The sequence below is a fragment of the Heterocephalus glaber genome, unplaced genomic scaffold, assembly GCF_053883595.1.
Source record: "Heterocephalus glaber isolate CG9 unplaced genomic scaffold, H.glaber_assembly_v1.0 deba00000474, whole genome shotgun sequence".
Lineage (NCBI taxonomy): Eukaryota > Metazoa > Chordata > Mammalia > Rodentia > Bathyergidae > Heterocephalus > Heterocephalus glaber.
The window spans coordinates 341,257-629,614 of record NW_028258146.1 but is presented as its reverse complement, the minus strand read 5'-3'; the positions used below and the strand labels follow the sequence as shown (position 1 = coordinate 629,614).

Here is a 288,358-nt window from a genome sequence, read left to right as displayed (position 1 = left end):
TTATTTTAAATTTTTAAAAAAGTCAGGGCCAGGCATGATGGCACGTGCCTGTAATCCCAGCTACGCAGGAGGCTGAAGCAGGAGGATCACCAGTTTGATCTCCACCTGGGGAGGGTAGCAAGATTCAACCTAAGAAAAAAGAAAGAATTGGAAAAAAATTTTGTTGTGGTTATTTGACTCATTATTTCTCACATTTATTTATTAATTCCTTATATTAAAATGTTTTCTTACTTTAAATTTATAAAATGTCTACGTGGAACTATTTTTATTCTGGCTCTTTTCTTTTTGTGATAACAGATCATAAGATGTTAATGATCTTTATTTTAAGGTATATTTCCTCTTTCAATATTTCCTTAGAGGATGATCTGCTCCCTCCTCCTTTAACAGTGTTTGTTTTTCTGGAATGTCTTCAGGATCTGTTCTTTCCTTTGCCTTGGGGATTCCCTCCTGGCCTGCCTGTGGAGGGTGAATCTTCTCTGCATCTTAATCTTGGTAACAATGGGAGTGTCTTCCGGGTGTAGAATGTCACGCTGGTTAGGTTTAGCAGCCTCTGAGGCACTTCCTTCCTTCTATGCCACATGCCTTCACTCTCATTATTGCTTCACTCTCTTATCAGAAGTTAAGATTGGGGCAAGGAGTGGCCTAACCTAGCTGGCCTTTCGAAAGCAACTTCCCAACTAATCACCCTGAAGTGAGCCCCAGGAATCCCTTCTGGGGCTCTGTTTTTATCTACAGATTATGGGCTCAGGCCTCCTCACATTACTACATCTGCATCATAGCCTTTTCCTGGGAGGTCCTCGGGTCTGGACTTTCTGTTTTTTCTGATTTTTCTCATCTTCAAGAACTGTTCTCTGTCATCACTGGCTAATGGTGCTCAATCTTATTTTTAGGGCTGTGTAGTTTTAATATATTCAGGAACTTTTATCTGAGCGCTGAGTCCATTTCTTCCCTTGTCCTATATTTGTTCTTCATAATGGCATTTTTAAAGCCTCTCTGAGTAGGAACACATTTCTTCTTAGGTCAACACCAAGCTGGTAGATTACATGCTTTTGGACAGTGCTGAACAATTCTCCACGCTTGAGTGGAACCCACTGAGTCATTCACAGCTACATGTGCCCAAACATACAAAAGGGACCCTTACGACCAGGCGAAGGTGCTTTTCTCTACCAGCTGCTAGGTAAATGAAGCCTGCCATTTTTTGCATACCACAGCCTCACAAGCAGTTCCCCAGGAGTGTGGAGAGGCCACCGTGTTCTGCCACTGTGAGAGGAAACACTGGCAGTTTTGATACCAATGCCATAAAGAATCAATGCAGAGCCACGGGGAGAAAGGGACATAAGGCATCCTTTTGTTCAGCAGCAATTAGTGCATTCCGGTAAAGCCATTTCTAGGCAGGGAGCAGAGGGAGTAGCCACAAAATGGCCTTTGTCCGAACTCCCATAAAAAAATTCCAGCCAGTGGGAGTGAACACAGACATAGTCCAGAGAGTTGACTGTAGATGTCCTGGATCTTGGCTTTGGCAGTGAAATTATTTTAGGAATTCAAGGACCGTGATCTATCAAGAAGGAGGAAAACAAATGCCTCCCTGAGAAAAGGTACTACTTGTAAAGGAGTTGATTTCATAGTTGAGGCCTTATCAAGGCATGCTAAAGATTTGATCTCTAAAGAGCTGAGTAAGTTTTTTGTTTTAAATAGTATACAGATATAGCCAAAGGAAGACAGTTTTCCCTCTTGATCTTGCCCCCACATCTATCCCTAGATCCTTCATGCACACATAGAAATATGTTGGCTATTTTGACTCTAAGATAATCTTAAAACTGTGTTACAATTTTGGAATTATATGTGTAAAACTTGTTCACTAGGTAGGTATAATTATCATTTTAAAACTGCAAAAAATAGGGCCGGGGTTTTAGCTCAGTGGTTTCGCTGCCTGCTGCGCAAACACAAGGACCTGAGTTCCATCCCCGGTACCAAAAAAAAAAATTTAAACTGCAAAAAGTGATGAACAAGAATTTAAGTTACTGGATGAAGGTTAAGTGATGGTACTGAAATTCTAATCAATCTACCCACATTACCAAAGCTACCATCCATGGTGCTTGCTGCTAAGAGGAAATAATGGCACAGTGATGAGATTGTCTGGGTCCTAATTTTGTCTTGTTTACCTATCAGATGAGCACATCTCTGTGTTATACTTTCCTCAGCTTTACGATGGACACCATGACAATATCTCCATAGAATTCAGGGAGCCTGAAGTGATGAAAGATGTGGCATGCTCAGAACAAACAGTACCGGGCACTTAGTAGATAGTAAATGGACCTGTTTTGATTTTGTCAAGACTCCCAAAGGAAGAGACTATCCCAGATCAGCAGCATAGGCTTTGACTTTTTCCAGCTGGGAGGTATTTCCATTGACTCTCACGTTGGGTTAATTATATACACTGGGAAAGTAGCTGGCCAGATGAATGGTGACTTTCTGACTACTTGGACATTAAGGGGACTCAGATATCTTAAGCAACAACCTCTAGTGAGCAAAGTAGAGAACTTAAGCAGGGAATACTCTGGTCTTCCTTTTCTTTTTCCTTTTTCCAAGAAGATAGGATTTGTTCTATAGGATAATGGAACATTTAAAAGAGAGTGTGATAACAATTACTTTAAATGAAAGTCATAGGACCTAGCCCAAGGGCTGCCTCACTCATGAACCAGTTGCCTTGATTTCCTTAACTGTTAAAGTAAGGAAAATAACCAAATTCCCATCTTAGTCTTCCTATAGTTTTTAAAACATGTCATTCTAGAGCTTTATTTCCTTGTGAAAACTAATCATTTTTTATCTCAAATCCAGGCTTCAGCCAATCACCATAAAAATGAGCAAATCCAAATCTTTGCATGATAAATGGTACTATAATTTTAAGTTGAACCGAAAGAACTCTAAAACATCAGACTTCAAAAAGTAAAAGCAAATCTTTGCAAAATAATATAATAAAGTATAGTCAGATACACTTGGGTCCTTCTTACGTGGTGAGTTCACTTTTTTGCCTGGTACAGAATGCTTTCTTTTAGTTTCATCTCTAATGATTCATGTCCACTGGACTTTGATATGTAGTTTAATTTTTATGAAGTTTGAATGTGTGATAAGTAGAAGGGTGGGAGAAGGGTGTGACTTTAATGCCTGTACTAGAAACTATCTCTCTGGTCTGCCCCAACCTACCTGAAATTATTCAGAATGTTGTCACCACCATCACAGCATTCATTGGCTATCATGTCTTAGGTGCTTAAAACATCCTTACATTATTCTCCATTTTTCCATTGTATCTTACGGTTCTCTTTGTACTTAAACTTCCTGTGATGCTGGAGACTGACCCAGGGCCCCTTGCATGCTAGGTAAGTGTTTTTCCACTGGAATACACACACAGCCTCTGTAATGGAACACTTAACTACTGCTGAAGTTTAGTTATTTTGATAGTTACATTGACCATGTAAGTATGATTGAGTCTTGTTATTTTCTTGACATTTTCATCATCAATTTATTGCCTGATGTATGTCTCTCTTTAAAGGTACTTTAATTATCAATCTACACTCTGTATCAGTAGGTTAACATCTATGGGTTCATCCAACTACAGATCAAAAATATGCAGAAAAAATTGCTCTATAATGAACATATACAGCCTTTTTTTTCTTGTCATTATTCCCTAAACAATATAGTATAGCAAATATTTACATAACATTTATAGTGTAGTAGGTATGCACAATCTAGAGATGATTTGAAATATATAGGAGGATATGTGCAGGTTATATGCAAGTGTTACATTAGTTTATAAAAAGGATTGGATGGCTTGGTAATGTATAATTAAATGAAAAATTAAAAATTTGAGTATCCCTGGATTTTGTCATCTGGAGGGAGTGTTGGGCCAATTTTCTGTGGATGCCAAGGAGTGATTGTATCTTGCTGATTCACTAACATTAGATTTAATCCAGCACTATGACTCAAGCCTGTACAAAGCATAGCTAAAACAAGTATTTTCTCTGCAAGGGATATCAAAGTCTTCTTAAGAAATACTAGATGACATTTCAGCACTACATTTATGGGCTCACTCTAAAGCACAAAATCACCAACAAAAAAGGCAAGAAATGTGGTACTTGATATACTTCAAAAGTGATTTTTAGTATTGAGAGCCAAAATATAAAGGCAGAACATCACTTCATTCTCACATCAAATGACTCCAAGATTTTTTTTGCCACTCTGAGACACCAAAACAGCATGAATTGGAGGCTTACAAATAAGTATTAATGACTTGATAAATTCACAAGTAAAGAATCCACACATAAGGAGAATCAATTGCAGTTGATCAACTGCAGTTGTAAAACATTTTGTGTATAAGAAGGGAGAACAACATACGGGTTAAGAGACTTTTAGAGTTAAGCTACCTATATTCAAATCCTGCACTACCACATGCAAAGTGAGAAAATTCTCCATTATATATGGGCATTATCATCTGCAAAATTAGGCAAATAAAAGTAATTAGCATGTAAGTATTAAAAAATTAAAATACATAAAGTACTCAGAAGAGTATTTGACATGTAGTAAGTGTTCAGAAAGTATTAAACCATCTTTCTCACCTCCCTTGCCTGCTGACTTTCCTTAATGGAGGTAGAGAAAAAAGAATAATTCCAAATCTAAAGGATCCAATTCTGGACTCACAGACTAGAAAAGGTAGATGCAATTCTACCATTTTTCATTTGATAAAGAAAAATTAAATAAAACAATGTCATATTCAAGAGGATAAAAATTATGCATTCCTGTTTCTAAAAGTTTCTGAGATGATTATACTTTCATTTCAGTAATAATTTATTTCTATCAGGGCTGGAGATTTAGCTCAGTGGCCCTGCCACCTGCCTCACAAGGGCAAGGTCCCAAGTTAGATCCATGGTACCAAAGACTATAACAATAATAATAATAATAATTTATTTCCATCAGATGATATATCAATTGCTTTATATGAAGCTTAATGTTCTGCCCACCAGAAGAGTAGAAAATGAGAATGAAGCTGATGTTTATACAACTTGTGGCAATACCTTTTTGGTCCAGAGAAGTATGATTCATTGTGTTCTACAGGGCTGTTTAATCTCTAGATAAATCTTCAATAACACACCTATCTTACATTCTGGACTCTGCCCCAGAATTGCCTTCTAATGACAGATCATCCACATCACAATTCCATTTTCCTAAAGAGTAAACTTCTTTTTGAAGTTTGAATTTGTAAACTGATATGTATAGCAAGAGACCAGTTGAGAAAAGGGAGATAAGAAAAATTACAAGCAATCTCATTAAAAGCAATTTTAAGGACTACTTAGTAATAATGATGTTGAAATTGAAGTGTCCTTTCCTCTAAAAAACAGGGTTCTTATATAATAAAGTTGAGTTCATAGAAGAGAAGAGAATGATGATTAGCAGAGGGGAGGGAGAGAAGGAATGAGTTGATCAAAGGGCATACATTTTCACAAGGATTGAAGGAACAAGCTCTGAGATCCAATGCACAGCAGGATGGCTATAATCAACAATAATATATATTTCAAAATAATAAGAAAATATGGGCTTAGAGTGTAGCTCAGCAGTGGAATATATACTTAACATACATGAATGCTGTTGGATACTGTCAAAGTATCTCTGGTCAGAACCCTCTGTCTAGGAGGTAATACATTTGAATATAGTAATTCCTGGTTACACCACTTGGTAGCCATGGAAACTTGGATACTTTATGTCTTCATTTCCTAATGCACATAATAAAGGTACCAACAACCCCATATAACAAGGTTACTGTGATTAGAAGAGCATGAGCAAAGTGCACAGCAGGCAGCAAGTGCTCAGTACAAATGTTAGCTTTTATTATTGCCATTATTGGCCTTCCAGACTGCATTGTGGATGATGAAGCTGCATTTCTGACCCTACCCAAGGAGTTAATATTCAAAGTTCCCTACTGGAAAAATAGTCCAGGCTTATCCATAAGGGACAGAGCTGACTCTTAATCAAATAAACTTTTATCAGACTAAATAAAATATCCCATCAGGCCCAGTAATCTCTCTTCATGAAAAATCGTCAAACTATACCAAATGATACAAAAATCTTTGTCCAGATACCCTAGAAATTATACTAGATATATAATTTGAGTGTTTTTATTGCAGAAATATCATATTACTTAGTAGAAAACAGTAGAAAAATAAGTAATAATAAACAAACAAACAACTAAATGGCAAAATCCAGCTACAATTCTCCTCTGGATAGCCAATGTCAACGTGTTTGCATATGTATATCCTTTTTCTATGCATATCCATAATGTAAACCTATTGCAAAAATGTGATCATACAGCTGTGTCACTTGTCTTATTTTATTTGATGATTGTATCTTTTCCTTGGTGGCCGCCAGCAGCTGTATTTAGCACTTGTCAGATTTTCCTGACCCAGTCAGGTTGGCATCATTATAACCACTTTACAAATGGGAAAATTAATTTTGGGGAGCTCAAGTGAACTTGTCAAAGACCACAAGCAGCAGAGCCAAGCTTCAGCCCAGGGGTCAAAGCCTGTTCTCTAATTCAAATGCTCTGCTTCTGCCACACCATTTACAGTGGCTATGCTGTGTATCCATTATATACCCTGCAACAGAAACATAAATTATTCTGCCAACCCGTTTTTTCACTATTATAAACAATGTGACATCAAATGTCTTTGTATATTCTTTGGTTATTTTCTTAGGAAAAAGTGTTTCTAGAAGTGGAATTGTTGAATTAAAAGATTGTGCATCTTAAGGCTAATGATAAATAATGCTATATTGGCCTCCAAAAACATTGTAACATTAAAAGCCAGACTAATGATAAATGAGATTGCTCATTTCCCTCTCCTTTGTTGTGTAGGTACTTTAATTGACAAATATTTATCATAATATGTTAACTGACAAATACTTATTAAGCACCTATTTGAGTCAAGGCATTGATTAAGCATAGTACATTTATATGTGTTGAGTTATTATAATAGATGGAAATTATATACTTGTTTAGTGTATCTCTTCCAATAATCTAAGAAAAGGGTGAATCCTAGGTAAAGGAAATGAGTATCCAGTGAGGTCAGTAGCATGCCCAAGGCCATGCAGCTGAGGAAGGACAGATCTGAGATCAAAATAAGGTCCACTGGGCTCCAAAAGCAGTACTCTGGCCCTTCTACCCCAAATCAGCCAGGTTACCAAAGATCATCTAGGAGGTTGTCTGCAATTTCTTGTGCCTTCTCCATAAGCCACATATTTTGAGCATACCATTAAGGAGAAACAAATGGAAGAGCTGATGGAAATGAAATTTGAAATAGCCTATTCTTTCAGCTCTTCTAGACTAATTCAAGTGCTGTGGGTTTCCTAATTTTGCATGCTTGTGGAAAATCAGCATCAGATACAAGCCTAAGAATGGCTGTGCAGTTCAGCTGCAAGTGATATTGAAACTGAAAGTATCGGCATCAAATCATTTATTTTTAAAATCTGGAAGCAGAGGACCTGAGAAAAGGGCTACCTTGCCCATTGTCTTAGTTACTTTCAGGTCATTGAGACACCATAACCGACACCCACAAATTAAAAGAAGAGAGATTTATTTTGGCTCACAGTTTACAGAAGTTTCAGTCTACAGTCAGCTGGCTCCAAGGCCAGGTGGCATGGCAGAGAAGAAAGAGTTTGTTGCATGGCAGAGGGAAGCAGAGAGAGATCAAGGAAGGAGAGAGGGAAAGAGACTATTCCAGACCATAGCCCCAGTGACCTAGCTCCTCCCAATATCACATTTAGCTATCAACTCATAAGTGGAATAATCTACTGATGGATATAATACCTCCATGGCCCAGTGACCTCCCAAAAGCCTGCCTATGAATACTTGAGGCTTTAGGGAGACATCTAACTATAAACCATAACACTCAGTGTCAGGTGTCAGGTGACAATAACATAGGGACCAGACCTCAGGTTCTGTAACCCACAGACCTGATCACCTCTCATACATTTTTTCCAAACAAGCCCACATAATTATTGGTCCTTTCTGTAAGCATAGAGAACCCTCTTAACATCTCATGGGTCTAGGGCTAGAAGGAAAGGCACAGTCCCTTCTCAAGCATCTGAGATTATTATCTCTATCTCTCACCCTTCACAATCCTGCTCATAAAACTATAATCTTCTCCCACCAGGAAAGGAGCTATACGGGCCCTCTGGCTTTGGCCAGGGGCCTGCCATTCCATCAGTGAATGTGTGCAGATTCTGGGGAACAGCTGTGTGGCCTAGACTGGCACAGCTGCAGGTGGATCCCAGCTGGAGCCCCACCCCAATCCCAGAGGCTCAAGCACACCTGCCCAAGCCAAAGGCCCACCCAGAAAGGGGCTACATGGGTACACAGGCTTCAACCAGAAGCCCACATACCATCAGCCACAGCCAGAGACCCACCTGGAGAAGACCTGTACAGGCACACAAGCAATACCCAGAGGCTTGCCTGATACCATTGATAAGTGTGTGGTAACCCTGGCCAAAGCCTGTGCAGACAATAGGAACTGGGGTGCACAGCTCCCAACCAAAGGCCCTCCCAGAGAACAGATACATAGGGGCTCCAGTGAGAGGCACACCTACATATCATCCCAAGTGTGCTCAAGCCCCAACCAGAAGCCCACCCAGACAACAGGTCAGCTCAGGGATCCAGAAGGCCACTACTCTGAACCCAGGAATTGGTGTACTGGTCAGCAGCAGAGTAAAGGCTGCTCCATGGTTCCCTGAGATTTCAAGACCACTGGGTGAGCAAAAAGTCACCTTAATAAAGACACAGCAGGCTGCCTCTGCTGAAATGAGAAAATACGTAAATAATTTGCAAAACCAGACTTTCAGATCACCTAAGGCAACCCCAAAGGGAAACAGGATTGAACAATCTGATACTCAACCACCTGGATTCCCTGATCTGGCAACAAAAGAGGATCTGGAAAAAATGAAATCAGAAATAATTTATCAGATAACAGCAGAGATTTCACCCATAGTACAAGACATGATTATTAAGTCTAGAGAGGACACAGATAAAAAAATAGAGGAGCTGAGGAACATGATGGAATCCCAACATAGGAAACAAATGGAATCCATAAAACAGATGCAAACAGATTTCCAGGAAATTATTTTGAATTCCATTCAAAGTTTCCACAGCAAAATAAGCCAATGCAAGGATAGAAATTCAGATACAGAAGATAGGATTGCAATTAGTGACCAGGAAAAGAAAAATTTCTTTAAAATAGTAAGGGACCATGAGAAATCAATCCAGCAACTGCTAGAAGATGCAAAGAAGAGTAACATAAGACTGATGGGAGTCCATGAAAAAACAGGAGAGAATGCAAACAACATTAAAAAAAAAAAAACTGTTCACAGAAGTGATGGCAGAAAACTTCCCAAGCAGGTGAAAAGAAATTGACATACAAGTGAGGCATATAGGACTCCAACTTGCCTTGATCAAAAAAAATCTACAATAGGCATATAATTGTTAAGATTCCAGAAACCCAACAGAAGAACAAAATTCTACAAGCAATTAGAGAAAAGAAATAAATCGCATACAAAGGAAAGCCCATCAGAATCACAGCAGACTTCTCAATACAAACTCACAAGGCAAGAAGAGCATGGAGTGACATATTTTAAGCCCTAAAGGAAAATAGCCTCCAACCTATATTGATGTACCCTGCAAAACTATCTTTCAAAATTGATGGAGAAATAAGATGCTTCCATGACAAAGAGCACATTAGGAACTTCAAGAATACCAAAGCAGCACTCTAAAAAATTTTAAACAATATCCTAGGAAAAGACAATGAGAATCACAACCCCAAGAAGCCCTGCAGAATGAATCCATCAGGCAGGACAAGAAATTAAATGCGAAGAAGGGGAATCCAACAAAAAGAAAAAGACCTAACAAGGAAAACTCAATACATATCAGTTATAACCATCAATGTTAATGATCTCAATTCACCAATCAAAAGAAATAGAGTGGCAGAATGGGTCAAGAAGCAAGATCCAACAATATGCTGCATACAAGAAACACACTTAATTCCAAAAGAAACTCATAGACTGAAAGTTAAAGGGTAGAAAACAATGCTACATGCAACAAGAACCTGAAAAAAAGCAGGAGTAGCTATCCTCTTTGCAGATCAAGTCGATTTCAAACCAACACTGATTAAGAGAGACAAAGAAGGACACTACATCCTTGTAAAGGGAAGAATCCAAGAGGAAGAGATGACAATCATTAATATATATGCAACAAACACTAGTGCACCCAACTATATAAAACAAATACTAACGGACATGAAAAATCAAATAAGCACGAATACAGTAGTAGTGGGGGACCTCAATACCCCACTATCACAAGTAGATAGATCAACTAGACAAAAAATAAACAACAAAAATTAGAACTTAATCAGACTCTTGAAAAAATGAACTTAACAGATGTTTACAGAGTCTTCCACCCCACAAAATCAGAATACACATTCTTTTCAGCTGCACATGCTTCGTTCTCTAAAATAGACCACATACTCACTCATAGAACATGTTTAAGTGCAAAGGAATTGAAGTTATCCCCTGTATATTATTAGACCATAGTGCAATGAAATTGGAGATCCATAGCAAAAGAAACCACAAGAATTTAATAAATACATGGAAACTGCACAGCACACTTCTGAATAACCAATGGGTCACAGAGGAAATTAAAGAAGAAATCCTACAATTACAGTTCCTACAATTAAATGACAATACAACATATCGGAATCTATGGGACACAATGAAAGCACTCCTATGAGGGAAATTCATAGCAGTGAACACTCACATTAGGAAAACAGAGCGAGCTCAATTACACAACCTGATGCTGACCCTCAAGCTTCTAGAAAAAGAAGAGCAGGACAAACCCAAAGCTCATACAAGGGAGGAAATTATAAAGATCAGGGCAGAAAACAATGCAATGGACCCTAAGAGAATGATACAAAAAATCAATGAAGCCAAGAGTTGGTTCTTCAAAAGAATAAATAAAATTGACAAACCCTTAGCCAACCTTATCAGAAAAATGAAAGAAAAGGCCCAAATCCATGCAATTAGGAATGAAAAGGGTGAAATTACAACACACCCAGCAGAAATCCAGAGGATCATCAATGCCTACTTTGAGAACCTACATGCCAGTAAGATGGAAAACACAGAAGAAATGGACAGATTCCTAGATATGTGTGAATTACCAAAGTTGAACAAAGATGACCTAAATATTCTAAATGACCCAATATCAATCAATGAAATTGAAAATGTAATCAAAAACTTACCAACTAAGAAAAACCTGGGTCCTGATGTCTTCACTGCCAAATTCTATGGGACATTTTCAAAGAAACTGCTGCCTCTGCTGTTTAAACTCTTCAATGAAATTGAAAGAGAAGCAATACTCCTGAATTCATTTCTGGGAGCAAACATCACCTTGATCCCCAAAGCAGAGAAATACTCAACCGAAAAAGAGAACTATAGGCCAATCTCACTAATGAACATAGATGCAAAAATCCTTAATAAAATTCTGGCAAATAGAATGCAGATGATCATCAAGAAGATCATACACCCTGATCAAGTGGGATTCATCCCCGGGAGGCAGGGATGGTTCAACATACACAAATCAATAAATGTAATTTATTAATAGAAAATATATTTAATAAAATATTAAAATTAATTAATATTTATTATATTAATAGAGCCAAGGACAAAAGCCATATGGTCATCTCAATAGATGCAGAAAAAGCATTTGACAAAATCCAACATGCATTTATGATAAAAACCCTACAAAATTTGGAATAGACAGTCTCTACCTCAATCTGATAAAAGCCATCTATGAAAAACCAACAGCCAGTATCATACTAAATGGTCAAAAACTGAAATCCTTCGCACTAAAATCAGGAACAAGACAAGGATGTCCACTATCACCACTCCTGTTCAATATAGTTTTGGAAACATTAGCCACAGCAATTAGACAAGAGGAAGAAATAAGAGGAATAAAGATAGGAAATGAAGAAGTCAAATTGTCATTATTCGCAGATGACATGATACTCTATCTAGGAGACAATAAGAACTCCTCCAAAAGTCTTCTTGAGTTAATAACCAAATTCAGTAAAGTAGCTGGATACTAGGTCAACACACAAAAATCAATAGCGTTCCTCTACACGAACAACAGACTCACTGAGAGAGAAATTGGGCAAACAATTCCTTTCACAATAGCATCCAAAAAACTGAAATACCTAGGAGTCAACCTAACAAAAGAAATCAAAGGCCTCTACCCTGAAAACTATAGCACTCTGAAAAGAAAGATTGAAGAAGATATCAGAAAATGGAAAGACATCCCTTGCTCCTGGGTAGAAAGAATCAACATACTGATAATGGTCAAACTTCCATAACTGCTATATAGATTCAGTGCAATCCCAATTGAAATCCCAGCAGCATACTTCACAAACCTGGAGAAAACAACCCAAAAATTCATTTGGAACAAGAAGAGACCTAGAGTAGCAAAAGCAATCTTAGGCAACAGAGACATGACAGAGGGTATCACAACCCCCCAACTTGAAACTATACTACAAATCTGCTGTGATAAAAACAGTATGGTACTGGCCAAATAACAGACCTGAGGACCAGTAGAACAGATTAGAAGATGCAGAAACAATGCCAGACACACTCAGCCACCTCATCTTCCACAAAGGAGCCAAAGACCCTCACTGGAGGAAAGATAACTTCTTTAATAAATGGTGCTGGAAAAAATGGGTTTCAACTTGCCAAAGACTAAAACTAGACCTATATCTCTCACCATGCACTAAACTAAAATTGAAATGGATTAAAGATCTAAATATTAAAACAGAAACCCTGAACCGGCTAGAAGAGAGTTTAGGAAGAACTCTTGAAGACATTGGTGTAGGAAAAGATTTTATGAACAAAACCTCAGTTGCCCATGAACTAGCACAAACAATCAACAAATGGGATTTCTTCTTACTAAAAAGCTTCTGCACAGCAAGAGAAACCACCAACAGTGTGAAGAGACAACCCACAATATGGGAAAAAATTTTCACCAGCTGTTCCTCAGACAAAGGTCTATTATCTAGAATCTATAAAGAACCTAAAAAAATCAGACCTCCCAAATTTAAAGACCCAATCCAAAAATGGGCATCTGAAATGAACAGACATTTCTCAGACAAAGAAGTAGAAATAGCAAATAAAGATATGAAAAAATGTTCAACATCACTGGTCATTTGAGAGATGCAAATGAAAACAATGCTGAGATTCCACCTCACCCCAGAAAGAATGGCTGCTATCATGAAATCAACCACTAACAAATGCTGGTGGGGCTGTGGGAAAAGAGGAACCCTGCTCCACTGCTGGTGGCAGTGTAGACTGGTGCAAGCACTGTGGAAATCAGTATGGAGATACCTCAAAGAACTAGGACTGGAAGTCCCATTTGACCCCACTATTCCCCTGCTGGGTATCTTCCCCAAAGAATTAAAAGATTCATACCACAGTGATATATGTGCACCCATGTTCACAGGGCACAGTTTGTAATAGATAAAACTGGAAACAGCCCAATTGTCCATCACCTGGAGACTGGATAAAGAAAATGTGGTTTCTTAAAAATAAAATGGAATATTACTCAGCCATAAAGAATGAGAAACTAGAGACATTTATAGCTAAATGCATGCACATTGAGGCGATACTCTTAAGTGAAATAAATAGGACACGCATGTGTAAATACTGAATAGTTTCTCTAGTGTGAGAAACTGAAAGTGTAAATAAGGACTGAAAGGTATAATAGATAATGTGAAATAGGAAGAAAAAGTCCAAAAGGGAAAGAGAAGTGAGAGGGGTAGAGGAAAAGAAAGAAGGGAATGGAATTAATATGAGAAAAAGAAAAAAATGGAAACAAAGTCTTTGTAGAGAGGGAAGGGTGAAGGGGTTGAAGTATGAGCAGGGGAAGAGGGAAAAAATAAGAACCAAGATGGATTATGTAAAGGTGCAAATTTCCAATGATGAATGTCATTATATTGTATACCTTAAATGTACTAATAAAATTAATTAAAAAAAAAAACTATAATCTTCTCTATGAAAAAAAATCAAGAAAGCAAAATAACAAACAAAATATTTGCAAGTCATATACTGATATGTATGTAATTATTAACTAATAAATAGGTCATACAAATATAAATTTAAAAAATAAATAATCCCATGAAAAAATGGAGATAAACAAGTATTTTAGAGAAAAAAACACATATGGCCAGCCCACTAATAAGAAGTTGAGTCTCACTCAAAATTAAATTTATATCGGCCTGGGAATTTAACTCAGCAATTCCAGTGCCTGTCTCACAAGCGCAAGGTCCAGAGTTTGATCTCCAGTGACAAAAAAAAAAATTAAATTTATATCAGAATAAAAGCAATTATTAAAGACAAATATCAAAAAGCTAAAAATAAAATAATGAGATGTCATTTTCAATAAAATTAGCAAATATTTACATGATATTTATTAATCTTTGGCCTCTCCTATTTTCCTTTCCCTGTCATTCCAGTAACATGGAAGGAAATGTTTCCCATTATTTGCCACAGTAATTAAACACAATAATCTCCCTTGTCTGAATTCCCATCAAGTGAATTAAAAGGTTTATTTTTCTCCTGGGAAACAAAATGAAATCCAGTTGCCATAAGGAAAAGATGTTTTCTTTTTTGGGACCTTGTGCTTGTGAGGCAAATCCCTGGCCCTATACTTTCTTATAATATAGCTTGTCTAGCCACAAACTAAAAGAAAGTACCTGCAATATGTATGTATATTCAACAAACCATTTGTATCTTGATGTATAATGGGCTTACAACTTCAGAAAAAGAAGCCAAGCCAATTTTTAAAATGGGCAAAATATTTGGAGAAACATTTGACCAAAGAAGATATGCAGACAATAAACATATGAAAAGATATTCAACATCATTATCCATTAAGAAAAATGAAATTAAAAGTATGATGAGCTCTCATTACACATCCACTAGGATATCTACAATTCTTAATTGTAGATTAATTATAGACTGACACACCAAGCATTGGCAAAAATGTACAGCAATTAAAACTTTCAAACATTACTTTCAGTAGTGTTAGATGATACAATCACTTCAAAAAACAGTTGGAAGTTTCTTGAGTTAAATATATGTTAAGATGACGGAAAGATAATAACTAGAAACTGGGGGAAAATATTTGCAAACCACCTATCTGACAAAGGACTAGCACTTAAAATATATAAAATTCTCCAAATTCAAAATTAGGAAAGCCAAGAATCCAACTGGAAAATGAGCAAATTATATGAGCAGGGATTTAATTGAACCAGCTAGACAAATGGAACATAAGAACATGGAAAGATGTTCAAAATCACTAGCCAATAGAGAAATGCAAGCTAAAACCACAAGAGGATATCATCACATACTTATCAGAATACCTCAAATAAAAAACAGCAAGTAAGAATGTGGAGAAACTGGATTACTCACATTACTGGTAGAAAAGTAAAATGGTACAGCCCTTGTGAGACATAGTTTCTTTTAAAACTAAAATATGGTTACCATATATTCAGCAACTGACCTCTTAAACATCTATTCCAGAGAAATGGAAACCTGTATTCACACAAAAATCTGTATATACACGTTCATCACAATTTAATTCATAATAGACAAAATGAAAAACAGCCATAAACACCTTCAATGGGTTAGCTATTAAACAAACTGAAGTACATTCATACCAGGGATTACTACTCAACAACAAAAAAGGAATACCCACCTTCGAAGACTCTTGAGGGAAGTATGCTAAGTGAAGTCAATTCAAAAAGTTAAATAATGAGCAGAGGATTTAGCTCAGTGGTTTCACCACTTGCTGCGCAAGCGCAAGGACCTGAGTTCGATCCCCAGTACCAAAAAAAAAAAAAAAAGTTAAATAATGAAAGATCCCAATTATATGATATTCTTGAAGTAACAAAGGAAGAGATTAATGATTTCCAGGGGCTAAGGACAAATTAAATGTGGAGAAAGGAGGTAAGTATGGATATAGATGGAGAACGCCAAAGATTCTTACGGTGATGGAACTATTATGTACCTTGATGGAGGCGGTAGATACACAAACATACACATATGATAAAATTCCATAGCCCTGAACACACATAAATATATACAAATGAGTGCAAATACAACTAGGGAGATTTTCATACCATCAGTACATTGTATCGATGTTAATGCCTGGATGGTGATAGTGGATGATAGTTTTGCAAAACGTCACTGTCAGGGGACACTAAGATACTATTCCTTACAACTGCATGAATCAACAGTTTTCTAAAAATTAAAAGTGTAATTTAAAAACATTTAATAAACACTTATTATATGACCTAGCCATTGTTTTTCTACAAGTTGATTTCAGAGCAATGAAATCATATGTCTACATAAAAATTTATAACAAACTGCTTATAAAGCATTATTTCTAATAGCCAAAAATAGAAAACAACAACCAACCCAAAGCATCTTGGTCTGAGAACAAATGAATGAATAAGCAAATTGTGGTATACCCATACAATGCAATGCTATTCAGCAATAGAAAAGAATGAACTATTTCTATACATAACAACATGGTTAAATTTTGAAATAATTGTGCCAGTCAAAAAGAGAAACCATGTTGTAATATATGATTCCTTTAGTATAAAATTCCAAATAAACCAAACAAAAAGCAGATCTGTACTTCCTTGGGGACAGGGTTGGGACATGGAAAAGTGGAAGATAGGAATGACTAAATGGGACAAGAAAATTTGGGGGTGTAATAGGTATGTTCATTATCCTATTGTGATTGTTTCATACATACCTATGTATGTGTATATGTAAAAAATTACCAATTATGTATTGTATATCATTTATATGTCCATTAAGCTATTAAAAGCCAACAATATCAACAACATAGCTTGCCATGAATTTCCTCTGACTCACTTATCTACCTCACATTACCTTTATTCTTTCTATAATCTCCCACAGCCCTTCATAGCTATATGTGCATCTTTACTTGTTAAATAGTCATTGCGTGAATTCTTGTGTTCCTATATCTTCCTATGAGATTTTCTTGGAAGTATGAATAAAAAGAACTGGAAATAATAATAATAAACACATCCCAAAAAACTGAAGTCAGGGAGAGCAGAAGCTATTATCATTAGTCATACAGAAGGAAACCCAGTTGACAGCCATTGGAGGATCTGTGTAAGAACTTGGTCCAGTGCCTGAAGCATCCTGGTCCATGCTCTTTCTACCACACCTCATGAACCGGGGGAGAATATTTTTCTACCCAGCCCCACACCTTAGCCTCATCCTAGAGATTATGGAATTATTAAAACCTTCAACCTAAAATGAAATGATTTCCAAGGCAAGAAAGTTGAGCACCTGATTGATAAGAGTCTGAGAGATTCATTGGGTCAAATTTGACAAGGGGAAGAGATCAGCACACAAAATGTGGAGAATGTCCATGTGTGGGCTCTTTTAGTGCTCAGTCTTCTGCCTTCAAGTCTGGGTAAGTAAGTCCAATCTCATCTTCTCCAGACCAATCCTCCTGTCTCTGAGGAGCAAAATCAATGAGGGTTCTTGATGAAAGCTACATTCACTCATTCAGTTTTACCAGAAAATTCTGCCTTGAGAGTGGGGAGGCTCTGAAATGTTCTTTGTGTTATTTGGAGGGGATTATACATCAAAATTCAAATATCCAATCCAGTTTGTAAATCTCTAACAGTACATCTCCCTTGCTTTGCCACAGCCCACCTTTGCCAAAAGGCCAACCCTGCCCTCCACAGCTCAGGACCTCCTTCTCTTCTGAGGAAGGTGTATAGAATCCTAAGCAGCATTAAATTTATAATCCAAATGGATTCCCCAGGCCTTCTCAAGTGTAGTTAGTACGGTAAAAACTACTAGTTAACTATATTAACCTTGCCCTCACTGGAAATAGAACAACTTTTGCAATTAGGTATGGCCAGGAAACTAAATTTTGACCACAAAGATATGAGCAAGAATGCTGTGCAGGATTTCCTAAAGGAACACTATGTGAAGAGCTGCCTTTGGTGGGTAAAAGGTCTTTCCCTTTCTGTTGCCTGGATGTGAATGTCTTAGTTAAAACTCCTTTAGCCACCTAGCAAGGACTGAACAATGAGGAAGCCACTTGCTGAAGGTGATAAAGCAGATAAAAGCCTGGCATCCTCATGTCCATTAGCGATCATGCCAGTCTGAATTGCCCACTTCTGGATATTTTTATATGCAAAAGAAACCAACTTCTATTTCATGTGTGTCACTGTTATCTTGAGGCTTCCCGCTGATTCATCTGATCCTAACCTTAAAGCAGTTGCTCTTCTCTGTTCCCAAACTCTTTTGTGGCTTGCTTTATTCTCTTGGGATTATTTCTCTATGTTTTCATTCTTCACCTGACTATGAATTTAATGAGAAGACACTATATTTGAGTAATCTCCAGATGCCCCTTGCCCTCCTGCCTAGCACACAGCAAGTACTTGTTCAGTATTTTAAAATATTGAAGGAGACAATTTCTAAGATAAAATTTAAATGCTGGCTGGAGTTTAAATTCCCTTTGTTCATTGCCCTGGGGGCAATGCTCCTCTTCAGATGATTCATGGTGTCTGGCCCCAGGGCTTTCCTTGCTGGTAAATTCAACTAGCTTGGACAAGAAATATTGGTGAAAAACAGCCATTGTTGGCTCTCCTCCCACTCACCCAGGATCTTCCCCCTCACTTGCAGATGACAAAATTAAGGCTTTGTTCAGGCAAAGTGCACCGTTATATTTCTGACCTCTCAAACCCCAACCAAAACTGTAGGAATGGCATAACACACAAGCCCCCATTTTCCCATTATTCCTTCCATTTCCAAGTCAATATTTATTTAAAATATCCAAACACTGTTTTAGTATTTTTCTCTCTCAGATTGCTGCCCCTTTAGTATCCCCTCCTATCAGCCCACAGCCAGCATTTCCACCTCTCGATTCCCTACTGTTCTTTTTTCTATAAATAAATTCATCTATTAAAAATATTTATTGGGCTTCCAATAAATGGTGGACACTGTGCAAGTGCTGGGAACATGAAGATAAAAATGTGACTTCAAGTTCGGTTTCTCCATGAGACATAAATGAACAAAATACAATTTGGACAGTTACTGTAATGCAGCGATAGGCCAGATGGGCTGGTCACCTTGAGGAAAGAAACCAAAGGTCTTCTGAGACAGTTGGGAGAGGCTTCACAACAATAATGGAGATTGAGCTTGAAAGATAAGCAGAACATAACCAAGAGAAGAGAGGAGGGCCAACTATTCTGTGCAAATGTGAGGGAAGTGAGGAATACCCTGGAATATCTAAGGCTCCTGGAGTACAAGAAAGATTGTGGATACAAATCAAGTCATCAGAGATGAAGCTAGACCAATGGGCAAGACCCAGGCTGAATGAGTCCCTGAAGTCAGTGTATCTCAGGTTGGACGTTCACCTCAAGGCAGTAGAGTCCCATCCTGCCCATGGTTATGCTCTGCTTTAGAGATACACTCTGGTAAGAGTACCAAGAAGGCAGAAATGAGGCAAGAGCATGCAGCCACTGCACTACTCCAAGCAAGACTAGTGTGGGTAGGGATTGAAGAGGCATAGATTTGAGAGGTACTATGGCCCTGAGAACAACAGGATTTAGGGTGCACTGAATGTGGGATGATTGTTTGGACATGGTGATAGGATGCATAGTTTGGTAAATTGGAGATGGAAAGCACCCTCATTGTCTCCACTTCTCTTTGATATTCTCTCATTTCAGAGAAGAACTTATAGGTAGAGGGTGAGCTCTATTAGACAAAGGCAACTCTCAGCAGAGGCTGAGATAGGGGAAATCCCTACCCCTGCCCCTTCCAACTTTATGCCAACCCTGTTGATCCCACATCCTTTGTGCCTTATTTTGTTGCCCAGTCCATCCTAATCTCCTGTTTTCAGTAGGTTTTACTTTTAGATGATAACCCATGACAATTGATCTGCTGTCACCACGACATGATCATCTATGAAGACCAAAAGATGACCCAAAACAGAATAGCTGGCACTCCTTAAACCCTGAAGGAAGCCCTACCGGGTGTAAATCCAAGCCTATAAGAGGAGGGAATGAGGAATATATTACTCCAGGAGCTGGAGGAGCACCTGGACCCAGCAGACTGTTGTAGAACAGACAAATCTAAAAAGTGCTGGGAGGAGAGGAGGGAACAGACATGTGCCATGTGGTTAACAGTGGCAGGAGTTGTGCAGCAGACACTAACCTGGCTCAAACCCATGTTCCACCAGCGCCATCTTTTTACAGTTTCTTCTAATATGCCCCAGCAGTGAGAGGAAGTATTTGTACCACAAGGTGAAATGAATCAGGGGTGAAATTGAGATCTATTGAAGAAACAAGGAATGGCAAGAATACATTTTTTACAAAGTCAAATTGGACATTTATGTCCTTCATGGAGATACAGTGAGGGGTCCAAGTGTAGAATGCCTTAGGCTTCTGCCTCTTGTATAATTCATTTATGGAAAATTGCAGTCAAAGTATAATAACAGTGAAGGAGGAACCTGAAGGGCCCTTGAAATTCAGAAGGCTGGCTGATGACCCAGAATCAAGGAATGTCCTGGCTGCTGCAGCTAAAGTACTATCATCACTCTTAGGAAACTGTCAAAGCAGCTGCTGCCAAGGACATCTCCCAGACAGTGTGTTCTCAAGCTCCAGTGAGAAGGGATGGATTAACTCTTTGACCCTGGTTCCTGATTCAGTCTCTAATTGCCTTGGGCACACCCTGGGATTTAGAACTGGGCATTATGCTCTTTACTCATATGCCCCCAAAGTGGTAAGAAATGTCCACAAAATCCTACAGTATTAGAGCAGGAGTGTACTTCATTGAGAAGTGGCTAGCCCTTTGTTTTATAGAGGAAGAAGCTACAACCCAGAGAAGTGATGTGACTCATGAAATGAGCTAAGAACTGTGCCCTAGCCAAGTAATGCTGCAATTGCCAAAGCTGGGTGGTCCAAAAATTGTCTAGTAAGTGTTTCTGTATTTATCCAGCCTTGGACTGTGAAAGAAAGGAAAGAGGAGATACATCTGACAAAGTCAAGTTGCCCCCAGTTTTTCACTGGTATAAGCATGGCACAGCAATATACCTCCTAGTCAATGCAAAGAAAACTTTAAAACTAGTTCTCATTGCTTTGAGTTCATTCCTACAAAACATTCTTGACCACCAGAGCCCAGGAAATAAAGGGCTGTGGAAATAAGAGGTGTGTCTCTGGTTATAACTTCATATTCACTGGCACATCAAGCCCTCATGAGCTTGATCAACATGAACCACTTTTCTCCAGCTGGAGTGATTCCATTTCCATCGTTCTATAAAGGTGACCCAACAAGCTGTCCTGGAAAAACCAATTAGGTTTTCTCCCTCTCTTGCCTTTTGATAACAAGCAGCTGACAGCTTCTTTCACCTGATGAATGTTAGGTAATTTGGGTTCACATTGCCTCAAAATTTTTGAAGCAATGCATATGTGTTTATGCCTCATGGATTAACAACCTTGAAGACCAATCATCTATAAAGAATCAAACCATAGAATCCTATTGCTTATATAGTAGATAGTTTGTCTTCAGATGCTCCAGTATCCCCTTCTGTGCCCTTTCTTCTTCCAAGTTATCTCTCCATCTGTCTTCTTCCTGTGTTCAAGTTTCAGTAGGTTTCCTTGTTCTTCCTTTTCTAACAAAACTCCTTTTAGAAATGACTTCCAAGAGAATGCTTCTCAAAATCTGCTCTTCCCTGGTCATTCTCCCTGCCTCTGCTTTTTTTTTTTTTTTTAAGAATCACCCCCCTTCTTTCGCCTAGATATGACAACAGCTCTGAAACTGGTTTCATTTTCTTCACTGCTAACCAATTAATCTTCCCAAAGCTCTCTTCTCATCAGGACACTTCTGTATCCAAAAATATTCAGTGTATCCTTGTTGCACACAGAATAGAGTCAAGATTTCCTCATACATTGTTCAAAATTGTGCATGGCATGAACTCAGTAGTTCCTTCCAGTCTGATCTCCTTCTTTTCCCTCCACTGGCATTACCTCTGGCTAATAAATCTCTCTGAGTTCTTCTACTTCTTCCTTATATATCCCTCAATTTCTGGGCTTCACACCTTTGCTCTGCTTGGAATACTGCCCCCCCCATTTCCCTGAATCTTACCCATCTGTATCAGTTAGGATTAGTTAGGAACAACCAAGATGAAAACTAGCAGGCTCATCCAAGACCAGAGTTTACTTTTTTTTAATAGAGAAGTTTAGAGATTCAGGTTCCTACCAGCTTATTATTCTATTATCCTTAGAATGGTCCAAGATAGAACTTGGAGCTCCATTCACTATATCTACATTCCATAAATCAAGATGTAGGAAGGGACAAAGAAAAAGAGGGCAAAGATCACCAACTATCTTTTAGGGACAGTTTCTGGAAATTGCCACATTTAACTTCAGCTTACATTGCTTTCAATTTAGTCATGTGGTCACATCCAGCTCCAAGAGAGGCTGGGAAATGGCTTTATTCTAGGAGACTATATTTCTAGTTAAAAATTCGATGGACCAGGGATTTAGCTCAGTGTTTCTGCCACCTGCCTCGCAAGCACAAGGTCCCAAGTTCGATCCCCAGTACCAAAAACAAAAGTGGGAGGCCTGTTGTTACTGATATTAAGGCCTGCTATCAGTGTCTGCTGTATCATTGCTCGGAACTACCTCTTCTTTGCAATCTTTGTTTCGACCCCTTCTTTAGTGATAGTCTCCTCTGAACTGAGGTCACCGGTAGGGCAGGACTCTGTGCTAAGTTCATTTGAATTTTCCTGTCCTCACCACCAGTGGGTACATATAGGGCAATATGTACAAGAATGGTTCCCTGGCCCTTGGCCAGCTTCTCATTCTAATCCACCATGTATAATCATTCTGAACAGCATAATTCCATTTTCACTTTTAGGTCCTCTTTTTTCTTAATCCAAGATATAAATTATATTGAAGAGTGGATTTTACTGATACCTACACAGAATTATCCATCTCTTCCACCAATGGGAAAGCAAATTATCATGTCTGGCTGTGCCTTAAGATGGGCCCCCTCCCACAATGCCCTTCGCCCTCTCATAATATCTACATTCGCCAGGGCCTGCCCCATCCTCACACACAGACATGTCTGGATTCCATCTTGTTCTCATAAGCAGTTACATAATCATATGCTGTAATATAAATAATCACAGACTGTTATATAAACAATACCCAAGGCCTCCAGTGCTGTGCAAATACAGTGTGATAAACATTTGATGGATGGATAATTATTGCCTCCAGTTTACCAACTCTCTGGATCATTTGGTCAGGTTTAAATGCAGATCAGTTTTTGAAATATAAATGAATAACTATAGAATCTGAATTGAATGTACAACCTATGACCATAGAAGAAATTGGTTATAGGTACACAAATCGAAACTTTGTCATATGAGGGAAAATGCAGGGCACTGGCACTGTACAGATAGAGTTCTCTTTCTCTACCCAAAGATGATTTCCAGAGTTTCTCATGTTCCAAGAATGACACAGAGTGTTTCTTGTGCATTACTTCTTAGCCTCATTACAACTTGAGAATTTCATCCTCATTTTACAAAAGAGGAAACTGGGGGCCAGAGAATATAACTCATTTGCTCTAGGCCATGTAAATCTAAACTTAACTCAGATATATCTGGCTACAGAACCAGTGAGGTCTCTGCTACTGCATAACTTTTCTGATAGTTGATGAGCTTCACTGCATAATGTGCTCATATGAGCTCAGCAGGACCTGGAGAATAACAACACAGACAGGCCACCAGGACTCAGCACCATAAGACTGGCCCAGGAGGGAAGTGGTCTCCCTCACTGAGTGCTCCATCAGGAGAGATTTGAGCAGAATCCTTGAGACCTATTGTCAGGGGATGTAGAGAAGGCTGAGTCTGAAAGGAGGTTGGTTTCTAAATCCCTACAGACTCCAGGGCTGTAATTAGAACCAAGGTTCTTCAGCCAAGGAGGTAGCAGGCTGCTCACGAAGAATTGGAGTGGGAAATCTGACTTTGAAAGTTAATAGAGGATTATGCAACACTGAATATACTTTGTGCTACTGTACTAATCCCTTAAAAACAGCTAAATGGCATATTTTGTCTTCTGCATTTGACACAATAAAAGTGTTAGTGGAAAAAAGGAGACAAATCCATAGACTAACTTAGCAACTGACTCAAATGCAAAAAGCTTTTAACGCCTTTGGAAGGAAGGCCCTTCAGTGTGCCCCCCTTACATTCTAGACAAAAGAAGGTTTTTGTGCAAGACTGCGCATGTCTTGGAATTTGAATAAAAGAGGAGTTTTAAAATTAGTCAATAGCATTCTCTGCACACCCTCTGAGCCCAGGAGACCAGCCTTGTGATGTCAGGCCACTTGACAAGTACAAAAATTAAGCCATCTGGGCTTTTTTCATAATTATTAAAAGTAACAGCTGGCATTTATAGTGCACTTACTACCTACAAGACACCCTAGAGAATCCTGTGCTTGTCTTATTGGGGCTGAGGTCCTCAGGGTCAGTTTTAGGGAGGATGGTGGGATGGGGCACTAGGGAAGGGAGAATGTGGCTGCAGGCCTGATAATGAGTGGGATGACTACCACCTTCCTGGACAGGCTCTGGGTGAATAGCACATCTAGTGCTTTGTGGTTAATCGAAGCTTGAGAAATACCTTAGGAGAACGTGTATTTCCTGTGTAAAATCAAGTTCACTTTTTGGCTCAGATTCCCTCAAATAATTCAAAGAACTGGGACTTGGCTTTTGTAAATCTGGTGTTCTCACTTGCCAGAGTGTTGAACTGATGAGGGCAAATAAAGTCCTTGGAGAGCAAATGAACTGAGATACAGAAACAGGCAAGCACCAGCCTTGGCCGGGGATGGGCTTTTGGGTGTGTGTTTCCTGCCCAGTGTTCTCCCTCTCCTGCTAGAGCCCTTCATTACTGAACTCCTCAGTTATGATCAAAGACTTTTTCCTAGGGTCCCTGCTGTCAGCTTTTGCATACCCCAACCCAGCCGCTCAGTTGCAGAGAAACCTTCCCCAAACACAGTCTCCATCATTTCATTTTCTAGTTTAAGAACCCAACAAAGATCTTTCTTCCTGCATCTTAGCCCCAGTCCAGCCTCCTCATTGCCCCCTTCCCCTAGCCCACTGCACCACACTTCTCATTCCTCCTTACCCCGTATTATCTCCTGATTGCTCCGGCCAAGCCCATCTCATTAAGAACTGCCACAGACAGCTGGCCTCTTCTGGCACCTGTGCTTTGTCACGAGTCATTGCGCCCATTTCAACCTCCTCCCTCTTTATCAATGCAGGGCCACCACCCCCCGTAAGACCCAGCTCTTCACCTTTAGGAAGTGTCCCAAAATGTCTGTTTCTGTTTTAGTTCATTGTGCCCAGTGTCCCTTGGTCCAAAGGTTTTCAATTTAACCATTTTCACAGGGAACATCGGCTTGTTCCATCTGCATGTGGCCAGGTTGTCACTGGGCTGTACAGAGTGGAGGAGGCAACAGGCTGAAGAGGGGGGTCTCTAATTTATTGGGTTTTTTTTTCCGGTACCCAGGATCAAACTCACTTGCAAGGCAGGCATGGTGCCACTGAGCTAAATCCCCAGCCCTCTAATTTATTCTTAAATATCCTCTCAAAGGCTTTTCCTATGTTTTAGACTTCCACTTCTAAAGGTGCATGGTGCTGCCATCCCTGAGCCTTTGGAAGGTCCTTTGGTATAAATAGGACTGCTTTTCCTCTCTCTTCACTCAAGATTAACAATGGGCTTTCCACATTTGCTAAATGTGTTACTATTTGCCCACATGTCTTACACTTTCCAGAATGTTGCTACAACAGACTCCTCCCTCCTTCTCTTTATTCTTACAGCTTCCTGCCTTTTGTCTTTCACTCTCTCCAGAAAATGCTGATGAAATTTCCTGAACGCACATCCAACTTGGTTCCTTTATTTAGGAGTCCCAACTGGCCATGTGTCCTTTGTTGCTAAGTTCTTTCTCTCTGGAATGTACCTGCCCTTCTCAGCCACAATATACACCACAATCACTGTACCTGCCACTCTGGAATGCATTTCTCTAAAAGATACAGAAATAGCTTTTACTGATGAACCTGGGCAACCTTGTTGAATATGGCTGTAAAAAACTGGACATGCACCAGGTATCCTGTGTCAGCTGAGTCACTGAACTTCCAGGGTCTTATTCTAGATGGTCATACTGGCTGAAGGCAGGACACATGTGCATTCACCACTTCCCATATGGGCAAGCAATGAGATGGGTTGAGCTGCATCCTCTGCCACACCAGGTGCAGGCTCCTATTGAGTCATAGACATACAGTGTCAACAAGGCAAACATAGCCCTTAGCCTAGACATTCTCATTTCCCAGTGGGGAAAGCAGAAGCTCCCTCTGGTTGTAAAAGATACAGAGTAGAAAGAGCTTCATTCACCTGGATCTGCTGTGACTGATGATAACTTCATATGGGAGCTATTTCTGAACAACAGAGGAAGACCCAAGGTCCGCTCCTGCTTTGGGCTCTTCATCCCACACACTCACATCCTGGAGAAAAACAAGGAGAACCAATTTAGGTGAGTGAGTTTATTCATTCCTTCCTGCTTGTATAGCTGGAATTGTTTATCTTGGTGAAGAGTTTGAGTCTTGATTCAAATAACCAGACCTGCAGACCTCAACTTTCATTAACCTCATCAGAAGGACAGCATCTCCAAAATCAGACCTGAGAAGGTAGAAATAGAATGATTGTGGCTTCGCTTAAGAATGCATGACCTATTTGCTCACTTGATAAGTATATGTTGAGTATGTTCTCTGTGCAAACCCACTGTAAGACTTGAGGGTACAAGGAAAGCAAGCAGCTCTGCCCAACCTATAGGAGCCTACAATCTATGGAGGATGCAATCAGGTGAATGGGTACCATCCCTGTGACAGGCATTAGGCCAGAGAGAGAGAGAGAGACTATAGCTGTGATCCCAGGCTATATATCAAGGATGACTTCTGATGTAAATGATGAATGGGATTGAGGCAAGCCAAGAAGGCAGGTTTCGGACCTGAACTTTCATAGAATTCTAACAGAGTTCCATGTGGCCAGCCACACGGATGTGGCAGAATGGTGGGAGGTGAGAAGGGCTGGGCTTGCACAGGCTCAGAGTTCACACAGCAGATTTGGATTTAGCCTCAAGGCTGAAGGAGAGTTCCAAGCAGGGGGCTGACTCACATTTTGGGGGAAAAAGTCTGATTGGCAAGATCAAAATGAGGCACAATGTAGCGGGACTCCCAAGAGCTTTGGGAAGCAGAGTCACTGGGCTTTGGTAATGGAACAACTGAGGCTCAGGGAGAAGGGGAGCGGTGGCCACAGTTCTACTGGACACTTACCAAGACACGGAGAGGCTCAGCAGGATTTGCTCTAACTCCTTTACCTAAAGAAAACAAGCAGCAGAACTAAAGATGCCTATCCCTAGACCTCCACTCCAGGAATCTGAGGACAGGACCAGCCATATCCAGAATTCAACACCTCCCACAATGACTTCCTGGTCCAGCTCCTCATCTCATCCCTATAATTGGACTTTGTGTACAATTAAGAGCCAAGAAAATCCACTTTTCAGTCCAACATCCCCAACATCCCAGCTCCAGCCCCAGCTGGACTAGATGACTCTGGACATGACCCCACTCCCTGCCTTGGACCTATACACAAGAATGTTGTAGGCACTGCAGCAACCTACAACTCATCACAGCCCCTCAGGTCTGAGATACAGATGTATAATATCTCCTCAGCCCGGAGCTCAGGTCCCAGGCTCCCCTGTCCCTATCTGCAGACACTCATAGCACACCAGATCCTCAGGACTTCTGAGAGTCTAGCTGCCGTCAGAGCAGGTGACTGGTGTGTCTGCTAAAACCTGCTCTCCACTCTTCCTCTGTCCAGTCACAGGCAGGGAAGCAAAGAGAAGTCACCCACCCTCCCATGGTACATAGACAACCACCTGGCTATCTTGGCCCACAGGGTCTAAACTCTCAGAAATGGGAGTCATCTTTAAAGTGCTGAGTTAAACTTGACTTTGGAAAGGACATGAGGCTGAATCAGACACAGTATCTTTTGGCTAGGAGGGGATATAAGCACTTATCTAACTCACTACAAAGTTAACTGTGACCAGTGTTACAAGCTGAATTGTGTTTTTACTACACAATTCCTATGTTGAAGACCTGGCCCTAGTACCTCTCAGTTAGAGACATGAGCTTTATAGTGATAATTAAGCTAAAATGAGGTCATTAGAATGAATTGGAATCCAGCGTGACTGGAGTCCCTATAAGAGGATTCAAGACACAGTCACACAGAGGGAAGACCATGTGAGGACACAGGGAAAATATGACATCAACAAGCCAAGAGAGTGGCCTCAGAAGAAACCAATCATGCCAACACATTGATCTCAGACATTTAGCTTCCAGAACTGTGAGAAAATAATTTTCTGTTGCTTAAACTACCCAGTCTTTGGCACTTTGTATGGTAGCCCAAGTAGACTACTACAAGTGCTATACCCAACATGTACTATAGGAATACAGAGGAAAGAGCTGGACCCTGAAGGAAGGAAGCTGACCCAGGGGTTAACATGTGGGCCCAAGGTGGCAGGACCCAGACCTTCCTGGTCTGCCACTTGCTTGGTGAGTCAACACCTGGCATGGTGGCTGGAAGAATGACATAAGATAAAGCAGGTACAGCACAGATCAGAAAGAATGGCCACAGGATGGATAGCAATGGCTTTGCTGGGGAGAAATCCTGTCATGCATGTAAGAGATACAGAAAAACAGGGCTTTCAGGGACTGCCTGTGAAGGAAAAAACCTTCCAGCAGAGGGGACCCCATGGACAGGGCCTGCAGATGGGCAGAACTTGTCAAGGGAAAGGCAATTTACCTGGGAGGGCTAAGGAGAATGGGCAGGGAAATGGTAAAGCCAAGGGGAAAATAGGAACACCAGACTAGATTTTGTTCCCAAAGAAAGAGAAATCCTAACTTGAATATTATACATTATGTACATTGTCAAATTGTCACTCTGCACCCCACACATATGTAGAGTTATTATTTGCCAAAATATAGGAGAAAAATCAATAAAGATTTTAAACAAGGCGGAGAGCAACAGAGAAGGGAACTTTGGCAAGCTTATAGAAACAAGATTGAGATAGGAAGGGGAAACACAAAGAAAGCAGCTGCAGGCTTTGTGATGCATAAAAGAGGCCAGCAGGTCAGAGGCCAGTAATTCTAGCTCTTCTATTTGCTCATCTGAAATATTTATTTCAATGTTTACATGCATAAACAATGCAGTCACTCCTTTCTCTAGCTCTTAAAAGATTTTCCGTGAGTGTTCCTGGAAGAGAAAGTTAATGCCTTTACTCTGAAATTGATTTCTGAGAAGCAGGCCCTGCATTTGCAAGCTGGCTTCCAGGAGGATTTCTTAGGCCTGGCCATTCCTCTGCCCATGCCACCTCCTGGGTATGGATCTGGGCTGAGGCTCAGGATCTCCAGTTTCAAAGAGAGAATAGTCCTTAGGGAATTCAGCTGGGAGGTGGCTAATGAATAAATAAATGTGGACTAATCATATCCCTGTCCATTTGCCAGGGTTATGCTATTTAATCTTGTGCAGCATGCCCTGAGCGTCAGCCTGTCTTTCTGCAGAAATACAGACTGGCTGTGCCAAATCGTCATTTCTTTCTAGTTTACCCATGTTATCTGGGTAGCAGAAAAGTTGAAGCTTGTCAGTAGCTTTGATAATACCTAGTTCAATTCTTCCATTTTATATATGAGGAAACTGAGACCCAGTGATGCCTGGGTTTGTTACTGCCATATATGACCCTGGAACCTAGATCTATGACTCCCAGCCTGCACTGTCAGCATGCATTGTCCACTGGAGAAGCATTGCACAGTAGAAATACAATGCAAGATGCATGTGTAATTTTAAAGCTTCCAGTAGCCACGTGAAAAAAGTAAAAAGAAAAAAACAAAATTAGTTTTAGTAATGCATTACACTTAATCTAGGATATGCAAAATATACAAACTCTGTTCACACTTTTCAATGCACTAAGTCAAATCACGCTACACACTTGCTTGGGCTTAGCTGGGATGAGCATGGTTGGGTAGGAGCCGGACTATGAATAGCAGTATGAAGGGCCTCTCCAAGGAAAGCCATCAATTGCAAACCCACGATGCTGCACATTTTGCAGAAAATCTGCACTTCTCTGAGGAACATTAGTATATAGAAAACTATTCCATAATAAAAGTGTAGGCTGTGGTAGACATTGTGCCAGCCTACAACAGACAGAGAACTTTTTATCCAGCCACCCATGTCTAGGGCACTTTTAGCTGACACAAGATGCCTGTGGGCTACTGGTATTCCATCTATCTCTTGAGGTGGCTGGTTGTGGGTGGCAGTGCCAACTGCTGGGTGGAATGCTGGGACAGAAGTGCCGAGGTTTAGAGGAACTGCCCCTCACACTGCAGGATTTGTGAGATCAGCCCAGATGACCCATGTGGAATTCCCAAGGCCCTTGGTCCAGGGACTATACTAACTTCCAGAACTGTGCCAAGTTACAGAATTCCTCTTCTTTCCAGTAATCTGGGATTCCATTTTAATTCCTTAAAAGCTGATGCAAGCTGATTTTGCCTATACCTTCTCCAAAATTGTTAATATGTATCTCAGGGCCAAGTGTTCCTTCTCTGACCTTCTAGAAAAGTTTCTTTTTTTGTCAGGGTTACTATACAGGTAGACTGACTAAGGCTTCTGATAAACAGTAGCCTCCCAAGGTAACAAACTCTCACCATAAACAAGGTTGGTATATTCTCTACCACCAGCTGGCCCATGGTGCGGCCAATCTGGTGTCCATCAAGTCCGATGCTAAGATTTATGAAGTTAACAATCCCCTTGGAACAACAGGTGGTCACAGAGTTGGTTATACATTTGTTTCTAGAACTGTTCTGACCAATACATTTGGGCTGTTGAACCCTTGAAATGTGGCTAGTCCAAATTGAGATTTACCGTAAGTATGAAATCCATGCCAGATATCACAGACTAAGTATGAAAAATAGAATGTAAGATACCACATTGAACAGTCCTCCAAGGAGGCACATTGTATGGGGGTCAAGTTGACAGTGCTTGTGATATGTAAACCGAGACCAAATTTGAGCATTTATTTAGGACTGTGTGTGTCCTTTGGGTTTGTTTCACTTCTCCATTTACCACCAAATTGGATTCATGATATTTCAAACTTTACTGATGTTAAATGGAGGAAAGGATCAGAAAAAAATATTTTTTACGAAGTAATAAGATTTAAAACTCAGCTCTTTAAATGTTTCTGTTTTTACCTGTCTTTTCTTGTCCAAAAGTGGAACATTCCCTGTGAGAAGAGGAAGGTTCCACCTTGTTCTTTAAGTCACCAAAAGCCCAAGCCCAGGATTCTGTACCTCCTTGGCTCCCTGAATTCTCGCAACATTATTTCCCAGTTGGTTGATGCCAAGGTAAAAAGACATCCTTTTAACAGTTAGAGGGGATCAGTTGCTTAAATGAGTTCATATCAGTGTTTTATTTATGGTTTTACAATAAAACGACCTTTAGGGGAAAATGCTTATATTAATCACTTGTTGAAATGATAATTTTTGTCCTGTATCAGATTAAATATAATGTGTTACTAAAATTAATTACCCCTGTTTCTTTTTATTGTTAATGTAACTACTTTAAAATTTAAAATTACATATGTGACTCATATTCTTTCCCATCAGAAATCATGCTCTCAGTGGAAGCATTTCATCTGCAAGTTCACCACTTCCGATGGCAGTGACTGGGATTTGGCAGCATAGTGATAGAAGGCATAAGCCTGGTAGCTAGTGACTAGGACAAGAATCTGAAATAAAAGCCCTGGCTGGAGGTGCTGTTGGGCACAAGTGTCTACCACCCCTATTCCATTCTTTGTTCACCACACTGGAAATCATGACCAAGACTATGCTGAGGAGCCACTGACTAGACCCGGGTCCTTCCATTGATACAACTGTGGAGTCAGGCAGGAAACTTGGAACCAGACAGCTTCAGATGATGGCTCTTATTTACTGCTACTTATTCTTAGAAATGGAACTTAAAAATCTAGGGCTGAACATGGGGCCCTTGTTAATACAAGGAATCCTTGTGATACATCTTGATTTTGGTGGGAGATAAATGAACACAAACAAGTGGTAAGATTGCATAGAATTAAAATGTATGCACACACTCATGTGCATCCATGCACACACCTTTATCTGTATTATTATGTACATGTGAATCTACAATTATCTCAACATTCAGGGCCATATTGTATACCCATGTTCATAGTAGCGTTATTACTGTACCCAATAGGAAGAAAAACCTAAGTGTTCATCAATGAATGGATGATAAATAAATTATGGCATATACATTCAAGGGAAAATATTATTCAACCTTAAAAAAATGGAAATTCAAAGAGCCAGGCATAGTGGTGCATGCCTATAATCCCCTTACTGAAGGGAGCCTGAGGCAGGAGGATTGCAAGTTTGAGTCCTGCCTGGGCAACTTAGCAAGATCTTACCTCAAAATAACAAAATAAAATAATAAAATGGTTGGGTATGTGACTCAGCTGTAGAGCACCTTTGGGTTTGATCCTCAGTATCGTAAAGACAAAAAAAGAGGGAAATTCTGACACAGGCTACAACAGATATGAACCTCAATGACATTATTCTGACTGAAGTGAGCCAGTTTTAAAAGGACAAATACTGCCTGATTTCTCTTGTATGATATATCTGGAACAACCAAATTCATAGAGACAAAAGTAGGTTGATGATTGCCAGGGTCTGAGGGAGGGAGGAATGGGGTATTAGTGTTTAATGGCTATGGTATTTCAGTTGAAGTAGATGACAAAATTCTACAGACTGATGTTAGTGTTGGTTGCACAAAATGTGAATGCACTTTACTGTTAGTCAGGGCCTTTTGACTTACAGAGAATGACACCCTTTTACAGTTCACACTGTTCAAGCAGTAAGAACCAACAAGATATTGAGCAAGTAAGAAGGGACCCAACCTCCGGCTCCTGGGTCATAAACCTGTGAGGGCGGCAGAAGTCAAGGTGATGCTGGGTGTTGGGAAGCCATGGGCCCCACTGGCCTCCATGCCTCACTCCAAGTATGTCACACATTGCACAAGATCTCTTGTGCTACCCAAAGGTGGACCCAGACCTGTTATTATGTAGTTACTCTTGATCAAAAATGTTGGTAAACATGAGGTTCATGGAGCTAAAAGTCTACATGGAGGTGTCTGAGCCTGCAACCAATGGGGCTGGGGGAGGCAAGGACTGATCCCAGTTCCGGGAAATTAGATCTGACTTAGTGGATGAGGTGGGATTGGCACTTGGGATCATATTTTAATACCATCTCACCAAAATTATGAAGTTTTTCCTGTACAAACTAAGTGGGTTGACTTTATAGACCATCGCAATTGTACCAGTGAGATAGGCCTGGATTTTCTAATTGATGTGAAAGAACCCCCTGAGTGGGACAGGTAGCCTATGGTACCCCCAAGAAATCGGTCACCTAAAGGAGATGACTGTAAGTCTCCATTGAGTAACGCTGAGACTCAAGTTAGGGAGGAGAGAGCTACTAGGTGGGGAGTTTTTCCCTTATCCAATTACCAGAGAACACAAAACAACAAGGGTCAATTTTTGACAATGGAATCATTCCAAAAGATTACTGTTTTTTCCCCTTGAATTCACATAGGCTGGCCAGAACCCCCTAGACTGCCTGGAATGGGCATTAAAAATGCCAGATATCTCAGTCACAATTTTTAGGCAAGGCATTTATTAAGACACAGTGACTTTACCAGCCATCTCCCAAGCAGCACTGTAGCCATCTCACAGGACCTGTGCCAGGCAGCAGCTTCATGGCTCTGCCTCCAGCTGTGACCAAGAATGAACAGATAATGTCTCTACATGATTCTGCTCAGTGTGTGATGTCTCCTCCACCAGTTCCTGAGCCAACCGATTCAATGGTTTATGAAAAACAGCATTGTTTTCCCTCTTGGTCATGTAAGTCATGAGAAATTTTTGTGTGGTGATGCATAAATCCCAGAAAGTTTGGTAAAAAAAAAAAAAAGTTCCCTGAACTGTGGGTGGTTCCTTAAGTTTGTCCAAATTTACTAAATACCCTGTGTCCATAAAATGATCCTGAAAGTTTCACTCAAATACCATCCTCTCAAAGAAGCCCTTTGGACTCTCCTATTGTCTAAAATCTCACTGATAAAGCAAGCATAACAGGTCCCAAATAAATTAGTCATCTTCTTTAAGAAATCAATAATTATTTCCTGAGCACTTGAAAACTGGGATGTGGCAATGCTACAGACTTTTTAGTTCCTTCTATACTTATTCCTCTTCATCATCATTGTAAAAGCTATTGGCTTATGACCTACGCTGTTCTTGAATTTGATGCTGTACATAGTGTATTGATATGGAAAGACAGAAGGACCCACGTTGAATTTCATTCTTGTAAATACATAAATACTGTAATATTTGCTAATCCCACTTTTATAAATATATTTATAGATAGGTATTAATGTATATTTTCAATAAAACAAAATCTGAAAGCATATAAACATTAATAGTAACAGTTCTTGAGGAGTAAAATTAATTTTTGTTTATGTTAGCTTCTATGTATATTTTTTTCTAGAGCAAATTTATAAGTGAAATTGAAAAACAAGTGCTTTAGGAAAACATTGGTATTGAGAGGACAAGGCCCACAACTTCAAATTATATTACAAAGCTTCAATGATAAAAACAGTATAGTACTGGCACAAAAACAGACAGGTGGATCAATGTTACAGAATAGAGGATGCAGAAACACCCCCAGGCACATTCAGCCATCTGATCTTTTAAAGGGGGGAGGAGGGCAAAAACATACAATGGAGGAAAGATAGCCTTTCTAACAAATGGCACTGGGAAAATTGGCTATCCACATTCAGAAGATTGAACCCAGACCTATATCTCTCACTGTATATAAAACTAAAATCAAAATGGATCAAAGATCCAAATATTAAAACAGAAACACTCAACCTACTGAAAGATAAAATAGGTAAAACTCTTGAAGACATCAGCATAGGCAAGGACTTTCTGAATACAACCCCAGATGCACAAAATATAACATTAAGAATCAACAAATGGAATTATATCAAATTTAAAAGCTTCTGCACAGCAAAGGAAATAACCAACAGAATAAAGAGACAATCCTCAGAACAGGAAAAATTTGACATCTATTCCTCAAATACAGCACTAATATCTAGAATATACAAAGAACTCAAAATAATTAGTCCCCCCAAAATAAAAGACCCAATCAAAAAATGAGCAATTGAAATGAATAGATACTTTTCAGAGGAAAAAGTACAATGGCCAATAAATATATTAAAAATGTTCAATGTCTCTGACCATTAGAGAAATGCAAATTAAAACAACACTGAGATTTCATCTTACTCCAGAGAGAAACAGCTGTCACCAGGAAACAAAGTAATAACAAATTCTGGCAAGGCTGTGGAGGGAAAAGGAACCCTTCTACATTGTTGATGGAAATGTAAACTAGTACAACCATTATGAAAATCAATGTGGAGATTCCTCAAAAAACTAAAATTTTAAATTCCATTCAACCCTGCTATTTCCCCTTCTAGCTGTCTTTCTCAAAGAGTTAAAAACATCCTATCATAATGATACATACATACCTATATTTATTCCAATACAATTTATAATAGCTAAATCTTGAAAGAGGCCTATATGTCTATCAGATGAATAGATAAAGAAAATGTGATATCTATACACAATGAAGTAGTACTCTGTTATAATCATATGTAGGAAAATGGATGTGCCTTGAGACCGTACTCTGAAGTGAAATAAATTAGACACACAAGCTTAAATATCACATGATTTCTCTTATATGAGAAACTCATGTATAAATAAATTAAAGAACAAAATAAAAGATATATCTTTTGCGAATGGGAAGGGGACTAGGAAATGGAGAGAAAGGAGCAAGGGGGATGGGATGTAAAAAGAAATAAGGTACATTATGACATGTACTAACTGCATAAGATGACTAACGGACTAATAAAAATTTACATTTGACAAAGAGAAGAGACCATAGTAGATTCAGTACCCATTTAAAGAGGCTTATACATGATTTTAGTTTGAGGAGCTCAGACTTTGTTCCAAGATTATGGGCTTCTTTGGGTGAACATTTTAGGCTTAAAGACAGAAACAGTAAGGTTTATCTTTTTCCTGTGTAACTGGAATTTTAAAAAGTGTATATAAATATATGTTTTATATAATTATTTTTAAATTTCATAGATTTCCTTTTTCTTTTTAATTAACATGTAATAATTATAAAGATTTATGGGGTATGGTATAATATTTCAATACACAATGTATATAGTATATACTGATGAAATCAAGGTAATTAGCATTTTCATTTTGTTTTCATTTCTTTATGTTTGGGGTCTTTGAGCTACTCTTTTTTATAAAATATATAATAGTTTATTGTAATCTGTAGGCATCCCACTGTGCTGCAGAACACTAGAACTTAGATAGATAGATAGATAGATAGATAGATAGATAGATAGATAGATAGACAGACAGACAGACAGAGGGATGAATGATAGATAGTAACCTCCCCCTTGAAATGAGGGAGGAATCTTCACTAGCCTGGTTAGGCTAACTCCTGTGCTGATCCTGCCAGGACAAAGCTTGGAGAAGACAATAGCGAAAACTAAGAGAAACTAAATTCATACAAAGAACATAACATTACCCAAAGGAGGAAATATACAAAATGGGGAAGGAAGTGCAGAGAACTTGAGCAGAGTAAGGAAAGTAGGGGAGAACTAGTGCAACTGGGATTTTTTTTTTAAGTGAAAAAGACAGAGAGGGAAGGTGTTAGAACAACTACTATCCTGTAGGACCTGTAGAACCAGGCTGGAGGAGAGAGGGAAATGAAGAGAAAGGGAGGCCCCATTAATTAAGAACTTTGTAACATCACTCACACTCTGCCTCCCCTCAAGAATACCTTCAGTAGGGCCAGGGATTTAGCTCAGTGGTTCTGCTGCCTGCCTTGCAAGCACAAGGACCGGAGTTCAATCCCTGGGACCAAAAAAAAAAGAATACCTACAGTGAAGAGTTACAGTACTCTAAAGTTTGGGGCTCAGGTTGGTATCTCTTTGGGTTGTACTGGCTGCGAGATGATATCTACAACTAAAACAAGAAGGCTTAAATTTAGCCAGATGAAGACTCATCTTGTTTTGCAAGATTGGAAATATAGTCATTTGATGAGGTAAAGGTGGAGCCCCTGGGACATGGAAAGAGCCAAGCTTCTCTTTGCTGGGCAGTAGGGGCAGCTAGAGTCAGTCCTTGGCCCCACTGGAGTGTTCCACTGCCCACATCATGAGCTTCAGAATCAGTGTTTCCACTTCCCTGGCTCTGTAAGAGTTCCCTACCCTGGATGGCTTTAACAATAGAAATTTACCATCTCATGGAGGATGAAAATCCAAGAACAGCATGGTAGCAGAGTCACTTCCCTCTAAGAACTATGAGGAATGGATCTGTTCCATGGGCCTCTCCTTGGATCATAGGTGGCGTCTTCATGTCCACATGGTGTTCTCCTTGTATGTCTGTCTCTGTGCCCATACACCCCTTTTTTGTAGTACAAATCATATTGGGTTAGGGCCCACTCTGATGACTGCACTTGAACTTGGTTACCTCCTTAAATATCCCATTTTCAAATAGGATCTTTCCCATTTCACTTTCACATTCAAAAGTATCAGGGATTAGGACTCAATGAACAAATTTGGGGAGCAAGGGAGACACAATTCAGCCCATGAAAATCACTGACAGCCCCCTGGCTATAGTCACTCTCAGTTCCTGTGGCCCCCACCCTGGACGTTGCCCCCTGGGGAGTTCTTCCCCTTTCTCCTCACACATGCTTATTCTAAAGGGGCCCAGTCCTTCCTGTCCTCATAGTTTTGCGGGAATTCCTCAGCACTCAGGCTTGATAACATTTCCCTTCCTGTTTTCAGTGCCTGTAGAGTCTTGTCCTAGGAGAAGTTTCTCTGGTATATTCAGTGGGGATTGAGGCAGGAGGAAAGTCTCACAAGTGGATGAACCCCTTTCCTGAAGACTGTTTGGATACCCACTGAATGAAGCCCCTTCTCCAGGGGCCCTCAAGTGGGTCAGCAGATGCTTCCTCCCCCTGCCCAAAAGGCTGTGGCCTCATTCCTTAGGGGCTTTGTGGAGATGTGCCAGCCCCTCAAAGCCTTCTTCTCTTCTTGGACAGGGAAGCAGGAACTGATGCCTCTGGTCATCTAGGTGTAGCCAAAAAGTTTTCCTTAATATCTAAATTCCTGACATAGAATACTGAGGAAAACATGGTTCATGAGAATAGTAAGTTACATTTTTTTATTACTTAAATTCTTTTATTGGTACATTGTAGGTATACAACACAATTACATTTCTCATTGGGAATTGTACCTGTACATAATGCATCTTGGTTCTTATTTTTTCCCCATTCCTAGCCCTCCCTTCACGTCCTCCACCCTTCCCTATTTACAAAGACTTTATTTCCATTTTTTCCATTTCTCACCATTTTTTCCTTTCCCTTCTTTCCTTTCCCCTGCCCCTCCCACTACCCCTACCCCTTTGGACCTTTTCTTCCTATTTTACATTATCAATTATTCATTCTAACCATTGGTACATTTTAGGTATACAATATAAGGACATTCATCATTGGAAATTTGCACCTTTACATAGTCTCTCTTGGTTCTTATTTTTCCCCCTTCCCTTGCCCTCCCTTCAACCCCTCCATCCCTCACTATTTACAAAGACTTTGTTTCCATTTTTTCATTTTCTCATATTAATTTCATTCCCTTCTTTCCTTGCCCCTACCCCTCCCACTTCCCCTTCTCCTTAGACCCTTTTCTTCCTGTTTCACATTATCTATTATACCTTTTAGTCCTTATTTACACTTTCAGTTTCTCACACCAGAGAAACTATTTGGTATGTATACATGTGTGTCCTATTTATTTCACTTAAAAGTATCGCCTCAATGTGCATCCATTTAGCTATAAATGTCTCTAATTTCTCATTTTTTATGGCTGAGTAGTACTCCATTTTATAAAAAAACACATCTTCTTGATCCGTAAGTTACATTTTTTAAAACATGTTAAATTATCATAACTCATAATGGTAGGGCTTCTTAACATTAGTGATTTTCACACCGAGGTCCCAAATATACCTGGATTTTATGCACAGGCTCCTGTGGCCTTAAAGGGGAGAGAAATGGGCCAGCGGCCAGACCCCTTTTGTACACACCCCACTCCCTGCACCTCTCCTGTCCACACTGTCATCTCCATGCTGAGTTTGGTATACCAGGCTTTCACGAATGATTTCATTTGAAAAAAAAAAAGGTCTGTATGATTACAAAAAGTAAATGCCTATATGTGCATACATGTCACTGGTTTAGCTAAGGAATTCTTCAGGTGTAGAAAATTATCCAGTATACAGTCTTAGCTCAGTATCTGCTGAAGATTTGTTCCAGCACCCCAAGGATATCAAGATTCACAGATGCTCAAGTCCTTTATATAAAATGGTGTAGGATTTGCATAGAACCTATGTACATCCTCCATATCTTTGAAGTTATCTTTAGACTACTTATATCTAATAACAATGTAAATGCCATATAAATAAGTGTCCTATTATATCTTGAGGGGAAAGTCTGTACATGTTCAGTACAAAAGCAATTTTAAAACAATATTTTCCATCTGCAGTTGGTTGAATCTATGGATGTGGAATCTGCAGATACAGAAAGCAGATTGTATAAATACTGTATTCTATTCTTCTATGATTTCAGGCTTATTACTCCTGCATGAAATCAGACATATATGCCCATAATTCATTCCTAATGAGAAAGATTGTCTTCAGCACCATGCAGAACACACTTTAATTTGGGGGTGGGTGTCTTCAAAGAAGATACTCCAGCCATCAAAGACAAGAAATAATCTTGAGGCACACTAACCTCTGGCAGGGAGTTATGTGTACCAAATCAGCATTTCAAGATGTAGGCAACTAAGACAACTGGCTCATCCCTAAAGAGGCCACAAAGACAGATATAGCCTATAGATCTGCCCACCTGCATGAGAAACCACCTTCTGGGAAAAGAATGCCCAGGCTTGCAGGCTGCACATCTTCCATATGCTGCATGTCCTACTTCAAAGGTATGGGTGCCAAGGAACTGGGCTGTAGAGTCATTTTCCTGCCATTCCTTTCCTGGAGAACTTAAGTTCTTACACAGCTGGGCTCAGGGAGCAGAAAGCCAAGTGGCTGGAAGAAGAGACATGCCTCTTCTATGGCCTAGTTTAATTCTGTTACCCAAATGTTGATGGAACACAACCAATAATCAAAGCATGATGTAAAGGGGGGTACAAAGCTGAGAAAGGAATATTCTTTGCCCTTGAGCGGGTCCAGGTTAGTAAGGAGATGGAGACTTATGATCAAAGATGACTGAATGTGGTATGGAAAGTGCCATCCTAAAGGCCCACTGCTTTAGTGCCCAGGAGCAAGAATTCAATTGGAAAGCCAAGGGAGCCTTCTGGAACACATGGCAAATTCACATTCTCTTTGTTACATGACTCTGTATGGATACTTCTTCTATAAATACCTCTGGCCATCACCAATGCACTCTTGCAGAAGGATATAATTTCAGCTTTAAAAGCAACTTCATAGCCATTAAACCCAGCACTGGTCTGATGCTTATAAGCTCCTCTAAGACACAATCACCAAATAGCTCTTTTGATTGCTTGAAAGACAGGATACTTACTACCATGTAGTGAGGTATTTGGACTGCTGGGCACCTGGGTTTTTTCAAAGCCTGCTTCAGGCTTTGGGGAGTGTGAAAGCTGAGGAATAATGTTCTCTGTATGTCTGGCTTGTTCAACATGTCCAGGGCACCAGGCATGAAGATTCCAGGTCCTCGGGTTGCATCTCAAGTGGTGCGACCAAGTATCCAGCTGCCAGTGGTCACTTTGAATGCGTGCAGCTCTCAAGGCACAGCATGTTCCTTCCAAGGCAGCTAGCCCAACCCTGAGGGTCAGAGGAAAGCACCTGGTACCCTTAATGGTCCAGTCCCCTCTTCTACTGAGAGGCTGTGACAACCTAAGTTGACACAGGGGCTGTGGATTGCCTCATCCCTCAGCACAGCTCAGCTTTGAGGTGTACTGTGCTTGCTTGCTCTTTTTTAACCAGTACTAAAGATTGAACCCAGAGCCTCACACACGCTAGGCCATCACTTTACCACTGAGCTACAACCTCAGTCCTTTTTATATTTTATTGTAAGACAGGTCTTGCTTAATTTTCCAGGCTGGTCTCACACTTGCAACCCTTCTGCCTTAACCTCTTGAGTAGCTGGGATCACAGGTGGGCATCACTATGCACAGCACATTGTGCTTTCTTTATGTTGTTTCCCTTGCTTCGAAAAATTCTAATCTCACTCACATCTTTTTATTGCTCCCATAGCCCAGGGGTCTCCTTTCACTATTCCAAATGTATCAAAAATTTCAGTTCATACAGTACAGGGACTGTTTCTCTACTGAGTTTCTCCCTGTAAAGTCATGATTGATGTCAGTGCCATCTTTAGCCCTGACTGTGTCTGTCAACTCCCCTGTCCCCTACAAGCCCCTCTCTTTTTATTGGTACTGGGGATCGAACTAAGGACCTTGTGCTTGCCAGGCAGGCGGCAGAACCACTGAACTAAATTCCTGGCCCAGCCTTTCCTTTTTTCAATGTCTATGGTAGTGTCAATCTGCTCTTTACTAGTGATTATTAGCAAGTACTCCATCATACCCCGTCTTCTGCTACTTTCCACTAGTTTCCTCCCGGCCATCTTCCTTCTAGCAAGTCCCTAACAGAGAAGAAGTTTGTTTCACTCTCTCCTAATCTCATTTGAAGCACACAGTAGGTCACAATGAATGTTTGTTGAATGAAGAAATAGATGCAATTTGAGCCCTACCCTCAAATGTCTCATGGCCTGTGGAGGACTGGAAAGATGATAATTGGTACAGATAGATTGAATATCCCTTATCTGACATGCTGGGAACCAAAAGTGTTTTAGATTTCAGATTTTTTTTTTTTTTGGTTTGGGATTTTGGACTAGAGATAGAAATAGAGATGATAGAGATAGAGAGAAGGATAGAGAGAGGATTAGGGATAAGGACAGAGATAGAGATAGACTGGTGGTGGGACCTAAAGCTAAACATAAAATTCTTGTATGCTGCATATACAACTCATAGACATAGCGTGACAGTAATTTTATACAATATTTTTGGTGCACCTGCGTTCTGATTATGAGCCATGGCATGTGGTCAAATGTAGAATTTTCCACTTACAGAGTCATGGCAGCACTTAAAAAGTTTCCAATGGGCATATTTTGGATTTGGGGTTTTCAGATTAAGGAAGCTCAATTTGTAACTACAAACAAGATTAAGAAGTATGTGCAAGATATAGAGGCAGCACAGAATTGAGAGTCAATAATTTTACTGGAGTTTAGCTGTAGAGTGCTTACTTAACATGCAGAAGACCCTGGGTCCCATCCCAGCACTACAAATTAATTAATTAATTAATTAATTAAATACCTACCATAGACATTTGATGGGAGACACATGATTCTTCTTTTCCATTTCACACAAACAGGAAGTCAGCTTTCTTCCCTTGTAGGAGACATTTTTGTTTTATGGTAAAATGAAAAAATATCAGGAAAATCGTGGTACTGTAATGGCACTTGTGCGATGCATTATAGTCTTCAGAGAATTCTGTGAACAAAAATTTGTTTACACTGATGGTAGACTAGATGGAGCTCTTTGTAAGTCAAATCACCCTTAATTTATGGAAAAGAATAGAGATTCCAAGTGACTTTCCTGAGTTCCTGCAGGAAGTTCAACGAGGAACTGGAACCAGGATTCAAGGAGCCACACATTTACCCACCCTAAATCCCCTCTGCCCTGCAAGATCTTCTTCCTCAGCCTCTCCTGGAGTTGGAATGAATTTTTGTTTCCATTTTTCCCCTCAAATGATCTGATTATTGGGCACCATTTCCCAGGACCCACTCAGAAAAGTGCTGTGGGAGAGGACAATGAAACCCCATTCCCCAGTGATAACAAATTAATTCTACATAGCTTTCCAATTGGTAGGCTGGATCTCCAAGCCTTTTGCCACAGATCATAGGTCCCCTCTAAGGATCCTTGCAGGTAAACCCCACTGAAGTACAAGTCTGCCCTGATTGAATTTTATTATCAGTGTGGTAACATCAAGACACAGAGAGAGAGAGATGTTTCCTCAATTAAGACAATTTAAGAGGGTCCCCTTTTTTATTATGTTGATTTTAGTGGAGGCCAAGTCTAAGGTTATTTCTACGCAAGTAGGAATTACACATTAGTAGTCATGGGAATGAGGTGAACTCTGTAGGAAAAAAGAAAAGAGAAAAGGAAAATACCTGATTTGTAATGCATACCAATTTCTGGAGGGTAAATACTCCCACTGTGGCCAGTTTTGAGATGCCACTGCATTGTCCCTGTGTGTAGGGGCAGAAAAAGATGTACATAGTTGGTTTCAGGAGCCAGGACAAGCGGCTGCTACAGCAACAACATTTACTGAGATTTTATTAAGAGCAAGGTTCCTTTTTAGACTCCCTAAATATTAAGATAGGGATAATAAAAACAAACCCATGGGTCTGTGAGGACTAAATGAAGTAATATATCTATGGTCTAAAGCAGGGGACCCCAACCCCTGTGCCACAGACCGGTACCAGTCAGTAGCCACACAGGAGGAGGTGAGCAGTGGGCCAACGAAGCTTCCTCTGTATTGATAGCCCGAGCCCTGCCTCAGGGCATTAGATTCTTAGAGAGCAAGTCCCACTGTGAAGTGCGAATTTGAGGAATCTAGGCTGAGCGCGCCTTTGAATCATCTGTGGAAAAACTGTCTTCTGGTTATTTGGTCTCTTGTGCTTAAAAGGATGGGGACTGTTGGCCTACAGCAGTGCCTGGCACATCATGAGCACTCAGTAGAGGAACACAGCCACAACTGTCCTCGCTGCTACGTACAAGTATTCTCTCAGCAGCTATGGGGGGATGGATGTCCACCTGCCAGCTGAGAGGAGCCCACCTTGGTGGGCTGAGTGTGGCTGGAGCTAAGAACCTTGGGCAGTCTGTGGTCTACTTGGGGAAAAGGATACCACACATTCATCTTTTGACCCTGCCTTCCCCAACCCCCCAGAGGGTGACACAGTGAAGAACTCCAGGAAGACAACTGAATATACAAAGGGCTGCAACAGAGAAGAACATAAAATGGGTACAAACTGAATGAGGGAACATGGCAGGGCCACCTCAGGTCAGAGATGTAGTCCTGGGGTAGGAATGCTGGGGGCAGGCATGACTTCAGCATCACACCCACTAGGATATTCGCAAGGCCAGGTCACTCACAGATATATTTTGCCCTGCAAAACACCTGGGACCTGTGGCTAACCCTGAATTGCGGGACAGGGTGCTGAGGTGGCGCTGGGCTGAAGGTAGGTGATTTCCTGCTCACCTGAACAGAACTCAGCTTCATTCACTCAGAATAGTATGCTCCCATTCTCCCTGCCTGCCCTTCGTTAATGACGTACATCAGTGCAGTCTCTAAGGGAAGAGAGAGTGCCCAGTTCTGATTGCTATCTACCAATAATGTGCGATGCTGAGCTGAGCTCCCCGGGCCTGTGAACACTCATCTCTGAGTACCTTTACCACCTGAAGTCTGAGGAATTCTGCAGCAACAGATGCTTGGAGTAGGGGACCAGGGCATCCTACAGACCACACAAGCGAATCACAGGTCAGGGTCGTGGAAGTTTGCTTCTCTGAGAAACTGAGTCCTTCCCCCTCAGAGATAATCTCCCAGCAGGCCTCAGACGGCAGCCTCACCAAAGCCTGTTGGGCAGGGTGCACAATGAGGGCCTGTTCCCGTGGGAGCCAGGAATATTATTCTGAGAAAGAAGCAGAGAAGAAAAAATGTCTAAATATCTGTTTTTGCTTCCTACACCTCACCCACTCAAAAAATTAACTTCATACCAACCTCCCACTGAATCAGCGTGCAGGGACCTCAGGAGGCCCCAGGGTGATGAGGACGGAGCCTAGAAGAGCTACATCCTTCAGGCCACAAGTACTTTCAGGCCCCAGCTTACCCTGAGCTTCTTATGCTCTGAATTTCCTTAAATATTTCATGGGATTGTTGGCAGCCATCACATGCCAAGGGTGGATTTTTTTTTCTGATTTGCATTTTCCATTTTGCCAGTATTATTTTCTTAAGTGGAAATGGTATATCTCCCAACTGCTACATAAACCAGCAAATTCTAGTTCTGGTCCCTTCTATCCCACCTGTTAGAGGAAACCCAGGTGCAGCATTATTTCAACCTAAGAGGCTGCAGGCAGGGCAATAACATCAGGAGTACTGAAGAAATACAGCTGGCTTTCTAGTCCAATAGTCTCTTCTTAAGAAGTTTAACAGAAAAGAGGACCCACTCACGTTTCTTGCCACACAAGAGAAAAGAGGGCAATTTCACTACCTAAAATTAGCTTTCATTCTTGCCAGCAGTTCAGTGGCAACCAGGAAAAAAACACTTCAGAGGGGCCTTCTGGGTCTTTTTTTTTTTTTTTTTTTTTTTTGCCAGGTATTAAAAGAGTTTTTAAAGGTACATTAATGAAAACAATTTGAATCTGGTCAAGAAAAAGACACAACAGTGAACCCAAATAGAGGGTCCCAAAAGAGACTAGAAACTACAGTATAATGTAATGTATAAGGCAAACTTCAAACTATTCAGGACATGTAGATGATTCAATAAATATTATTGGACAAACTAGTCTATCAGAAGAAAAAAAAAGTCAAATAATCATGTCATTTGCATGAAAATGAATAGATTGTGAGACCATAATGTTAAGTAAAATAAGTCCAACACAGAAAGCTAAATATCACATGGTTCTCCTATATGAGAAACCAAAAATATAAATAAGAGTAAAGTAAAGAAGAGGTGCTAGAAAATGGAGGCAAATGTTTTAGATACAGGGAAGGGGGTCAGGGGAAGGGGCAGAGGGGAGTAAGAAGAGAAGGGAAAGGGATTGAAAATGATCAAGATATGAGGTACAAGGAATATATATATATATATATATATATATATATATATCAATTCTCCTAAATGAATGTAACCATTACAAATCATAAAAATACCTTAATAAAAATAAATAAAGTAAATTACAGATGAAAATACATTTAAAAAAAGAAAAACTATAGAAGCAGGAAAAAATGAAGCAATCTTTTTATATCATCTTGGGAGAGGATAAAACCTTCTTCACTGAAACAAAATTAAGAAGTGATCAATGAAGATATCGATAATGTTGACTTGTAAATATTTAACAGTTCAGCTGTAACAAAAATACTAAACTGTTATCAAAATACAAATGAAAAGATAGGACTTCAGGAGGTTGAAAGACAGGTTATGAACAAAGAACCAAAATATAAAGAGATTAATGTAAAAACAGGACTTTTGAACCACAAGTAAAAACCCAACAGCCCATTTTTTAATGAACAAAAACAAATGTATGGGGGGGGAAGACTTACAAAAAATTGGGGAAGATAAGGAAGAGGACTGTGGATATAGAGTTCAGTAGAAGAGTCATGGATTCAATCCCAAGCATAATATAAAATAATAAAGAGAAAAGGAGAAGAAAAAAAAGAAAAGCAAATTGAAAATTACAAAACTTTTTACCATGTAAGTTGACAAAGTTCAGAAAGTCTGATGATACATAGTGCTAATTAAAGAAGGGACAAGAAAAAGAGAAAATTGAAGGAAAAAATGGAAACAAAGCTTTTCTACATATGGAGGAGAATGGAGAAAAACAAGCAGCAAGATACATCATGTACTGGTACAAATTCCCTGTGATGAATGTTATCACTATGCAGATCTAAAATGTACCAATAAATGTTTTTCTAAAAATAAATAAATAAGTGGCACACAGCTAAGTGTGGTGGCACAAATCTGGAGGCTGAAACAGAAGGGTTGCCATGAATTTGAGGCCAGTCTGGGCTACATAGTGAGTTGAATGCTGGCCTGGTTTATGTAGCAACACCCTGTCTAAATACATAAATAAATGGTCCAAAAATTTAATTAAGATGCAGGGAAATAGTCATTCTCAGCAATTGCTGGGGAGAGTATAAGTAGACATGATGTGTTTTGGACAGCAACTTGATACCGTCTGTCCCATTGAGAATACACATGTCCACTCCAGGAACTCATTTTGCAAGTATATTCATCCATGTGACCAAAGGTATAGAATACTCTGCAGCACAGTTTACAACAGCTGATGACTAGAAATAATCTAAAAGTTGATCAAGAAGAGACAGATTAAATACATTCAAAACACTGCATACTCAGCAGGTATTTAGAAGAACAAGTTGATTCTCTATGTTCAAAGAAAAGCAATCCCCGAGAGTCTTTATTTAATTATCTTAACAAATATTTAGATGACCTGTGAGAGCCAGATCATCTAAAAATTTGTTCAGATAATTAAAAACTCCTGGGCTTAGGAAAACTACTGGACAGGACTCCCCTTGGTAAATTAAGGAGCAGCTGCCTGGGAAAAAATTTATTCCAGCCTTTGTTCACAACGGGGACCCCAATAATTTCCATAGCCTTGTGGTAAATACACTGTTAAACATATTATTGTGATAGGTATACACTGGTCATGGTCTAACTTTTTTGTGGGAAAACAAGGTTTTATTTAAAATGCTCTTGGTACAAAACAAAATTAAGGGACAAAGGGTTTCATGTAACTGATACTCATTGTTATTTTGTGGTATATATATTCATGCCTTCTGGGTGTACAGGTCTTCTAAGATATTGTTTATAGTAATGATCTTTTTTGTCTCAGGAATCTGCCTTTCTCTTACATTCCAGCTACCTGTGATATGAGATACATGTCAAGCCAGCATGAGAAAACCAGTCAAATAATAGTTTTCTTAAAAACTTATGTGATATATGTTATATGTGTCACCACACTTAGGGATGCTCAGTCACCGAACAGTAGAAACAGTGTCTCACACTAAAATTAGAGGCTGGACATTATGAACTCCTAAGATACATTTATAGGCCAATATGTATGTTCTCTTTAGATGGCCTCCTACTAAAGGATAATGAATAAGAGTTTTCTTTATGTCATTTAATGTCTTGGGATTAGATGGAGGTGTCTGACTGAAAGACTATTCCATACTAAGATGGACATGTAAGTGTTACAAAGAAAATGTCATCATGATTGTCATACTAAAATACTATGTGTGGTTCTTGATCTTAAGTTTCTCTATATAATATATAACTGTTGTCTGTTAATATTCTACAGGGATTCAACTACTAAAATGACCATGGTTGATAAAATGTATTTCAAAAGTGCTTAATGTCCAGATGAAATTATAATAGTTAAGCTCACTGCTCCTACTGAAATATTTATGTCACTAATCTTCTCTTCTGGGTGTTCAACAACTAAAGTTTGGAGAGCAAAACTAGAAAGGTAACTGGGCTAGGAGGACAGCCAATATTTTGGCCCTGGCCCCTCAAGGTCAACAATGATCCAGGATACAAAGGAACCTTTCCTACAGGATCCTACATCTTTGGTAAGTCACTCAACCTCCTGAGCAGGGAGATTGCTGGGCACCAGAGGACAAATGTACCATGTGCCAAAGGAGAGTCACAAAGGGGGAAAAGTCTCCCATGGTTTTATTGAAAGCAACATGGTCAAGCAAGGCTGTGACCCATCCTGACAGCTGACACTGACAGAGGAGCTGAGAGGCTCCATGCATGGTTTCAAAGTAATGCCTGAGGAGCCTTAACTGACCTTGATAGATAGCAAGAGGTTCATACTGATTGACACAGGTCTCACTTTAACTTGGTCTTAAACACCCGGCAGAAAAGAATAATCAAAAGAGGTATAAAACAATGCCATAGCAATAAAGCTAGATATAAAAAGGGGCTCCAGTCACTGACCCCTCTGGCAGTTTCTAGCTCCACCAGTAGCTGACCACAGGTATGGATCATTAGGAAAAAGCTATGGTTAAATCTCTAAGAGCTCAGCTAAAGTTTTAAATTTCTTAAGTGAGATTTGTTCTTCAAATTGTCTCTTATCTTCTTACAGCTAAAAGTAGAGAGATTTATGACAAAGTATCAGACTTATACATAACCTTTATCAATGAAAGAATCTAAGAGCCAGCAGGTTACAATCACTATTTCAATTTCTAAGGGTGACTTTCTCCCCAACCTACCCTTCCATTCTAGTGTGCTCATGCTTAGATTATGCATCCTCTAATTTCTTTAAAGTTTTGTTTATTCTTGTGTAGAGCCTGCCAACTCCAAGCAGTCATAGAATGACAAATGTGCTAGACTTCTTTTACCAGGATCCACCAGATCGACCTTGTAAATGGCTCATAACTGCTAAACTACACAATATGACTTTTATATTGGATTCTGAAGTCCCCTGGACCTTCTTATCCTCTTTGTAGGAGGCTATTACTAGTTCCTCCCAGTGGAAACCTTTGTTGACTATATTCACAGCAATCCTGCTGACCTTATAATTTGGCCCATGTATTCTTAACTGTTTCTTTAGCTTTGTCTCCTCCAGACTCAGAGCTATACAGCTACCAAGGTGACAATGTCTGGTGCCTATCAAAGGCCTTTAGATGACCCTCTGTAGAGTAACTCTGACTGCTGATCACAATTACAACCCTCTTCAGCTGGAAGTAGCCAGACCTGTCTTCGCCCTCTGTCCCCTCATAGCAGTTAGGGGTACTTCTTCAGAGGGGGGAATATTGCAGATAGGTAAGTTAATTAGATATCTTGTAGGTAGTTAGACAGGGCCAGACCACAAGGAGCCAACATGGAGGAGAGTGAAGACACATTCACTGAAGGCCAGCATTGTAAAAGGAGAGAAATTAGCACACCCATGTAGGATGAATAGCAGTGATTGATATTCTAAACAGGTATCAATCACCTGGGTGGGGGGTCAAGGTCTTAACCCAGCCTCTCCAGGAAATATCCCTGACCCACCCTCACTGAAAATCCTTGTATGCTTGCTACGTGATTTGCTCCCCAATTTGACCCCCATTTAATCAATATTACCTGGGTGACTGTACTTGTGATCGTATTGGTTGGTCATGGTTTTGTCCCACCTCATGCCCACCTTGTAAATTTCCATTGGGTCTTAAAGTTTTGTCCCACATTGTACCTGCCTCACCACATGGCTTTGCTGTAAAAAACATCTTTGAAAAGTGGGGTGGGCAGGCAACCTACTTTCCAGGGCCCCTTCTGTCTCTCTTAGGTAGAAGCTTTCTTTCTCTCAATAAATTTTTCCTATTCTTAAAAAAAAAGCAATCGCCAAGATTATTAAATGCAAAAATAAGGGCCAGAAGACTGTGCACACAGAGGTGGCAAGGGATGGGGGATCACACTTACGCACTCATTCAACCAAGTTTTACTGAGCAACTGCTGCATGTCATGTACTGTTCCAAGCACCAAGAATGTAGAAGTGAACAAAGCAGACAAAATCCTCTGCCCTCATGGGGATTCTATGCTAATAGGAGAAGAACAGCAACAACCAGTAAGTGCAATCTGTGATGTGCCACATGATGCAAAGTGAAATGGAGAAAAATAAACCAGAGAAGAATGAGAAAGATGCATCTTTAAATAAGGTGTGCAGAGAAATGCTTCCTTGAGAAGGAGCTATTTGAGTAGAGACTTATAGAAGATGAGGGAGAGAACCATAGAGATGAACACCAACCCATTAATGGTGCTGCCTTTAGGAAGACAGATAGGGGAGGCAGGTAGGGAGGTATGTGGAGAGAATTGCTTTCTAGTACATTGATTGGACTGTTGAACCTGTTTCTTTGTTTTACCATACAAATAAAGTGGACTCTCACTATCCATGGGGAATCGATCCAAGGCTTCCCAAGGATATCAAAATCCATGAATGCTCAGTCCCTGATATAAATTGGCATAATATTTGCACATAAGCTATGCACATCCTCCCCTTACTTTAAATCATGTCTAGACATTGGCATAGGAAAAGACTTTATGAACAAATCCTCAGTAGCACGGGAGCTAGCACAAAGAATCAACAACTGGGATCTCATCATATTAAAAAGCTTCTGCACTGCAAGAGAAACCACCAACAGAGCTAAGAGACACAACCTACAATGTGGGAAGAAATTTTTAGCATCTGTACCTCAGACAAAGGTCTACTATCGAGAATATATAAAGAATTGAAAAAAGTCAGACCCCCCCCAAATTCAAAGACCAAATTCAAAAATGGGCATCCGAAATGAATAGACATTTCTCAGACAAAGACATAAAAGCAGCAAATAAATATATGAAAAAATCTCCAACATCACTTGTCATTCGAGAGATGCAGATGAAAACAACACTGAGATTCCACCTCACCCCACAAAGAATGGCTGCTATCAAGAAATCAACCAATAACAAATGCTGGCAGGAGTGTGGGGAGAAAGGAACCTTCTTCACTGTTGGTGGGAGTGCAGACTGGTGTGACCACTATGAAAATCAGTGTGGAGATACCTCAAAGAACTAGGGCTAGAGGTCCCATTCAACCCAGCTATTCCCCTGCTGGGTATCTTCCCCAAAGAATTAAAAGAATCACACCACAGTGATATATGTGCACCTATGTTTATAGCGGCACAGTTTGTAATAGCTAAAGCTTGGAAACAGCCCAAGTGCCCATCAACTGGAAACTGGATAAAGAAGATGTGGTTTTTTTATAAAATGGAGTACTACTCAGCCATAAAGAATGAGAAACTAGAGACAATTATAGGTAAATGGATGCATATTGAGGCCATACTCTTAAGTGAAATAAATAGGACACACATGTGTAAATACTGAATAGTTTCTCCAGTGTGAGAAACTGAAAGTATAAATAAGGATTAAAATGATTACAATGAATAATTGATAATTTGAAATAGGAAAAGTTCCAAAGGTGTAGGGGTGGTGGGAGGGGAAGGGGAAAGGAAAGAAGGGAAAGGAAAAATTATGAGTAAAGAAAAAAAATGGAAACAAAATCTATGTAAATAGGGAAGGGTGGAGGGGGTGAAGGGTGCACAGGTAATGGGGAAAAAAATAAGAACCAAGATTCATCATGTACAGGTACAAGCACCCAATGATAAATGTAAATGTATTGTATACCTAAAATGTACCAATAAAAGAATTAAAAAGAAAAAAAATCATGTCTAGATTACTTTTAATACCTAATACCATGAAGGTGCCATGTAAATAGTTGTAAGACCACACTGTTTAGGGAATAATGACAAGAAAAAAGTCTGTGGATATTCAGTGTAGACCATTTTTTTCCAAATATTTTCTACCTACAGTTGGTTGAATCTATACATACAGAACCCATAGGCACCGAGGGCTGACTGTATTATTGCTTTTTCAATTTTTAAAAGGGTATTCTATGAGAAATTCAAAATAAAGAACTTCTCTCTAAAAAGGAATCATGGTGTGAATCAGCTTTTACACACTGTGACCAAATACCTGAGAAAAATGACTGAGGAGAAAAGATTTATTTTTGACTCAAGGTTCAACCCATGACCAGCTGGTTCCATTGCTGTGGGCTTGAAGTGAAACAGAACAGTATGGCAGAAGGTTGTGGTAGAGCAAAGTGTCTTATCTCATGGCAGCTGGGAAGTAGAGGGAGTGGAAAAAGCCAGAAAGAAAAGGGCCAGGACTAGATTTACTCCCCAAGGTCACACCTCCGTGAGCCACTTCCTTCAACTAAACCCCTTCTCCCATTTCCTTCACCTCTCAATAATGCCATGGAGTTAAGATCCCATAAATGGATTAATTCACTGATGAAGTTAGAGCCCTCCTGATCCAGTCATTTCAGAAGCCCATCAGCTGGCTACTTCAACACAATGAGCTCTTTGGAAGATATTTCAGAAAACAACCATAATGATTAATTTATTCCCAGACCACTTGAAAATCTTGGGATTTTGAGGATGATATCTTAGGTTGAACACCCCAAAAGCAGACCCTTAGATGAGGATAGGAGAACAAGAGGCCTTCTAGAAGTCAAACCCAGCAAACATTGGGAGAGGAGAAGTGAGACAGAGGAGGGAGGGCATGACACAGTGCATTCCTTTGGAAAAGTCTATGTAGACAACTGAGGCTCAGTCCTGCCAGGAGATTAGGAAAGAGTGTGGAATTTGCATCTGGGTTATCTGCCCAACTTGGGGGCCAAGAAGCTAGAATGGTTATACCGCAGCTTCTATTTGCTCTCATTGTGAGACACCAGGTGATAAAATCACTCTATGTTCCAGCAATGAACTCTCCAGTGGAGAGTTGGGTACCTGTAAAAGGACACCATCAGCATGTTCTAAAACAGGCTAGATGTAGGGGATCAGCTCCCAAGTGTGCTTTACCATTTCATCACACTGAACTACATTAATATATACAGTTAATGCATCCTAATCCAAATTAAAATAAAACATTAAGTATAAGGATTTCCCCTCAAGTTTCTACCCTACTGTCCAAAATGAATGATACTCTCTACTTCATTTCACATAAAGATGGACTAAAGAAGAAAATGGGCTGGCCTCAGAGCTGAGCTTAGGGAGTTGCATAAAATCCACAGTCACTTGAACCTCCAGTTCTCAGGACTCATTCCTGGCACAAGGAATGAGTGCAAACACAATCTATCTGGTATGCTCTGGTAGACAAAAGTTATTGTTGGTTTTCATCTCTTGGGGGAAAAAAAAAATCTATGCTTTACCTTTTCTAAAAAAAGAAAAAGAAAAGGAATTGTAGAGAGCAGTGCATTTTCATCTGTACCTAGAGTATCCCAGTCTCTCCTCTACACCCACTGCTTCAAGTCCAGCCCTAATGCTTGCCTCTTTCAGAAAGCTGTCCCAAAGGGATTTCGCCTGTTCCCATTCAGTCTACAAGCAGATGCTCAATGCACAGACCACTAGGCCCCGTTTCCTGGTCCATGTCAGCAATAGAATCGAAAATTTGGGTATAATAAATTCAAATAAATCACTGACCTCTCTGACCAAGCTTCAAAATGATTAGATTTCTATAAAATGATCTCAAACAACACTTCTCCTCACTGAAGCATTCTATACTTTTAAAGCAACTGGTTTTTGGTATAGACTATGAACTGACTTGGAAAATGACTACCAAAAGCAGAGCTCAAAAAGGCCTCTGAGGAGCTGGGGCATTGTTAAAATGAGGAAACAATCTCTCATATTGTTGGCTACTTGAAAAGAGTCAGCTCTCATTTAGGGATGTGAGTTCCTGTATACGGTGATACCTCTGTTGTCAAACTCAATTTGTTCCAAATTCGTGTTTGAACACCGAAAAGTTCAAGAACTAAACATATTTTCCCCATAATTTCTTATGGGAAATTTCTTATTTCTTCTTTCTATTGGAAAACCAAATAACTGATTCTGAGGCCCAAAAATTACACCAGCACTATACATGTTGTCCAGGCAAGAGTGGGTTGTAGATTTTGTGTCCATGGTGAGACGTGACCCATGACTCACTTTCTGCCCAGGTTTTTCGAGTCAAATTTTCAGTTCAACTACCAAACAAAGTTAGGAACACCAAGCATATTTTTTTTAAACTTTGCTGTTTGAGTAGTAGAAAGTTTGAGCTCAGAGCCATCCCACAACTGAAGTATCACTGTATACTTTTAAAAATCACATATGAGTTCCTCAAAGCCAGGCCTGAAAGGCTACTTTCCCTTCTACATTGGGTTGTTGATAAGCCAGAATGTGCATTCCCAGGTTGTTGATGGAGGAAAACCAGACAAGCCGAGCTGTCCACTGTTCTTAGGAAAAATGTTTGTCTTTTGGTTTTTTTTTTTCTTGTATTAAATTCCTTTATTGGTACATTGTAGGTATACAACACAATTACATTTCTCATTGGGAATTGTACCTGTACATAATGCATCTTGGTTCTTATTTTTTCCCCATTCTTAGCCCTCCCTTCATGCCCTCCACCCTTCCCTATTTACAAAGACTTTATTTCCATTTTTTCCACTTCTCATCATTTTTTCCTTTCCCTTCTTTCCTTTCCCCTGCCCCTCCCACTACCCCTACCCCTTTGCACCTTTTCTTCCTATTTTACATTATCGATTATTCATTCTAATCATTGGTACATTTCAGGTATACAATATAATGACATTCATCATTGGAAATTTGCACCTTTACATAGTCTCTCTTGGTTCTTATTTTTCACCCTTGCCCAGCCCTCCCTTCAACCCCTCCATTCCTCCCTATTTACAAAGATTTTGTTCCTAGTTTTCCATTTTCTCATATTAATCCCATTCCCTTCTATCCTTTCCCCTAGCCCTCCCACTTCCTTCTCCTTTGTCCCTTTTCTTCCTATTTCACATTACCTATTATACATTTAGTCCTTATTTACACTTTCAGTTTCTCACGCCAGAGAAACTATTCGGTATTTACACATGTGTGTCCTATTTATTTCACTTAAGAGTATTGCCTCAATGTGCATCCACTTAGCTATAAATGTCTCTAATTTCTCATATTTGATGGCTGAGTAGTACTCCATTTTATAAAAAAAACCACATTTTCTTTATCCAGGCTCCAGTTGATGGGCATTTGGGCTGTTTCCAAGTTTTAGCTATTACAAACTGCACTGCTATGAACATGGGTGCACATATATCACTGTGGTATGATTCTTTTAATTCTTTGGGGAAGATCCCCAGCAGTGGAATAGCGGGGTCAAATGGGACTTCCAGTCCTAGTTCTTTGAGGTATCTCCATACTGATTTCCACAGTGCTTGCACCAGTCTACACTCCCACCAGCAGTGGAGCAGGGTTCCTCTTACCCCACAGCCCCGCCAGCATTTGTTATTGGTTGATTTCATGATAGCAGCCATTCTTTCTGGAGTGAAGTGAAATCTCAGTGTTGTTTTCATTTGCATCTCTCGAATGACCAGTGATGTTGAACATTTTTTCATGTATTTATTTGCTATTTCTACTTCTTTGTCTGAGAAATGTCTGTTCATTTCAGATGCCCATCTTTGGATTGGGTCTTTAAATTTGGGAGGTCTGATCTTTTTAAGTTCTTTATAGCTTCAAGATAGTAGACCTTTGTCTGAGGAAGAGCAGGTGAAGATTTTTTCCCACATTGTGGGTTGTCTCTTCACACTGCTGGTGGTTTCTCTTGCTGTGCAGAAGCCTTTTAATAAGAAGAGATCCCACTTGTTGATTATTTGTGCTAGTTCATGGGCAACTGAGGTTTTGTTCTTAAAATCTTTTCCTAAACCAATGTCTTCAAGGGTTCTACCTAACCTCTGTTCCAACTGGTTCAGAGTTTCTATTTTAATATTTAGATCTTTAATCCATTTTGATTTTAGTTTAGTGCATGGTGAGAGATATAGGTCTAGTTTTAATCTTTGGCAAGTTGAAGCCCAATTTTTCCAGTACCATTTATTAAAGAGGCTATCTTTCCTCCCTTGAGGGTGTTTGGCTCCTTTGTCGAAGATGAGATGGCTGAGTGTGTCTGGCATTGTCCTGCATCTTCTAATCTGTTCCACTGGTCCTCAAGTCTGTTTCTTGGCCAGTACCATGCTGTTTTTATCACAGTAGCTTTGTAGTAGAGTTGCAGGTTGGGGATTGTGATACCCCCTGCCATGTCTCTGTTACCTAGAATTGCTTTTGCTATTCTGGGTCTCTTCTTGTTCCAAATGAATTTTTGGATTATTTTCTCGAGGTCTATGAAGTATGCGGCTGAGATCTCAATTGGAATTGCATTAAATCTATATAGCAGTTTTGGAATTATGGCCATTTTCACTATATTAACCCTTCCTACCCAGGAGCAGGGGATGTCTGTCCATTTTCTGATATCATCTTCAATCTCTCTTTTCAGAGTGCCATAGTTTTCAGAGAAGAGGTCTTTGATTTCTTTTGCTAGGATGATTCCTAGGTATTTCAGTTTTTTGGATGCTATTGTGAAAGGAATTATTTGCCCTATTTCTCTCCCAGTGAGTCTGTCATTTGTGTAGAGGAAAGCTATGGACTTTTGTGTGTTGACCTTGTAACCAGCTACTTGACTGAATTTGCTTATTAAGTCTAGAAGACTTTTGGTGGAGTTCTTGGGGGCTTCTATATAGAGTATCATGTCATCTGCAAATAATGACAATTTGACTTCTTCATTACCTATCTTTATTCCTTTTATTTCTTTCTCTTGTCTAATTGCAGTGGCTAATGTTTCCAGAACACTATTGAACAAGAGTGGTGATAGTGGACATCCTTGTCTTGTTCCTGATTTGAGTGTGAAGGATTTCAGTTTTTGACCATTTAGTATGATATTGGCTGTTGGTTTTTCATAGATGGCTTCTATCAGTTTGAGGTAGAGACCATCTATTCCAATTTTTTGTAGGGTTTTTATCATAAATGCATGTTGGATTTTGTCAAATGCTTTTTCTGCATCTATGGAGATAATCATATGGTTTTTGTCCTTGGCTCTATTGATATAGTGTATTACATTAATTGATTTTTGTATATTGAACCATCCCTGCATCCCTGGGATAAATCCCACTTGATCAGGGTGTATGATCTTCTTGATGATCTTCTCCATTCTGTTTGCCAGTATCTTATTAAGGATTTTTGCATCTATGTTCATTAGTGAGATTGGCCTATAGTTCTCTTTTTCCATTGGGTCTTTCTGTGCTTTGGGGATCAAGGTGATGCTTGCTTCCAGGAATGAATTTGGGAGTATTGCTTCCCTTTCAATTTCACTGAAGAGTTTAAACAGTAGTGGCAGCAGTTCCTCTCTAAATGTCTTGTCGAATTCAGCAGGGAAGCCATCAGGGCCCGGGATTTTCTTAGTTGATAAGTTTTTAATTACATTTTCAATTTCATTGGTTGATATTGGGTTGTTCAGAATTTTTAGGTCTTCTTCATTCAACTTTGGTAATTCATATGTATCTAGGAATCTGTCCATTTCTTCTGTGTTGTCCATCTTATTGGCATATAGTTTCTGGAAGTAGGTATTGATGATCCTCTGGATTTCTGCTGGGTCTGTTGTCATTTCACCCTTTTCATTCATAATTGCATGGATTTGGGCCTTTTCTTTCCTTTTTCTGACAAGGTTGGCTAAAGGTTTGTCAATTTTGTTGATTCTTTCAAAGAACCAATTCTTGGCTTCATTGATTTTTTGTATTGTTCTCTTGGTCTCCATTGCATTGATTTCTCCTCTGATCTTTATAATTTCCTCCCTTCTATGAGCTTTGGGGTTGTCCTGCTCTTCTCACTTTTGAGGCTTGAGGGTCATCATCAGGTTGTTTAATTGGGCTCATTCTGTTTTCCTAATATGCATATTCACTGCTATGAATTTCCCTCGTAAGACTGCTTTCATTGTGTCCCATAGATTCCGATATGTTGTATTGTCATTGTCATTTAATTGAAGGAACTGTCTGATTTCTTCTTTAATTTCCTCTGTGACCCATTGGTTATTCAGAAGTGTGTTGTTCAATTTCCACATGTTTATGAAATTTTTTTAGTTTCTTTTGCTATGGATCTCCAATTTCATCGCACTATGGTCTGATAATATACAGGGGATAACTTCAATTCCTTTGCACTTACTTAGACATGTTCTATGTGTGAGTATGTGGTCTATTTTGGAGAATGACCCATGTGCAGCTGAGAAGAATGTGTATTCTGATTTGGTGGGGTGGAAGACTCTGTAAACATCTGTTAAGTTCATTTGTTCAAGAGTTCGATTGAGTTCTAGTAGTTCATTACTTATTTTTAGTCTAGTTGATCTATCTACTTGTGACAGTGGGGTGTTGAGGTACCCTACTACAATTGTATTAGTGCATATATGACTTTTCATGTCCGTTAGTATTTGTTTTATATATTTGGGTGCACTAGTGTTTGGTGCATAGATATTTATGAATGTCATCTCTTCCTCTTGGATTCTTCCCTTTACAAGGATGTAGTGTCCTTCTTTGTCTCTCTTAATCAGTGTTGGTTTGAAATCTACTTGATCTGCCAAGAGGATAGCTACTCCTGTTTTTTTCGGGTTCCTGTCTCATGGAGTATTGTTTTCCACCCTTTAACTTTCAGTCTATGAGTTTCCTTTTGAATTAAGTGTGTTTCTTGTATGCAGCATATTGTTGGATTTTGCTTCTTGACCCATTCTGCCAGTCTATTTCTTTTGATTGGTGAATTGAGACCATTAACGTTGATGATTATAACTGAAACATATTGACTTGTCATTGCTATGACTTTTTCTTTTTGTTGGGTTCTCCCCCTTTCCATTTAATTTCTTGTCATGCCAGATGGGTTCATTCTGCTTTGCTTCCTGGGGTTGTGATCCTCAATGTCTGTTCCTAGGCTATTGTGTAAAATTCTTTGGAGTGCTGGTTTAGTATTCATAGAGTTCCTAAGGTGCTCTTTGTCATGAAAGTATCTTATTTCTCCATCCATTTTGAAAGATAGTTTTGCAGGGTACATCAATCTGGGTTGGAGGTTGTTTTCTTTTAGAGCTTGGAATATGTCACTGCAAGCTCTTCTTGCCTTGATGGTTTGTGTTGAGAAGTCTGCTGTGATTCTGATGGGCTTTCCTTTGTATGTGATTTGTTTCTCTTCTCTGACTGCTTGGAGAACTTTGTTCTTCTGTTGGGTTTCTGGAATCTTAATAATTATATGCCTATGTGTAGATTTTTTTTGATCAAGGCTATTTGGAGTCCTATATGCCTCACTTATCTGTCTGTCAAGCTCTTTTCCCCTGCTTGGGAAGTTTTCTGCCATTATTTCTGTGAAGAGATTTTTTATGTCATCTGCACTCTCTCCTGTTTCTTCATTGACTCCAATCAGTCTTATGTTATTCTTTTTTGCATCTTCTAGCAGCTGCTGGATTGATTTCTCATGTTCCCTTATAATTTTGAAGCAATTTTTCTTTTCCTGGTCACTAATTGCAATCTTATCTTCCATATCTGAAATTCTGTCCTCACATTGGCTCATTCTGCTGTGTAGACTTTCAATGGAGTTTTTCATGTCCTGGAAATCTATTTGCATCTGTTTTATGGATTCCATTTGTTTCCTATGTTGGGATTCCTTCATGTTCCACAGATCCTCTCTAGATTTATTAATCATGTCTTGCACTAGGGGCACAATTTCTCCTGTTATCTGAGAAATTATTTCTGATTTCATTTTTTCCAGATCCCCTTTTGTTGCCAGTTCAGTGGGTCCAGGTGGTTGAGTATCAGAGTGCTCCATCTCATTTCCCTTTGGGGTTGCTGTAGGTGATCTGGAAGTCTGGTTTTGAGACTTATTTACGTGTTTTCTCATTTCGACTGGAGCAAGGGGCTGTTAGTGCCTGCATGGATTACCTCCTCTGAGCTGGATGAGGTGGGACAGGGGCCGGGAGCAGCGGTAGGGATGGTGACCCAAAAGCCCTTTCCTGTGGTCTGGGAGCAGCCGGAGGGATGGTGGCCGGGAAACCCCTTCCTCTGGACCAGGAGCAGTGGGATGGTGGCCCAGAAGCCCTTTCCTCTGGGCTGGGAGCAGCGGGAGGGATCGTGACTGGGAAGCCCCTTCCTCTGGACCAGGAGCAGTGGGACGACGGCTCAGAAACCCCTACCTCTGGGCCTGGAACAGTGGGACTCAGTACCTTGGTCTGGTGGTCTGGTGTCCTCTGTGTCTTTGTAGTGTGGAATCAGGTGGCTGCCTGTCTGTAGCGGGGTGATTCGGCGTATTCCGCGTGACCGGGGACCTCGGTAGGGCGTGGGCAGACCTGCCTGTCTGCAGCGGGCTGATTCGGCGTGTTCTGTGCGACCTGTCTTTTGGTTTTTTAATAGACCTCTGCTAGCTTCCAGCCTCATCCTGGGTCATCCAGCTACCAACTCTCCTATGCCAAGGTTTCTCAAAATATGTTCTGTGGGTGAGCTGCATTTGGAACCACCTGAAATGCATGTTTAAAATGAAAATCGGCTTTCAGAGAGTGAGCCCCAGAAATCTGCATTTGGGGCATATGCATCAGTCAGTTCATAAGAACTCTGAAGTTTGAAAGTCACAGCTTCCACTAGGCCACTCCAAACTCCTTTTAATGTCTTGAATGAGCTGACCCCACTTCCCACCTGAATTTGTTATCTATTGCTATTTAACTGATTACTCTGAAATTTAGAAACATAAAACAGCAAACATTTATTATCTCAGAGTTTCTAGTGGTGAGGGACTGGGGAGCAGTGTTACTGAGTGGTTCTGCCTCAGGGTCTCTCATGAGTCTGCAGAGTTGTCCTTCAGGGCTGCCGTCATCATCTGAAGGGGCTGAGAATCTGCTGTTGGGCTCACAACATGGCTGTTGGCAGGAAACTTTGGTTCCTCCTTAGGTTAGCCTCTCTCCAGGGTTACTAATATGACATGTCAGCTTGCTTCCCCCACAGCAGGTGATCCTAGTAAGGCAGTGAGTACCCAAGATGAAACTCACAGTCTCTTCCTAACCTAATCTGAGAAATAACAGACCATTCCTCCTGCCATCTTCTCCGCAACAGAAGAAAGTTACTCAGTTCAGGCCACACTCAAGGGGAAGGAAATTAAGCTCCACCTCTTGAAGGGAGGAGTATCAAAGAATTGGCAGATGTATTTTTAAAAAAATATAACACTACCTCCTCACCTTCAACATTACACTTTTAGTTTTGTTTTGTTTTTTAAATGTAATGCCCTCTATATGACACATGCACACACACCAGGAGAAATTCTATTTACCTTTCAGGTACAGGTGCAAAGCAGTACTTCCTCCCAGAGTTGTGGCATAGTTGCTCAGGTGATGTAACTGTACAACTCCAAGGAGTACTATTTGCCAGATGATCACTGTAGATTTGTATGTTTGTTGAGACAATTTTTCAGCAGGTGGGCAAAAATGTGACTCCTCAAATATGTACACAGTAAAATTCAAAATACTCTAATACTGCAGTGATGGTGTGTGAGCTCAGGTCCATCCCAGCTGGCCAAGAAATCATCACCTGGCTGCAGAAAGTGAAGCACTGTTTAGGACTTTTGCAACTCCACCTGGCATGACCTCCTAACAGTCCTCGGATTCACAGCAGAGTTCCTCCCAGATTCATTACCCAAACTTCTATCTGCCAAACACAATATGCTGACCGAACTCCAGGCTGAGCCACAGATAGTTTCCAGGCTATTGGCACACAGTTATGGATTGTGTCCAGGTGTGCCTCCAAAGCCTCATGCAGTCATAGGTGGGGCTTTTCAAAAGTGGCTGTATCTAGAACATGTGATGCTAGGATTAAGGGTGTATGATGACTAAATCACACTGATTGGTTTGGCATATGTCTGGGTGTGGATAATGGGAAGGCCCACTGTGGGTGTGAGTGCCCTAAGGGCGTATAGCCTGGATAAAATATATGGGACAGAAAGAGAAATGCAACCATTGCTTGCTGCTTCACTACTTCACTGCCTTGCTACCTTCAACCTGCCATGAACTATTTCTCCTCTGTGATACCCCTCTACCATGCCATTCTGCCCTGGATCCAGCCAACTGTGAACTGAAATCTCCACAAACTGTGAGCTATAATAAACCTTTCCTCTTTTAACTTTGGGTGTTGGGTTATTTTGTCTCAGCAATGAGAAAAGTAACTAAGACACACACCAATAAATGTGAGTTCTGGTTCTAATTGAGGCAGAATTCCATGGTTGTTTGCCAGACACACATATCCTTGAGCAAGTGGCTGCACCATGCCCTCCTTGGAGTTGCTGTGAGCTGCCAATTTTTTTCCAATGGAACTGAGGACTGAACTCAGGGCCTTTGCACTAAGTCATATCCCCAACCTCTTTTTTTATTAATTGTTTATATTGAGACAGGGTATCACTAAGTCAGGCTGGGCTTGAACTTGTAATCCTCCTGCCTCAGCCTCCATCATTACTGGGATTACAGGTGTGTGCCACCCACACATGGCTAAGCTGTCAACTTGAGGCTGATCCAGAGCAAGTATTGTGTTGTGTATTGAGGGTGTCACTGTCCCCAAGAAGATGCCGTAACTGGCTGGTGAGGAAAGTTAAGGCCTAGGAGAAAGGTGCAGTTTCTCTGCTGTGTGAGCCTAAGACCATCTCCTGACCTAGGTCCCCTTCGTCTGAGAGCACCTCAGGCCTCAAGAGAGGTAAGAGAAAACACTAGACGTGTGTATGTCCTATAAACACAATCAGCCCTCTTGTTATTGAGCAAATTGTGGGTAGAAAAATATTCTGGGGAAAAAAGCACTGAATCCATATTAAATGTGCACAGACTGAACAGTACAGAATAATAACTATTTACACAGCATTTACATTGTTACTTTAGGTGAAAAAAGTAATCTAAAGATGATTTAAAGTCTACAGAAAGATTACATAAATTACATGCAAATACTGTACATTTGATATAAGGACTTGAACATGTGCAGATTTTGGTACCCTGCGGGGTCAGGGCTGAATCCTGGAAAGAATGCCTTGCAGATACCAAGGAACAGCTGTGCAAGGCATTGCTATAATCTGAATGCTGTGACCCCAAAATATCCATATTCTGAAGTTCTAACCTGCTAGGTGATGGTATCAGGAGGTAGGGCCCCTGGGAGGTGATTAAGTCATGGTGCAGAACTCTTATGAAAGGGATTAATGCCTTTATAAAAGAGGCTGCTGGGAGCTCATTAGTCCCTTTACCATGTAAAGACAGCAAGACGGCGTCATCTGTGAATCAGGAAGTGGGCCTTCAGGAGATCAAATCTGCCAGTACCTTGATATTAGACTTCCCAACGTGTGGCTCTGTGAGAAATAGAGTCTATGGTATTATAGCTGCCAGACCAGATGAGAAAGGCTTTGTTACACTGAGCCAAGTCTAAGGGAAAATGAGGCCAAAAATCACACCAGTGCTGCAAGATTTGAAATTTTAGAAAGTTAAATAATCAAATCAATGAGGAAGCATTGATTATTGTGAGACATTACTCCGCTGTTTAAAAGAATGACTTAGATCTCTATCTGTTGGCTTTGAGGACATTGTTTTGTTAACAGAGACAAGCAAAAGGAATGTTTGTGAGATTCCATCTTTGCAAAAGCATGATTTGAAACATGATTGATGTTTTGAGGTTACTGGAGTACCTGGATCTCTGATTATCCTGTTGTGAGCATTGTAGAGGGTAGGACTATCCCACCTCCAGGCACATATATTTCTCTAGACCCTACAGGAAAAGAAGCTCAAATATAAACGCCCATACACCATATCCAACTCATCTCAACTTCCTCAGGAATAGACCCTAGAAAGCTGCTAAGACACTCAAGCCAGTGCCATGAGAAGATAAATTGTTATCTGTGGCAAGAGTAAGATCCACTGCAGCAGTTTTTGCAAGAGAGAAATTGAAACCAATCTGACTACCTAAACTCTAGCATCTTGCAACAATCCAAAAGAACGAAGGCAATTTTTCCTCAACTGGAAGAGATGTTAAGTGCAAAAAACAAAGCACATGGGGCCAGGGATTTAGCTCAGTGGTTCTGGTGCCTGCCTGGCAAATATAAGGTCCTGAGTTCGATCCCTGGTACCAAAAAATAAAAAATAAAAATAAGTCTGTGGGTGCTACTGTAAGTGTATATTATATATACATTAAATGTGTATTTGCATTGAATTAAAGAACTCAAAAGTATATATGCCAAGCATGTAAACTTGATCCTTGTAAACTAAGATTATTTCTTGGAATAGATGTCAAGATGGAGAATCTTTCATTATTTACTTTAAATGTTCCATAAAAACATGGCCTAAAAGGTGTTAAAAGTGGAGGAAACTGAGCTTATGTTTGAGGCTCTTAACAGATTTGTTTAAAATAAAATGTCTAAGACTAAAAATGAAAATCAGTTTTATTAAAACTAAAGTTTTTTTAAACAGATGTGCTAAATATAGTGTGTTTTCTGTAACATGTTAAATAATCAGATATAGCACCAAATCTAATGACTACTGTGAATTCATAAAGCAATGAACAAAAATATCTTAAGGTATACAACTATTTTGTGATATCAAAATATTTGTGTTACAGAGTCTAAGTATGAAGGAAATGCAAAAAATCTGTGAGAGCTACTGAAAATAAAGCTGTAATTTTTAAATTCATGAACTCCTGCATTCCATTTGTAGGTTCTTTGATCTGTAGGCCTAAAATTAAGAATTCAAATGATTTCCTTTTTTGAAATCTCTATTTTTTATTTTATTAGTATATATTTGAAGCACATGAAGTTTACATTCATCTTAAGGAGTAGGTGCATGAACAGAACACAGGTTAATTCTTTTTAAATCTCCTTTCCCTTCCCATCCACCTCCCTCCTTCCATCTTTAAATCCCATTTCCCCATTTTCATTATTATTGTTATTATTTTAGTTCATGTTTAGGACATATGTTTGCATTCATTGTGGATATTTGGTACCTGACACATCTTGAATCTTTTTACTTCCCTTTCCTCCCCTCACCCTCAATCTCCTAGAACTCTTCCCACTTGCAAAAGATCTATCTCCTTCTTTCCTTCTACCTATCCTGTATTTTGCTGTTTGTTTTTATTTTGCCTTATTAAAATGAGAGATAACATACAGTATGTAAGCTTGTGCATCTGACGTTTTCCACTCAACACTATATTTTCCAGGTGCATTGGTTTTCATACAAATGTCTCAAATTTATCTTTCTTATGCCAAGTAGCATTCCATTATGTATAGCTACCACATTTTCTTTATTCATTCATCTGCTGATGAGCATACAGGCTGCTTCCAGGATTAGCTATTATGAATTGTTCTACTTATAAAGATTGACATGCTTGCACATATGATGTCTTTAGCTCTTTGGAAAGAAATAAAGTGAAATGAAATTTCTAATTTTAGTTCTCTGAGAACTCTCCATACTGATTTCCATAGTGATTATACTAGTTTACATTACCACCAACAACGTAGGAGAGTTTCTTTTTCACCACAGTCATGCTATCATTTGTTATTCTTTGACTTTTTGATGATTGCCATTCTTTCTAGTGCAAGATAAAATCTTAGCATTGTTTTAATTTACATTTCTACACAATAACCAGAAATGTTGAACATTTTTTTATATGTCTGTTGGCCATTTGTACTTCATCGGAGAAGTGTCTATTCCTTTCACTTGCCTTTTTCTTGATTGGGTCTTTTATTTGGGGGGCACTAATTTCTTGAGTTCTTTATATATTCTAGATTTATATATTCTAGATACACATTCTAAATATTCCTCCACCAGAGGAATAGCTGGACAAATATTTTTCCCATTCTGTAGGTTGTCTTTTTACTAATTATTTCCTTTGCTGTGTAGAAGCTTTTAAATCCCATTTGTTGATTCTTGCTGTAATTTCTTCTGCAGCTAGAGTTCTGAAAGTCCTTCCTACAAGTATTTTATCCATTTTATCTTCTGGTAGGTTCATTGTTCCTGTTTCAATGTTTATATCTTTAGTCCATTTTAATTTTAGTTCAGTGAATGGTAAAAAATATGGGTCTTCAATTTTCTGCAAATAGCCAATTTTCCCTGCACCATTTGTTGAATAGGCTGGAAGAGACCCAGAATAGCCCAGCAATCCCAGGCAACAAGACCAAAGCAAGAGGGAACATAATACCTGACTTCAAGTTATACTACAAAGCAGCAGTAAAAAAAAAATGGCATGGTACTGGCACAAAAACAAATATGGGGATCAATGGAACAGAATAGAGGATACAGAATATCCCTAGACACATTCAGCTATTTGGTCTTCAACAAAGGAGCCAAAAACTTAAAGGAAAGAATTCCAACTTTACAGTCTAGAAACTCAACATTCATCTTAGTCAAATTTTTCTTTTGTTCTGAGAGGAACCACTTTGGACAGTGTGTATTTTTGTGGAAATAAGGAATTATTTTAGCATGTTCAAAGTCAGTGAAATAACCTAAATGTAGATGCCTCCCATGGAGATATGAATTGTTCTGTTAGGTGATGTAAAACAAATCTTTTATTGCAATTGTGCATTTGCTGTTTTAGAAAAAAAACTCTTAAAATGTAAAAGTTGCACTGTCATCAGTTTCTTTCACTGATGCTGGTGGTATGGCTATGGCATGGCAAAGGTGAAGGAGATGTGATGGTGATAATGGTGATGGCGGGCACCCTGGTGGGGATGGTAAAAGTGACAAAGGCCATGGAGTAGTGACAGAAGTGCAGGTGGAAATGAAAGTGAAAGTGTAGCAATGGTGAGTGCAAAGTCAATAAGCACAACCAGGAGATAAAAAGAATAACAAAAGGTTTATTAGCCACAGCAAGAACATTAGAGATCAATCTCAAAGCAGTGCCCCTATCCAAAGAAAATAAGGTTTTATTGAGGAAACAATACACATATTTCTGTAGGAAAGATTTATCTTCATACATAGAGGTGGACACACTTCTGAGCATGCTGCATTCAAGGTCATACATTTTAGGTTTTACAAAGTGGCAGATAAGAATGTCTCCAGGGAATTAGTATTGTAATAAGCAAAGTTTACTCTAGGTCATCTAAAAAGAGTGCATCACAGTGACTCCGAAATTTTGGCTGGTGCCTTGTAAGTTTCTCTGGAGGGCTTTATCTGAAACAAATCAACAAAAACACTTTGAATGAGCATTAAACAATCATTTAAAGGGGCAATAGCTTCCTAACCCACCACAAGCATAGGTGATTGCCCCCCAAATTATCTTCTTAGCAGCTAACAGAAGTGGTACAGGTGGTGGTGGTGGAGGATGACGCAGTAGTGGTGGTGGTGGCAGTGGTGGTAAAGGTGAAGATATAAGGATGAAGGTGGAAGTGGTGGTGGAAATAGTGGTAGTACTGAAGGTAGTGGTCCTGGTGATGGTGATGGAGATGGAGGTCGTGGTGGTGGTGGTGAAAGTGGAGGTATTGTTGATGGTGGCAATACTGGTGGTGGTAATGGTCATGCAGGATGGAGGCTCCTGCCCTGGCAGTGATGGAGATGCAGATGGAGGTAGTGGTGATGGTGGGGTAGGGGTAGAGATACTATGTGTGCCTGTCTGAGCTACCTATAGGCCAGAAGGTACAACTTTCCAAATTCTGGTGGTAGAACCCTGGAGAAGACCAGATAAGACTCCTCAGCTCTGCTAAATGATTTTGAAGCCCCAGCTGTACTGTTATTCCAGACTGAACAAGGCAGGCAAAAGGAGACAGCCTGTTGAATACCATGATTGTCTTTTCCAAGACAAGAGAACTAAATATATCTCATTAATGAAGCAGTCAGTGTTCCCAGTGAATTTGTCCATGATCAAGAAAATAGAAAAGCTGTCAACAAGGTAAAGTAAGATGGAGGTAGCTCAAACATCTCGAGGATGAAAGGGGAACTGTATAGACATCAAACTAATACAAGTCCACTGAGATCTATGTCAGGGGTAGAGCTAACCTTCACCAGGAAACAGAAATCAAATTTAGATTGTCCTTCCACCCCAAGAGTAGCCACTTCTGGTAGCAAATGTAATTTATTGTGCTTCTCCCAAAGACTTTAGAGCAGATTTCTTGGCTGTTACAATCTGTGCTTTGAGAAGCTACAGAGGATCCTATGGCTATGTTGAGGTAGATCAAGACAGCAATGAATTGGGATCCTGAAGCATCTGTTTCTGGAATGAGATAGATGGCCAAGGGGACAGGCCACCAGTAGGATGGATGTGTGAAATATGCAAGCATTCTTCAGAGCTTTCCAGGAGGTACTTGGGAACTTCCTGTTGTCCTCAGAATGAAGCCTCCTGCTCTTGGTATCTGAGTATTAAAGGAACATGCTCATCCTAAAGTTTAGAGAATTGGGGACATTTTGGACACTTATACTTCAAGCAAACCTAAGTTACTTACAAAAAATATCATTTAATTTTGCAATTACAAAAATTAATCAACAGAGATCAAAAGTTAGAAAAGACAGCAAAAAGTGGGAAGGAAACAAAGAAGAGAGTGAAAGAAGAAGAGTAGGAAGGAAGTGAGGGAGCAAGAAAAAGAAAGGGAGGAACTAAATGGATATAACCAGAGGAAGAAGGAGATAAAAAGTAATATCAATGTTTAAATGCACCCCATACCCTAGTCTAGAGAGCCTACAAAAACCTGAAAAAGAAAGTAAAAAACAGGAGCTGACTGTTGTGGAGAAGAAATGGAAGACAGACTGGTCTTTTTGTTCTAGAGGATCAGAGAATTGAGGTGGGGCTCAGCTGGATGCTGAATGCTGATGGCATCTGTCCCAGGACTAAAGAGGACATTAAAGGGACCTCAAGGTCTCCTTTGTAGCCACCCAGCCCAGGATTCCAGGACAGAAAGGGAAGCAGAAAGTAATGGCTCTGGAACAGTGTGCAAACATTTGGCACTTCCTCTAAGTTGTCACCAGAGTGTAGAGCAAGATGCCCTCACCTAAAGCCAGCTCAAGCTAGGGATCAACTCCATGGTGCTACAGAAACAAACATGTAAGTTGGGGCTGAATATAACTAACGGCAGCTTTGCAGAAGTTTTAAAAACTCACCAGGCCACTAAAACTCAACTTGGCCAAAAATTTGCCATGACCTCACTCTCTTTTATGAGCAGCTGTCCTGATACTAATCCTGCCTCCATCCGTAATCCCCTTTTCATGAATCTGAGAGAGCAGGTCATGAGTCTAACACAAATATACTCTCACAGAGCCTCAGGTTTCTGCATAATATATATCACAACTATGTACCAATAGTGTGCTTGTATGATGTCCCCACTGCCAAAATATAAACCTATGTCTCCCATGTCCATGACGGGGCCTCAAGCATGCTGCCTGACACAAGCAAGCATTCAGTGTATATTTGATGGATGCCTGTCAACATGCTGCAAATACCAGAACAAAAGAACAAGTTAGGGCTGTGAAATTATGCCCCTTCTGATAAAGACTACAGAAAGAATAACTTGGAATTCTTTTAGGTGGGTATGGATTGGCCATTTAAAAGAATAGAAAAACTAAAGATCAGTTTTATGAGATTATGCCTCTAGTTCCTTCTATCCTTCTGATATCCTACAAGAAAGGGCACATAAAAGGTGCCCAGTGGATATTGTATTTGAATCATATTGTCACAACTAGAAGGAATCTTCAGGGCAAGGCTATGTACTCAGTGTCTCAAAATTTATACAACAGCCAAATGGTTTTCCAGCCCCTGACATTAGGAAAGAAACCACCTCTTCCCAGTGCGTTTTGCTTTGGACATTAGGAGTTGCTCTCATAAATCATTTGCTCAGTAAATACTTGAGCACGAAGCCTGTGCCAGACATAGACGGGCTTTGGTGAAGTGCCAGTGAATGTGACCAGCCTTGTTGCCCAGGTTTACAGCATTTAGCCTCACTATCCCACACCTGCAGGTCCAGGGACACAGAGCAAAGTAACTGTGTGAAGAGGGGTCTCTACTGAAGCTAATTCACTGCTGACCCTTGCACCAGCAGCCACACACAGAACACGTATGCCCTGCTTAGACACCAGCAGGATTGTCACTGATAAAATCTAGAAGAGGAGGAGGTCTGAATATAGAAACAGCAGCCTGCAGTTGGAGTTGAGGGGCCTGAGTTCCAATCCTAAAGGGGTTCCCCTAATTCAGGAATTACGTAGTCAGCTAGGTGAGCATGGCCCTAAGTCTCTGGGTAGTAAAATGGACATGGACAAGCTCCAAAAGTGTGGGAGAGGAGCTGCATATATTCAGGCCAACTTCCCTTCAGCTGTAACTTGCCCTTGTCCTGACTTTGCTCTCCACAAAAATCCTCCTGCATGGTGTATGTGCAAAAGTGATCCCAGAAGTCGGGTCTCTAACTTGCCTGAAGTATCATGGCTCCTCACCACCTTTTGTCTACCAAAACTCATGGAATAGTCTAGGTGGCTGGACCATTGAATCTAGAAAGGAAATGAATGGATACTTCGACCTTTGCTAGGCCCCCGCAATTCATGCTCTCTAGAAAGCATAATGTAGGATAGGAATTTTTATTGGCCCTAGAATATGGCAAGTCAGAGAAGAGATAAGGTCTGAACACCAAGTTCAAAGTCTTTTTCATGCTGCTATCTGGCTCTGTGTGTCAACAGGGAGATAGCTCCTCATCTTTATCTTCTGCCTTGCCCCATGGAGAAATCAGGTCATGGCCAGGACCAAGAATGGGGGTAGTAGTGGGGGGTACTCTCGCATCACCTTCTGGCTCTGCACAACACATCCCAAGGAACACCTCATACATGTTCATGCCCAGTCCAGCCATGCCCTACAAGTTTAAGAAATCCTCCTGTGATTTCCAAGTACCTAAGTAGCTGGTTGAGACCTTGGGTAATGTAATGGGAAACAAGGAGAGAAAGAGGAAAAGGAAATTTTTCCTGATTTCTTGGCCAAAAGAAATCCAGAAATCCTGAGCTTCAGTCTGGGCTCAGACAACATCAGATCACAGTAAATCTCAGGGCACTGTTTACTTCTTTCCCAACTCCTTCTCCCCAGGTTTTATAGGCTGTCTTTTCTTATCTGGCTCTGACAATGTCCAGGCTCCAGCCCTTTGGTCTGGAAATGTGCGGATTCCTAGGATGGAATGACTCAGAACATGGTAAAGCCTAACATGGTATGCACTCATATAGCTTACAAGGCAGTTTTGCAATCTTTTTACAGCCACTGTTGACACAATCATGTGCTCAAACTTCTACTCCTAGCTCTGTATCCATGGATGCATTACCAGGCCCTAGTCGGACTCTGTCCTGTGCTGTGCCCCCTGCTTCGTGTTACTTCTCAGCTACCCCAAAAGGAACACCAGCAAGGGCAAAGGATGAAAACCTCTGCCTCAGGGTAATCATTTTGTTTTCCCTATGCCTATAAACTCCTCCTACATAAGGATTTGGGGCAAACAAAATGAAGAGTAGGATTTGATCTCATCTCTGTAAGACTCCAAACTTACTGCTAATAAAGTCTATAACTTCTGTTTAAGTCCCACCCCAGCCTCCCATTCCAAGTTTTAGGGCTCCCAGGCCACCCTCAAACATCTGGCTTACCCACACCTGCACCAGTACCTTTGTTTATGCTGTTACTGCCATGAAGATTCCAGTAGCGTCTTATCTGTTGAGTGGCCTTATCTCCATCAAGACATGATCTCAGGCCACACTAGGGAGTTTGCGGAATGTGGATCTGTTTGACATCCTAACAGACCGGACAAAGTGAGAATGACCAACAGGCTCAGTCAAGTTGTTGAAGTTAAACATCAACTGTTCAAACATCAACCATGGAATTTGCAAATGGGTAAATACCATATTATGCACAGAGAGCCAAAGAATCTGTTCAAAACAGCTGCTTGATATGTGTTAGAACAGGGCCTTAGTTACAGAGAAACACAGACAGGCTAACAAAACTCATATTCTGGTATTTCATAAACCTACGAAGGCAGAGAGACTTATTAGAGTAGCTCTCCTGCCAAGCAGAAAATGCCATATGCAAAAGACATAAATAAGAAAAGGCTGTGGGCTGTGGATATCAGAGAAAGCCAATTCTCTCTTTGAGATGGAAGTTAAATATGTTCAGGGTAACCTGAGATACTCCAGTCCTCTCAATCTTGGACAGGCAGATGAGGTTACATGAGAATAATCCATATTCCACTCCATGCATGCTTTGCCTGCTTGTGTAAGGGCAGAGGCCCCAGGAAGGGCTCCATGCCTATTTCAGGGAGCACCAGAGATGTCTCTGTGATTCTCAGGAACAAAGCTGTCCCTGCCAACTATTCACTGGGCTCTATGAGACCTGGCTATTTCATGTCACAACTAGGGCAGTGGGACATATGAAATGGTGGGTTATGAGGTCAACAAGCTCCCCCTTCATTTTGCTTTAGTACTTCTGGGTCTTCCAGGATTTTAGTGAAAGAGCCCTGTGAGAGACTGACTCACTGCCCCCTCCCCCAAGAGCACTCAGAAAAGTTTGGCTCAGGAGACAAATCTCAACATCAGATAACATGGGTCACTCAGGATCATCCTCCTCCCCCAGTGACCAAGGTTTCATCAGTGGATCCAGCTGGTCTTACCCGATTATTTATCTCCCAGGAGAAGTCTTTCCCAGCAGCCTCCTCAGTCCTCATGTGAATGTGGTCATGGCTGGCCAGAACCATTTGCTAGCGAGACCCATGAGCCCCAGTTTGGGAGTTCCCTATTTCAAAAGGAATTATAGCTTTTCTCTCTTAAAGATGCCTCAAGAGGCAATGTGTCTAGACTGTAGCCACAGAATGCAGGCAGATTTCATAGAGCATAAGGTGTGAATGATGTCCTTGGTTTATGTCTGTATTGTTATAATAGGCTAAGAATTAGATTAACCTAAATAATGCTATATATTAAAAAATTATTTGAATTTGTAGCACATACTTTTGTAAATTCTACTAAATACCTAGAAATTTTAAAGAAAACAAAAAGTGCAAACCAGTAAATTACCACTCTCCCCTGCCCTTAAAGGGACTGGAAGAAATAATCCTACTCCCCAAACTCTATTAACTCTAACACTCAATTGTATAATCCACACTGTCCCAAATATATGTTAGGGATAAATAACTGTAAAGAGATAAAGAAGGTTTTTTAAATCTTGGAGGAATTTATCACCTGATTCCGGGTCTACAAATATTCCATAGACACAAAATACATTCATGAGATTCATCTGGAAACACCTATTTTTTTTGTAAGAATTCATTCTGACCAAGGGTTGGGAACCCAGGAACAAGTCCAGAGCTCCTAATTTGTCCAGCTGTCCCAACACAAACACACAGGAACCAGAGATGAGTTCTACAAAGCCGCACCCATATCTGACTTTAAACATTTACATAAGACTCTTGGATAGAAAACATGTATTGTAGGAGAAATATAACTTCTTCAAGTGACACTTACATCTATTAGTGCATCAGGTCCCGTACACCTCTGAGGGGGAAGCTGAATGATATTAACTGCCTTGCAGTGCAAACAAGAAACTCAGGTAAGGTCAACCATGCTCGGCAGTTAAATGCCACACAACAGACCAGTTTGATTTCTGTCCTGACAAAATCCTCATGTGTCTGAAGACAGTTTGTCTACTGAAAGACAGAGGACAGTTCGTCATTGCTTGCTTTGGGACCAATTCAGAACATGGGTGGGCCAATTCTAGCAGTCATCTGACAAATAACAACTGGGGTCCAGCCAGGAACTCAGGAACTTCTCCCTCCCAACCAGCTGTGCTCCATAAGGCAAACCTGAAAGAAGAATGGGGATGGGGGAGAGAGGGGTTGGACCTCTTCCATTTCTCAGCAGAGGCCCCTCTGACATCCCTACTACCATTTTGTAAGACCTTCCAGGGAAAAACACTTCAATACTAGGTTCAGAGGCCATGTGGAGCACCAGAACCACGCTATGCTGATTACTAAGCTATTTCTCTTTTGGCTTCAAAATCCATCCTTTTATACTGTTTGGAGATGCTAGGGCTGTGAGTCTGAAAATCTCATTCCTGCTTTTTGCCCTGATACACTCTGTCCCTAGCGGGCAGAAGCCTGCACAGGTACAGGGAAGAGGAAGGGCCTACTCTTCAGGTTGTTTGCTTCTGAATTGCATCCTGTTTGCCTTTTGTCAGCTTCTTGTCCCTATCAGCCTTGCCTACTAACCCCTTTTGCTTACCCAGGCAGTGACAACTTCTTCCAGAAGAACTTGAGTCCAGTTTTTGGGTTTTCCAATATTCACAGAACCAGCTCTACATTTGTCCTCTCAGAGACACCAGCCAAAAGAGCTCTGCTTCTTGGAATTGGGATACCAACCTTCAGAGGATCAGAGACAGCCACTAGGACTAGCTGAGCATCCTCACTCCCTCACGTCAGAAAATCTGAGCTTCAGCCCACATGCCCCTTCTCCAAGTAGCTAACTTCCCTTTGCTCCCTCCACCTTAGGAATAACTGCTTCTTGCAGGGACTGTCCCCACTTAAACCTTTGGATTTTCTTTCTGCCTTTTTTAGTTACCTGGTTAATAATTCTTTCTATTAAGTTCTCTCTAGTAGAATACCTGGTATGATTTCTACCCTTCTGCCTGGACCTGGACTAATACTTCCACAGTTGAGTCTTCAGCATCTGTGGGAGAAACTAGCACCTTTCACTGCTGAACCCAGCAGACTACAGTGATGGAAGGGAGGAACCCACCCACCCATGGCCCATATTCTGATGTGGTTTCTCTCCACCAGCCTCTGCATATAAAAGAGCAATTTCAGATTTAAAGGATGTAGTGAAATTTATGGCAAATGGAGCTTAATTGCAGTACATTCTTCAGGGATGGCTGCAGGGACTCCTTGTTAGACATTTTCATGTTTCTTCTTGCTGGACTGTAGTGACCTGGTAGGGAAGCATCCTCATCATAGGTTTTCGAGAGAAAATGATCTTGTTATAGTTTGCAGTGGAACTTTCTCTGGAATCTGTTTGTATGTGCTTGGGTTCTGGGACAACAGTGGGACCCAAGGTTGATACAGAGTAAGGCCCCCACATTGACAGCATAGGATCTAACAGCACATCTTTCAACCCTTCACCAGAAGACTTAGATGAATTTCTCCATTTCAGCTGGAAGACTTGTTTGGCCTCAGTGCCTGTTGTTTTTCCTCAAAAGCACGTATGCCTTGCAGTTCCTTCATTTTGCTTTTCTCAATGAGTCTTTGCACCATTGGAGAGGTATATGTCACATAAGCTGGCCAAGGGTCATGTTTTTCAAGCAGGTTCAGGAGAAGTCCAATGTTTTCTGTGAATCCTGCCAGCAAGAAATGTAGACAATTCAGATACATGCACATATACAATAATTCACTTCTTCAAAGACTTGGAAGCTACTGGAGTCACATTTTGAAATTTTCCTCATCACCACTTCCTTATATTCAGTGAGAATATAATCTAATACAAAGTCAGGAAACATAATGTTAGTCTATAGAGTGTGTAGCTATCACTTATACAATAGTGGAGTACAAAAGAGCAGGATTCTTGGAGTCAGTCATCCTCACTTTCAAATATTTGTATAACCTCAAATTGTTTGGCTCCTAAATTTCTATTATATTTTCAAAATGGTTACTGAAATATTATTATAAGGACTAAAGTACAATCATCCTTCCCACAATCACCAAAATCTCCAGATGCTCAAGTTCCTTTTAAAAGATGGTGTGGCATTTGCATCTAACCTATGCAATCCTCCTATATACTTTAAATTATCTCTAGACTACTCATACTACCTAATACAATGCAAATGCTATATAAATCATTGTTGTGTTGTTTAGGGAATAAATACAAGAAAATTTTTTTAATATTTTGGATCAATGGTTAGTTGAATCTGAGAATGTGAAACCTGTGGGTATACAGGACTAACTGCAATGCATTTCAAGGGCTTGGAACAGTATAGCTTAAGGCTTAAAAGCAGAATATCTCAGGGTTCTGTTCTTAGACTGCTTCATACTCTTGTGTTAGCTTTCCATTGCGGCAACAAAATAGCTGAGAAAATCACCTTAAAGGAAGAAAGATTTATTTTGGCTCAGGGTTTAAGAGCTTTCAATCCATGATCAGCTGGTCAGCTGCTATGAGCCTGAGGTCAGGCAGAATATCATGGCATCTGGAGAATGTGGCAAAAGAGGTTATCACTTTATGGCAACCAGGAAGCAGAGAGAGAAAGAGCCAGATCCAGAGAGGAAGGGATGAGGAGCCAGATATATTCCCCAAAGTTGTGCCCCCATGACATACTCTCTTCAACAAACTTTACTTTGTAAGCTTCCATCACCTCCCAATAATCCCATCAAATTATGAATCCATCCATGGATTAATTCTCTGGTGAGATTACAGCCCTCATGATCCAAAAGCCCATCAGCTGGCAACCAAGTGCCCAGCTCATGCCTATGGGGCACATTTTAAATCCAAACTATTATACTACTTTACTCCTTTCATAGCTGTAAACCTTGAGCATGTTTCTTAATACTTCTCAAAATTGACTCTTTGGTAAAATAGTGATTAGCATAAGATCAACATGATAGAACTTTCTTGCATATTAGAGATAATTTATGTAAAGCTTTTAGCACTGTGCATGACATTTAGTAGTAAACAATCACTGCTAAACTTTCAGCTATGTTTCATGATGCATGCTATTTCATTTAATCCTTATTATATCTTATAAAGTAGGTATTATCCCCATGAACAGGATGATACTGAGGCTGACTAGCTCACACACCTCTCAAGTAGTAGATTTGAACTCAAGTGTAACAGGCTCACAAGCCCATAAGTTCCTCACTCTAGCTGTTGACCAGAAGTATTGGGTATTGGGGCAGGGAAGGCCTTTGCTAGAAATTCCACCTACTTGTTTACTTGTTCCTTTGCACATACCAAATCATGAGCAGGTCATGATCCCTTCGTTCATTTGCAACCTTATTCTACTTACCAAAAATGCCTCCAAATTCCTTTCCTGTAGCTGTTACTTTTCCCTGCTTCCCCCTGCCCTGTCATCCCAACTTCCTCAAATTTTATGCTTCTTTGATCAAATTTCAATAGGTATTTTGGAGGGAGAAGAGTTAAAATATTCATCTTACCATTTTGAACCTGAATTCAGTAAAAAGCACTGTAAATAGGAATAATCAAGAGAGAAAAAATGGAGATTACAGTAGTCCTCCTTTATCTGTTGTCAGTCTTAATCCAAAAATATCAAATGAAAAATTCCAGAAATAATACATAAGTTTTGTACAACTTTTATTACAGTTTACTGCTCTAATTGTTCTATTTTATTATTGTTGGTCTCTTATTGAGCTTAGTTTAGAAACTAAATTTTATCATAGGAGGGTATGTATAGAAAAAAAAGCGTATTTAGGGCTTGGTGCTATCTGTTGTTTCAGGCATCTTCTAGGGATCATGGGACATATGGAAGTGGGGGCAAAAATATGTATGAAGAAGTGCCTCAAGGATATTTAAGAGCTGAAGCTTGCCCGAGGGCAGATCTGTCAGTAAAGAATGTTCTGCAGAAGGGTTTCATCTCCCTGCAAGAATCATGTATTCCTCTAGCTGAAGAAAACAAGATGTGTGACATCACGTTTCACTAGGAAAGTCCCGGCACGCTTCCAAGCACAAACATAACTGTTCATCCTGTCTGCTCAACACAAATGCCAAGATCTTGCAGGTTATGGCACTCACATGACTCTGGCAGAGGCAAAACCAAAGCTGTCAGTCTGGAGCAAAAAATGAGCAGCAACTCCCTCACATCTCCTGAACACAGTGTTTTCCACAGCATAACAAGAGAGGCCGTCCACAAAGCCCTGCCTCTTCCTATTCTCAACCTTGTCAGACCCCACCGTGAAACTTCGAAGGTTAATGACCCCCCAACTCCTAGCTTTATTGTCTTCAGGGTTTTTACATCATTCCTTTCATCCGTTTTTACAGTTTTCTTCACACTGTAGGTCCAAATATCTTTGGAAAAATACACTTGTTAGTCAAGGCCTCCTCAAACTGATCTGAAAAGAAAGCAGTTAGTAGCCATCCTGGGGATCCTGAGTCCTGTGGTCTCTACAAGATGTTAAATTTGACTCCACCTTGAAAAAGGAGGACAGGCCTTCCTCTGGAGAGAGGATGTATAAGCCCTGATAGGCCACAAGGCCTGGCCTTGCTGGGGCATCTTAGGTTTCCATGACCACTTCAGCAAGTGTTCTGCTTTCTGGTCTCCTAGATTTATGGTATGAATATCAAGGTCCCACTCTCTGACCTGCACTTCCCACCTGGAATCGGGACTAGGGGTGGCTGAGAAGGGCAGCTGCCAGGAGCCAGCTACAGGGGCCCCATATACAAGGCTAACATAAGGAATCCCTAGGGCCCTCTATTGCCATACAGGTGTGAAAATTGATGGAAATTGTAGTCATTGATTCTTGAACTTGCAGGTGCTTCTGGATGGAGGGCTTGTTAAAGCACAAGATGCTGGGCCCAGCTCCAGGGTGGCTGATTCAACAACTGCTTGCCTAAGCCAAAAGGGAAAGAAAACCAAGAAATACTGTGAGACCTCAAGGTTGTATAATTACCTACTTAGGCACAGGAAACAGGACCAGGAAATGTATTTAATACTTTCCCAGTTCTAAGACACATGGCTTTATCCAAGAATTCATTGTTTAATAATTTAGTTTTTCCATCTCTGTGGCCTTTTAACATTTAAAAGAGCTATGGAGCATTTCCACTATTACCTGCCAAGGCCCAATGAAAAGGGGCTGCCGATGGTTTCAAAATATGTTCCCAGGAGATGTTGGATAAGAGCAGTGCTTCTCAGATTTTAGCAAGCACTAAAATCACCTGGAGAGCATATGAAAATAGATACCTGGGTCCCAACCCTGTGATAGTAATCTTGTCAACTTGATTGGCCTCAGTGATACCTAGATTAGTTAAGCACATTTTGCGGGGGGGGGGGGGGTCTGGGTAGATCATAGGGTCGTAACCTTGGGGACTATATATGATCTCTGAGCACCTTCCTCTCAAGCTCTTCCTTGCTGTCTGTTTCTGGCTACCATGAGATTAGCAGCTTTCCTCTGCTATGCCTTTCCACCATGATGCTTCTGCCTCAGAGCCAGCCAACAGTGGACTGAAACCTCTGAGACTGTGAGCCAATAATACAGTCTTCTCCCTTTAGCTGTGTATGTCTGGGATTTTGCCTCAGCAATGGAAAGCTGATTAACATAGCCCTAGAGATTCTGATTCAGTTGGTCTGTTTTGAGGCCTGAGAAATTGCTTCTTTAATTATCCCAAATGACAATGATGCTGATGGTCCATGGCCCAGGCTGAGAAGCCCTTGCTTGACCTGAGCAATTGTTCTAAATCTTTCTTCCAGCTGCAACATAAGTGAAGGCTGACTTGTTGGTCCATGAAATAGCTCCCTGAGTAAGCATTTCCAAGGTTGTCCATCCCCTTTTTTCCTAAGCAAAGAACTATTGTGAACGTAAGTGTCATTCACAGGGGCAACCTTAAATTTCACTGTTTTCCTAAATTAAATTATCCACAAATCTCAACATTTTATTTTAGCATACTTAACAAAAGATAGCATCCTGGACATTTGTTCATACTAAAAAGGGAGAGAAAAGACTAGTTGTCAAGTAGATCCACAGATCCAGGAATCTCTGTTGGCAGTTTTTGACAATAATGCATTTTTAAAAGAATTCACACTATCATTTTTCTAATGCTAGGGAAGAAATACTAGCATAGAAACGCTTTCGTGGAGTAAATTTTAAGTGAAATTTAAAGCATTATAAAGCATCATATCCTTAGACCTACAATAGGATCTCAAATTTTAAGATCATCCATTCTAAGTTCTCTCTAACAAAGCATGTTGTTCAAGTGCCCACCCGACCTTTGCCAGTCTACTCTAATGAAAGAGGACTCTTGTCTTCCATATTTATAGAGCTGTTAGAATTTGTACTTCTCCACATGTGCACAATAGAAACAAAAAATCATGCCAGATGGTGGAAACACATTTTGAGGTGGTGACATTTTAAGGATTTGGAATCATTTCTTTCATTCTTACTTCTGAGTTTCTGATTAATGAACCTGCAGCATCAGTGAAGCCCAGTCACTGGTGCATACTATTCTAACACCAGTGTGTGGTTTGTTTGGGGTTTTATCCCATTAAGTTTACTGGTACATTTTCGGTATAAAATACAGTTACATTCATCATTGGGATCTTGTACCTTTACGTGAGTATCTTGGTTCTTTTTTTTCCCCCTGCCCTTGCCCTCCCTTCACCCCCTCCACCCTTCCCTATTTACAAAGACCTTGTTTCCATTTTTTTCCTCTTTTCATATTTTTTCCTTTCCCTTTTTTCCCTTTCCCTATCCCTCCCAATTCCCCTGGTCTTTTAGACCTTTTCTTCCTGTTACACAATATCAGTTATACATTTTTTAAATTACAATATTAAGATCTAGGAGACATTACCACAGATTTTACAGAATTTAAAAGGATATAGAAAGCATATTACAAAAATCTTTTTTGAAATAAATTTGACAACTTCTAAGAAGTACCTTGGAAGACAAATTAATGAAACTAACTCTGAAGGAAATATAAAATTTGAATAGCACCTATTAAAGAAAGTACATTCCTAGCTTGAAAACCTACCTATATGACAACAGCAGGCTCATAAACATTTTAACTGATAAATTATATCAAACAATTAAAGCAGAAAAAAGAAGGAACACTTCTCCCCTCATTTTAGGAAATCAACATTGTGCTAATCCTAAAACTGGATAAAGATAATAGAAGAAAAAAGTATGAACATAGATAGAAATTTGTTTAACAAAACAAACTATTGGAAGTCAGATCTGGCAGGATGTAGAAAGTAGTTTTGTTATAGGGATGGCAGTGTTGGTTCAACATTGGAAGATCCACCCCCAAAAGTCATCATTTTAACAGAGGAAAGGAAAAACCCATATGATCCTGTCACTAGTTGGAGAAAAAGTATTGGACTAAATTCTACAGCTGTTCATGGTAAAAGCTATCAGGAGACTAGAAGTAGAAGAGAAACTTCTCAACAGATTAAAGACATATACTCCATACTTGCAGTGAGAATGCCTTATATAAATGGAGACAATACAATGCTTTCTCCTTAAGGTGGGGAACAAGGACAGATATCCTTACTCTTTATCTGTCCATTAAACTTTGAAACCTAGGCCCCCCCAAAATAGTCTGGCAATAAAATGACACAATTAGGATAGGATTGGCACAGCAGAAGCAAAATCTTTATATGCAGATGAAATGATCATCTACAGAGAAAATACTAAGAAATCTCTAGGAGCCCCTAGAACTTGTACTTGAATTTAGCAGGATTAGAAAACACAAGGTATATATAAAAATTCAGGTCTGTGTATACTTGTGATAAATGAAGAATTGGATATTGAAATTTGAAAGTTATGTAGGAGTGCAAAGGACCTAGAAAAGTTAAAAACAAAAACAGTGTTGGAAGACGTTTAGTACCTAATTTTAAGACTTCTTCTAAAGCTACAGTAATCAAGGCAGTGTTGGTGTAAGGAAAGACATATAGATCATTGGAATAAAACAGAGAATCTAGAAATAGAACCACACATATATGGTCCACTGAGTTTTGAAAGATTATTTAACATTAGCATTTTATAGAATATAAACTCAATTCAAGAGCTGAGGAAGAGATAGTGTTTGCATCAAATGGCACTAGAACACCTGGTATCCATATATTAAAAATTAACCTCAACTCTTTATTTCCATACATGAAAATAACTTGAAGGGATCTATGAACCTAAATAAGAAAACCTAAAAGTATAAAACTTTTAGAAGAAATTATAAGGGAAAATATTTATGAATTCAGGGTAGGCAAGAACTACCTAGGATACAAAAAACATGATGTATAAAAGAAAAAAATGATAAATGGAATTCCATCAAAATTTAGAACTTTAAATGACATCATTAAAATGAAAAGTAGTCCTTAAACAGACCATATTTACAATACATATAACCTATGACCAGAATGTATAAAGAATTCTTAGAGCTCATTAATAGACAACCCAATTAAAATGTAGACATAAGAAGATGATAAATAGCCAGTATAGCACAAGGAAAGGTGTGCAACTCTAGAATCAGAAAAATACTAATCAGTACAATAATAAGATTGAATTATACACTCATTAGGGAGATGAAGTTAAAAGTTTTAAAAGCTTTGTCATGACTTTTTCTTTTTGTTGGATTCTCCCTCTTTGCATTTAATTTGTCACGCCCAATGGATTCATTCTGCTGGGTTTCCTGGGGTTGTGATCCTCATTGTCTTTTCCTAGGGTATTGTTTAAAATTTTTTGGAGTGCCAGTTTGGTATTCACGAAGTTCCTGAGGTGCTCTTTATCATGAAAGGATCTTATTTCTCCATCAATTTTGAAAGATAGTTTTGCAGGGTACATCAATCTGGATTGGAGGCTGTTTTCCTTTAGGGCTTGAAATACATCACTCCAAGCTCTTCTTGCCTTGGAAATTTGCATTGAGAAGTCTGCTGTGATTCTGATGGGCTTTCCTTTGTATGTGATTTGTTTCTTTTCTCTCACTGCTTGTAGAATTTTATTCTTCTGTTGGATTTCTGGAATCCTAACTATTATATGCCTATGTGTAGATTTTTTTGAGGCTAGCTGGAGTCCTATATGCCTCACTTATCTGTATGTCAAGTTCTTTTCCCCTCCTTGGGAAGTTTTCTGTCATCACTTCTGTGAAGAGTTTTTTTATGTCATCTGCACTCTCTCCTCTTTCTTCATTGACTCCAATCAGTCTTATGTTATTCTTCTTTGCATCATCTAGCAGCTGCTGGATTGATTTCTTGTGTTCCTTTACAATTTTAAAGCAATTTTTCTTTTCCTGGTCACTAATTGCAATCTTATCTTCTATATCTGAAATCCTATCCTCACATTGGTTCATTCTGCTGCACAGACTTTCCATGGAGTTTTTAATCTCTTGGAAATCTGTTTGTATCTGTTTTATGGATTCCATTAGTTTCTTATGTTGGGATTCCATCATGTTCCTCAGATCCTCTATTTTTTTATCTGTGTCCTCTCTAGATTTATTAATCATGTCTTGCACCATGAGCAAAATCTTTGCTGTTATCTGAGTAATTATTTCTGATTTCATTTTTCCCAGATCCTCTTTTGTTGCCAGTTCAGAGAGTCCAGGTGGTTGAGTATCAGATTGTTCCCTCTCGTTTCCCTCTGGGGCTGCTGTAGGTGATCCAGAAGTCTGTTTTTGAGACTTGTTTACATGTCTTCTCATTTCCATGGGAGAGGGTGCTTCTGGTGCCCACGCGGCTCACCTTCTCTGCCCTAGGAGCTTGGAATGGCAGCGGGGGAGCTTCCTTCCAGGTTCTGGGACCGGCTCAGCTTCTCTGCCCTAGGAGCTTGGGGTGGCGGTGGGGGAGCTTCCTTCTGGGTTCTGGGACTGGCTGAGCTTCTCTGACCTAGGAGCCTGGGATGGAGGCGGGGAGCTTCCTCCAGTGTGTGTTTGTATAACCCAGTGCCTCTAACCAGATCTCATTGGGCCTCTATGTTAGTACCCTGGGTGGCTGTGTTATGGTTTAAATATGACATGTCCCCCAAAGACTCATGCATCTAGAGCTTACTCCCTCCATGGGACCTAGAGAAGTAATTAGAACATAAGGTGCTAACTTCATCAAAGCATTAATCCATGTATGAGTTTATAGCTGCATAGGCTATAGGGCAGTAGGGCTCAGATAATGAAAGTTGATCACCGGGAGCATGCCTTTGAAGGGTATTTCTGGTCCCCAGTCCCTTCCTCTCAGACTCTTCTCCCTCTCCTCACCTGGCAGCTAGTACATACAAACAGATCCAATCACATTTATCAGTCTTGTCACTAGTAAAATTAAATCAGAGCCACCTGGCAGTGAGACATATAAATTACTGCCCAATCATGAACATGTTAAGGTATTTTTCTCAGGTATTTGATCACAGTGATGAGAAGTCGATTAACACAGGCTAATAGGAAAACTCTTTAGAATGTTAGGTCTTCTCATACCTGCTGCTATAGGGACCAGGAGACTACAAATCTAAAGGATGCAATGTTTGAGACCATCTCAAAATGCATAGGGAGGACTTGTTTGTTTGAAAATAGCAGGAGATAAATAGTTGACATTAAGTCTGAAGACAAGATGTGGGCTTTTATAATTTCCTTCAACTCCAGCACAAAGGTTCTATTTTGTTTCACTGTAAATGAAATGCAAACCAGCAATCTCTAGGCAGAAACAGTATTGATGGGAGGGGCAGAAGGCTACATTGAAGTGACTTTCTTGTTTTTCCTACAGACACAAAGGTCCATGCTCACTCCACTGGGTGTTCAATGCTAGCTCCTCCCTCCAATTCCCACTCAGTCTCTCATTCCCACCATTTCCACAATCTAGTCTAATATTTTGGGTTTAGCTTAGATCATTAAAAGTAGTGACACTTACCTGCAATCTGACATAACTTTGTGATCTTGATCATATTCCTTAACCTGCTAGGATTTCAGTTATTACTTATGAGGATAAGACTAGATTCTTGTTCTGCTTCTCTTAGGAAATTATGTTGTAAAAAAAAAGTCTAGAAATTAAAGTTCTAAACCACTGTAACCCAAACTTTGCATACATTAGGATTACTGTGGATCTTTTAAAAATGCAAATCCCACTCTCAACATTGTAATTTGATTGGAATGGACTATGGCTCAGGCATTAGAATTAAAAGCATCAGAATTAGGGCTGGGATATAGTTCAGTTGTAGAGCATTTGCCTATTTGCCTAGCATATGGCTAGGCCCTGGGTTCAATTCCCAGACTTAAAGTTTCCCAGAAGAGCCAAGGGGAAGAAGGTTGATAAAAGGAGGTTGAATTTGAAATCACACTCAATGCCAATAATATGTGGAATTAATACATAAATTGCATGTAAATAAAGTTTTTAAAAGTTTCCCAGATAATTACAGTGTGGAGCAAAATTTGGGAACTACTGTTCTAGAATCTAAACCAAAAACACCAGATTTATAAGGAAATACTATTAACTACTTAGAGATAAGAAATAGGCCTAGAATATATTTGCAGGGCCTTTGCCATTCTAAGACACAGGCTTTCATTCAAAAATAACTTACTGCATATACACAGTACTGCATCTCAGTGGCCTTAAACATTTAAAAGGACCATCGAGCATTTCCTCTATCACCATCTTCCAGAATTGACTTAGATGAGAGAAGGAGTGCCAGTGTTTTAAAGCACTGAGCTAAGGAAACTATGGCTGTGGGTGGTGAATGGGATTCTCATGCAAAACTAATGATCTCACTCTCTGTCTGTGGTCACAAGCTACATCCTTATCTCAGGAAACCATCTTGCAAAAGGATTTAGTGGGTTCCAGGCAGCATTGATGGATTAGTGCATTGGCACAAGTCAACCCCACTCAGAATTTTTGCCCTACTAATTCTGTGAATGTAGTGCTGTTTGCATACTCATGATGGACAAGATATTATCTTAATTTAGTGCTTCCTAAACAGTGTCCCATAAAAGGCCAGTATCTCTAAAGATGTTAATAGGTGTTGCTTAAAGAAAAAGGTCTGTTATAAGGGCCATCTCATACAGCCATATAGATTGTTTAGCTCAGCAGACAGTTTAAATGGTGAAAGATTGCAGGCCTATCCTTAACTGAGTTTGAAGTCTCAATCAAGTCTAATTTTTTTTAATGCCATATTAAACAAATCCCTTTCAAGCAGTAAACCTGTTACATGTTCATTTGTTCTCAAACTCTCCAAAAGGTATAAAGATGATGTAGTATTCTTTAATCTTATTTGACCAGTGAGTGAGTCACTCATTCATTTATTCAGTGGGCAGGGCAACTGATGGGACTAGAAGCCATGAACAATTTGTGTGGATTCTAAAACAATCTGCTTCTCTAGCCCTTGTCCTAGAATTGCAAGCCTCAGAGGATGCATGACAAAGAGAACAGAGAATGAAGGTGCTCAGTGGACAGCTGGCTCTTCTGTAGCCTAAATAATCCCACAAAACCGTAATACACAGGAAAATCCGTCAACATGGGGGCCTAGCACTTCATTGGAATCTGCATCTATTTTCCCTCTGCTCAATCTCTTTCCTCTTTTCTCTGCACCAGTCTGGAGTCTTCTCATCTTGCTTGTGTCTGTCTTTTACTCTCTTCCCTGAGCTATCTCTAAGTCTTGGGTATCTGGTCCCAGAAGGAAAATAACATTTCCTCCAACAGGAATCTGATGCAAAGCTGCATTTCACCTCTGCCTTTTATCCTTCTCAATCTTCCATTTCCCATTTCCTCCCTATCCTCTATTTCCTCTGCTGTCTTCTGGCCACTTCTTTTTGGCTGAAGAGGAAGCTGCCATTAAGGCCAGGAGTGACTCAGAAAGCTTATCTCTGAGATTGGGAAAATGTGGGTAGGTGGGAAGTCAGCTTAGGGTAGTATGCAGTTTAAGGGCTAATTTCTAGCCTGAGTGACCTAGCAGGCAGCCTCCAGAGCCTGCAAACTTGTCTCTTTACAGATGGATTCCTCACATTCCACACTTAGGGGAAACAGAGTGCATATTCCACAGATTTCCCCATCTTATCACTCTCCATTTATTCACTCTGCCCCATCCCATGGGCCCTATGAGACTCTTGCCATAAATACACACACACACACACACGCACGCACGCATGCACACACATTCCTAATGAACTCTAGAGGGGGTGAATTCAGGATAAATATTTGATGTACCTTCAGCGACACTAATGTCCAGGAACATTGGGAATCTGAGAACTATTAAGTCAGAGGAGAGAGTGACTGGGGAGGAGCAAGTTGGTCTTCTAGGAAAGAGGCATTCTCTGCCCTTCTCCCTCTGCACCAACATACTGGCCACTTTTTCTTCCTCACCATCTTCTCTCCCCAAACACATGCACACTCTAAGAAAAAAAAAATTCATGACAGTGTTCTCTTTTTCTAAAAATCAAGTTGCAAATTGTGAGCCAGCATGTACTCATACACACCATGCCTTTTTCTGGGAAGCAACTATCATTAACCACATCTAGGGTGAGGAGATAGAAATCTAATCAGAATTGCCCATCTTCTAACATAGACCTGGAATAATTAGTTTACCATGTACAGTGGATAGGAAGAGATCTATTACTTAGGTAATACTTCTGTACTCAGCATATTTTCTCTAACAATTATACATGTACTTTGAGAGTATTTCATTTTCTCACAGTGGAAATAGAGTTAAAGTATCTATGGCCATGTAGTATTTATTCATTTGTACATGATGCAACTTTCAACAAATCTGTACTGAGCCCCCAACTACCCTTGTTTTTTTTTTTTAATTAAATTCTTTTATTTGTACATTGTAGGTATACAACACAATTACATTTCTCATTGGGAACTTGTACCTTTACATGATGCATCTTGGTTCTTATTTTTTCCCCATTCCTAGCCCTCCCTTCACCCCCTCCACCCTTCCCTATTAACAAAGACTTTATTTCCACTTTTTCCATTTCTCATCATTTTTCCTTTCCCTTCTTTCCTTTCCCCTGCCCCTCCCACTACCCCTACCCCTTTGGACCTTTTCTTCCTATTTTGCATTATCAATTATTCATTCTAATCATTGGTACAGTTTAGGTATACAATATAATGACATTCATCATTGGAAATTTGCACCTTTACATAGTCTCTCTTGGTTCTTATTTTTCACCCTTGCCCAGCCCTCCCTTCAACCCCTCCAGTCCTCCCTATTTACAGAGATTTTGTTCCTATTGTTCCATTTTCTCATATTAATCCCATTCCCTTCTATCCTTTCCCCTAGCCCTCCCACTTCCTTCCCCTTTGCCCCTTTTCTTCCTATTTCACATTACCTATTATGCATTTAGTCCTTATTTACACTTTCAGTTTCTCACACCAGAGAAACTATTTGGTATTTATACATGTGTGTCCTATTTATTTCACTTAAGAGTATCGCCTCAATGTACATCCACTTAGCTATAAATGTCTCTAATTTCTCATATTTGATGGCTGAGTAGTACTCCATTTTATAAAAAAACCCACATTTTCTTTATCCAGTCTCCAGTTGATGGGCATTTGGGCTGTTTCCAAGTTTTAGCTATTACAAACTGTGCTGCTATGAACATGGGTGCACATATATCACTGTGGTATGATTCTTTTAATTCTTTGGGGAAGATCCCCAGCAGTGGAATAGCAGGGTCAAATGGGACTTCCAGTCCTAGTTCTTTGAGGTATCTCCATACTGATTTCCACAGTGCTTGCACCAGTCTACACTCCCACCAGCAGTGGAGCAGGGTTCCTCTTTCCCCACAGCCCTACCAGCATTTGTTATTGGTTGATTTCATGATAGCAGCCATTCTTTCTGGAGTGAAGTAGAATCTCATTGTTGTTTTCATTTGCATCTCTTGAACGACCAGTGATGTTGAACATTTTTTCATGTATTTATTTGCTATTTCTACTTCTTTGTCTGAGAAATGTCTGTTCATTTCAGATGCCCATGTTTGGATTGGGTCTTTAAATTTGGGAGGTCTGATCTTTTTAAGTTCTTTATAGATTCGAGATAGTAGACCTTTGTCTGAGGAAGAGCGGGTGAAGATTTTTTCCCACATTGTGGGTTGTCTCTTCACACTGCTGGTGGTTTCTCTTGCTGTGCAGAAGCCTTTTAATAAGAAGAGATCCCACTTCCAACTACCCTTCTGAGAGGTACAGCTCCTGCACTCACACAGAACTCACTGTGGATTTACCACATTCCTTCTTGTTTTGGAGTCTGCCCTTTTCGATGTCAAGGATCCACAAAGCAAACAAAACTAATCTATGTGATTATGTCATCAGAAACAAAATCAGAGATGTCCCCATCACAGATTTTACAGGTCCCATCAGCTACTCTGCAGACAGGGATTGAACATCTCTGTGTACCATCCCTGAGCCAGATGCTGGAGCCACAAAGCAGAGAGAGGAATGCCTTGGTTCAAGGCATTCACAACCCATACGGAAGACAGACCATCAGTTTTCTAACTTAGCCCTCGTGGAGAAGGGTATCAAAAAGAAAAAAATGACTGTGCTGAGTTTCAAAGGACAGGTGGAGTAATGGGCAGTGAGCCTGGGTTGAACGGCAACCTCAGTGTTTCCAAATCCTGAGTGAAGTGTTTCACCAGTGAGGCTCCACATTCTTCTTCCAGTGTGCAGATAATCAGGGCTGATTTCAAGGATGTGGTGGGTTTTTCTCACATAAACTACAATATTGAACTGGTTGAATCAACCATTTACAAATTCACTACAGGAAGAAGCACTAGGCATTATATACCTATCAGGTATGATGTGAATCTGAATTTTATGTTTATCCAAGGAATATCTAATCATAAATATTAAGTTGCCATTTATAAATATAAAATATGAAGCCCCATTAGGCACAAAACACATGTGACCATATTATTTATAGATCAAGTTCCAAATTAAAGAATTAAATATTCAGAACAAGGCAAACAAGCATAATCAGAGGAGAGCTTTTTGGCTTTTTTTCTGTAGACATTTTAGAGTACACTCGTACATTGATTAGCTAGACAAATAAAGACATGGAGAAGCAGGAAGTGAGAAATAGCCTCACAACCTCATATTCAGGAAAGCAAAAATGAAAAGATTTAAGAATCTTGTACTCAGAGACCCTCTGTCTGCATCATAGCTGGCTCATGAGCAACAGAGCCATGCTACACAATGCCTAATCAATCAGAAAAAAGGAAATCCTGCTCTGCCAGAACAACGAGGGCATTGTGAACCTAAAGAACACATGGGGGAAACATCCAGGCATTTCCCTGGACTGTCCTCATTCAAGGTAACCTCATTCAAAGGCAACCTCCTTTTAAAATGCTCAAAGCATAGGGATACAGGCTGACAGTTTTCTTTTAAGATAGTGACTTGCATTTGAGACTTTTGCTAGAAGCAAAGAGCTAAAGTAGTTGCCTTCTATAGATTTCAGTTACTCCATCAGCCTATTATCAGCTGGTCCTCAGTGGCACACAATTATCCCACTTTGTGCCAAAATGTGAGAAAATGCCAACATTTGCGTAACAGGTGAGTCAATTCAGGTGAGTCAGGTGATTCCAAATTATTGTTAAATCAAAACTCTCAATTGTTGGGGATGAATTTTCCACAGTTTAACCACAATCAAAATAAACTGCCATACTGAAAATTAAAGTTTGATCTCTAGCTGTGCATGGTGGTACACACCTGTAATTCCAGGATTCAGGAACTAAAGCAGGACCATCATGAGGTCAAGGACAGCCTAAACTACCTTGCCTCAAAAAAAAGTTTAATGCACTTTCTCATGAATGCTCTACATTCATACCAGTGATAATTGTAACCCTAAAGCAACTCAAAAAGTAGAAAATCAACACATGGAAGATACACCATTTGGTGAGAAGTAAAGGAAGGCAACCTTGTGGATGGATCTTTAGCACTGTTAAGATCCACTGTAATGGACGATGGAACAGAGAAGACTGACTTCAAAGCTGTGTACAGACACACTCTACCCTCTAGGTGTAGTATCATACTTCTTCCCATCACTAGAAGATGAATAGGAAGTAGAACAGATCATCAATATTCATAGAAAAGCAATTCAGGATGTACTGTGTTGATGATGCCATGTATTTGTACATATTCTCATAACAAAAATATATATCAACATTTTGCTCTATAAATTTGCATATGTTCTCATAATGGAAATTATATATCAACAATATAGAAAGTTTAGAAAAATCTCATTTTTAAAAACATCTCACAATCCCAATACCATCATAGAACTATTATCTCCCCCAACTTTTACATAGTGACGGTTATAAAATGCACATATCCTTTTGAATCTATTATTTTTGCTCTACCATTATATTGTATTTTTCTCATCTGGTTAAAGATTCCTCATAATTATTTTACAGGTTGTTTAAATCCATCAAGGGGATGAATCATTATTATTCATGCCTCTATTTAGAGACTTTTAAGATGTTTCTAATTTTACCCACTATAAGTGATGAGCAGTGTGCCTTAAGAATGAAAAACTCACTGATGCCTGGCTGCTTTTTGTAAAGCTCTATATAGCAAGGTGCTCAGAAAATGTTGGCTGCTGAAAATTTCTAATCTCCAAAGATTCTAGTACTGCCAAAGCCACTTCCTCTCAACTCTGAGAGATGAATACTGTCCTCCAAGAAGGTTTATCTTCATAGACAAAGACATTTGCCACCATGGTTTCTAGAGTTTTTCACTACCAACTCCAAGGTTTACTATTCATTGCAAAGCAACCCACAAATGGTAAGGACAGAAACTAAGATTCTGTGGGCAAGCTGATTCTCATCACCAAAATGAGACAAAATTATGGCAAAACTCCAAGGTCCCATCCCACATGGAAGGGCCAGAGAAGGAGTTCACAAGAATAAGCTCCCTGGAGCTCAGATATACTTTGGACAGGAAAATTGCTCTGAGATGAATGTCACACAATATGATGCATTGGTAAGACTAATGGGAAAGCTGGATGCTTCAGTGTAATTGCAAGGAAACAGCAATGGGATCAATGAAAACATACTGCCTCAACTTTCAAGCCCTGATATCTAGCACTCAAGCCTTAGGAGCAAAATGGAGACCAACAACAACCCTATCCAATCAGCTAGGTGCATTAACACATGCAAGTTACAACTGTATCTCAATAAAGCTGCTTTCAAAAAGATATTGTCAAATTATATTTCATATTTTGTATTGGGAATGTAAGGAAGTATAGAAAAGATATCCCAAAGTTTGCAATGTTTCTCCAACATTAGTACCACAGATTTGGGAACATCAATATTTGGTCTCAGAGAAGCAAATGAATAAAAAAAGATGACTCATTGGTGGTTGAGAGGATGGAAGGTATCTATTTTCCTACGGTTCACTAAGCAATTTGCTGAAATTCACATATTAAATAACTCATAGGTACAAGTCCCATTGTAAATTATTGTTGGTATACTAAATTATTAATCTTTTTCTTTCTAGTTTGATAAGAATTAATCACTTTCCCAAAGTTGTATCACTCCATTGAGATCTTGAGAATCATCAAAATATGTTTCTAGGAACTATCTTTCTTCTGAGACTAGAGTCTTACCTCCAACTGCTTATTGAATAAATTCCTCTAAAAGTTGTTGCATTTCATCAATTTTAATCCTATTTAAAATTCAGGTGAGTATCTGTTATCACATCATACATCTACAAACAACTCTGTCTTCTGTTTCAGTTGGTGGCATAAATGGACACTCAACTCTTCCTTCCCCCTTATATCTCTAGTTCAGGCCCCGTTCCCCAAAAAAGTCTTCCTACCTCTATTTCCCTTCCTTCCACGAGGCAACTACAAGAATAAACATTAATAAATATATCCATCACCTTATTCAACAAATAGGTACTTAATGATTTGTGTCTAGATGTCCCCCCAGAGCCTCATGTGGTCACAGGCTTTTGCAGAGGTGGCTAGATCTAGAGCATGTGATGCCGCAACTGATTCATGTTACAATGCTAGGCTCAAGGGCACTAGGATTAAGGGTGTGAGTGCTACTCCCCCCCACACACATATTCTGAATAAGAGAAAGGGGACAGAAAGACACCATTAAGCTCTCTTATTGCTTTGCTACCTTTGGGCTGCCGTGAACTGTTGCCCCTCTGCCAGCCTGCCTTGGAGCCAGCCGATTATGGATTATGAAACCTCTATAACTGTAAGCCAAATAAATCTTTCCCCCTTTAACTTCTTAGGGCTTACTCAGGTTATTTTATTTTAACCAACTAGAAGATTCATGAAAGAAGAGATTTCATCCATTATATTCACTGTTCTCCCCCAGGCATTGGGATAAAATTCATTAGATAAGTGGACGGGTGTTCCTGCAATTGCCACAGGCAGTTTCACCTGAACTCTCCAAGAATCATGGGAAACCCAGGCATCTGAAAGCTACACACTTCTACAGGACACAGTGAAAACTGTGGACTAGCTAGCTTGACAACTATCACTGTTACAAAAAGTCCAACGGGGAAATGCGGGACATTATCCTAAAAATATAACAAATATGGCTAATGGCTAATTTGAACCCATGTTCAAATCTTAGTACTGTTCCTTACTGCATTTAAGTGAACAAATCACTTGCCTTCTCTGAGCTTATGGTATCCACATCTTTCAAATGTGAGTGACTTGCCTCCCTTATAAGGATGATCGTGAAAACTGAATAGGACACCATATGTGAAAGGCCTGGCACATCGCAATAGGCATAGGCAACAGCAATTCAAGAACTTGGAGACAAGGCAGTCCAGGATTCAAGCTTCACTGAAAGGTAAAATGAAATATTGTCTAATATGACAAAGTCCATGGGGCCTAAATGTACCAAATTCCAACTTGATTGCTAAGGGAATTACCCATGCCCTTCTCTGTACTCCCAAGTATCTTACCAGACTCACATCTCAAAGCCACCACTCCAATTGTTTTATTTAGTTGGTCTATGTCTCTCCCTTTCCTTAAGTTGTGTTTCATAAGGCTCAGAAGAAAGAGCCATGAATTCCAATGGACTCTGGGCCCGCATGTTGTCTAGGAACTGACTATGGTCGAACCCTATGGCCAAGCTTGCTTACCTTGCTCTGATCTCTGTTTCTCCCAGGTGGAAGCTTTTGCAAGTTCCTGGTAGCCTCATTTTATATAGAATGAAGAAAGTAAACTGGCAAAACTACAATGGAATATAACTAAGGTGGATAGTTTTGAGGAGAATGGATAGCCAAATATATAGGAAACTGTGGCCTATAATTAAAAGTAAAAATAGCAATAGTCTTCTCTAGAGGTCAAGAAAGAGGTTACTCAAAATTGAGGAGAAATCTTTATTAGTTTCAAATGAATCTTTCTAGGCACAAAAACACACAGATAGTATATAATGGAACATAACTTCTAGCCACATAGAAAATATGTGTGGGTAACTTGCCAGGAAATTTTGAAGTTCTGACAAAAGGAGTTTTTGTTGACTCAGAACTCCAATTAAACAACAAAGGTTTTAATGTGTCTCCTTGGCATGGTGGAAGGATATGTCAAATACTTTCAGAATCTGGGAACAAGCCCTTCACCAAGTGTGTTGTGTGAACATTCTCTCCCCAGCAAAGGCCTAGCTTTGACAGCCACTCTTTCATCGCCTTACCAGAAAACCAGCAGTTTCCTTACCATGTTAGTTTTTCTATATTATTATTTATGGTTGCAAAATCTTAAGAATACAACTGAGGAGAGAATTCATTGAAGATTCCAATCTGGTAAAACTAAATATTAAATAATTGTTTTGAATAAAGTGTAGCATAGATTTAAGAGCATGAGTTTAAGACAAGCCAAGTATTTAGCTGTGTGATCAGGAACAAGATACTGAAAAGTTTATGAACCTCAAGTTTACCACCTGAACAATAGAACAGCAAGGGAAATGATCCTTATCTTGCCATGAAAACTTAATATAATGACTTATACAAAGTATTAACCACAGGGCCTGGGCACATGGCAAAAGCCTGCTAGTTGTTTTCTGTTATCATCATCATTAATATGTGGAATGCTGATGTCTTTTTTCCACAATGCCAAACAATGTGTTCCAATGTTCTAGCATTAGAAACTAGTAACAAAATTCATTTCACTAAAAATGAGCCACTGAGTTTTGGAAACCAGGGAAGATACTGGAGCAAGAGGAGATCAGAAGATGTGCTTAGGAAACATTTCAACACAACTTCTGCCACCCTGCTGTCCCCATATTACCCACTCTATCCTAGCCAAACTACTTTTCAAGTGTCAAGGGGGCTGTTTACACCATATGCTCACAAAAAGGGTACTCTCTGGAGCTCATTCCTAACCCCGGGCAAGTGTAAGCATCTGTGTCCACTTGCAGTCACAACTGTGTACACATGCACCTAGACACACAGCCCTGAGCAGGATGTCTACATAGTCCATGGCATGAGAAAACGCCTACAAGCTACACACACTGCAGGCATGAATTTGTAAACATACATACACTCATACACACACACACACACACACACACACACACACACACATACAGCTGTGCAACTAATTCTCCAAAGTCACCAGTCATTTCTCCTGTGGCCACCCCCCCCACCCCAGCCCTATCTTTGACATCCCTCATTCCAGCTGAGTTCCATTTCTTTTCTCAGATCACTGCAGCCCTGATCTAGAATGACTTAGTGAGCAAAACTGGGCCAAGAAGTCTCGCCAGATTCCTACTGGAAATAATCAGGAGACTTAAGTATGCAAACATTGTTAAAAGGGATACAGGATAGAGCAAAGAATTTGGAGTGAGAAAACTAGTTTTTAAATCTAGCTTGATCTCTTTATGTATAATCTTGAGCAAGTTCCTTCATCTTTCTGAACCTCAGTTTCCTCTTATTCAAGATGGATAACATCTTGCCTCATGGGACAAGATGATGGTCCAATTAATGTGGGTGTGAACGTATTTTATGATCCATAAAGAGCTTTACAACTGTCAGGTTTCATAGTGAAGACCAAGAACTCTGAACTATTGATATAAATTTTATTCTCTGATTCATGGTCTGAGCTTGTTTTGGTAACAGGAAAGGTAAACAACATTGCTATCCAGGGTAAGGAAGAGATGAACTCCAGAGAGAGCAGAAGTGCCATGTTTTTTAGAGAGTGACAAAGACACCACAGACAGCAGATGGCTCGAATTGATGGTGTCTTCCTTAAAGTGAAAGTGGAATAGGTGGAGGTTAAGTGTAACTAATTTAGGAACTCAGAATTATTTGCCCCTTTGGAATGCTGTGCCAACAAAGGAATCCTTTTCCCAGGAGGAGTAAGTATATAGAAATCATCTCCCTCTGCCCTTCACAACTCATGATTTCTCAGAACTGCTGCGGACAGTGCCCACAGGCTAAACAAAGGCTCAACAGCAACTGAGGCCATGAGGCCTGTGATAAGCATACTTCATGATGTTCCAAGGATCTCACTTCCTGCTGGTCATCCTGTGAAATGATGAGCCATATGTAGTAATTTCACTTCTAGCAGAGTATAGCCAAAGTGAAGGGATATCACTGAGGCAGGAGATCAGGGCCTGGCAAACCTGGCTGGGGAAGAGAGTGTGACCTGTTAATTACAATGTTCCAGGACACATGTGCAGAACAGTTCCCAAAGCTCTCTATGTGAAACCAACCAGAGAGTGCTATCTTCAGTTTCGGGAGAACATGAACAGGTTTCCCATAGGACAGCCTAGACCTGACAGCCTGAGGAGTGGGAGACACAAAAGGACAGTAACCACTGAGCTCTGGACTACAGTTCTCTTTCACAGTAGTCTGCTCTCACAGTGCAGATTATACTTCTTTTCCTACTTTTATTTGGCCCAAACTCACTCTCCAGAGCACATTTCTTTTCCTACCTTTCATAAACATAAAACCTCATTACCTTTTCTAATTGTTTTGTCCAGTTTCTTCTTCAAGACAAGAGGAACCTAGAAACCACGTCTGGAAAGAGGGTCCACTCCAGCACCCTAAAACCCAGTAACATCACTTCTGAGATTATATTACAAAAATTTTAACCTTCACCTTGGATGCTGTCTTATGCATGCTCTTTCTCTTCTCCTCCTTCTCTCTCTCTCCTCTCCTCTCCCCTTCCCTCCCTTCCCAACTCTCTCTCTCTCTCTCTCTCTCTCTCTCTCTCTCTCTCTCTCTCTCTCTCTCTCTCTCTCTCTCTCTCTTTCATTCTGAGGGCCACTGGCTGCATGATATAAGCTGCCCTATGCAGAGGCCTGTGTGGCAAGGAACTAGGGAATATTTCCAGCCAACAACCTGTGAGGAACTGAGACCCTCGTCTCAACAGTTCACAAGGAACTTAAACAGGTGAAATTTTAGGGGTTTTTTTTTCTGCAGACCAAGTAAAAATGTCTTTGGAATTTTTAGTCCTATCACAAGACTATTCTATCCAACACCACTGCATCAACACTCTGGGCTCTACCTATGCCCTGGTGCCAGATGATTGCCATCAATCTTACTTTCCTACATGTGTGCATGTACACACATGTACACACACCCACACATATACATATACATACACCATAAGTATCAAAGGGGCTGAGGGGTAGGTTTCTAGGGTCCAAGAGCACAGTGTCCAGAATAGTATGAATTTCAAGGTCACCATCTTCTTCATGTCCTGCTTGACGTGACATGGGCTCTTCTGACCAAGAGGCCAACAGGCACCTTCTCAGAGGCTGGAGCTTCACCAAGACTTCATGGAGCCAGTCATTAAGGGGTTCCATGGGAATTTTCACCCAGCCACTCATCATTCTAGAATGCAGCAATGAAGAAACTTTTATTAGTCACAGTGGACCCAAACAATACCTTTACCTGTGAATTGATCCTCTTGGTTTCCTGAAGTTCTCTGTATCTTTTACACTGACTGATCAATACTTACAAAGAGAAGAATATCACCTATGGCCCTGAGTGGTTGTGTGGTCATCACCTTCACCAAAGGCAATAATTACAGATTAGCACAACCAAGTTTCTTACTGCACGGTGCTGAGATGTATGGCCATCTGCACTGGAATGTCCTTCCAGGACAACACTCTAGCCCTCCTCTCGCTTTGCCTGTTTTTGCCTCCATTTCCTCCTGGGCAAAAGTAAGGGTTGGAGTGGCCACACTATGTCTCCCTTCTAGCACTAACCTCCTGTGTGCTCCTGAAACCTCCTAGCACAGAGAGCCCCATGAACTGGAATGCACTAAAGCTTGCTAAGATCCCACCAAATGAATTCCTTCTGGGCCCAACTTCTGGGTTTATACTAACCAAGAAAATACTGCAAGTCCTGACCTTCAGCATTCAGCTGGTTCTCATTCCTGGATGCCTTTCAAAAAAGAAAAGCTAATTTTTGCCCTCTAGGGTGGGAAATGTGAAAGGCACAAGCACACAATTCTGTGACTGGAGACCACAGCAAATTCCTCTTAGGTGTGGAGCCCACAAGCTGAGCTAACCCATATTTCCATCTGAAGTGGAAATTCTACATGCCAAGAGGTGTCCAGACAAACCCTGCTCTAGTTCTCTTGCCTATTGCTATAAACCTGTTTCTGTCCCATTGGAGTTGCAGCATGGAGCCAGAAATCTGGAAGAATTTAACACCCATTGGATTCAGACACAGGAAAACATTGTTCAAAGTAAACACTGCAATCCCTCCCTCATCATGCAGGAATGTAGAGCCAGCAGGGTCTGAGCTCAGCAGCTTCTCAGAAAAGCCCCCACCAAGCCCATGCTCTGTTCTACAGGCCTGGATGGGCTCCACAAACTGTGTGCTGGCCCACCAGGAACCAGGCCAGGGACTTAGCAAGGGGCGCCTCTCCTCCCTGGAAAAGGAACGAATGCTATCTGCAGGCTCTGGTTTAAGAACTTACTGTTTCCCCCAGTGCAAAGGCCCACTGTCAGCCCTGAACTTGGGAAAGGTGAAGGCAGACCAGCGTCCCGTGAAACAGAGAGGGGCACAGGATGCTGTGGAACTTTCCATTTCCTTTGCCTCCCAGCAGGCTGTGAAAGAGTCACTTTTCCTCCAGGAAGAAAGGCAGCTCTGTGCAGGGTAGGGATGCAGCGCAGTCCTCCTAACCAAAAGATGGGTGTGCTTGCTAGATGGGATGTGGCCACTGACATTCATTTCCCTTTGACTAAGACTTAACTAATTCCATCTCCCAAAAATTGTGCGCCAAGGTCTCCACCCTGCTTCTTCAGACTCTGGAGAGTGAAGGAAAAGGACTTGCTTTATCCAGGAGCTAAAAACTGGTTCACAGAAAGATATTTCACATTTAATCTTCTGTATCACTGGTTCCCTTTGCCTAATGTGCTGCTTAAATTCCCCTCACAAACACCAGCCCTGAACCAAATGGATGAAAGAGTTTTCACATACATCATGTAGGAGGAAAGCTGTAATAAAGGAACAGTTCAAGGAGAAGAATGCAGAGATGGCCACTGCCATGATTTCAATGCCTTCACCAAAACTCATGTTGAATTGTAATCCTCATGTGAAGTATTAAGAGTGATTAGGTGGTGAGAGCTAATTCATCCATGGATTAATGGATTAGTGGGCTAGTGGGTTATCTTGAAAGTGGGTCTGTTACAAAGACCCACTCTGCTCTGTCCCATCATATGATGTCCTCTGTCATGGTATGATGTACTAGGAAGGCCCTCACCAGATGCTGAGCAGATGCAAGCTCCATGCTCTTGGATTTCTCAGATTCCAGAATCATGAGCCAAATAAACTTCTATTCTTTATAAAAACACAGTCTTGGGTATTTTGTTTTAGTTATGGAAAACAGGCTAAGTCAGCCACTTCACCAACAAAACCTCTGAGTTGAGTCCTACTCAGTGGTGGGGCTACCTGGAAAATTAGGGGCAGCAACTACAGCAAATCAGATCTCCACGAAGTGGGTGAAGAAACAAATGATTAAATGTTCAGCATGGCAGCCCTTCTCTTTCTGACCCTCACCATAGCCTCACAGGACAGCCTTAAGCATGCATCCCTCCCCTGAGCCCTGAGACATCCACCAAAGGCTTACTTAATCCACTCATTAAAATTTATTGAGTGCCTCCTACTGACCCAAATGGCAAAAGAAATTCTGTCCCTTGCTCTAAAGGAGTGTGCATAATTCAGAGCAGAATTTCCTGATAGGTTGTCCTGCGACCAACAGCAGCAGCCACAAGAGATTATTGGAAATACATTTTCCCTGGCCCCACCCCAATCACTAAACTAGAAACTCTGGAGCAGAATCCAGCCATCAGGATTTCACAAGTAATGCAAGATATTCTGTTGTCCCCCAGAATCTGAGAACCACTGATTGAGTCTATCACCACCTTACACTTGATAATAAGGAAAATATAAAAGTTTAGTAGCTTGCTTTAGGAGGTCACAGAAATGGCATGAGTGTTCATATATTCCTAAACTCAGAGCAGCTGTGCCAAAAAGAAGTGTCATTGCAAAATTTTATTCTGGTTTCAAACATACTTTTTCCACCTCAGTTTGGTCACCCTGTAGTGGTAATTTGTAAAACTTTGTTTTGAAGAAGAGCCAAGAAGCTTCCTTATACTCTGGGGCAACAAAACAAGTGGGAATTCTTTTGACCTGAGCAAGGACCCTAGGGGGAGCCCTGTTATTCTGTTCAAAGGCAGCTCTCAGAAGGTTGTTGGCACTGCTATCTTTAGGGATTCCCTGCCCCTCCTCTTCCATCTAATTCTTGATGGGCATCAAAGAGAGTACACAAGCAGCCTTTTCAAATTGAGTTGGTTAAAGTGCCAACCAATAATGTAAAATTTTATTCATCCGTTCTGCAAATGACTTCTATATTAGCCATTTTCCGAACACTAGGACAAAATACCTGACACCCACAACTTAAGAAGAGGTTTACTTGGCTTATGGTTTCAAAGGGTTCAGTCTATGGTCAGTCTATGGTTCAGACTATGGTAAGCTGGCTCCAAGACAGAATTGCATGGTGGAAGGGCATGGTGGAGAAAAGCTGCACAACCCATGGTAGCCAGGAAGCAGAGAGAGCAGGAAGAGCTAGAGAGAGGCACGCTCTCAGTGACCAACCCACTCCAACCAGGCTCCACCTCCTAACAACACATTCAGATATGAAATCATGAGTGGATTCATCCACTGATGAATACAGCAACCCCATGATCCAATCAAATCCTGGAATCCCCACCTCTGAACACTTGAGAACTTTGGGATACATTTTGGAATCAAACCATAACAACTTCCATTCTTGCAAGCTCAATCATTGACTTTGTATTTAGTGCCCATCTTGTATGACCTATTAGCAACAGTGGAACTCTAGAATTCCTCTTCTTCTAGATTTTACCACCTCACAGACTATTCTTCTTGAGTTCCTTTCTGGCCCCTGATACTCTATTCTCCCTTTAGAGTTAGAGGACCCAATTGCTCTGTCCTGGGTACCCTTTCCTTCTCCATCCTGGTATCTTCCTAAACCCCAGGCTTATATATGCAAACCCTTACCAAATATCTTCTCTTGAGTATTTCATAAACATCTCAAACCAACGCTATTCAAACTGAGCTCTTGGCACCCTTCTCCCTGGGACACACCAAAACCTGTTCTTCCACTGGTCTTCTACTTTATTAAATAACACCCGAACAAAAGTGCTGACAAAAAATTAATCTGTTTCTCCTCCCTGTCAAGAAAGAATTTATCAGCAAATCATTTCAACTCAGCTTGTAGGAATACAATAAACCTATGTTCTCCATTTTACAACTAATAATAATCATATAAAAATAATGACTCACCTCATGGGTGCCCGTGTTTCACCTGTATTTATTCATTCAGCCTTCCCAACGTACCTGAATTAAGTACTAATAACAGCCCCTCCTATAGATGGTGAAAGTGACACACAGACAAGTTCAGCAACTTGCTCAAATCCACATGTCTATCATCATGCACCATGATTTGGATATGAGTAGCTGGCACTAGGATCCACATAATCAAACACCATGTTCCCAGTACTGCTTCTGTATCCACCCACCTGGTTGCCTTCACAGGTTCCAAACTGGCCTCTGTGCTTCCACTCTTCCCCCAATATAACTTATTTTATGCACAGCAGCAGCCATAGTGACCAGTTCAAAACATACACCTGTAGGTACATCACTCCTAAACTTAAATATCCCTTCCCAGTGGCCTCTACAGAACCTTGAAATGAAATCCAAACTCCTCCTCTTGCTCTCTCAAACTCACCAAACTCCAGCTATTCCCTCCACCTGGAATAATCTTCCCCACAGATTTTAATACAGCTGTCTTCTGGTCATTTTGTTCTCTAGCACATCATCTTACTTTATTTTCATTATAGCACATATCACTATCAGAAAATATTTCACATTTGTTTGGTTAATTTTCTGCTGCCCTCTTCGAATTTTAGTTCCATGTGAGGAAGGAACTTGTCTGTCTTTTCCCTCAGAAATATCCCATGACCTAAGATTATATGAGCATCTGCTTTGTACCACATAGAGGAATAGAGAGGCAAATATAGGAGAAACTTTTCCTTTAAGGACATCACTATCTGTAGTTTCACATAGAATGGGGGGGTGGCTTATGAAAAGAGGCATCATGAGGACATAGAGGAATTGTTTCTCACCCAGCCTACGAAACCCAGAAAGCTTTCTGGGGTAGAAGACTTGCTTTCATTTTATTTCAACAGTTATTCTGGCCAGTTAAAGACAGATGAGACCAGTGGTCCACTTTTTTAATGTAAACACAACCTAGAGAACCTCATAGGACACAAATCCTAAGTCCTACCCCAGAGTCTCTGATACAGTAATTCTGAGGGATGGGGTAGGATCTGCATTTCTGAAAAGTTCCCAGGTAAAAACGACTGTCACTGGTCTAAGGAACATACTTTTGAAAACCCCTAAAGTGGACCATTTCCCCTGCCCCAGACCACCATGAATATAGCTGAGTGCAATGCTGTGTGTCACTTGCTGTGGTAGATATATGGGCTGGTGAAATGAGGGGAGACACCTAGGTCACCTTAATGAGAAGAAAGAGCCAAACAGGACTTTTTAGAGGAACTGGCACCTGAGTTTGGTTTTGAATAAGGAGTGGGCATTACTGAGACAAAGAAAAATAAGAAGAACTTGAGGAAAAGGGCAAAGTAGTATATGATCTTAGAGATTAAAATATATTTCAATACAGCCGAAGTATAAAGTGTAAAATAAAGACTAGCAGAAAGTGAGACTGAAACAAACGCTGAATCCAAAATAAGAAGCAGGAGATCAGGTTGAATAAGATCAAGGTGAGCACAACATACTAAGGTAACTTAAAGGGATTCAACACTTAATATTCACTTTATGTAAGTAAGAGGAGAGTTTGTAGTAAGAAATGAGATTGTGAACACAATGGAAGTCAAACCATGGAGGAGCTTACCTTGAGGATTTCTGCTACCTGTTTCCTCTGCCTAAAACATTCATGCTCAAGAATTCTGTCTCTATCTTGAGGCATTTTGGTGGTTGTAAATGATTTTGAGTAAAGAATGGAATTATCAGCTTAGCCTCTTAGAAAGATTCCTGTGGCAGAGACCCATGGCTGTCCACCAAGAATTCATACTTCCCTTCCTGAGTAGGAATTTGTTACTGGGAAGAAACTGCCCAGCCAAAAACTCTCTTTCCCAATATTCCTTCTTCTTCTTGCTTTGTATCTAGATAGAGCCTTGTATCTGAGTTTGTTATTTGCATACCTGGCTCATAAAATCTCCAGCCTTCACTCTGCTTCTTTTTCCATTCATAGATAAAAAGCAAAAGATTCCAAGGCCCCAAGAGATTCCAGAGCCACAAGATGGAAGAAATGTGAATTCCTGAATCACTGCATGTTGATTGACCACACGACATCCAACTGAGAGAAAAAAATTTCTATTATGTTAAGTATTTTAGATATGTTGGTGGGGGCATTTTTTACACCATTTAGGAATACCTTAATGCAATCTCTATAGTGTCACCATAATAATAAATTGGAGAATGGTAAGGCTGGAGGAAAGGAATTTTTAAGGTTGGGCAATTTTTGCCAACTGGGAAATAAATTATGAGAGCCTAAATCAAGGAAAGGGCAGTGAAAATGAAAAGGAGAGACAGTGTGGTTGTGATTAATTACTGGGAAGAAGGCAAGCCAAGCATCCAAGATAAGTCCAGTTCTATAACTCAGATAATGGAATAAGGAACAGAGAAGAAAAAACGGATTCTAGGATAAGGTGCTTAGTTGCATCTTGAATATTATAGAAAATCTATGTAGCAGTTCTTGGTGAGCAGTTGTCCATATAAATCTGGAGTCCAAGACATAGTCATGGTTATAGATATATAGATATACAGATTTGGTAAAAGATGAAACAAAAATTTGTCATACCTCTCATTTGTGTAGAATAAGATAAAAACAGGAATGAGAAATAAATCATGAACATTTGTAAGCCAGAGAGGTACAGTGAAGCCTGAGGGGATGATAAGTGGAACCCACCAGAGAGGTGGAAAAAAAACAAGTGTCATCTTAGAAAGCCAGAAGTGCTGTCTCAGAAAATGCCAGCCAAGGAGATAGATGTCAAGGGCCACAGATACATCAAGAAACTCAAGGAGGCTGGGGAATTAGCTCAGTGGTTCTGCCGCCTGCCTCACAAGTGCAAGGACCGGAGTTCAATCCCCGGTACCAAAAAGAAAAAAGAAACTCAAGGAAAAAAGGGGAATAAAAAGGATTAAGACATGATGTATGTGCCAATTCCCCATGATGAATATATTTACTATGTCTCGCAAACATATACTAATAAGGCAGGGGAGAGAAATTCAAGGACAAAATGTTTCCATTGAAGTCAACATTAGAAGGTCATTTATGAAGGTGATGCCATAAAACAAAGGAAAGTAATAGAATTAATTAAAAAGGAGGAAGATAGGACAGTGAATATGAAAGAAAACCATTAATGAGGATTCTTGTGTCTCAAAATGTTATCTTCCTCACTTCATTTAGTCTTCACTAAATTCAGTACTCTTCTCCAGAAAATTATAAAACTGAAATCAATTTAAGATCTAAATAGAGAGGGATACACCACATTCATTCTAAAATTGTGCCATAGATTCAGTCCAATCCCAATCAAAATTCCAACAGGATTTTTTTGTAGAGATTGAAAAACTGATTTGAAAATTTATATAGACATAGAAAGGACTAAGAATAGAAAAAATCTTGAAGATGAATAAATTTGAAGAACCTCATAATGGATTTTAAAAATATAAACCTTATATAAATGATATATATGCTTATATGAAACATATAAACCACAGTAATTAAAATGGGATAGTATTGTCATAACAATATTAAATAAATAAATATCACACAATAAAAAGTCCAAAAACGTCTCCCTCCTTTGCAGCACATCAGAGGAGTGAGGAAAGGATAGTAGTCTTAATAAATTACATAAGATCACTTGAATACTAATACAAAAAAATAACTACGTTAACTGCTTCTCCCTTACTATTTGCAAAAATTAATTCTGGGTGGATAATAGTTCTAAAAGTTTTAAGTAAAACAACAAAGCTTCTAGAAGATAACATAAGAAAATATCTTCATGGCCATGGATAGACAAAGATGTCTTAAAATTAAGAATTTCTGTCCATAAAAGATATTATGAAGAGAACAAAAACAAGGCTCAGAATGGGAGATTTGTGTCGTCCACATAACCAAAATAATGCTGAATATAAAATACTTTTTAAAAACAAAAAATATTACAAATTAGAAAAAAGACCAAACAAAAAAAAAGGTCAAGAGATTTAAATACAAACATCACAAAAGATGATACCCAAACAATAAAATAGACAAATGAAAAGATTATCAGACTCTAAGAAATTCGCATTAATACTGTAATGAGAAACCACCACAGACCCACAAGAAGAGCTAAAATCTTTAAAAGTGAACATACCAAGTGTGAGGGAGAAATATAGTATGAAAACAACACACACTGCCAGTAGGAATGTAAATTTAAAAGTCTGACATCATCTACTAAAGACAAATATAAGCCCACCCTTTGATCTGACAATTCCACTCCTAGGTTCAGATATGTGCAACATGAAAAATTAAGGTCAAGAATGTTTGTAACGGCACTATTTTTAATAATAAAATACCACACATGAGTAAATACCAAATAGTTTCTCTAGTGTGAGAAACTGAAAGTGTAAATAAGGATTAAAACGTTTAAAATGAATAATTGATAATTTAAATAGGAAAAAATATCTAAAGGGGTAGGGGAGTGGGAGGGGAAGGGGAAAGGAAAGAAGGGAAAGGAAAAATTATAAGAAAAGAAAAAAATGGAAACGAAGTCTATGTAAATAGGGAAGGGTGGAGGGGGTGAAGGGCACACAAGTAAGGGGGAAAAAATAAGAACCAAGATGCATCATGTAGAGGTACAAACACCCAATGATAAATGTGAAGATACTGTATACCTAAAAATGTACCAATAAAAGAATTTAAGCAAAAAAAAAAAAATCTACCTAGAGCACTGATGGTGACTTTTAGAGCTTTCAATGATAGAAATAACCCACTGCAACATGCATACCATAGGTTTGCCACCCCTGAGGTCTACATTAAAATGGATAAATACACAATGGTACAGTCATTCAATAGAATAGAGTCATTTAATAGAATACAAAGAAAAGGAATAAGCTATACCTATGTGCAACCACATTAATGAATCCCACAAAGATAATGCTGAGGAAAAAAGCCAGGCACAAGAGTCAATACATTTATATAAGGTTAAAAATATAAAGACAAATTTTTGTGTTTAGGAATACATTTGTTTGATATAAAGCAAGGGAGTAATTACTATGAATTCAAGAGGTACAATCACACCTTCATATCTGCAGGTTCCACATTTATGAATGCAACCAACTATGGATTGAAAATTTTCAGGAACAAATGTGTCTACACTGAATATGCACATGTTTTTGGATCATCATTCCTTATCAACTATTTATATTGTGTCTACATTGTAATAGGTATTATAATCTAGAGATGATTTAAGGAATACAGAAAGATAACCGTAGGTTGCATACAAATACTATGCTACTTTATATAAGGGACTTGAGCATCTGCAGATTTTGATATTCATGGAGGTCCTGGAACCAAACACTCAAAGATACTGAGAGGTGACTGTAGTTACCTCTGAGAATCAGAGTGGGGGGTGTTGATGGAAGAGGACCCAGAGATTCTTCTAGGGGCTGGCAATTTCCTATTTCTATATGTGAGTAGATGTTACCCAGTGCCTGCTTGTGATCAGTCATAAAGATGTAAGCTGTATGTCTTTGTTTTCTAAACTTCGTGTATATTTCAAATTTATTAAAATTTCCTTTTGAAGACAGGATGGCAGCACAGGGGAAGGGAGTGGGAAGCAGTGGACAGGAATAGAACAAAAATTGCTAAAATGAGGGAAGTAGGAGATATTCTAGAAAAATTCCTGAGTGTCACCTAGGATCAAGGCACTTAGAAAGCATGATTGTAAAGCTATCGGTGTGGGTAGGATGTGTGGGTGTGGATGTGAATGTGAGTTTGTGTGGCTGAACCAGTCCTGAGCCCTGGAGGGAGGAGTAGGGGAGGGGATTGGGTATGTGGAAAACGAGGAAACTGGGTGAGAGAGGGAGGTTTTTATGTGATTACAAAAACTGTAGATGTACCACAGGGCAGCCTGCACCCACCAAAGAAAACAGATCTGGCCATCAGTCACTGTCTTTTAGGCTGTAATTAGCAAGTTGGCTCATATCTCTCTAAGGCCAAAAGTGTCTAAAACCAGAACAAGATCATTCTTTCCCAAATGCCTAAAAAAACCTTAAGAATTACAAAGGTAAAATAAACATTTATTTGAGAAATAAGCAATGAAAATTGAAAATCAAAGTAAGCTAAATATTTTCCAGGCAACAGGCCTGACCTGCTACACATTACTGGTGTCTCCTTTCAACCAGGCACTCACTGAAACTTGGCCAGGGGTTTCTCCTCTCTCCTTAACTTCCAGGCATATTCCACACAGCACCACCCTCTGTCAGTGACGGATAAGACTCTGCCTTCTAGCTGCCATCTCTACGGGGTACTCCCCAGCGTGCCCTTTACTAGGGGCCACCAGATACTATGTTGGACACTCCAATACTTCCTTCTCAACACCTCTCCTGAGTCTACCTTCCTGCTTGCCTAACTGTGCAGGGACATACGGGTGGCCTGAGGATAAATGGGACGAGGGAAGCTGCAGAAGGTTCAAGGGTCCAGGTCTAGGGTTTGGCCAGAGGCCAGTAACTGTTGAAAAAGTCTGAGCTGAGATTCAAAAGCTGGCTGAAGTTTGATTCAGCTAAGGTGCAAGTCCAGCAGACAGGAGAGGCTCAGACAAAGCCGTGTTTGAAGGTCATGTGTTAGTCAGAGGTTAAACTGTGCACAGGGATGAGGAAACAGTGTCATGCAGCAGTACGGCATGGAAGCTTAGAATTTGAACACTTGGGTTTAAGTCCTGGCTCTAGCACTGACCAGTTGTGTGACCTTTGGCAAGTTATTGACCTCTCCTGGTCTTGTTTTTTCTAATGAAGGAGCCACAGCTTGGGGATAGGGAGGGGGATGGGGTGGAGATGGGCTGGGTAGGGCTGAAGACTGCTGGGCAGACAAACCTTCACATTTAAGAGGCTGACATATCTATGGGCCAAATGGATCCTGAGCCAGTCAGGGGCAGAGACTGGCCCGAGGCCCAAGTTAAGTGAAGAAATGGATGTGAGTGTATGGATGAGCCATAATGTCAACTTGTCTTCTGTCCACTTCCTGGGCTGGTCGGAGCTCACTGTTGAGTGACAGTGCGAGGCTTGGGCATTAGCAAACCAGCTAGCTGGGAAATAGATCCTGGGGAGCAGTGGTCACCAGCATCCATTTTCTGTGCCTTTTTCCTGTGCCCTCAGCTGCAGCTCCTCACCCTCTCCCAGCCCCCCTCCCTCTGCCCTCCTCATCAGCATTTCCCAAATGTCTCTCTCCACAACACCCCTCCTTTCTCTTTCTGAAATTCCCAAGTCTCCCCTCTAGAACATTCTTCCCTTGACCCCAAGCTTCCCTTACTTCTATTTTTCTCCTTTTCTCTGCCAAAATCCCCCAGGGAATGGCAGTACCAGCTGCTGTCCTTTCCTAGCTCGCCAAGGCCCTGTGCCTTCACGTCGTTCCTCACAGCCTGTTCACAGCTATGGGCCAGAGAGGACAGCAGGGAATGTGCTGGCAGAAGGCACAGCCAGTGGGGGCACACACAGGCACATCTACACCCTGACATACACACAGATACACAAATAAAGTATTACACAAACATACAGACACACAGAGAGATATACAGACATAGAAATACACAGACACCAACACACATGCACAGAGAGAGACCCCCCCATATGCACGCGCACACACACACCTATGTATTCTCATTTGGCAGCCAAAGGCTCTCACTTTGCCTAGGGAAGCTGAGGAGAGAACCCTTAAACAACTCCTGGAGAGGTGACTGGATCATAGGGCCACTATATTCACTGGTGGATTAATCCACTGATGCTCATAGCTGAATGTGCTGTTAGCAGGCAGGGCCCAGCTGGAGGAGTGGAGTCACTGAAGATGTTGCCTTTGGAGGGTATTATCTCCTACTGGCTCTCCAACCCTGTGCTCTGCTTCCTGGCTGCCATAAGCTAAGCAGCCTTCTCCCGAAATCCCATTCCACCACGATGTTTCTGCCTTAGAGCCAGCCAACTATGGACTGGATGCTCTGAAACTGGGAACCAAAATAAACTTTTTTGCCTCTAAATTGTTTTTGTCAGATATTCAGTCCCAGCAACAAAAACGCCAAGCAATACAGAACCCCAGGGCCAACCACTGTGAGGCGGGCTCACAGTGTTCCACATGAGGCCTCCATACCCCAAACAGTGGCATCGTCAAGAGCAAAAAGAAGATCCTAGAATTGCTACACCAAGGGGCAGGTCCCGATTTCTCTCAGCCTGAAGGTTCTGCACTTGGGGAAAACACCCACTCTGTGCCCTCCATGAGTCCTATGCTAAGCATTTAGAAGACTTCCCTGAAAGGACATCCACAGTCAGGGAAGGAGGAGGGTGCTTGTAAGGATGCCGGGAAGCAGACTATGACCTTGGGACCCAGATGTTCAGCTGTGCAGAACCTACTGTCTGACCCCAGGCAGTCAATGAACATCTCCCAGGCAAGTGGTAGCATATGAGTTAGCACCCAGGCGCTCTGGCTCCCCGTGATCTTAATAGACATCACCTGCTTCTCTTACACTGACTCAAGCAAGCACAAAGCATCATGGACATCAAAGCATCAGAGCCATCATGGACAGCATGGCTCTGGGGGCTCTGAGAGATCTACCCCCCAGAAACGTTGTCTGCTGTGGGTGCCTGGGTGCTGTGCCAGCCTTCACCAAGCCCTGGAAAGAGGACACAGCCTCTCTCCCTCCCCATCCATCCAATCCATACTACTGTGCCTTCATTGACTATAAAGTTTCTTACTGTTTTAAAATTTTATTCTATTTTATTGATGTATTTTATTATTACTGTGTAAAAGAATCTCTTTTTGTGTGTGTGGCTCTTGATTGTCTTCCACCCTATAGGTTCTTAATAACAAAGGTGTGTATCAATCCTAGCTGAATGTATTTTGGTCCTGAGTTCTGTCAGATTTGGTCATGCATCTGTGGCAGGCATCAAAATACAAGCCCCTCACCTCCATCCCTCTGGGGAAACACATGTGTATATTTTTGTGTTTTGTTTTTATTTCTTTTTAAATAGGGTTGTGAACCCTGACTGCACATTAGAAGCACTTGAATCTTTTTATAAACATATCCAAACCCCAGACCTCTGTAGACAGGGTAAAGTGGAATTCTGGGGATGGGGCAGGGCTTGAACATCAGGATGTTTTACCCAGTCACAGAAGTGACCAGGATTGAGAACCACTGAAGGTAAGGAATGCTGAGGACTTGGGATCCTTTAACAAGAAGAAGGAGTGTCCGTGGAAGGGTAGGCCCTTCTCAGAACTGGATGTATGCCTATTTTCTCCCTGAATGTCCTTCACTGGGGACACTGAGTGGTCCAGAATGGGAAAGGCACCACCCAGGCCGTTACCTGAGAGCTCTCTGTGATTCCCCATCCTTCCTTGGCTATCAAGCCTTCTCTGCTGCTTGGTGTTTATTTCTTGTCTCCTGATGTCCCCAGGGCTCTCAGTCCCATGTCCCTCTTGGTCCTCTGTTTACTCCACCCCGCCATCCTCTTGTTGGGCCCTGAGGTGGTTCAAGAAGCAGGTGTTGTGTAAATAGAGGCATTGTGACATCAGCAGTTACCTCCTTTGCCTCCTCTGACCTGTCTGCCCTGGTTCTCCCCCTTGGTAAGCCTAGCTGTCTCCAAAGATGTTGTCCCCAAATATAGATGTTGACATGATTGTCTCTCCCCCCCAAGATAACACCTACTATGTGCTGGGTGCCATACCAAGTACTTTGTGTGCATGATCTTATTTGGAATCTCTGCTCTTAGAGAAGGAAAGGAAATAGTTGAGCTTATTTCTCTTCAACAATTCATTTTTTCTGGGCCAGACCTGGCCATTTTCAGAGACAGATGAGATCAGTGGTCAACATCCTCAGTGCCGGAATCACCTAGCTGTCTAAGACACAAATAACTAGGTCCCACCTCCAAAGTCTCTGATTTAGTAAATCTAAGGTGGATCCCAAGAATATGACCAGCTAAGAAGCTTGCATCATTCTTCTGAAATAGGATACTCTTTGGAGAAACTGGAAGAGAATTGCTGTCCTCAGAGAGCTGTTCAAAATCAACCCCTCCCCCTCCACTCCCCTGACCTATCCAGTTTTGGTCTTAGGGACAGTGTGAAACTTCTAACCTCACCCATGACCCCAACCCTGAAAATCCCTCCAAGTTCAAGGAGGACCTACTATGGAGCAGGTTGTGAAGTCTAGTGGTTTAATTGTGGTGTCAACTTGGGACAGTGCCCAGAGCCAGACTGGACTTGCTGTGTTACTGAGTCCACTAGCTCTATCGCAAATTGCATTGAAATTGTTCTCCTTGTATCCATTCTTCTCAGTCTCTCCCAACTACTATAATTCTTGCTCTCAACTGCCCAACCAGGAATCTGAAGTCCCCACACCTCTCCTGTGAACAAACCAAGTACTTGACCTGTGACCAAACCAAGCATTTCTTCATCAAAGTCATCAGCAATTTCTCATTATCTCTTCTCCTCCAAGATTTACTGTAATCTTGAGGGGGAAAAGCACATTCTGCAGAAAGCCCAGGACTAGGAGGCAGAAGATTTATGTTCCAGTCCCAATTTTATTATTTAGTGGCTGAAAATATACATCAAATTATTCCCCCCAAAAAATCCACCTTTCCTTAATTACCCACAAGCCACCACCTAAAGTCTCACATAGACTCTTTGTTGCTGCTGTTCTCCTTCCCCCAAAGCTCTTCTGGAACCTCTCCACTCTCTAGACTCCAATTCCTCTTCCAGTCAAGCTCTATTGTCCCTTCCTTCCTTTCTTACCTGGAACCTGTGCCACATGGGATGTGCCTTCTTGGGTGGGCCCATGTTTCTGTGGCTCACTGCACCCCTCCCCCACATTTCTTTATTCAGGACTTCCAGCAACAAGCTCTTTTTTCCATCATGGAATGGTGTTCCAAACAAGAGAAGGATTGTGTTACATGTCCTGGAGGGACAGAGAGGCCTGAGAGTTGGGAATGTCACAGAGAATGCTCATGCAAGGAAAAGCAGGTAGAGAGTGAGTCAGCCAGTCTGAGATGACATGCCCTCTCTCTAGCAAGGCTGGGGAAGATGGAGGGCATCTTTGGGGCCAAAGGCCAGGGCAGGAATACTGTGGCAGATGGGCAGGTAGCCTACTGTATGGTTCCAAAAGAACCTTCAGAGACTCAACCCTAAAGCCTCCTGCAGCTTGAAGTGACTCTGAGTTGCTTGCAGGCTTGGAGTTGTGTGAAAAATAGGCAAAGGACCACATGGGAGGCAAACCCTTGGCTCTGTCAAAGACTCCCTTGATATATCAGTCTTGCAACCTGCCAGTGCACACAGAGAGCACTTCAAGAGGCCATGGTGCTAATCACATCTATCTCTATGTTGTTCATGGCCAATCTCCAAGCCTAGAGAAGAAAATCTATACACATAGCTTGAGTTGTTTTCCTCCCACATGGCTTTCCTGGTCTTTGACTGCTGGATTTCAGGAGGTGTGTTTTTCCCTCTTCTGTGGGCAGCAAATTCCCCACAAGTCAGCATGATATACACCAAAACTCACCGTAAGCTTCTACTGTCTGTGAGAAGGGGCAAACCAAGCAAGTGTACGATTTGCACCAACTTTGTCACTGATATGCCTTATGACCTCCTGACAGACAGGTGCTGAGCAAGGCCTCTGCCCTTCACTCAAGTAGAATGAACACCTGTGCACAGTCCACCAAAGTTCAAACTCTTCAGGGCAAACGCAAGAACTATTATTCTAATTCCCATTTTACAAAATGATGAAACTGAGGTACACTAAGTAGAGTCCACTATCTTAGTATGTTTTCTGTCTCCAACTCAAAATACCTGAGACTAGGTAATTTACAAAGAAAAAAGTTTATTATGAACATGCAAACATTCCAAAATCTGAAAAAAATCCAAGCATCTCAGATAAGAGGGACTCAACCCACGGCATACCATGTTTTTTCCTTTACATGCATACATAGGATAAAGTTTAATTTATAAATTAGGCACAGTGAGAGATTAACTACTCTTGTGCTTTAGAGCATTATTGGGGGGGGTACCAGGGATCAAACTCAGGTCCTTGCGCTTTTGAGACAGGTGGCATAACAACTGAGCTATATCCCTGGCCCAGAGAATTATTTTAAAAGTTTCACTCTAACAGAAACACAGCCATGCTGCAACAGTCAATCTGATAATTAGGAGGCTGCTAAGTGACCGATGGCAGATAGCACATACTGAATGGATACGCTGGACAAACACTTGACAAGGTAGGCAGGACAGAGGATGATGTCACATTACTTAGAATCTTGTACAATGTAAATTTATGAATTATCTCTAGAATTGTCCATCTACCGTCTAGTATTTTAGACTAGAGTTGACCACAGGTTACTGAAACTACAGAAAGCAAAACTGCAAATAAGCAGGGGATATAATAAATAAATTGAAGAGTTTCAATGTATTATAGCTCTTAATCTTACAGTAGTTCAAACTGTGCCTTCTCTAGCCAGCCAGTCAGAATATTTTTAAACTGGTTCCCAATTCCTTTTAAGATAGCCCTCTATGTTACCCATCTTTCTAGTGCTGTGACAAAATACCTGAGATCAACAACTTATAAGAAGGGAAGGTTCATTTGGGCTCACAGTTTTGGAAATTTCAGTCCACTATTGACTCTATTGCTTTTGAGCATGTTGGCTCTATTGCTTTGGGCATGTAGAATAGCAGAATATCTTGATTTCACACAAGTATGTGTGGGTATGGAATTCAGGGATGTTTTAGATGGGCAGTTGATCTCTGACACATGCAGCATCAGCCAGGCAGCTGGACTGGATGGTCCCCTTAAAAGATGACTTCTCCACTCACTTGTCTGGCATCATGATGCTCTGTGATATGTGCCTCTGCCTCTGTCTCCTTCTCTCTTCCTGTCACATCTCCTCCTCTGAGCCTCTCCATTCAATCTGGGCTTCTCACCAGCAAAGTGGTTATAGGATTGTTACTCTTTCTCACATAGTAATCAGCTCCCAACAGGCAAGAAGTGAAAACTGCAAGGTCAGTGGAGAGCTTCTCTTGGAAGCAGCACAGCATCAGGGCTACCATATTCTGTTGGTCACACAGCATTCACTCAGACTCCAGAGAGTGGAGAAATACATTCCAACCTCTTCTGGGAAAGCAATAAGGGCATGCTGCAGAGGAGCATGTGGTATGTTGTGACCATCTTCAGAAAACACAGGCAGCCATAGTGCCATGGTCATGGCCCCCAGAGCCAACATTGTCCCCTGAATTATTCATTCAGCCATTCAACTACTCAACAAGTAATTCTAATAATTTTTAAAACATTTGTAAATTGAGAGACCATTGGGCTGGGGTGGCTTCGGCATTATATCTTCCTACATAATCAAACCTAAGCTTAATATAAACAATAAAATGAAACTAGAGAATTTTACAATCAGAAACCAATGGACCTCTGTCAAGGGTCTTTCTACATCAGCTCACTGTAGCTGGGCTTGGTGGTACATGCCTGTAATCCCAGCACTCTGAGAGGCTGAGGCAGGAGGCTCACAAATTTGAGATCAGCTTGAGCAGTTTAGTGACATCCGTTTCAAAATTTAAAAAAAATTTTAAAAGGTCTGGTGATGTAGCTCAGTGCAAAAGCCCTGGTTTCAATCCCCAGTACTGAAAAAAAAAAATTCACCACCCACATCACTGCCCCAGAGTTCTCTAGCTCTCTAGACCCCATTCTGGTTCTGAACAGCCTTACTCATGTGTTGGTCTTTCCTCAAATAAATCCTGTTGAATTTATTTTGTCTAAAGTTCTTCTTCAAACAAAATCTTGCTAAAGATCTTACTCAGAATTTCAAAGGCTTAGAAAAATATAATTTTTTTCAATTGAGTTTTCCTTTAATGCCTAGCTAATTTTTTTAATATCATAAAAAGTAAATCTTGCCTGTCTTAGGCAAGCTCCAGGATCACCTCTTCTAGGAAACACTCCCTTTTCTTCCTTCAGAAATATTAGCTCACACAGCACCTTGTTCACATCAGCAGCAAATCCATCCAGAGCCAAGACCACCTCTCAAAACACCCCTTGCAACTAAATGGCCATGAAACTAAGTTCTGGCCTTACAATGCAACTGAATAAACAACTTCTAGGAAATGTCCCTAAAGAGAAAAGGTATGTTTTTATCTTTTCCTTTCCTCTTTTCTTGCTGATTGGGAAGCAGACTTGATGACTGGAGCTATAACAGTTATTTTGTACTGTTCAGTGAACTGGAGAATAAAAGCTACACCTAGAACAAGATAAAGAGCTCAAGTTCTTGTTCTCAAGGCCTTTCCCACTCTGGACCACCTACATTTGGATTTTTACATGAATCAGAAATGAACATCTATCTGGCTTAAGCCAGGTAGATATTAGATTTTCTGCCACTCACAACTGAACCTAATCCTAGCTGATACAACACATTTAAAGATAGAACCATAGTAAAGTGCAATGAAATATTTTCTCCACTGAACACAGTTTGTATCCCAGTGTTATACAGTAGTTTAAATGTAAAATAGTCCATGAAAGACTCATGTGTTCAGAGGTGGGGCTTTCAAAAGGGTGACTGAATCATGAAGCATTTACTGTAAATTAATCTGTGCATCGGTCCGTTGATGAAGTCATGGTTTGATGGCATTATTGAAAGGTGATGCAATCAGGAGATGGGGCCTAGTTTAAGGGAATGCGTCTTGGAGGCATTACCTTGGGGACTATAGCACCTGTGATCTCCCCATCCCCCTCTGTTTCTTCGCTGCCATGCAGTGAATAGCTTTCCTCTGCCACACTCTTCCACCATGATGTTTCTGCCTCACCACAGGCTTCAAAACCATGCAGCCAGACAACCATGGACTAAAACTTCTGAAACCATGAGCCAAATAAACTCTTCCTCCTTTAAGTTGTTTTCCTCAGGTATTTTGTCACAGTGACAAAAAGTTGACTGACACCCCTCATATCTCCAGGGCCTGCTATAAATGAGTGTTCAGTTTAGAATAAATATTTAATAAACACTTTCTGAATAAAAGACCAAGAAAACAATCATTTCAACCATCAAGGTGCATAGAAATGAATTATATGAGACTCTGCCAGAATTTGCAGCAACTGGTAAGAAATATTAATTCTACCAGGTAGCTGACAGCTGAAGCTGGGAATACAAATCTCAAATGATAATACAATGAATGTATCCTGTGGTACTGCATATAATTTAAGAATCTGAAAACAATCAAATGTTGAGCAAGGAGAGACTGATCTATAGGTGTGATGATCATAGCATATATGCAAGTAAAAATGGCAAGGCCTTTTAAATATTATAACCCTAAAGAAAACTAAGAAAAACCAAAGAAAGTAAGCTATAAATGAAATAAGATGGAAAACCTTGGTAACTATTGAAGCTAGATAATGAGTACATAAGAGTTTATTGTACTAGTCTGTCTACTCTTTTTCATGTTTGAAAAAATCTCTTCAATAAGAATAAAAATATCAGCACTCTGGGAGGCTGAGGCAAGAGAACCCAAAGTTCAAGCCCAGCCTAGGCAACTTGGCTATTTAGCAAGAATCTGTTTTAAAATAAAAAAAAAAATTAAATGAGGATGTAGCTCAGTGTGAAGACCTTGAGTTTGATCCCCGGTAATACACACTCACACACACACACACTCTCTCTTGGCTCTGTTGATATAGTGTATTACATTTATTGATTTGCAAATGTTGAACCATCCCTGTATCCTTGAGATGAATCCTACTTGGTCAGGGTCTATAATCTTCTAGATGATTTGCTGCATTCTGTTTCCAGTGTGTTATTGAGGATTTTTGCATCTATATTCATTAGGGAGATTGGCCTATAGTTCTCTTTTTAGGTTGGGTCCTTCTCTGGTTTTGGAATCAAGGTAATGCTTGCTTCCAGGAATGATTTTGGGAGTATTGTTTCTTTTCAATTTCATTAAAAAGTTTGAGAAGTAGCAGCATTAGGTTGTCTCTAAATTTCTTGTAGAATTCAGCAGTGAATCTGTCAGGACCTGGGCTTTTCTTTGTTAGTAGGTTTTTAATCACATTTTCAATTTCATTGACTGATATTAGTTTATTTAAAATTTTTATATCTTTTTGATTCAGCTTGGATAATTCATATGTATCTAGGAATCTGTCCATTTCTTCTGTGTTTTCCATCTTACTAGAATACAGTTTCTCGAAGTAGATATTGATGGTCTTCTGTATTTCTGCAGGATCTGTTGTGATTTTACCTTTTTCATTCCTAATTGCATGGATTTGAGTCTTTTCTGTCCTTATTTTGATAAGGTTGGCTAAAAGTTTGTCAATTAATGATAAATTAGCTAGGTAGGAAGACAGATGATAGATTTAAGGACCAATTTTATGATTATTTTCTCTCCTCTTCTCTCTTCTAAGACTAGAAGCCTGAGAAACATGAGAGGGACTAAATTATTACAATGACAAATACCAGAGAGAGAGAGAGTTGAGCACCAAGCTAAACAGAAGTATCTGCTTACCTGGCTCTATCAGCACTTTCTCCCCAGTTCTGTGGGCCTTAATCTTTTTTTTTTTTTTTTTTGCTACTGGGGATCGAACTCATGGGCCTTAATCTTTTAGTTGTCTGTTACTTCTCCTAGGTGTAGATCAAATCCTCCCATTTCAAATTGTGTTTTCCTGATGAAGCAAAGATAGATTTTACCCAGTCAACTCTTAGCTCTTAACTCAAGAAAGAATGCTGCAATACAGTTATCCAGAGCTGCAGACAACCCCATAGGAATTTCTTTCATCTTTGGAACACATTATGTAACTTATTTTGCAAGAGAGTCGCATAGCTAATTAATTCTACTTCTCATTGGCAACTATTAATATGAGTTCCCACTCCCAGAAGAAACTAGAGCTGCACAGGGTGCTGAGACTAGAGGAGTCAAGGGAGTTGTGAAATGTTTCCCATGGTTTGTCTGCACACAGTGGATAATGCAAATGGAACAGTGTATACAAACCCACAATCACATGCACACAGCTTTTCACTTAGACCAATAAGATTTTTGCTCCCACCCTCAAATGCCTAAACTGGTCATGCAACTATGAGTCACCCAATCCCAAAATGTGCACATTTTCAAGGGGAGATTTTTCCCTAGGTTTGGACTCTTGTCCACTGTTTCTCAATCCTTTTTTTTTTTTTCCTTTATAGCTTTTTCCTCCCCAAAGGCACTCCATAAGATATATTTCCAAGTCACTGGGAAGTCACTAGTTACCAAAACAGATTTCCATAGCGTATACCTCAGAAGGCTAGCTCAGTAGGTCTAGAGTAAAATCTAGAAAGCTTAATTTTTTGTTGTTTTAATTTCTTAATTTTTTTAGTTGACAAATAGTGATTTTCTATGTTTATGGGATACAATATGATGATTTGATCTAAGTACACATTATAGGAAAAGTCAATTAAGCTAACTGGCCATTATCTATCATCTCACCTATTAGTTTTTATAGTAAGATTATTAAAAATTGGTCAAGGATCTGAATAGATGTCTCTTAAGAGATACAAATAGCTAGCTGGTATATGAAAAATACTTCACATCTCTTATTATCAAAAAATGCAAATTAAAACCACAAGGAGATATCACCTCATCCATTGGAATGCCTATTATCAGACAAATGATAGCAAGGGTTGGCAAAGATATGGGAAAACATGAACCTTTGTACACTATTATTGGGAATGTAAATTAATATAGCCTTTTTGGAAAACATTATGGAATTTCCCAAAAAAAACTAAAAAGAGAACTGTCACATGATCCAGCAATCTCACATCTGGGTATATATCCAAAGGAACTGAAACTACTATGTCAAAGAAATATTTCACCTTCATTTGACCATTATTCACAGAAACAAAGATAGGGAAACAACTTAAGTGTTTATCAATGGATGAATGGAAATGTGAGATATATAAATTCAGACAGAAAGAAGGAAAGAAGGAAACAAGAAAGAAAGAAAATAAAGAAAGAAAAAAGGAATATTACACAGCCTTTCAAAAGAAAGAAATTCTGTCATTCATGAGAACATGGATGCAACTGGAGGACACTAAGTTAAGTGAAACAAGTCAGGCACAGAACTACAAATTCTTCAGAGTCTCATGGAATGTAAAAATGTCAAATCTATGAAACTAGCAGAAAAGTGGTTTCCAGTGGTTAGGCAGGGAGGAAAAGGGATGAGGAAAGAGGAATGTTGATCAAAGAGTACAAAGTTTCAATTAGCCTAAAGGAACAAGTTTTAGTGACCTCCTGCACTGCATGATAACCACAGTTCATGACAATGTGTTGCGGACAGTCATAAGCCACATAACAACATTTCAGTCAACAATGGACCACATACATAACAGAGGCTTCATAAAAGTATATTATCTGGTGACACAGTAGCTTAGGTTGTGCAAGTAAATTCTATGAAGTTTACCCAGCCGTAAAATTGTCTAGTGACACATTTCTCAAAATGTATCCCATTGTTAAGTGGCACATGACTGTATCTCAAAATTGCTGAAATAATAGAAAGCTGTGTTTCTAACAAGTCTGGAAACCACTAGCCTAGACCATTACAACAGCACCCCAACAGTCTTCTCTCTAGTGAAATTTCCTACATTGGTTTTGGCTGCCCTTGTGTGACAGCTGACAACCTTTAAACCTTTCACCTTCCCCTCTTCCCCTTTGTGCCCCAAAGCCAGGTGAGGTGACTCAAAAGCCTGGATGCTCTGTCTTGGCACCAGGAAGAGAATCAAACCTGCTCATGTACTGAAGCCCCCAGCTCAGCAGCACCCTTTAACCACCATTTGAAAAAAAAAAAAACTAGGGCCAAGGATTTAGCTCAGTGGTTTCACCACCTGCTGCTCAAGCTCAAGGACCCAAGTTCGATCCCCAGTACCAAAAAAAAAAAAACAACTGAAGCCCATCTCCTTCCTCACCCTTTCAATTCTCCTGCTTGGGAGGTCTGCCCTGCTCTTCCTAGAAAGCCCCATCGTGTATCTGCATCCCCTCTTGGTGTGTGTAATGCCATCAGCCTTGACATGCAAACTAAATTTGGAATGAGTACCCACCCTGCTCCCAAAAGGTGACCACAACATCTGGTCTTATATCACTGGAAGAAATTCTCTGCACCACTGCAGAGTTATCTTTCAAAAACATAGCTATGCTCTGGTCCTAGCTGTGCTTCACAATGTTGCTTGCTTTTCACTGCCTACACTCCCAGTAATAGACAGAGCCTTCGACCCTGCTTAGTCTCCTCAGCCTCATCTTCCTCCACTCCCTCAACATGCTTCATGCTGCAACCGCACTGCAGTGGTGACACTCCATTTTAAAATACTAATTAGTTTATTTCCTAAATGTTCTCATTGGCTTCTTCCTTCTCAAAGAATGGTTCAGAGAAACCAAATCATTTCCATTGTAAAAATATTAAACATTCTGAAAGCAAGCCAGTAAAGCCAGTTTTCCTGTCCACTAAGACCAAACAATACTAGGCTAAGGAAGTGGACAGGACCTGGTGGAATGAGTGTGAGCAGAGACAGAAAGTGGAGAAAGAGCGAGTCTTCTGAATCAGGAGGCCAGGCCCTTCTTTTAAAGCTCCTTTCCCTTCTGTGAGGCCCTTCCTGATCCCACCAGGCAAATCTGACCCTTTCTTCCTTGGGGGTCCCTTAACATGATTTCATCTTATCTAGCTTAAATATTATTGGTTGTTCATGTTTGCTTTCTCCAGTGGGTCAGAAAGTTCCAAGGTATAAAGTGCTAGCAATGTGCCTGGCATACTTTCTGTCATTTACTATTATATGACTGATTTTTAGAAAACATATCATTAATATAGAAAAGTACAGTTATATGTATGGCACTGCACTTTTAGTATACTGAAAAGCATTACTTTTCCAATGTAAGCATTAAGAATATCACAGTGAACTTGGAATCTGATTTTTTTCATTTCTTTTGCTATAATTCTGGGAAGCCTTAAGAGGCCTGTGGCTCTCTTAATATTGTGCCAACATCAGAGTCTTATACAGAACACGTTCAGAAAATAACTACTGATCAACGGCTATCTTATTGCAACATTCCTTGAAGATGGATCAGTACTGGAAGTTAGTGGGGTTTCTACTGGAAAACACTTGACACTTTTCCCTTTCCTTTCCAGCCCCACATTAAAGGACGTTATGCACCCATACTTATCCCATAATGTAGATAGATCTCTTACTACTTACCCATGACAAAGCCATGATTTCTTCTATTCTCATGGCTCCTGAATACTTGTGAGCCACAAGCATTAAAAGTGACTCTTCCCAATATTGTCAAAATGGCCATACTCCCAAAAATGTTACACAGATTCAATGCAGTCCCATTCAAGATACCAGCATCGTACTTTACAGAACTAGAGAAAACAATCCTAAAGTTCATATGGAACCAGAAGAGACTCAGAATAGCAAAAGCAATTTTGGGCAACAAGAGCAAACCAGAAGGTCTTACAATACCAGACTTCAAGCTATAGTACAAAGCAATAGTGATAAAAACAGAATGGTACTCAAACAAAAACAGATGTATGGATCAATGGAACAGAATAAAGGGTACAGAAACCTCCCCAGACACATTCAGCTATTTTATCTTTGACAAAGGTACCAAAAGCATATGTTAGAAGAGGGAGAACCTATTTAACAAGTGGTGCTTGGAAAACTGCTTATGTTTCCTGAAGATTGAAACTGGACCCATGTCTCACCATGTACTAAATTAAAATCAAAATAGATCAAAAATGTAAATATTAAAGCAGAAACATTAAATCTACTGGAAGATAAAATAGGTAAAACACTTGAAGACATAAGTTTAGGAAAAGATTTTCTAAACAGAATCTCAATTGCACAAGAAAAAGGAACTAACGGATGAGGAAGGGTGGATGAAGGTGGTTTTAAAAGAAATAAGCTGCATTATGTACATGTACCAATTCCCCATGTTGTGTGGACCATGCTGTTGGACTTCTAGTCTCTAAAACTGTGAGCTGAAGAAACCTCTATACTTTATAAATTATCCAGTCTGTGGTATTCAGTTATAGCAATAAAAAACAGATTAAGAAGCATTTCCCGTGTCACATCTAACAATCCCACAAAATGGGAATTTTTGTAATCAATGCTTACACATGAGGGAACTGAGCATAGTCGGGAAACTCCCAACAATACCACTGCAAAGCAGCAGGACTAAGACCCAAATCCAGGTCTACTCTGGAGCCAGAGTTTTCTCCCACCTGACCACACACAGTCAGAGTCTGTGGGAGCCAAGGAGCCCTCCCCTCCTACCACGAATAACCTTGCTCAACCCTCACTAAGAAGCTACCTGGAACTCTTCATTTTCCAGGACATGACAGAGATTATTTTTATTTCTCTGGGAGCTCAGCTCCCATCTGGGGAAATCAACCTCCACCCAGGCTAAACACTTAAAAGATTTTCTAGAAAACTTACTTTACAAACACCCTAGTTTTGAAAGTATTTGTTAGATTTTCAAATATGTTTGTACTACACTTAATAATTGAAATTTTTCTTTAACATGGACCTAAAAGTTGCTGAATTTTAAGGGATTAGGACTCCCATGGTTTATGCTAGCTTGAAGTGTAGAAAACTCTGGAAATAGGTTAAACCATCAAAAGTATAGAAACCTAAAATGAGACTTGTTACTGGCTTTTATGTTCTTTTGGAACAACCCTGAGAAATGAAGTCCAGAGAGACCTGTTGAATTAGAAAGGGCCTCCGAGCAGATACCCACCCTGCTTACAACAGGCTGGAAGGAGGACAAGAAACAAAAATCAGAAAATGCTGCATCAGTGTGAGAAGGATGTCATCCACACTCACAGCCAGCTAGTGGATTGGCCCTGTAACATCTCTTCATTTTCAGGTGCACAGGCTAGATGCTTCCTGATGAAGAAAATCAGCAATTATCCATACCAGGCTGGGGACACAGTCCTGTCACCCCAAGAGCAACATGAGAACTAGGCTTTTCTCTGCTGCTTTCTCACTAGAGACCATGGGACTCACTGCAAACTACGACTGGCTTCCTCAGAATAAAGTGAGAAGAATGTGGGCTCTTTAACATCAAGCCTGTTTCTTGTTCATTTTTGCAACTTCAGCACCCAGAAAAAATGCCTGATTTGGACAGGTGCTTGCTATTCTTTTGTTGCCCCAGTAAGAGACCAATTGAACAGAGAACAGAGAAGCGCAGAAAAAGGTTGATTCAGCCATTAAGCACCTGGGACATCCGTCACAGAGAAGATAACAACTGGGGACATCAAATTCCCATGCCCAGATAGCCCAAGCCCCAGCCTCTGCCTCTACCCTTAATTAATGCTATTGGGCTGAGTCACAAGCAGCCATGGAAAGAATTTAACAGCATCCAGGTAAATAAGGAGAATTCCCTTTGGGGGAATGAATAGTAGTCAGGTTACATCCAAAGGTTCATCCAAAGATTAATATATAAAAAAGGAAGTGTAAAACATTCTGTACCATGAATGCAGAGATAAGAGACAGATGATAGATAGATAGATAGATAGATAGATAGATAGATAGACTGATTTACAGATAAAATTTATATACACACATACAGACAGATATATTTATGGCACAGAATGCAAGAAATGTACAATGCTTTCTTTTTCCCAAGTCCAATTTGTTTGTTTCTGGCCTCCTCGTCCAATTATATGTAAAGGCTGTACAAAAGACATGAAAATTTCTAACCTTTCATAAGAATGGCTTGTTTTTAGGACTTAGTATATGGAACTGCAACATTAAGCACATAAGGCTCTTAACTGCAAATAAGAGTATTATAGGTTAAATTGTTTCCCTAAAAAAGATACTGAAATCCTAACCTCTAGTACCTGTGTTTGTGACCTTATTTGTGAATAAGGTCTTTACAGAGATAATCGAGTTAAAATGAAGTCCTTAGGGTAGGCACAACCCGATATGACTGGTATCCTAAAAAGAAGAGACTTGGGCAAAAGAGATGCAGTCAAGGTAAAAGCAGAGATCAAGGTGATGCATCCACAAGCCAAGGAACACTGAAGATCTCTACCAAAGCATCAGAAGTAAGGAGACAGTCATGGAACAGAGTCTCTTTACAGCCCTCAGAAGCAAACAACTCTGCTGACATTTTGACCTAGAACTTCTAATCCCTATCACTAAGAGGTAATACATTTCTGTTGTTTAAGAGATCCAATTTGTAGTACTTTGTTTCAGGAGCTCTAGAAAACTGATACAGATAGATGCTAGAGTGAGCCAAGAAAGGAATGTTACAATGACTAAGTTCATCTAGATTTCACTAAATTCTGCTTTCCTTAGTCTAGGTTTCACTCCCAGACAAGCTGTCATTACATCGTGGCCACCAGAAGCTCCAGACTTATAATCTTTCAGTTTCAAGTCCTCTCAGGGGAGAGATACTCATCCTAGGAATTCCAACAACAAGATCTGGAATCAAGTTTTAGTGACTTGAATCTTGGGACTGGGGGTAGTCTCCATCCATGGCACAGGGCCTGAGAGTGGAATAAAGATGTTTTCCCATGGGGTTGGGTGTGTAGATCAATAACAGGGAGCTTGCCTAGCATTGTGAGGCCTCAGATTCCATCTCTAAAATTAGGAGGAAAAAAGATTTCCCCACAGAGAACAAGGGTTTTATTACTAAACAAGCAACAAATGGATACTGAATGCTAGGGAGGCAAAACACAGGAAGGTATCTGGAATATACTTTCACATAAAGAATTCACGCATCAACAAATATTTATTGAGCACAAGTCAGTTCTAGATAAGTCACTGAGAAAGATGCACAAAGACCTCTGCCCTCCTGGAGCTTATACTCCAGTGGAGAGAATTGTTAAGTTATTGAAGGCCAAGGAAATTACTATAACCAATTTAGTGCCTGCCATCTTGTGGGGTCTGATATTGTTGAATAAATAAATGAATGAAATGAGACCTAGTGGATCTGTCCACTGGATTCCAGCTACCTTCAGAAGCCCACAGCAGTGGAGACGGGGGATTACAAGTTTCCCAGAGGCTACAAAGGATGAGATTTCAGGTAAGGAAAGCAATTATAACTTCACTCACAGTGGAGAATCTGCTACCTAGTGATGTGGCATTCTTTGGTATACACAAGGGAAACTTGATTTTTTTAAACAAAAATGTAAGAACTCTACAACAGACCTTTTATGAAGTTAAAACTAGATGTCTGCAAAATACTGTTTTTCTGCTGCTTTCAAAAACCCCTTCCCAAGCTTCCCCAGTGTAAAGTGAACTGTGCTTATTTTAAGAAGAAAAGAAAAGAGCATGAAGTCACCGTATTTCACAATCAGGGTTCTTCAACAGCCAAATGTATTTAAGTCCAAAATGTTCCCTCCCTGGATGAGATCACAGATGGAATGAGTACTTGCAGCTGAGTTGGTGAGCTTTCAGAAAAAGGAGAGTTCTACAACAACAGCCTATACGCACACAGCTCCCTCAGGGACACTGTAGCATTGAATCAGGACCCTGTGTCTTAAACCAAGGATAAAGTTGGTGGCACGGCTGAAGGCGTAAGACCATGTTCACCACCTTCAAAATCATCAGTATCTTTGTATTTGTTGATCTATTCACTCATCAACATGTCTGTTTCTGAGCACTGTGGCTAGGCAAGAGAGACAATAAGCAAAAACATATTCAGTCCTCCCCTCCTGGTAGTTTATCACCTATCCTAGCTTACTGTCTATGCAGCCTACAAACTGACATCTATCAGTCTCATAAATAAATATATCATTACAAATTACATAGGAGCCTAAATGTGGAGGTTTGGCCCAAACAGGGATATCAGAGAAGATAGAAGTGATAGGTCCAGGAAAGTTTAAGGGATTGAGTAGAAGGGATCAGTTGAAGGAAAAAGATGAGAGCCTTTCAAAGCAAAGGAACAGAATGTACAAATGTCAGTGGTGAAAGAGATCTAGACTCCAGCAGGCCTGAAATACATAGGGAAGTGTGGTTGGAAATGAGCATGGAAAAAGGTAGCAAAGATAAATCATGAAGAAAACCCACATGAAACAGCTCTTTGTCCTTAGAGCAACAGGAAGGCATCAAGGGTTTTAGGCAACAGATGATACACTCAGATTTAAGATTTGAAGCCACAATGGATGCAAAATGGAGAAGGCTGGTCAAGAGGAGGAGCGAGTTGAAGAGGCGCTTACATGTAGTCCATGGGATGGCTGATGAGCTAGGATGATAGTGGAGGAAATGAAGAGAGGAGGATGATTTCCAGTGTTGTCTAGGAGGTCAAAGTGACAGATATTCCTGATTAATTAGATGTTGAGTTCAGTATGAGAAAGTCAATTCCTGGATTTCTACCTTGCGTGATTGGATACTTGGTGTAACCACTGACTAACATAGGATACACTGGAGCAGTGTGGAGCAGGTCTGGAGAAATCATTGGTGGATTTGACTTCACTTCCCTCTGTTTCCTGTTAAAATCTTCCATGAGTATAGTACATTTGTTAACAACTGATGAATCGATATTGACACCTTTTTTAAGCTAAGGTCCATGGTTTCACTGGGGTTCACTCTGTGCTGTACAGTTCTATGAGTTTTGACAAATTCTTAATGTCTTCTATTCACTGTTGTTGTATCATACAAAATAATTTCACTGCCCTAAAAATCACCTGCTCTACATCTATTCATTCCTCCCTCCCTCCTCTCATCCCACTGATCTTGTTTGTCTCTACATTTCTATCTTTTCCAGAATATGATATAGTTGGAATCATACCGTATATAGCCTTCTTAGACTGGCTACTTTCTCTAGAAATAAGCCTTATTGTTCCTATATATCTTTCTGTGGCTTAAAAGGTCATTTTTTATTTATCATTGAATAACATTCCACTGTATGGGATGCCAATGTTTGCTTATCTGTCCATCTACTGAAGGACTGCTACCAATTTTTGGCAATTATGGGCAAAACTTCTATGAACATTTGTATGCAGGATTTTATATGGATATATTGTCAATTTGTTTTGATAAATATCAAACAACAATATTAAAATGTTGCTGGGCTATGTGATGAGAATATTACTTGCATAAGAACTTGCCAAACTGTCTTGCAAAGTGGCTGCACTATTTTTGCATTCCCATACAATGAAAAAGCGTTCCTATTGATCTTCATCATCCTCTGCAGCACATGGTTTTGCCAGTGTTTTTGATTTCAGCCATTCTAACTGGTAGGTGATGGTAGCTCATTATTGCTTTAATTTGCAATTCCCTGATGACATATAATGTTTAGCATCTTTCCACATATGTATTTTTCATCTGTATTATGACCTTTAGTGAGGTGTCTGTTCACTTGTTGACCTTTTAATTGGCTTAATTTGTTTTCTCATTATACAATGTTAAGAGTTCTTTCAATATACAGTCATGTGTTGCTTAGTGTTGGGAATACATTCTGAGAAATGTGTCATTAGGAAATTTTGTCATTGTGTGAACATCATATCAGCACTAAGTGATATAATCTTAGGTAATCACTGTCATATATGCAGTCTCTCATTGACTGAAACATCACTATGGGACATATGATTGCATTGGGTTGAAATCCTTTGTCGGTTTTTTTGGTAAATATTTTCTCCCATTGTCTGGGATTTGTCTTTTTATTCTTCTAGCAGTATATTGTTCAAAGCAAAGGTTGATGAGTTTGATTTTGATCCTGTAACTCTGAAAAGGCTTTGTTGCATTGAAGTGGAAATGTCAAGTAGGTAGGGCAAAAGCTCCAGGACAGGAGGAAGAATGGTGAGTTCTAGAAACCCAAAGGTGAGTGTAGCTGGAGCAAAAAGAGAACAGGATCCAGGCCAGTCTCTGCAGGGACCTGTAGGATTTGTGAAGAGTTAGGTCTTCACCACATTTGAAGAGTTAATTCCTAAAATTCTGATGAACCACCTTGGGAGAAAATCCTTCAATCTATTCTAATAGAGTTAATAGCATAGCCAGATCTTGAAGGCAGTGAGGAGCAAGTCATGTCCTGGGGTTTAATCCAATGCTCAAGTTCAGTGTTTAACCAATATTGATTGAATAAATGAATTAAATGTCTGATATGTTATGTGGTGGCATTTATATAAATATATACATGACAAATTAATTCATTGATTCATTCATATTTCATGAGTGACTATGATGTGCCAGGCACCTTGCTAGTTGCTGTGAACAAAATGAAGACCCCTGCACTCATCGGCTTCTATCCTAGCAGAAGGAAGCAACTAATAAAACAAAAATATAACATGTAAAATATATAAGGGGTTAAAGTTATGGTCAAGTGTGAAACCATGTCAGAGAAGTTTTCACTTGATGTTAAATATGGAGGCCATAGCATACTTCATTGAACAGTGACATCAAAACAAAGATTTGAAGGTGAGTCAGGAATGGCCATGTGGATATCTGAGGGGAGAGCATTTTAAGCAGAAGGAACAGTCAGTGTGAAGGCCCTGAGACGGAGGAGTGCACAGAAAGCTCAAAGAGCAGCAAAACAGCCCATTGGCTGGAGCAGAAAAAACACTGGGAACAGGATTGAGTGATGAGGTCCTAGGAATCAAGAGGCCAATCCATGTCATCATGCGAGCTGGGGCCTGTGCTAAGTGCAGTGGGGTTTTGAGCAGGAAATTGATTTGATCTGACTTGCATTTTTAAAGGATCCCTTTGGTCTCTTGAAAGGATGGCAAGAAAGAGAACAATTAAGAATTTTTATACTGATTTAAGCAAGAGCTGACAGTGGCTCTCTTCTAGATAGATGATGATGAGGTCAACAGATTTTCTTGACAGATTGGCTATGAGATATGAGAGAAAGAAAAGAATTAAAGATGTCAATGTTTCCAACCTGAGCACCTAAAAGAATGGACTAGCAATCAACTGAGATATTAAAGGACACAGGGAGAGCAAGGTGGAGTGGGGATAAATCAGGAGTTCTGTTTTGGTACTATCGAGTTGGGAGTGTCCCTCAGGAAGCTAATGAAATCAAGATGTCAAGTGAGCATCTGGAGGGAGCCTGGGCTGAGACAAGGTTTAGGGTCATTAGTATATAGCAATGTCTTCACCTGTGGTAACAAAAACCACAGACTGAGTGACTTACAGATAACAAAAATTTATTCTCACATTTCTAGAGGCTGAAAGTATGACATGAGGGTGACATGATTCTGGTGAGAACTCTCAGCTACTGACCTCTCATTGTATCCTTATGGGGCAAGCATAGGACAAAAGAGCTCTTTGGGGTCCCGTGCATTAGAGGACTAGTCCCATCCACAAGGGCTCTATCTTTATGACCTAATTACCTCTTAGAGGTCTCCACTCCTAATTCCATCACACTGAGCATTAGGATTTCAACATATGAATTTACACAAAGACATCCATTCCACTGCAAGAAGATATTTAAAACCTAGGAGATTGAGATCACCTAGGATGTGCACATAGATTGAGAAGAAAACTGAGGACTGAGCCCTAGAGCATTACAACTCCTTACCACCTTTATTGCTATCACTCAGATGCAAAATTCATCGTCATCAACAGCCTCTGGTTCCAGACTTGCCCACATTCAACCCATTCTCCATACAGCATCCATGTTACTACATGGTTGAAGGCATTATCTTACATGAAGGAAGCCAGTCATAAAAGACTCCATGTCACATTTCTATAATATTTATATCATTTATATGAAATATCCAGAATAGGTAAATCTGCAGAAACAGAACTCAGTAGGACTGATCACTGTCACACTGTCAAGGGTTAGGGAGAATGTTGTGGTTTATATCTAGATGTCTCTCCCCACCCCAAAGCCTCATTTGGTAATAGAAGGGGCTTTTGGACAATGGTTGGACTACGGAGGCTAGCAGCTGACTTGCTGTTAAGACACAGGGTCTAATCAGAAGAGACAGGTCATTGGGGGCCTCGTGTGGAAGGGTATATCTCCCTCCCTATCCTCCTTTGACTCTCTGTTTCCTGAATGCCATGCCATGAGCAACTCTCCTCTGCATCTACTCTGCCATGCAGCCCTGCTTTGGAACCAGTCAAACATGGACTGAAACCTCTACAAATTGTGAGCTAAAGTAAACCTTTCCTCCCTTAGGTTACAGGGTCAGGTATTTTGTCCCAACAACAAAGAAAGTGACTAAGTCAGGGAGGGAAAAATGGGGGAGTAACTGCAAATAGAGATAGTGTTTCTAAGTTATATGCTGGTGATTATTGCATAACTATGAATATAGTAAAAACAATGAAATGGTATAACTTACATGAGTGCATTGTATGGTACATGAATTATATCTCTAATTAGTTGTTTAAAAACCCTGCCATGGCATCCCATATCACACAGACAAAAGCCTCCTGTGGTGGCAAACCTATGGAGTGTGTGCTACAGCTTGCTATTTGTTTTCGCTGGAAGCTCTAAAAGGTTCAGCATCACTGGCTAGTCCTTCAAGGCCTTTATCCTGCCCACACCATCTCTCTAACCTCTAATCTCGCTCCTCCAAGCTACCACAGCCTCCTTGCTATGCCTTCAAATTGCACAATCCACACTCAGCTTGTTGCACGTGCTATTCTTTCTTCTTCCATTTGTCTGCATTTTACACTACTCCACTTCCCTCAGGTCTTCATACAAACATCACCCCATCACATTGTTAACATGGTTTTGCTGGCAGCCCATGCCTGCTTGTGGTTGTGGTTCACTCCCCTTACTACGTTCTTGCTTCATGTTTCTCCATTATCTTTCTTGCCACTTGACTGTTGTGCACTTATTCATTGTGTCTATTGTTTGTGTCCACAATTAGAAGGTAAGTAGCAAGAGTGTGGGAATTTTCACTAGTTGTGTTCATTGCTGAATCCACATCACCTAGAACTGAGGCTGCCACCCAGAAGGTACTCAATAAACACACATCTTCTGTGGATGAATGGTGATCTCTATGTGCTATGTTGTAAGTAACTTCAAATTTTCTTCTGAGGTTGGTTCTCCTTTTTTTTTTCCTGCAAGTTTTCTGGAGTGAATATGCATTACTTATGTAGTTAGAAGAAAAATATTATACAAGGGGAAAGGGAGGCCCTATGCTCCCACTCCCTACAGGAAGGATGAAATCCTAAATTCTTTACCAGGCACTGACTTTTTTCCACAATCAATGTTCTCCATCTTCTCCCTGCTCCCACCCTAACCCAACCATGTGCCTTAAGCCAAAATGAATCCTGTGGAACTCTGTTTCCCTAAGATGAAAGGAGGCATTTTATAAACAGGTTTCATCTTTTTGTTTTGTTTTGTTTTGCTAAGAGCCTTGGATAAATTCACTGTAGAACTCCAAGAAGGCTACATACCATAATAGTAGGCAACACTTGCTAATATATTTGATTCAAGACCCCTCTTTGGTGGCTCGTTTTCAAGGATAGAGCTCCATGGGATGAGTCTTTGGAACATTCCCCTGGTCAAATAGGACTCCTGGTAGTTTGCAAAGTGTCTCATGCTCTTGAGCTCAAACTTCTGGAATCTTCGCCCTGTGTCTGCAGAAACCCTGCTACTGCTTCTGAACCCAGTCCAACATGTGCCCTATCTATGAAACCTTCCCTGATCTACTCTGCATTGGTGTTGTATTCCCATCTACATAGAACTTTACATGATTAAAGTTCTTGTCATAGTCATTCACTGAGCTATAATCAGTTGTTAACATGCTCACCAGATTGTGAGCCCCATATGTGCAGCAATGGTCCTTTTTCAATGTGGGTTTCCCATGGGCGGACACCCAGGCGTGTTCAGGCTCCTGGGCCTGCCTCTTTGGAGACAAGTGGGCCTCCCTCCTTGTGATGAGCAGCCCATTCTTTCCTTCTTTCAGTTCCTTCTTTTCAGTATCTCCAATTATGGATGGAAAGACCTTGGCAACTTAGGGGTGAATGCTGAAATGTCTTTTTCTTAGCTGATCTTTCTTTATCTTCGGAATTTTTTTAAAGTCGATTTTTAAATTAGAGGCTGTGGGTTCTGGAATTAACCTGGCCTGGCTATGATGGTATCATATTGAGTCTGAAATCTTCTACCAACTTACTTTTTGGCAAAAGAGCTGTTTAGAAAATAAAAGCTCCCTGCTCTGTGGGAGGGCCAATCTATTGGAAAAAGCACTGAACTAAGAGTGTCATTGTCACCATGTCACTGTAAGTGCAATGGTTTGGATAAGTGGTCCTCAAAGGCTTACATACCAAAGGCTTGGCCACCAGCTTGTAGCACTATTGAGAGGTGGCAGAGCCTCTAGGAGAAGAAGCCTAGTGAAAGGGAAGCTAGGTTATTGGAGGCATGTCCCTGAAGGGGCTGCCAGGAACTCAGCCCCTCCTCATCTGTTTTTGCTTCTCAGCTACCATAAGGTGAGTAGCTTTGCTTCACCACATACTCCTCGCCATGATATACTGCTTTGCTACTGGGCCAAAGGCAACAAAGTCAACCATCCATGGCCTGAAGCCTCTAAAACCATAAGCTAAAATAAACCTCTTCTACTTCTAAGTTGTCTATCTCTAGTATTCTATCACAGTGATAGAAACCTAATGAATACAATAAGAGTTTGGGTCAATCATTTATCTTTCCTAAGATTCTTTCCTCATTTCTTAAATGGAAGAATCATAAAAAATCTTAACAGCTCTAAGACTAAAGGTCAGTCCAAAAGGAATACCTATCTACCTCCCTCCCTACCTACCTATCTGCCCATTTGCCAAGAACTGTCTTTTAAAACATTCTAATGACCACACATCCATTCTGATGACCATATTGTACTGTCTCACACAGGATAGATCCACCACCATCAATAAGCAAAATAAGATGGAATTGTTCATCTCCCTTGCTAGCCCCTTTCAAGATGGTCTTTCAGGAGGTGTGTGTGTGGTAAGCTTCTATCTGAGTAATTATGGGTAACTCAGCTGAGTGACAGCCTGAGTGTGATCTGTACCCACCCTACACTGCCTCCCTAAGCACAAACTACAACCACAGATCCCATTCATAAAGCCAATCAATTACCATCTTTCTATCTAGGACTCATGTCCTTATTTAGTCTGCAAAATTCAGTCGGTATAGTGATGGCTCCATTCTTCCTACAGGCAAGAAGCTCATGGAGAGAATTAGTTAATTCTTCCTGGACTGCCAGAAGCAGAGGAAGGGGCACAGGGAAGCAGAAACAAACAGAAAATCTAGAAAGACAGCCTTCATCGCAGGGCTGTCCCAGGACCCACTCAGGGGAGCAGTAAAAATCCCACTGATCTGATGGGCAGGGAATGGTCCTGAAAGAGTGACTTCTTGGGCAAGGGAAGACACAGATGTCTGTGCTGGCTGAGATAAGAGGCTTCTCAGGAAGCCTGAGTCACCTTGGGCTTTCTTTTGAAGCAGAATCCTCCCAGCAACACAGCTTAGAGGCAAAGCTAAGGTTTCCTCTTAACTAGGGAACCAGAGATTGTTTCCTGTTGGTGTCCTTTGACCTGGGCAGCCACCACCTCTGGGCAGTTTTCAGCCACCCTCACCAGTGCACTTTGAGCCCAATGTTCACAGCTCTTTGTTTCTGCTCATCTTGCTTTTGTTTCCTCTGGAATGTTCCAAGGCCCTTGTATCACCCTGTGTCAGGAATCTGAACATTTCAGGGTGGGAGCAGCCAAGCTTCACATTACTCATCCCTCCATGTGATTTCCGGATGGAAGATCCAGAAGTTGGAATTCTGGTCCAAGTCTACAGACAACTAACAGTTATCATTAAGACCTCTTTAAGCCTTAATTTCATAATACACCTAGATGGGAGTTGGGGTAGAATGGAACCATTTTGGGAAAACAGACTCGTAGAACTAGAATGATACTAGGACCATGAGTGCCTCCTGCAAATTGTTTGATACTTGCTAGCTGTTGCCTGCTAGTCCATCATTAAAAATACTTTAAGGTACTATCATTCATTTAACTCTTTAGTATAAGTGAAGGATTTGAGCAGATTTCTTTTGGAAGCAAAAATAACAGTAAATTATGTGGACGATCTTGTTCCCTTGTAGGAAGAGTAAGCCTTAGTGAAGATTAGAGAAGAGAAGAAGCAGAAATGAAGGGTTCCACTTCACATATTTTTGGGGGTATGGCCTAAGTAGAGAGACTTTCAGAAACTATAAGATAATATTTGTTAGAAAAAAAAGTCACTGGAAGTCAACTAATCCATTCTTGATTTTCCAAGTAGGATGATCATAACCCTGGGCATCTTAACCAAAGTTCTTATAGCCAGGAATAATGCCTGGCATCTTGACTCTATCATGACTTCAAGCAAGCCAGTCAACCCTCAGGTCTCAGAGTCTTCACCTGTCAAATGAGGAAGATGGTAGGATTGTGGGGAATAAATGAGAGAATGTATACTACACCTGGCACTAGTAATGTTAGCCGAATAACAATAATGATGATGGTGGTATAACTTCTGCTACTAACTGGATCTCCCACCAAGTCCTCCCCGCAAAACCACATCTAAACCATCCTCCTAACCAACACTCTTACCCTTCTATAAGGTTTTCCAAAACTGGAGATAATACAGGGAGTTCTTTTCTTTCTTCTTTTCTTATTATTTTTTATTAGTACTGTGCATGTTTGCAGTACATGATTACATTTATTGTGGGGGAGTGTATACATGTACATAACACATCTTTATTCTTTTTTGTCCCCTTCTCTTCCATCCCTCCCTGCGGCCCCCCACCCACTCTTGTTTGTTTCCCATTTGAAAAAGCTCTATTTTCATTTTCCTCTTCAATTCCTTTTTTCATCCTTTTTCCCTTCCTTCCCTTGCCCACCATCCATCTCTTGTCCACCTTCCCATTTGAAAAACTCTTCCTACTTTCTATTATCTATCCTTTATTTTGCTCATTATTTATGAGAAACCCAAGATATAATTAAAGACCAAAGTAAAAGAGAGATAATTCAAGAGTTCTTAAATAAACCTCATCTAAATTTTTCACATCCTCTTTTCCCCAGACCCACCTGTGATAAAGATGGAAAACCATCACCTTCATCCTGTCTATGGGAGTCATTGTGGAGTCACTCAAAGGAACAGCAATGCTTGAACCCTTACACATGAACCTTCAGACTCCCAAAGGAAAATGGGTATGGATATGGTGGAGCCACAGTCTGATCAGACAGCAGGTGGGAGATGAGGGAAATGAAGCAGATATGACTCCCAATTTACCCCAAGCCTGGCTCTGGGATACAAGCTAGACAGCTGGAAGACAGTCAACTGCTAACAGGGGAGGACAGCCACATATGTCCCCTTTGAGGCACCAAGGAGCTAGCCATGGGGTCCAGAGTCTGGCTCTGGACAGCTGCCAGAGCCACTGCTGGGGACCAGCTTCCGCTGCTGAGCAGTCCTGTCCCCAGAGAGCACAACCTTTGTCAATAGAATGGATTTGTGCAGTTAAACCACAGATACTGGCCATTGTGGATCTGTCTGTCTGCATTTCAACTCCAGGCTTAACTCTTTAGTAAAAGTGATTCTCCAGTTGCACAGCAATCCGAGTGGAGCCAGTAGCAACCTTTTATGCCAAGAGCTTTGTCTGACTTGGGTGAGAACCCCATGCTGGGGCAGTGGGGAGACTCAGGGAATCAAAACACTTGTCCATGCCCGCAGAGAGCTTGTCGTCAAGCCTGGAGATGGAACCCATGAGGAATTTGAAGTACTGTCTTTCTTGGGTTCCATTCACATCTAAATCAACACTGAGGTCATTAATTATACCTTTCTTAAAATAAGTGTTGAAAATCACTAATATTCATACTTTTACATGAAATGAATTGGACACATATGTTTAAATATCGCATTGCTTCTCTTGTGTAAGAAACCAAAAAGGTAATTAAGGACCAAAATAGATGATAGATATTGGGAAGTAGAAATAAAATGTTCAAATGGGAAGAGGAACAAGGGAGGGGGAGAGGGAAGGGAAGGAAAAGAAAAGGGAGAAAAAGAGAATTGAAGGGAAAAATGGAATCAAAGCTTTTGTAAATGAGGGGAAAAAAGGTTGAAGGGAGGGGAGGGGAATGAGGAAAAAAGAAGAATCAAGACTATTATGTACAGGTACAAATTTTCTATGATGAATGTGATCATTATATATATATCAAAAGTGTACCAATAAAATTAATTTTAAAAAAATACTCCTGGTTTTTGAAGTTTGGGCCTTTGAAAGGTAATAAGGTGGTAAGGTTGGTGCCTAGTGAATAAGATCCTCTTATAAGGGGATGAAGAAATTCCCCCTCACCCCTGCTTGTTCTGGAAGAAAATGACCATCAGCAAACACGGAAGGGGGCACTCACCAGACACCACATCTTGGACTTCCTAGTTTCCAGAACTGTAAGCAATAGATGTTGTTTAAGCTACATGGTGTATGTTATTGTTATAGTAACCCAAACTGACTAAGCTAATGCTAGCCTCAGAAAATAGAATGAACCCAATTCTCCACTACACTTTACATATTTGAAAGGTAAAATTATGCACAGTATGTTCTAATAGTTATTATAACCTGAATTGTTAAAGTCTGGGTACAAGTTATATGAACTGCACAAGATTATTTGCCTTGGCTAACATATGTTTGGTGGAATATGGTTTATCTCAATGACAAGTTCTCATTATTTGCACATTATTGCTTATATGGTTCAGGTTTCTTTTTTGTTAAGGTTACTTAGTGTTTTTTTGCTTTTTTTTTTTTTGGTACCAGGGATCAAACTCAGGACCTTGCACTTGTGAGGCAAACACAGCGCCACTGAGCTAAATGCCAGACCCTGAGGTTACTTACTATTGTCTCATGCTATAGTTCTAAGTCACAAAATTGATCATGGGTTCAAAAACAATTCGAGTAGATTCAAAATGGTGATGAATACAGAAACATCAAGCATATTTGGAATAATATAATAAATATAATAAAAATATAGTCTACTATTAGAAAAGCATAATTGTTATGTAAGCATGACTCCAAAGGAAAGGCTGAGAATTTAAATTTCCTGTACTATTAAGAATGCAAATTAACTTTTTTTACACATTGCCAAAAAAGAAATGTGTGAATAGGAATTATGAAACTTGATATCTTAGAATTGAATTTTATTGGACTAATGATCCATTCTAATCTCCAGTGGATTGTAACTTAAGAAACTTTTAAATCACTCCTGGGAGTTCTTTTAGAAAACACACATACACACAAATTTTTGTCACTAAAGGTAAAAAGAGACCAAAATATAAAAGTGTCATGCTATGTTACACTTGAGTAGTAACAATTCACACTATTTCTAAGATGCTAGGGGAAAAAAAGAATAATGATAAATGTTGGGCTTTGAATAAAAACAAGTGGTTTTATTTTAACTTACCAATAAGTAAATTTCTTTATTAATTTTCTGAGGCAAAACATTTATTGGTACATTTTAGATATACATAATGATAACATCTGTCAAATGATACTGTTAGACACCATAATATCAGCAATACAGCAAGTAACTGCCAAGTATGAAAGCAGATATTTTCATTTGTAATTTTCCTAAAACAGAGGTTCTTAATCAAGGTCAATTTTGCCCCCAGAGGATAATTAGAAATGTCTGGGAGTATTCTTGTTACTTCTAGGATAGTGCTGCTGCTCTCCATGTATAAGAGCCAGGAAAATTGTTGAGATCCTACAGTGCAAAGGACAGCCCCTCACAAGAAAGAATTAATCTGAGTCAGACACGGTAGTGTTCATAATCACAGTACTCTGGGAGGCTGAGGCAGGACAATCACAAGTTCAAGGCCAGCCTGGGCAACTTAACAACTTAGCAAGACCTTGTCTCAAAATAAAAAGGACTGTGTAAATAGTTCAGTGTGAAGGCCCTGGGTTCAATCCCTAGTATCACAAGAAGAAGCAAGTGTGGTGGGGGTGGAGGGAATAAAGAAGGGAAGAAAGGAAAGAAGGAAGGGAAGAAGGGAGGAAAAGAGGGAAGGAGGGTTGCCCAAAATGTCAATATTTCTGAAGTTGAGAAGCTGTGATCTAAATTTCTAATGTGCAGAATATAAATCAGGTACATGAGTAGAGACAGAGTAGGGAAAGAAGGGTTTTGAAAGTACTTAAGTTAAAAATTTGTTTTCCTGATGAAAATTAGGTCAGGAAAGGCCATTTTCATGATTTCAAGTAGTTTATTGTGGGCAATGTAACTCACTGACATTTTTAAAGTCGATTTGTAAGGCAGAAGCTACATTCCCACTGGGAAGAAATGGGGTTCAGAAGTGAGCTTTCTGCTTGCTGAGATCCCATAGGGCAAGCACTAACCAAGCAAGCTCTATCTACTACCTGGGTTTCCATACCCATGTAGGGGCTCTCCTATCTACTCCCCAACCTCACGCTTTGGAGTTAACCTTGTGAGAGGGGACAGGAGTAGGGGACAAACCCTCTAAGCTCTCTGGGCAAGATACCTAGCAGGAAGATAACAGAGTTTTCGGGAATTTCTAATTTCATTTCTTTGAGAAATCTCCATACTGTTTTCCATAATGATTGTACTAGTCTGCATTCCCACCAACAATGCAGGAGAGTTTCTTTTTCACCACAATCACAACAGCACTTGTTACTGTTTGATTTTCTAAATATTGCCATTCTTTCTGGAGTAAGATGGAATCTTAGCACTGTCTTAATTTTCATTTCACTAATGGCCAGAGATGTTGAATATTTTTTCATATATTTGTTGACAATTTGTATTTCTTCCTCTGTGAAGTATCTGTTAATTTCTCTAGCCCATTTCTTGACTGAGCTTTTAATTTTAGGTGGTTTAATTTTTTTTGAGTTCTTTGTATATTCTAGATAGTCTTCTGTCTGAAGAGTAGCTGGCAAAAATTTTTCATATTCTGTAAGTTGTATCTTCACACTATTGATTGATTCTTTTGCTGTACAGAAACTTAGGTTGATATAATCCCATTTGTTCATTCTTGCTTCTATTTCTTATGCAACTGAGGTTCTGTTTAAAAAATCCTTTTCTACGCTTATGTCTTCGAGTGTTTTACCTATTTTATCTTCCAGAAGGTTTGATGTTTCTGTTTTAATGTTTAGATCTTTGATCCATTTTTTATTTTAATTTAGTATGTGGTGAGAGATAAAGGTCCAATTTTATTCTTCTATAGAGAACTAATCTTTCCAACACCATTTGTTGAATATGCTATCTTTCCTCCAACATATGTTTTTGGCCCCTTCGTCAACAAAGATCAAATAGTTAAATATGTCTGGGGAGGTTTCTGTACCCTCAATTTTGTTCCATCGATCCACATGTCTCTTTTTGCTCCAGTACCATGCCATTTTTATCACTACTGCTTTCTAATATAGCTTGAAGTCTGGTATTGCTATGCCACCTGCTTTTCTCTTATTGCCCCAAATTACTTTTGCTATTTGGGGTCTCTTCTGGTTCTATATGAATTTTAGAATTGTTTCTCTAGATCTATAAAGTATGCAGTTGCCATTTTGAATGGGACTGCATTGAATCTGTGTAACACTTTTGGAAGTACGGCCATTGTGACAATATTCTGACTCTTTCTTAACCAATCAAATATTTTCTTTGTTCTGATTCCTCAAATACCTTATAAAAGTTTCCTCTGGAGTCCCCAAGGTGTAACTGAACCCCTATGGTCTGGTGCTACCAGATTCAAGGATCTCTGAATGTTCAAGAAAACTTGGCAATGTTTTCAGTGACTAAGTTTATCTTTTAACAACTCTTTTGCTTCTCCTTCATCTCTCTCTCCTCTATACCAAGGAGAATTTCTAACTTCCTCTTAGGTGAGAATATTTCCACCTCCTGATGGACAAGTGGCCACTAGGAGAGTGGAGTAGACTTCTGCAGGGTATTTGGGTGACTGAGCCCCAGGTGACCTCATGGAATCCTGTCCCTCCCACCCCTGTGGTGAGAGGAGCAGATACAGGATTCTTCTCCCATGTGGCACAGAGGGGACCAGGCATGGAACTCAGGGACAGTTGACCTGAGGGCTCAGGGCCAAGACATCAAAGAAGATGCAGTGAAGAGCATGTGACATAAGACTAATAGGAACAAGGACAAATCAGTGGGTACAGCACAGACCTATAACATTTCTATGACTGCTGCCTCTCACCATGCACTCTACTCCCACCCGAAAGTTAGACAATGGATATCTGAACTCAGATATGTTTCCTGAAGGAAAGACACTGGAGGTGGGAGGATTCTAGCTTTGAATTTAAGAAAAACAAAAACAACAAACAGAAAGTTATTGAAGTTACTAAGTATACTCTCAATGGACAAGGCTATGTGTTCTACTATCAGTGAAACTGAACCTCAGAATTGAGACTCTAAGGATGATAGTAGTAATATAATGATTATAATAAATGAAGCTCCCTTTCCTGCAAAACCAAATACAAAGTTGGACAATGCAAGCCCTGAAATACACATGAACTCACATAGAAATGCTTCTGCATTTCTATGGAGATTCTTATCCTATAGAGAGGGCAAGACTCAAGAGAGAATAGTTACCCTTGAGACAACAAAATCAAACAATTAAAAACCCAAATCTGGGGACAGCTGTTTGGTCCTGGCTTTCATCCTAATGACTACATAAACATATGCTCAATGACTATGCTGGGAGTGCTCTGGCCTCAGAGACATTTGGGGACCATTGAGAACATACTGTAATTAAAAACATTTCCTTGGAACAGATGATTTGGGGGTTGGGGTCTTTAGAAACACTAGAATTTCCTTTACAGAAAGGAGTGTGAAGGCTGAGAACTGGAAAGAGGAGATGGTTATAAAAAGTTCAAGTTCAGGGGAGTCTGAGGATTCCTCTCTGTAGATGAAAATAAGCAGTTGCAGACAAGTCCTATCTTGAAATTTCTGTATGGATGCAAACCCCCAGAGAGCAGTAAGTTAATCCCTCAAGTGATAGCTATAGCCAAGTAAATCCTTCTCTCTTGGCAAGTGGGAGAGGGTGTAAGCATACAATCATGATCATTTTCAAAGTCATCCTTAAAAGCTTACTCCAAAATCAAGAATACACCCTCATGAATCAACAGACTACAGAGCTCATCAAATGTTAGATCGGAGAAGTGCTTCCAAAATTATCCAGTCTAGTGACCTTGTTCTGCAGATAAGGACTTGAATACCCAGAGACAACATGTCCTGCCCATCGTTACCAAGTTAGTTAGAATTGGGGATAAAAGTCTGATCCTGATTCTTAGTACAAATCACTTTTGTCCACTGTTAACATGCCCTTTTTAATACTTTTTAAATTTTTAATTGACACAATAATTACACAAATTTATGGGGTATGACGGGATATTTCAGTACATTATATAACGTGTAATGATCAAATCAGGGTTAGTGGCATATTTATCACTCTAAAGAGTTACCATTTCTTTATGTTGGAAGAGCCAAAGTCCTCTGTACTACCTATTTTGAAATATTCCATTGATTGTTGTCAACCATACTTACTCTATTGTAACTGCTATAGAACATTAGACGTTATTCCTCCCATCCAACTGCACTCCTTAAAAAAAAAAAAGTTGCAGTGTTGTTTGTTTTTCCAGTACTGACTTTTTCCAGGATGATAATAGGACACTGCCAGGAAGTAAAAAACAACTGTGTGACTTGGAAGATGGAAAGTGGGCAAGACACTCCAGGGTGGTGGGCACTACCGTAAGTGAGGAATTAAGCTGGTTCCAATAGCCTGGAACACAAGTTTCCAAACATTTTGATCACATGTCATTAAAAAGTTTGACCATTAGGCCGGGTATTTAGCTCAGTGGTTTTGCCGCCTGCTGTGCAAGCACAAGGACCCAAGTTCGATCCCCAGTACCAAAAAAAAAAAAGTTTAACCATTAAATTATAAACATGTACTGCTGTATCTATATCTATATATCTATATCTACATTATCTATGAGAAATATATACTACAAAAGATAAAATTTTGAAAGAATTTTTTTAAAAAATAAATGTTAATAGATGTTGGCTTCATCATTCATCACTATAACAAATATATGCCCCAAATTTCATTAGCTTAACAGAATAAAGCTTATTTATTGCTCATGTTAGGTTTGGTAGAGAGGGTTTTCCACCTTGCATTCATGGCTCTTCCCTCCTCTAGGGCCTCTGGGTTCTCTTCATTGAAATAGTGAGTGGAGGGGCTAGGGATTTAGCTCAGTGATTCCACCTCCTGCCTCACAAGCGCCAAGGTCCCAAGTTCGATCTCCAGTACCAAAAAAAAAAAAAAGTGAATGGAGATGGGGATCGCTGACGACGGCACAGTACATGGGAAGTAAAGAGCTAGACCTGGGAGCAGCAACATTGTAGCATTATGGCTGAGTCTGATTGGTCCATGCAATCATGTGGTCCCGCCTAACTGCAAGGTATGCTGGGAAATGTAGTCTAACCTGTGCCTTATAGGAAAGGCAATTGACTTTGGTGAACAGCAAACTCTGACAGAAAATGAAGTTCCTCCACATATTCCCAAAAGAGTTTATGCACCTAGCAGAGTACATGTTTCCTTATTTGGAAATGAATGGTATGGACTACCCACCATTCCCCCTCCTACAAAAATAGGACTCCGAGGAGAGCCAGATTTGGGAGAAGACAAGAAGGTATTAACAACAGCTAACATGACTGAGCACCTACCCTGTGTCCAGTACTACCTAAGCACTTACATGCATTCATTCATTTAATTCAACAAACTATCCAGTGAGGTAAATGCTATTATTGTCTCCATTTTTCATACAGAGAAATCAAAGCCCAGAGAGATCGCATAACATGTCCCAGGTTACACAGCACCAGAGAAGGATTTGACCTTTGAATTAGCTCTAGAGTCTAGTCAGCCATGACACTGTGTTGACCACAGAGGGAAAACAAGGTAATAAGCTTTCTGCTTTGAGTGGACAGAGGCCAGGGGAGAAGCAGGACTGGTGCTGAGGCGGGCTAATGCAGCAAAAATAGAGGTAGACACAACAGGAGCATGGAGAGCAGGGTGACAGGAGTGAAAGAAGTGGCAGTGGGCTGCAGAGTCAGGCTGCTGGTGCTCAGCTGCATCACTGAGGAAGCAAGCACAATGGTGGGGGGGCACCTCAGATGGCTCAGGTCAGACCTACGGAGCCCCTTTCCCTCAGGCACCTCTCCTTGGTTAAGCTCAGCACAACTGCTAGGAATAAGATGACCCATGGTGGTGGGGGGGTTGGTTAGTGCATTTTCTGTGGCTATAACAAAATACCCTGAGGCTAGGTACTTTATACAGAAAAGAGGTTTATTTAGCTCACAGTCCTGGAGGCTTAAGGGCATGATGCCAGCATCTGCTTTGCTCTGGTATGGGCCTCATGGCAGATGGCATCAGGATGGTGGGAGCATGTGTACAAGGGAGATCACATGGAAGCAAGAGACTGTGGAGAGCCACTCTGGTTCTTTCATAGGAGCTCACTTTCATAGGAACTAATTCCAATGAGAGTAGCATCAATTCCTTTCAAAGGCAACACCCACAATGGCAGCATCACTTTCCACTAGGCCAAGACTCTTAAAGTTTCCACACCACTTCCTACACTGAGGACCAAGCTTGCAGCAAGCACATGGATCCTTGGGTCAGACCTCATCCACACCATAACAGTTAGCTTGGCCCAAGTTGGTAGCTCTGCCTTATAGCTCTTCCTTCTGCACCTTTCCATCAAATCAGCCTTCAGGGCAATAGAAAATAATGTGATTGTCCATGGTAAGGCAGTCGGTAGGCGTAGAACTAAGATGGAAATGATGTGACTTAGGTGGAAAGGTAGAACATGATCAGATTTAGGCAGCTGCTACCAGTTTTAGAACAGCTGTGACTTCCTGCTGGACAGAGTTACATACAAGCCATGCCAGATCCTCACCCAACTCGCCATAAAGAAATTCCCTGGCCTTGGGGTCAGGAGGAAGAGCCAGATCCCAATCCCCAAACCTAAGATCAGTCATCACTGAGGCCCAGCTGCCTCATCCCCCATGATTTGCCCCCCTGGGATGTCCTTCCCCACCCCAAGCAGTGCCTGGATATCATTTGCCTGTTGATCATCCAGCCTGTTATGTGCTAAGTAGTAAAAGTCATCAACCATTAAAAACGCTTTTCATCAAGAAGGCCATAGAAAAATAAAGCTGAAATTCATCTGGGAGCTATGGGGGACTGCAGTGGATGATGGTAGAAAAAGCACAGGTAATTTCTGGAATTCGACCTGTTTAGCTTTACCCATTAGTCACCACCCACCCCAGAAGTCAGGGTATGTCATGCTGTAAACCGACATGGTTGTGTGCAGAGGGGGAAGGTGGAGGCCTCCACCCCTTCCTTCCTCCCTGTCTAGGAGGGACCTTCATACCAGTAGAGAGGGGGCCACTTAGAGCTCTGGGAGTTCCATCCTGACACCGTTTGCATAAGAACCCTCTGGCTTGCTGCTGCTTCTTCCTGCTATGAGCTGTCTGGCCCTGTCACCCAGTCAGACAGGCTGGAGGCAGAAACAGCCAACTGAGCGAGGCACACTCTTCCCTGTAATGACCCCTAGCCTCCTCTACTTTTCTCTGCCCTTTCTCCTTCCCTAATTTTTCCCTAGTTTTTCAGTCTGTGTGTGTGTGTGTGTGTGTGTGTGTGTGTGTGTGTGTGTGTTTCTCTCTCTCCCTCCCTCCCTCCTTCACTCTCATCTAAGGCGAATGAGATTCAGATTTGTGGGTTGTTTTTAATGCATTCCAGAAGCCAGAAGAAATCTCAGCCAGAGCTCAGCCTCTTCCCCACCTCCCCTCCTGGCCCTAAAGGCCAGAGGAAAACCTAGGCCTGACTCCGCCATCTGCTGGCAGCAGCCTAAAATGTGACAAAGTGGAGGAAGCCGTTAAGATGGGGCGGGAAAGTTTCCTATAACCAGCTCAATTCACCAGTCCAGTGGAAGAATTCAGTTTATCTGATGAAAAGTCCTTGAGGCAAAAGATTACATAAATTAGAACACTTCAGGGCTTAGACAAGAACAATGAACAAGACTAAAGATTCATGGAAGGTTTTAGAGAACACTCTTCATTTCATTTTGCCAACTCATTATGTTCTATTACAACCTTTTTTTTTTTTTTCTAATTACAGTCTGGAATCCAGCTGGGTTGTTTTTAACATCAAATCTCTTGCAGGATGCAGATTTTTGCAAGCCAGCTTGTCTTAACCAAAAGAAACTAAGAGAAGACTCTGTGCAAATTAACTTTTGAGTGTATGGTTTGGTGAAATCTATTAAGTAGAAGACAGAAATTTAAAGGAAATAAAGCAAGTGGAAATAAGTAGTTCCACTGTGGTAAGGAAAAGCAATCATGAAAGTTTTCAAGGTTAGTACAGAAGCTGTGGATGCTCTAACTCAAAAAAAAAGTGCTTTTAGGAAAGTGAATTATGACAGGGTTCTCCAAGTGGATTCAAGTGTGTTGGAAAGGAGGAAGGGAGAGGCTGTGAAGGGTGTGGGTCAGCCCCTGAATTAAGTCCTAAGGCCAGGGATCTGTGCACAACCTGGGGGCTGTATGAATAGCATAAACACCTACAAGATAGTTTCTCAGGAAAACTCAGAATAAAGAACCCAGCCTCCTGAGAGCTGAGCATGCAGTCCTGACTATGTACACCCTTACCGGAAGCATGATGCAGTCTCCCCAACATGCACCAGGCTAAGCATCCTGAATCCAGGCCCAACCCCACCCCCACCCCCAAGCCAGTCCAGCCTGGGACAATGGGGTGCTTCCAGTATCGAATTTTTATTCACGAAATTTCACATGAACTTTTTTAACGTGAGTTTTCACATTGCTTCCTCCTTCCTGTTAAGAAAAGTAGCCCATCAGTTTCTGGACTATGTGTGGTTCTAAGATCCTTAGACATCTTCAGTCCAAGGTACATCACTGTTGAGATTTGGGGCTGGGGTTGGGAGTCTGTTAGTGAAGCTGTGAGACTGTGGAATATGTGTCAGTTTGCCTACCAATCTTAAGCAGTGAAGCCTCGTAGTTAAGACTACAGGTTCTGGATCAAAATTCTCTGGGTCCAAATCCCAGCACTGCTACTTCCTACCTATGTGACTCAGGCCTCTGAGTGCTTTCATTTCTTATCTATAAAGTGGGAATAAAAATAGTACCACTTCCTGAGAGTCATGTAAGGATTAAATGAATTAATAGGTGAAGGTTTTAGCACAGTGACATCCATATTATAGAAGTATATTAAATGTCCATTTCTGTATATGGACAGGCCCAGGGCCTAAATGTATACTTGTGGTCTGACCATTCAGTCAGGTCAACCCAGGGGCCAATTACACTTTAGCCCATGGATTGACCTAGGAGGAGACCTTTGTGGGATCCAAGCCATCTGTCACTTGGTGGGCACTGGCCTGTGTCCTCCACCTGATCCTGGCTCACCTTGATTCTCATGTGCCTCTACCTGAAACAGCCACTCCACTTGCCCCTTTTGGACCTGAGGAAAAAAGGATGCCTGCAGCTGTGATCTTTGACTCATTCCCTGAGCTCTCTGGAAGTAATGGAGAGATATCAGAGGCCACAGATCTCCACTCATACCCCACGTAACCACCCCCAGATACAATAGGCATTGTCCACACAGGTCCCAAGTTTCCCCCACGTCCTGCTGCCACATGGTCTGCAGTTTCCCTCCCACTCATGGGGGATGCAAGCTTCTGACAGCTCTTCCCTTGGGGCTTGCAGGTGTTCAGTCTCCTCCCTATGGCTTCTCACTGCACCCAAAGCTCCACCTTATTGAGTCACACACTTACATTATGCAATGTTGCCTGGGACCAGGAAAATGAAAATAGCCAATAAATGAAGACAGGACAAGGTATGGTTGTAATGTTTAAAAATATTTCTGTATCTAATTCTCGGTCATGTCCTTTATAGCTATTTCCTCCATTGTGTTCCTTTCACTTACTTCCAACATGAAGAGTAAATCACTGCACAACTCCATCTTCTGCACTGTCCTGACAATGCCCTGGCCAATGGGGTACACTTGTCCTCAGTGGGGTAAAGAAGTGTACTGAGTCACTGCAGTGTGGACAGGAAATGCTCTAACTTTGATTTCTATTTATTTTCATTTTATTTTTTAAATTCTATTTCTGGATATGTTTTAGATTGTATATAATAGCACAGTAATAGCTGTTTACATTTAGAAGTAAATATACAGCTACTCAGGATGCATGAATAAACATGGAAGAACACAGTTCTAAAGATTTGGCAATCGGCTCACAGCACCTATCTGTCATTCTCCAGATCTGGTTTGAAGTGGGTTCTTCTGTTTTACTAACCCCTAGAGTTGTTCTCCCAGCTAGGGGGAGATAATCAATACCTTTAAAATATCTAACAGACTGAAGAGCCTGACACCAACCAGCCAATCAGAGGGACCTGGAGGCTCGAAGCTGAGCCAGCATAACCCTTTACTAGCTGGACAGTGGGTAGGTCACAGCATCTGCGGGGAGGAAGGCAGCTGAGGCAGCCCAGGTGATGGGGATATACTTGGTAGCCTTGGGGCAGCTGCTGGTTACATGCTTCTTGACTGGGTTGGGGTTACAACCCAATAAACCCAAACTAAGGTGAAGATATCCTAGGTCCAAAATGCATTTCATACACAAAATCTACCCAATATCCCTGGTCAGCAATACAGCACACTGTAGAGCGTTGATTTTTCTCCCCTGATCACATGGCTGACAAGCTGCCCTTTGCTTGATGCCACTGCCTAGCATCACCAAGACATCATCTTTCCTTACAAATTATTACTGCCTTGGAGAAAACCCAAATTTTAAGTGTGTTCTACTAAATGTATATCACTTTGCCACCATTGTATAGTGAAAAAATCATAAGCAATCCATCATAAGCCAGGAACTGTCTGTAGTCAAGAAATATTTCAGGAAGTTAACAACGGCTGGTAGTGCTGAGTATCAGCTCTGCCTATGGTCACATCCTTCCTTTCTACCAGTTTTAGGCTTTGCTTACTGTTACCTGAGGGTGAAAAGGCCTTCTATACTTTCTCTGCCTGCTAACATTTCACCCTACAGGATCTAGCTCATATTCCCCCTCCTCAGAGAGAATCATCTGATGCTCTGCTTTGGGCAAAAGTACTCCTTTGCTTGTTCCCACTGTCCTTTGTACTGTGGTGATTGGCTCTTGCCTCTCTCGAGCCATTACTCTGAAGACTGTACACTCCTTGGGAGAACAGCTGCATTTCAACAAGCTGAAGGTGCCATAGTTGTAGAATGCATCTTTATGTGCCCTCAAAAGAAAGAAAAGAACCTATAGTTTTGAAGACTACAGATTGTAAGACATTCCCCAATTTAAGATACACTGATTATTTAATGAGCTACTTAGAATGGATTAAATGTGTTGCCCAGTTAGCCTTTGCCTCCACACCACCCTGTGCTGGCATGGTGCTTTGCATGTAGTGTCGGTAAGTTCTGCTTGCTTTTGTAGAGTTTTAGGGGAGGAATGCAAGGGTTACAGGAAGATGATGGTGAGGTGGTAGGGAAGAGAGGCCTGAGCAAAAATATCTGAAGCCTCACTCAGGTGCCAGATGTATCTGCCTGCTGCTTCATCAGGGTTCAGGGACAGGAGCTTGGGACTCAAGAATCCAGTCATACTGTCATAGCTCCAACTCTGCAGTCACCTATATGTCAACCAAAAGCCACTCCCTCCTGAGTCCCCATATTAAATGAGACAATAGGATAATAATAATAACCATTTAGAAATGTATTTTCTTTAAAAATGCAAAACCAGAACTAGTGTGTGTTATTTTTTAAAAGAGAATAGAAAAGGCAAACACCCACAGGTCATTAGACAAGCCACTTCCTATATTTCAGAGCTGTTATGTTTTTAATCTAAAGTATTCCCCAAAATTTTCCTGTGTGTGAAAAGTGATTGGATTATGGGGACACTATACTGATCAGTGCATTCATCCACTGATGAGTTTAGTAGCTGAATGAATTGTTAGGAGGTTAGGGCCTGGTTAAAGGTGAGTCACTGGGGCAAGTGACCTGGAAGGGTGTGGTTTTATCCCAGGCTCCTTCCTTCTTTCTGCTTCCTGGCTGCCATGGGTTGAGCACCTTTTCCTTTGCTATGCCCCTCTCCTTCCTGTTTCTGCCTTGGAGCCAGCTGACCATGGACTGAAATTGTGAGCCAAAGTAAACCTCCCTTCTTCAGTTGTGGATATATTGTGTCCAGTGACAGTAACTAAGACAAAAGCTAAAGATACTAGGACACAAATGTTAATAACAGGTACCTGGTCCACACTAGACACATTTAATAAAGACAAATAACCAAGAGAGGTTATCCTGGCAGACAATGGCATTACAGATTTGAAAATGTTCACTGTTATCAAGGTCAAGCATTTTGACTCCATCATGTCATCAACAGACACAGAGACACTGGGTCCAGTGGTATAAGTTTGTAGTCTCAGTTCCTCAGGAGGCAAGATTGCCAGTTCAAGACTAGCTGGAGCAACTTAGTGAGGCCTTGCCTCAACATAAAAAGTAAGAAGGGTTGGGAATGGAGCTCAGTGGTAAAGGATCCCTGGTTTGATCTCAAGTACCTTGAAAAAAGAAGTAATTTTTAAATAGAGTTCCGGATCTTAAAGACATAAACTTTGGCTAGAAGCTTTCAGAAAATGTTGAAAGTATAACTGATAAATAGAGTAGCATCCTAAAAGTTTCTAGTTTCCAGGAACCCAAAGGAATTGGTTTGAGGTCCTGGAGAATCTGAATCCTTAAGAAATATCAAGTGCCCATACATCTTCTGGTAGTCCTACAATTTTGGAGTTTGTTCCAGTCCCCATTCTTCCTCAAATTAGAATGGCCCTGAGTTTACAGAGTGAGCTTCCCTCGTCTCTGCTTATGGCTGGAGAAGACTACTGTTATCGTCTTCACTTCCCCTTTCAATTATATATATATATAAAATGTATGTATTTTTTTTTCTTTTTTTTTTTGGTACTGGGGATCGAACTCGGAACCTTGTGCTGCCGAGGCAGGTGGCGGAACCCTTTCAATTATATTTTATGACTCTCTAGAAAAATGCTGCTTTCTGTATCTAAGATATTATCTAATGTTGGTATGTTAGAATTTTAAATGTCTAATGTGTAAAAGTTAATTAATATGGTATCTTTAACATTTAATACCACATTTAAATTATAAAAGTGCCAGGAGCACTCATGGGAATGGAGATTATGGCTTAATTAGTGGTGATTTATGACAGCAATGCTTAAAAAAAGTCCAACTGGACCATGCATTAAACACAGCCCCCTGTGCCCTACCCCTGGAAGTGCTGACTTGGTGGATCTGGCATCATTTTCATTTCTAATAATGCAGTCAGTCAATGCTGAAGCTGCTGGACCTGGGACCATACCTTGAGAACCGCTGCTTTAAAGTTACTGAAAGAGCCAGGAAAGACAATCCTCTTTTTCTTAGAATATGGGTTGTGATGATACTGAAGGGGATATCAGGAAAAGATTGGGGCAAATACTATAACATTGAGCAGGCTGAGTGTAAAATCTCATGTGAAATCTTTTGCCAGATTTCCTTCGAGTCAGGCTTTATGTGTGCACTCACATGCTCCCTGAGCCAGAAATCATGAGACCTAAGGTCCTTCAGCTAAGTCCATGCTCTATCTCCATTAACTCTGGGATCCCAAAGGTCACCTCCCTGAGAGGAATCAACAGGGCCAAGGCATCCAGTGAATTCACCAGTATTGGTCACATGACAGTGCCCCAAAATCCTACAATGGTTAGGGGTTCATGAGAAAGACTTTCTGCCATCTGGGGGCATCGAGCTCCTGTGTGGAATGTAACTATGTTGCTCCAATACCTAAACTGTTGAAAGCCATTTCCTCTCCTGTGCTTACTGATGACCGAACATCATATAGATAAATGATAGACACTCAATTTACAATGGAGATATGTCCCAATAAACCTATCAGAAGTTGAAAATATCCTGTTGAAAATGCACTTAATACACCTAATCTATAGAACTTCACAGCTCAACCTAGCCTACCTTAAACAAGCCAGAACACTTCCATAAGCTACAGTTGGGCAAAATGATCTGACATAAAATCAATTTTGTAGTAATTTATTGAACACTATACTGAAGGTGAAAAACAGAATCACTGCATGAGTATGCTTTTGAACCACTGTAAAGTAAAAAAATGGTTAAGTCAAACCATTATAAGGACTGTCTATAAATCTATGAAAATTTTAAATAGGCTATAGAAGATAATTGAAATATTTTTACTAATACTAGTTCAGATCAGGAAACACTGGGACCAAAGACAGGTATCCAATTAGGGCTGCACCAAGTCGAAAGGGAGATGGACCACCCACCCAGTGGACTCCTCTGTGCTAGGGGAGCCTGGACAGGAGAGCACATGGGTGGTGTGGGACCTGAGGCAAAAGCCCTGTTCCCTGGGCTTTCCTCCTTCTGCAAATCTAGGATGCTAACTTTCATTAGCTCTGAATCCCTCTCAGCTGAGCCATAAACACAGTAACTTTCTGTAATTTCACATACTACTCCGGGTCCCTTTTTTCCGTACTATGCTAAGAACTTGCTCTCTCATCACATTTGGAGGGAGGGGGATGAAGCTCAGAATGGCTGCGAAGAGTCCCTAGGAAACCAGGGCCAACTTCATAAGTTACAGAGTGACTTAAATGACAAAGAGCCTAGACAATGTAACATTGTGGAGCGTAACAACATGCATTTTAAGAGCCTGGGCTTACTGAGTCACCAATCTGGAACATTCTCAAGAGGCTAAAATTATCCTGAGAGTAGACTGGATTTTAAACTATGCTTTAAAAAACTTTCTATGTGAAAACAATTGAGTGTTTCTTCTTTGAAACAGTTATCCATTTTCTTTATTTAAATTTTCACCACTGGAACTGATAAATATAACAGGAAGTTCAGGCCTCAGATGGGGAAACTGAATATCATGTATTGTTCAGTCTGAGAATCCATAGGAGGAGACAGAGATTCATGTTTAAATCTCCCAAACGACTTACATTTTCAAAGCAAAGAGGTAAAATGCTTTTCATTTTCCTGCTAGCAATTTCAAGATTCTCTTTTTCAGGAACAAAAAGCAGGACAAAGTGTTTTTCAACCAGGAGCCAAATTGGTATCTGTCAAATATTTAATTTTTGGTATTACTTGGCTACTCTCAGCAAGACATAGTCAGTTGATAAGCAGGTCTGAAACAATCAGATAAAATGTATACTGAGGTGTCCACTACCACCACCAACACCCCATGCAACCTTTCCCTAATTCACAGTAAAATACACTTGCAGATAGAGAAAAGGCAAACATTCACAGTGGTGAAGATAAACTCCTGCTTGAACCTCAGCATAAAGCAGGAGCTGGAGGTTTTTTAAAAAAAATGCCTTCCATGGTTTTCTGGAGTAAGCTCTAAATGCAGGAGCAGACAGTAAGGGAGGCCCAAAGACCCAGAGTATGTCACTAACCAGAACACCACAGCATCAAGAAACACACCACCTCTGCACAGCACCAAGAAAAAGGCCCTTTCATCATCAACAGGGTACAGCTATTTACCTTAGGCTAGTTGCTTAGGAACAGAGAGGTTGGGCTCTAGGGGAATATGGACCATCTGGCAGTGTACACACCCTTTTAAAAGGTGCTAAAATACTCTTCTCTTAGGCTGCAAACAAATCCTCATCTCAGTGTCTGTTCTTGTAGAACTGACCTAAGATAAGTACCCATGTGGATGTGGCCCCAGGCCAAGCACTGGGAAATTTACTACCCAGAGAAGCAACATCCTAGGTGGGATGCTGAGACATGAGCAATGAAAAGAGAGCTACAAGAGATAAGATTTTTATGCCGAAATGTCATCAAAGCACTTAGGATTTAGGGAAGAGTGGGATTAAGAGTATTTTTAATTGTTTTATTTATAGGGAACAGATTCTTAAAAGGCCAGGAATAGAACACAAGTCTCTGAATGCCAAGCCAAAGAACTGAGACTATGGTCATCCTAAAACCCCTATTGCCCCTCCCTTTTTCTGGGTCTCTTATTGTCTTCTGGGTGGACTGAGGATATGAGCAAGATGAACTGCAGGCACAGTGTGAAGGTCACCTACAGCAGTGTACAGTCAGGAGGCAGTGGCAAGACTGGAAGAGAAATTTTTGAAGTCAGTGTGAAGAAAATCCAAGGGGCATGGTAGTAAAAGATTGAGGGTTGAGATGAGGGAGATGATTAGTGTATTAATTTGCTAAGGCTATCATAACAAAGTAATTCAGACTGAGGAGCTTAAACAATAGAAATTTATTTCTCACAGTTCTAGAGACCAGAAGTCTGAGATAAGATATCCGTAGGGGTGGTTCCTTCTGAGGCTACTCGTTTTGTCATTGGCCATCTTCTCCATCTTCCCATGGTCCTTCTGTGTATCTGTGTCCTAATCTATTCTTACAGGGACATCATTCAGATTATATTAGGATCCTTCCCTATGACTTCGTTTTACCTTCATTACCTCCTTAAAAGCCTATCTCCAAATACAGACACATTCTGAGATACTGAGGGTTAGGACTTAAACATATTATTTTGGGTGCACAAAAGTGCACATAACATTTTGCAGTAAACTAAGTTTGAGGTGATGGTCAGACCTCTCAAGTATAAACATCTAGCAGGCTGCTTTACAGATCTGGGCATAAAATTCAGGAGCAAGATCATGGTTGCATGACGCTGACGGACCTGCTTGTCTATCTAACTGGAACCAAGAATCTCCTGAGAAAAGCAGAAGCTCTCACCCATGTATGCAGGTTGGAAAATCCAACAGTAGCCATTTGAGCTGATCTAATTCTGGTGAGCCAGTTCTCACAGAACAAATTCAAAAGAGGCCATTTTTTAAAAGAGAATGCCTATTTAATAATTTACCAGGAGACATTCCTAGCAAGATACTGTGGGCCAATCATTTTCATAGGATTCTCCTTCCTGTTGACCATTTGGTTTTCTGTCCTTCCACCTTCCCATTATCTCCCCACTAATAACAAACTTTCTGTGACCTGGGACTGTGTTCTACTTAATTTTGTGTCCCTATTCCTTCAGTCTTCAATGTTCTTACTGATACAGTCATGCATTGCTTAGCGGTGAGGATGTATTCTGAGAAATGTGTCAGTGGATGACTTTGGGCAAACATCATAGAGCATACTTACATAAAGACATCTACGATGTCACTAGGCAATATAATCGTATGGGACCATGGTCATACACACAGTCAATCACTGGCCACAGTGTCCAATATGTAGCATAAACATAGCTTCTTGGCAGGAGCAAGTGGCCAATAAATATATGTCAATGGTCATGCGGGTACGTGAGTATTGATCTGTAGGAGGTGCACAGCAGAACAGGTGAGAGCACACAGGCCAGATTTCCTCAGTCTGAATTTGGTCTGTACCAAGTATGACCCTCCTGGAGCAGAATCATCCTCTCAGTGCCTCAATTTCCTCATCTTATCAAATGAGAGTGATGCAGTACATACTTCACAGAGTTGTGAACACTAAGGAATTTAATATGTGTAAATGAGAACAGGATGTGGATCACAGCCAACACTGTGTAAGTACTGTTCCTTTTTCATATCCACTAAGTGCTTAACACATTACCTAGGTTGTCTCACTCAATCTCCAAAAATAACTTACAGTGGGTGTTACCTTCCTCATCATAAAAAGGAAGCCAGTGACAGTAAATCACTTGCCAACAGCTGCACAGCTGATAAGTAGCAGAGACAGACTATGAACTCAGAGCTGAGTCTTACAGCCTTTCTCTTCTTTCTGCACCACAAATTGGGCTGAAGATAATCCTCAGTCGAGAATGTCCCCAGGCTCAAAGGTGGGGTTGATATGGCATCAGAATCTACCCAGAAATAGAAGGTTTCAGAGATATGATAGTGTCCCAACACTACCCTGTTTATTGGCAACCCTGTACACTATCTCAACATTTCATCCAAGCTGCAGAGCTTTTTGTTTGCATCATTCGGAAGGCATGTCTAGCATGCAGTGGCCCCAAATGTCCCCCTGGCACTCAGCCAGGCCATGAGCATGACAGCAATGCCCACACAGCTCCCACCTTTGAGAAGCAGGTGACAGCTGGACTCCCCAGCAGCTGGTCAACAACACAGACTAAGACCAGGACAAGGTTGTTACCATACCTCAAAAAAATCCTTCAGCCCAAGATAGCAGATACACACTGTCAGTACTGATTCTAATTAACTAGAGATTATTCTCTATAATCAGTGTTTTCCAAAGAATTCCATAGCAAACACTGGGCAGGGCAGCCCACTTCAGCATGATCAGCCATAATTGTTAGAAAGTATTTCCTTGGATTCAGCCAAAATCATCTCTCATTTCCATCCAACTATCCTAATTCTGGTTTCCAGGACAATACAGAACACAAACAACACCTGTTCAACAATACAGTCTTTCTGATCTCTCAAGAGTTTTCACGTTGTCAGTCTTCCCTGCTCCCAGTTAAACACACCCTCAGGGCTTCCAACTGTCGTGCAGATGACATGGAGCTCACCTGACCTACCACAGACTCCTTCTGGGGATCATCTCTGCTCTTCTCCACTCAGAGAGGCCTCCAGGCTCTGTTTGGGTTCCTCCTCCCTGAGCCTAACTTGAAAGTTGCCCTTAGGCAGATAGCCACGGCAACTATGGGGCCTATTTCATTTCTCTTTTCCTAGGGATCACATCACTGTTGTCCAGTGTATGAAAAGTTATTTTATTTACCTTGTCCAGCTTTTTAGTTGTTTACAGTGGTTAAGTCCAGTCTTTGTTACCACATCTTGGCTAGAAAGGACATCCCCACAATATAGTTGAAACAATTCTTTCAGAATGCTACCAGGGTATTTTAATTACCAGGATATATTATAAATATTCCTATTAATTTTGACAGCAAGCAAGGATGCCTGCTGCCAACAAATATTTACAACAGTACACTGGTGATGTAAGTTCAGATAGTAAGGCATAAATAAATGTTGAAAGTGAAGAAACATATTTAATTATACTTTGTATGATTCCCTAGAGAAAACTCCCAAAGGATCTACACAAAACTTCTTAAAATATACACATGTAAAACATTCAGGAAATGTGCTGCAAAACATGCTACTTATGGCAGCAATAAAAAAATTTTAAAGTACCTAACAAAGCTAAAAAAAGATAGAAAAGTAAGTTCTCTATGGAGAAAACTATAAAAATGTTATTGAAAGTAATCAATGAATAAGGAGATTCACAGTGATCAGAAGACCCAATATTGCAAAGATAGGACTTTCCTCAATTTAAATATAGTTTCAACAAAGTTATAATAAAAATCCCAAAAGGGTTTTCTAGAACTTAACAAAGTTGATTTAAAATTTTGAATAATGCAGTAATAATAATGATGATAATAATTCTGCAAAGAACTACACTAAGGGTTATTCCTCACAAAAGCAGTATTTAAATCTACACTAATTAAGTATAGTATTGGTATGGGAATATTCAAATAGACAAACAATTAAAGTGAGCCCCAAAACAAACCCACATACATAAAGAAACTCAATTTATGATAGAATTAGTATTGGAGACCAATGTGGAAATGATGGACATTTCAGTAACTTTCTTGCCTTATGGGAAATAAAAAGAAATTAGACCTTTTGTTAGCCACGTTCCTGCAATGACGACATGTAACAAATATCTCCAAAATCTCAACAAATATTTACTTCTCACACTCAAGTCTGTAAGTCAATTGCAGCATATTGCAGGTCAGATTCAGTTTTGTTCCACATATCTCTCGTTCTCTGAGCCAGACTGAAGGAACAGTGGTTACCTGGATCATGAAATTCTCGTGTTTCAGGTAAGGAATTCAAGAGGGTAAACCAAGCCACATATTTAAAGTCTCATATTGGGTGGGACATACATGGTATCTGCTCATATTCTATTCTCCAAAGCAATTCACAGTTAAGCTCAAAGACGGAGGAAAAATAGAGTATATTCTCCCCAAAATGATTATGACAAGGGCAGAGAGGACAGAAAAAATTGTCTGCAAATAATACAATTTACTACAGATTCTGCCTCACAACATACAAAGCAATTCGAGGTGGATCGTATAGGGTAGTATTTTTATATCCTTAGGATAAGAAAGAGAATCTAAAACATGACCGCAAAAAGAAACTGTAAAAGATTACTAATTTCAATTAAAATTAAGGCTTCTATAACCAGAACTAGAGAGAGAGAGAACCTCTAAATAAATAAGAAAAAAAAATAGACTAGTGCACAATGAGAACTTGGTATGTGACAGAATGGCATTACAAATCAGTGAGAAAAATCTGAACTGTTGAGTACAAGGTGCTGAGATAACTGTCTAGAAGGGGAATGATGAAATGAGATCTTTACCTGACACTATACACCAAAATAAATTCTACATTAAACAGCTTATGTAAGGAAAGCAACATTTTATACCTTTAAAAGAAACTGTAGTATATCATTATTACACTGCATAAGGAAAGTATGTTTTAAATGAATAATGAAAGGCTACATCATAAAAAGTTGACAAATAAAACTATATTGTTTTAGAAAGTTTTAAAAGCCAAAAGATGTCCGGAACAAAGTTAAATGTGAAGTTACAGGCCAGAAGAAGATATTTTTAACACTCATAGATAAAAGATAAATACCCAGAATATTTCAAAGATGTCCTATACCACTACAAAACACTGCAGAAGAGAGCCTGGAACATTTGGAAAACATCCAGGTGTTTCCTGTGGTCGTAGCAAAGAGTGGTGTGTGTGTGTGTACAAATGTATGTGCATGCTACTCCTTACAGTTTCATAGAAGTAATCCCTTTGAATTAGGATGTCCTTTACCCATTTCATTCCTGGAATTGAAAAAGAAGGCATGAAAAGTTGCATTATCTCCCTTTATGCATCTCTGGCTTGTTTTACATCCTCTATTAGACAAAGTTTTAAAATATTACAACTTGGGCCGGGGATTTAGCTCAGTGGTTCCGGCGCCTGCCTCGCAAGAGCAAGGTCCCAAGTTCAATCCCTGGTACCAAAATAAATAAATAAATAAATAAAATATTACAACTCATTATTAGTATTTTTTTTTTTGGTACTGGGGATCGAACTCGGGTCCTTGCACTTGCACAGCAGGCAGCAAAACCACTGAGCTAAATCTCCGGCCCCTCATTATTAGTATTGTGTGCTCCCCTTAACTCCCCACTCCTAACATCTTTCCCTGTTTTATTAAATAATCTTTAAGCATCTGCTATAGGCCCAGCTCTGTTTTGAAGGTACTTTGGTATAAAGATAAGTGTTTAATTGTTGCCAGATAATGTGCAGATAAATATTAGTAAGAAGGAGAAAGGTAGGATTCTAGGGAGCAGTAGGATGCAATCTCTGAGAGAAAAGAGGAAACACTGAACAAGTGTTCCAGCTTGCTTTAACTTTCATCAACTTGGTACTCTGATGTGGAGGGAGGTATGAAAGTAGATGTCCAGGAAGACTCTCCAAGAAAATGCATAATGAACCTAATTTATGCAGATGTTTCCATCAGTGAGGTGTTCGCTACCCCATCTGTGTTTTCAGAAGGGGCTGTTCGGTCTCAGGGGGATGCAGGGAGTAGCTATAGATAGATGCTCACTGCTCACAGTCACTCTTATGTAAGCTCAGTTGGCTTTCCTGCTTGAAAACTTCCTTGTCTGAATCTTAAGAAAGCATCAGGCAATGGAAAGAGTTCCTAGCTCACACTTAGAAACAGACGGTGTACAGTGTCTTACAAGGCCTACCTCTTGATTGTTGGTATTGGCAACCTTACTCGTGACCCCAGCTGGCAATGACCATCAGTTGCTTCATCTTCTGAAAAGGAAAACTACCTGAGTTGGCCAACCTGGGTTTCCAAAGAAGTTTGCCTGCCTTCTGCTGATACCAGTCCTCCTGCTCCCTTCATCCCAGAAACCTCCAAGAAAGTTACGTATGGTGGAACACACTGCCTAGTCCAGGTCTCCAGCTGAAAACAAGTGTGTATGTCTGCATTTATGCAAGTGACAGATTACTGAGTGCCATTAGGTGCCTAGCACTGGGCTATGCACTGGGAATATTGAGATAAATGAGAACAGATTCCCTGCTGTCACCGTTTTTGGACAATTGGAAGAGTGTGATGGTAGTTTTGTGTGTCAATTTGGCTAAGCTATCGTACACAACTGTTTAACCAAATACTAATCTAGGTGTCGTTGGGAAGGTATTTTGTAGATATGTCTAACATCTACAATTTATTGATTTTCAGTAAAAGAGATTACCCTTGATGATGTGGGTAGGTCTCATGTAGTCAGCTGAAGGTCTTAACAAATCTGAGATTTTCCTAAAGAAGAAAACTGACCTTGAGAATGCAACATCAGCTCTGTCAGAAAAACCAGTTTGCCACCTGCCCTACAGATTTTGGGCTTGTCAATTTCCACAATCATACTTCACATCAATTTCTTGAAATAAATTGTGTGCACACATATGCATACGTGTGTGTGTGTGTGCGTGCGTGTGTGCATGTGTGAATTCGACAAGGAGACAGAAAATACCAGCTACAGTATAATTGGGGACACCTTTTGCTTTGTGTGGTGCTTAGCAATGTGTCTATGGCAGATTTCTCAGATTTGAATTCATCCTATACTAGACGCACCATGAGCTTGGATCACTTCCTACAATCTCTAAGCCTCAGTTTCCTATCTATAAAATGGAAATAGTATCTCCCTCATGTGGTCATTACAAGGGGTCAAAGAAGTTAGTTATCTTGCCCATGAACACACAACTAGTAAACATGAAGCCAGGATTTAACCTCAGATCTGTCTCCAGGGTGTGTACCCCAACTCCCCTTGTTCCTTGGCAATTACTCTTCAGCTGTTGGTTCATTAACAGACACTTTTGCTATAGACAACCATCTATTGTTTTATTTCTCAACTCTGCTCTACAGAGATGCCTCTTAAATTTGTAACTCTGGCCCAATCCTAAGGCTGAATTCTAGGTTTCCTTTACATTCTACTACTCTGCTATGACCCACTGGCTTCAAACTCAATATATCTTAAATTCAAGCTCACTGTCTTTCTATCACCATCGAAAATTCCTGGCTTAACTTCTCTCTACTTGTGACCCTCAGAAAGCTACTGACCCTCCAATATATTCAAATATTAAATGGGGAGATCTGGCAAGATCAGGAAGGAAGTCACAAATCATGCACAGCCCCTATGTCTCTTTGTCTCTGCAGTACCTACCATGGTGTCTGTACATTATAGATACATTACTGTACTTATTCAAGCAGGTACTTAGAGTACCTACTTATTCAGCATCTATGTGTTCATCAGCATTAATTTTAATTCCTGAAAAGCAGAAGTGAATTTAGTCCTATTTGCAGGCTACCATGAAAACCATCACTTCCCGTGAAACCTACTAAATCAGGTGCTACAGTACATATCCTTTATTTACATCCTATGTTGGTGTACTGCCATCTAGTGGACTATGTGCAAGTTACAAACAAAAGACCAGGATGGAGCTTACAGAGAAAAGCAATGTCCCAGAGCAACGATGGCGAACCTTTTAGAGACCAAGTGCCCAAACTGCAACCCACTTATTTATCACAAAGATCAACTAAACCTGAAAACTCAGGTTTTAGTTTAGAAAAAACAACTGTTATCTGATGGTTGACTGTTCGGGTGACTTCAGTCTCATGCCAACAGAGAAGGCTCTGCATGGCCCCTGTGGCACGTGTGCCATAGATTCACCACCACTGTCCTAGAAGAAATATTTTAAAATGTTAAGACTAATTAGATACCTCTGCTAGATTTCAAAACTATCTGAAAAACATGAAGAACAAGATGTGTATTAACTATAAAATAGAAATAGTTAAGCTACCAGTTCATAATCTTGTGAACTGTGAAAAAAAAAAAAAAAATATATATATATACATACATATATAGAGACACATATATGGGAGGTCACTGATTTTGAGTTCTTACATGAGGCCCCAAAAGACCAAACCCAAAATGGAGTGATTCATGATAAAGTTCCACACACCATGCCCATACTAGATTATCTGACCTTCCAAGAAATCAGGAAAAAGAGTATGTGGTAGACCCCTTTACCTTAATAGCAAAATCTCATTTACTCAAGACAGCAGTGTCTACCCAAATACCTGACCACAGACATGAAAGTAGAAGCAAAGTCTACTGTAATTTCTGAGAAAGTCTTTTTCTCTGAGGCAAAAGGAAAGACCATCTTTTCTTCTTCTGGAAAAACAGATGTGGAGATTAAAAATGGCAGAGTTAAGACTGGCAGCAGTATGTCTAATTGGAATAGGTAGAGGGATTCTGTTTTACAAGTCACCCAACTCCCTAGCTGACCGATCACTCATCAACACTCAACTAACACCTCTAACACCCTGACCACCAGTGGTTGCCACAAAAATCTCACATCAGAGCTTCGCTTTCTTCACGCAAAAGACGAGTCATTTCCATTCACCTTTCATTGGCCACAGCTAGCAACACAACCTCAACTAGAACAAAGGGAATACCTGGTAAGCACTACTCTTTCTACTACAGTCTTTAATAGATTAATTTACTTCTCTCAACCATAGTTACACATCTGTAGCATGGTATTACATGGTACATAAAATGGCCCTCCCTCTTGAGGTTATGAGGAGAGTCAAATGAGATAAGACATAAAAGAACTGTGGTAAGCTCTAAGAATATACAGACTCTAAAGGAATATAACACCTACACTATGGTGGAATTACTATGCCTTCACCTCTACCCACTTATTTATTCAGAGGTGGGTCAAAAACTACACACTGTTGGCTATGGAATGCGATGTTGCCTTCATTTTAACTGGACCTTCTAGTTAATTCCTCTAAAGCTGAGGCTGACCTATGGTAGATTAAAAACTTACTTACTTCCCTCAGTCTCCTCCAAATAATTTTTTTCAATTGCAATGAAATTAAAAGTAAGTAGGGTAAATTTTGTTTCCTAAAGATGGCCACAGCACTATTTATATCCCATATACCCTTAATTTTTTTAACTATAATCTTAACACTCATCAAGTGGTGGGTCTATATACCCTCTCCTTGAACCTGGTGACTGCTCTGTCCAACAGAGTATGTCAGAAGAGATGTGATGTGAATTCCAGGACCAGTCATAAAAATATCATGCACTTCTGTCCCCTTGGGAGGTCCACTGTGAGAACCCAAGACAAGGTCGTGAAGAAGCCCACATGAGCTCACATGGAGAAACTCCACACCGAGATCACACTGCAGGCATTCTGACCAGCTGCTTAGGTGAGGCCCCAGAGGACAGCCTGTGCCAACCTCCAAGCCTGAAGCTGAAGACATCTTAAGTGTCAAACCCAGCCTTCAAGTCTTCCTGAGTCCCAGACACTGTTCAGCAGAAAAAAAGCTGTCCCCTCTGTACTCCACTCAAGTTTCTATCTCAGAGTTTCTGAGCATTTAGATAAAATGACTATTTCATATCGGTAACTTTTGGGGTGAATTTTTATGCAGCAACAGCATCTGAACAGTAGAACTTACTAGCACCTATAATGGTCACATAGTTACTACATAGAAAAAAGATTAAATAGTAAGTGAATCCTAACTAAATTATTACATCTCAAACGCTGAACTAAAGGGAAGGACTATGGGTGATGCTCAAAGTGTATTATATTGATAATAATTCAGTTAGGCTATGAAGAAGAAAAGCCAAAGCAGTAACAAACAGGGTGGATGTTTGCTTCTCTCTCATGTAAAAGTTCAGATAGGAAGTTCAGGGCCGTTCTACCCACCAGATGGGATTCAGACAATCTCTACCTCATTTCTCTGCCATTCACAAAACGAGACCTCCATGATGGCCCAGCTCCGGCTACTGTGTCTACATTTCAGCCAGCAGGAAGAAGGAAAAGCAGGGAGGGGATGAGGATGCCTCCCATTCTTGTTCTTAAGTACCAGATCCTGCCAGATGCAAAGTCCAAACTTCAAGTCATATTTGGTTTAGGACTATAGATTCAAGTAACATAGTTAACTTGCCAACTGTTCCAATGCATCCCTCCCTGTTAGACTCCCAACCCTAAATAAACAGGTTACATCTTTCAAACTAATTAAAAACATTCCTCTAATGCATTACCAACTTTTCTCCCAGATAGAGTAAAATGGCAAATAAATACTTAATAAATTAATGATTCTAAAGGAAGGAAAAGACATTGGAGACAAATATTTTCTTTAAAAATAGTTATACGTCCTGTTTATATTACAGATATTCTGTGACCTATATTTCCCTGGACAAGTTGTTCAATAGCTGAAAGGTCCTCATCTAAGGCATCAGATAGTTTTTGTGGAGGCCAAATGAGATTTACACACATCAAATGCTTTGTAAACAATAGAGCTTTATACAAATTTAAAGTTATGCACTTTCCAAGTTACTACTCAAATAAACACTTATTCAATTTAACAAAACATCTAAAATATTTTGACAATGTATTTTAATAATACAGTCACAACATCATCTGCCCCCATTAAGACTCCAATGAAGTTTATAGTACCTACAACAGAATTTACAGATGCCTACAGTTTGTAGATCAGTTTAGTTTAGTTACATATATTGCTTTAAGAAATACCATTAATACAAATGTATGATTTACAATATCCTCATTACAGCAGAAAAAAAAATAGATTCATAAAACAAAATGTCTTTTAGGCATTTATTATGCCAGGTATTCAAAAGATTATTCTCATTACCATAAGAATAATATTCTTTTAGTGGTAAAAGTAAGATTTATTAGTCAGTCCAAAGACCACTGAAAGGCTTCCAGGGATTTCCAAAGTAAAATCTCACTATCCTTTCCCTAAAATAAATAAAACAGCAGCAATCCCTAGGTATACCTTAAACATAAACTATGAACATTCTGTTTGTATATTATTGGCCTCAAGATAAAAATATAATTTTAGAAACTAGTCAACACTACTGGCCTGAATTTTGTTTTTACCTATTTGTATTTCTTAGATAAGAAATTTCACCATAAAGTACATATTAAAAATGAACAATTATTTCTAACTTTTCTAACTCATATATAAGCCAAAGTGCTCACTTTTACAAAGAATCAAAACTTACTTCTGGGCTGGGGAAGTAGCTCAGCAGCACAGCACCTGCCTGGAAAGTGTGAGGTCCTGAGTTCAATCCCCGGTACTGCCCTCCCACCCCAAAAAAATAGCCTTACTTCTGAAAATAATCTATAGAAATAATATGTAAACACACAGAACTATGAAACACACTAAGAACATGGTCCTAAGTGCTATGGATCAAAATGTAAAGATCTGTTACATATGTAAATGAACACATTAACTTGGGATATACTGCTATTACATGGTTGTCCATACACACATTCTGACAATGTTTCTGATGATATTATACTCTCTAGCCTCAACCACTAGAAAGAAAATAAAAATAATATGAACCTATTTCCTTTTTTTAATAAAGTTTTTAAGCAGAAAAACAAACCCAACACTCTTCCTTGTAAAATGAATGGAGCTCTAAACAGTTCAGAGTCAAGAATCTCTTCAATTGTTCCCCAAGGTAACAGAACACATAAGCTTTCTCTCTACTCAGGAAGTCTGGTCATCTCCAGTGTTCTGCAAATGAGAAAAACACTCCTTAATACCCAAAATTATTTCACTTCATATAACACAGACTTCAAATCACTAAACCTAGGAAAACATTCTGCATCTGTAAGCACAGCCTGCTTCTGTATTTTACAGTCACGTTAATAAGTAGACACGCTGAAGTAAATCTTTGGATGCCATCATCTACTCAGATGTCTAGCTTCTCTCACTGGGCAGAACATCGGCAGGTACCATATATGATACTAACCCTATCCATGATATGCCAGGTTCAAGGTCCAATTTCACCTGTATTTAGTGTCTCTCCCACCTCCAGAAACACTAGAGTCCTAAGCACACACACAGGCACAAACAATAAAATTACCTAAAGGTGGGTCACAACAGAAGTATATTAAGGCTGTGCACAAATCCTTGAGGCTGAGAATCACAACCCTACAAGAGTATTTGTCTTTTCTACCTCTGTCTATTAATTAAAAACAAAACAAAACAAAACAAAACAAAACTCTAGAACAGAAAGAACAATGAATTTCTAGTGCAAAGGATTGGGTTTGGTACCATCTACCAGCTTTATATTTTTAAGTAAATCACTTACTCTCTCAGGGCTTTAGTTATCTGAAGTGTAATCTTTGGACCAAAAACCTGCTAAAAATGTTAATTATAAGACTCCAACCCCAGGATCTACTGAACAGGAAACCTTGGACATAAAGCCCAGAAATCTTGTGCCCTCAAGGTGATTCTGATGTATGTTGGAATTTGAGAACTACTGTCCTATATAACCTACTGCACTGAACAAATGTGAGATGTTACTCATATAAAGTCCTAGTCAACTTTCCCAAGAGATTTAATCAGTAACTGCTTACCTATAACCATTCCACTTATCCCACTAAAAACCCTGATTTATACTCTCATTGAGAAACTGTTTAAACTTTTGTGTTCTAGGAGAGGAAAAACCACCAGAGTATTTGAAAACAATCCTCAATGATAAGGTCTTATTTTTCAATTTGTTCCGTTCTTCCTATAAACCCTAAAACCATACAATATACATTCCTTAAGAACACCCATTTAGCCGGGAATTTAGCTCAGCGGCACAGTGCCTGCCTGGCAAGCGTGAAGTCCTGAGTTCGATCCCCAGTACAAAAAAAAAAGAAAAAAGAAAAAAAAGAACACCCATTTAAAGCTACCCTAATTAACGGAAAGCAATTGCACTTAAGGTAATTTTTTTAAAATGTGATTATTATCAATGGTAATTCATCTCTCTTGGTTTTAAAATAATTTTAGTATACTGGTAATATATTTCTGGAATGTCCCAAAAGCCTACAAAGAGCAATTAAAACATCATCATAATCCCATACTTATAAATAATGACATACCCTTTAAAATTTTGTTTAGAAGCATTTCAGAAAAATTAAAACTCTAAAAGAGAAATCATTCATTGTTCATCAATAACATCCAGAAAATACTTACTTGTCTTAAAAACTGCTTCCCGAGATATGAGGTAGCCATGCTGGTTAAATTCTTCCTGCTGCCCACCTTACACCTGATGTAACCATACAGGTTGGCACCTTGTAGCACCACACCCATGATAACCACCGCCTGGGACCAGGAAAAAAACAGGCAGACCCTGGTGAGAAAGAGAAGGAAAAAAGGAGCCTCTACAGAACAGAGATTATGCCAGTGAGACTTCTTAACTTGCCAGAGAGCCCTATATGATATATGTCTGTTCTAGGCACTGATTCATTTACTGACCATAACTGCCACATATTCCAGGCATCATGCTAGCCCTGGAGAATACACTGATGGAAGAACTTTCTCTCTCTGCTTCCCATGGGTTTATGAGTAAACATAAGGAAAAGTGAGGTTTAGGAAAGACTCAAATGTTAATTATTCCTCTACCAATTATAAAACAATGGTTAAAATTTTAAAAGAATGGTAGTCAAGTACAATAAACTGACAGCAGGCAGAGGTAAATCTCTGCCCTATGCTAACGTGCCTGTAACAGTTGGCTCCTGGGAAAGCAAGGTGCCTAACTAAGTGCCCTAAGGCAGCAACCAACAGGGTGTGCCTTCTGTGAGGTCCCAGATGAGCAAAGGAAGATGTATACTTCTCAGGAGCTGCTTATTTCTTACTGCCACATCAGGAAACCTGCAGTGACCCTATAAAGAGCAGCCGGACATGAGGAATAATAACTCAAGCCCATTCCTTAAATATTACAGGAGAACAATTAGGACAATGTGAGACAGTCCCAAAGTTAAACTGTTCTAGAGATTTTTCTATAAAAGGACTAGATAATAAGTATTTTAGAATGCATGAGCCGTACGGTCTGTTATCATTACTCAGTTCTACCATTCTAGCCCCAAAACAGTCACAGACAACAGTAAACAAATGGGTAAGGCCATGTTTCAGTAAAAAATCAGGCATTGGGCTGGATATGGCCTAAAGTGCTTAGTTTGTCAACTCCTGTTCTACAACAAACAGCTCTTAAAACTCCTACTATTAAAAGTATTATTCAGGAAATAATTTCATTTGTGAAAAGCAATACAGTTAAACAATTTTTTCCATTTCTCTTTAACCCTTAACAAGCTATACAGCTGTTTTTAAGCAAATCCGAGGATTTAAATATTTAAATAATGAACTGGTTCAAATGCTGGGTAAAAGAAGCAGAGCTGCTACTTTGTGTTTTAAACTTACATTTTTTTTTGGCAATAAATATGTTAGCATCATATAAGGTTGCTAGTTACCTAAGTAAAGATAAGACTGTATTTTTCTTTAAGTAAGTCTCCTTTAACTTTCCTTGCTTCTGAAATCAGGGTGCTCCTGGGTATGTATGTACCAACATGGTAGGGGTGGCTGAATTCACAGACTGAGCATGGATCCTGCTGAGGAATCCATTTTATTCAATGGCAACAAATTTTAAAATGTACTTATAAGTTAAAACCTAAAGCAGACTTCTGGTTTAAGATGGTATAGTAAAGTCAAATATGAAGATTTGCCTCCTCTTAAGATACAGATAGCAAACAGGTATTTTTAAAAGGCCCATCAGCCAGTGCCAATGAACACAAAAAAGGGCTGGTGGTCAGCAAAAGAGCCAGCTTGGTGCAACTCCACAGAAGCACTAAGAGAAATTACAGTAATAATTACCAGCCCCAACAACTCAGAAGCAGAAGGCCAAAGGACAGAAACAATCCTAAGAGAAAATACACAAAGAATCTCCCAACCAGGGAGGAAAATCCCCGCAGCTGGCTGTAGTATTACCTCCCTGATAGGAAGAAGGCAGTGGAGGGAGTACAGGAGGACCCACAATCATGAGACCAGAACCCAGAGGGGAAAAACTGGCTCAGAGAGAGCCTGGGTAAAGCCTCCAACTTTGTTCTATGGTCTTAACATGGGACCAAATTGCCTTTCCTGTTTTGTTCTGGGGAAATGGAAGCACTGCTAGAGCAAGACTGGGCTGATGCTACTGGATGGATGCTAAAGCTCCAGAGTCTTCAAACAACCTAAAACAAGTGCATAGACCCAGAACACGGGTCACAGCCAACAAGGAGATAAGAACCCTACTCCATAAAAGGCAAAACGCAATCAAGCCAGTTGGGTCACGCAGGACCAGTTAAGTTCTCCTTACACCTGCATCTTCAGGCCACCTCAGGCAACACAGAAAGGTGTTGAGAAGAACTCACCCACACTAAGGCTGCAGAAAGAGAAGGTATGGACAGAGCTGAATGGGCAGGAAAAAGCAAAAGTTACCTCTTCAAAACTACAGGAAAGGGCCAGGGAATTTAGCTTAGTGGTTTCGCTGCCTGCTGCGCAAGCACAAGGACCCAAGTTGGATCCCCAGCACCAAAAAAAAAAAAAAAACTACAGGGAAAAAAAAGACAATATGAAAGGACACATTTATACAAAGGTGAAGAATCTATTTTGAAAGAATAACCCACCAAAATAAAAGCATTCCTGCAAATAGTTCATCCTATAGAAGAATCTGAAGATAAAAATTTGAAGAGCATGAAGGTAAACTAAGGCAACAGGAGATGAAAAATGGAGGTAGCAGAACTAATAAAATACAGAGAAGCCTTTGCTGACCCCTATACTAAAAGGAACTAGTTGTCACTGTGTACTCTACCTACTCCATGGTCCAGTACCATTATCTAACATTCTCTACTGCATTTTTTTGTTGCCTGTCAACCTTTCACTAGAACATAAGCTCCTTAAGAGCAGTTATCTTGTTCATCAGGCCACTGCAATCTCCAGGGACCAAAACAACTCAGACCTATAGTGAACTCTTGGAGGGCAGGGGGCTACGGGGGATTGAATGCATCACCTTCACAATGAGCTACCTCCCAAGCCCTTTTATATTTTTTATTTTTGAGACAGAGTCTCACTAAGTTGCTGAGTTTCCCAGGCTGGACTGAAACTTGTGATCCCCCTGCCTCAGCCTCCCAGAGTGCTGGGATTACAAGTGTGTCCCACCATGCCCAGCTATATGGTGACTCATAACATACTTGCTGAAGGAAATTATTCTAATTGTTGAATATGCTCACAAGGGAGAACTGAACCCACAATCCCACTTTAGTTTTGCTTTTTTCCCTTGAATAGATCACTACTGTCAATGAGTCCTGGCATTTTTATTCCTAAACAGGATGGTAACACAGGGCTCCCTTGGGTGATAAAGCAAAAATCAGAGTAGGACAGGTGGTTGAGTTACAAGGAAATGCTTTCCTCTGCACTCAGTCACATAAAGGATCCTCTTGGGTAGGATGGTGATTCCCTAAATTCTTAACATTACCTTATACAGCACCTGGCTGTATAAAAAAACAGTAAAACCTTTAATGGAGAGCCAGGGATTTAGCTCAGTGGTTTCGCTGCCTGCTGCGCAAGCACAAGGACCTGAGTTTGATCCCCGGTACCAAAAAAAAACCTTTAATGGAAGAGCTGTCAGGGAGGATTCAGTATTGGCCCCTGATGTATCACAATCCTGGTCCTTAAAATCCACTGGAAGGAGTTCCAGGACTTCACCACCACTACCACCACCCCCAGTTGCCAGGAATTAACCAATTGTTCGGATACCTGGCATCCACTTAAGAGCTCCTTTAATTTTTCCCTACTTATATGGCAACACACCGGGACTGTTATAACTCAGGGTATCTGCAGCCAATCCCTCTATGCCTCTCTCCCTGGAAACTTCCTCTCAAAGCTCTTCTGGTGCTGAGGTTCAGTTTGCTCTCATAACCCTAACCACTCTGCATGCAAACATTGTAATTTTAATGGACCTGTCCCATGAGAATACTAACAGAGAGATCAACTGGGATTGTCAAAGGTGTATTCTTCCCGCGATTGTTTTAATATAGAGGGCCCCAAAAACTCAACAAGTAGAATGTTCTATCCCCTGGGGATACTTGGGGGCCCTTTCCTTGAGGGAAGTAGATTTTATTTTTTATGCAGAACAAACGTATATATAGTGCTGTGCTATAAGTGGAAGGGGCCTGTACTGTAGCAGCATCTATTCCAAAGATTAAGGTACTAAGTCCAGAGACGAACTCTTCAGGCCAGATCCTCAAAGCTAAGGTGCTCTGTGGAGCATTCTCTGCTAATAATGGCATTAAAAAAGACACATCCAATATACCCTCTTAGGAAGGACAGGAAAATGGGATTGGGGTGGACACGCATATGATAACCCTATATTAGGAGACCAGATATGGGATATAGAATTGCCAGGAGACTCTTGTGGTTATTAAGCACACCCCTATTAAAAAAATCAGTCCTAAATCTCACTATTATGGTTCAACAAGGCTGGAAAGCCACAGTGGCAGCTGTAGAGGCACTCCAAGAGCCTTTAAATTTCTTAGCTGAAATAGTCCTTTAAAGCACAGAGCCCTCCATTTCCTCACAGCCAAAACCAGAGGAATTTGCACATTCATAAATCAAACTTCTTGTCTTTGGATAAATAATTTACATCAGGTAGAAGACCTGAAAATCATAAAAAGAAATATCACATTTACAGACAACATCCATGAGCAGGAAGGCCTAGGACCCAATTGGTTACAACCCCTACTTCAATCCCTTAAGAACAGTTCTGGACTTGGCGCCTTCCTTTAATCACCCCAATGTGTCTTCTCATTCTAGTTCTTATGTTTGGACCATGTATTCTTTTGTTTTGTTTTGTTTTGTTTTTGGTACCAGGGATGGAACTTAGGACTGCGCTTGCAAGGCAGGCAGCGGAACCACTGAGCTAAATCCTCTGCCCTGGACCATGTATTCTTAATCTCTTGGTAAAATTTTTTCTTCCTGCCTAGAGGCTGTCAAACTCCAGATGGTCAGGCAGATGGAGCCAATGATGAATGTGCTCAGACTCCTACCAAGATCAACCCTCTCAAGAGGGTACATAACTGCTGAATCCCAACACGACTCCGACTGAAGGCCCTTTAGCTCTCTGGAGAAAATCTCTGACCGCTGCCCCCTATGCTGATCCCCTCCAGGAATAAGTAGCTAAATTTGGTCTTGTCCCTTCTTCCCTAAGGGCAGTTAAGGATACTTCAGGAGCAGGGAAACAAAAAAGTTCAGTTAGTTAACTTATGAATAGGCAGCTAGCTAGGGAAATGGCTTGAGATAGAGTTGGATGATCAGCCACACTGCTAAGAATTAAAGTAAGAAGGGGAAGTGAATTAGGACTTTGGACCAAGGATTAATTTCCTCAGGTGTGGAAAGCAGCCTTGCCCTACTACAGGGAATCACTGCCCCTCCTACTAAGTTTCTGAGTTTCCAGGAATGTAAAAGGCAAAATAACCAGTTTTTCTTTAAAACTCCAGTTTCCTTTAAACCCTACATGCTGAGTAACCCACTAGAGAGCCTGAATTTCAATAGGTCATTTTACATACAAACCACCTGTGGCAGGTGACCACTAAACAACTGAGCATTTTCTGTGCTTTGCTAATCCATAAACTCTGGATAGAGGGGACACATCGTAACACACTTAGGACACCTCCTAAATGGGAGCTATTTCTGTTCCTGTATTTCTTTTGTCTTTTCTTTTCTTTTTTTGTTTGTTGTTGTTGTTGTTTGTTGTTGTTTTTTTGAGACAGGATCTCACATGTATTCCAGGTTGGCCTTGAACTCCCAATGGAGCCCAGGACTGCCTGGAACTCATGGTGATCTTCTCACCTCAGCCTCCCAAGTGCTGGTATCACAGGCATCCACCACCACACCTGGCTCTCTTCCTTTATTTCTAATGAACACTCTCCTAGCTTAAAAAAATTTTTTGCTAAATTTTTGCAAGATGTGGGGCACATCCCTGTAACTCCAGCACTCTGGGCTGCGGAGGTAGTTCAGTGTAAGTGATGAGTTCGAGCCCTAGTACCAAAAAGAAATTTGTGGAATAGCCAGGTATATGGTATAGCCTAAAATCTTAGCTGCTCAGGAGACTGAGGCAGGAAGATCACAGGTTTGAGGCCAACCTGAGCTACTGAGTGAGCCCTTGTCTCAAAATAAAAAATAAAAAGAACTGGGACTATAGCTCAATGCTCCCTGGGTTCAATCTCCAGTACTGAAAAACACAAAAAACAAAAAATTGAATGAATAGAAAAAAGCTGAAAGACTGAAGCAACTAGAAGAACTAGAAGACAGTGGATGAGGGCAGATATAAATGATCCAACACAGAAACAACTGGTACCTCAGAATTAGACAAGTGAAAATAGAAAACATAAACAAACTTAAAGATACAACAGAAGCCAATTTTCCTGACTCAGAGGAAAACCTGAGTCTACATATTGAGAAGAGACTGATTTCAGGAAACTCAAGACATATGACATTTTTAAAAAGAATTCATCAGGGAGGAAAACAATTCACAGGAAAACCTGGCCTCAGATTTCTCCAGAACATTTAATACAAGAAAATAACAGAGTAAAACAGTGCAGTCATATTCAAGAATAGTCCAACAGCGAGGGCTAGGGATTTAGCTTAGTGGTTCCGCCACCTGCCTCACAAGCGCAAGGTCCCAAGTTCGATCACTGGTACCAAAAAAAAAGAATAGTCCAATAGGCTCTTACTCTTTTTTTTTTAAGGCTCTTATTCTTAAGCATGAAAGAATCAAAGAAACATAAATCTACATGTTCTTTCTAAAAGTATCACCCAGAACTGGAATGAACCCAGACCATGCAACAAAAGGAAAGGCTGTAATAAAGGGCAAATTAGAAAAGAGATAAATAGGAAGTAGAGAGAAGTTCAAAGAATTCCCCAAATTACCTATCCTGTTGTTTCAAAAGTACTTTATGTTAGAAGCTTTTTTTTGTTGTTTTTTTTGGGGGGGGTACCAGGCATCAAACTCGGGGTCCTTGCACTTGTATATGCTAATTCATTTCATTTATACTACTAGTTTTAGTTCATTGAAAAGTTTTGTGCTATTACCTATTTGTTTCTTTTTTGTGAGAATCTTTTTGTCTCTTGTACTGAGTACTTTTAAGATGATACAATGTATTAACCATTGTTATTCTTATTATTTTATTATGAAATTCTATTTTTTTTTCATAAAAAGGCACTGAATCAATGTACTTAACCACTTGACAGTTTACCTCAAGCATCTTTCAGGCAGTGCGTTTAAGTACTGACTATCCTGAGTGTTGCTTTGCAACATGTCACTTCAATCAGTCAATTCTTGTATTGAATAAATTTGATAAAATTGTCATTTTTATATTTCCTGTTACATTATCTTATAAAATCTATCAAAAAATACGCAAATTTTTGTCATCCTGTATTTAAATAATTGGACTGGTAAGTGATTAAAAAATTAGATCAAAGACTGAAGAACCAGCAAGAAACGTAATTTCAAAAAGCAGTTGTTCTAAACCTTGATAACACAAAAATAACACTGAAATAAACAAGAAAAGGAAGAAATACAGGAAAAAAAATACATGTTTATTTCTGTCCCTTTCTAAACAGTAAGTCAATAAATGGGTGTAAGTACATTACTTAATGTTATTAAAATAATCATTACACAAACTAAAATAAATCTGTAACAGACAAAAACCCACAAATGAGATTAGGGAGGGGATTGGGGGAGGGGGAGAGAAAGCAAAGAAGTAATGGGGGATGAAAATAATCAAAATATGTTATGTACATGTATCAATATGCCAAAACGAAACTCATTTTTTTCTGTATAATATGGGCTGATTTTAACCAAAAAAAAAGGGTAAGTCCTTAATGTTAAGGACACAGACACTTACTAATTATGATCACCCATTAGACATCTTAACAGATTATTCAAAAGTTCTACACTGAGGGCCAGGGATTTAGCTCAATGGCACCACACCTGCCACGCAAGCACCAGGTCCTGAGCTCAATCCCCAGTACCAAAAACAAAACACAGATACAAAAAAAAGTTCTACACTGATACTCACCAACCACTTTACTCTGAAGGAGAAGAGAGCACTAAAGGCAAATATCACCCACAACACTGGACAGGCAATAAGTCCTAACCAAAATATTCTTGATTCGGCCTCTGAAACACTTTTATTCTCTTGAGAAGTTGCCTACAAAATAAAAAATAAACTCATCATCACTGTTTTGAGCTTTATCAGTAAAACTTTTAACATTTCTAATAAACCGCACATTCCCCTCAAATTCTAAGATTAATACAGACAACTCAAGTGCCAAGTAAAAAATAAAACAAAACTAATTAGGAAATTATTTTTTATGCTTTGCTCCAACTCAAGAATACTGCATTTTCAGGACAGAATGGATAGTTTACCATGTCTCAAAATAGTAGAATAATCTCTGGTAGGCTTCTAATCAATTCTTCATGAACTTGTACTATTTATTCATAAGAAAGCTTTCAATGATGCCTTTCTGGATCAAGTAAACCAAGGATGTAGACACCTTGGAATCTTAAATGGTCATGTCAAGATCCAAAGGAAAAAAATGGAATCAGAGGATTCTAAATAATGACCTAAATGTCTCAGCAAAACCCAGGAATTTACAAGGGAAATGAGTTATTTCCAGTAAGATTTTATATTAAGGAATATGAACTCACTGAGCGCAATGCTGCTTTCTAAGAAGCATTACTGATCAAAGCACTTCCAAGCAGAAAGTAAATAATTTAATTAATTGGTAATTAATAAATCTCCAAGATTTTTGTCCTCTGCTGTTGGGGACCAGCCATGGACAGGCATAGATTGGTGGGGGCCAGATCACAGGCCCTCCAGTCCTGAAGCCCACGCGTTAATTTGCTTTGGGGACAGAGAAGTGTAACTGCCTCGCCTGTGTGAGAAAACCATAAACATAGCACTCCAGAGGCAAGATAACATTCTGCTGAGGGTAATATAAAATGGAGACCTCCTGGTTTAAGAAAGGACCTTAACTTGTTCCCCTTTGAGATGCTAAACTTGGTCCCTATCTTGCTATTCTAAACTTACTACAGCTGCTGTTCCTGGAATAGTATACTATCCCCTCCCCTGCCACCTTGTTGACTAAATAAAAGTGGGCCTGGGATGTAGCTCAGTGGTGCTGCGCCTGCCTGGCAAGCGTAAGTTCCTGAGTTCCATGCCTGGTTCCACACCAAAAAGTGGGGCCACCATGGAGTTCATGGAAGCCTATCCACTAGAGATAGATTTCTCCTGGTCCCTCATTGCACACTGAATATTGTTTCTGTCTCCTTTATTCCCTGTCCTTCACCCAACAGGTATTTGGGGTTCTAAAGGGCTCCCAATACTCTGCCTCCCAAACTGATTCCCACAGGGCAGTGATGATAAACTTTTTAGAGCTTTCAATGGTATAAACAGCCCACTGCAGCACGCATGCCCTAGGTTCACCACCACTGTCATAGGGGAACAGACTGTTCACACAGAGTAGCAGGCTAATTCAAAACAGGATTGGGCTCCCCTGGGCTCCTGAGGACACAGTTTAAAGAAAAGACAGATCAATTCGACCTTCTACCCAGTGGCAATCCTTTTTCCTGTCTACCAGAGGAAGATGACCATGGGAATAAAGACAGAATGAAACTGGAGACAGTATATGATGGACAAAGAGAGATGCACAGAGATACAGTACCTAGCAAGGCAACCAGTCTCATGCTGTCAGAAAGAGATCTTTTATCAGCAGCCCTGCATAGGCAGTTTAGCATGCTGTGTAAACTCTGACCCAACCTCCTTACTGAGGATTCTGTGTTGTATATACTTTATTTCCAGTTTAAACTAAACAGAAAAATGTATTAAGTTTTAGGAGACTGTCTGGTTTAGTACTGGCATGGCAAGGGATGTGGGATAGTACTTATAATCTTGAATACTTTATTCTTAAATTTCAGAATGTAATCCACACATCATCAGGTGACACTATTTAAAAAAATGCTGTTTACCTTCCTGGACTCAAACACCCAGTGGCTCTTTCCATCCTCATCAATATGATTCCACCAACGTAGGCCAACCATTAACCTACCTGTGACATTCTGGGAAAAATTAATATAAATACAGACATGTTAAGAGCATTATTTAAAACATTATAAGGTTTTATCTTACTATAACATTTCACAAACAAAAATCTTCAGTCTTATCTCCTTAAGAGCCAGTTACCAAAGACCATTATGTTTTAAATAATATAGTAATGGCATGACCAACAGGGGTGGAGGCTACAGGGTAACACATCTACCCATAAACATTACAGTATTCTCTCTCTCTGTTTCATGAACACTCCAATTCCCTAACTTTTCCCTAGCCCAACTGCTCCTTAGCTACTGTGACTTGCCTTTTCCTATATATCCTGACTATAGCTACATATATCTTACAACTACACATCCCTACAAATGGTTATGGGCACTGGCCTTCTCATTCAGTCCCTGAAATATACCAAGCTCTCTTCCTACTTATTAATGTAACCAACTGGTTTTTCTAATATTTATTTATTCACTAAACATTTACTAAGCATCTACAATGTGCAGTAAAAACAAAAATGGTGACTAATAGATCCTTCTCTGTCTTCATGAAGTTTCAAATGTTGTGGGGAATAGAGGAGGCTAACCAGTGCACAAATGTACTATTACCCACTGTGAGATGTGTTGTACATCAAAGTACGGAATACATTAAGAATATTAACAGGGAGGGCCAGGGATGTAGCTCAGCAGAGCAGCGCCTGCCTGGCAAGCTCAAGGTCCTGAGTTCAATCCCTGGTACCAAAAAGAAGGATATAACAGGGAAATGTGATCTAGTCTGAGTATCTGAGAATGGCTTCCTGAAGAATCAGCACTGGGAATGAAACTTAAGGATAAGTAAGAATAATACAGAGTATGTTTAATTGTTGGTATTTACTAACAGAGTCAGAGTTTCTTTGAACCTGGCTGTGGAAACTTTTTCTTTATTTTCTATTTTCTTTATTTTTTATACTTTTCAAAAAATTGAATTATTTTAGCATACCTTTAATTTATAAATGTAGAAACAAACTATGAAGTAAAATTAACAAAACTCATGACTGTCACAATAAAAACTAGGTATTTTTCATTTGATATTGCATTTGTTCCACATATCTCAAAATACTGTTTACACTCATCACTGCTTTGAAAGCACAGTGGTACCTCAGTTCATGAATTCTTTTGTTTGCAAACAATTTGGATCACAAACAGAAGTGTCTGTCAAAATTTTGTTTTTGTTTGCAGATTGTGCATTGGGAGACAAACACAACTGCAACCAACACAACCGCAACTAACAGAACCACAACCATCTTTCCCACACAAACACAAATGTGGCCATCTTTTCCAAAATCATAGAACAAATTAAGCTCATGAATCAAGGCACCACTGTAATACAGTATTATGAAATCTAATCTAGATTGTACTATTAGTGTAATCATAAAGAAATACAATTACTAAATTAAATTTTTTTTTCAATATTTTAAATTATAAGTCATCCCTTAGTACAGGGGATTGATTTTAGCCCCCCGCCACAATATCAAAACCTACAGCTGCCAAAGTTCCTTATGATATATAATACAGCATAGCATTTGCACATAACATATGAACATATTTCTGTCTACTTTAAATCAGTTCATACAATGTAAATGCTGTGTAGTTTTTGTAATATATTGTTTAGGGAATAATAGCGAGGAAAAAAATCTATGTATTCAGTACAGATGCAATTTTACTGATCCAGTTAGTTGAATGCACAGGTACTAGTACAAACTATGAATATACATGACCAACTGTATTTCTTTCTCTTTTTTTTTGGTACCGGGGATCGAACTTGGAACCTTGCGCTTGTGAGGCAGGCGACAGAACCACTGAGCTAAATCCCCAGCCCCTACCAACTGTATTTCAACATATGACTTATTTGTAATCTTACGTATTTTCTTTTATGTACTTAACATTATTCATAGCCCTGCTAGGATATAAAAGGGGATCATGGCCTTAAAAAAATTAGGACTCCACGTAGTAGATGACATGGAAGCAAAAACATTCCAGATAGAGCAGCAGGCACGGGATTTCTAATGAGCAAAGAAAAACGTATGAACTCATGAGACTTGGTGACTAACTGGGTACAGGGCAGGAGGGAGGCAACTCACACATTTCTGGTCCACTCAAGTGAAAAAACAGGGACTCCAGGCCCTGTACAAGGGAACAATTATGGGAGAAGAGCATTTTAGGGGTGGAAGACATTTTACAAATGTCAGGTAAAATGTCAAGAAGACAGATGAGGAAGTCTGGAGCTATTAGCACAAACCTGGATGGAGATCTAAATATACAGTTCAACCCAGCTTATAACCAGAAGCACAGATGGCACAACTTAGAAAAAGAATACAAAAGTAAAAAGAGACTTAAAAGACCAAAATTCACAAGGTAGAAATGCTAACATTTAAAGTCTAAGTGAAAGAAGAGCTGGCAAAGGAGGCTGAGAACAACCAGAGGTCTACTTTATTGGCATTTTTAAGGAATAGATTTTAAAATATTTTCGAATTCCTCTGTTTCCATTTCTCAATTCTTTTCTTTGTGTTTTTATCTTTATTGGTTTATTTTTCCTAATTTCTCCCAGGTTGTTTTTATTTTTGAAACTTCTGGACTTTAGTGATCCATTATTTTCACTTTCTTCTCTAATAATAAAAACTTCTAGTCTTTTTCTCTTAATTCAGTTTTAGATACATTCTAAGTTTAATTACAGATGATCACTGTAAATGCAAAGTCTGTTACTTACAAGCTTGGTTTTTTTTTTTGTTTTATGTTTTATTTTTCTGGTACTAGACATTGAACCCAGGGAACACTGAGCTATAACCCCAGCCCTTTTCATTTGAGAGAGGATCTTGCTATCTTGCCCAGACTGACCTCACACTTGCAATCCTCCTGCCTCAGCTTCCCAACCAGCAGAGAGTATAGGCATCTACCACCACACTCAATTTCATTTCATTTTTAAACCAAAATATTTAGCAAATTGACTTTTTCTTTAGAAATCTCAATTCTAATAACCATTCTTCATTGCTTTCTAACTTTGTTTCATTGGACCAGAAAATGTAGGTAGTTTGGGCAGTTTATCTGGATTTTCTTCCTACTGGCATTTAATCAATTTCTGAAAATATTCGATAGATACTTAAAATGGTAGTGTATCTGTACATATAAAGTTCCAAATACTGCTATTAAATTAACCATGTTAATTATTTCTAATCTTTTGACCTTATTTTTTGTCACTCTGACCTGTCAAAGACTGCTCTGTAAAACTTCTATTGTGCTCTTTCATTTTCTCCTACATTTTTTTTCCAGTACCAGGGATTGAACTCAGGACCTTGTGCTTGCTAGGCAGGTGTGTGGTGCCACTGAGCTAAATCCCCAGCCCCTTTCCTATATTTTTAATGTTCGATATTTTACTCTGGCTGATCTTCATTGTGAATCATAAAGTGACACTTTATTTGCTGCTTTCTTAACCTGATTTTTATTCCATCTAATAATATTATAATGTTTCTTTTTGTTTGAATTGGTCTGTTATCTTTGCCTTCTTTTATTTTCTCTAATATCACTACTTTAACCCCCATTTTTAATGATTTTTTTTAACCCAATCTTAGAAGTCTTATTATTACAAGAGGCGTTTCATCGATTATTTACTACTATACTAAAGTTTATTAATTCCATATTAATCCTTGTACACAGGATTGACGTTTATGATTCTTTAACACTTGTGGGGTTTTTTCTTTCTTTTGCTATTGAACTATTTTATTTGCATCTATCTTCTCCAGTGCTACAGAGGATACACAACTTATTTTAAATTTTACTAATAGTTGCCACCACATTTTTAAAGCCATTAGTTAACCACTTTAATTCTATTTTTCAGAATGGTCTTTACTAATATCATGTAGGCTTTGGGGCTAAAAAAAATGGCTTATTCTAAAATTATTCCATCTCTTTTGATAACTACATTAAGATTAATAATTATGACACATTTTTGTTTCAACCAGTTTTAGAACTCTGCCTTTCCCAATTCTAACAATTCCCCATTCTTGAGTTCTGAATTTTGCTTCATATCTCAATTGTATGGATATCTATAAGTAATTCTCCCAAGGATAAAAGCATGATCTTTTTTAAGCTCTTTTTTAAAAAATCAAAATATACTATTTGGTCACATTTTTTACTCTAACCCCAAACACATTTCATCTTCTCTGATCTAAATATCTGAAATCTGAATTTCTCTCTTGTTATTCTGTTGATATAACACTCAACTGATTTGGGATTTTGGAGCACTGCATATTCATATTTCCAGGTTAGGAATAGTCAACAGATAAAGTCCCAAATCCAAAAAATTCTAAAATATGAAATACTTTAGGTCTCAAGCATTTTCGATAAGCTTATTAAACTATATAAGAGTCTGAAATTATGAAGAAGGCCATATTCTATTTGGCTGAACAGAAATGGTATGAAAAACAAAAATAAGCATTCATCAAAACAAAACTATAAACAGGATACAGTATACACTGTTTGGAGCATAAAGCAAGAGAAGAAATGCAAAGTCAAGAATGCACAAAAGAAAAGATTAAAGAAAAAAGACCTTTGAAATTTTCTCTCTCAGCATTATATGGCTATGGAAACTGGCCACCATTAAGGCAACGATTTCTGATCACTGTATGAATTTAAAGGTCTAAAAGTAGCAAAGATGGTGTGACTGAAATTCCACAATAAACCTCTTTTGTTCTGTTTATTTCATTTGATTTTTTCCCTCACACAAGAATAATTTGAGTGACTACCCAAGAATCTATCACCTAGAATCCATACAATATCTCATAAGTTATCTTAATATAAATTAATCTATGTATCTATCTACCCACCCGTGCATCCACCTTGCTACCCATCATTGCCTTTGACTTTGAGACCAATTCTTGCACTCCTAGAGCAGGGTTTCTCAACCTTGGCACAACTGACATCTTAAACTGCATAATTCTTTGTTTTTTTCTCAATCTTCACACAACTGAGATCTTGAGCCAGATAATTCTTTGTTGTGGAGGGCTTCCTGTACATCTTAAAACATTTAGCAGCATACCTGGCCACTATCCACTAGATGCCAGCATTACCCTTTTGGCGCCCCCATTTGTGACAATCAAAAATGTTTCAGACACTGACAAATATCCCATGGGGGCGAGGGGAATGGAGGGGAGAGAGGTTGCCCCCGTTTCGGAATACTAAAGCTCCCATGGGAATCCTTGCAAAAGGTAAGTACTTTTTAAGCAATTATGGACAAATTATACTGGAGCTTTCCACAGAAATTATATACAACACAACAGAAAATGACCCTGAAGCAAAACTAGTGGTATGGACAAGAAGTAATATATAATCTATGGCTGCTAGTAATACTTATTGACATATGGCACAGACAACTTAGTAGTTTAATAATCTACATGTGATAGCTATATCCTGCACTTTAACACATAAGGCCTGAAGTAACAAAAAGATAACACCAATCTAAAATGCTATGTCTCATTTCTTACTCTTTATACATTATTCAAACTCATATTAAGGACAATTTTAAAATAAAAAAAAGCAAACCTACCTTCACTGCCCAAAAGTCACATGACAACAACAAGATAATGGTCACCATACAGGCAATAAAACTGCTGCTGAGCAATTCACACAGAAGATAGACTATAATTGCACTGACTCGAAAGAACAAATGGAAAAATGATGCCACCGGATGTCTGAAAACCAAAACACAATAAAAGAAATGCAACAACATTTTACTACAGGTACTAAATGTAGATGCAAAATGTTTTAGCCAGTGTACAACTATAAGCACCTTTTTCAAAATAAAAGATGATTTGAGAAAGAAGGAAACCATGTACCTCTCTTTATTTCTTAAATTCCCATCTTAAGTACTTATCTAAACCTTATCATCACAGGAAATACACTGTGTAAACATGACTGTAACACCTCATTGAATAGAAACTTTCACAAAACATGTTAACAACAGACGTTACCCAGTTTGAGTTATCAACTCATATGGAATGAATTCCCAGACCCTCAGAAATCAGTTCAGGTACGAGACAAAGTAACCATTTAAACGTGAGTCATTTGTAGGAAACCAGATCCACCTTGAGACCATAATGTTAAGTGAAATAAATTAGACCCACAAGCTTAAATATAACATGGTTTCTCTTATAGAAGAAACCTGAAGTAAAATAAAGGGCAAAATAAAAAGAGCTGGGCTTAATGGCACATGCCTGTCCCAGTACTCGGCAAAGCTGAGGCAGGATTGCCATAAATTTGAGACCAGTCTGGATTACATGGCAAGCCTCTGTCTCAAAAGAACAAAAAAAGGACAGAAAATAGGAAATAGGGAGTTAGAGCTTTCTCAAAGGGGAAGAGGATCAAGAGATGGAGGAGGAGGCAGCAGAGGGATGATAGGAGATGAAAAAAGCATTGGGATGGGTTACATATATGTACCATCTCCACACAAGGAATGCAATGTAAGCATTATGTACTGCAAACACGTACCAAAAAAAAAGCAAACAGACCAAGAGGTGGGTAGATTGGGGAAGGAGGTAAGGGAAAGGGGAGGAAAAAAAGGAATTAAGGTGTGTTATGTACATGTACCAACTTCCCACAAGGAATGTAAACTTTATGTACTCCATGTATACACTAAAAAATTAAAATTTTTAAAAAAGACAAAGTAACCATCAAGGGGTTTTTTGGTTTTTGTTTTGGATAGGATTCTCATACCATATAATTCATCTACTTAAAGTATACAACTTAATGATTTTTAGTATATTCAGCAATGTGCAACCATCACCATAATCAATAATTTCTCATTACTCTAATAATCTGCTTTCCATTTCCAAAGATTTGTCTATTCTGGACATTTCATATAAATAAAATCATATAATATTCAGTCTTTTGTGACTAGCACCTTATACTTTGCATGCTTTAAGGTTCAGGTAGAATTTTACTTCATTAAATGAATTTCTTTGGAGAGAAATTTAGTAAAGAATTATTTGGCTTGATATTTTCATTTTATTTCTAAAAAACATAATTCTAAAATTTGGGTAATAAATCAAAATGTAATGAATCAAGGGCCGGGGATGTAGCTCAACGGTGCAGCACCTGCCTGGCAAGCACAAGGCCCTGACTTCAATTCTGGGTACCAAAAGAGACAGAAATGTAATGTATCAACATAAATTATACAAAGAAATTGTGTAATACTGTTGGAAAACAGTAGCTATCACAAAATTTAAAAACACTAGTATTCAAATAATTGGATATGCTGATTTGAAAACTCAGAATTGAATAAAATTCCATATGCCAATTTTTCCCTATTCTTACACTAAATCAAACTAGCAACAATTCACAAGCTTAATGCAACCATTCCACCTTGAATCCCATAAGGTGACACCAACACAAGGACAGAATAGCACTGGAAACCAACAAAATGTAACATCCTCTTACCTGATTTTGGATCTTGTTGATCTACTAACTGTCTCTTCTTCTGCATCAAACAGTGAAACATCTTCAGCGTCATCATTACTGTCCTAGTAAGGAAATTAAATATCTATGAAACAAAATGAAATTCAGTATTTATATACCTATCACAATGCAAGGTTGCACATTCGTCAAAAGGAAGATAAAATTATGACATGGCAAAGCCATCAGGAATTTGAAACCTAGTAGAAAAGACATGTGCCAATCCTCTACTCCAACTTCAAACATGATACTCAACATGATAATCCAAGACTCAGCTGTCTCCATACCAGTCCTTGGGCTACTGATCTCTCAGAAAATACTGGGTTGAATATAATGCTCCTGCAAACTTAAATCTACCCTCAGGTGCTTTCTCCCAAGTCATGCAGAAAGCTGAACCTATCAGGGATAAACTCAGTATTTTGGCTCCTTCACAAAACCACCTGACTGCATCCTTGTTTTCATTCTCACAAAACCATCTCCTCTAACCCAAGACCAAACAACTGTGCACCAAATCCTCTTTTACGCCTTCTTAGAGGCTTCTATCATGTTCCCCTTTACTTACATCTTTTGTATCTTCAATTCTATCAGGTCTTTCTAATCAGCATTTAAACCTCTTTAAGATCACTTATTGTTCAAAAAAAGATTTTTAAAACCCTGATCCTGAAATCTCCTCTTCTATCTTCTACCTTCCTATAGCACTCCTTCCTTTCACCACCTTAGGACCTAAGAATGGTTCGAAACTGAACCTACTGCAACTCCCCTTCAGCCTCAATCACAAGGACCCTGATAGTTGTACCTTCCCTAGTTCCACTCACCTGGCCCCCTGCCTTTATCTCATCACCCCTGCTCTATTCCAGCTTCTCCTCTACATTACTCACAAACTAAGTGTACCACCATGGAAATCACACCATGTCACTCCCTTGCTCAAACTTTTCAATGGTGCCCCTCCAAACAGAGGATAATATAACTCCTCCTCATAGAGTATAGATCGCATGATCTAATGCCCCCTACTTACCTGACACTCCCTCCCATTGGGCACTGCAGTTACTGCACAGCCTCTCTCATCTTTCAGCCTTTCACATGTTTTCTCTACTCAAAATGCTCTTGCCTTTTCCCATCCCCTGCCAAGTTCACCATCAAGCAAACACCAACTCACCCTCCACGTTTCACCTCAAATACAGAAATAGCTTGGAAATTTTCCCTAAAATCCTATAGCACCTGGAGTAATCTTCAATTGAATTATCACAAGGTATTCTAACTGCAAGTCTGCCCCTCCTACCTCTATCTACTGGAAGGACTCTTTTACCATTGTAATAAAACTAGTGTCCACAACAGCACCCGGACAAGTAGTGTATTTGTTGAAGGTGTGAGTGAATAAACAAGGGAAACAACTGCCTATAATCTATTACAGACCGTGCAGAGTAATATAAGTTCAAATGGGAGCACAGGGCAGGGAAAGAATCATTTCTATTACAGGGCTCTGGAGAAGTTTCCTGGAAGAGTTTATCAGCTGGGCCTTGACAGACTATATATGTCTCTTGCTCAGTCCTTAAACTATACATGTTTTCAAAGGCATAGATGATGGAACACACAAAAGTATATATGTAGGATGACCAGGTAGCTCATATTAAAAGCCCATAGTAAAAAAAAAGATGGGGAAAGCAGAATAGATGCTAAAACTGGAAAGGTAAAATGGATTCAGCTCTTTGTGACCAGTGGTTCTCAACCTGCCTAGACTGAAAATGCTTCTTTTAAAAAAGTAACAACTGATATCTGGGTACCATCCCCAGAGGTTCAGATGTAATTGCTCTGGAGTATGGATTGGACATCTGGGTTTATTTTTAAAGCTCCCTAGATATTCAAACCACACAGCCAAGATTAAGATCTAGGAATAAAAAATTATGGCCCTCTGCTTTTGATCCCAAAAGGCCAATCTCCACCTAACAGGCAGCAAGACACTGTCACACCAGACTGTCATTTCCTGCCTTAAAACTCACAGCACTTGGACTAAAAAAAAAAAGATTCCTTATCCTAACCTATCATGATCTTTCCCTGCCCTATCCTATCATGATCTCTCAAGTTACTCTCCCCTCATTAACTGTGTAGGGTGAATAATGCCTCTTCTCTCAGTCAAAGATGTGGACATTAAGGTCCTAATCCCTGGAACCTGTGAATATGTGTACATGGCTGAAAAAAAAAATGTTTTGCAGACATGATTAAATTAAGGATCTTGAGATAGGGAGATTAGTCTGAATTATCCAGATAGGCCCAAAGACGTAATCATACTGATGCTTAAAAGAGGAACACAGCAAAGTCAGAGTCACAGGTGATGATACAAAAGGCAGAATAAGTTGTGAATACGCTCTGCTGACGCTTTTGAAGCCAGAGGGGCGACTAGCCTAGCCAAGGAATACAGGCAGCCTCAAAATGCTGGAAAAGGTAAGGACACAGACTCCTCTAAAACCTCCAGAAGGAACAAAAGCCATGCTCAATCCTTAATTTTATCCCCATAAGCCTCATTTTGGACTTCTGACCACCAGAACTGTAAGAATTAATTTGTTTTAAGCCCCTACATTTATGGTAATTTTGTACAGAAGTAACAAGAAACAACAATTAAGCTCTTGTCAGACTAGTCTTTTCAGTTACTTAAACAGGCCAAAATTGTGTCACATTGAGTCCTTCAATGTGATTTAAGATTTAAGCACTTGTGATTCACTCTGTCTACAACACTCCGCTCCTACCCTGCGTTCTGAAAGACGAGGTTCTTCTTACTTATTCAGTAAACCCCGAGTGCCTACTAAGTTGCTGACACTGTTTTAAGTGGTACAGGAGAAAAAAGGGAGAGAAAATAAATAGTTCTGTACTCTTGCAACTGCATTTACCAAGATAGAGAAAACCATGGGCATGATAGACTTTGAGGCAAAATCAGAAGTTTGGTTTTAAGAATATCAATATGCTAGTATAAGAACTTTATAAAATTTTTTGAGAGAGGTAAATACTAGTGTTCTGAGCATAGGACTGACATGTTCTAATGCACAAGAAAATTCTCACTACTGTATTAAGAACCTAGAGGATAAGCTGAGTGCAGTGGCACATTCTTATAATTCTGGTGCTCTGGTAGACTGAGACAGGAAGATCACAAGCCTGAGGCTACCTGGGGCACCTGAGACCCTGTCCCAAAATAAATTAAAAGGCTGGGGATGATGACTCATTGCAAAAGCCCTAGATTCAACCTGAGTACCACAGGGTGAGAAAAATACCCTGGAGGAAGTTAGAAGGGAGAAACAAAGGCATCAATCTAGAAGACTACTCCAATAATGAAGACAGGAAGTAATAAATTGCTCCAGGTTGTAAATGCAGTGAAGATAGCGAAAAATGAACAGATTTTGAACTCATTTTAAGGTAGAGCTGACAGGATTAGCTGGTAGGAGGAATGTGGGGACAAGAGAAAAGTCATCAAGGAATATCTCAAAGTTTCTGCCCAAAGCAAAAGGATAAAATGCCAAAGGCGGACTCTGGACACTCCAATATTCAGATGTCAGAAAGGTGAGAAGGCATGAAGAGTGAGGACTAAGAAGGAAATCGTAAGAAATGAGAGGTGACGCAGGACAGAGTGGTATTGTGACAGCTCTGGTGTTTCCGGGAGAAAGATCCAATCAATTTTGTCAAATGCTGCTCACTAAGTAAGATGAAAACAAAGCGATCACTGTATTTTTAACAGGTCATCAGTGACCTCAGTAAGAAAAGTTCAGAACTGCAGGAGAGAAAGACTGACTAGAACTGACACAGAGAACAGAAGAATTAAGAGACAAGCATCTTTTGCAAAAGGGAAGGAGACCCAAGAGATGGAGGGATGGGGGGGTTAGTGAAAAATAGATGTGTTATTGGGCCAGGCATGGTGACACATGCTTGTAATCCCAGCACTCAAGAGGCTGAGGCAGGAGGACCCCCATGAGTTCAAGGCAAACATGTAGCCCTCCGAAAAAGACCAACTTCCCACAAGGAATCATGTACTACACATACGAACTAATAAACTAAAATTTAACACAACAAACCTATGGACTATGAGGGCACAAAAGTGATAATCACCGTCAATGTTAGTTGGGTAATAATCTGAATGCAAGACTCCGGCACTTCCTCCTATTCCTACAGGGTCGTAGAGCGCGTCCCAAGGGTCAGGCCAGGAGAAATCTGAGATGTCCGCAGGCAACTGCCCCCTCTTCCCACCCGCTGTACTATGGGCTAAGGAAAAAGCGACCACCCGCAACCTCAAGCCCAGAGCGTTGCTGCAGCCCAGCCCGGGGGTAACCTGACCGTTGGCATTTGCTGACGATGGGCTCCTCCACAGCCCCAAGCTTTCCCTGCTCACCAGAAGCCTCGGGGCACCCAGAAGCCCTCCCCGAACAACTGTCCTCGGTCCTCCACTCTCGCTCGCCCGTCCCGCTCTTCTTCGAGCTCAGGCGGCGGGCAGGGGCACAACAGCCCCGGGACGCCCGGCTCTCGCCCCATAAACCTAGCAGGGAAGCCCTCTAGGTGCCTCTGCCCTCTCCCGAAGCCCACAGCCCCTCACCTGCGGCAACATGGCGGCCCTGCGCCAGCCCCACTTCCGGGGGCCACGTCAGCGTAGCAGCCGCCCGGTCCGGTGTGCAACTCCAGCTGCCTCGTCACCACAGGCCAGGAAGGGGCTACTGTGCAGGCCGCAACCCGGACCTACTTTCCAGCCCCACTTCCGCTTCTAAACTTCGGGAGGGTGGAGCAACTGCTGCCTGGAAGAGCGCGGGCAGGCCTATACAGGGGTGGAGCGAGGTCGTGGGCAGGGCGATCTGGAAGCGGGAGCCGGGTCTCATCCAATTAGAAGCAAAATACTTAGCAGCTCGGAAAGGATCCCGGAACTACAGTCAGATCTAACGGGAAGCTACGCAGTTTCGCAGTGGGTACAATGTTTTTCGCTAACCGTGAGGTATTACTGCCAGCGTCTATCCCTTGAGTGCGAGGGGCAAGGCTTTATTCCGTAATTTGAGTATTTTACAACGACCAGTATTCCCGAGCAGTATTACTTTTGTGTATTAAATTTTAAAAGCAATTAAAAAAATAAATGTGCTCTTGCGAAGGAGTAAAAAGAACAAAGCAAAAAGACTCTATAAACAACACAGGGCATTGTTTTGGGAAGGGAATAACCTGAGACGCCGGAAAACAATAAGGAATCGAGGTTGACACTTGCACCCTGAAGTTTGGGCTCCTGGGTTTCAACTCCTACCCACTGTTGCCAGTTATGCACTGCTGTTTCTTCAGTCGTAAAGTGGGAGTGGCTGATATCCTTACAAGGTATTTAGCAGGTGGGACACTTTTTTTATTATTGTTTGAAGTTCGGCCGCTAATGGTGTAATTTTACTTAGAACTAAAATTCAGGGGCTGTGATGATAGGAATAGCCTATCTGCCTGACCTAAATCAGACTACTGTTGGAAGGCTCACGGAATAATATTCCCACGTTTCCTTAAATGAAGGGATTCTTTTCATTAAAAACTACAGATTTTAGGCTGGGGGGTGTAGTTGACTGGTAGAGTGCTTGCTTAGCATGTGGGAGGCTAAGGTTGGATCCCCTCCCTGCACTTAAAACAAAAAACAAAACAAAAAAACCTTTTTTTACATGGCTATTTATCAGTGATATTTTAAACCTAGTATCAAAATAGTGAAGAAACATCCCACACACACAAACACACATTTACCAAAGGATAGAGAGCTTGGCAAAGTAAATACATGCTTACTCGGAGATGGATAGATGTTCTCTGCATCTAGCCTGTCTGAAGCATGTTTTTGGTGGCTTACTCGGTGTTGTGGGTTTTGTTGCTGTTGTCATTGTTTTTGGTACCGGGGATCGAACTCAGGTCCTTGTGCTTGCGCAGCAGGCAGTGAAACCACTGAGCTAAATCCCCAGCCCCGTGTTGTGGGTTTTTATAGGACTGACTTTTTGTTGTTTTTACTTTTGTTATGCATTCTACTTAAATTAATTATTCTTTAAAAATATAGGGCAAGATCTGGCCATGCTAAGCCACGAAGTAGGAGCTATGCCCTGTGGATGGAGCATGGGCTCTCCACTGGGCCATAGCGCCTATGGGGGACTGACTCCTCTAAATTACCTGTCTGACCTTGACTACCCTCCAAAGGTTTAAATAGAAATCTCAACCCACTTGATATTAGTATCTCTCTTTGTTGGGAGGATGTAAATGATTCTTTTCCAAAGGAGTTAGCCTTAAGAAGGAAACACACACCAAATATTTTCAAATATAATAAGTCAACCTGTCTAGAGCTTCACCCTTTTAGGGTAACTGAACTCACTTGAGTTTCCGTACCAAAATATCAGCAAATTTCAATTAATTATTCTGATACAACCCCTCATTTCCTGGACAAATTGACATCTTGAAATTGGTAGTGGTGAGTAGTATCTAATTTTCCAAGATTTCCCTACCACCTATCAATGAAATTGAACTTCCCTAAATCTCATTGAATGGTTTCCAATAAAAATGCAGAGGCCAATATCTCCTATCCTCTTCCTCCTTTCTTACTCTGATAATATCTGTTCTTTGCTGGTAGGAAGATAGGAGTTTCCACATTAATTGCCAGGGAATTGTCAAAGAAAGAAGGAAAGGTGCGCAAGCGCAAGGACCCAAGTTCGATCCCTGGTACCAAAAAAAAAGAAGGAAAGGAGGGGCCAGGTGGGCAGGGCAAGGCCAAATACAATACCCACTTGGTTTTCTGTTTATTGTAATACACTGTAATTTCCCAAGGCTCATTTAGATGAATATATTTTGTCCAAGTTCAGAAGCTGCTATTTTCCCTTGCTTTATGAAATTATCTATAGGCAGACCTTTGATCTTCTGGATCCACCCAGCCTTGCTTGCTTTTCCTGGATTGACCATTCTAGTGGGCTCACTGGCCTGATAGTCTCTCATCTTGGCTTCCTCATACTCTTTCTCTTCATTCACAGTCAATAGCACGAACTGTGTGTTCATTCAAAGGGGATCCAGAGTTGTGTTGAAGTGCGGCCTTTCTTTCTTGAGAGTCAGGGTAGCCAGGCTCACTTGTGGAGCTGGCATGTGGTTGGGCTTAACGACCTGCATGCTGGTCAGGGGGCCCATATGGTGCACTGCTTTTCCAGTAGAACTGGTCAAGTGGTGTTCACCTTTTAAGCTGTCAGAGAACCTGGGGTGGATGACCATGGGCCGGGGTATGGTAGACTGCACACTGGGACTATGCAAAGATCTCTTCAAGTTGGGCTTCAGTTTCTGGATTTCAAGAGGAATATTAATTTGTTTCACATCTATTGGAAGATTATTAAATTTCAACCAGTCAACTGCATGTTGGATTGACTTTCCCTTGAAATTCAGGACCTTCCTTGGGTATGAAATTGAAGGTACCCAGGTATCAATGACTTGAGTTTGGGGCTTATGGGGATAGGCAAATTCTCCAGAATTATGGGCTTGTTGCAAGGCACTGACAGTCAGAAGAAACCGGTTAGGTGACATAGGCATTTTCCAGGACTTTTTCTTTGAATGTCTGATCAATTTTTCAGGAGCTTTCAGTTGTCTTTGTATTTGTACTTTCTCCTCATCATCTGTTTTAATAAAAAGAAAATAAAATCAGTATTCTATGAAACTATTAAGTACTTATGCATGAAAGTTAAAGCCATTCTATCTTTCTAAACTGCTAGGTATACTTAGGTATTGTTGCCCAGCAGGCATGCCACCATGTGTCAGATGTCCCTAATGATATCAGAAATGATGATACTAGAAATGACTTAATAAAATAAATTTTAAACAAATGTGCTAAACTCATATAAAGTGTGCATTAGCTTTTAGATATGCATATTTTGGAGACATATTCAGTTCCAATATTCACAAATTTTTGAAACTTCCCTGTAGAAATGACCTGAATGTATCAATGTATGATTCACACAAAACAGGCCTTATCTATTTGTAATAATATGCCTATATTTTTAATGATAATTATATCACAAAGTATGATCTCAGTTTTATTAATGAGATTTGACTTCCATTGATCCTGGACATTTCCCAGAATCAGACCTACCTTTGAAGACTGTATCACCTCTGGGCAATGCAAAACATTATAACATGACAAAAATATCAGCAGGTCCAAAATCCAATGGCCAGATCAACAGAATCCTTCCTATATATTACTTTACATCAAGACTTCTGAGGAGTATAAGACCAATAAGTTAATGAAGATATCTTCACAGGTAAGCAAATATAGTATCTTGATCCCGTTTAAGCTTTTAAGACCCTAAAATCCCTTACTGATAACATTTTCCTACTTTCAGAAGGAATAACAGTCATGAAAAGTAGAAGTCATTTGTCTAGTCTGGAACCTAACAAGTAAGAGTCAGTTTAAACCCCAAGCTACACCAGCAAATAAAACACAAGGTGTTATGCATATAATTTCCCTTGGCCCAATAGTTTTTATCCAAAGATGAACAGATTAGGATGAAATGAAAACTCAAATTGTTCCCTGACCTTTACTTTGCTAATTAAACAACATTTTAATAAAATTTATAAAACTGGGCCGGGGATTTAGCTCAGTGATTCCACCACCTACCTCAAAAGCATAAGGACCCAGTACTAAAAAAAAACCCAAAAAATAAAATAAAATTTATAAAACTGAGTGAATTAAAATATAAAACTTTTTAGGCCAGGGATTTAGCTCAGTGGTGCCGCCTCCTGCCTCACAAGTGCAAGGTCCTGAGTTCAATCCTCGGTACCAAAAAAATAAATAAATTTTAAAAAAAATTTTCCCTTCTTCCAAACCCCCAAAAACAAAGAATTTTTCTCCTTTTATTAAAAAAGGCACTGGAATGAGCTCATTGTTCATTAAATTGCCTTTTTTGCCTAACAATATATCTTGGACATCTTTCCAAGTCTCTATGTATATCCCCATTACTTCAATGCCCATCATACAATTCTCATCATACAATTATTAGCTGTCATACAATATTCCAGGTATAGATTGTGTATTATCTGCTTAGCCATTGGCCACTGTTGGACATTTAATTAATGATCAATCTTAAAGAAACACAAGCACCATTTTTACTTACCATGTAAACATGTACAAGGTGATAACACCCAAAGTTGTCATGAATGTGATAATGAACTCTCACACATTGTTAGTGGAAGTGTAAATTAATACTGCACTTTTAAGGACAAACATGGCAATAACTTTCTAGTTTTTAAATGCACTTATCTTTTGGCTCAGCAATTTCCCTTCTTGAACTTTATACCAGAGGTAGACTTCTTCAGGTATACAGACACGAGTATATACAGGATGTTCATAATTAGCATAATTTTCATCAAACTTGATTCTTCTGACCTTACCTTAAAACAAATCTCTGCATGGTGTTTGGTTCAAAGAAAGACTACTATACTAAAAAATATTTGAAAGGAGTTGTTACCAATCCCCTTCAAAAACAATAAAGGGGCAGTTCAGTCATGATATCCAGCAACTTTTCTTCATTTCTTTGTTTGATTTTTCTGAGATTTTGTTAGTTTGTTTTTGTTTGCAGTAATAGGAACTGAACCCAGGGCCTTTGCACTGAGCTACATCCCAGCCCCTTTTTTTATTTTTTATTTTTTGAGACAGGGTTATCCTAAGTAACGAAGTTGTCCAGGCAGGGCTTGAGTTTTGTTATCCTCCTGTCTCAGCCTTCCAAAGTACAGGGATTACAGATATGTACCACCGTGCCTGACTCTTGCTCTCTTCTTACAGTCAATCTCTCTCTCCCCCCCCATATTTCTTTATCTCATATACATAGCATATCCCACCCCAAAACATCTCTCTCTTATCTCCTGTAACCAGCCTAACTAGCCTAATCTCCTCTTCATCCTTCTTCTGTGCCCATTATTCAGACTACTGGCACAACTGTGCAAGAGGCCACAAAGCTGAATGAAAGTAGACTGGGAGCCCTGGATCTAAGGAACTTTCTTCCTCTAGACCCTCAAGTTAATAAAGGGACAATTAAGGAAAACCTGTCACTCTCTGAATCCTCAAAGATAAGGTCTGCTAAAAAGAAAACTAAAGGAGAGCATGGGGCAGGGGACTGGATCTTGTCACTGATTTACAGTAAAGCATCACTATCATATCACCTGTCTTGGATTTTTTTTCTTCCCAATTCTCTTGCCCATCATCCATGCCATTTACTCCCCTGTAAAGAGAACCAGTTCTCTGTGGCCATTTTTTGGGGGTGATTTTGGTTTCCTTATCTTTGAGGTACTTGTATTTTTCTTCTTAAATTCTTTTATTGGTATATTTTAGGTATACAACAAGGTACTTGTATTAACATGGCTAAAGTAAGTGAGGAAGAAACTGTAGTAATTATATAATCTTATTAGATCTGAATAATGTGGGCATATTAATAGTAAAAACAGTAATAATGGGGCCTCATAATTCAACAGATTTTCACTCAAAATATCACTATGTTGGTTATTCTGATATTAAACTAAGTAGTCACCTAAAATCTAATGTCTAGATCACTTCCTGACTACCACCTACTTTTCCTACTGATTATCAAGCTCTAAGCATTATCTTAAACTCTGGCCTCCTCAAGATTGGCTATTTGTACAGTGATATGCTTGGAGGTAATCTATAGGTGTTCTCTATAGATCTGTGTATCAAATTTCATGCCATATATGGAGCAACTAAAAGGAAGGAGTTTTGCTACTCTAGCCTGCATATAATTTATTCTTTAGATGTCATAAATGGCATGAGCAATGCCCATATCCCCACCTACACACTCAGACATATCTACCCGTACACACATATACATATTTGCTTTATAACTAATATTTTCCAGGTACACACACTGTCTCTCAAAGGTCTAAAGATAATACATTCTGCATAGAACATTTTTCTACTTATAGTAACTTTTTATCTCTCTTCTGAGGAAATAGTTTTATAATACTTGTTTGGATTTGGGGGATAGGAGATGTTGGTTGCTTTTTTCAATGGCAAGTATAAGGTTACTATATAATCTACTATACAAAGATGCTAATAAATTTGAAAATCTAGATCATGAAAGTCAAGAGGTTCCCTTGAGCTGGCTAACAAATTGATGGATCAAAGAAAATGGTTCCCACTTTCCTGAAGTGTTAGAATTTATGTCATCAAGAAACCCTTGGCCAAAATATCTAAAATCCCCTCCCCTGCTCCATTGGTTACCACAAAATTGTTTGCAGTTCAGCTCCTTTACCTGGAGGTAGCTTGCTTGGATTCAGAAGAAGGTGAGACTTGTGAGGTTTATTTGGTAGGAACTCCTGGGTAACAGTTTGTTTACTGGATACAGATTCTCTTACGCTGTGAACCTGAGTGCTAGACTTGGAAAGAATGTCCAGGAGACTTTTTTCTTCCTTTTCCTCCTCTTTATTCTTACTCTTCTTTTGTTTACTTCTTTCGTGGGAGTACTGCCACTTTATATTCTCAAACTGGAACATGAGAATATTGCTCTCTGTGTTGACCACCATCCTGGGACCAAAACAAGATTGCCCACCAAAGGAGCATGGAGGCCACCAAAACATGTATTGCAATTACTGTCCCATCGGACCTCTAGCCAACAGAGCAGTGCCCATGAAATAACCATACAAAAAAAGCTAGTGTAAGGTGTTGGTGAGTGGGGAGCAATGAAAGGAACCAGGCCATGCAGCCAGTGCCTAGCTTTGCAACTATTTTCTTTAATAAACAAACAAACCTGAACAGAGCACATGTGTTCTGATTGCCTTGCTTCTCATGTTATAATTTTCTTTTTCTTTTTCTTTCTTTCTGTCTTTTTCTTTTCCAGTACTGGGAATTGAAACCGGGGCTCACAGTGAGCTGCATCTTCAGCCTTTTTTTTTAAATTTTAAAACAAGGTCTCAATAAATTGCCCAAGCTGGCCTTGAATTTGCGATCCTCCTGCCTCAGTCTCTCAAGTAACCAGGACTATAGATATAAGCCACTGCACCCAGCCTAGAAAATTTTTCAATAAATTCCCAAATACCTAGGGTGACCTAGGAAGAAGCCTAGGTATTCCACACAAAATTGTCTTGATATTCACTTCTTTTTAAATTTTATTTGTTTTTTTCCGAGTCCCAAAGTTTTCAGAACCCCTGTTTCTATTCCTACCATGAGAATGAAAACTGTACTAGAGAAGCTTTCTCTGCTCTGCTGACCCTCCACACAAATAGATCACTCTCCTTCATGCTAGCCCTCTGGACATACTCCAGATGTCGACAGAGTACCTTATAAAGCAGGATGATTTCTATCTTCTCTAATGCCTCCCCCACCACCACTGGTTTTACACAAAGCAAACTGCTTCCTCCTGTGTGTCAGATCTCCTGTAACTGTGAACAAGAAATAGAAATACTATATATAGGCTCCTTTCTGCTCCAAAGGCTGCAATTTTAAGACCTTAACTGCCAGTGTAAACTTTCTAGAAAAGTGATGTGTTTGGGCTGGAAACATTGGAATGGAATTTGGGAGATCAAATTCCACTAAAAAAATCTTTGCAAACATTTTTTTAACTCAAAGGAAGTTGTTTCTTTGGGGATGCTGTGAATGAGAAAAGAGCTGATTATTAGAGCTGATTGTTTTTTGAGGGAGCAGAGTGCGGGAGACTGAACCCAGGATCTCACATATGATAAGCACATGCTCTAATAAAGCTATTTCCCCAGTCTCTTACAACATTATTACTTCATAATTGAAAAGTATTTATTTATTGCACCTCATTACCAGCTCCCCTTTAAGTTGCTAAATAATATTAATGACCTGTCATAAGGAAGGCAATATGGTTAGGGAGATTAAATGTTTCCAGTGAGTTTGGGATAAAATGTACAAGTTAATTCTATTTGGTTGTTTTCACATAATATCACCCTGAAGCAATTCATACATAACAAGCACAGTACTGCATAATGTGAGTTCAGTCGTGATACTGGTTTCTGTAAACTCACTGGTTCAGCTCTCCCTCACTGGATCTTCCTCACTGGACCTCCTTCAGTGTGACCTCCCTCCCTCACCCTTTTGTAAGTGGATGACAATGACAGTTAACAGAGCTCTGGAGAGTTGAGTGCATGATCAAAGAGAAAGAACAGCTGAGTATTAGCACAACTGTAGTCCTGACAAAAGAATCGTATTATACCCAGTGCATAATTTCCTCATATATCCAGGATGAATTAGTCAAAATGAACTCTGATTCCTAGGTTTCTGCAAAGGCCAATTATTCTCCCACAGCACTGCTACTCCAGTACAGCCAAAATGGGAGGGAGGCACTACCCACTCTCCTTCTGTCAGCAAATCAGGGCTAGAGGAGAAAAAAAAAAATCATCAACAGAATTGATCACAGTTCTCCACACCTACAACCCACCTGTTGCCATGATAAAAGAAGGACAGCACAGGATCACCTCTGGCATTAGATTTTATCACCTTCAGACAGTTTCCATTGAGGAAATTATAAATATGTATCTTTCCATCTGCACAGGCACTGATGACACGAAGATAAAGAAGGGACACATGGAGCACCTCCCTGGAAGAGAACAGAACAGGCAGAATCTACCTTCAGGAAATTGCTTGGATTTGTTTGTAATTTGGGGTATTTTGTGTGTGACTGAGAGACAATGATCATAACTGTCCTCCAAGTGATGTTTCCATTATTTTAATGATTTTGGGTATAAACCATTAATGCTCAGACACACCTCTTCCCATTCTGCTGTTACTTTTCCTGCAATTTGGCCACAGGGCCACAAGGTGTCAAATCAAAAAGGCCTGTGTCACAGATTTTGGAGGGAGAACAGGCAGTCTCATATATAGATGATCATAGGGCTTTTTCTCTTGCAATTTGATTCCCAAGTATTTATGCAAAAGTCATGGTGAGAATTATTTAATGTTTTGATTGTTTTTAAAATAGTATTATATTTTTAAAAGGGTAATCTTTATATAAAGCAAAAACCTTAAATTTGAAAGTTTCTTTTTGGTCTTAAATTAGCTGTTTTCATCCTCTCGGTGAATAAACATCCTTAACAGCCTTTAGGAAAATTGTACTAGGGATAGGATTTATAAGTATCCTTTTATGATGACCATTAGGGAAAGGGGGAACCAGAAGACCTAGACAGATGTCTCTAACCACAACAGCTGGATATGTTGTACCCCAGATATATAGCATATATAATTCCAACAAGTAAAATTACCCCCATTTAATCAACTATAATAAGTTGAATTTGATGCCAGTAATTTGTTAGGTCCAATATGCAAAGCATGTCCAACAGTACCTATCATTTCTACCCAGCCAAGTTTGCTCTAGTTTCCACATGGTTTAAGAGTATCCCCTAGTGATTCCTGTGCTAGAAACTTGGTCCCCAAAGATACCAGGGTTGAGTGGTGGACAACCTTTAAGAAGTGAAGCCTAAGACACTGCCTTCAGATAATCAGTGTACTTCTCACAGGACCCTACTTCTACAAGAGTGGATTGTTGTAAAGCAAGGCTGCCCCATGTGCTTGGCCTATTCTGCATGGGGCTGGTTCCTTTTCTGTTTCTCTTCCATATTGCAATCCACCTAAGCAGGGCCCTTGCCAGAGACTTAATAGATAAGATTGCTTGATTTTGGACTTTTAGCCTCCAAAACTGTAAAACTTTCTTTATCAATTTCATCACTCTTTTCTTTCTAAATTAACAAGCTTCAGGGATTTAGTTATAGTAACAGAAAATGGACTAAAACAGTGTCCACCCATGGCCTAGCTCATGTGTTCCAAAAAACATCTCTTATCTCCACCACACATGTACACAAACTTCAGGCATATTGTCAGATTTTGGGGGTTGCAACTCATGTTATATGCATTGCTGTATGACCAGCACCTAGCACAGTGCCCAGCCTATTATAGGTATTCAGTACATATTTGTGGAAAAACTGACTACTCAGGCTTTTGGAGTATGGTCATAGCTGCAAAATGTTAAAAGAATGACATCTACCTCATACCATTTAGCCTTAGCCACAGTCAGATAAGACTGTGGGCCAGATGAGAACTTTTCAAGGGCTTAATCACTGACATAACAGAAATAGTATATAAAAACCTCAAACGGCAGCCACATGCTCAGCATACTCAAAGAATAAAAAGGAGGCCTGTGTGGCTTGAATCCCTGAGGGAAGAGAGTAGAGGCAGAGAGAGGCAGAGAGACAGATAAGCTATAAAATAAGTATTTAAAAGCTCAAAAAAGTTCTAATTCCTTCCAAGATGGAAATACAATAACTATGTGATACCCTAAGCATATCTTAGTCCTCCTACAAAGCAGATATCTGTCAAGTTCATTTGGATGAATGCTGGTATTTCTTTGTTGATTTTTTTGTCTAGGTGATCTATTTGTGACAATGGGGTATTGAGATCTCCCATTATAACTGTTTTGGTGTTTATCTGATAAAGTTGGTTCTTTACGTAGATCAACAAATGTTTAGTTAGACAACTGACAAATCTTTACTTAGACTTACCAAGAAAATAAGAGAAGAGTCAAAATACTCATGTTAGAAGGACATGGAACATTTCTAATGACTAATGGAAATATTCTGTAATTATATAGTAATAATGGTTGTATAGCAGTATGAATATACCAAAAATGATTGAATTGTATACTAAAGTGGCAAAGTTTATAGTATGCATATTATGTTCTAATTAAAAATTACAAAAAATTTAATTACAATATGAACAATGGAAAAGATATTGAAGATAAAGCTTTTTTAAAAAGAAAACTTCACAGTATGAAAGCGTTGCCAAACATTATCATTTCTGTTAAGCCTACTTTACATTTTCCAATTTCCTCTCTCATATCCATTCTCTTCCATACCATATTCAAAATCATAATTTTATTGGGGAAAGGTGTTGACTCAAGAAAGATCTCTGTCTCCAGTTCTTCTATCAAAGGACAGAGAGTAACTATGTCTGTTTTCTCACCCTTGGCATATCCAAAAGGTGGGTATCAGTCCAATCATTAGAACTCTGCAGCAAAGCCATCTGTCAAATTAGTGCTTTTTACCAATTAGATACATTTATTGACCACTTATATCTACATAGCACTTACAGAGCAGTGGAGCACTTACAAAGTGTTGGTCATGTCTTCCAGATGTCTATGGCTTTTCTGGGACCATGCCAGGTATCAAGAACTAAGATGAATGATGTGTTGGTGGTTACTCTATGACAGTGGCCATTGAGGAGGTCTCATGACAAAGGTAGAATGGATTTATGAGATGGGAACACATTATCTTTCAATAACTAACTAAATCCTACTGAATGCTGCTTAGCAGTTGTAATTTTCATGTGACATCATATAGTTTGATTCCTTCCTTGAGATCAAGCCTTGATAATCCAGATGATAGACTAAATAGCTTACTCATAGTCACCTAAGGGTTGGATAAACATTGAACACAGGTCTAACCTTGCATCCACCTGTTAATAATGCAGCACATATCACAGAAAGACAATATACCCATATAAATCCATATACCCTTTAAACCTTCCTCAATACCAGTGAGTCTGCATAAAAAGGTCCTATGAGAATATAAGGGAATCTAGAGTCATAATTTACTGATAGATGGTGTGGAAAATCCACTTACTCTTTTAATGAATTAAGGTAGCGTTATTTTTTCTGGAACATTTTATAATGCACTCGGGCAAGAAGTATTATCCATGTAATCTGAGAATGCCATAGAGCAGCCAATAAAACTCAAGGCCATGGCAGAATTATTAATTCACCACAATACTCTTTCTAAACAGGCCCAATTGTGACCTCAAAATACTATACTTCTTAATTGGCCCAAGCAACCACCACCACTAAATTTGAATTGGAATGTAAAGTGAAACCCATTTCCAGTCCTGGAATAGAATCTAGCCCACAGACTTTTTAAAAAAACTTTTTAAAAGTCATTCATTATTTAAACCTTGAGCACTTGGGTCATTTTATAAGAAAAGCTTCCCAGGATAAAAACTAATTCCGAGAATTTTATGTTACCTTGAATTACCATTGTTGGGGATGGTTCTGCAAATATTCACAGGTTTAACAAACAACAGATGTGAATTTATCATGTGTGTCACAAGTATAAAATTTCAATGACTTCTCAAAATCCACGCTAGTATTATTATTTGTCAAGAGAAACAAATGAGGGTAGAAGAGGGAATGGCCAGAAGAGAAAATGGTGGGGGAAATGAGTAACAGAAGAGGAGGGAAGCAGAAATGGGTGAGGAACAGAGGGGACAAGAGGTCAGCAGAGAGCAGAAGGGACTGCTCTGTCAGACCACAGTGTAGGATGTGATGGGAAAAAGGAGAAACTTTTGTCTGTCAGTCCCAGGTCCCCCAGAGCCTACTTTGGATGCTTGAAGGCCATCAGGCATCACTCATACTTTCCCACCATGCTCCAGGCCATGACCAGGCCATCAGCACTTCCTGAGAGAAGATGCCACTGGTCACAAAACAGGCATTTCACAGCTCCTTCATGTCCCATGAGATTCTGCAAGAAAGTATGTCACAGTTTTAAGCACCGCCCCCCCCCCACCTCCGCCACCCGGCCCAACTCTGTGACTACTCCAAGGGCCAAAGGCAGAGGTTTCTTTAGATGGATCCCAAAGCCACACTCCACCCATCCATGACTACCACTTACTCGGAATGTCCCTGAGCTGATTTTATTTCTGCTCTAAAAAGGCCAGAAGAGTCTGTCCCTCCCTTTCTGTACAGTTCTTTCCTCAGCTAAGGAGGAACATGACCAGGGAAGGCCTTTAGTCCAGTGGGCCTGTTCCTGGGGGAGGCCAAATCTTTCGAGAGCACCAGAAAGGGCCAAAAAATCTCTCTCCTCTGCTGTCAGAAAGCAAAGGGTAGGGTGTTCCATCCTCAGCTCTTTTTGAGGATCCAGGGAGCATGGGGACATACCTGTCCCTGCAAATGAGGTTCAATCACAAAAACAAGATTGGTGAGGAAAGTCCCACAAACCAAGTCAGCCACTTTTCTCTGTAAACCTGTATTCTTGGCACAAATAATATCAAACTATGACCCACCAAGGCCAAATCCAGGTCCAAATCCAGGAAGAACACAATCTCTGAACATTTGCTATGGTTTGGGTGTGTCCTTTGGAACTCATGTGTTGGAAACTTAATCTCAAAAGTTTGTGTATTTGCAAGTGTGGTGGAGCCTTTAGGAAGTGATTGCACCACAAAGCTCTGCCTTGATGAATGACTTTATTTATAGATTAATGGATTGCTATGGGAGTGGCTTTGCTATAGAAGAGAGCTTTCTCTGACATGATTGCTCTGTCTCCCGAAGTGAGGCCCTGCACCATGACATGACCTAGCAGGAAGACCTTCAACAGGATGACAAGCAGATGCCAACACCATGCTTTTTTATATATCTCAGCCTCCAGAATGAGTCAGATCAGCTTTTTGTTTTGTTTTGTGAGACAGGGTCTCAGTATGTAGTTCAAACTGGCCTTGAACTCACTAGGTAGCCTAGGCTGATCTTGAACTAGTAGTGATCCTCCTGCCTCAACCTCGCAACTGCTGGGATTATAGGTGTGCACAACCATGCCTGGTGAGCCACATAAACTTCTATTCTTCATAAATTGCCAAGTGTTGCGCATTTTATTATAGCAATAGAAAAAAACTTCCAGTCACTTTCAAGACAGCCAGTGTTCTCTCCTCCTGAGAGAGTAAGGAGGAAAAATATTATTTGCTCATCCCCTAATGTTTTCACCTTACTAAAAGAGTAAGGAGGGACAAAGAGTTTTGTTCATCCCCTTAGTTCATGCCAGAGTCAGGGTAAAATACTCTGGGGGAAAGGGGAATTTTACCCTTGTTGCTATTAAAAGGCCCTGAGGCCCACGTATCGTCCTGAAGGAGTGGTTTTGTTACAGAAGAAAGCTTGTAGAGTTACTTACAGAAGCAGCCTTCCTCCACCAGCCTTATGGCAATGTGAGTCACAATGTGGGCAGGAGAGCTCCTGACCCTGTACCAGCTCAGAATGTCCCCCATAGGAACCTTTCCCTTTGGTGCTTCAGGACCATCCTTATCGTGCCTGTGACCCAATTACTCCAGGATAGTCTGGGCAGCTACTCGGGGGAACCACGTCTCCTTTAAGAGGAAGCCCAAACCCTCACGGCCAGCCTACTGCCCGCTTACTTTCACTAGCTGAGCCGTGGCAATGTGCCACACTTTGACTGTCCCTCGCTCACAGCTGCTCACAATGTAGGTGTCATTGATCCTGGTGGCCAAGATGGGGTCTTTGTGTTTAAAGGTCTTCAGGCACTTCCCTGTCTCTACATCCCATTCTGAAGGGGGCAAAGAGAGGGAAAGGAAGAAAGAAGGAGGTGTGGGAAGGTTACAGTAGAATTCTGCTCCCCATTACAAAAGCCAAAACTAGCTGAGCCCATTGAGTCAGACCCCAAGGGATCTTCACCTGGCCAGGCTGCACCACATACCTGCACTACAGAGCTCCATGACCAGGAGAGGCAATGCACAGGACCTTGGCTCTGACCCTGAAAATAAGCCTTGGTCCAAAGTACTAGATACTTAGTCCCAATAAATCTACTCTTCAGGCCTTGAAAATGCTTGCCATTGAGCAGATTTCATGAAAATCATGACATATGTTTAGTGTCATCATCCCTCCCAGATACTGTCTCCCTGACCCATACCTAAATATTAAAAAAGATAAGAAAATTGTCCTCACATTTTTAAATATTTCTACATCTGAATTTTGGGTTTTATGGAGATGGTGCCACAGCTAGGTAGGAGCGGACTTAATGCTGCTTCTACACAGACTTAGAGCACCTGCCCTAGCATACTGTGGTGTTGGGTGATGATGAAAGGGGATGAGTGTGTGAGAACAGAGATAGAAGAAAGAGGCTAAAGTGGGAACTGCAAATTCAGGGATGAAAACTTTAAAGTCTGCTTCATCAGCCCCCATGGTACCTTTGTCCTCAGACAAGAGAACAAAGAGCCCAAAACAAAATTATAACCATAGCTGAGATTTGCAAAGCACTATCAATAAGTAAGGAACCATTCAAAGAGCTGAACATACATTTCATCATCTTTATGAGGTAAGTAGTATTATTATTCACCACTATAAAAATGAGAAAACTGAGCCACAGAGTTCAGAAACATGCTCAAGTTCACAGGAGTGGAAAGCAGCACTGGAATTAGAGAATGGAGCCTCGGGTTCTATTTATACAAGGTGAACCCTAAGTACAAATTTAAGGCAGTTCTTTCTCACCTTTCACCTGGGCATCTCTTCCTCCAGATACAAGCATTTTTTATATAAATCCATGCAAGTGACTGTCCCCTGGTGGCCATAGAAGATTCGTATGCAAGCCCCACTTTTAAGATCCCAGCATCTGTAGGAATCAAGCCCAAAAAATGTTTGAGATTTTCTAAGGCCCCAAGGGATGATACTATACAGAATTCCTTTAGATCTATAGGTAGTTGGAAGGCTGTAGAGTTTCATGGGTAAGCTGAAAATCAAAGACCTTGATTTGAATCTGAGTTGCAACACTATTTAGTATAATTTTGCGGAAGTTACAGTGCATGTAACAATAAAACAGTGGCTGACACATACAAGATGCTTGATAACTGTTACTAGTTGTAGGTGGGAGGGTCCCTGGAATGAACACAGGGCCTAGAATCCATAACACTGATTCAGCAGTAGACCTGATCTTCAAACAAGAGCAACAGACTAATTTACCACTGTTGTTTAGTTCCAAAATGTTTTATGTACATTTAAAACCTATCTAAAAGATACATGAGAACAAGTATGAATCATGCTGGGTTTTTGATAAAAAAAACTGACCAGAGGTCTCTCAACTATCATTGACTTCCATTTCAGCCAGATTGCTCTACTGCTTTTGTGACAGGACAAAGTATAATGTTACAATAAAGGACCCTGGTGTCAGCTGCCTGAGCCTCAATCACAGGTCCATCACTTACTGGCTGTGTGATCTTGACTAAGTTACTGTATCATTCTGTGCCTCAGTTTCTTCATCTGTAAATTGGAAATAACAATGGTACTTACCTACTAGGGTTATTTGAGAATTGCCACATAACGTATAACTAATAAAAACTGGGGAGAGGTAGAATATGGTGAGCTTTTTCTTCTAAAATTCCCAAGCTCCTGCAGCCTTACTAATTCCTTCCTAGCTATTCAGAGCCTATGATGCAACCACAGTGCATTTACCAAAGTTCCAGTGGTCTGAAAAAAAGCATGTTTTGAATTTCTGTTTCTCATGATATGGCAGGCAACATGTCCAAGTTGGTTTCTTTAATGTAAGAAGGGAAAGGTATTTTATAAACTTTTTGTTTTTTATGTTTATTTTTTTTCTTAGTACATGTTTAGAGCACATAATGTTTATATTCATCTTAAGGAGTTAAGTACATCTACTTAATATATCTTAATTCTTTGTATTTCTCTTCCCTTCCTTTCCCTCCCCCTTCATTTCTACATTCTCATCACATTTGCAAAAGATTTATCTCCCTGTTTCCCATTACCTATCTTTTGGGGTTTTTCTTAATTATTTATACTTTGGTTTTCTCATATAAGAGAAACCATGCAATATCAAAGTTTGTGTGTCTGCTTTATTTCACTTTAACATTATGATCTTAAGATGCATCTATTTTCCTACAAATGATTCAAATTTATTCTTCTTTCTAGAAGATTAGTACGCCATCGTGTATAAATACTGCATTTTCTTTATCCATTTATCTATTGATGGATATATAGGCTACTTCCAAGATTTGGCTATGATGAATTGTGCTACTGTAAAAGTGGGTATGCATGCATCATTGTGGTATGATGTCTTTTACTCTTTTGGGAAGATTTCTAGAAGGGGAATAGCAGGGGGGAATGGAACTTCTAGTTTTAGTATTTTTAGGAATCTTCATACTGCCAGTTTACATTTCATCAGCAATGCAAAGGATGCCTTTTTCTCAGAAGTCTTGCCAGCACTTGTTATTGTTTGATGTTTTTTATGATAGCCATTCTTTCTGGAGTAAGATAGAAATTCAATATTACTTTAATTTGCATTTTCTGAAAAGTGACTATTCATGTTAGTTGCCCATTTTTTGATTAGATCTTTTATTTGGGGGGATCTTTATTTTGAGTTCTTTATAAATTCTAGGCATTAGTCCTATGTCAGATGAGTGGCTAGCAAAAATTTTTTCCCATTCTGTAGGCTCTTTTTCACTGTGTTGGTTGTTTTCTTTGCTGTGAAGAAGCTTTTTAACTTTTTTTTTTACAGTTTCAAAGATACTTCAATTTCTTTTTGTTGCCAAAAATTAAAATTGTCAATTATGAGATGATTATGACACAACCATATCAAACCTAAAAATCTAAATTTTTTAACTTTGAGAAGTCAAAACTACCACATAGATTCTAAGTGTTCTATATTAACTGAAGTGTATATGTAAAAGTAAAATACAATTAAGCTTTAAAATGTGGAATATACATTTTGTGTAAGCATTCTGTTCTTGGGAATGTAATCTATAGAATATTTTTTACTGAAACTTCAAAACCTTGTACTTGCACATGAAAAATCATTTTAAAAAATCTAGGTACACCTGTACAAAGAAACTGACACCAATACACATACTTTTGCAGAGACTGCTTTGACAGTTGTGTATTTTGGTAAAAGTTTTGAAAGTATGCATATTTTAAAAGTAATTAGGCTTTTAAATAGTGGAGTCTTAGACTATCAGATTTTTATTACCCTTTTTTCTTCAAAACAACACATGTCAATATAATACAAGATGAAAATCAAGGGTATATGGCATATCATTCTTTTTAGAAAGTGGTTTCTTGGTTTCTTTTTCCCCCTATAGGACAAACTAATTTAAGCCATAATCTCTTGACATTTAAACTTTTAAATTCACTCTGTAAAGTATAATCAGATTCCCTGCTAAAGTGCAATGATTATGCTGAAAAACTTAGAAACAGTATGAGTAAGTTTCACACGATTACTAATCTCATAAGAATGTACAATGTTATCAGTTAGGAAACGATTGTGGGAAAGTCTTTTCTTTTTTCCTTTTTAACTTGTGTAGGTGGAATAGCAAGTTTCTGATCTAAAACAAGTAATGCATTGCTTCTAGAAAGGTGACAACATGTAAGGCAGTTCAAAGAATGCTGACTAACCAAACAAAATGCAGTTACTGGATTATCTTGCTATTCGTATCAGCTTAACTTGTTAGAATGCATTGCTCTTAAATCTGTATAGCACTCCATTTTACACAGAGTAACCCCACTCTTGATTAATCTGTTCTAAAGTGCCAGTATTATTTACACTTTTTTTTTTTAGCCAAAAGTCTAGCCAGTTGAGGCATCTGGTAAAGATATCATCCCAGATCTGTTATCATTTACATTCACCAAGGGAAATTCTGAAAATTCAGCACTTATCCCTGGTCCCGCAGGTTCACTTGTCCTTTGGCAGTGCTAAACTGAGTAGCTATTCCAGCTCTAGATCCATGATATGGAGCACAGAAGGGCTGTTCAAACGAGCTCATTTGGTAAGCTTGGTGGACAGGCTGAGCCTCAGCTTTCTTCTGAGAAGTCACTTGATCCATGAAGTCCTGTGTGGATGTGGCAGAAGCATGGTTTGTCGCACCACCTGAAAAGGGAAATGAGGGCTGTGAATCACCAACTATTAGTCCAAAGTGGGACTTATCTGGAGTTGTACTAGGTGGAGAATTCATTCCTGATTGAAAGCTATTGAGAGGCATGGCTGCATAGACTTGTTTGTCTATGGAAGAGAACGCTGGCTGATTTGGAAGGGTCTGGTTATCAGTCACAAGGTTAAGGCTCAGGCTATTCAAATAGGCATTGTTTTGGTTAGTTCTGTCCAAAGCTTGTTGCAGAAACTTAGAGTGTTCTTGTAACATGTTGACTTTATCTGACGAGGATGCTTGGGAGCTTGATCCAACATTACCTGATGGGTTGACCTCGGGTACTTCTGAAGAATTTATTGATATGCTAGATGTCACTTCAGTGTCTGCAACACTGAAGGAAATCTCGTGCTGTCCACTAGCTTTATGAGAATAATGATCCAACAGAGTCTGCAGTACCTCATCTGGAATAACATTTTTGTCGTGATTACTCTTAATCTCCAAATTCAGTGGCTGTGAATCTAGTATGGATACTGTGCTGCTTTCATCAATAACACTTGCCACAACTGCTTGTGTTACAGAAGGCTGGGAAGCTATGTACCCACATTCAGTGCATACTCTCTGCTGTTGTTACTTGCTGCTTGAAGATACCTCTTCTTCTTCAGAAACTGCATGGCATCATTGTAATTAGTACTACTGTGTACAGGTTTACTGGGCCCCTCTTGCAAGTTATCAGCTTGATCAATGTCAGCATTGCCTTTTGAGTCGAGTAAAGCTTGTTTATCCACAAGCTCAAATGCATACTTTGAAACTTTGCTCTTTTCATATATAGGTAAGGGTGAAATGGTTTGATTTTGCTTCAGTGGCTGTTTCAGACTTCTCTTACTATTAATTTTTTTGAGAACCAACTTCGGTGGGTGTATTTCTCCTGATGCATCTTCTAGATGAGATCCTCGAACTGAAGAATGTGGCATTTCAACAGCATATTCTGCTACCATATACTCATCTTTTACTTTAGTACTCGAAGAATAAAGAGGCAAGTAATCATTTTTGTGTTTTTTCAGGTCAGACTTGTCCAAAGAACTCTCTTTGTAGATTTCAGATGATTTCTTTTCAGCTTTCTGCCTTTTCTTTTTTGGCAGTGAGTAATCTTTTGGTGATGTAGAAAAGCCAGAATCTTCCTCAGATGTCAGAAGGCCACCTTTGATGGCACATCTCTTTAATATTTTTGTCATGGTTTTCATGGTGCATACATTTATGTTTCAATACACGATCTATTCTGGAAAAATACTGTAAACAGTATTCACACTGGTAAGGTTTTTCTCCACTATGAGTTCTATTATGCCTTTCCATATGATACTTTCATATGAATCTCATACCACATTCATCACAGTGAAATGGTTTTTCACCAGTGTGAATCTTCTCATGTCTCTGTAGCGGGTTCTTCTGTATAAAACACATGTCACATTGACTACATTGAAATGGTTTTTCACCTGTATGAATGAAGACATGTCTCCGTAACTGATAGTTCGTTCTAAAGGCAGCATTGCCGTGCTCACAAATGTGAGATTTAGGGGCTTTCAAACCAAGTGATCCATCCTCATTTATTGTAAGGATTTTTGCAGGAGAACATTATTTCCACTTCTTCTTTTTCTGTAAGTCTACTGGCTCTCTGATTTGTTTTTTGTCTCTCATCACCTGCTGAGATACATCAGTCAAAGTAATTTCCTGCTTTACACTCATACGGACATTAAGTGCATACTGGAGTCCTTCAGGAAGTCTTTCATGTGTTTCAATCTGTTCTTCATCTTTTTTCACCATCTCCTCATGGACCATGAGTTCATCATGTGATATCAAGTCCTGCTGTCTCATTTCACTCTCTTCTAACATTTCATCTGAAGTGAAGATCTCCAGGTGAGGCAGACTTTGGTCTTGAAGTACTGACTCCTGCAGCTCTCCAGAAACAGTAGACTGGTAAGACACTCCACCCATTACAACCATTGCCCAGGGAGACGGCATTCCATCTATGCTGTCACATTTAAGAAACAATCCTTCCAGTTTGTTGTCAATGTTCATGCTTAAGTATAACGGTCTGAGACTAAGGTAAAAATGAAGACTTCAACCACTGCCACCAGCGCCAAGGAGCAGAACAGCCCACAGCACAAAGGAGATGGGCCTTCTGGGTCAACATAGCGTAACCTCCAGCACAGAGGAGCAGAGGTGCCCCCAACACAGAGGAAGTGAACCTTCCAGGCCGCCATACCACTGACCCCAGGGCAGAGGAGGTGAGCTGGGCAGGCAGAAGGAGCACACATCCCTTCCCCACCCCTTGAAATGAGAAGTCATGTAAACAAGTCTCAAAACAAGACTTCCAGATCACCTAAAGCAACCCCAAAGGCAAACAAGATGGAACAGTCTGATACTCAACAACCTGGACTCCCTGAACTGGCAATGAAAGAGGATCTGGAAAAAATGAAATCAGAAATAATTTCTCAGATATCAGCAGAGATTGTTCCCATAGTGCAAGACATGATTAATAAATCTAGAGAGGACACAGATAAAAAAAAATAGAGGAGCTGAGGAACATGAGAATCCCAACATAGGAAACAAATGAAATCCATAAAACAGATGAAAACAGATTTCCTGGAGATTGCAAACTCCATTGAAAGTTTACACATCAGAATGAACCAATGTGAGGACAGAATTTCAGATATAGAAGATATGATTGCAAGTAGTGATCAGGAAAAGAAAAATTTCTTTGAAATAGTAAGGGACCACAACACATCAATCCAGAAGCTGCTAGATGATGCAAAGAAGAATAACATAAGACTGATTGGAGTCAATGAAGAAACAGGAGAGAGTGCAGATGACATAAAAGAACTGTTCACAGAAGTGATGGCAGAAAACTTCCCAAGCAGGGGAAAAGAATTTGACAGATAAGTGAGGCGTAGGACTCCAACTAGCCTCGATCAAAAAAATCTACACATAGGCATATAATAGTCAAAATTCCACAAACCCAACAGAAGAATAAAATTCTGCAAGCAGTTAGAGAAAAGACACAAATCACATGCAAAAGAAAGCCCATCAGAATTACAGCAGACTTCTCAACACAAACCATCAAAGCAAGAAGAGGTTGGAGTGACATATTTCAAGCCCTAAAGGAAAACAGCCTCCAACCCAGATTGATGTACCCTGCAAAACTATCTTTCAAAATTGATGGAGAAATAAGATACTTTCATGACAAAGAGCACCCGAGGAACATCATGAATACCAAACCAGCACTCGAAAAATTTCAGACAATATCCTAGGAAAAAACAACAAGGATCACAACCCCAGGAAACCAAGCAGAGTGAATCCATCAGGCATGACAAGAAATTAAATGTAAAGGGGGAGAATCCAACAAAAAGAAAAAGTCATGATAAGGATAAGTCAGTACATATCAGTTATAACCATCAATGTTAATGGCCTCAAATCACCAATAAAAAGAAATAGACTGGCAGAATGGGTCAAGAAGCAAGACCCAACAATATGCTGCATACAAGAAACACACTTAATTCAAAAAGAAACTCATAGACTGAAAGTTAAAGGGTGGAAAACAATACTTCATGTGACAGGATCCCGAAAAAAAGCAGGACTAGCTATCCTATTTGCAGATCAAATGGATTCCAAACCAACACTGATTAAGAGAGACAAAAAAAGACACTACATCCATGTAAAGGGAACAATCCCAGAGGAAGAGATGACAATCATAAACATATATGCACCAAACACTAGTGCACCCAACTATATAAAACAAATACTAATGGACATGAAAAATCAAATAGGCACTAATACAATAGTAGTGGGGGACTTCAATACTCCACTGTCACAAGTAGATCAACTAGACAAAAAGTAAAGAACAAAATACTATAACTCAATCAAACTCTTGAATAAGTGAACTTAGCAGATGTTTACAGAGTGTTCCACCCCACAAAATCAGAATACACATTCTTTTCAGCTGCACATGGGTCATTTTCGAAAATGAACCACATACTCACGCATACAACATGTTTAAGTAAGTGCAAAGGAATTGAAGATATTCCCTGTATATTATCAGACCATATTGTGATGAAATTGGAGATCAATAGCAAAAGAAACTGCAAGAATTTCATAAACATGTAAATTGAACAACACATTTCTGAATAACCAATGGGTCACAGAGGAAATTAAAGAAGAAACCAGAAGTTTCTACAATTAAATGACAATGATAATACAACATATCAGAATCTATGGGATACAATGAAAGCTGTCCTGTGAGGGAAATTGATAGCAGTGAATACTCATATTAGGAAAACAGAGTGAGCCTAATTAAACAACCTGATACAGAACCTCAATCTTCTGGAAAAAGAAGAACAGGACAAACCCAAAGCTCATACAAGGGAGGAAATTATAAAGATCAGAGCAGAAAACAATGCAATGAAGACTAAGAGAATGATACAAAAAAAATCAATGAAGCCAAGAGTTGATTCTTCAAAAGAATAAACAAAATTGACAAACCCATAGCCAACCTTATCAGAAAAAGGAAAGAAAAGGCCCAAATCCATGCAATTAGGAATGAAAAGGATGAAATTACAACAGACCCAGCAGAAATCCAAAGGATCATCAACACCTACTTTGAGAACCTATACTCCAATAAGATGGAAAACACGGAAGAAATTGACAGATTCCTAGATATGTATGAATTACCAAAGTTGAACAAGAAGACCTAAAAATGCTAAACAATCCAGTATCAATCAATGAAATTGAAAATGTAATTTAAAACTTAGCAACTAAGAAAAGACCGGTCCTCGTGGCTTCACTGCCGAATTCTACAAGACATTTAGAGAGGAACTGCTGCCACTACTGTTTAAACCCTTCAGTGAAATTGAGAGGAAAGCAATACTCCAGAATTCATTCCTGGAAGCAACCATCACCTTGATCCCCAAAGCAGAGAAAGACCAAACCGAAAAAGACAACTATAGGCCAATCTCACTAATGAACCTAGATGCAAAACTCCTTAATAAGACACTGGCAAATAGAATACACATGATCATAAAGAAGATCATACACCCTGACCAAGTGGGATTCATCCCAGGGATTCAGAGATGGTCCAATATTCACAAATCAATAAATGGAGCCAAGGACAAAAACCATATGACCATCTCAGTAGATGCAGAAACAGCACTTGACAAAATCCAACATGCATTTATGATAAAAACCCTACAAAAAATCAGACTAGACGATCTCTACCTCAATCTGATAAAAGCCATCTATGAAAATCCAACAGCCAATATCATACTAAATGGTCAAAAACTGAAATCCTTCACACTAAAATCAGAAACAAGACAAGGATGTCTATTATCACCACTCCTGTTCAATATAATTTTGGAAACATTAGCCACAGCAATTAGACAAGAGAAAGAAATAAAAGGATAAAAATAGGAAATGAAGAAGACAAATTGCCATTATTTGCAGATGACGTGATACTCTATATAGAAGACCCCAAGAACTCCACCAAAAGTCTTCTAGACATAATAACCAAATTCAGTAAAGTAGCTGTATACAACGTCAACACACAAAAATCAATAGCTTTCTTCTACATGAACAACAGACTCACTGAGAGAGAAATAGAGCAAACAATTACTTTCAAAATAGCATCCAAAAAACTGAAAGACTTAGGAATCAACCTAATGAAAGAAATCAAAGACCTCTTCTCTGAAAACTGTAGCACTTTGAAAAAAGAGATTGAAGGGGATATCAGAAAATGGAAAGACATCCCTTGCTCCTGGGTAGGAAGGATCAACATAGTGAAAATGGCCGTACTTCCAAAACTGCTATATAGATTCAATGCAATCTCAATTGAGATCCCAGCAGTATACTTCACAGACCTTGAGAAAACAATCCAAAAATTCATTTGGAACAAGAAGAAACCCAGAATAGCAAAAGCAATTCTAGGTAACAGAGACATGGCAGTGGGTATTACAATCCTCACCTTGAAACTATACTACAAAGCTACTGTGATAAAAACAGCATGGTACTGGCAAAGAAAAAGAACTGAGGAACAGTGGAATAGATTAGAAGATACAGAAACACCTCCAGACACACTCAGCCACCTCATCTTTGACAAAGGATCCAAACACCCTCACTGAGGGAAAGATAGCCTCTTTAATCAATGGTGCTGGAGAAATTGGGTTTCAATTTGCTAAAGACTAAAACTAGACCTCTATCTCTCACCATGCACTCGACTAAAATTGAAATGAATTAAAGATCTAAATATTAAAACAGAAACGCTGAACCGGCTGGAACAGAGGTTAGGTAGAACTCTTGAAGACATTGGTGTAAGAAAAGATTTTATGAGCAAAACCTCAGTTGCCTGTGAACTAGCACAAATAATCAACAAGTGGAATCTCTTCTTATTAAAAAGCTTCTGCACAGCAAGAGAAACCACCAACAATGTGAAGAGACAATCCACAATGTGGGAAAAATTTTTCACCAGCTGTTCCTCAGACAGAGGTCTCCTATCTAGAATATAGAGAACTTAAAAAAAATCAGATCTCCTAAATTTAAAGACCTAATCCAAAAATGAGCACCTGAAATGAACAGGCATTTCTCAGACAAAGAAGTAGAAATAGCAAATAAATACATGAAAAAATGTTCAACATCACTGGTCATTCAAGAGATGCAAATGAAAACAACACTGAGATTCCACCTCACTCCAGAAAGAATGGCTGCTATCAAGAAATCAACCAATAACAAATGCTGGCAGGGCTGTAGGGAAAGAGGAACCCTGCTCCACTGCTGGTGGGAGTGTAGACTGGTGCAACCACTGTGGAAATCAGTATGGAGATACCTCAAAGGACTAGGACTGGAAGTCCCATTTGACCCTGCTATTCCACTGCTGGGGATCTTCCCCAAACAATTAAAAGAATCATACCACAGTGATATATGTGCGCCCATGTTCATAGCAGCACAGTTTGTAATAGCTAAAACTTGGAAACAGCCCAAATGCCCATCAACTGGAGACTGGATAAAGAAAATGTGGTTTTTTAATAAAATGGATTACTATTCAGCCATAAAAAATGAGAAATTAGAGACATTTATAGCTAAGTGGATGCACATTGAGGTGATACTCTTAAGTGACATAAATAGGACTCACATGTGTAAATACCAAATAGTTTCTCTAATATGAGAAACTGAAAGTGTAAACAAGGACTAAAAGGTATAATAGATAATGTGAAATAGGAAGAAAAGGGGCAAAGGGAAAGGGGAAGTGGGAGGGGTAGGGGAAAGGAAAGAAGGGAATGGAGTTAATATAAGAAAATGAAAAAATAGAAACAAAGTCTTTGTAAATAGGGAGGGATGGAGGGGTTGAAGGGAGGGTAGGGGAATGGGGGGAATATAAGAACCAAGAGAGATTATGTAAAGGTGCAAATTTTCAATGATGAATGTCATTATATTGTACACCTAAAATGTACCAATAAAATTTTAAAAAAGAAGAAAGTTTCCATATCAATATTCTATTAAGAATAAAAATGAAGACTTCAAGAAAGGGAAGGCTGTAGAGTTGAAAAAGAAATCATGGTTGAGTTTCTACCTTTCTCAGGTTTCAGAAACCCTCAATACCACCTTAATCACTTATGCCATCCAATTCCTCTATAAAATCTGCCAGGCAAATGCCTGTCCCGCCAAATTACTTGGCTGAATTTTCAAGCTGCTGATTCCTCCCCTTTGTCTGTGGGAGGAGCAAACTCACATGGTCACCGACTGCAGGAGGTGGTGGCTCCAACGTTCCTAGCAGCTGGGAGAGGACGAGAGGGGTGGGGTGGGGGGGGGACTTTTGCTGTGGCAGCTCCAGCAACAGCTTCCACCCCTGCGCCTTTCTCCTTCTCCTCCTCCCCCCTCCCCTCCCCTCCCCCTTCTCCCCTCCCCTCCCCTCCCCCTTCTCCCCTCCCCTCCCCCTTCTCCCCTCCCCTCCCCCTTCTCCCCTCCCCCTCTCCCTCCCCCCTCCTCCTCTTTCTCCCAGAGCAGTAGAGAGGCAGACAGACCTGGGCTGGAGCTCCGTTGCGGTCCCCGCCCCTTTTTGACTTGATATAATCCGATTTGTTGATTCTTGATGATATTTCTTGTACAACTGGGGTTCTGATTAGAAAGTTCCTTCTTGTGCCTATATGTTCAAGAGTTTTATCTATTTTATCTCCCATCGTATTGTTTCTGTTTTAATATTTATGTCTTTGACCCATTTTGACTTTACTTTTGTGTGTGGTGAGAGGTATGGGTCTAGATTCAATCTTCTGCATGTGTGTAATCAGTTTTCCCAGCACCACTTGTCAAAGAGACTATCTTTCCTCCAGCATATGCATTTGGCTCCTTTGTCAAAGATCAAAAGATTTAATGTGCCTGAGGTTGTTTCTTCATCTTCTATTCTATTCCATTAATCTACATGTCTGTTTTTGAAGTATATAGTTTCTAGTATATAGGAATACAGAGAACTTCCTTGACATAGTATAACTTATAAACCAAAGTCACAATGGCAAGCCGTATGCTAAATGGAGAAACTGCAGAAGCAGTCACTTCAAAAAAGGAAAGCAGGTAACAATGCTTATTTTCAGTCTTTCTGATTACTATGGCACTGGAAGACCCAGGCAAAGTTATAAGAAAGAAAAAAGAAAAGAATGATACATGTATTAGAAAAGAAGATAATTGGCAATATTAACAGCATACTATCATCTACATAGGAAAACCAAATCAGCATAGCACATAGCAAGGTTGCTGGATACAAAACCAACCTACAAAAATCAATAACATTTCTCTATTCCAGCAATAACCAATTTGAAAATAGATAAAAAGACAAGATATTATAATGTTATAGGTAGTTAATGAGAATACACAAGACTTTTACAAAGAAAAATTTAAAGCTCTAAGAACGGACAAAGATGACTGCCTTAGTCTCCTCATTGCAGAGACAAGTACTCTAGACACACAACTTAAAGGAGGAGAGGTTTATTTTGGCTCAGGGTTACTGTCCATGGTCAGCTGGCTCCATGAAAGAAAGAGCATGGCAGAAGGGCATACTGCAAGAAAGCTCCTCATGTCATGGCAGCCAGGAAGAAGAGAGAAAAGGAGGGAGGCCTGAAAGGGAGATGTACCCTTCCACAGAATGCCCCGGTTACCTACTTCTTCCAACCAGATCCCACCACCTTACAGCAAGTCAGCTATATCACCTCAATAATCCAATCACACTCCAAAATCCCCACCTATGAGTACATGAGGCCTTTGGGGGACATTCTCTATTCAAGTCATAACAGTGGTCTAAATGAATGTGTTCCTCATATTAATCTATAAATTCCATGCAACCTCGGCCCAAAGTCTAGTTTGGTTTTCTTGTAAAGACAATAAATTTATTCCAAAAACTCAAAACATACATACCATAAATGTTAACATAAAAAAGAAAAGAGTAGAACTGGTCCCATCATGATATATTAAACATTTATCAAATGCATTATGAAAAACAGATAAAATATTAAAAATAGGATGGCTTTGGTGCAAGAACAGAAAAACAGAGCAATGAACTAGAATGGAGCTCAGAGACATCCTCATGCGTGTATGGGAAATGACTGTGTGATAAAGATGAGCAACAAATCAATGAGGTAAATGACAAGTTACTCAGTAGTTTCTCTGGGAGGAAAACCTGTTCATTTTATTTAAAAATTAATCAACAAAATGGAAATCCTACTTAACATCACATACAAAGTTGAACTACAAATGGATTGGCTGAATACAAAAGATAAAAACCCTAAAGTTAATAAAAGAAAATGTTGGAAAATATCTCTATGACCTAAAAGTGGGAAGAACCACAGCCCTGACAGTAGGGGGGAATCTGAAAAAGTGATAAATTTTATTACATTAATATTAAGGATTTTTGTTCAACAAAGGACACTATGAACAAAGTCAATAAATGAAAGAAAAATAGATGGTATTTGCTATTTTAAAACTGACAAGGGACTAACATCTAGAAGGAAATACAAAGAACTGCAAGTCAAGAAGAAAATTAGAGCAATCTCAACAGAAAAGTAAGCCAAAGGATATCATTAGAAGACTTACAAAAGAGGTCATGAAAGGGAATAAGAAAATTCATTAGTAACCAGAATTACTAATACACATGGAAATGACTTTATGCAAATTGATTCGACAAAAATTTGAAAGCTAGAGAGTGTTTAATGTCGGTAAAGAAGTAGAAATACCAGGAGCCTGGTGGTGAGAGTGTAGACTGACATTCATCCTGGAATTTAACCTGGTACATCTTAGTCAAATTAGGGGCTACCCAACCTATATCTAAACATACCCACTCCTGGGTACATATCTCTAAAAGAAATCTCATACGAGGTGTGATGGTACACACCTGTAATCCCAAGCACTCTGAGAAGCTGAAGCAAAAGGTTCACAAGTTCAAGCCTAGCCTGGGCAACTTAGTGACTTAGTGAGATCCTGCATCAAGTGAAAAATAAAAAGGACTGGAGATATAGCTCACTGCAAAGGCCCTGTGTTAAATCCCCAATACTGCAAAAAAGAAAAAGAAAAAAGAAGGAAGGAAGGAAGGAAGGAAGGAAGGAAGGAAGGAAGGAAGGAAGGAAAAAGGAAACAGAAGAAAAAGAAAAGAATCTCATAATGTTCATAAAGGGTCATATATGAAAAAGTATGAAGATGTTCAGTGAGCATTAGTCAGAGTCAACCTAGTGCCCATCACCATGGAGGCAAGTAAGTTAAACATGTATACAGACCGTAGAGTACTACAAAGAGCCAAAAGCAACTGACTTGGTGATCACATGAGTGAATCTGTGAGCTCCAGAGCTCCAGCCTGCTAGGCTACACTGCAGGTTTTGAACTTGCCAACCTCCATAATCACATAAGCCAATACCTTATAATAAATCTCTTTCTACTTATATACACATCTTATTGGTACTGTTTTTCTTAGAACCCTAATACACATATGAAACATGTTCAACCTCATTAGTAAACAAGGAACTTAAAGGTAAAACTCCAATGAGGTTTTATTTAATACCCATCAGATTGGCAAAAATGTCAAAGACTGACAATACAAAGTTTTGATAAAGACTTATAAAGAGAGATATTCTCATACTCACTGATGGGATTCTAAATTAATACAACCACTTAGGAAAACAGCTTAGTATTCCTACCTAGAGACCCCCTACTATGAAGATACCTTAAAAAAAAAACCTCATGCATATGGGCACCAAGTGATAACAGCCAAGAGTACCCATAGAGCATTATTGGGAAGAATTAAAGACCAGAAATAATGCAAACAAACATCCATCAACAGAAAAATAAATGAGTTATGATACATTCATCCAATAAAATACTGAATCTCTGTGAAGATAAATTAATGGCTGCAACCTACATCATATGGATGGATCTCACAAACAGAGCTCAGTTTAAGAATCAAGTGCTCCATGGGTCATTCTCCAAAATAGACCACATGCTAGCTCATAGGACATATTGAAGTAAATGTAAAAAGTATTGAACTTACCTCCTGTATATTATCAGACCATAATGCAAAAAAATTGGAGAGCAATAGCATAAGAAACTCCAAAACCCCTACAAACACATGGAAATTGAATAACACTCTCCTGAACAACCAAGAGTCACAGAGGAAATTAAAGAAGAAATTAGACAGTTTCTACAAGTAAGTGATAATGCCAGTACAACATACAGGAGTCTATGGGACACAATGAAAGCAGTTCTAAGAGGGAAATTCATAGCAGTGAATCCCCATATTAGGAAAACAGAGAGAGCTCAAATAAACAACCTACTGCTGAACCTCAAGCTCCTAGAAAAAGAAGAGCATAACAAACCCAAAGCTCATACAAGAGAGGAAATTATAAAGATCAGGGCACAAATCAATGCAATGGAGACTAAGAGAATGATACAAAAAAAAAATCAATGAATCAAAGAGTTAGTTTTTTGAAAGAATAAATAAATCAATAAATCTTTACGCAACCTTATCAGAAAAAGGAAAAAAAGGCTCAAATCCAGGCAATTAAGAATGAAAAAGGTGAAGTTACAACAGATTCAGCAGAAATCCAGAGGATCATCAATACCTACTTCAAGAACCTATACTCTAATAAAATGGAAAACACAGAAGAAATGGACAGATTCCTAGATACATATGAATTGTCAAAGTTAAATGAAGAAGATACAGAAATTCTAAACACCCCAATAACAGTGAGTGAAATTGAAAATGTAATAAAAAATTTACCAACAAAGAAAAGCCCAGGTCCTGATGGCTTCACTGCTGAATTCTACAAGACATTTAAATAAGAACTATTGCCGTTACTCTTTAAACTCATCAATGAAATTGAAAGGGAAGCAAGTCTTCCAAATTCATTCCTGGAAGCAAGTGTTACTTTGGTTCCAAAACCAGGGAAAGACCCAACCCAAAAAGAGCACTACAGGCCAATCTCCCATAGATGCAAAAATCCTCAACAAGATACTGGCAAACAGAATACAGAGTGTCATTAAGAAGATCATACACCCTGACCAAGTGGGATTTATCCCAGGGATCCAAGGATGGTTCAACATCCATAAATCAATAAATGTAATACACTATATTAACAGAGTCAAGGACAAAAACCATATGATCATCTCAATAGATGCAGAAAAGGCATTTGACAAAATCCAACACCCATTCATGATAAAAATGCTACAGAAAATTGGAATAGAAGGTCTTTATCTCAACCTGATTAAGGCTATCTATGAAAAACCAACAGCCAACATCATACTAAATGGTCAAAAACTGAAAACTTTCACACTAAAATCAGAAACAAGACAAGGATGGCCACTATCACCACTCCTTTTCAATATTGTTCTGGAAACATTAGGCACAGCAATTAGAAAAGAGAAAGAAATAAAAGGAATAAAGATAGGAAAGGAAGAAGTGAAACTGTCATTATTTGCTGATGATATGATACTTTACATAGAAGACCTAAAAAACTCGGTCAAAGTCTTCTAGACCTAATTGACAGATTTAGTAGAGTAGCTGGATACAAGGTCGACACTCAGAATACAATAGCCTTCTTATATGCAAATAGCAGACTCATTGAGAGAGAAATTTGGGGAATAATTCCTTTTGCAGTAGCATTTAAAAAAATGAAATATCTAGGAATCAACCTAACAAAGGAAGCAAAAGACCTCTACACTGAAAACTACAGCTCTCTGAAAAAGGAGATCGAAGAGGATATAAGAAAATGGAAAGATATCCCCTGTTCCTGGGTAGGAAGAACCAATATAGTGAAAATGGCCAAACTTCTAAAACTACTATATAGATTTAATGCAATGCCAATTGAAATTCCAACAATATACTTCACAGAACCAGAGAAAACAATTCAAAAATTCATTTGGAATCAGAAGAGACCTAGATAGCAAAAGCAATTTTAGGCAACAGAGACATGGCTGGGGATATCACAATCCCCAACTTGAAACTATACTACAAAGCTACAGTGATAAAAACATCATGGTACAGGCAAAGAAACAGACCTGAGGATCAGTGGAATAGATTAGAAGATGCGGAAACAACTTCAGACATACTCATCCACCTCATCTTTGACACAGTAGCCAACCACCCTCATTGGAGGAAAGATAGCCTAATTAATAAATGGTGTTGGAAGAACTGGATTTCAACCTGCCAAAAATTAAAACTAGACCCATACCTATCACCATGCACTAAACTAAGATCAAAGTGGATTAAAGATCTAAATATTAAGACAGAAACACTAAACTTCCTGGAAAATAAGTTAGGTAGAACTCTTGAAGACATTGGCATAGGAAAAGACTTTATGGACAAATCCTCAGTAGCATGGGAGCTAGCACAAAGAATCAACAACTGGGATCTCATCATATTAAAAAGCTTCTGCACTGCAAGAGAAACCACCAACAGAGCTAAGAGACAACCTACAAGGTGGGAAGAAATTTTTAGCAGCTGTACCTCAAAGGACTACTATCAAGAGTATATACAGAATTGAAAAAAATCAGACCCCTTAAATTCAAAGACCCAATTCAAAAATGGGCATCCAAAATGAATAGACATTTCTCAGACAAAGAAGTAAAAGCAGCAAATAAAGATGAAAAAATGTTCAACATCACTGATCATTCAACAGAAGCAGATGAAAACAACATTAAGATTCCACCTCACCCCAGAAAGAATGGCTGCTATCAAGAAATCAACCAATAACAAATGCTGGCAGGGTGTGGAGAGAAAGGAACTCTTCTCCATTGTTGGTGGGAGTGCAGACTGGTGCAACCACTGTGGAACTCAGTATGGAGATACCTCAAGAACTAGGACTAGAGGTCCCATTTGACCCAGCTATTCCCCTGCTGGGTATCTTCCCCAAAGAATTAAAAGAATCATACCATAGCCATATATGTGCACCCATGTTTATAGCGGCAGAGTCTGTAATAGCTAAAGCTTGGAAACAGCCCAAGTGCCCATCAACTGGAACCTAGATAAAGAAGATGTGTTTTTTTTATAAAATGGAGTACTACTCAGCCATAAAGAGTGACAAACTAGAGACATTTATAGCTAAATGGATGCATATTGAGGCCATACACTTAAGTGAAATAAACAGGACACACATGTGTAAATACCGAATAGTTTCTCTAGTGTGAGAAACTAAAAGTGTTAATAAGGATTAAAATGATTAAAACAAGTAATTGATAATTTAAAATAGGAAGATAAGGTCCAAAGGGTAGGAGAAGTGGGAGGGGAAGGGGAAAGGAAAAATTATGAGAAAAGGAAAAATGGAAACAAAGTCTTTGTAAATAGGGAAGAGCAGAGGTGGTGAAGGGAGGACAGGGAATGGGGACAAAATAAGAACCAAGATACATCATGTAGAGGTACAAGTACCCAATGATAAATGTAAATATATTGTATACTTAAAATGTACCAAGAAAAGAATTTAAGGAAAAAAAAGAATCAAGTGCTTATGAATTTTTAAAATATGATTCCATTTATATTAAGTTCAATAGTGGGAAAGATAATTAACATATATGAAGATGAAGTAAGCAAAAACTATAAGGAAATGCAGCAAACAGTGAATATAAAATTTAGGATAATATTACCACTGGCTGGAAGGAAGAAAGAAAGCAGTAAGGAAAGGGGCACACAGTGTGGTTAGGCGCCAGGTAATATTCTATTTTTCAGTCTGAGATGTTTATTATATTGTTTAAAATGCATAAGTACATACATTTTAAGCACTATTTTGCTTCTATATTATATTTCATATCCACAAAAACTACTTTCCTCTAAAGAAATATAAATTACGTTTTCATCTAAGGATCCAAAAAAAAGAAATATTTTGTAATTTACAGCCACCAACTGAAAGACACATCTAATAATTATTGCAAATCTATCTCATTCAAAGTTTAAACAATAAATTCTTGTATTTATACTACCAAAAACCTCCACTGTAGATAGTCTGGATAAATCCAAAACTGAAAAGGCATGCATGTTTCTTCCATGAGCTTCCGTCAGGTCCTAGATGGAAGGCCCTAGACGGAAGGGGAGATCAGAACCTCCTTGAACTGCTCACCTGATACTTTGGTCATAACTCCTACTTAGGAGAAAGTTTTCCTTCTCGCATAAGAAGAGGGCCCGGATACTCCCAACATGGCCTCAAAACACGATGGGTAACTCCTTGACTTGAGGGATGTCCAGAAGCTGGATCTTCCGATTAGATGACACAGCTACCAAATCTCCCCCAGAAAAATGGATGACTCTGTTTTGGTCCCACCTGTGTTTCAGGGTTGTGGGGGGAGGTTAGATAGTGCATGAAGGAAGAGTTAGTGTCCTTCTTGGACCTTACTAAGCACTCTAACTTTTCCCTATAGCAGTGATAAAATAGAAAATTCAGAGCCTTTCAACAAGCAGAAGGCAAGGCCGAGTACTAATGGGCCCTGATAGATCCTACCTCTCACCATCATAAAATCTATTACTGGTAGATTTAAAATCTAAAGACATAGGTAAAGTTATAAAATATAAACATAAAAATATTTTGTGAGTGTGTACCAACTCCCCAAGAGAAAGAATAGAATATGTGATATTTCCCAGATTTAAAATCTTTTCTCAGGGAAAACCTCAAAGAACCCCAATTATGTGCTGCACTTCTTTTTTCTTTCCCTCTCTCTTTCTCTTTCTTTTCTTTCTTTCATTTATTTTCTTAACCAATATCCAAGGAACATTTATTAGGTTTAAAGTTCTATGCTAGTGGGAACTATGGGAAATACAAAGATTAATAAAATACAAACCTTGCTCTCAATAAGCTTAGAGCAAATAAAGCCAGATGAGTTTAATTACTAGCAAATAGATGACTAAATAAGACATTTTTTATTGCAAAAGGGGATGCTATATTTTAAGTATACTAGAACTACAGAGAAAAGTGGATTATTCCAATAAATTAGAACCTATAATCACTAAATATGAGGGTAAATTTTTGGCATTTTTCTCTTAATTTCATCTTTCATGTTTAGGGTTCAACCAACTAAAGAGCAATTATTACCACACTATCCATAAAAACTCTGCCTTTCCATACTAACTGGCCTATTTCCAAGATGCAATTTGTTAATAAGATTTGTGGCCAAAAACAATGTAGAGGTGCCCTCCACAAAACCTTGTGACTAAAGAGTGAAGGCCTAGGCCTGAAGTATGACAGAAAGTTGATTATTAAAGAGCTTTCTTGTGGTATAGCCACATGATGTCACACAATCAATCATCATAAATGTAATTTTCGTATTTAACATGCAAAGATATTCACAGTGCTTTGCTGGACTCAGTTACAAAATATGTAACATAAACCCATTTCTATTTAAAATATGTATTATGTATGAAAGAAAAATTCTAGAGGACAGACATGAGTATTAGTGGTAGTTATTTCTGGTTGACAAAATTATAGAAGATCTTTGCTTTTCTCTACACATCTTCTGTCACGTGGAGGGTTTTTTTCAAACAAGCATACTCCCAAATTGGGATAAGACAAAAAATCTTTAAAAAGAAAGATTTTTATGCACATTGCACGTGCAAAATGTTGTGGTCAGTATATTCAAAATGTATAAAGGTAAAATGTCCTTTCCTAATAGCTGAGAATGGTGCAAGATCCAAAGGGGAACTAGGGTTAGTTCTGGGCTGAATCTAGAGGTGAGGTGTTGTCTTTCCAAGTCAACAGGGGTCAGGAGACCCTTAACATGCCAGTGTGAGTATTATTTGAAGGTTCCCAAAGACCTAGATTTGACCCCAGTACTTACATATCAGAGAGAATGAGGATATTGTAGGTCCCACAGGAAACATTTCTCTCCTCCATCAAGACCTGCTGAGTTTCCTGGTTCTGGTATACAGTCCACAGGTGCTAGTCATTCTAAAAACGGAATACTTAGAGTCAAAATATGGTATCAACGCGCCCCAGGGTCCCAGATGCCCTCTCTAGTCTTTCCTGACTAGGGCAAAAGGGCTGATGCATTCTTCCTTTTAAAGCTGTGACTGCTGCTTCACAGTGATGGGGGGCAGAGAGGAGTGGGACATAAGCAGGCATCAAAGTAAGCCATGAGTTAGAAAATGCAAAAGTCCTAATTCACCTTTCACCTCTCTCTATCTTCGACATGTTCAAGTCTATGAACTTTCAAGGCTAAATTCCAAATTTTGCTGAGGATACAACTTTCCTAAAAATGTGCTCACAAAGGATATACTTACAACATAAAATCACAGTACTCTTTGACCAGCCATTTCACTAAAATCAGGGTTTCATATTTGTATTATAGGAACCTGATAATACAAAATACACCAACAGGAACTTCTTCCCTATGTGAAGTTACTGCTACACTCTGGCATTTGAATTTCAAGTTTTCATACATCTCCAATCTTCATTTGTCTTTATAGCTGCCTCACAGAGTAGATCACTTGCCCCAAAGTATTCTCAACCTTTTACAGATGATGTATCTGGGATTCAGGGAGAGAATATAAATTTTGTCAAGTTTCCACAGGGGTGCTATTGCAGTATACGACTATGGTGACATAAAGGAGGGAAGATTGCCTGGAGATCAACAAGACTTAGTTCAGTCACTGAGGGGACCCCAAGGGGCTGTTTCTTCAGCTTAAGAGAGCCTCAGGGAAACAGTATTAAGCTGAGACCTGTCCAGTTATTTATTTGTAACTCAAGGACGTGAGAACATAGATGTAGAAGAAAAACACTTGCAACATTTGTATAGGAGTTTTGGACAGGGGACAGGGAAGGGATGGGATGGTTTGGGTTGTGTTGCAACTGTGCCCTTTGGTTGGGGAATAAGCTCTTCAGTTCATCACAGTTTCACTGTCCTTTATTGTGCACACCACCTACTCCCTCATCTGTGTGACCTGCTTGGCCTCTATAGACATATGAGCTAAGTAATCTCTGGACCCTTCTAGTTATCAAATTCTAAATTTTATCACACAGCTTTCCTTGTAAGATGTTATCCTTCATTAAGTATCCTTTGTGAGCTATCTGAATAGAGTTCAAAATAGAAGGAGATTCAGCAGAAAGGAAGAAGCAGGAATCTAATGATCTTAGTACATTGCTCTGGGAGTCAATGTATGATGTCCCAAGGGTCTTTTCTTTACTCTTCTTTACTGCTACCTAAGAGCTGATAGGGGGGACTTATAATTAATTCTCCCCTGGAAGTGAGAGATGAGGAAACTGACCATCTGGACCAGCACTGTCCCTGCCTCTACATTTTGTTCATTTCTGAGCAGCAGACTCAAGTAACCAGAACATACATGGGATTCTAGGGCTGAGGGGAATCCTGGCTATCGGTGATGCTGCTCCTGACCTCTGAACTTTCCATTAAAAGACTAGGTACCAGGAACATAGGACATGGCCATAGAATCTGAAATAAGGAAGAATCCTGAGAGGACAACCCAATCAATCCACTCATTAAAACAGTTGTGGATATATGGAGACTTATGGAGAGGAAGTAACTTGCAAGTGGGTAGCAACACAGAAAAACTCTAATCTTCCTTAGGGAATGGTTCCTCCCATGACTCTGTGTCCATTCTTGAGTCTGGATATCAGCCTTCATTGGCCAATAGAAAGATGACCCTCACTGATACTTGTCCCACATGTCAATAAAACCCACCTTTGTTCAGTTTCCACTTCTGATTTTTCACATGCATGCGCTTCCCATCATCTGTCATTTTAGGAACTGGGATAGGAAGCCTGTTGGCGTAATTGGGTTCTATTCCTCTTGTGTAGGACCCCAAAAAAAAACCCCAGAAATTCTTGGATATCTACACTCTTGTGTTTATTGCAACATTATTCACAGTAACCAAGATGTAAAATTGGCCTACATGTCTGTTTTGGATAAAGAAAATGTATACACAATGGAATACTATTCAACATAAAAAAGAAGGAAAGCTTGTTATTTCCAACAATATGCCTGGAGGTGGAAGACATTGTGTTAAATGAAATAAGCTAGTGACAGAAAGATAAATACTACATGATCTCACTCATGTGTGGACTCTAAGAAAGTTGACCTCAAATGAGTCAAAATTAGACTAATGGTCACCAGAGGCTATAGTGGTTAGGAAGAAACAGGAGACAGAACACATTGGTCAAATGACACATAAATATAGTTAAGTAGTTGGAATAAATTCAAGATATCAATTGCACAGCAATGCAACTATAGTGACAATACATTGTATTCTTTGTAAATGCAAAGAGTATTTGCACTACAAAAATGAGAACTATGTGAGGTGCAATGTATCTGATAGTTAGCTACATTTAACCATTCCACAATGTACATACACTTCAAAACACCACATTGAAATGGAAACAAAGCTTTTGTACATAAGGAGGGGAGGGGGCTTGTGGGGGGGAATGGGATAAAATGAAATAAAATTTATTTTTAAAAACACCATATTGTACACAATAAATACTTGTAACGTTATCTGTTCCTTTCGAGAAAATTTTTAAAATATTTTTTTAAAAGAAATGATTATTCTTCACTCCTACTGTCCAGGAGGAAAGAAAAAATCTAGTTGTTGGTAAAACCTGAAGGTGGGTAAGCATTGGCTAATAAAGGAAGGCCCAGACCTAGCCGGTTACATCAACTGTATGTGCCGACAAGTCCAGGATGGTAAATAATACTAAATTCCTGGAAGGAGACCAGCAGAAGACTGTCAGCAATTTCCAAACAATAGCAATAACATGTCTTACCATGCCTGCTTCCTCTCATTCTTTGTCATCTATCTCTGCTGGAAAAAAAAAAGAAACCCAAGGTACCAAGATTGCATGGTTTAAGGGTTAAGCTTCAGGCAAGAAACCAAAAAGTAAAAATTCCAGATATGATTACCATCAAGAGGAAAACTTCAGGTTACTCTAAACATACTTTGTGGTGCTAAAAACTATTATGTTCCATTTGAGACTGATTCAGAAGCATATTCATGGCTTTCTTATTGTGTAAACTCCAAGATAACTCCCTAAAAGGAGGGAAAAGAATTCCTTGCTTTGTGAGTTGTTTTCTTTTTTTTTTCAGTTCTGGGGATGGAATCCAGGGCTGTACACAAGCTAGGGAAGTGCTTTACCACTGAGCTACACCCCAACTTTGTGAAGTGTTGGAAAGGTCCTGCATGTCTGCTCCTCAGAGGTTTCTATACATGTTGTTCCCACTAGATGCACTGACAATGAGAGGGCAAGTAGCAATCAGTACAGAGTCCCAACCACAAGAAATTGGCTGCTAAAGCCCAAGAAGCTGCAAATGCAGAGTGGAAGGCCATCTGAGGGTCTACTAGCAAGATGGAAAGGCTCATAGTCATGTCAACCTCTGCATAGAAATGAAGCTGGTTTCCAGATATGTTCTCCTGCATCAGGAGTACCTGCAGGAGGACAATCTTGTACTGAATGAAGGTGTGCGTGGATAGGTCCATCTTGACTTGCTGAGCTAGGGTAGCCCAGTGCTGACTCACAGAAGCACATTTGTTCAGGGTGTTTTTGTCCAGCATTCCTGGGGAAAAAAAGAAGAAAGATGGACTTGAAATCCCAGAACTGGGCCAGGATTGGAGTTCTCTTAGAAATCCCTTCATCCACCCCAGCATACTTAGAATGTACTTGGAGAGGTGGACAGGCAGGTCACGGATAAAGTCACGGTATTTGCTAAACTCAGAAGACAGGTCTCTGACATCATGCAGGTCCATCAACAGATTGCAGAGATTATCCCCCAGCCTGGACATGCCTGCTTTTCTGGAAAATAGTTCATTCATCTCAAAAATACACTGGAGCGAACTCTTCCATTGTTCCTCTGTGAAGCCAGAGAAGGAGGCATGACTGAGTTATTTCTGCAGTAATTCTAGAGCCAGAACAAATCTGTATCAAAAGCTCTTCCCCAAAATAAAGCTCCTCTGGCAATATCCTGAGGCTACTGGACTCTTCTCATCTTTTCTGCCACATGGAAATAGAACTTCCTGACCCAAATATGCCAGCACTTTTCAGCCTTCTTAGTTCAAGGTGATACCTATAATAGCAAACTCTAAAATGGCATTGTGTCTGGAATTGTCTTGAAAATATCCCAGCAGAAAAAAAGTTAAATAATTTTAAAGAGGAAGGGCAGCCATGGTGCCACATGCCTGTAATCTCAGCTATTCGGGAAACTGAGGCAGGAGGATCACAAGATCACGGCCAGGCTGGACAATTTAGTGAGACCCTATCATAAAACAAAGTAAAGAAGGGCTAGGGATGTAGCTCAAGGGTAGAGTGCTTGCCTAGCACAAGGTCCTGGGTTCAATCCCTAATAACACACACACGAACACACACACATGCACACACATGCACACACATGCGCGCACACACTCACACACACACAGCCAGTGGGAGGAGGAAAGGGACAAATAAAATCAGATGGGTTGGTCTTGGGGTGTGGCCCAGTGAGAGAACACTTATTCGGCAAGAGTAGGGCTCTGCGTCTAAACCCCAGCACATCTTCCCCATCTCCCCTCGGACCAAATATGATGATTAAATGAGGGAAAGAATAACAAAGAAACCAAAAGACTATAGATGTTAAATGGATATTAATTTCCAAAATCCTTTATCTCCGGATGCTATTGCCTTGTCAGCCCCTCTACCTCCTTGGAGACTTCCCAATCTCATATACATAGAATCTTCCACTTACATAGGGTTGCATCCCCCCAAATCTATTGTAAGTAAAAAAATACTGTAAGTAAAAAATATATTTAATAACTCATAACCCTTTAGAAAATAAAAAAATTACAATTCAAATGATCATAAGTCTAAATGCTTCCTGACTTGGTTGGAGTTATATTCCAATATGCCCATTGTAAAGTCAAAAAAAACTTATAAGTCAAACCATCTAAATCAATGACCATCTATATTGGCTTTCTTGCCAAAAGCTGACTTACCATTACTAGTTCCTTCTCTCTCTGAATTTTCAAGTACTTTTATTTCCTAAGGATCTAGACAAAAGGAAGGATGTGGGCCTGGTTCTTGCCGTCCAATGAACATGTGACGTTTCTGACTTGGAATTGTAGTCTTTCTCAGGGAAATAAACCACATCAATGGAGTCATCACTGAGCCCTGCAGAATAAAAAACCAAGACAAGTTTGCCCTTCAAGCAAGTATTTGGAGGAAAATGAGATAGGGAGAAATTATTTTATTTTTTTCTTTCTTTTAAATACATTAAATCTTTCATGTCTGTAGTTTCTACTTCCTCAGATTCAACAAACCACAGATTGAAAATATTCAGAAAAATATTGCATCTGTCACAAATATGTGGGCCAGGGATTTAGCTCAGTGGTTCCACCACCTGCCTCAAAAGCGCAAGGTCCTGAGTTCGATCCCCAATACCAAAAAAAAAACCCATAAAGTGTTGGACAAACATGTACAGACTTTGTTGTTTCCAATGTTCTCTAAACAATACAGCATAAAGTCTACTTATATAATATTTGTATTGTATTAAGTATTATAACTTATCTAGAAATTATTTAAAGGATATGGGAGAGTTGCAAAGGCTTTATGCAAATACTGCACAATTTTACATCAGGAACATGAGCAACCACAGACTTTGCTATCCAAGGAAATTTTGGAGTCCATCCCCCAGAAGTACAGAAACAACTTTATACACAAAACAGACCAGAGAAGTTATGTCTATTTTTATTTGGGGCCTCTGAGTTTCTATGCAAAGATCTCCAAAAATCCCCTACAGACTTTACCAGCCAATCTACAATGCAAAATGTATTAGAGCTCTATATGCAAGGAGAGAATGAGATGAGCTTGGGACTGCTTCTCTGAAGCTCTCGCTGAATTTTTTTCAGTGATATGAATAACTGCCCTTGTATCACATTAGAAAATTTAACTTTTTTTTTTTTTTTTGAGACAGGGTCTTTCTAAGTTGCCCAGGCTGGGCTTAAATTTGCAACCTTTCTGCCTCAGCCTTCCAGAGTTCTGGGATTATAGGCATATGCCACCACACTAGGCAAAAACTTATCTTTTTAAGAGAAAAATCTCTCCTAGGAAAAGAGAAAGGTTACTGCAACCTATAACTGGACTTATACAACTGTAATATAAATAGCCAATTCCCAAAGCGTGTGATGCCTTTGAATGCAAAACACAGAAGCACCTCAGGTGTGTCTCCACAATATAACAAAGATGCTTGGGAGAGGGTACTTGCTTCCAACCCACTCCTAATACCAAGTCTCTGGCATCTCTTCTGGGGTTTTTTGTTTTGTTTTGTTTTGTTTTGCTTCCCTGAACCAGCTGGCCAAACACTTCCAAGATTCTCCCCTCGATACCCTGTACAAATGATGCTCAAAGTGAGGTCCCTTACCCAACAATACCAGTGACAACTGGAAATTTGTTAGAAATACATAATCTTAGACCCCACTTCAGACCCGTGACTTTGGAAGTTCTGGCAGAGAAGTTCAACAATCTATATTTTAACAGCCCTCCCAGAGACTGATACAAGTTACAGTTTGAGAACTATGCCCCGGACTAATTTGGACCTTTGCTACCTCCAGCTTTGAATAAACTCTACTTTGAGGTTTGATTTTATGCATAAGGCAAAGAGCATGATGGAATGGGTATTTGATAAATCCTAAGTTTTGACCCCTTGGCCTGGTTTCTGTGCAGGGCAGCTGAGAAAAGTAAAACAATTTATCATCTTCCCTTTTCTATCTCTCCCAAGTGCAGTCTAATTCCTAAGGCAGCAAAGAAAGAACACCGGGATTTAGAGGGCAGTGGCAGGGACCAGCCATTTCTGGGTCTAAAGTGAGCAGAAATCTATTTTAAATCCTCACAGTAAAAAGTTCTATTTCCTTCGCTTGTGTGATTCTACAGTTTTCTAGAAGGAAGTCACACTCAGCAATTTCTTCTTTGGTAAACAGGATCGAGTATCAGGACAAAGTTGAAACAACCCTGTCTTGTATTCTGCACGGTCTCCATCTGAGTCTCTTTACAGGCTCCTGCAGCCTTACTTCCTGGTCTCAGGGGCCCTCCTGTCTCACAATCTGTGGCCTTGTTTACCTGTGATATTGTTCCACTTTCTCTGAAACAGAGCTCTGATCACATCAGCAGCAGTGAGCAGTAATTTGGGGTCGCACATTTGCAGCAGCAGGAGAGTGTAATTTGCCTTAGTCCGGTGGGTGCTGGCACGAAACCAGTACAAGATCTCCTTCATCTCTTGTTCCATATTATCCGACATTTGATTCGAGGAGAACTTCACAACTTTCCCCTCCTTCCAGTTTAGGTTAATCCGAGACCTGTTATAGATGAAATCCTTTCCCTGGGTGGTCTGCAGGATATTTTGGAAATAGTGTAACAAATACAAGCTATTTAACTGCTGTAGAACGCTAACTAGAAACTTCCTCTGCAATATACCATTGATCCTTTGGAACCACTCTTTAGTAGAAAAGATCTTCCTTGCTAAAATACTCGTTTCCACTTCTGGCACACGGGAATCAAATCATTTCCCCTCTCACATTGAAAGTAGGGGGCATTTTATGAGCCTCGGTTCCATGTTTTCTATGATCCTGAGATAATCAGTTCATTTTATTCTTCTTGCCCCTTACCAACACCACCAAAAACCAGAAGAAGCACAGGGGAAACAAATAAATACCCCACTTGAGAGTTTTGTCTTATAAACATCTCCTGGAGAAAAAGTAAATGGCTGCACTACCAGATGGAAAACTTATCTGTTCCAGAAACTGCCGGTAGAAGCCTGGCTTTTTGTACTGACCTCCTTGGAAACATGACTTTACCGTAAATCTCCTAAACCTATCATTGCAAAATGTGGAGGCAGTTGCCATATATTCTGAAAGAGTTCGTCATCTCATTTCTAGAGCAAGAATGCTGTTAAATCAAATTAAAGAAATAAATAGTCTCTCTTTCAAAGGAAAAAAATATATTCTGAAGCTTGATGTTGAATTTCAATTGTTGGTATTGATGCCCTTTAAATATTCATGAATATAAACATAAACTTCTTACGTTTATAAATGTTTGGTTATAAAAAGCTATCTCGTTCCGGGGCCCGCCCCGCTGCTTCCTGTAGGGTCTAGTCGCGGGGTCTGGAAAGGTGGTTTTCGTCGCCATGGCAGCTACCTTGATCCTCTCGTTGGCCGGCCGTGTCGGGGCAGCAGTCGCGAGACTTGGGTTCGTGACTCGGGGGATGGTAGGCCCAGGACCTACCGGTCGCGAGCCCGACCCCGATTCTGACTGGGAGCCAGAGGAGCGGGAGCTGCAGGAGTTGGAAAGGTATCGGCTCCTTCGCAGGCCCTCAGCCTGAAGCAACGCGCCGCGTTCCGGCGCTCCGGCCCGCGCCCCCTTGTCGCCGAGTGTCCTGCCTCCGGGTCCGCAGCAGCCCTACTGTATTCTCTTTTTACGTGTTGTGAGGGCCGCAGGGCTGGTGTTCAATTTCCTAATGATTTCAGGTCCCTTTGCTAGTGACGTTATTTCATCATCCGTTTAGAGAGTTCGACTTGCTTACAGGCAGTTATTGTTTTAGGTGTTCAGATTCTGGGGCGGTGTACACAGCACTCTAAACTGCTAAACATGGCTCAGTTGTCTTTGCGGACTGAGAAGTCGACTGGGCTGTCTGAGATTTAGCCCGAGACTCTTCAACACCCATATTGCTTACACGCATGGCTTCTGCCACTGGTTCTCTCTCTTAGCACCCTGAAACGGCAGAAGAAAGCAATCTGACTCCAGAAAATCTGGAGCCAAATGGAGCCGCCAGGTCCCCCTCCCAGAACCCTGACTCGGGAAGCCATGGACCAGATCCGGATCTCACTAAATTGCCCAGGCTGGGCTCAAACTTGCATTCCTCCTGCCTCAACCTCCCAGAATGCTAGGATTACAGAGGGGCACCAACAGGTATTTATACAAGGAATTTGCAGATTCCTGGTCAGTTCCCAGGTTGGCTGAAGGCTTTGATGTCCGCACCGATGTTATTCAGAGGTTTTTAAAAAGTAAATTTGTACCCACTGTGAAGCAGAAACTGAAGCAGGATCAAAAAGTCCTGAAAAAGCCTGGGCTTGCCCACTTGGTGCGGCAGCTGCAGGGCTCTGAAGATAGCACAAAGCCCCTTGGTGCAGGCCATGCTGTATCGGAGTCTTTCCTGGAAGCCTCATCCAGAGGTCAGAGCCACAGCACAGCTCTGACAATACAAGAGCCCAGCACTCAGAGTAGAGATTCCCTATGGAGACAGAAGGGAAGCAACAAAGGAAGCCAGGGCCTGGGGAAGCGGAGCTTTGTGCCTTCACTGTAGCCTCGGATCATCAGAGAAAGCCAAAGTCCTCCATCAGTGATTGTGTGGGCACCAGAAACACTGACAGTAATTTCTTGCCAAGTGACAAGAAGCTGGAAGAGTGGAAGGCGGATGAGCTAGGTGACCAGAACTTTAACAGCAAAGTAGTGCAGAAGGGGCAGGAGTTCTTTGACAGCAGTGGGAACTTCCTGTACAGAATTTGAACCAGAGCATGGCTTATGAAAATACCATATGAAGCACAGCTGGGCAAATAGGGAGCTGCCAGGATTGCTGCCTTTTTCTCCTTTTTTTTTTTTTTTTTTTGAGACAAGGTCTCACTGTGTAGCCCAGGCTGGCCTTGAACTCAGGGGAATCCTCCTGCTTCAGCCTCCTGAGTGCTGGGATTACAGACATCCAGCTAGGATTTCTGCATGTTTTAGTCACTTTGACATAGAAGGGGGCCGGGGATTTAGCTCAGTGGTTCCGGCGCCTGCTTCACAAGCACAAGGCCCTGAGTTCGATCTCCAGTACCAAAAAAAAAAAGACATAGAAGGATGTGATGAGCCTGGGATGTGAGCTACTTGGGTAGAGTGAAGCTTGTGGGAGCACTGCCCCCACCCTGACCCCTGTGGCCCTTCAGTACTCCTCACCCTTCTGCTTGAGCTCTCTGTGTCGAACACCAGTGTTGTATGTGCTGATTTGATGTCTGTGATACTTGTAATATGTTTTGGAAGAAATGAAGAGTTTGCCTTCTGACCTCATTTTCTTCTTGATCAATGAACACTAAGAGTTCTGGAACTGCGTAATCAATTGGTTGTTTTCCTTGTGTGCAAAAATAAAGTAAAATGTAGCGGTCAAAAAAAAAAAAGCTATCTCAATGATCTTAAATATATTTACATTCAGTTTCATAAGTAATTACCAAATAAAATGACAGATTATTAACATAAATTTAATTTACTTAATTCCTTCAGAATGTTAACCAGAAACCGGCAGAAAACCACTCTTTAGTATAAAAAAATTTCTCTTGGCTTGAAAATACACGGGGGGGAGGGGGGGATCAATTTCCAGGTTCAATCACATGCCCACCCACGTGCCCGAGAGGTGGTACAGCTTAACAGTGAAGAGTGTTGGCTCTGAGCCAGACTCCTGGGTTTGGACCCAAGCTCAACTACTTACTAGCTCTGTGAACACAGGCAGGTTATTTAATCCTTTAAGCTTCAATTTCCCCTCTGCAAAGCAGAGACAACAATCATTCCTACTTCTTAGTTCTTATGAGGATTAAATGCACTTAGAAGATTGCCTGATGCATATGTAACCCTCAGGATATGCTATTATCTTATTGGCATCATCATTATTATGGCTGTCCCCTGTTCTCCTTGGGGGATACAGTCCAAGATCCCTATGGATGCCTAAAACTATGGACTGCACCAAACCCTATATATACTGTTTTTCCTACACATACATACCCATGATAAAGTTTAATTTATGTATTATACACACAGTAAGAGATTTACAACAATAATGAATAATAAAGTAGTACAATTATAACAATATAGTAGAATAAATTATGTAAATATTCTCTCTCTCAGAATATCTTATTGATTGTACTCACCCTTCTTCTGATGATGATGTTACTGATGATTCAGACCAAGATTGACTGAGGATAACTGGAACTTCAGAAAACTAAATTGTAGATAAGGATGAATGTCTGTATTGTCATTGCAATTACTGATTCTGGCAAACAATTGAAGTCCAGTACAATGTGTGTAAGTGTGCATATACTACACTGAGGTGCATATAAAGAGGTAATATATGTTTGGGTAATTTTTAATAGAAAAATGACATGAAAATGTAAATCTTACCTGTTTTCTGAGATCTTTACCCTTCAGCTCTGGCTTGTGACATTCAGGAGTGATGAACTGGGCCATTAGACCCAAATCCATAAACAAGTATACATGGCAACTTAGGGAGACGCAAACAGAAAGTTTACTTCTGCTTTCAGTTATGACCCAGAGGGAGTTAAGGGTCTCATTGGGCTTCTTAAAATATTCAATAGCAAATGTAACTGAATGCTAATAATTGGTGAATGTGGATGAAGAAGAGTATCTAGTATCTGAGTGTTCATTGTTCTATTCTTTCAGCTTTTTATGGTTTTGATATTTTTCAAAACAAAAAATAAAACTGGAAAAAAGTTACTGTATCAAATCTGACAATAGTCATCCAGGCCCACTGAGATACACTTCCTACTTCAGACAAGACTACCTTCAAACTGACTCCATTACTTGAGAGACAAATAATCTTAAGCTACCTGGCCTCCCTGAGCCTCAGTTTCTCCTCCTTACTTATGCAAATGGAAGAAATTAAGACAGATAATGAAAATCATACCTATCTTCTCAGATTAGAGAACATCTAGGAGACCAGTTGTTTCTGCTGTTATTATTGTTATCATTGGTATTATGCTAGATGAAACCAACAAGTGTGCATTAATGTATGGATTGCTAGCATTCATCTCAAAAGACCAAGCACAGTTAGAGAAAAGCAGTAAAAATCATCACTGGGTGTGGGCTGGGAATACCAGTCACATGCTGGGGTTAGGAATGAAATCAATTCTAGAAGCTCACCCTTTCTGAGAAAAGTGTAAAAAGACAGAGATAATTAACATCTAATTCATCTAATTCACCAAAGGAGGTGGCAGAAGAGGGAAGCTCAAAACCAGAATGCATAAGATGGGAAGAGCTTTGAGCTAAAATAGCTTCTTTTTTTTTTAATGGTACTGGGAATCGAACTCAGGCTCTTGTGCTTGTGAGGCAGGCAGCAGCACCACTGAGCTAAATCCCTGGCCCTTAAATAGCTTCTTTTTAAAGGTTCAAATCTATTAGGATTTTGATCTGTGAGACTGGCTCACAATCACCCAACTCAGTCTTCATTTCACATCTGAGCGCTGACTGTGGCTCCACAGAGGGGCACGCACTTGGGAGAGAGAGACTTGGCTCAAATCTCATCTTTGCTCCTTACTGGCTATGTCGCCTGGACAGCCCACTCAGTCCTCTCTAAACTCCAATTTCCTAATCTGTAGAAGACACATGATCTCTACCCTGCAGGATGATGGAGTATGAGGACTTCTGCTCTCTCACCTCATCTCACTTTGCACTACTGCATAATGCTACACACACACACACACATGTGCACACACAAACACATGCACATTCATGCACAGCTTTTTACCTGACTCCATCAGAACTCAATAGGTAGAATTTCAGACATTAGTCTCAGTTCATTCTCCATCCTGCCCCCTGAAACACATCCATGTACCCACATGATTCTCCTCAAACAGTGAGGGATGATGATTTGTTGTCACCATACTCAACAGCTCTTTTTCTAAACAGCTCCTTGAAGAAGAGACACAGGTAAACTCCTGAGAACAGAGGGATGAAGGATGCCCTGCAGCCAGCAAGTGAGAGAGAAAAAGAAAGCAGCTCCTTGCTATCCTCCTTGCTGCCTCTCTGAATCTTGCCTCCTGAAGGGGCTAAACCATGTGCCTGGTTGAGGTATGAGAGTGAAGCCATTTGGGATCTGGTGTTCCAAAGGAGGATGTGGCTTCAGAGGAGAGCAGGACAAGATGGCCAGAGAGATTAGGCCATTTCGGGGAAGTCACATATGGGTACATAAAGAGGCAGGCAAGCAAATATATATCATCTAGGTGAGGGACAGGAGTCCAGGGGTGAAAAAAATCTCTCCAGGAAGGACTTTGGGGATGAGACATAGTTCTGGAGAGGTCTCAAATATACAGGCTACAAGCAGGCCAAAGGATTCATGCCAGTCCTTGATTTCCTTTCTGCTCCTTTCATTCTGATTTGTGATTCTCATTTAATCCCCTCCTCAATCCCACCTCCACCTCCATTTGTTTATCTTTCCCTCCCACATGGTATGAAGAAGCCCAGAAGCCATGGCTGCTGCTGGCTTGGTAAAAGACCATGCATCACCCTCTCCCAGCTCTGCTGTTCTGACTCATGCAGCACCAGAGGCCCTAAGACTGTCCTGGTCTCAGCCCAGCCCTTCTGTCTCTCCAACAGCCACCTGCCCTGACTCAGGAAAAATCACAGGCTTCAGAGTGGGAGGAATGGGATGAAGCTGGGACCTGCTATGAAGCAGCTTTGTGTCCCTGGATAATTCAGTTGTCACTCTCAGCCTGCTCCTCCCCTTTCATGAAATAGAGAGCATCATCTCATCTGGCTCATGGGTAGCTGCTAGAGTCAAATGAAGGGACTTTCACCCCATGTCAAGTGTGGTTATCAGCAGCAGCAGCTGTGCTGCGTTATCCATTGCTTTCTCATCACATGATACAGACAGCACCCCTAATCCAAAGAAACAAAATTGTAAGATTTCCAAATTCCAAAACTTGTGTTGATGTGATGCCACAAGTGGAAACTTTCATACTGTTAAAACTTTGTTGGGCATACAAATTATTTTAAATAGTATATAAAATTTCCTTCAGGCTATGTGTGTAAGGTATATATAAAATATCCATGAATTTTGTAGACTCAGGCCCATCTACAAGACATCTCATGGTGTATATGCAAATATTCCAAAATCTGAAACATCTGAAATCTGACACACTTATTGTTTGGAATAAGGGTTAGTCAACCTGTGTGACATTTGTTGGCAAAGTTAAATAAAAAAAGCTTTTTCTTATAAGATATTAATGAGTTTCCAAGTCACCAATTTGCCTTTTGGAGCAAGTGAGAAGACACGGGTGTACTTGTCAGCTTTGCATCACTATAACTTAATACCCAAGACAATTAACTTATAAAGAGAAAGGGTTTATTTTGGCTCATGGTTTTGAAACTTCCAACTCAAGATTAGACAGACCTATTGCTTTGGGCCTGTGGGAGGAGAATGGTGGGAAGCATATGGCAGAGAAAACTTCATCTCATGGACCAAGAAGAGGAAGGGAAAAGGCCCTCTACCTCCTTCAAAGGTCCTCCCTCAATGATCTAACAACCTCCCACACGGCCTCATCTCCCAATAATATCACCCTGGGGATCAAGCCTTCAACACATGGACCTTTAGGGACATTCATCAAAACCATTGCAAAGGGCACTGGCTAGAAATGTTTTATTATCCAAAAAGTCAAAAACTAAGAGAGCACATAAATGTGCTGGATCTCAAGGAGATAGGATACATGCAGGATGACCAAAAACATCCTTCTCCGTGTACTGAACCTCTAAGGCAGTTGCTATTAGTAGATAAAAAGCAGAACAGGCTCAAGAGGATAGAGATAAGCCAGTGATTCTCAGACCTAAGTGTGCATTGAAATCCCAGGAATTAGTTAAGACAGACTACTGGACCCTACCCCAGCCCCAGAGTTCCTGATTTGGGAAGTCTGGGCTGAGGGAGGAAGAACTTCCATTTTAGCAAGTTCCCAGGTGTGCTGGTGCTGTGGGCAGGGAAACACCTTTGAGAACCACTGAAGTAAACTAAGCTCATGTCTCAAAATCCATGAAAGTAACTTCATTTTAGAAATAAACACAAATTACTTAATTCTTTCACAATTTATTATTGAATAACCTGTAGCAAGTTACAGGAACTTTCTGAGCTGCTAGACTTTTCATCTTCAATCTAAAGAAAAGAGAAAACAGTATCTACATCCCACAGATACCAAGATTAAAGAAGATAAGAGATGGGAAAAGTAAGTTGGGAGTGGAGGCACACACCTGTAATGTCAGCACTAGGAGGTAAAAACTACAGTTTTTAGAGAACGCCTAAGGGACCTCAGCAGAACTTCAGCAAAAGTGGATTTGAAGATACAAAGAGGACCCAGAGCCTCTGATATGTCCAGTTGACTGAATCTACTATTAAAAGTTCTTATTGTTTAAGGAGCTACCAGAGATCATGAAGCTGTCTGTACAATGATTGACTGGTTTATATTTAGATAGGCCTTTAAAATTACACTACAGTGGCTTCTGTAGGTTTTTATAGTCTCTAGTTATCTTTTTAGTATTAATGAACAACATGATCTGTTGGTTAAGGGAACAAAAGTTATCATTAATATTCAGCAAATTCAAAAAAGGATTAGAGAGCTCGTTGCATTCTGAGAGATCATGTGGGGAGTCCAATCTTTCTGTCTTATAGATGAGGAAACTGAGCCCATGAATGGTTATATGAGAGCCAAATGTCATTCATACAACTAGAATTAATCCCAAGTTGAAGACTGAAATAATGAAAAATAAAGAAATGCTATTAGTAGAGAAATACTATTATTTACTAGGTGTGGTATGCAGACCAGGAGACTGCCTCTGAGTGAACATTGACTCATGGGACTTCCTGAGCCAATCCCCACCTCCCACCTCATCTGTCTCCTCCAGCTTCCCAGGGCCCTACCTATATGTCCAACAGTGAAGGCCAGAATTTCAGGGTGTACATTAACCACCTGATACACAAAACCTTGATAGCATAACAAAAAATCTGGAGCATCTTGTGGAAGAATAAAATTTCGCTTCAAATTTTGACTGATTGACTGGAAAATGAAGAAGGAGGAGCGGGAGGGAAGAGGATCTGCAGAACAATAAAGATTTTATATAAAATCACAAGAGCACCGTTCAATATGAATGTTCTACAGTGAGGTTCTATAGCTAGAAGCTGCTGAGTAATGTATAAGTGTTAGTTGCAACTTGGCCATGATAGCTTAGTAGAATTTTTGAAAATTATTTTTATATGAGACAAAAAAAGCATGAATTCACTCACACACACACACACACACTCCTTTTACAAGTAACCATGAGGGCCATTAGTTAAATTGTTAATTGGATAAAAAGGGTTTTAACCTTGAATAACCAACCATGACTAGTGATGCTTGGAGCTTGTTAAATCACCCACTCTCTCCTTCTTCTTTTCTAGTACCTGGACTTCCTTCTGAGGGAGTGTGGTTTTTTCTCAATAAGACTATGAGATAACCCAGAAACAGAGATAAATATTGAGGATGTCCACAAAGCCTTAATGGATAGCACTCTATTTAAGCCATGCACAATCTGCGCCCTACGTGTGATTTCAGGTATATACAATCCAATGAACCTCCCTCCAAGGGATTCCTGCCCTGCCATCAAGATGTCTAATGATAGCTACCAAGGAGGAGTCATCAGTGCCAAAATCTGAGGAACCTAGAAGCAGGAAATATGCATCTTTCCTTCCATCTTCTGAGTCTAAGGGGACAGATTGGTAGCCTCTGAGTGGAGGTTGGCTGAGCCTTGGCTGAGGCCTTGGGGAGCAGCCAGGAAGCAGTCAGTCACCAACACAACACAGAACTCACTCACTGAAGACGGCCCAAGAAAATTATTAAATCACAAGCAGTGCAACTGGACACAGAAATGAGGACTCCATCTATTTTTGTCTTAATATGTGAATATTTTCTACTTCCATTTAAATCAGTACACTATGATCAAAGGACAGTTATCTTCTGGTTTATTCTACCACAGTGCCTAGCACAGAGGCTTGTGTGTTGTAAGTGGCACGTTGCATATAGAATCAATTTAATTCGCAGACATTCATTCCAAAAACATGCTGAGCTGGGATGAAACAGACTCTGTTTGATTGTGTTCCCCAGAAAGCATGTGCTGGGAACTTAACACCCAACACATTAGTGTTAGGAAATGGGGCCAAATGGGAAGTGTTTAGCTGATGAAGGCCTCACTGTTGAGAATGCTTTAATGGTAATTATAAAAGGGCTTGAACCTGAGAGTTCTCTTTCTAAAGTGCTCTCTCACTCTTTCCCCTTCTACCATGAGATAAGGCAACAAGAAGACCCTCACCAGATGTGAGCCCCTTGATCTTGGACTTCCTGACCTCCAGAACTGTAAAAATTTTTTTTTTAATTTTCTTTATAATTTACTAGGTGTGGTATTCAGTTATAGCAACACAAAACTGAGTAAGACAAAGAGATAAGCAAATATCTACCACTGAGGAAACATTAGTGTCTTACCATTTCATTATAAATCTTGGGAGCATGTAGAAATTTACTCAGGATTCATAAATTCCTGGAGCAGAATGCCATATGTGCTTGGATTTCGAAAAGTTAAGACAAGATTAGGCAGTGGCTAAAGTTACATTCTCACTGGCCTGGTAATGGAACAAAATAATCTGGCACCAAAGCAAGCTCTTGATGAGTTCATGTTTAATGTTGGTTTTGTTTTTAGTTAAGTCTGTCTACCCAATGGAAAAGCAGACAAGGGTTCATAAATAAAATGCACACACAGCTAGGGAAAGTGCAAGAGAATACAAATAGGCTTTGGCTCTCTTTTTTTCTTTCTTTTTTTTTTTTTTTGGTACCCGGGATCGAACTCAGGACCTTGCGCTTTCGAGGCAGGCATCAGAACCACTGAGCTAAATCCCCAGCCCCTACTTGGTTTTTATTTACTTGTTTTAGGAAATTTTTAGTTTTAAGAAAAAGAAAAAGAAAAATGTTATGTCATCACTTAAGACAATGACAGAAAGGAAGTAAATACTACATCAATTCTTAATTTTGATTTTTTATATTAAGGTGAAGGGTTTTGAACCTGAAACTAACAGACAAAAAGAGACAACAGTAGTTCTACCTAACTCATCTTCTAACAAGTTTAGTGTTTCTGTTTTAATATTTAGATCTTTAATCCACTTCAATCTTAGTTTAGTGCATGGTGATAGATATGAATCTAGTTTTAATCTTTGGCAGGTTGAAATCCAGTTTTTCCAACACCATTTATTAAAGAGGCTATCTTTCCTCCAGTGAGGGTGGTTGGATCCTTTGTCAAAGATGAGGTGGCTGAGTATGTCTGGAGTTGTTTCTGCATCTTCTAATCTATTTCACTGATCCTCAGCTCTGTTTCTTTGCCAGAACCATGCTGGTTTTATCACAGTAGCTTTGTAGTATAGTTTTCAATTGGGGATTGTGATACCCCCGTCATGTCTCTGTTGCCTAGAATTGGTTTTGCTATTCCTAGGTCTCTTCTGGTTCCAAATGAATTTTTGGATTGTTTTCTCTAGTTCTGTGAATAGTTTCTCTAGTGTGAGAAACTGAAAGTGTAAATAAGGATTAAAATGATTAAAATGAATAATTGATAATTTGAAATAGGAAGAAAAGGTCCAAAGGGGTAGGGGAAGTGGGAGGGGGAGGGGAAAGCAAAGAAGGGAAAGGAAAAATTATGAGAAAAGAAAAAAATGGAAACAGAGTCTATGTAAATAGGGAAGGGTGGAGGGGGTGAAGGGTGCACAGGTAATGGGGAAAAAATAAGAACAAAGATACATCATGTACAGGTACAAGCACCCAATGATAAATGTAAACATATGGTATACCTAAAATGTACCAATAAAAGTATTTAACCAACAAACAAAAAGAGAGAGAGAGAGAGAGACAACAAGAAAATGTAGTACACACCAGGTAAGGAGACAAATAAATGGTTCTTTTTATATAATCTTGTATAGTCTAACCTAGCCAAATTACATCTCAGAACGCTGACACATTTATATGATTACACATCAGGTAGGAATCCTTGAAAAATTAGAAAGAGTGGAGAATAAAGACAGACAATATCGCCTTGACTTTTTAAAAAGAAAAATAAGGTAGATCCTGGAAACAACAGACTAATAAAGTTGATATTAATCCACAGAGGAATCCTGAAGTGGTTTACTAAATATTTTGAGAATTTAGAAAAGACAAGCACCAACAACCCACAGATTCAATACAAACGAGGCAGGACTATTTCATAATAGCTAAAATAAAAAAGATTTTGAATATTCTCACTACAAAGAAATAAATATTTGAAGTGATAGATATGCTAATTGCTCTTATTTAATCATTAGTTATTATATACATGTATTGAAATATCAACCTATACCCCTTTAAGTATGTATAATTATTTTGTGTCAATTAAAAAATTTTTTAAAAACTTTAAAAAAGGCAGGCCATGCTGATCTCATCTTCTCTCTTAAGAGCAATAGCTGGACATGCAGATTTAGCATATATTGATTTCTGTCATTGAAAAAGTCCTTTTTTCTGTTCCGAAGAGAAACAGGCAAAAGGTGAACAACAACATTGTATAGTTCTACCAATGAATAGCTTGTATATAACTAATCTCAGAAAGTATTGGCCAAGTGCTTCAAGCTTCTGGATCTGGTCATATTCTAATTAGTATATTTATCAACAAAGTTAGGATATAAGAAGAAAGGGAGATTGATTCTGCCCATGACACTAGGCTAAGAAGGAAAATCATCAGTCTAAACTACATCAGCACATAGTAATGATGAGGGAATTAATGTAAAAAAATTAAATCCTACATTGTATAAATCTTTAAATACCAATAGGACAGAGTCACTAGAAACAAATCAAATGATGCTAAAGTAATAAACATATATTACTTTACAAGAATACTTGTAGTAGTATCAGGGATTTAGCTCAGTGGTACCACCACTTGCCTCGCAAGTGCAAGGCCCCGAGTTCGATCCCTGGTACAAAAAAAAAAAAAAGCATACCTGCATTATATAGTAATATACTGTTGAGACAAGATCACCAGACTAGTTGAACAGGGAGAGATTTGCCCTAACATAGGTCACAGGAACAGATCTGGAAGTAATTCCACCAGAGGCTTCAGGTTATATCCTCAGAAACCCATTTAAAGACAATTTTTCATTTTGCTGAAGGCTTGATAAATGTTTATCATTAATCTTAGGGAGCTTATCTGTCAAAAGAAAAATGAAATAATCAAAAGGGTGGGGGTTGAAGGAATAGGAACCAGAAAGAAAAGTGGGAAATTTACTGTGAAAACAGGAATATTGGGGGGGGGGGGGAGAGAAGTGCTGTCCACAAATAACTTGAAGAACTGATCTCTGAATGAGAAATTAGACAAGTCCACAATGTCCAGGTGATTTTAGAAGACAGGAGTGAGACCCCTCTCCAGAACTGATGGGATTAAGACTTCAACTCCATGAAGCTATTTCTTCTAATCCTCACTGTCCAAAACTAGAATGAGCTGCTGTGTGAGGTGCTGAGTTCTTGGTCAGTGAATGGCTAGGTGGTTGAGTCAGACATGGTACATGATAAAAAGATGTGCAAACTCTTAGATGTGGTTTTAAGACACTCAATTTCCCTGCTATATAGTTTACCATGTGGTTTATTGCCTTATACATATATTACCTTATACGTAATATTCATGATCTAATGAGGAAGGCAATATATCCTGATGTTCAAAAGTTCAGCAATCAGGCCGGAGATTTAGCTCAGTGTTTCCAGCACCTGCCTCACAAGCGCAAGGACCCAAGTTTGATCCCTGGTACCCAAAAGAAAAAGTTCAGTAAGGGCCATCCAGATTTGAATCCTACCTCTATCCCTCACCTACTGAATAACGAGAGAAACGATGAGCAAATCAGCTAACCACCTTGGACCAGTTTACCCTTTCGCAAAATGAGGATGATATGAATATCTAACCCATGGATCTGCCATGATGATTGAGTTAATTGTTCAAGAAGCACTTAGTAAACTGTCTGGCACAAAGGAAATGGACAGTAAAGTTTACAATTTATTGTTATTTCTCTGCAATCTGCTCCATACTCTGAAGATTCTTCATTAGCAATTCTGACCAAAGGATGATATTCACCTGAGCAGGTAGGAGGTTATCACTAGGAAATGATGGGGGAGACTTTGGTGCCTTAGAATCACTGAAAACATACAAAGAAATACTGTATGCAGCAAAGGAGAGCAGCTGGAGAATCTTCATCATTCACAGAACCACATGAATTTAAAACCAAGCTACCATTGGCAGATATTTCTTCCCCCAAGGCACTGTGCTCTAAGAGGTTGAGGCAGGAAGATCACAAGTTTGAGCCCAACTTGCACAACTTAGAGACTTAGCAAGACACTGCCTCAAAATTTATAAAAGGGGGAGCTGGGGATGTAGCTCAGTACAAATTCCCTTGGTTGAATCTCCAGTATCAAAAACAAAACAACTACTGCCCCATCATTGTGGTTAGCAAAGGCCTGCAAGATAGATCCTAGAATCTAGGGATCAGTCCCCACTGAGGTTGATGCTGGCTTCTTGGGTTCCTCTCCCAGATCCACAATCCGGATGATGTTTTCTTTCTTAGAAAGCCAGAAAGCAGCATAAATTGGTTCTGAAAACTTACAGTCAAACTTGTGAACCAGAGTCATGGCTTCATACTCTACACCATAGAAGGAAAGGGTCCCTCTTGGGAAGTCAACATAGATACCGAGCTTCTGGAAAGGGTCAGCTTTGAGTGGAGTCTCTGTGTCACTGTGCCAGGCTATGTACTCCTTCCCATTCCAATGGAGGCTCCAGGAGAAGTTGTTTCCTGAAATGCAACTGTTGCGTTCTTCTCCTTTCCGGTCAATGCCTTTGCAGGTCACGCCAACATAGGTGCCTGCCCCAGAGATCTCTACCTCAAAATAGTATCTGTGTAGGTACAGACTCTGTTGGGACAGCACTTGCCGCCAATGCACAAACCTAGTTGGGAGGTCTGGATAGGGATGCTCCCAAGGCGTGGTATTGGTGACTTTGTGGTTATCTTCCTGCAGCCGGAGATACCTGTGTGCTGTGTCTGGGTCAAATGTGATGTCACATGCATCTGAGGAAATATAGAAGACAGGGAGAATAGTTCAGGACCTGATAGCATATTCAGACAGGAAGCTTTAAATCCAATTGGAATCCAAAGCATGTATGAGAAAACACCCATCTCCCTGTTCTCTGTTTGCCAAGGCCACAGTTCTCCTAGGAATAGGGGTAGGGAAGACCAGAAAGTGAGAATGCAAGTCATTCTACTTCCTTCCTGCAGGAAGCTCATTTGGTATTGACTATATTATTGCTGACCAAAGTGAGTGAAAAATAAATGCATTCATTCATTCAACAAATATAAATAGAAAGCCAGGCACTATTCTACCAAGTTCTGGTAAGAAATGGGATACAGATACTCATATGCCTACATTTAATCCATTCATTCATTTTTTGAAGTATTTGATTAGTATTTATTATGGTGAATTCACAAACGTTCCCCTAAACATACTCTCTTCCCAGTCCCAGAAAATAATAGCACCTTTTTCTCACTGTCGGTGAAGTCAAACTCAAAGTAATTACTGACATTTCTTTTGTCTTCATCCTCACCCCCATCCTTCTCCACAAACACAGACCACAGAAAGTCCTGTAGATTCTACCCACTACTCTCCAGCCTCTGCTTCAAATCCCATCTAAGCCATTACCAAATCTCACTGAGGCAGGCACAGCAGGCTCCTTAGTAGTTGCCTATAATAATAATAATAATTCAAAAGAAAATACTATGAATATTACTATCAATAATAATATCCAAAAGAGAAAAGCTATGTATAAAAATACCTCTAATGCAAAAGAACATCAATTATAATAGAGTATATTTAATTTTTACTTTAATGTTAAGAATAAAGGGTATTTGGGTTCTTGTATGAATTATGTTTGTCTATAAAATATAAATAGGATTTTTTCAGGAAGCAGGAAAGAATAAAGAAAAACTGTGTGGAAGCCAATAGGTTTTAGGAAAAAAACAGGAGCTGCAGCAAGAGTATTTACTAGCATCTGGGATCATAAACACACACACACACACACACAGACACACACACACACACACACACACGCAGAAAGAGAGAGAGAGAAGCCAGGCATAGTGACACATAGTAATCCCAGCTATTTGGGTGTAAGAAAATCACAAGTTTGAGGCACTACCTGGGTGTAAGAGAATCACAAGTTTGCTGCAATTTAGTAAGACCTTGCCTCAAAGTAAAAAATAAAAAGGACTGGATATTGTAGCTCAGTGGTAGAGCACCATGAGTTGAATCCCCAGGTCCCCCTGCCAGGAGAGAAAACCTCATGGACTTGTTGATTATCACAAAGTAATTTTAAAATGTAATTTTAATTGACAAATAAAAATTGTGTATATTTATGATGTACAACATGATGTCTTGAAATATGTACATATTCTGGAATGCCTAAATCAAGCTAATTAACACATATGTCACTCACATATACCATATGTATGCCTTTTTGTGGTGAGAACATTTAATTGTCAACTTTCAAATTTTAATGTATTGCTATTAACTATAGTCATCATGTTGTACAACAGATCTCTTGAACTTGTTCCATCATGAAATATTGATTAGAAATATAGTGGTTTTAAAAATGCTAACAGACAGCACTTGGGAGGCTGAGGGAAGAGGATGACAAGTTTAAGTCTCTCCCAGGCAACTTGGAGAGACGCTGACTCAAAAAATTAAAAAAGGATGGTGTAAAGTGTAAAGGCCCTTGGTTCAATTCCTTGTACTGAAAAAAAAAAGCTAGCTAACAGCCCTGGTCAATATCACACAATGACAGTACAATGGATCTGATCAAGTAGACTTTAAAATGGACCATTTGGTAACTGGCCCTGACTAAAAGTGCCAGGGTCACAAAAGATAAGGAAAGACTGAGGAATTGACTCAGACTCAAGAGAACTAAGGAAAAATGGAAACGTGTGTTACTGGATTGGATTTGGGGCCATAAAAACTGACCTTGAGCCAGGCATAGTTGTGCTCACCTGTAGTCCCAGCACTTAGGAAGCTGAGGCAGGAGGATCATAGGTTCAAGACTAGCCTGGGTACCTTCGCAAGACTCCGTTGAAATTTTTAAAAAAAGGTCTGGGGATACAGTTCAGTGGTAAAGCACTTTGCCTACCATGCACAAGGTCCTGGGCTCAATCACCAGTACAAATAAAAAGGGGTGGGAGATCATAGACATAATAATTGATGAAACCTGAAAAAATTTTGTAACATTAATGTTAATTTCCTGGTTTTGATCAATGTACTGTGGCTATATAAAATATTGCCATTTGGAGAAGCAGAGTGAAAAATATAAAGAAATTCTTTGTCCTATTTTCTACAGTTTTCAATTACTTCAGAGTGAAATTTGTTTAATTAAATTTTTCAAAGTGCATCATTTAATGAGAGACAAGCAGTTTCAAGATCCTGAATCCTCTTAGAGAAATAGTGGTTCTTGCTTTAGCAAAGCTTTACACTGACACCAGCAAGTGGGCAAGGGGAAGCTGTTTACAACTTACATTGGAGGAACTCTTCCCTGGTTCTGGGTTCAGGCTTTGAGGTTCGATACTTGGGCTGAACAATGGCAGACACTTGCGTTCTGATGCCATACTCTAGAAAATCAGAGTTGTTAATGCACACCTGTCCAGGTGGTCAGGAGACTCTGAGAAGCAGGACACCTTGGCTACCCTTCCCTAGGCCTCCTGAGCAATAAGGGGCTGACACCTAGACCCTGGACCACACTCAATGGACTAAACAAAGTCTGCTAAGAAAGATCCCAGACTGACTTGGATTCCACTTAAAATAGAGGCATCAGTAACCTGAGAAGCTAGTCATAGAAATGCCAGCCAATTGCATCATATGACTAACTTATCTTGTCCAGATCTCAATTATAAAATAAAATCAAGATAAGGGTCCCTTAGTCACATGACCCAACCAAGATTGGCTTTGGTAATGGGACATTCCCCTGATTTGCACTCCCCCCCACACACACCCTGGCTTTCTCCTACTTCCCCAGTCAACTACTCTTAGAGGCACACCCAACACAGCCCATGGCCCAGAAAGCTGCTCACCTTCACTGGAAATATCCTGGAGGTTTTTCTTATAGTTCCCCAACAACTGGATTAAGTGTACGGTAGAGTCTGTGATGACCTTGAGGATGCCTGAGAGTTTATCCTTCAACCCTATGTAAATGCTAGGGAAGGCAGTATCTTCGCTGTTCTTAAACTTATAGTACTCCTGCAGAAAAAGAAATGGCAGAACTCACTTGGGGTTCAGTATTTCTTAAATTGGGCTTCTCTTCTCCTTATGTCACTTTCTGCATCTGTAAAAACAGGCTGTTGGTAACGTGTGCTTCACAAAGAAAGTGTTTGGCGAATGTTCACTCAGAATCTAAAAACATAAAAAGCACTTTTCTTTGCTGCTAGACCCCTAAATAAAAATGGAGCTTTTAAAAAAATCAAATGAGAACATGGACTTTTAAAACTCATGAGGTAATAGATGTCCATGAACAGTTCAAATACACAACCCAGACTTGAAACCAATGAATAAAATCATTCTAGCTGTAGCAGGCAATAGAAGAGCTGGTTGCAATATTCTGAAGATCCACAAACTAACTCCCTCAGACAAGATTGCTGCCTTTTCCTTGTTGATTCCATCCAATGCACACTTTTCTGCAATTCATATATTGTCCTTCCAAGTTTGAAAAGTGTTCTCACATAGATAATCACATCAACCCACTAAAGTTCCAAAACAACATGGGGATCAGAAAAGACTGTTTTCAGATATAACACATTGTCAAGACTCAGATGTAAATGAGCATCACAGAGCAGACTGGATACAGCAGAAAACTTAAGTGATGAAAATGGTCATAAGAAATGGTTACTTTCATAAAAAAAGAAAAAAAGAAAGAAAAAGTCCAAACTAGAGAGTTGATAGACAAATGTTTTAATATCACAAACAGATTTGGTACCACACATTAAAAAGCAGCATTTTAATTCAATGGGGAAAAGATAAATGCTTCTATTTTGATTGACTTATAATCTGGAGAAATAATCCCCCACCATGGCCAGAATTTTTTACTCATTAGGTAGAAGCTCTTGGGCAACTCATGACACAAGAAGTCAAATTTTTATCTATATCTTTTGTATCGTGGTATTTAAAAGCAAAGGAATGGAGAGATATTGTCCATATTTTTATCTGTCTGGTCTTGTATGTATTTTTCCATTTTTTTTAAAACAAAAAGTTTGTTGCAACTGGAAGATAATTTTTTTTTCAAAATTACAAGCAAGAAAAATTATTTGTATTTTGGAATATTAGAACTGGAGGAAATAAGGGCTAAAATTGGGGAGATTGGGCAATAGTGTCCAAAAGTTTTGTGTTTCTTCCTATTCTAGGCAAGGAGGAGTGGTCATCCCTATGTCCCGGATTGAATGAATGTTTGAGGCTTTGCAGAAAGGGAAAGACATCTTTGGAATGGTATTTCCTAAGTCACATAGATGACCAGATGGGGGCTGTGTTTAAGAATGGCACCCTTGGAATAGCAGTGGTCCCAGCACCTAGTTATCTACCCAAAGGCCTGTATTTTAGCTTTCTTTAACAGCCACTTAATCTGGCAGTCTGAATCCTTTTCCCCAATTAAATTCTGACTTTCACACTCTGAGAAAACACACCACAGTACTGGGCCATCCTGAACCATCTACCCTCCTTCTAATCTATGTAAATTTCTGCAGTGGTTATCTTATGTAAAATACAGTAAAAGTTTATTGTACATAGTTTCTATTAAATGTTAAAGAAAACATGAAAAAAAAAAGAAGATAGAGAAATAGGAAGTAGGGAGAAGTTCTAATAATTCTCCAAATTATATATTCAACAGTTTCAAAAATATTTCAATACATATGCTAATTTATTTCATTTATAGCACTAGGTCCTCTTAGTTCATTGAAAAGAAAGTTTTTGGTTATTATCTATTTGTTTCTTTTTTGTAAGAGTCTTTTTTGTCTATGACTTGTACTCTAACATTTTGGCCATTCTTTTAAGATTAGGGTATACAGTGTATTAACTAATGCTATTCTTTAATTAATTTGTTATGAAATTATGCTTTATTTTTTCATAGAAGTAAGAGGACTGGTTTTTTTGTTTATGTGTTTGTTGGGGGGGGGGGTTGGTACCGGAGATCGAACTCAGGACCTTTCACTTGCAAGGAAGAAGACTGTTTTTAAAAAATATTTTCTTTATTAATATCTACTTGTATTACATTGAAATAAAAATAAAAAATAAACTGGAGGGAGCCTTGCCAATTCCTTCAAACTGCTGGTGTGATGAGTGAAAAGTCTGAAACCTGGAAAGGTTAAGTGATTTGCAAAAAAAAAAAACCCACAGCTATTTAGTGACAGATTCAGAATGATGGAATTCACCCTCAACCTAGTATTCCTTCCTTGCAAGTTCACATTCTCCAGATCTGGCTCTACTGGCATATCCCCTAGTGTGTAATGACATCCTGTAATGGAAAATTCCATTCCCTCTGTGGAGCCTGACTCAATTGCTCCAGCAGACATAGACACAGCCTGCCTGAAAAGCAGCAGGTGCCCACTCTCATCCAAGCCAGGTAACCCTCACAGAGTTACAGACTACTGGAGTGCTCCTCTGTACTCATCACTCCCCTATCTAAAATCTTTCACAGTCAGATGCCTGCCTGGCCCTGCTAACCTCATCTCGCATCATTATGAGCCCAGCATCTCATAGTCCATCCTTGGGAAAATGGCTTGGTTCCCCAAGCCAGCTGCTACCTCTGTGCCTTGCATATGGTACTCCACCCTCCTGGAACATGCTACACCTTGAGCATACTACACTAACACACCTTCCATGGCCTCCCTGGCTCTGAGCAGTCCTGTCCCCCTGCCTCGTACTCCTGCACTCTGCTGAATCAAGACCTGCCCCCTCTGTTCCCACAGCTCCTGTGCACCCCATTTGGCAAAGGGCAGTCCCATTCACAGATGTATCTTGGGCCTCGTAGAACAAGGGTGCTCCATAGTGCAACTGCATGGATTCCTCCTCCTACCCCACCCCACTTCCACCTCTGTACCTCCAGGAAGAGAACAGTGTTGCTGATGGCTGCCAACCTCTCCAGCTCCTGCTTGCTTTTCTCCATCTCTGCACTCCTGTACTCCAGGTGGGTTTTGATGCCGTTGGCCTGATTCAAAGCAGCTTGTTCCTTTTCCTCCAAGAAGAGCATCACATCAGCCTGGGCCTTCCTCACAGCAGCAAGGAGTTCCCCAAACTGTTCTTCAGCTGCCACCTTTACCTCTGACACTGACACCTGGGGGTTGACCGTGGGGTGGAATGGGAAGCAGACAAGAATCTGTTAGCTTGGAAGGGGCTTCCCAGCCACCATCCCTCCCACTGCTCCCAGCCCACAAGAAAGGGCTCTTGGGTCACCATCCCTACCGCTGCTCCCGGCCCCTGTCCCACCTCACCCAGCTCAGAGGAGGTAAGCCGTGCAGGCGCTAACAGCCCCCGCCCCAGTCGAAATGAGAAAACACATAACTAAGTCTCAAAACCAGACTTCCAGATCACCTACAGCAACCTCAAAGGGAAATGAGATGGAACACTCTGATACTCAACCACCTGGACCCACTGAACTGGCAACAAAAGGGGATCTGGAAAAAATGAAATCAGAAATAATTTCTCAGATAACAGGAGAAATTGTGCCCCTAGTGCAAGACATGATTAATAAATCTAGAGAGGAGCTCAGGAACATGATGGAATCCCAACATAAGAAACAAATGGAATCCATAAAACAGATGCAAATAGATTTCCAGGACATGAAAAACTCCATTGAAAGTCTACACAGCAGAATGAGCCAATGTGAGGATAGAATTTCAGATATAGAAGATAAGATTGTAATTAGTGACCAGGAAAAGAAAAATTGCTTCAAAATTATAAGGGAACATGAGAAATCAATCCAGCAGCTGCTAGATGATGCAAAGAAGAATAGCATAAGACTGATTGGAGTCAATGAAGAAACAGGAGAGAGGGCAGATGACATAAAAAATCTCTTCACAGAAATAATGGCAGAAAACTTCCCAAGCAGGGGAAAAGAGCTTGACATACAGGTAAGTGAGGCATATAGGACTCCAAATAGCCTTGATCAAAAAAAATCTACACATAGGCATATAATTGTTAAGATTCCAGAAACACAACAGAAGAACAAAGTTCTCCAAGCAGTCAGAGAAAAGAAACAAATCACATACAAAGAAAAGCCCATCAGAATCACAGCAGACTTCTCAACGCAAACCATCAAGGCAAGAAGAGCTTGCAATGACATATTCCAAGCCCTAAAAGAAAACAGCCTCCAACCCAGACTGATGTACCCTGCAAAACTATCTTTCAAAATGGATGGAGAAATAAGATACTTTCATGACAAAGAGCACCTTAGGAACTTTGTGAATACCAAACCAGCACTCCAAAGAATTTTACACAATATCCTAGGAACAGACATTGAGGATCACAACCCCAGCAAGCAAAGCAGAATGAACCCATCTGGCATGACAAGAAATTAAATGGAAAGGGGGAGAACCCAACAAAAACAAAAAGTCATGGCAATGACAAGTCAATATGTTTCAGTTATAACCATCAACGTTAATGGTCTCAATTCACCAATCAAAAGAAATAGACTGGCAGAATGGGTCAAGAAGCAAAATCCAACAATATGCTGCATACAAGAAACACACTTAATTCAAAAGGAAACTCATAGACTGAAAGTTAAAGGGTGGAAAACAATACTCCATGAGACAAGGAACCCGAAAAAAAGCAGGAGTAGCTATCCTCTTGGCAGATCAAGTAGATTTCAAACAACCAGTGTTGTTAAGAGAGACAAAGAAGGACACTACATCCTTGTAAAGGAAAGAATCCAAGAGGAAGAGATGACAATCATAAATATCTATGCACCAAACACTAGCGCACCCAACTATATAAAACAAATACTAACAGACATGAAAAGTCATATATGCACTAATACAATTGTAGTGGGGAACCTCAACACCCCACTGTCACTAATAGATAGACCAACTAGACAAAAAATAAGTAATGAAATACAAGAACTCAATCGAACTCTTGAACAAATGAACTTAACATGTTTACAGAGTCTTCCACCCCACAAAATCAGAATACACATTCTTCTCAGCTGCACATGGGTCATTCTCCAAAATAGACCACATACTCACACATACAACATGTCTAAGTAAGTGCAAAGGAATTGAAGTTATCCCCTGTATATTATCAGACCATAATGTGATGAAATTGGAGATCCATAGCAAAAGAAACTCAAAAAATTTCATAAACATGTGGAAATTGAACAACACACTTCTGAATAACCAATGGGTCACAGAGGAAATTAAAGAAGAAATCAGACAGTTCCTTCAATTAAATGACAATGACAATACAACATATCGGAATCTAAGGGACACAATGAAAGCAGTCTTACAAGGGAAATTCATAGCAGTGAATATGCATATGAGGAAAACAGAACGCGCCCAATTAAACAACCTGATGCTGAACCTCAAGCTACTAGAAAAAGAAGAGCAGGGCAACCCCAAAGCTCATAGAAGGGAGGAAATTATAAAGATCAGAGGAGAAATCAATGCAATGGAGACTAAGAGAACAGTACAAAAAAATCAATGAAGACAAGAGTTGGTTCTTCGAAAGAATCAACCAAATTGACAAACCTTTAGCCAACCTTGTCAGAAAAAGGAAAGAAAAGGCCCAAATCCATGCAATTAGGAATGAAAAGGGTGAAATGACAACAGACCCAGCAGAAATCCAGAGGATCATCAATACCTATTTCCAGAACCTATACACCAATAAGATGGACAACACAGAAGAAATGGACAGATTCCTAGATATATATAAATTACCAAAGTTGAACGAAGAAGACCTAAAAATTCTGAACAACCCAATATCAACCAATGAAATTGAAAATGTAATTAAAAACTTATCAACTAATAAAAGCCCGGGCCCTGATGGCTTCACTGCTTAATTCTACAAGACATTTAGAGAGGAATTGCTACCACTACTGTTTAAACTCTTCAATGAAATTGAAAGGGAAGCAGTACTCCCAAATTCATTCCTGGAAGCAAGCATCACCTTGATCCCCAAAGCAGAGAAAGACCCAACCAAAAAAGAGAACTATAGGCCAATCTCACTAATGAACATAGATGCAAAAATCCTTAATAAGATACTGGCCAACAGAATGCAGAAGATCATCAAGAAGATCATACACCCTGATCCAGTGGGATTCATCCCAGGGATGCAGGAATGGCTCAATATATGAAAATCAATTAATGTAATACACTATATCAATAGAGCCAAGGACAAAAACCATATGATTATCTCCATAGATGCAGAAAAAGCATTTGACAAAATCCAACATGCATTTATGATAAAAACCCTATAAAAAATTGGAATGGATGGTCTCTACCTCAAACTGATAGAAGCCATCTATGAAAAACCAACAGCCAGTATCATGCTAAATGGTCAAAAACTGAAATCCTTCACACTAAAATCAGGAACAAGACAAGGACGTCCACTATCACCACTCTTGTTCAATAGTGTTCTGGAAACATTAGCCACGGCAATTAGACAAGAGAAAGAAATAAAAGGAATAAAGATAGGTAATGAAGAAGTCAAATTGTCATTATTTGCAGACGACATGATACTCTATATAGAAGACCCCAAGAACTCCACCAAAAGTCTTCTAGGCTTCATAACCAAATTCAGTCAAGTAGCTAGTTACAGGGTCAACACACAAAAATCAATAGCTTTCCCCTACACCAATGACAGACTCACTGAGAGAGAAATAGGGCAAATAATTCCTTTCACAATAGCATCCAAAAAACTGAAATACCTAGGAATCATCCTAATGAAAGAAATCAAAGACCTCTTCTCTGAAAACTATGGCACTCTGAAAAGAGAGATTGAAGATGATATCAGAAAATGGACAGACATTCCCTGCTCCTGGGTAGGAAGGATTAATATAGTGAAAATGGCCATACTTCCAAAACTGCTATATAGATTTAATGCAATTCCAATTGAGATCCCAGCAGCATACTTCATAGACCTCGAGAAAACAATCCAAATATTCATTTGGAACAAGAAGAGACCCAGAATAGCAAAAGCAATTCTAGGTAACAGAGACGTGGCAGGGGGTATCACAATCCCCAACTTGAAACTATACTACAAAGCTACTGTGATAAAAAAAACAGCATGGTACTGGCAAAGAAACAGACCTGAGGACCAGTGGAACAGATTAGAAGATGCCGAAACAATGCCGGACACACTCAGCCATCTCATCTTCGACAAAGGAGCCAAACACCCTCACTGGAGGAAAGATAGCCTCTTTAATAAATGGTGCTGGAAAAATTGGGCTTCATCTTGCCAAAGATTAAAACTAGACCTGTATCTCTCACCATGCACTAAACTAAAATCGAAATGGATTAAAGATCTAAATATTAAAATAGAAACTCTGAACCAGTTGGAACAGAGGTTAGGTAGAACCCTTGAAGACATCGGTGTAGGAAAAGATTTTATGAACAAAATCTCAGTTGCCCATGAACTAGCACAAACAATCAAAAAATGGGATCTCTTCTTATTAAAAGGCTTCTGCACAGCAAGAGAAACCACCAACAGTGTGAAGAGACAACCCACAATGTGGGAAAAAATCTTCACCTGCTCTTCCTCAGACAAAGGTCTACTATCTTGAATCTATAAAGAACTTAAAAAGATCAGACCTCCCAAATTTAAAGACCCAATCCAAAAATGGGCATCTGAAATGAACAGACATTTCTCAGACAAAGAAGTAGAAATAGTAAATAAATACATGAAAAAATGTTCAACATCACTGGTCATTCGAGAGATGCAAATGAAAACAACAATGAGATTCCACTTCACTCCAGAAAGAATGGCTGCTATCATGAAATCAACCAATAACAAATGGTGGCACGTATGCAATAACAAATGCATAACAAATGCATATCTCAGTATGGAGATACCTCAAAGAACTAGGAGTGGAAGTCCCATTTGACCATGCTATTCCACTGCTGGGGATCTTCCCCAAACAATTAAAAGAATCATACCACAGTGATATATGTGCACCCATGTTCATAGCAGTGCAGTTTGTAATAGCTAAAACTTGGAAACAGCCCAAATGCCCATCAACTGGAGACTGGATAAAGAAAATGTGGGTTTTTTATAAAATGGAGTGCTACTCAGCCATAAAAAATGAGAAATTAGAGACATTTATAGCTAAGTGGATGCACATTGAGGCGATACTCTTAAGTGAAATAAATAGGACACACATGTGTAAATACCAAATAGTTTCTCTGGTGTGAGAAACTGAAAGTGTAAATAAGGACTAAATGTATAATAGGTAATGTGAAATAGGAAGAAAAGGGGCAAAGGGGAAAGAAGTGGGAGGGCTAGGGGAAAGGATAGAAGGGAATGGGATTAATATGAGAAAATGGAAAAATAGGAACAAAATCTTTGTAAATAGGGAGGAATGGAGGGGTTGAAGGGAGGGCTGGGAAAGGGTGAAAAATAAGAACCAAGAGAGACTATGTAAAGGTGCAAATTTCCAATGATGAATGCCCTTATATTGTATACCTAAAATGTACCAATGATTAGAATGAATAATCGATAATGTAAAATAGGAAGAAAAGGTCCAAAGGGGTAGGGGTAGTGGGAGGGGCAGGGGAAAGGAAAGAAGGGAAAGGAAAAATGATGAGAAATGGAAAAAATGGAAATAAAGTCTTTGTAAATAGGGAAGGGTGGAGGGCATGAAGAGAGGGCTAGGAATGGGGAAAAAATAAGAATCAAGATGCATTATGTAAAGGTACAATTCCCAATGAGAAATGTAATTGTGTTGTATACCTACAATGTACCAATAAAAGAATTTAATACAAAAAAAAATCTGTTAGCAAGATCTCTGACTTTATCCAAGCTCAATATACAGAAACATAAACTTGAGAAACCTATAAATTAGGGAGCAAATGTCCTACTATAAAGTAAAACTTTCATTTTCATGTGAACTGTGGGTTTCTGGCAAAAGGTCTTACTCTCCCAAGTATACGTTCTTTACCAATCCTGAATTTAGTCTCCTTAGTCTCTTCAACCATTTGACGAAAATCATTATATAACTCTCAGACTCTTCCAGTTTTGACAGTCTGGAGTTATTAATCAAGTTTCTGAAATCAGTTTTCCTACTAGGGAAATGCCTGTGTTCAGTGCACTTGGAGTTACATTTCAATAAATTTTTTTTTTGTGCACATGAGTAGTATAAATCAGCTTTCTTGGCATTTTGTTACTCCATTTAAGAAGATTACTGACTTAGCTTGAGCCAAAAGTATGACTAAGATTATAGTATCTTCACAAGGCACAGAGCCCCCATTAAACATTTAGGGTGTGTGTAGACAATCATGGCACCCAAGCAATTGCAGGATGAGCATATTGGTGCAAAAGACAATGTTGCAATCAAACTACCAAAAAAATCAGTATGAAGGGTGCATGATTACACTTCTGTATGTGGAACTTTTTCACATGCCAAATATCCTTAATGAACATCTTCAAGCACCATCACATCCATAACATCAATCCAAGGTCTAAATGACTTCTTCTGTTTGGTGGTTCTCTTTGGGGGGTGGGGAGTAGGCCGGGAAAAGGCCTCACTATGTAGTTCAGGCTGGCCTTGAACTCACTATGTAACCCAAGCTGGGTGATCTTCTTGCCTCATCCTCCCAAGCGCTGGAATTACAGGTGTGTACCACCATGCCTGGCTTGTTTGGTGGTTCTTAAGCATGTAGAAGCTCCCTCTGATAGTATCCAGTTGCGGTTTATTGCACAAACATGACTTATCTTGTTCAATTTCATATAAAGTTCTTGTATACAATTTCCTTTGCTCTTACTCCCTTTGTTCCCACCCCACAGCCCAAAGCCCAGTCTCTGCCTGCTTCCGTCTCCCCCATTGTCCCCACTCAACTCCATTCCCTTCTCCAGTCCTTTTAGGTGCTGTTTTCTGTTTTCTCTCCCAAAGGTGAGGGCCAGACCTAGACATTAGGGCTTTAAATGGAGCCAAGACAACAGATATCCTTGGGGCAAAGACTGCAGGTACATTTCTCTTCTCTGAGATCCAGGGAGAGTAAGACCCAGATCCCAAAAGGAGACTCAGTAAAGAGAGGACTCAGAAAGGAAGGTAAGTGGATAGTTCAGCTGGGCTTTCAGTCCACAGGATCTCATCCCGTAGAGGCTTGTGAAAAGGACCTTGGAGCTCAACCCATTAAGCTGACACTTTGCTGGGACCAGAGAAGGGACAGAGCTTAGCCCCTTGATCACTGTGGGAACCAGATAAAAGGGCACACTTGATATCTCTACTGGACTACATGTACTGTAATAGCTGCTGCTGAACAAGTGATGAAAAGAAAAAGATGCCAGTCCTCCTCAGCAATTACAGAACAAGTAGTTTACAGATGTTGCCTTCTTGTCATTGTAAATACTGCTGGGACAATTTACCATAACTGGACTTAAATCTAAATGTCAAATTATATTTTCATATAGTAAATATGAAAGAAAAGATTCAGATGGCTACCACAGAAGAGATGTCAGTTTTGTTTATTATCTTTAGTGGGGATAGTTATTGGTGTCTTATCCAAGCTCTGCATTACATAACATGTTCTAGTTCCCTGGCTCACTCACCTTTCATGCCCTATCATACTCCAGGTGTCCAGGTTCCATGAATCACAGAGGCCAGTGGGGCTCCATGCCCTACCCACTCCTGATCACCAATGTAAAGCATGAGCAGAACAAGACATGGAAACCAACATGAGGGAGTCATTGGAAAGGAGCAGAAGACATTTACTTTCTATAATTACAACATGTAGGCTCCTCAGAGAAGCATGATATCATGGGCTAAGAGACATGCGTTGGAAGATAAAATTCAAGATCCAAATCTCTGCCCACCCTCACTGAGGCCATCCTGGGGAAAATGGCCTCAAATTATGTTGGTGAACTGACCCCTTCTGTGACCTCTCCTTCCTAAACCTTCCCATTGAGAAATACTTCTTTCCTACACATAGCATGGAATGTGTGAAGGATACTATTTACTACTCATTAGTGACAAGTAAATACTAGAGAAAGGAGGGATCACAAAGATATCAAAGTAGCCAACTTTTAATTGTTTAAATATTTGAGGATGATACACAATATACTGAGTCATTATTAGGCCAAGGGAGCAATATCCTAAGACTTTTCTGTTCCATAAATTTAGGGAGGCCAAGGCAAGTTTTATCATCTATCTGTGTCTTCCTATCCTTTCTGCATGATGCCATTGTAATAGCTACCTCCGGAGTCTGGTCACCCTGTCACTATGAGTAGGAATCAAAGTGTCTAAAATTAAACAGCCAGAAAAAGATAAGATGCTCAGTGTGATTCTCCGTCATTCAAAGCCTGGAAACAACAATCTAGAGGTTTATAAAGCTTCAAAGGTACAATTATTTTTCTTCTTTTAATAAGATATTTTAAGTAGGAAGGAGCTTTCATCCTTCAGCTGCTAGTTAGTTATAAGCATAGGAGTGGAAGTTAAGTTGAAGCAGATATATGTATTAGATTGGATGGATGAATGGATAGGGGTGTGTGTGTGTGTGTGTGCGCGCGCGTGCGTGTGTGTATGGGCAGATGGATGGATGGATAGCCAATGGGTAGACAAGTGAACAAGTAGATGAGTATGTGTGTGGGTGGGTGGACAGACAGCTGGACAGGGTGCTGAGAATGAGTACTGCCCTACTTACTGCCATGGAGCAGGTGTTTGGCATTCTCTTGGGTTGCCACCAATGAAAGGTATTTGTAGAGTTTTGCTTGGGTCTATTTAGAGTCTATTTGGAAAGTGGTCATAAACCAGAGAGGCTAAAACCTAACCTGGTATATCAAGTACTATCCACTAATCCATGAGTTCTCAACTCTTTTTTCCAACTGTCAAGACAAAGAAGTGGTAAGATACAAATGCAGAACACCCTGCCATTATGGAAGGAGCCAAAATACAGTAATTCCTCTGACTCAATAACACACACACACACACACACACACACTTTTCTCTTGGTTAAGAAAGTACATGAAAAGCCAAGTGTGATGGTGCATGCCTGTAATTCCAGCACTTGAGAGGCTGAGGCAGGAGGATCACTGTGAGTTCGAGGCCAGCCTGGGCTACATAGTCCATTCAAGGCCAGCCTGATCTGATAGGAGACTCTCAAAAAAAAAAGAAAGAAAGAAAGAAAGAAAAAAGCATATGCACATGTAAAAGTAAGAATGCTGTTATTCTTGGATTAGTTTTGGTTCTACTCTTTATTACTAAAAAGTAAATCACCAGTTTTGAAACTTAAGCCAATTTCACAATAAATCTGGACAGTAAGGTTGAGACTACCCCATAATGTAGCCAACTGTACCCACAATTGTCACTTGCTAGATACCCCACTGTAACTATAACCCACGCTCCATTATCTCAAATGGGTGTGGCTGACCTTGCAGCAGCAGCCAGCTATGCTGAAGCCTGGAAGGTGACCCAGACCAGCCTTACCAAAACAGATTTATGGTTGGCTTGGAGCCTAGCAATGGCGTTTTTATTCAGTTTGAGTTTCTGCTCCAGGTCCAGTTGTGTGCACTGAAGTTCGGCCTAGGAAGCAGAAAGGAAAAAGAGTTAGGGAGGAAGGAATTCAGTGCACAAAGTGGGGTCACAAGAACAATGGCATGTTCCACACTTGAGGTCCCTGCCCTACTTCCCTGAAGAGTTTGACCTCTAATGCTGATCTCAGAAGCCACCCTAGAGGTGCAAAGTCTCAGTTGCATGCCAGAGCCCTCTAGGGGTTGACCTCAGCATGAATCAGTTAAAATGTACTGAGCACCTGCACAGTGTTTGTCATTTTCAGCATATGATTATATGGATTGCCTCTTACCATCCTTACTATACCCACATAAGGGCAAAAGTGATTCTTTCTATTTTGCAGATGAAAGAATTGAGTCATTTTCCAAAGCCGACAGCTCATCAAATAGAGTTCAGCCTAGACTTGCTGACCCAGAATATCCTAATGATGAGTGTGGCTTTAGAGCCAAATAATCAGGTGCAGAGTCCAGGATCTTTACTTAGCAGCTGAAACTTCAGAAAAATTTATGTATAGAGAAAATAAACTTATTTTTCTTATATTCACAGTCAACACAAAACACTTTTGTGACCAAAATATATGAACTTTTTCCCCCCACACCAAAAAACTGACACCAGCTGGGTGTCCTACAATTCAACTCAGTTCTGACACTACTTACTAGGAGCTAGTGTCAGGTTCACAGGTTAAAGGCTCAGTCTCACAAGACTGTACACACCATCACCATTTCTGATGCCAATTCCAAGTCCAGGTAACCACTTGGGCTCCTCACAACTGTTACCTGCCCTAATCTTGTACCACCTGCTTGACCTGATTAAATTTCTACCCCACTCTAATCTTGTTTATCTTTGAGGACAAGATTCTTGAAGGCCAGAAGTCCCTCCTTAGGTGGGCTAGCCAAAATTATTTGGATCTAAGATGGCTGCCAGAGTGAACACCAGAAAACCTCTAACTTAATTATAATCTAATTTGTATGGTAAATGACACATCCCCAGCACCATGACAGTTGATGAGTGCTATGATAATGACCCCTCCAAAAAAACCATGAAAGCAGCAAAGAGGCAGCTGAATTCTCAGAAAAATCTCTGCCCATTTCCATGAAAGACATGAATGTTCCTCCCCTTTATTATCCTTTCCCTCCCCCTTATTTCTTTTAGCCTATATCTATAATCTCCTGACCCCCAACCAGCTCGGAAGTTGATTTCTGAATTTTTGGGGGGGGTTTTCTGAATTTATCTCTCATTTCTTTCTTTCTTTCTTTTTTTTTCTGGTAGCAGGGATTGAACTCAGAACCTTGTGCTTGCCAGGCAGGTACAGCGCCACTCAGCTAAATCCCTGTCCTCTCATTTCTTGACCTAGTCTATGCTTGGCCAAGAATCAAAGTGTTTTCGCTGTTCAAATGATGCTGTCTTGTTATTTGTTCCACAATTCCAGGAGAAGAAAAGAACTCAGTTTGGGGTCAGAAAGTAGTGACATAACCAGCTATAAATCAGAGGTTCCCACTATCCACTCCTCATATCTTATTTCACAATTTAATGTCTTTAAATGTCCATTTCTTCACCTATGAGATGAGGATAAACAGTGTCTACTTCTAAACGTTATAAGATAATGAATTAAATGAAATAATGTATAAAAATAAGAACTTTGTTTAGTACCAGGCACATTGTAAGTATAACGTAAATGTCAATGATTGTCCTCGATGTTGTCATCATCATTATTATTCTTACCAACAACTGTTTTTTATTCATATGTTGTACTTGCTTCAGAAAGCAGGCAGAATCAACTTCCCCACTCTACACACAAGCCAAAACCAGTCCCTGCTGAAAACCCTGGGTGTGCCTGCCCTGACCTCAGCTTTATTCTTGCCTCCTGGGAGTCCCTAAACACTTTCTGCCAAGATAGCTGCCTGGCAGTAAACCTAAGTCTTTTCCAACTTCAAAGGCCCTGTCACTTTCCTACTTCTACAAGGGCAGGAGATAGCAAAAAATAAATAATAAGTATAATAATAAGTACACAGCCTTCACAGCACTCAATAGCCTCTGTCTGTATTTAAAGCTGTGAGTCATGCTCTGGCAGAGCTCAAAGGGCATAAATTACCTGACCATTTCTCCCATGAAGAAACCTGGAGCCTCCCCTGCCCACCCTCCAGTGAGGGAAGCAGCTGCATGCAAGGCAGTCACCTCACAAGGACACTCTGCAGAAGCCAGGTAACCTTTTCTCAGGCTTCACATCACTGATGTGGGGCTGAGGGAGCCCGAGTGACTTTTCACCCCTTATACCTGATGCCCAGGAGTAGAGGAATAGGGAAAAAGATGGAGAGGAGGGGATGAGGGGTGTCTAGCCCATTCAAGAATAATCCTGGAATTCTATACTGTACAGTGAACCAATCTGGGAGGATGGAAGAGAACATGAATTATTTGTCTGAAGGTGTTGGAAGACACAACAGAATACCTTAGCCACAGGCACATGCAATGTGGCCCTTAAACAGCACTGACACAAGAATGAACTAAAGCTGTCATCCCCAGCCAGGCTCTAGACAGATACCCAGAGTATCCAGCAACTACTATAAAAGGAGAAAAGGACTCCTGCATTCAGAATGGGGACCTCTCCAAGTGAGTCACACCCAGAGAAGGCACTCCTAATTACTACACAAGGTGGAGCCACTTTGGAATCTTGTATCTCCAGCTCTTCCTGTTGCTAGAAAAATGATAGGTTGTCTCAGACTCTGGATTCAGAGGTTCCCAAGAAATGAGCCATGCACACATCCCAAGCCAGGGTGGGCCCTGCCCAAGAGCAAAACAGGGGTGCCTGTGAGCACAGACTGCCTTCTAGCAATAGGCACAAAGAGTCCCACTTGCTTCAGCAAGGTAATGATAAATGTTGTCCAAAAAGCACAATATTTTGAATCTGAGAGAAGAGCTGTTGCTGTCTAGCTGTATGATCTTGTCAAATCGTTTAGCTTCTCTTCTGGTTCAAGGCCACATGAATATGTTGACAGAATTGTTCCTTCTTCTGTCTACAGGGCAAAAGGGGCATCCAGAGCAAGGTGTCCATGAGTGGTTTAGAGATGCAAATAGGAATGGCAGAAGGAATAAGAAGAAAATTCCAGATGGTGTCAATTATCTTATATTTCCAGCCACACCAAGTTAGCCCTCTGGAGACTCTGCCTTTGGTATCCCTGGATGCAGACTCCATTCCTTAAGACCTACTACATGCCAGTCCAGTCAAATATGACACTTATTGTTCTTAGAAGACTTACAGTCTGGTGGACTGTTCACCAAAAAAAAGCTACATAATACTGAACCCAGAGCATTCTTTGGAATTTCTGAAAGAAATTTTTGTTCTAAGTGGCCACATAATACCCACCTATTGGCTACTAGCAGAGACTGCAAGAAATGTTGGTTAATGTCTGTCCAGATAAGCAAAGACTTTCAACCCCCAGATGCTTTGTTCTTGCTCTACATGGAGATTGTGCTGCCATCAGCATATAGCCCTAACCTTTCTGTAACCAATTTTGAGATTGAAAATAGTAGCCTGGCACTAGTAGTCTTCAAAGATCCAAGATAAGGTTCATCTCAGGTCTTTTTTTTTCCAAGAACCATGCCCTGCTCTCACTCCCAATGGGTACTCCATGGAGGTACAGTATGTGTCTTGGCTTCCTGATTAGAGCCCAAGCTCCAGGAGGTCAGACAGTGCAGCCCAGCACTTAGCTCATAGGATACACTGCACAATGTGTCAGAAGCTTGAGACACAAGAAGGAACCATATGTACTTCATGGGGGAGAACAAACAGGAAAGGTGGTCTTAGGAGTCCAAATTTTACAACCCATGTACATACCCCTACACACACACACACACACACACACACACACACACAGCATCTCATTTTCTTGGCAGCAAGCCGGAGATTCAGAGAAGATAGGGGGAGTTAGCAGGCTGCAGGCAAGACCCACTGCTCTTAAGACCAAAGGGGTCTCAGGAAGCTGAGTTAGGGCAAAGGGAAGTGCTGAGGTCCCCATTAGGAATGGCTAGCTGGCATAGAAGCTCAGCAAGATAGAAGAAATAATCAAAAAACACACACTCTCCAAGCCCAGTCTTTGCTCACTGGGCTATCTGGTGGTAACCATGGGAACTTCAGAAAAGACTCACTTGGTTAACTGAGAAATATCACTCTATGTACCTGAAACAGCTAAGGCTAGCCCTCAGTCTTAAAAGGTTAGCAGACATACCAGAAAATTAAAAGTTTAAAAAGGATATAAAACTAAGAGAACACACCTGGAGACAAGAAGATGAAAAGTCACCTCAGCCTTTAAAGACTATGTGGTTAGTAGAGATACAAAGAAGCCGGGGCTAAAAAAGACAAAATTATTAAGATAAAACCCACTGAGGCAGAGGAATGATCTGCCCTGATCCAAAACCCAATTAGGAACTTTCCCAGATGATAAGGGGCAAATTCCAAGTGGCAAGAGGCAAACACAACTGTCAAATAGTCATTAATATAGCATATAGATTACTTTATTAGCATGGTAAAAAAAAACACACTCCAAAGTGGAGACTTAAGGTGATAATAAAGCATGCATTGCACAAAAAGGCATGATAAAGAAAACCACAGGTGCAGCTAAAACTCCACCTCTACGTGCAATGACATCAAGAGACTAGGTTCCTGCCTATCCTGTAGATACCATAAAAGCTGTAAAATTTTGTTCTTTTTTGGGTCAGCCTGGGATTTCTGTACCCCATGTACTACCCCAACTTATGCTAAAGCATCAGAATTAAAAGCTATGTTCCTATGCTGTGGTGATTGTCTGATAGAAAGCACAAGAACCTGTGGAGCCAGTAACAGATCAGCTGTTCTGAGTCCTCCCAACTGACCCTAACACTTGAAATTTCCTGTGCACAACATGCCTGCCTGCGTAATTAGCTCTTCACATCTCCACAGTGACCTTCAGCAAGCAACTTCAGCAGGCTTGGGCTAGTTGTAAGGGGTACAAGGCTTCCAGGGACTCAGTTATGTCTTCTAATCCTTTCAAAACAATCCTAGTGGAGCTGATCAGTATCATCAAAATACTGCGTCTTCTGGGCTGGTTCCTTGGATTCTTTGTAAGAAATCTTTTGGCTTCTAACATTTGGTAGATCCGCTTAGAATGTGGCTGCACTTTCAGAGTGAGCTTGCTCTCTAAGCTTGAAACAAGGACATGGGCTAGAAAGAACACAAGATCTCTAAAGCAGACCTGAAAGCAGAGGTGTCTGCAGTATGAGACTTTGGCATTGCATCCAGATCCATGGTTGTTTTCAGCACAAAAAAATGCTCTATACCCCCTCATTCAGCTGTCTCTGTTTTGCCTTACACAGCTGTCTCTGGGATGTCTGCGTTTAGGGCTCTACATATGCCTCACACAGCTCCTTCTGTTGAAGGCACAATCATTGTAAGTCTCTGTATTATGCTAGGTGCCCAACACATATCATTTATATTTTATATTGTGTTATGGCATGCTTTTAGATGTCTCCCCAAAGTGTCATGCGGTCATAGGTGGGGCTTTTTCAGAGGTGGCTGGATCTAGATTGTGTGAATTGATTCATGGTGCAATGCTAGGATCAAGGGCACTAGGATTAAGGATGTGAGCGCTACCCACCCTAAGCAGCCTGGATAAGATATAAGAGGTAGAAAGAGCTGTGGTCATCCCTTCCTTGCCTGCTTTGCTACCTTCTGCCTGCCATGAACTGTCTCTCCTCTGCAATGCCTGTCTGCAATGCCACCCTGCCTTGGAGCCACCTGATTATGGACTGAAACCTCTACAAACTGTGAGTTAAATAAAACTTTCCCCTTTTAACTTTGTGTGTTGGATATTTTGCCTCAGCAACGATAAAAAAGTAACCAAGACAATGTGGCTGGTATAGGATAGAATATTTCTAAAATAAACTAGAAAGGGTAGATAGTGTTAGCCTCTGATGAGAAGAGAGATTCGGAGACCTGGGGCAGGCCTATTAAAATTTATTCGATTGTTTTGTGGAGATTTTGGTTTTTAAACATCTTCAAGTACCACTTTTCCATGTAAAAAATAATAAATTTCAGATATTTTACCCAAAGGGAATAGTACTGTAATATACTTTATCTTAATATCTTTAGTATATGTATGGCAGGTTTTTGGTGCAAAAACATTGTTTTAAAAGTAAGGTTATAATATTGCCTCCAGTAGGATGGCTTTCCAGAAGCTTCATGCCTTGCTCTATGACTTAGTCCACTGTATGAGGCTGGACAAATGTGACAGAGATAAAAAGAGTCCTCACCTCATTATTACTGAGGATTAGATAAGAAAAACCTATAAAAAGCATTTCGTTCATAGCAATACTCAATGAGAGCTATTTTCCTCAATTATGTGGAGCTTTTTCCTTTGATGTTTGTATTTGTTGATCGCCTTTGCTGACAGGACATCCCCTGACCTGGGAAATACTGGGAATGGTTGACAAGTAACTTCCTGGCCCGGAAATGGTGACTCATTGGCATCTGAAAGACAAAGCTTTCCAGAACATCTCCCATCCAGAATCAATGTCTAGGGACAGGCATATAGGAGGTATCCTGGCAAGGAAATCCCCTTTTCCAGAAACTCTTTCCTTCACTGCCCAGGACCATTTGCCAAGAAATTGCTGTAAACCTACCAGCCACATGCAATGCAAATAGGGAGCTGCTGGAGTATGATTGTAAGAAATGTAGGGCAAAAGTGACCTGTACTTCCCTACTGGAAAAAAGTGCTCATGGGAAGTCAAAGTAGGACAAACAAAGCATATAAAGTTCTAAATCATTTCCCAAGGCTTCTCTATGCTCTTGGCTTTTGGGCAAAGAAAAGCTAGGTTTTCTAGAAATAATTTCCTTCTCTAATGGAAGCAAAATTACAGGTTCTGAACAAGGTGTTTCTCAGTCTCTCCAGCTACTTCTACTTGGTAAATAACTTTTATTTTCCACTAAGTTGAGCCATGCTTGACATTATATCTGAACATGGGTTTCAGATTCTATGCTATCTTAGCAGTTTTAAAGTTCTTGAATTTCACACCAGCTATCTCTATGGGGCCTCTGTTTGGGGTAAAGGAAAATAAAGAAAAGGTTTCTTCTCCTTCAAATTTCTGTCGTTTGCACTTCATCATTTGATAGTGGATATACCATCCAGATTCTGCCAGAAGGAAATGTCCTACACTTAAGCCCCAGAACTTCTGCATTCCACATCCAAACACACATATCCAACTGATATGAGAAATAGCAGGAAAACTTGGAACCAGGAGCAGAGACAAGACAGAATCCCACAGGAACAGGGAGACAAAGATGAGACAGAGTAAACTATTTCAGTTTCCAAAACCAATGGCAATAAATATTATGCTGGATGAACAGCCAGGTTCTAAGGTCAACATCTTTATCTGTGCACTCAAAGCACAGAAGTGACACCAGCAGAGTCGGGAGCTGTGGCATGGCTGGCCTCCCCCTGGGAATACCATCTCCCATCCCAGATGGATAGACTTCAAGCACTCACCTCCTTGTGCCTTCGGGCTGCCTCCAGGGAGATGGCAGCATGGCCCTTGTGCTCCTCCTGGGCACATTCCTGGCACATGCACTGCTGATCAATGCAGCAGAAGGCAGTCAGTGGGCTGTGATGGGCAGGGCAAGTGTGCAGGTCTCGGTCCTTCACCGGCTCAGTCAGCTGATGGCTGTGCAGTTTGCTGTTCTCCTGGTGAGGCCGAAGGTGCTCCTCACAATAATTCACCATGCAGGTCAGACAGGATTTCACTGCTCTGACCTTGCTGCTCCCAAGGCAAAAGTCACACAAGATCCCCCCATCCCCCTCACCACCAGAAGCCCCAGGCTCAGCTGGGCCACTGCCTTGTCCCTCTGTTGTCTCTTCCACAGCCCTACCCAGGGAGCCCACATCCTCTTCTTCTACAGGACTGGCTGACTCAGAGTCTGAACTAAGAGGGGCTAGAGGATGAACAGTGACCCCTGGCAGTGGCCCTGGGGCCATTAGATCCAACTCAGCCATCTGGGACACTCTGCCACCTAAGCCTAAGCTGTCCTTCCTCTGCCTCTTGGCCCAGGATCTATGCAGCCCAAGTCAGATCAGAGAACCACGCCCAGAGGATTGCAGCTGCCCCAAGACTTTAACTATTTACTCTCTCCCTCAGGAAGGAAGCTCAGTTACTCCTCACTGTGCTCTGGGCATGGATGGCAGCCAGCTGCTGTGACATTGCGGTTGGATTACTCAGGCTCAAGACTGCCACTCAGAAGTCTCCTCCTCAGCTCAGGCTCCTCCTTGAGCCCAGCCCTGCCCTGAAATTTCTATTCTTGTGTGAATCACTCATCCCCCAAAGGCTCTGCAGAAAACCGTGTGTGCCTGTGGCTGCTCTGGAAAGAACTAAAGATTCCTAAGCTCTGCCGTAAGCCTGTGTGGCTTTGTTCTCATAGCTGAATATTTTTTGTTTACATTTTAAAAGAGATCTAAAGTATAAGGATTTCTGCAATAGTGCAGCCATTCACCCTTTCCCATCTCCCAGAACTAGACAGAGGCAGCTAGGAAAACCAAGGAGGAAGAAGCCTCTCACTTGTGCTGTGGTGCTCACTCAGCATGTGGAAGGTCCTGAGTTCAATCCCTACCATCACCTCAACAACAAAACCCCCTAGTTTCACTTGCTATTAATTACTTGATGACAAAAATCACTATTTTTTTTTGTTTGGAAAAAATTTATTTCAATATAATACAAGTAGATATCAATAAAGAAAATATTGTTTAAAAACAGCTTCTTTTATGAAAAAATAAAGCAAAATTTCATAGCAAATTAATTAAAGAATAACATTAGTTAATACACTGTGTACCCTAATCTTAAAAGAATGGCCAAAATGTACAACTCATAGACAAAAAGACTTACAAAAATGAAACAGATAATAGCACAAAACTTTCTTTTCAATGAACTAAGAGGACCTAGTGCTATAAATGAAACAAATTAGCATATGTATTGAAATATTTTTGAAACTGTTGAATATATAATCTGGAGAATTATTAGAACTTCTCCCTACTTCCTATTTCTCTATCTTCTTTTTTTTTATGTTTTCTTTAACATTTAATAGAAACTATGTACAATAAACTTTTACTGTATTTTACATAAGATAACCACTGCAGAAATTTACATAGATTAGAAGGAGGATAGATGGTTAAGGATGGCCCAGTCCTGTGGGATATTTTCTCAGAGCATGAAAGTCAGAGTTCAGTTGGGGGAAAAAAGTTCAGACTGCCAGGTTAAGTGGATGTTTAAAAAAAAAAAAAAAGCTAAAATACAAGCCTTTGGGTAGATAACCAGAAAAAAATCACTAACTTTAGAGTTTGCTCAGTTGAGCAGTATGAGTCTCCTGCTAACTCTGCTGTTGACAACACTTCTAACAGATGTTATGATGATAACGGCAGCCTGGGTTACCTTTCAGGGGCTTGAAGCTCATTTTTATTGAAACCACCAGCTCAACACTTGGATCTGTGCAGGTAACCAGAGGACAATGCCACATTTTCTGAACATGCATCCCATGAAGAGCCATAAGATTGATTATGAAGGCACAGACCACTGATTACTTCACCTCCAATCACCTTTGCCCATACCTCAGACCTCCTTGCTTCTTTATTCCATAAGTATCCCAACCCATATCCTTAGGGAAGCAGATTTGAGACTTGGAGATCCCCCTCCATGCTCAGCCACCTTGCAAATAAACTTTTTTGCAAAACTAGTTTTGAAAGTGACTGGCATACTGCACAATGGGCAAAATAGGCCCAGTTCAGTAATATTAGGAAAGGGTATGTGCTTCTGATCTTGAACTTTCTTTTTTTTTTCCCCATTAACTTTATTGGTACATTTTAGGTATACAATACAGTTACATTCATCATTGGGATCTTGTACCATTACATGAGTCTCTTGGTTCTTATTTTGTTTCCCCTTCCCTTGCCCTCCCTTCACCCCCTCCACCCTTCCCTATTTGCAAAGAACTTGTTTCCATTTTTTTCCTCTTCTCATAGTTTTTCCTTTCCCTTTTTTTCCCTTCCCCTACCCCTCACAATTCCCTTGGTCTTTTAGACCTTTTCTTCCTGTTACACAATATCAGTTATACATTTTTTAAATTACAATATTAAGATCTAGGAGACATTACCACAGATTTTACAGAATTTAAAAGGATATAGAAAGCATATTACAAAAATCTTTTTTGAAATAAAATTGACAACTTCTAAGAAGTACCTTGGAAGACAAATTAATGAAACTAACTCTGGAGGAAATATAAAATTTAAATAGCACCTATTAAAGAAAGTATATTCCTAGCTTGAAAACCTACCTATATGACAACAGCAGGCTCATAAATATTTTAACTGAGAAATTATATCAAACAATTAAAGCAGAAAAAAGAAGGAACACTTCTCCCCTCATTTTAGGAACTCAACATTGTGCTAATCCTAAAATTGGATAACGATAATAGAAGAAAAAAGTATGAACATAGATAGAAATTTGTTTAACAAAACAAACTATTAGAAGTCAGATTTGGCAGGATGTAGAAAGTGGTTTTGTTATAGGGATGGCAGTGTTGGTTCAGCATTGGAAGATCCACCCCCAAAAGTCATCATTTTAACAGAGGAAAGGAAAAAGCCATATGATCCTGTCACTAGTTGGAGAAAAAGTATTGGACCAAATTCTACAGCTGAGATCTTGAACTTTCCATATTATTTTGTGTATTCCAGGAGACAGACTACACATGGGTATTCAGTGTGGATTAGGTGGGTCAGGGAAGACTTTGTCTCCTTCTACCAGTAGCCCCACTCAACCAACCTATAGGATGCACATTCTGGCCTGTGGTTCCTCAGAAAGGAACATGTGCTAAGAAACAGCCCCATTGCTTGCATAACAAAATGTTTCCAGATATAGCATATTAATTTGTTCAGGCTTCCACAGTAAAGTACTGGTTGGTTTTGCCAACAGAAATTTATTAACTCACAGTTCTGGAGGCTGGAAGTCTGACATCAGGGTTAGTTTCTTTCTGTGCCCTCTCTCCTTGGCTTGTAGGTAACTTCTGTCTTCACACCAGTTTCCCTCTGTACATGTCTGTGTCCTAATTGCCTCCTTTTACAGGTACACCAGTGAGACTAGATTAGGGCCCACCCTAATAACCTCATGTTCCCTTAATTACATGTTTAGAGATGCTATCTCCAAATATACTCATATTCTGAAGTACTGGAAGTTAGGCTTCTCAGCATATCAACTTGGAGAGGGGTAGAGAAGGAAGAGAACACAATTCATCTCATTAAAACATGACCAGAGGGTAAGATGGGAAGCTTGAAGTTCATTAGAAGGTTTCTGCTAGCCATGCCCATTGGATGGGAATATGCAATTCACTCAATGTCTGCCCCAGAAGTAGGAAGGAATCCCAGGATTATCCCAGGGGACCAGTACTTCAATGGGATGAAAAAGACAGGTGGAGAGGAAAAGACTGTGTCCAACTAGTTCCAGAGGTTAGGGGTTAGGATGATTTTAAAATGTTGTACTCTCTATGGCTTTATACCTCTAAGGTGAATTCTGCAGGATTTGCCTTAAACTGGATAAACCCAGGGAAATTTGTCATATGTCAGAAATCCAGAGGATACTACTCAGAGTTGGAGGTCATGGAAGACTTTAAAAATTCATCCCAGATGTAACCCTTTTTGTTTTAAATCATGCATACCCATATCATAATCGCCTAGAAGCAGAGGTGGGTTTTTTTCAGTACTGAAGATTGAATGTAGAGCCTTAGCACTTAGCTACATCCCCAGCCCTTTTTTAAGTTTTTATTTTGAGACAGGGTCTCACTAAGTTGCTGGGCTCAAACTTGTGATGCTCATGCCTCAGCCTCTCAGTGGGCTGGAATTATAGGTGTGGGCTACCACAACCGGCCGAAGCAGCTTTTGAGCAATTTAAGGTTGTCTTAGTAAACTGTGCCTGACTGATTCCTTCTGCTACTGAAGAGCCCCAACTTCACCAAGGGGTTTCCTGGTATTTAATCTTGTGGCTTATACCTCTCCAGCCAAGTGGGCAAGGAGCAGTTTCACCTAGTCTAGACCATTCTCAGAGATTTCTCCAATGTTAACAGACAGGTTTGCTTCCCTTTAAGCCCTTCTTCAGAAGGACTTGGCTCTGGTAGCTGAACCAGCCTACCCATGTGCCACAGAACTTGATCTTTCTGGAGGAAAAAAAGGTAAGTTGGTTTCCTTGCCCAGCCCATTCCTCCACCTCAAGAGCAGATTAGAAGGTATAAAGTCTGCCTCCCTTTCCATATGACTGCTCATTTATCTCTCAACCTTTCCCTCACCATCTCATTCATGCCCTTTCTTCTCTCATGAGTTATTTCCACACTGCCCCTTTTCAATGACTAAACCATTAGTGCAGTTTATGGGCAATGCTCAGCCTTTCAACAATGTCCCACTGGAGGCCTAAGTCAACAGACATTTCGGTACAGTGGTGGAGGAAGTAGGAAGTCTGAACTTTAGCCCCACCTGGCCTGGGTAAATAATTTGTCCTCACTTAACCTCACTTTCCTCATCCATAAAATGAGCATGCTGACCAAGTGAAACCTGGCAAACAGATTTCTGGGAATGTCTTAGTCACTTTCCTTATCATTGGGAAAAAAACTTGATACCTGCAACTTAAAGAAGAAAGGTTTGTTTTGGCTGATGTTTTAGAAGTTTCAGTCCTTGCATGGTTGGCTCCAGGCAGAAACAGCATGGTGGAAAAGTCTGGGCAAAAGAAAACTGCTCACACCATGGCAACCAGGAAGCAGAGAGGAAAGGGCAGAGCCAGGGAGGGAGACAGACCTTTCTAGGCTTCCCCAGTGACCCATCTCTTACAACTAGGCCCCACCTTCTAACAGCAAATCAACTATATCCCCCCATAATCCAATCGCATTTCAAAAACCCCACCTTTGAGCACCTGAAGCTTTGGAGGGGGGGTCCTCATATAAACCATAACAGGGGACTTGTGTTGAGGAAGGGTCTAAATTTATGCCTAAACTTATTAGAAAGGGCCATCATGTTTGAGTGGAGTGTGATGTGTGATATGGAGTGTGGAGGATGGGACAAAGGGTGATGGACCCTGGGAGGCCCATCCCCAGCCCTCCAAGAATCCAGAATTCACCAAAATGTCTAAATCTCCACTGCCAACACTCAGTGCACAACTTCTTGAGTTCATTCCCAGTCCCCAGTTCTGATTCTACTTCCAGGAATTGCAGCACATCTCATATACTCTTGCTCAACAGCTTAACATTAGGAGATTGAGGCTATCGTCACACAATTCTCCTACACTCGCATTCTCTACTGAATCAAGTGCTCCACAATGACTACACTCCTTTCCCACTGGGCCCTGGAGCATCTTGACATTTTCAGTCCCTTCTTGACAATTTCCTTGGCCTCCTTGCCTTAACTGAAATTTAAATGTTCCACTGTTTCTTCTTCCACTCTCAACTGGCGTAGTTTCCTTTCTCACTTCCTATGTATCTCAAAGTTCAGGTAAGGTAAGAATCCTCATCTCTATTGAAACATCCAGACTACCATTCTCCAACCCTCTTACAAAATATGTTCCCCTGATGCTCATGCTGCTTGTATTAGTCTGTTTTCTGCAGCTATAACAAAATACCTTGGACTGGGAAATTTATAAAGAAAGGGAATTTATTTGGGATCACAGCTTTGAAGGCTGAATGCCCATGATCTCTTTGGCCTCTGGTGAGGTCCCCCTTGGTTGCATTACAACATGACAGAGAAGTAGGAAGTGAAATAGCCTGACATAGCCTTACTGTGCAACAACCCACTCTTGTGTAAACTAATGAGATCTGACGAGAACTACATTAATCTCTTTTGAGGGTGGCATCCACCATGACCCAACCACCTTCCACTAGGCCCCACCTCTCAGAAGTTCCACCACTTCCCAAAATTTCCATACCAAGGACCAAAAGTTTCAGCACACTTAGGGGGACACACTGAAACCATATACAAACTGTACCACCACTCCACAGGATCACCCTCTCCTTTTCTCCTGGCTGTCTTCTACCAGCCTCCTGGCTATACCCCTTAGTGATAGAAGATTTAACATCCTGGATCATAGCTTCCCTTTTCACTCCAGCTCTGTTAACATCCTCAGAAATTCTACCTCTGAATGCTTCCTGCCACCCATCCTACAATCATACCTGTATTTCTTTTTATTTCATATTGGAAAATGCACATAACTGAAAACACAGACAATGTAAAATTGATCATCTTAACCATTTTTAAGTGTACAGTTCAGTGGCATTGGGTATATTCACACTGTTGTGCAAACATCACCACCATCCATCTCCAGAATTATTTCTTGCAAAACTGAAACTCTATACCCATTAATCAGTGATTTTCCATTACCTCTCCTTTCAGAATTTGGAAACTATCGTTCTATTTTTGTCTCTATAAATTTGACTATTCTAAGTACCTCATATTAGTAGAAACATACATGTTTTTCTTTCTGTAACTGGCTTATTTCTCATGGAATAATATCTTCAAGGTTGTCTTTGTGTTGTAGCATATGTTTAAATTTCCTTCCTCACATTTATATTTTGTATTCACCACAAATCTCTACCTCCAAAATTCTGAATTGATAATCTTACTTCTGGATCATAATTAAGGCTCATTTGCTTAAACCCCCACTGGGAAAACAAAGTGTCAGTTTCAGCAGGTATTAATTGCATCCCATTGGCTTCATCCTAACCCAAAGTATTCAGCCTTGCATAAAATGAAGTGCCTCTCTCATCTTTACAAAAACTTGTGTAATTTCACCTAAATATCCTTCTTTTCTAAGACAAACCCACCACCAGGAATGTTAGGACCAAAGTATGTTTGGCTACTTCTTTCCAGAATTGAAGAAAGTGTCCCCACCCAGAATTTTGATGACTCCAACTCTACCAAGACATGTGGTAAGTAACTGGTAAGCAGGTAGGTAATTATTAATTTTTCCTCCAGTTTAGTTTGTGATAAATAATCTCAACTACTGATAAACTCTCAAAGTGCTATGAAATAATGCATGCCAACAAATTTCTCCCCAATTAGAGGTTTGAGTTATTCACTCTAAGGAAGCTGGAATAACTCATAGTTTAAAAAAGCTTTCTTAACCCAAAAACTCTATCCAGCAATTCCTGGCTAGAGAAGTCCCCAAGCTTTTCTCTCCTCAGCAAACAACCCTCACCTCAGTTTAACTTTTCAAAAACTCCATCAGGGTGGTGTGGGATGGGGCATACCTCAATGGCAGAGTGTTTGCCTAGTAGGTACAGGCTGTGGGTTCCATCCCTAGCACCACACACACACACACACACACACACACACACACCTCCTTGGATTTTCATTTGTTTCTCTGCTGAGTCAGGCAGAGCTGTGATTCTCAAATGTAGATAATATGCATCCATCAGACTGCAGAAATTAAGAAAAATTAGTCCATCAGACTGAGAAAAGTAAAAATATAATAAACTAGTTATAACACTGAATTCAATTGATTTAAGCGGTTGTACTTTATTAAGATAGTATCCCTTCCCTGTTAATAGAATTAAAAACCTCATTTATGAAATAATGATAATAAGCTCCTAGGGCAGAGAAGGTGAGCCGGTCCCAGCACCGGGAAGGAAGCTCTCCCACTGCCATCCCATGCTCCTAGGGCAGAGAAGGTCAGCTGGTCCCAGAACCCAGAAGGAAGCTCTCCCGCCACCATCCCATGCTCCTAGGGCAGAGAAAGTCAGCTGGTCCCAGAACCCAGAAGAAGCTCTCCCGCCACCATCCCACGCTGCTAGGGCAGAGAAACTGAGCCAGTCCCAGCACCCAGAAGGAAGCTCCCCTGCCGCCATCCCACACTCCTGGGGCAGAGAAGCTGAGCCAGTCCCAGCACCTGGAAAGAAGCTCTCCCGCCACCATCCCACGCTGCTAGGGCAGAGAAGGTGAGCCAGTCCCAGCACCCAGAAGGAAGCTCTACCGCCACCATCCCACACTCCTAGGGCAAAGAAGGTGAGTCATGCAGGTGCCAGAAACACCCCGCCCCCAGAAATGAGAAGACATGTAAACAAGCCTCAAAAACAGACTTCCAGATCACCTACAGCAACCCCAAAGGGAAATGAGATGGAACAATCTGATACTCACCCACCTGAACTCTCTGAACTGGCAACAAAAGAGGATCTGGGAAAAATGAAATCAGAAATAATTTCACAGATAACAGCAAAGATTTTGCTCATGGTGCAAGACATGATTAATAAATCTAGAGAGGACACAGATAAAAAAATAGAGGATCTGAGGAACATGATGGAATCCCAACATAGGAAACAAATGGAATCCATAAAACAGATGCAAACAGATTTCCAGGAGATTAAAAACTCCATCAAAAGTCTGCACAGCAGAACGAACCAATGTGAGGATAGAATTTCAGATATAGAAAATAAGATTGCAATTAGTGACCAGGAAAAGAAAAATTGCTTTAAAATTGTAAGGGAACATGAGAGATCAATCCAGCAGCTGCTAGACAATGCAAAGAAGAGTAATATAAGACTGATTGGAGTCAATGAAGAAAGAGGAGAGAGTGCAGATGACATACAAAAACTGTTCACAGAAGTGATGGCAGAAAACTTCCCAAGGAGGGGAAAAGAACTTGACATACAGATAAGTGAGGCATATAGGACTCCAGCTAGCCTTGATCAAAAAAAATCTACACAGTCATATAATAGTTAGGATTCCAGAAATCCAACAGAAGGACAAAATTCTTCAAGCAGTGAGAGAAAAGAAACAAATCACATACAAAGGAAAGCCCATCAGAATCACAGCAGACTTCTCAATGCAAACTCTCAAGGCAAGAAGAGCTTGGACTGGGCCGGGGATTTAGCTCAGTGGTTCTGCCGCCTGCCTCGCAAGCACAAGGATCCGAGTTCAATCCCCGGTACCAAAAAAAAAAAAAAAAGAAGAGCTTGGAGTGATGTATTTCAAGCCCTAAAGGAAAACAGCCTCCAACCCAGATTGATGTACCCTGCAAAACTATCTTTCAAAATTGATGGAGAAATAAGATACTTTCATGATAAAGAGCACCTTAGGAACTTCGTGAATACCAAACTGGCACTCCAAAAAATTTTAAACAATACCCTAGGAAAAGACAATGAGGATCACAACCCCAGGAAACCCAGCAGAATGAATCCATTGGGCATGACAAATTAAATGCATAGGGGGAGAATCCAACAAAAAGAAAAAGTCATGACAAAGCTTTTAAAACTTTTAACTTCATCTCCTCAATGAGTGCATAATTCAATCTTGCTATTGTACTGATTAGTATTTTTCTGATTCTAGAGTTGCACACCTTTCCTTGTGCTATACTGGCTATTTATCATCTTCTTATGTCTACTTTTTAATTGGGTTGTCTATTAATAAACTGTAGGAGTTCTTTATCTATTCTGGTAATAGGTTATATGCATTGTAAATATGGTCTGTTTAAGGACTACTTTTCATTTTAATGATGCCATTTAAAAATTCTAAATTTTGATGGAATCTCATTTATCAATTTTTTTCTTTTATACATCATGTTTTCTGTATCCTAGGTAGTTCTTGCCTACCCTGAATTCACAAATATTTTCCCTTATGATTTCTTCTTAAAGTTTTATACTTTTAGGCTTTCATATTTAGGTTCATAGATCCCTTCAAGTTATTTTCATGTATAGTAATAAAGGGTTGAGGTTAATTTTTTATATACGGATACCAGGTGTTCTAGTGCCATTTCCTGAAAACACTATCTCTTCTTCGGCTCTTGAATTGAGTTTATATTCTATAAAATGCTAATGTTAAATAATCTTTCAAAACTCAGTGGACCAATATATGTGTGGTTCTTTTTCTAGATTCTCAGTTTTATTCAAATGATCTATATGTCTTTCCTTACACCAATACTGCCTTGATTACTGTAGCTTTAGAGGAAGTCTTAAAATTAGGTACTAAACATCTTCTAACACTGTTTTTTTTTTAACTTTTCTAGGTCCTTTGTACTCCTACATAACTTTTAAATTTCAATATCCAATTCTTCATTTATAGCAAGTATATACAGACTTGAATTTTTATATATACCTTGTGTTTTCTAAAATTGCTAAATGCAAATACAAGTTCTAAGGGCTCCTAGAGATTTCTTAGTATTTCCTCTGTAGATGATCATTTCATCTGCATATAAAGATTTTGCTTCTACCTTGACAATCCTATCCTAATTGTGTCATTTTATTGCCAGACTATTTTGGTGGGGACTAGGTTTCAAAGTTTAATGGACAGATAAAGAATAAGCATATCTGCCCTTGTTCCCCACCTTAAGGAGAAAGCATTGTATCTTCTCCATTCATATAAGGCATTCTCACTGAAAGTATGGAGTATATGTCTTTAATCTGTTGAGAAGGTTCTGTTCTACTTCTAGTCTCCTGATAGCTTTTACCATGAACAGCTGTAGAATTTAGTCCAATACTTTTTCTCCAACTACTGACAGGATCATATGGCTTTTTCCTTTCCTCTGTTAAAATGATGACTTTTGGGTATGGATCTTCCAATGCTGAACCAACGCTGCCATCCCTATAACAAAACCACTTTCTATATCCTGCCAGATCTGACTTCTAATAGTTTGTTTTGTTAAACAAATTTCTATCTATGTTCATACTTTTTCCTTCTGTTTTCTTTATCCAGTTTTAGTATTAGCACATGTTGATTTCCTAAAATGAGGGGAGAAGTGTTCCTTCTTTTTTCTGCTTTAATTGTTTGATATAATTTATCAGTTAAAATGTATACGAGGCTGCTGTTGTCATATAGGTAGGTTTTCAAGCTAGGAATATACTTTCTTTAATAGGTGCTATTCAAATTTTATATTTCCTCCAGAGTTAGTTTCATTAATCTGTCTTCCAAGGCACTTCTTAAAAGTTGTCAAATTTATTTCAAAAAAGATTTTTGTAATATGCTTTCTATATCCTTTTAAATTCTGTAAAATCTGTGGTAATTGTCAGGTAAAAGGGCCGAAGACCAAGACCAGACCAGGCCACAACAAGCCTTTATTAGGGGAATAGATCTGCCGGGCTGTCTCTGAACAAAGGAGAGAGACAAAAGCAATATGGCTGGGGCAGGGAGAGTCTTTTATAGAGACTGGGGTGGGGTTTGTAGGGGCTGAGGTGGGGTTGACTGAGGTAGTGACTAGGGAATGGAGGAGCCGGTGATGTCACTAGGTGGTAGGAGGTGAGTGAGTATTAGGTTACTCTCTAGGTGGGAACAGGGGCATGCTGGGAAGAAGGGTTTGTTCTTTGGTGGGAGCAACCATCTTGGCATGATGTCACACAGGGGAAGGGGCAAGGCACCATAGGAAGAGGGCAGCTACTATACATAATAGCTGCTGAGGTGGTGGGAGACCTATCAGTAATGTCTCCTAGATCTTGATATTGTAATTTTTAAAATGTATAATTGATATTGTGTAATAGGAAGAAAAGGTCTAAAGCAGCAGGGGAAGTGGGAGGGGTAGGGGAAAGGAAAAAAAGGGAAAAGAAAAAATATGAGAAAAGAAACAAAATGGAAACAAAGTCTTTGCAAATAGAGAAAGGTGGAGAGGGTGAAGGGAGGGAAGCGGAAGGGGGAAAAATAAGAACCAAGATTCTCATGTAATGGTACAAGATCCCAGTGATGAATATAACTGTATTTTATACCTAAATTGTACCAATAAACTTAATGGAGAAAAAAAAAGAAATAATGATAATAATAGTAGAAGTAAGGTTGTTTGGAAGAGTTACATCTAAGTCAATCCTCCAAATTAACTTTGCAGTTTTTCTCATAAAATCCCAAATCTGAGAGTCATTGAGCTTGAAGTTACATCAGTCTTATGGAAACCAGCCCAGAATTTTCCTGGCTTATCTAAGAAGGATGGGGAAATGGACCCCTGGCCTGGGATCACTATCTCCAGACCTACTTTTCTCCTAAAATGAGTAGATAACTTTTGGATTGCTTTGATAATTAACCACTGCTAGCAAAACAATGGGGGAAATGGAGAGAAGAAAAGGACATTACAGTTTTAAGGGATCACTGCTGATTGTTGTAGTTAACACCTTCATGGGGGTCCTTGTGGCTAAACTCCTTAGAAAGAAGAGGCCACCCCAGGGCAATGCACCAGCTTTCCCTGCACAATGACAGGACACACTTGCAGGGGCAGAAGGCCAGAGTGCCAGCTGCATAGAAAGATGGATAAGACCTATCTTGCTCAGGACCAGTACAGAGCCTGAAGGTAGCTACAATTGGATAAAGAAAACTGTCTGAAGTCAGTTTCTGCAGTCTCTTCAGCTGTGGGCATCCACCACCTGAGAAAACATACCAATCATTTCATCTCTGAGCCACTAAAGGTCTAATCCTGGGTTATTCTTGGGTTCCCTTTTGTTTGTCAATGAGATGTAGCCGTGGAACACAGGTATAGCCTCAAGCACCTCTTCTCTAACCCACCCAAGATTATAAGGCTAGAATCGGCAGCTGTACTACTTAGGAACCTACTGGGGAGTCTGCACTGCCCTGGAAATGAAGAGCTAAGGAATTTAACCACATCTTCCAATTACTCATAAATTCCAGACACAAGGGTATGACATTTTAGTTATATCTGAACTGTGCTTTGTTGAGTCTCCGTATCAGCTTCTATAAGAACTATGATATGATAACTCCTAAAGTAATTACACAAGTTAAGCTCTCATTATTTTTACAGGTTATGACTACAGTGACAAAACAACCTACACATAATAAATGAAATAAAATCTTTTAAAATATGCAACAAGTTCTCTCTGGCCTTGGGACATAGCATGGTTTCCAAGACCCTAAATCAATTGTTGTTTGGACATTATGGATTTTCTGAAAGCAGGCAGGGGCCCAGCCTCTAGTCAAAGTGCACAGCTCTAATCTTGCTATTTGCCAGGACGCCTCACATTCCAGGGAGCCATACTCACCTTCTTAGAGGGCAGCATTATCTCAGGCCAGCCAGGGTGTGACTGCGACCAGTGTGCTAAAAGCAGTGTCTCAGCAGCTTAGTGAGCTAAAGGCCAGGTGTAAACCATCACAGTCATCCCCTCCACCCTCCTCTTTCCCAACACGTATAATTAAGGAAACTCAAGATTCATATTTTTAACAATAAGTAGGAAGTATAAACTCAAAACCCTGAACAAAGAAAGGAAAAAATCTTTCTCCTTCTATGGTTAAAACCATGCCTCTCACTCCAGGGACTATTTGTGGCCAAGGTCAGAGAACAGTGCATCATTTTCTCAGTAAAATCCTCCAGGGATGGCTTGTGTCTCAGGAAACACCAAAGCTCAATTCTTAATTCCACTTCCCATTTTCTTAAATGTTTTCTATTTCTGCTTCACAGTTGAAAAGTTGATGATTAAAGAATGCTCTGTATTTCTGTTTCCCTCATTGGGTGGAGGAACTATATACGGGTCTCCAAGGATGAGGGGGCAGCCTTCCTTCAGTGCATGGCGCATAGACTCAGAAAGTATATGCAATACCAAGAGTGCCCAAAAGAAACTATAGGGACTGTCTTAGTCACTTTTCTCATTTTGAGAGAATACCCAACACCCAAAGTTAAAGGAAGAAAAGTTTATTTTGGCTCAGTTTGGAGAAGTTTCAGTCCATAATCAGCAGCCTCCAAGGCAGGGTGGCATAGCAGAAGGGCATCACAGAGCAGAAGACAAGTAGCAGCAATAATACACAACAAGCAACAAATGATGAACCTCTTTCTGTCCCTTATATCTTACCCACACTACCTAATCTTAGGGTGGGTAGTTCCCACACCCTTAATCCTAGCATCAAGTGCTTGACCCTACCAACATACACCCTAGATCCAGCCACCTCTAAAAAGCCAAATGAGGCTTTAGGAGAACATCTATATACAAGCCATAACAGGGATCTAGTCTGATGTGACTGTGGTCATCTTGGTAGTAACTGCCACTTTGCCCAGCAGGTGGCCCTGGCATGCCTCTAAAACCCTACAGGACAATCAAACATTAAGATAGGTATGTTTAGCTGGCCCATTTGAGACAGGGACCGCACAAACAAACAAAACAATCAAATGCTGGGAAGAGGCCCCAAAGGAATTATGCCTATTTTATTCTTTCACAGCAAAAGCAAACAAGGGTGTAAATGTGGACTCAGGGCCCACACACAGCTCTGGAGTTAAAAATAAAACCTAGTTAAAACCTAGCAAGGATCATCCTCCTAAAAACCTACCTTAGGGCCAGGGATTTAGCTCAGTGGTTCCTGCGCCTGCCTTGAAAGTGCAAGGTCCCGAGTTCGATCCCTGGTACCAAAAAAAAAAAAAACTACCTTATCCTGGTAATCAAAGCTGACCAATGAGCTGCCTACAGAGCAGCTCAGATATTGACCAATCAGGACTGGACCCTCACTGCAAGTTTGAATCTCTTATTTGTATGCAGGACCTGGATCAGGACTTTGGGTGGGAACCTTTTCTATATTAGCTACCTCTTTCATTTGTTCAGAGGATCATTAGCTTACCCTGCCTTTGATCAGAGCTGCAGCTCCCTTCTGGCTCAAGCAGAAGTGACAATAAAAGGTTTGCCTGAGCCTGGGATGGTGGCACACACTCTGGGAGGCTGAGGTAAAAGCACTGCAAGTTTGAGCCCAGCCTGGGCAACTTCTCAATTTACCAAGACCCTGTCTCAAAATAAAATAAGGGTGGAAGAAAAGGGCAGGGTATGTAGCTCAGTGTGAAGGCCCCGGATTCAATCCCCAGTACAGGAAAAGAAAAAGAACAAAAACCCTTGTCCATGCCTATATTTCCTCTGGATCTGGTCTTGTTTCTATCATTTTTGGAGCTAAGAGCCTGGCTCTGATAACACATAGACACTCAGACTATTTTTCTTTTTGTTTTCCTAGTACTGGGTTTTGAACCCAGGGCTTCACACATGCTAGTCAAACAATTCAGTGCCGAGTTATAGCTCCAACTGTTTTAAATTTTATTTTGAGACAGGGTCTTGTTAAGTTGCCCATGCTGGCCTTGAGTTTGTAATCCTCCTACCTTAGCCTCCTAAATTGCTGGGATTATAGACAGTGTAGTGAGAATTGACTTCCAAACCCTAGCCAAAGTAACTTCTGGTAGTACACACTTTCTCCCTTCTTGACACTCCCAGGTACTGAAGCTGTGTGCCAGACTATAGCACAAAAGTTCATTTGTCATTTCAAATGGACTGTTCTTACTGAGACCAGCGGAGTTTCCTGATAGGGATGGGTTGAGAGTGGAATACACACTCCTTCAGTTACACGTGTCAGGTGGTTTTATGTGCCAGTGTGAGGAAAGTGAATAATACAGGTTGGCAGTCAGGTCCTGCTCAGATTCTTAATGCAAAGAAACTGGGAAAATGTTTTTATTTCATGAAAGCTGATGATACCAAGATTAAATTGTTCTGGTCAGAATTACCCAAATTAGAGCTACAAAATAAGAAAGAGGCAAGACATGGTGGTTCACACCTGTAATCCCAGCCCTCTGGAGGGTGAGGCAGGAGGATCACCAAAAGTGCAAGGCCAGTCTGGGCAACATAGTGAGTTCAAGGCCAGCCTGGACTACAAAGCAAAACCCTGTCTCAAAAAACTACAAAAAGAAAGTAAGAAAGTAAAAAAGAAAAAAGGGCTTATGCCTTCTTGTCTGAGATAGTGTTTCAAGAACTTTTTAAAGATTCACAAGAGATTCCTTCTAGTTACAGATGCACTCCATTCTTTGCATGCGTGGAATTTGTGCCCTGATTTCTGTAGCCAAGATTATCTTTAACATTCTTTAAGAATGAAACAATGCAGAGAGGTTGCTCTGAACAGAATAAGTGTCAAGAACAGCTCCAACAATGACCTGATGTCAACTCCTGCTGTGTGTCTCCAAGATCAATAAACTATGTATTCAAGTAATTTAATTAAGTCCCTCTCCTTTTTTTTGTTATTCATGTTGTTGTTGACAGTGTTTCACTACATACTCCAGTCTGGCCTTCAATTCACTATGCTGCCCACGTTGGTCTTGAACTCATTATTTCTTGTCCCAGTCTCCTAGGTGCTGGGAATTTAGGCATGTACACATGCCTTAAAATTTTCCTTTTTTGCCTTTAAAAATTCCTTTTCCCCATTCCTCAACTTCTTTGAATATACCCATAGTTTTACTATGTTATATGTGTTCCCACTGCAGTGCCATGTAATTTCTAAATAAATATCACTACTCTTTGGGGAATTGCTCTCTTCTGTTTGGATTTACTTGCTATCTCCCCAACATGACCTATCAGCTCTAGCATTTCAAAGCTAACCAGACTATGTCCACTCACTAGATGTCATTTGCCTTCTGAGACTTCAATTTCTTCACCTATAAAAAAATTAGAGTGCTACCTAATTTGTCTGATTTGTCTGATTCTCAGGATTATTCTAAGATCCTAAGTTGTAAGATGATGCTGGGAAACTAGAGAATAAATGGATAACCTTCAAGTGATGCCACATTATCCTCAATGCTCTTATCTTTGTGGTCATTACTTTTCAATCTTCTTTTCTTTTTTGTCAATCTGTCTGTTAAAAGCGAGAAAGTCATCTGGGCTGTGGGTGTATCTCAGTGGTAAGTGCTTGCTTAGCATGTGTGAGGCACTGGGTTCAATCTTCAACACACAAAAAAATGAGACGCTAGCTCTTTAAAGCTCAACCCAAGACAACTTCACCTTCCCAATTGTTATGGTTAAGATCCAGAATGTTACCAAAGTTCTCATGGGTTCAGAGGTGGGATTTTTGGAAAGTGATTGGATCATGGGGGTGCCATACTCATCAGTAGATTAATCCACAGATGAGTTCAGAGCTAAATATGCTGTTATGGGGTGTGGCCTGGTTGGAGGTAGGTCACTGGGGGCTTGACCTGGCAGTGATTATCTCCATTCCCAGCTCCTCGCGTCTCTCATCTCTCACTGCTTCCTGGTAACCGTAACTTGAGCAGCTTTCCTCTCCCTCGCCCTTCCCTATGCACTTTCTGCCTGGGAGTCAGCTGACAATGGATTATAACTGTGAGCCAAAATAAACATTTCCTCCTTTAAG

The 288,358-nt window shown here is 40.0% G+C and overlaps 4 protein-coding genes and 2 pseudogenes across 17 annotated transcripts; 1 reads left to right on the top strand and 5 right to left on the bottom strand.

Moving 5' to 3' along the window:
- Nucleotides 1-67,519: 67,519 nt before the first annotated feature.
- On the bottom strand, nucleotides 67,520-98,077 carry Cdrt4 (CMT1A duplicated region transcript 4). Its single transcript, XM_021248993.2, is given in 4 exon segments — nucleotides 67,520-67,855; nucleotides 72,293-75,825; nucleotides 75,828-76,001; nucleotides 97,930-98,077. Coding segments are annotated over 3 exon segments (582 nt in total). The 3' UTR covers nucleotides 67,520-67,855; nucleotides 72,293-75,565.
- Nucleotides 75,819-189,292, bottom strand: Tvp23c (trans-golgi network vesicle protein 23 homolog C). Of its 12 annotated transcripts, none has more exons than XR_002391207.2 (8): nucleotides 189,097-189,291; nucleotides 184,512-184,594; nucleotides 182,623-182,767; nucleotides 176,973-177,062; nucleotides 175,021-175,152; nucleotides 167,105-167,233; nucleotides 97,847-98,078; nucleotides 94,609-97,285 (listed from the first exon to the last, which is right to left on the bottom strand). XR_002391207.2 is itself a non-coding variant. In XM_087204349.1 (7 exons), exons 1-7 carry the CDS (start codon nucleotides 189,106-189,108, stop codon nucleotides 75,972-75,974), a joined length of 621 nt encoding a protein of 206 aa, XP_087060475.1. In that variant the 5' UTR covers nucleotides 189,109-189,291; the 3' UTR covers nucleotides 75,819-75,971.
- Nucleotides 189,293-191,267: 1,975 nt separating this feature from the next.
- Fbxw10b (F-box and WD repeat domain containing 10B) lies at nucleotides 191,268-233,250 on the bottom strand. Its single transcript, XM_021249008.2, is given in 17 exon segments — nucleotides 191,268-192,139; nucleotides 195,782-196,053; nucleotides 197,927-198,085; nucleotides 201,907-202,049; nucleotides 203,707-203,855; nucleotides 204,797-204,832; nucleotides 204,835-204,917; nucleotides 223,794-223,994; nucleotides 225,502-225,625; nucleotides 227,362-227,503; nucleotides 229,100-229,227; nucleotides 229,321-229,521; nucleotides 230,642-230,670; nucleotides 230,672-230,810; nucleotides 232,755-233,171; nucleotides 233,174-233,225; nucleotides 233,227-233,250. Coding segments are annotated over 17 exon segments (3,117 nt in total). The 5' UTR covers nucleotides 233,248-233,250; the 3' UTR covers nucleotides 191,268-191,318.
- On the bottom strand, nucleotides 204,935-215,995 carry LOC147829720 (zinc finger protein 148 pseudogene; annotated as a pseudogene).
- A 509-nt stretch (nucleotides 233,251-233,759) lies between the features above and the next one.
- On the top strand, nucleotides 233,760-237,167 carry LOC101699714 (neugrin-like; annotated as a pseudogene). The gene is made up of 3 exons (XR_015448588.1): nucleotides 233,760-233,981; nucleotides 234,398-234,505; nucleotides 234,597-237,167. The product of XR_015448588.1 is annotated as a neugrin-like (transcript).
- A 9,330-nt stretch (nucleotides 237,168-246,497) lies between these two features.
- Nucleotides 246,498-271,492, bottom strand: Trim16 (tripartite motif containing 16). Of its 2 annotated transcripts, XM_004870759.3 has the most exons (6): nucleotides 270,761-271,490; nucleotides 263,163-263,258; nucleotides 253,632-253,865; nucleotides 250,621-250,786; nucleotides 250,069-250,161; nucleotides 246,498-247,578 (listed from the first exon to the last, which is right to left on the bottom strand). In XM_004870759.3, the coding sequence occupies exons 1-6, from the start codon at nucleotides 271,262-271,264 to the stop codon at nucleotides 246,995-246,997; spliced, it is 1,677 nt and encodes a 558-aa protein (XP_004870816.1). In that variant the 5' UTR covers nucleotides 271,265-271,490; the 3' UTR covers nucleotides 246,498-246,994. The 2 variants fall into 2 exon arrangements, with proteins under 2 accessions (XP_004870816.1, XP_004870817.1); XM_004870760.3 differs by lacking the exon at nucleotides 263,163-263,258 and having other exon boundaries at nucleotides 270,761-271,492.
- Nucleotides 271,493-288,358: the final 16,866 nt, after the last annotated feature.

Bases quoted from the DNA above. Each gene is read 5' to 3' on its own strand.
- Tvp23c (XM_021248968.2), bottom strand. The intron at 182,768-184,511 runs GTAAGAGGATGT...TTTGGTTTTCAG, and splicing joins TCAACAAGATCCAAAATCAG to ACATCCGGTGGCATCATTTT. The intron at 98,079-167,104 runs GTAAGTATTTTC...GCTGCATTCTAG, and splicing joins GGAAGCAGTTTTTAAGACAA to AATGATGAGTGGCTGGGTGA.
- Trim16 (XM_004870759.3), bottom strand. From the start codon at position 271,264: ATGGCTGAGTTGGATCTAATGGCCCCAGGGCCACTGCCAGGGGTCACT. The intron at 263,259-270,760 runs GTGAGTGCTTGA...TCTGCTTCCTAG, and splicing joins CAGCCCGAAGGCACAAGGAG to GCCGAACTTCAGTGCACACA. The intron at 253,866-263,162 runs GTAAGGCTGGTC...GTCAACCCCCAG, and splicing joins CCAACCATAAATCTGTTTTG to GTGTCAGTGTCAGAGGTAAA.